The following is a 234800-nucleotide window of genomic DNA, read 5'->3' as shown; positions in this document are numbered from 1 at the left end:
CATATTTTACTTATACCTTACTTTTCCTCTGCTTAATTAGTCATTGGTACTATTACTTGATATAGTCAATGCTTGTTTGTTTGTATATTTTTATTGAAATATAGTCAGTTTACAATGTTGTGTCCATTTCTGGTGTACAGCACAGTACTTCAGTCATATAGGAGCATACATATATTCATTTTCATGTTCTTTTTCACTGTAAGTTACTACAAGATACTGATTACAGTTCCCTGCGTTATACAGTATAAACTTCTTATTTATTCAATGTTTGTTTATATTTACCTACACATTTACCAGTTTCTTTGTTCATTATTCTTTCATCTCTGAGCCTCCTTTGGGGATAATTTCCCATTTTTCTTTCCATTTAAGTCTTTTTATTTTTATTTTAAAAATTGAGGTGTAGTGGCATAAAATATTTTATGAGTTTCAGGTGTACAATGTAATGATTTGATATTTGTGTACATTGTGAAATGATCATCACAGCAAGTCTAGTTAACATCCATCACCTTATACAGTTACAAGAAGGCTTTATTTCATATGAACTTATAAGATCTACTCTTCTCTTAGCAACTTTCAAATTTGCAGCACTGTATTGTTGACTGTAGTCACCATGCTGTACATTACATCGTCAGGACTTACTTATTTTGTAAGTGGAAGTTTGTACCTTTTGATTCCCTTCACCCTGTTCTCCCACCCACTGACAACCATCTGCCTCTGACAACCACCAACCAATCTGTTATCTCTGTGGGCTTGGATTTTTTTCAGGTTTTGTTGTTGGGTTTTTTTGCTTGTTTGTTTCTGTTTCCCCTTTTCTTAAAGTGCACCCATTAGAAGTGCTTTCAGCAGGTTTCTCTGGAAGTACACACTCTTAGTTTCTGTTTGCCTGAAACGCCTTTATTTCACCCTTGTTTTTGAATCATAATTTCAGCTGGTTGACACTTTGAAGTTATTATTGGTTGGCATCTCCCAGCACTTTGAAGTTATTTCACTGCTTCTGGCTTCCATTGTTGCTATTGGTTAACTGTCATTCCTTTCTAGAGAATTTGTTTTTTGAGGGGGAACGGGACCATTTTTAAGATCTTTTCATTTTTATTTTCTGAAATTGTACAACAAAGTATGTATCTAGATATGAATTTCTTTTAGTTTACCTTGTTTGGGATTTGTTCTTCCTGAATCTGAGGATTCACATCTTTCATCATTCTGGAAAACATCTTGGCCATTATCTCTTCCTATATTCCATCTCCCTCATTCTCTCTATCTTTGCCTTTTGGAATGCCAGTTAGCAATATAATTAGCCTTTTCACTCTCTCTTCCTGGCCTGTTATACTCTTTCTTATTGTCTACTTTTTTCTCTCTGTACTGTGTTCTCTTTATTTTTCTCCAGTTCTTTGTTTCAATTCACTAATTCTTGCCTTAGCTTTGTCAAATCTGCTATTTAATCCATTCACTGAGTTTTTAATTTAGGTAATACCTTTACCAAGATGCAAAAATCAAAACATTATAAAAACATAAAAGATATATAGTGAATAATCTCTCTCCTGCCCCTTTCTCCATATGCCCCTCCACCCAACTTGCCTCCACAGGTGCCACTTCTTTCTGTTCTTTCTTCTTTTCTAGTTTCTGGGGTGTCTTCTCAGATGTTTTTTCACACTAATATAAGCAAATACTAGTGGAAATGTTTTCTTATTTTCTCCGTTTCTCACACAAAAGGAAGCATGTTATACATCTTGCTTTGTACTTTAGTTTTGTTATTGAATAATATAGTTTGGAGATACTTACATATTAGCACATAGTTTCCTCATTCTTTTATTTTTTAAATGCTTGTATAGGACTTCATTATATGGATGAACCCCAATTTATTTGACCAACCTCCTATTGATGGACATTTGAGTTGTTTACAGTCTTTTGCTCTTACAGACAATGTTGCAGTGAATAACCTTGTACATACCTCATTTTGGGTATATGCAGCTGTATCTGTGTATACATTTCCAGAGGTTGAATTGCTGGGTCAGAACCTTATATATGTTCTGTTTTATTATAAACTACATATATGTGCACATATAGATACATATATGCTTATATTACATATATACATATGTAGTGATGTAGTGTGTGTGTGTGTGTGTGTATATGTGTGTGTGTGTGTGTGTGTGTGTGTATACATATATACACATGTACATACACACACACACACACCCCCTCCATAGGGCTGGCATCAGTTTTCACTCTTACCAGCAATGCCTGAGTGGGCCTGTTTTCCTTAGTCTTATGTACAGAGTGTGTGGTCAGACTTCCAGATTTTTGTTCAATTCATTTTTACTTTCCATTATTACTTTCCATGATTTAGTTTTTACTTATAAACTCTTGGTTTTATTCTGTTCCAACTTGTGTGATTATATTTTCCATTCCTTTAAGAAATTTAAAAAACATTCAAATATACTCCTTTAAAATTTTACATCTAGTCATGCCAGTACCTGCAGCCCCTTTGGTGCATCTAATTCTTTAGGTTGTTACATCAGCTGAATCTCCCCTCTTAGTGGCTTGTATCTTTGAGTGTTTTGTTGTAAGTTTAGATTGTGAGCTCATGCTTGACTGTCTTTATCTATGGGAATCCTGCAAAGCCTGGGTTGAGAAATTCCTCCAAAATATGTTTGCATTTGGTTTTATGAGGCACCTCCTAGTTTTACCAACCCATCTATTTATATTTATTTTTTGACATGGCATATTCTGACCCATCCATGTGGTGTAAATTTGAACCTGAAATGAAGGGAGGGTAGGTCTGTTGTCATGACGTTTTAGGAGAGATTTTGTCCTTCCATTCAGATTTGAGAGTGAGACAAACAAGTGTCTTTTTTGACTCCCTTTCCCAGTAGATCCTTTCTCTAGTCTACCCTTTCATTGACATCATTAGCTCTCTGAGCATTTATTTAGATTTTATGTGGGATGATCTCAGCATCAATTTCTCTGCCCCCACCCCCCTCCTCAAGACATGATTGCCTTTTATTCCTGTGGTCATTATAGCTTGGGTTCTGGTTTTCCTGGATAGACACATACCCTCAGGGCATCCACAGCTGGTCTGCCAACTTTTCTTCCTAGTTCTTACTTCTTTGGTTTTTGGCTTCTTGGGATTTCTCTTACTTACTTTCAATGTCACCTATGTTTTCTGATGCATGTTACTATATTTAATCTGGCCTTTCTAGGTGTTTTGCAGCAAGGGAGATTTTAAGGATAATTATTCTATAGTATTTACTATCACAAATGTTATTCATTTCAATAGATATTTCATTCATATTTATTCAAATATTCATATTATTCAAATAAAATTGCACCTACTATTCTATTCTATTGTTTCTATTTTATTCCAGAAGACTCAAAAGACTCTGGTAAGTAAAGCAATCACCAGCTAATTCACACACATTAAATGAATGGGAAGATTTTTCCTGTTTTAACAAAGAGATCTAAGCATGATGGATGGTGACATTTTCAGGTAAAATCAACCCAACTTAGACAGCACTAAGAGGGCATTTGTAACACCCTTGATTTGAAGTTCACTCCACCACATTAATCTCTACTGACTAATAAAACAGGAATCTAGAAGGCTGGTGTGTGTATCACGGAAAGGAGTAGTAGAAGTAGCATCTCCTACGTAAAAAAAAAACCATTGGAGATAATGAGGGTTGCTGTAAGGCTCTACTGCTGTGGGAATCTCTCAGAATGCTGGAACTGCGAAGACATCAGGCTCCTCCCTCTCTCATGTCCTTTCTGCGTTTCTCTTTCAGACTTTGCAGTCTTTCATCTCTTCCGAGAATGCTCCATTCTTCACTTTCACTAGGTGCCTTCTTGGCTCACTCATCTGCTTCACTGGTCCCATCATGGCTGCTTAAAAATGGCAGCTCAGCCTTCCCAGTTGGCTCCCATGGCTCACTCTTTTGATTTTGTATAGCATGGACTTTGCAGTTTACGAAGACTTTCACATACATTATTTAATCTACACCTAACAATATTGTGACATAAGCAGAATGTTGTCATTCCTAATTATTTTATTTAATGAAAAACTGAGACCCAGTAAGAAGAAGTACTTGCCCAACATTACACAGCCAACAAGTGGCCAAGCAGGGACCAAACCTGAATTGTCTGGCCCAAGGCCAGAGCTTTCTCAGGAGCCCAGCTCACATACAGCTGCCTAATAAGTCCACATCCAGGTGAAATTCCAGCGTCTGGAAAAAGTGGATTTCTAACTCATCAGTGAGCTCCCAATTTTTTTGATATTTCTATTAAAAACAGTAGGTCTGGGATTTCTCTATCAGAGTGGTGGCCTCAGATTATAGAGTTTAGAAAATTGGTGTGGGTTTTTTGAATGTCTTGAGGGCCATGCTTGGCCCTGTCTGGGAATTTTGCCATGGGTTACTAGTGGCCAAGGGCTTGTGAAAATATAAATGTCTCACTGAGCTTTATAACCTGAATGGAAAAAAAAAGTTCTGAGTAAAAGTCTGATTAATGGCTCTTTGGAAGAAATTGGGCAGTGTCTGAGACTTTTCCATCTGCCTTTCAGCTAGAAAAGTTTCATCTTAAAACCCTTCAGCTCTGTGCATTTGACCGGCACAATGTATTGTGCATATTCATCTGTTGTAACTCATGGATGAAGTCTTTACTGAACACCTACTATGTGCTAGGTGCTGCCAGGTACTGATGATTACAGAGCCACACAAGACAGGATGCTATCTTTAATGGAGACTACAATCCAGAGAAGTTTTCACACTATGATTGAGTTTATAGTCTTGGGAGCCAGACTGCCTGGTCAAAATCACTGCTCTGTTACAACTAACAGTCAACCTTGGATAAGTATCTAATCTCTTTAAGCCTCAGTGTCCTCATATGTAAAATAAGGCCAATAATTTTACCTACACAACTATGCCTATAACTCAGCATATTGCTGTAGAGACTAAAAGGTAATGTATATAAAGGGCTTGGTACAGAATAAAAGATCTAAAGAAAAGGTAGGTCATTGGCATAAAATCTTAAGGGAGGTTTGGGATGTATGGCTTAGAAATCAGGAGCTATAGTGGTCCAGAGTGGTGGTTTTGGGTACAGTTAACCCACTGATGTCACCAGAATAGGATGATCTTAAAGGATTGACAGGTGGCAGACACTGTGCAGAGGTTTTCAGGGAGCAGAATAGCAGAGTAATGGCGAGGAGGCAAGAAACAGACTCACATCAAGGAAATAGCTTATGTTTGGCACCTTGGGAAGTGCTTTAAATTATAATGTAAATTAATCCTCCCAATAGCACATGAAATCTCCCCATGAAATGTTGAAACTTGTTAGCCAAATATCATTTTTTAGGACAAAGCCCCACACTGAGGAGAAATGACTGGGAGTGGAATCTAAACTGAACAGGGCAGTGAGGAGCTAAGTAAAGAGAAGATCTACATAAAAGTAGGGGAGTGTAACAGGAAGCAGCTCTCAAACTCCTCTGATGCCACATTTTAAAGACATTTTCCAGTACAACAGAAGGGGGAGCCCTGGAGTCATGAATCTCGGCCAAGAAATCCTTGCCCATTCTTCCCATTCAGGAGTACAGGGAAACCTATCGCACTTATACATGGGCAACAGAAAAGAACTGAGGGAATGAACCCAGCCCCACTCGGGTTCTTAAAAGAAAAGGGACTAAAGAGCATAACAACAGGTCATCAGACAACGAAGTTCTGTAGAAAGACATTGCCTTCAAAACAAATGAAATCCTTAATTTAATATTTCAAAGTGAGCTAAAAGAATTTTTAAAAAACGACTGAAGGTGTGAAATTAGAGCATGACACAGGATTATAAAAATTAATCAATGAGATGATTGGACAAAACTAAACTACAGTAAATACAAGAGTGAATAAATAACACCAATAGTATATAAGACAAATAGACCATGAAAAGGAGGAAAATTAAAAAGAAATAAACACAAACTGGAGAATGGGAGAAAAAGAGGATTTGAGAGAAAATGATGGATATGGACGATAGAGAAGATCCAACCTGTGTATAAAGGAGAACCTAAGGAAGAAACCTCAAGCAACAGGACAGAGTAAGTACACAATCATCATGAAAGACCTTAACTTACCTGCATCTGTAACTGATAAAACAAGTAGACAACAATACAAGCAGTAAAGATATACAAGATTTGAACACCACAATTGGTAAGCTTGGCCTAGTTAACACACATAGAGCACTGCACCCATACATCTTCTCAGGTGCACATTGAACATTTCTCTAAGTCATCTATATACTGGGCCATAAAACAAGATTCAAAAATGGATTAAATTTCAATGGATTTAATTATTGAGAATGTTCTATTACTTAATGGATTTAGTTAGAAATCAATAAAAAGAACAAAAAAAATCAACCAATATCCTTCAAAATAACCCTAAGTCAGAGAAAAAATTAGAAAATACTTTGAACTGAATGATAATTAAAAATATAACATGCTAAACTATGTAGGATGTGATGAAAGTCATGCTTAGAGGGAAATGGATGCTCATAAATGCATATATCAGAAAAAGAGAAAGATTTACTATCAATAATCAAAGAATCTATTTCAAGATGTTGAAAAGGACAACAGATTAAATCCAAACAGTGTGGAAGGAAATAATAAAGAGAAGAGAAGAAATGAATGAAACAGAAAGCAAATATACAATAAAAATAGCCAGTAGCCATAGTTGTTTTTTAAAATGACAAATAAAATTAAAACCTTTAGCAAATTATAGAAAAAGAGAGAGAAGGCACACACTGACAATATCAGGAATGGCAAGGGTGATGTCACTACAGAACCTACAAACATTAAAAAAATAAGAAGATATTATGAACAATTTCATCCCAATAAATTTGACAATTTGATAAAATCAATACATTTTCTTAAAACCATAGCTTACTAAACCAACATGGAAAGAAATAAAAAAATCTGAATAAGCTCATACCTAGGAAATAAATGTTTTTCCTTTTTAAAATTAAGATTTGCATACCATAAAAGTCACCCTTTTAAAGTATAAGATTTTGTGGCATTAAGTAGATGCACAGTGTTATGCAACCATTATTGCTGTCAGTTCCAGAACATCTTCATCCCCACAAAAAGAAACTCATATTCAGTAGCAGTCAGTTCCCATTCTTTCCTCCCCTCCTGGTGCCAGTGTCTGGCAACAACTAATCTACTTTCTCTCTCTATGGATTTGCCTACTCTGGAAATTTCATATAAATGGAATCACATGATCTATATATGTGTGTATGTGTGTGTAGCCTTGTGTGTCTGGATGCTTTCACTTAGCATGAGGCTTTCAAATTTTATCCATACTATAGCATATATCAGTACTTTATTCTTTTCATGTCCAAATAATATTCCATTGTATGGTTTTACCACATTTTGCTTATTCAATTATCAGTTGATGGATCGTTTCTGCTATTGTTTGACTATTGTGAACAATGGGGCTATGAGCATTCATGTACAAGTTTTTGTGTGGGCATATGTTTTCATTTCTTTGGGGTATATACCTAGGAGTGGAATTGCTGCATCGTATGGTAACTCTAGGTTTAACTTTTTGAGGAACTGCCAAACTGTTTTCCAAAGCAGCTACATTATTTTACATTCCCACCAACAGTGTATGAGGGTTCCAATTTCTCTACAACCTAGTCAACACTTGTCTGTTGTTTTGATTATAGCCATCCTAGTGCGTGTGAAGTGACGTCTCCTTGTGGTTTTGATTTGCATCTCCCTGAGGACTAAGGATGTTGAACATCTATCTATGCGTGTGTTTATTGGTCATTTTGTATATCTTCTGTGGACTAATGTCTATTTAAAACTTTACCCATTTTTAAATTGAGTTATTTGTCTTATTGTTGAGTTGTAAAGTTCTTTTATATTTTAGATATTAGACCCTTTTTAGAAATATGATTTGCAAAAGTTTACTCCCACTCTGTGGGTTGTCTTTTTTACTTTCTTGATGGTGTTCTTTGAAGGACAAAAGTTTTTAATTTTGATAAAGTTCAATTTATCTATTTTTTCTTTTGTTGCTTATGTTTTTGGTGTCATAGCTAAGAAATGACTGCCTAATAGAAGGCCATGAAGATTTGTATCTATATTTTCTTCTAAGTGTTTTATAGTATTAGATTTTACCTTTTGGTCTTTGAGCCACTTCTTTTTTTTTCAGGCAATAAATTAATTTTGTCAAATATCCTAAGAAAATTTCCAACATTAGAAAGAAAAACATGATACTATCAAAGACAAACATTACCATGAAAAGAGACCAGTATGAATATGGAAAATCTAGTCCTAAAGCATACAGAGCACAGTCTGAGTGATATAATGGTGGAGTATATAGAATTCCTCCTTGCTCTAATTTTTTCCTTTCAATTTTATTGCAAGATAATTGACATACTCTGTAAGTTTAAGGTGTATGTAAAGCATAATGACTTGATTTACCTATATTGTGAAATGATTACCATAGTAAGTTTAGTTAACATTCTTTGATCCATTTTCAGTTAATTTTATATATGATATAAGGTAAAGATCCAATTTCATTTTTTCCCCATATGCATAGCTAGTTGTCCCAGACCATTTATTGAAAAGACTGATTTTTCTCCATTGATTGGTCTTGGTCACTTGTTGAAAATCAACTGATTATAGAAGCATGAGTTTATTTCTGGATTCTCAAATCTATTTTATTGATATATGCCTAGCTTTATGCCAAACATTGAGAACCTTGGACATCATTCTCAAAGGGCAAGACCTCCAATTACTATGAGTCGGTCTTTTTTTTTTTTTTTTTTAAATTGAAGTATAGTTGACTTACAATGTTTTAGGTGTACAGCAAAGTGATTCAGTTATTCATACATGTATATATTCTTTTTCAGATTCTGTTCCATTATAGATTGTTACAAGATACTAAATATAGTTCCCTGTGCTCTACAGTAGAGTTTTGTTGTTTATTTTATATATAGTAGTATGTATCAGCTAGTCCCAAATTCCTAATTTATTCCTACCTCTTTTTCCCCCATGGTAACCATAAGTTTGTTTTCTATGTCAGTGAGTCTGTTTCTGTTTGTAAATAAATTCATTTGTGTCATTTTCTTAGGTTCCACATATAAGTGGTATCATATGATATTTGTCTTTTTCTGACTTACTTCACTTAGTATGATAATCTCTAGGTCCGTCCAAGTTGCTGCAAATGGCATTTCATTCTTTTTTATGGCTGAGTAGTATTCCATCATGTGTGCATATGTGTGTGTGTGTGTATTACATCTTCTTTACCCATTTATCTGTCAGTGGACATATAGGTTGCTTCCATGTCTTGGCTATTGTAAATTCAGTCTTGTTTTAATTCCATCATCAAGCTTCTCTTCTGACTGCATACACTTGCCTTGGAGTCAGCTTCTTCTTTCCTGTGGCTTCCACTGCCACCCAGAGCCTGATGATTGTCAGATTTCTCCCCTATCCAGGGAGCTGGGGTGAGTTCCCTTGGTTGAGTTCAGAAACCTCAAACTCTTGTCCCAATGAACTCTTCCCATTCCCTTCTGAACTTCTCTTCCCCATTTCAGAGGATGATTCCCACCGGCTCCTAATCACCAAGGCAAAACCAGTGGGATCATCTTTGTTCGCTCCTCCTCCTTTCAACCCCTCCCCCCAATCCATTGGCAGCTATGTATATTCACCCAACTTTTTCTCAGTTTGTGTCCCCTTTCCTAGACCTGTAGCTGGTGTCCTGAGTCAGGCCCCATCTTCCCCACAGCCTGTTGCACAGCCCCTCATGTGCTCAGATCTTCTCCTGTTGAACAGATTCTTCCCCTATCTAATCAACTTCCATCCCTCCCTATCACCTAAGGGATAAACGTCCAACTTGGGAGGGAGCTAGGCATCTGGAGGGTATAGAATCATGGAGAGAAAAGAGCTGGCAGTGAGGGGAGGATGCATACTGTAGACATTGGAGACGTCAAATTTAAAAGTATTGTTTTGAGCATCTATTGGGGCAGCCACTGCGTTAAGCACTTAATGTGCATTATCTCATTTAATCCTTATAAGGACCCTACATAAGGTGGTAAGGGGCAGAGCTGGGATTTGAACCCAGGTAAGCTCAGTCTAGAACTCCTGCGCTTAACCACCAGATGGCTTCCTTGCAATGTCGCCGGCAGCCAGTCCCGTGCTCCAGCAGTTGGGGTAAAGTGCCAAGAAGAGCAGTCCTTGCCTGAACAGTCTCTTTTACCCCACATTTTCTCATCCTGCTTCTCATTTTGCAGCTGAGGAAAATAAGTAGGGATGGGACTGACACGGACCATCAGACCTCAGCGCTTCTTAGGAGTGGAATCCTACATGGACGTGGCACTGACCAAGGAATGGGGAGACCCGGCTTCCAGACTGGTGCACTCATTCACATGTGAACTGGAGGCGATGGGAAAAGTCCTAAGTGTCCACCTCTCCATTCATGCCCAAACTAGCCCTGTCTACTGCCAGGGCTGTCTCGAGGTCCAAGGGGCTAGAGCCAGTCAAGTGCTCTAGGGACCGGAAGCACACTGTGCATGAATGAAGGCTGGAGAGCAGGCGTCAGGGGTCCTTACTGCTGTCCAGTGATGCTGAGGGAAGAGGGTGTCTAGGTGTCTGGAGAAAAGATGAGACCATTAGGGAGGAGGGGCAACCTTGAGCTTAGGGTGAGAAATGACTGTCTTAATACGTCAGAATCATCCTGTTATGAAGTGAGCATCCTTCAGAGGTAGTGAGCAGCATCCCACTGCGGGGGGAAGGGCAGCAGCTGCTGGAGGTGTGCCCTGGGGGAGGCGTGAGATAGTCATCTCAGCTCCCAGATGAGTTCACTTTGCCATTTCATCTTTCTGAGAAGCTCTGCTGCTTCTCAGTGCAAAGGGAGTTCTGAGAGGAGACCCTACTATGTTTGAAAGTTTATTGCCAAGAAGTGGGGGAAATACTATTTTAGGTTTATCAGCAGATTTGTTTGTTTGTTTTCATTTGGTTTGGAGAAGAGCTAAAAGATAGAATTTATCTTTGGGTTAAAGACTGATCTTTGGTTAAAAACAAAAACCAGTTTAAAATAGGCCTTTGGAGAAGTGGAAGAGAATAGGCCAGATCCCGCAGGGCCTCGGGGACGGGCCTGTGAGTCTGAGGTGGGTGGTGAGGATCAAAGTTATCTTCCCTGTGACAGGGTCCTACACGGGGCATCAGGGCCTGGCCCCCAGGGGATGGGGGGTTAGGGGGGGATGTGGTTATCCCCTGTCCCACCCAGGGCAGGTAACATGCCACAGGGCAGCAAGTGGGGGACATCTGAGGAGGGGGGCAAGTCGGGAGCCTCTTTAGAGGTGGAAGCCTGCAGATTCCATGGGCTTCAGATCCAGGGTCCGGCTGAAAGCGTTCTTTGCTGTGGCATAAGGCCCTCTCGAGGATTATAGGAAGGTTTTGTTGAGTGTTACGGGCCAGTGGCGTAGCTAGGTAGCCCTTCTATTGAACCGGCAGGAGAGCAAGAGTGGGGCACTGACTGCAGTGAAGAGTCGGCTGGGGAATGGATTTGCGGAGCTAGTCGCCTCTCCTTGGGGTGGCAGAATTATCTGGGGAGAGGGAGGACCCTGCATGAAGACTGGGTTTCCCTTGGTCAATTCAGTGAGGGCTGGGAGGAACGCTAATTGGTTCTCAGAGTGGAGTGGGGCCTGTCTGGGTCAGGGAGCTAAGAGCATCTGGAGGACACAGGGAGTCTGTGACTAATGAGGGGACTCCAGAACTGTCCATGTTGCAGAAAGGCTTGTGCACCTCTTTATTCTTGAAAAGAATTTCCACCAAGAAAAATACACTCATGACAGGCATGTTTGTTGTTCTTTGCACCTTCTGCTGATTTCACAGGGACTTGAAACTTTTCCATAAATAGACCCACCTGGAGAGGGTTATCAGTACTGAGGCGGGGGTGGGGGGTGGGTATGGGAGGGAGGGAGGCTGGTACAGCCCTTTTTGGTTCCCAATCCAGGATAAGGAAGATGGAAAGAAGGCCCCTAAGTGGTCTGAGGAGATCTGGAACTAGAGCAAAGTCAAGTTCATTACAGCCCCTTCACTCCCTGGGCAGCCAGGGGCTCTGAGCAGGACAGGCAGGGCTGAGAGCCGCCCAGAGTCCACATTACAGAATATATAGTTACCAGCAGGCTGTCCTCATTCTCAGAGCCCAGCAGATCTAGGAATGAGCCCTTGGATTTCAGCGCCTGGCTCAGCATTGGAGGGTCCATTTAAGAGTTGTAACAATTCATGAATTCATTGCACAGCCAGGGCATCTGAGGAAGGCACACTTATAAGCATTTGCTGGAATAAAAAGTGGGGAAGGTCCATCCCCAGCCCATCTGCTGCCAGTCACCCTTGATCTGCTCCATCAGCCACCGCCTATCCCTCTCTTTCCCGGGATGAAGGCCCTCAGAGGAGCTATGTCCCTTGCATTTCAGCTTCGTGGGAACCCAGGCATCCCTGGTTGCTCTTGGAGAAGGCAGCAGGCTCAGACTTTGGGCCTGGTGGGATGAGCCCTCACAAGCCCTGCTGTGGTTTCCTGGGAGCTCCCCAAGACTCCTGAGAGCTGTGGTGTAGGCACCCAGCTCCTCTTAGGTGTGGGGCACCAGTCACCTTGTGCATGAATTCGAGTCCCTTCACTGAGGGAACAGTGAGTGACCACCAACTTCTGGGCAGAGTTTTGAGTCACAGTCACAGGATCCAAGGCAGTCATCATCCCAGCCAGTCCTGCACCCTCAGGTCCCTCTCCCTCCCACCCTGCCGCCAGGTAATGCTGGGAGCCAGAGCCTCAGGAGGGCCAGTCGGTAAGGGCCAATGGCAGGCACTGGAGGGCACCCCACTGCAGGGCATTGTTAGCAGAGGGTGCAAGTGCCACTGGGCCACGGGAAGGGCTATGTGTCCTCCAGGAAGGAGCTCAAGTGCCAGAAGCTGGTCACATCCACGTGCTCCCCTGCCAGCCACAAGCAAGGCACAAACTGGCAGTCACAAACGGTACAACGGCAGCAGGGAGAGGAGGATGCTGGGAAGGAGCTGTGGAGATAGGGGGCACCAGCTCACATGGAGCTGAGCCCGAGAAGGAAATTGTAAGAGGCAGATCTCTACAGTTTCTCACCTTCCTCCCTCCTCAGCCTTTCCACATACCGCTGACTCAGCCACACCTGCCCTCTTTCTAGCACCTCCACCTCCAGCACCAGCAGGTCTCCTTGGCAACCGTGGAGCGAGGGTGGGGTGTGAAGCAGGAGCTGAGAATGGCTCAGCTGAGGGTACTCAGGGGCCCTCTGGAAGGGAATAGGTCTCATTCCAAAGCCAGGAGGTCTTGGTCACTGTTACTGAACCGAATTTGGGTCTCCTGCCCCAACGTGCAGGAGCACTGACACCTGGTTGGGTGGAGGAAAGTATAACGTTTATTAATAGGACACCAAACAAGGAGAAGGGGCAGCTAATACTCAAGAGATCCAAACTACCTGATGGCTTTTAGACAAGGGTTTTAAAGGCATGTTAGGGGTGAGGGTTGCAGGGCACGTGATCAGCTTGTGGACCTTCTTCTGACTGGTTGGTGGTGAAGTAACAGGGTGATATTTCAGGAATCTCAGTCATCAATTTTCTGGTTTTATCCCGTCTGGGGTCTACGTTCTGGTGGTCAGCATGCAGTGAACTACCTGGTTTGGTGGGGGGGAGTCTTAGTTTTTGCAAAACAACTCAAGGATATGTGTCAGGATATTATGTACAGTTCTTGAGGAGGAACTAAGTGTCCCTGACTTTGTTTTATGGCTAAGCTATTATTATTTTGTTTTGTTTGACTGCTTTCCTTTGTTTCCCTCTAATTATAAACTGATTACATTTGCTCTTTGGAACTCAGGGAATGCCTAGGGGGCTAAAGCTTTTCTAGAAACAAGAAGCAGGGGACGTGGGAGGAAGGCACCACCAGGTCCTGCTCAGTTTCATGACTAACCATCCCGGTTTGCCCAACGAGGACTTAGAATGCTAAAACTGGAAAAGTCCTGAGCAAACCAGGATGAGTTGGCACCCTTGTCACTCACCCAGCCAATGCTTAATCTGATCTGCGAGAAACAGGGACAGAGGCCCTCTAGATGCTGCAGACCCACCTGGTTCCGGGCTCACTGTGGTCCCTACGTCTTTGGGACCTTGGGTGCTCTGCTGAATGGGTTCCAGTTCTGGCTCTGTGACCGTGGGCCAGAGCCTCTGTTTTAAAACATCTGTGAACAAGAGTTGATCCCCGCTTGCCCAGCAAATCTCACAGGATCACTGCGGATGTGGAAGGACCTAGAGGGGACCTTTGACAGGCAGCTGCTAGCATTCTGGTCATCTTCACCCTTGTTCTCACTCCAGTCGGGGGAACTAAGAAAACTGAGCCCAGCCTGTGTCACCATGTCCTTACACTGCTGCAGCTCTATTTACTTGCTCGGCTTCCAGGCCTCTCTGATGAAGCACATTTGTGGGCAGTTTAACTATTGCCTCTCTCATCTGTACAGCTTAGTACACTTTGAAAGGGCTTTCATATCCATGCACAATCTTATTTGGTAATTTCTCAATTTCTCATTTATGGAGCCTCCAGAGCTGAGTGTCTGAGTATTCTGTCACCCTTATTTAGAGCAGGAATACTAAATGCGGTCAGAATAACAGCTGACATTTGTAGAGTCCTTACAATATGCCAGGCATCCTGCTAAGTACTTTGCACACAGTAACCCTCAACACAGTCTGATAAACTGGCCGTGTGATTTTCCCATTTTACAGATGAGGAAACTAAGACTTGAGCGGGGGATTGAGAAAGGTTCTGTAAGTCATAGGGCTGGTAAGTGGCGAGCCAGTATTGCTTATTTTCCTTAAGTCCTTCCAGATCGTACATTGGACAGGGACAAGCCAGGAGCAGTGAGTGGAACCCCCTCTGCCACAGTATCTGCTGCCTGAGTGGGGGGTACCAGGCTGTCGAAGTTGGAGAGAAGATGGAAAGAAGGAGGTGGAGTTGGTCAACAGGACACCATCAGTCGGTGTGGGTGCCCTGGACAGGGTGCTGGGGGACCTGGGTTGGAATATGAGAGCTTATGTTCTCCTGCAGTATGACTCTGGCCAGTTCATCTCCTCCTTCTGCCTTCGGTTTTCCTCACCAGGGAAATTCTTGGCATGCTAGTGGTCATCGTTCGTGGTGCTGCTGCTTTTGATAGCTTAGCATTTCCCATGGATTATAAGGTTAATCTTTACAAAATCCCACATGAGGGGGTACCTTCTTTCTTTTCATTTTACAGAGAAGGAAGGTGAGACACTTGAGAGGTTAAGTGACTTGTACCAGGTTACTCAGGTGGTTGGTTAGTGGTATACTGGCCTTGAACCTGGGCCTGTTTGATTCCAGAGCCCAAAACTTTAACCTCTGGGCAAAATTCTTGGAGCCCTCAGGTTTCTACCAGCTGGATGAGATCTGGGTTCCTCTGGGGACTTCTCTCTTGCTAGGGTCAGGGAAGTAATGTGGGTCAAGCAGGAAGGGAGTCCAAGGGTAGGGGTTGTCTGTGGGGTGTCACATCTAAGCCAGAGGCTACACCCCAGAAGGTCCCCCTTATCAGTTTGATGTGGTCCTGGAAGGGCCCGCCCCTTCAGCCTCCTTCCCTCTCCTGGACTCCAGTTACCTGGCACCACCACCAGCCCTCACATGGATTTTCTTGGATGCCGCTTCCAGATGCTCTAGTCCATGGCAGAGCTCAGCCAAGGAAAGAAAAGGATGTGTTCACTGGTTGCTCATGTACTGATGGAAGCAGGTAGCCTCTCCTGCTCATTTCACAGGCTCACATCACCCCCACAGTATCTGTTGGGAGACAATTCCTATGGGTCTCTGAATAGGATTATCTTTTTGAGGATTTTTGCAGAGCAAATGGCCCTGAAAGAGAAAGATCTTATCTCTCCCCAGGGCTGAGGGCAGATTTGTTTGCTGTGCCCCCAAGACAGTGATTGGGCACATTTGCTAGTAGCTCCTTATAAGATTGGAATTCCCTAAACTCAGTGTTAATTAGCTGGGACACAAACCCACTGTGGGCACAGCATCTGCTCAGGCCCACCTCCAACTTGGCCCCCTGGGACTCAGGTCAAGGGAACGTGAAGTTCATGTGCCAAGAATGTTGTGAGCAGTAAGGTCCTTGGTCTTTGATCTGGGAGTTTAGTGTCTTCTGCCAGGAAGCTGTGGATTAGCCTACAAGTAGGGTGACATTTCAGATCCTTCATAGCTTTTCACAGGTTTGGTGATGAGGATGGGTGCCAATGGAGACGGGTTTTTCTTGGAAAGGAAAGGTTGAGAGCCAAATGGAGGGTGCGGTGGGGGATATACCCGTGGATGTGCTAACAAAGGCTCTCCCCCAAGTGGTGGTGGATGGCGGGGGAGTAAAGGTCCCTCACTGTCCTTCCTGCTAAGGAGGCCATGGGGCTCGAGAGAAGAGGAACGCAGGCTGCCCGCCTGTCCCCTTGGCTGTTATTCACACTCCTGCAGCCAGGAGGAGAGAGGGCCAAGGAGTCCCCAAGGCTGACAGCTCTGGGTGGATTCCATCTGAGCCTGGCTGCTGCAGTGCTGCTTGAAACCGCAGCTGCGGACATGTCCTCCGATGTTGGCTAAATCCACCTGCTTTCTGGGCCATTTGCGCTGTGATGGTGGTGTCCTTCCAAAAGCCGCTCCCTGGTGACTTAGGGAGGGCTGTCCCTCCCCGCCTGCCCCCAGTGCTCTCCCAACCCCGGTACGGCAGGCTGCTGGGCGTGGCTGCCCCCAGAGGGCTGTCAGCCACTCTCTGGGCCACGGGGCTGCAAGGTATTTGGACCTATTTTGAACCCTCAGTGGAGGTTAGTCGCTTCTGACAAGTGGGAGGAAGTGTCCTCTGGGCCAGCTGGAGTAAACTCAGGGAAGCACACGGCTCGGGAGCCCTGGTTCTGTAGTTTGTAATGTGTGATCGAGAGTCCCTTTTTGGCTTGTTCCGGATTTGGGTCTTCACTGTGAACCTCAATTCTCCATGCACTTTGCTCTCTCCATGACCTTGCCTTCTGCAGCTTTCTGCACCCCTTCGCACAAGGAGCAGCTCCACTGACCCTAGGTAGCCATTCAGTGACTGAGTCAGGGGCCCTGGGAGGGTTTTCTGACCCAATTCCCACCCTCACAAAGCTCCCAGTTTCCCAGGCTGACTTGGCTAATTGATCTGGGGACCTTGCCAAAAAACATATCCTGGAGGTTTGTGGAGTGTAAGTGCGCACGGCTGGCTGGAGGGATTGGCCGGCCTCAGCTGCTTGGAATTATAAAAAGGACAGAAGTGCCGGTGGTGGTTGGGTGACTAATGGTGACCACTGGGGGTGTTGCCATCAGCTGTCAGGTGAGATGATGTGTATCAAGCCTCATTCAGTTCCCAAGGCCTGAGTATCCCTGGAGGCTGATCGCCCTTCTCACCTTCTAGTTGGGGCTGCAGGGACCGTTTCTACCGAGAGCTTAATCAGTGGCTTGCAGTTCCCTGAGAGCTGGTTGTGGGCCCAGCCCAGTTGTAGGCATCGTGGGGAGCCATGCCCTCTAAGGAACCATTATGAAGCTAACAATTTGGTGAGAAATGATGTGCTTGCAGACCCTACAGGAGCTCAGAGAGCGTGGATTTTGGAGTCTGACGAGGGGACTCAAGTCCCAAGTCTCTGCTGACTAGCCATGTGACCTTGGGCTGGTTATTAACTTCTCTGGACCTCAGTTTAAGTCTCATCTGTAAATGGGAACAATACATACCCCACAGGGGTTATATGAATCAAGATAGTAAAGTCAGTTTTAACCTGACATTGGCCGCAAGGGAAGAAAACGTTATCCCGGCTAGGTCACACTGAGAATATCCAGCCCTGCTGGCTGAAGGCCGAGCTGACTGAGCCCAACCCTTAAGAGCAGCCTGCAGTGCCCACACTTTGCTCCACAAACATATCATTATCACTAGGAGGTAGGAGAGATTTTCTCTCCTTGGAGACTTTTTACTTCAGCCCAGGTCCATAAACCATGGTGGTGTTGGTTCTCCTGAGCACACCGTAGGAGCCGGCGGACTTCTCTTTGCATGCACCGCCCTGCAGTGGGAGCCTGGCCTGCACCTCCCCGCACTGGAGATATTTTCTATCCTGATCTAATCCCTAATCCACATGCCCTTCATGGCAATGAGTTCAAACTCTTGGAGGAATCGTTTAGCCCCCTGGAGAGAGCGGCTCATGCAGTGTGGAGGGCTGAGGGGAGGGGGACCTCGATGCTGGTCCTTGGAACACACATCCATTGAGCACCTACTGGGTGCCAAGCTCTGGTGAGACGAAACCTGAGCTGAAAATAGCCCCTGTCCTTAGGAAGTTTATAAGAAATGCTTCAACAAGACACATGTGTCTTTCTCTAGACCATAATAGGAGTCTCCTAACACTTAAGCAGCAAGCTGAAGAAACCACAAATGACAAGATCTTGTGGTAGCTCACAGCGAAAAAAATGTGACAATGAATATATGTATGTTCATGTATAACTGAAAAATTGTGTTCTACACTGGAATTTGACACAACATTGTGAAATGACTATAACTCAATAAAAAATGTTTAAAAAAAAGAAAAGAAACCATAAATGGTTAATTCATGCACTCACTCATTGATTCATCAAATGTTTACAAAGCATTTATTACATTCCAGAGTATATGCTAGGCAATAAGGTGGAATGAGACCTTTAGTTCAGTTATTAAACTGTAGAATGATTTCAGCACAGGGAGTCCCACAGACTTGTCCAAGGTACAGATGTGGAGCAGAGGAGGGCGTGATCAGGCGACTTGCTGGGTGGGAGAGTGGGAGTAGTTCTGTGTCTGGGAGCATTTCATGGAGGAAGTGACCACTGACAAAGGATTCGAACGAAGAATCTTGGTCTGCCAGTTGGAGGCGTAGGGCAACGGCACCTGGGCTGAGGAGATGGCCTGTGCAAAGGCCTGGAGGCTGAGTCATGGATGGTTGGGAGTCAGAGATGATCTCATACGCCCACTCCTGGTGCAGAGGGCAACAGGGACTGCCCAGAGCTACCAGGCCAGTCAGCCAGCAGAGTTCTGAGTGGAATCTGGCCTCCTAACTTCCCAGCGAAGGTTTTTCTGTTGCTGGGCAAATGCATACAAAACGTCATCTTCCCGACTTGGATCACAAGCAGGTATACGTTTAGGCCACCTGAATTTAGTTCAAAGTTTGTTAGGTGGAGAGCAGAGCTGGAGGGGCTGATGTTCACTGGGGTGACATTCACAGTGCTTTCTATAGTGCCAGGTGCAGAGTCAGTGCTCAGTGAATGTCTACAGTCTGTCTGTGGCTGGATGGCGGGTGATGCCCTCTCTGTCTTTTGGAGGACACACGGATGACAGCTCTCTTCAAGTCTCATGACGACTTGAAGCTAGAACCTGTGAAAGCTCTGTGCACGGGAAGGCGAGAATTTCACAGGCCAAGAGTGGGCAGCTGTGTCGCCCTCAGTTTGAAAGGGGGCAGGTCATCCTGGAAATAAGCGAACGTACATTCACCTCAGCCCCGGAGTGGTGCAGAGAGAGAGGCCTTCTCAGCCACTCGGGGCTTGCAGTTTTAGGGCTAAGAAGGAAGCAGCATTGCCAATAATAGTATGCCTTCTCTGTTCGGGTTTTTTAAAAGCTTTCAGACTGGGCCAGTGTTGAGTGTGTCTGTTCTTGATGGGAGGCAGGTATCTGTTGTCTCCTTGTCCAGATTTAGAAAACTGAGGCTCAAAGAGGGGCTGCAGCCTAGAGTAACCTATTGGAGCAAAACTGGTCTTGGGTGGAGAGAGAGAAGTTACCACCTCCATGGTATGGTGTCGTTTCAGAGACTCAGTTCCACCACCAGGTTGCTGGTGGTGCTGTCAACACCACCATGTTGACAATATATAGAAACAGAATAGCATCCTCTGTCTTTCTGAAATATAGCAAATATATACATTAATGTATATATCTTTATATCATATCATAATATTGACATATAATTTTATTTATACATAATTTTCTATTATATAGTTATTATGTTGTATATTATATTACATATTAGATGTTATACATTTTACAAATCATAATATATAGGTAATATTATATACTTATTTATATTTATATAAGTTATATATATTTATGTTTTATAGTATGTATTATATAAATTATATATTTAATTATAAAAACTATAACACAAAGATATATATCTTAATATATGTATGTTTCCTATATTTTAGAAAGATAGAGAACCCCCTCCCACTATATCTTAAGGCTTTCAGCCTTTTGGGCTCTAAACCCTCAAGTTCATGGTGCCACAGTGTGAGGGAGGGATCTGAGAGCAGCTTTTACATCTCACTAGCTTTCTAAATCCTAACACTGCTTCTAACCCCTCGTAGAAGCTTCTGCTGGCTGCTGAGAGCCCTCTGGATGGCCAGACCCCTGGATACTGCCTTTCAGTTCCCTTGAAGTCAGATCCCTGCCCACCTCTGTCCACCAGCCCCAGCGGACACAGAGCTGGGAGTGGGGGCTGCCGGGGATTTTGTTAGGTGTTGACCACGAGTTGGAAGCTGGAGCAGGAGGAATCTGTGTCGTGGGGGTGGGGGCGCCCTGACTGTCAGACCCAGCAGAGGGAGACGGGACCAGCTCTGGCATTTTGTTGAACTGGCTGATTTTGGAAGGTTGGGACAATCCCTGGTTTCCCACCTAGTAATCATTCACTCCCCTCCCTCGTTTCTCTTAGAAACCTGACTTGTTCGTCGTCTTAAGAGCAGCGGTGGCTTCCGAGGAGGGCTTCAGCCCTTGTCAGGGACTGGCTAAGGCATGGGCTGTGGGTAATGCTGGACACTGAAGACAAATTGCTGCCAGGGGGTCTCTGGAAGCCTCTGCCTTGTTCTTCAAAAGGGGCACAAGAAAAGGCAGAATTCTGTAGGACAAATGTCTTCATTTCTTTAATCAAAAAAATGGAGAGAGAAAAAAAAAGGAGGAAATTGTTTAGATTAGGGGTCAGCAAACCTTCTCTGTAAAGACCAAGTAATAAATATTTCAGTCTTTGTGGCCACTCTGGCTCTGTAGAGACGTCTTCACTCTGCCTTTGTAGCATGAAATGAGCCAAAGGACACGCAAACAAATGGAGGTGGCTGGGAGTGTTTACAAAACAGTCGGTGGCCCTAGGTATATTTTGCCCACCCCTGGTTTAGATGAAAAGACTCTTCTGCGACACATCAGCTAAATGCAATGTGTAGACTTTGGACCCGGACTTGAACAAACCAGGTCTTAAAAATGAAATGAGACAAAGCAAAAATTTTTGTTGATAGTTGGGTAAATTTGAACAATGATCAGATATAAGGTGATTTTAAGGAATTGCAGTTAATTTTGTTAGATGTGACAAAGACACTATGGTTTTTGTTGTTGATGTTGTTTCATTTTTGTTTTTAACAAAGAGAAAGTTTTCATTTCTTAGCTGCTGATACTAAATGGGAGATGATGCTTTGCTTTAAAATAACCCAGGGTATGGAGGAGAGGGAGTAAAGGAAACAAGACTGGCCATGTACTGATAATGATTGAAGCTGGGTTATGGGTAAATGTGTGGGTGGGAGAGGGTATCTTCGTACTATTCTATCTTCTTTTGTGTATGTTTGAAAATTTGCATAGTAAAAATTTTTTGTAAGTGGAGATAAAGAACTCCCTCTTCCATTGCCTCTGGTGATTGTCACATCTGGTGAACATATGTTGCCTGGTGCTAAAGCAGCCATCTTGTGACTAAGAGGGGACAAGCCAGAAGATGAGACTAACCACCAAACATGGCAGAGTGGAAAGAGGAAGGAACTGGGGTGCTAGATAATTCTATTGGGTTGTCAAATTAACTAGCCAGAATGGGCCTGCTTCAGTATTCCATATTATGTGGGATGATAAGTTAAGCCATAGTTAATTTTGTTGTTGTTACATGTAACTCAACTGATCTAGAGAATGGAGAAGAATGGAAGCCAGGCTCCTCTCTGCTGCAGGATGCCACCCATGGCATCTAAAGGGACAGCAGGATTGGAAGAAAGACTTGTGAGAAATGGGTCTTTGTTAAATCTCTCTGAGTCCTTCTGTCATACCCAAGGGGCTCCAGGAAATGGGAGAGGTCTCTGCTTTCTGCCTACCTCTCTTGAACCCCAAAAGGGCCAACGTCAGGGAGTTGCACTGGACCTTAGTTAGAAGGATGCTGATGTTGCAGTCATAGACCTACAGTTTCGGGAGAGGAAATGGCAGAAGCAGAGTTCCCAAAGGACAGCTGGCCTTTCAGACATCCCTCCTACAAGGATGAGACCTCTTCTCCCTGAACCCCTCAACACACATAACCACAGCCACACAAAGTCTACACACAGGGCACAAACAGCATTGTTTCTAACTGATCTCATGGTTCAGCCGGTCTCGGGGGTATCAGCTGTTCCATAATGCATGACAAATCACTGTGGTTAACTTAACCCATCCGAGTCTCCTAGATACGGTCATTAGACATTTGCCAAAAAATGTGCTGAGGGAATGCTGGGGGAAAAAGGAAAAAGATGATGTGGAGAGGGGCCGCAAGGCATGGTCTCTGGTTCCTCTGAATGCCCCAGAGCTCTGCCTAGGACTCGGAGTTCAGATAAATTCAAGCCCAGGCTTTGGAGACGGGATAGAGGTGAAGGGGACTACCTTCAGTAAGGAACACAGATCCCCAGTGAGTTTGTCCTCAGTCCTAATTTGGCCCCGATTTTTAAGGCTTTGCTTACAACAGTGATTCTTAAATAGGAGCATGCACCAGAATCCCCTGGAGGGCTTGTTAAAACACAGATTGCCAGGCCCCACCTCCTGAGTTTCTGATTGAGGATGTCTGGGGTGGGGCCTGGGAACTTGCATTTATAACAAACACTGAAGTGATGCTGATTCTGCTGCTCCGGGGTATCCTGATTTGAGAACCACGGACCTAGAACTTCTTGGCAGGACAGTGGCTCTGGGATATCAGGAAGAAGAGATCCAAACTTGTCTTCCTTTTGGGCTGAGGTGGGAACCCATGATGAATGGCCAGAGGGACCCTGATCCTGGGTGGGAGGAGCCAAGAATGGTGATCTAGATCACCTGACCAGGAAACAGACGTCCTAGGGTGTTATCTTGCCCCTGAGCAATCTCACTATATGGCCTTGAAAAGGTCATCTCTGCTCTTTGGGCCTCAGTTTAGACTTCTCTAAAATGAGCAGATGGCACTTTTCTGTCTGTGTTACAGTTTTCACAACAAAAAGGTTTTTAGAAATAAAAGAGGAAGACAGTTTGGGATTAGCAGAGACAAATTACTAAATATAGACCAGACAAATAACAAGGTCTTACTATAGAGCACAGGGAACTATATTCAATAGCTTGTAATAACCTATAATGAAAAAGAATATATATGTATGTACAACTGAATCACTATGCTGTACCCCAGAAACTAACACAACAACAGAAACTATACTTCAATTTGGAAAAAAAGAAAGACAAAATGAACTAGGTGACCTGTAAGGGGATGAGAGTGGGAAAATCTTGTGCAGGCATCATGGTGTACTCAGAAGCTTGTGGGCTGGAATCCGACATGGGTGTGACTGTAACTGATGTTAAGTAGCTAAGAGGAGAGACAGGAGCGATCGCCTAACCTGGCAGAGGCTGTAAGGGGGATGAGGAGACCGACTTGCAGGGTTGTCGTGAGAACTCAGGTCAGTGTACGAAGTGCCTAGTCAACAAGTGGCAGCTGTGATGACTGCTTTGTTATTTTTAACATATTTTCAAGGCTTGAGGGGACACAGAGGCAATGCTTCTGCCCCATCCCCGCCCGATTGTGGAGCCTGGTGACCTTCATGTTGATGGTGGGATCAGAACTTGAAAGTGTATGTCTCAGGTTTTCCTCTGCAATGCTTATTCTGAAACATGCTTAACTCTCCAAATTTTCTTTTCTTTTCTTTTTAACAGCTTTATTGAGATAGAATTCACATACCATAAAATTCATCCTTCCAAAGTGAACAATTTAGTGTTTTTAGTATATTCACAGAATTGTGTAACCATCACTGCTACCTAAATTTAGATAGAAGCCCCAAACCCATGAGCAGTCCCTCCCTATTCCTTTCTTCTCCAACCCCTGGCAGGTAATAACCCACTTAGTATCTCTATGGATTTACCTGTTCTAAGCAGTTTTTATAAATGGTCAATTCCCCAGATTTTCCATGAACTGTTCCTTCTCCAGCTCCCATTCATTTGATCATTATTTTAGCTAATATTTATTGAGGGCCTACTAGGTGCCAAACACAGGACAGGCACTGGGGATACAATTTGGAAAAAAATTCAGACAAGGTCCCTGCTCCCTGTGGAACTCATGATCTAAGGAGGAAGCAGATGTGAATCTGTAAATCGCACAGAATCAGATAAGACTCAACAGTGAGAAGTGCTGTGAAGGAGATGGAGATGGTTTAACAATGGAGGAATCTGACCTAGTTGAGAGGGCAGGACAGGCTTTAGGCAGTGACAACTAGAAGGATGTCCGAAGGGTGAGCAGGGATTGATTGGGCAAAGAGGCAGGATAGAGCATTTAGGGCAGAGGGGACAGCCTGTGCAAAGGCCCTGAGGCAAGATGCCCGTGGTACATACAAGGAGCTAGGCTGGAGGGCTGTGAGTGGGGGGATGTGGAGGCAGGAGGGTCAGCAGGACCATCCTGTGCAGAGCCTCATAGGCTGAGCTAGGGAGTCTGTTTATCCCAAGACTAACAGAGCCTTTAGAGGTTTTATAGCAGAGGCAGCTACATGATCTAGGATGTCTTTCAAATATGTCCTCAGAGCCAGCTGGATAAGAGGTTTCACGGGCCAGAGTTTGGGGGAGTATCTGTTGGGACAAACTTATGTCAGTGTCCAGTGAAGGGATGCTGTGACCTGGTGGGGCCGGGGGGCGTGTCTGAGATGGACATAGCTGTGTCTGGGGGTCCTGTGGACTAGAGTCCACGGGGCTTGGAAGTGAATTGGTGACTAGGATGGCTCTGGGTGTCTGACTTCCTAACTGAGTAGATGATGGTGGCTCTCACTGAACTATGGCAGAATTCCCTTTGCTTTTGCTTGAGTATGTCAGAGCCCAGCGGGTCTCTGGTCACACCAGGAGTCATAAGAAAGGGATGCTCTGTGTGTTTTTCAGGGTGACATGTAGAGAGCACAGCCACTGGTACTCAACAAATGACAGCCACCTGCTGGCCCCTCTGAGCTGTGACACTACTGTGCCACCACTATGTCTCACACTCGCCACGCCCTACCCCCAGGGGGTCCCTGGCCTCTTGCTGCACAGACTCATCTCAGGCTGACACTCTTACTTCCTTGGGGGGCGTCTCCTTGAGGAGGGGAGATTTTGTCTCAACCTCAAACCAGCTCCTCTTCATCTTGGAAGGTGGAGCGAGGGAAGGAAATAGCTGGTGCCCTGGGGAGAGGCTGTGCTTCTGCAGGTGAGAGAGCAGGTGCCTGGGTTTTGAAGCCGGGGGGTCTTACCTGACTCTAAACCAGCTGAGTGACCAGAGACAGAGGCAAGTTCCTTCTCTGCAAGGAACCTGTAAAGTAGGGGCGAGGCACTGGCTTGGAGACTGTCTCAGGGCACCTCCAGCTCAGGTCTCTGGGGGTTTTATCTGTGCTCAAAGGAGAATGCACCAGCGGCTTGGGGGGGGGTGCTGCCTTTCTCCCTCTGTGAGGGGGTACTCACGGGTGACCCTGCTCCTTCATCCGGAGCACGCCTCTCTAGCCCTGTCTCAGCTGGTTGTCAGGCTTTCTCACACACCTGTCGTGTCTTCCAGTTGGTTGCTGACTGTGTGCAGTGCAAGCTGTTTGCATCTCCCCCTCCCCTGCCAGGCCCTTGGACAGGAAGAGTGTTGGACAAGTGTTGGAGGATTGTCAGAAAGAGAAACACCCAAGCCATTTTCCCCTGTGCAGAATCCCAAGTGGAAAACTGGGAACCCAGAACTTGCCTTCCTCAGAGCGTCCCAGCAGATGCCTGTAGATTTCTTTGCTTTGGCCCTGATCATCTGCAGAAATGGGGCTGGCCACCCAGCCATTTCCCCCACCTTCTGACCCAGACTCTGAGCTATGCTCCCATGCCCCCTCTTCCTAACAAAGGCTTCCTCAGTAGAAGAGAGCTGGGACATACAATATTTGCCAACAAAAGCAACCATTGTAGCCCCAGGGAAGGGGGCGGGGGGTAGAGAACCAGGGTGAGGTTTTGCTCTCTGCTTGCCAAGACTGGCCCCAGGGAAGGCCCCAGCCCACAGTTCATGAGTCAGGCTGCTGGGGTCCCAGCTGTAGTCTCTCCCTCTTGTCTTACCAAGTCTAAAGCAGGAAGTAGGGGGTGGAGTCTGGGGACCAGGCTCAGGCCCTTGAGTTTTCTAGGCAAGCTTCTCTGGGATGGCCCTGCAGAGGGAGAAAATTAGCAATCCCATGCCATGACTTTCCCCTTCTGTCCCCACAGGGCCCCCACTCTGCAACTGGGAAAACTGAGCCCCTGAGAAGGAAGGCCATTTTATCCTGAGCTCATTTGGTAGGTGTGTGGAGGGTCAGAATGGAGATGGTTTCCAGCCTCTTCTGCAAGTTCCTGCCAACACACATGTACCCCTCACATTCTCCCTTCATCAGCGCTTACACACGAAACCACAGCCTAGCCCTTGACTTCACAGATCTTAAAAAACCAGAAAGAGGAGAAAGAGAACTTTATTATTCCCAAACTTAATATAAATCAGTTTGGTGGTGCCATTTCAAAGAACTGGATGCTCTGATGTTGCCTGAAATACAACACACTCTGCATGTCCACAGGACTTTAAAGTTTACATCTGTGACTCCTGGGATCCTCACCATTTCCCCTGTGACAGATGAGGTACTGCAGCCCAAAAAGGGAAATGACTAGCCCCTGGCCACCTGTTCTGTACTTGGCAGAGTCGAGCCTAGAACAGTCTCCTGACCCCTACTCTTGTCTCTCTCTCACTCAGCACTAGACTCTGGGTTCTGATGCCAGTTTAGCTGCCAATAAGCTGTGTGACCTGGGACACATCACTTCAGCTCTCTGAACCTGCTTCATAAATATACCAGCCCTCCAAAACCCTGATGTCATTTCATTCATTCCACAACTGCTGCCTTTCTGGAGGCCCTGAGTCAGGCCCTGGGGCCATGAGGATGAAGATTCCAGCTCTCTGCCCACAAAGCAGGAACACATTCAGAGCCCAGTGAGGGTGTAGACTGGGAGACCTTATGTGGGGAAGAGGGCAGGAACCCAAGTCCTCTTTCATGGGACCCAAGGATTCTCAAGAGAAGTTTGGTCAGAGAATTTCCATCCATAAGTCGGCCTCCCTTTAAGAAAGTCCTACAACAAAATGTCTGAACTCAGAAGCAGAAAGACTAGGGGGTCTTTATACACTTTACAGAAAGATTTGTTATTCTGCAGTTCTTAAAAACAAACAAAAGAAATACAAAACTTTCTCCAGTTCCCACCTCTGGATTTACAGTGCATTTGCAAATTGTTAGAAACACATTCCTAGTGTAAAGCTGGAAGGTAAAGCAGGAGTTGGGTACTGAACGGGTATCAGCAACATTGCAAAACCAGCAACCATTCTCATCCTTTAGACTCAGTTTTTCCCACCTTAGGCTGTGGTGGGTACATTGATGCAGGAGTGGAAGTAGAGGACAGTTATCATTTACTGAGCACTTAATATGTGCTATAATTAACGCCCATTTCACAGATGAGGAAACTGAGGCTCAGAGCTAGGATTTCAATCAGGGCTGTCTGACTGTAAAGCCAGGGCTCTCTCCTCACCTTGCTCAGCCCTGCTCTTGACTAGGACACAGGCCAGCCTGCACTTGGGGACCCACGGAGCTGTAGTCTGCAAAATGGGAAGATCCAAGGGGTGGAAGGCCATTAGGAGAGAAAGGAGACACTCTATTGGGGCAGGGAGTGCTCACCGTCTCCCCCAACCAAAGGAAGTGAGACGTCCCATCGGCCCAGTGGCTTTGGGAAGCGGGCCCTACAGTTAAGTAACGGGGGCGCAGGAACCTAGGAAAGCGAGTAAGGGCCATTCCTCTGTGGGAGCCCAAGCGGCTGAGGGGACACTCACCCAGAACGCCTGGAGCCCCAGCCCTGGCTACGCGTGGCACTTCCGATCCGTCGCAAGCCCCAGCCCCGCGCCCCGCCCCCGCGCGCGCTGCGCCCCCAGCTCCGACCCGCGCCCGGTCCGGCCCCGCCCCGCCAGTATGCCCACCCCCGACCCGCCCCGACGTCCCCTCGCCCAGCTCCAGCCGCGTCCCCGAGCGTCAAGGCTCTGGCGGACCGACCCGCCAGCAGTTGGCACTGGGGGCGCTGGCGCATCGGCTGCTCCGCTCTCCTGCCGGCAGCCTCAGGCGCCCGGAGCTAGCGGTCCAGGCGGCGCCGCCGCGCGGGGGGCCTGGAGCAGGCGGCGGGAGGCTGTGAGGCGGAGGCCGGCCCGAGCCCCAAGCGTGCCCCAGCCTCGCCCGCAGCCAGGAGCTCAGGGCAGGGCGCCGGCCCGGCCCGCGTGCCCGCGCGGCCACATGGCTTCTCTCCGCGCGCGGCTGTCCTGCCTGCTGCTGTTGCACTGTGCGCTCTGCGCCGCCGCCGGCAGCCGGACCCCAGGTGCGTGCGGGTCGGGCGCGCGGGGGCGCGCGGGGTCCGGGATGCGCGCAAGTCAGGGTGGCCCGAGGGTGCCCGAGTCCGGCAGCTTTGGAGCGGGTGGGAGGCAGTGAGCACGCTGAGGCTAAGCTCTCTTTCTTACCCGTGCCACCAACGCAGTCTGGCGATTTCTTTCCCTTTCTGGCACAAGACGTACAGAGAGACCGCAGGAGAGCATTTGGGGATAGGAGCCTTTTCTTAGAGGCTGTGTATCTGTCTTTGTCTCTGTGTTTCTCTGTCTCTCTTCTGGGTGTCTTTCTATTTCAGCGTCTTCTCTGTCTTCAGCTTTTATGCATGTGTACACACGTGGGTATACATGTGTGCCTGTGTCTGACTGTCACACACACAGAATCAGGCTGGCAGGAGGTTGCCCCACACCTCAGTGAACGCTGGGCATTCACACTCCTGCACAAACACACACGCATGTACATCCCTCTCCCTCAGCATTCTCCCATTCTGTGTTGTGTAGACACCCTCTCACACACAGACCAGACTCACACACAGACCAGACACACTCCACTTTCACCTTGCAGGGGTGCCCTCCTGGTGGCTTTGAGCATGGGGAGGAGGCTCTGGCCATTTCCAGGCAGGGTGCCCAGTTGTCTTTGAGCTCTGTTCTTACACCAAACAGAGTCTCTCCAGCTGAAGTCTTGGGGATCTTCTGCTGTAATGCGTAAAAACAAGAGGAGAGTTAGTCCTTCCCTACCCATAACTGCCTTGGGCATGAGGGATTTTTCAGGACACATCATTCTGTAGGTTTTATCAGTGTCATGAAGGGGGCCGGTGGAGGCAAGAGATAGAGCCGTATGGAAATGAAAATTCCTCCCAAACTCCTATCCATGAATCACTAGGCCTGGAAGCCAGGGAGCTGTCATTCCTGCCTGCCTGGCTGGGCTCGGGGAAAGCTGTGTGAGGACGGGCTGCTGGCATGCAGCCTGGAGCATGGGCCATGACCTCACACTTAATTCAGTCCGAGTGGGCAGGTCACCCCTGCGTCTCCTTTTATTTTTGAAGATCTATATTTACCCGGCTTGGGGCTGGGCCATGTGGAAATCTCGGCAGCCACTGTGCTGCTTTAAAACGTTTTCTTTCTAAACTTGGAAAAACGTAGAACCTGTATACCCACCCTTCCCTCTCCAGCTCCTCCTTTCTCCTTAACATGTGCCAGGATCCCCTGGGTTTCTAGGTGTGTTTGTTTTGCCAGATGTGTTCCGGGAGCTTGGTGAGGAGGGCCGTACCCCAGGCTGGGCTGGTGACTTCAGTGCACTGGGGGAGTTTGGGCACATCCAGCCGTCCCTCTCTTTGCCTAGAGGCTTTCGGGGAATTTCCTCTGTAGTGCCCAAGGTTGGAAGGCTTAGTTGCTACAGTGACAGAATTCTATTTGGCATCATTTGTTTCCCTCTGCTAAGTGTAACAGGGACCTGGGGACTACCGGGAGCAATTTATGTCCAGCAGTTTATGAACTTGAATACTGATCTTCCCAGTGCAGAGATCCAGGGGCCCGGAAGTACTGGATGAGAAATGGATGAACTTGGGCTAAAGGGTTCCTCTAAGATGACGCTTAAGGTTGCAGATCCCTTCCTGCTCCCGTGGAACTTCCCCCCTCTTACCTCTGCACAGATGGCACTGAAGTAACTCTTTCTTTATTTCCAACAGAGCTGCACATCTCAAGAAGGCTCAATGACTATGATGTGACAGTGCCCTGCAGCACAGATTTTCGGGGACGCTTCCTCTCCCATGTGGTATCTGGACCTGCAGCAGCCTCCACAGGGAGTACAGTGGTAGACAGGCCACTTGCACCACTGTCACACTCCGGTCACCTACGGGTAGCTCGAAGCCCCCTGCACCCCAAAGGAGTGACCTTGCAGCCTGGCAAGGTGGGGCGCTCCTCCCTCTACTTCAATGTCACTGTTTTTGGGGAGGAACTGCACTTACACTTGCGGCCCAACCAGCGGCTGGTGGTGCCCGGAGCCTCGGTGGAGTGGCAGGAGGATTTTCGGGAGCTGTTCCGGGAGCCCTTGCAGAGGGAGTGTGTCTACACTGGGGGTGTCACAGGCATGCCAGGGGCAGCTGTCGCCATCAGCAACTGCGATGGATTGGTAAGGGACAAGCCTTTCATCAAGCAGTACCCCTCCATATCCCCCTCCACCTCCCCACCCCTGCCCCCTACCTCCAAGCCAGACTGAGATGGTTTGCTCCTTGGCTCCCGTGTGTGTTTGGGATTCCTGTGACCACAGCCTACTGTCTGGGCCAAGCTGGGGGCTGTGCTGTCTCCCAGAGAGAACCCTGCAGGCCTGCTGGCCACCAGGTTCGCACTCTACCAAGTATAGCTGAGATAGGTAGGTTGGTACCTTATCCTGCTCATCTGCTCACCATCTGCTGATGCACCGGGACCACAGCTTACGTGTCGGGGATCTCTGAGTGCAGACACATGCAGGTGTGCGGAGGGCGGGTGCTGCTGGAGTTGAATCCTGGCTATGCTACTCACTAGCCATGAGACTAAATTCCTTGCCCTCTCTGAGGTTCTTTCCCTTATGAGTGAAGTGGGGATTTATTCCTTCTGCACATACTGATTGCCCATGTTCCGTGTGCCCAGGATGGTTCAGGCGCTGGGGGATGCGGGAGTGCCTGAGGCAGACATAGCCCCTGCCTTCCTGGAGCTGACGGACGTGCTGGTGATGCAGATATGACCTGCCTCACCAGTCAGCGCAGCCGGGGGTTGCACCTGCTTGGCACATCGTCAAGGCTGTTCATATCAGCTGCCGTTGTTATTTTTACTGCTCCATCCTTCCTCGTCACCCACGGTCTCTGGTCCCACAGCCAGCCTGTGCTTCTGTGACTCTCTGCTCTGAGTTCCTTTTCTCAGGACCTGCTCTCTCCTCCTAGGCGCAAGGAAGGAGCCTGCTAATTGGCTCCTTGTTGCAAACCTGAAAGCCATGGGTGGCTTCTCTCCTTCTCCTGCTCAACTCATACTGGATCCCCTTCCCCTCACTGCTCCATCCTCGGTGTGTCAGGCCCTCATGAGCCTGCATGGCAGCCCCAGGGCCTTGATGGAAACTGTTTCCATGGTCTTGACTTTGCCAGGTATGAGCTGATTGTCCAGGAAAAGACCTGCTTGCCCCTTTGCTTTTCAGCTTTAAGAGAGGGATGAGTCAGATGGGGGGGATGGTAAGGGGTGTGGGGTTTTTCCTCTCAGGCAGGGCTGAGAGCACTTCCTCCCATCTTCCTATCCTTAAGAAGTGTCTTCCTGCTGAATGTCATGGCTGCCTTTGTCTAGACCAGTGCTTCTCCATCTTTTTTTCATTATCATTCCCCTGAGGAGCCTTTTCAGACATTTTTTCCCCTAATCGCTCTGCAATGAAATTTTAATACCACAGATATGATGGATATCTGTTTATAAGTTGTATGTGCATCTATGCTTTATATCGGAAAAGGGTGAATTTTTTTGCTTTCCAAAAAACCAATTTTTGCCCCATTGGAGGCAATGGAACCCCCGTTGAGAGCCATGGTCTAGGCAGTGGTTGGTTTTCAGAGTTGAGTATGCACTGGAGTCAGTTGGAATGCAAGTGTTCTCTGGAGCAGACTTTGAGGAACCCAGGTTGTAAGGACAGCTGGAGAGGGCTGAGACCTTGTCCTGATTCCAGGGGGAGCCTTGGCTACCAGCCCGCCCTGGCTCAGCAGTTCCGGAACTCAGCCTGAGCCCTCAGTCAGCCTGTGGCTAGTGCTGTGCTGAGGCCCCAGGTTTTAGTTGAAAACCCAAAATGGCGTGAGGAATCATCCAGAAACACGGTGCCTGTGCAGACAGAAAGTGCTGGAGCACCGGTGGCTTGGCTGAATCACATGGTGACTTCCTAAAGTCATCAGCCATGTAGGCTGTAGGCTATTCCGTGACAGAGCTGGCCCTCCCGTTTCCTTGACTACCTCCATAAATGTCCACGGGGGCCCAAACAAAGGTATGAGGAGATGATCAATGCCATTAATGAGTAACTGTCCACCCACTTTGCACCCTGGAAACCTCCTTATCATTGAACCAGCTCAGCAGCCGTTGACAAGGCATCACTGACTGCTGGATACTCAGCTGATGTTGCTGACTTTCAGTGGCCTCTGAGTAAACGTTTTCATGTGCTGTGTGACCTGGGCAAGTCCCTCCCCCTCTCTGGGCTTTACTCTTCTGATCTGTCCAAAGAGAGGCTGCACTTGATGTTCTCTAGCAGACAGAAATCGCTTTTGCATGACATTTGCAGAAGCTGGGTCAGGTCTCGGAGGCTGTCCATAGATGGGCTTCTGGAAGCGTGTTCTGCAGTAGAACTGAGGCTCCAGGATGGCTCGTCTGGTCCCTTCACCTTTGGTGAGAGGCGTAAGTGGACCTCACAGGCTGACTCTTGCGCTAGGTGCCTGCTTGTGCCCTCAGCTGTCTTTAGGGGCTGGTCCCTAAGTCCAGCTCCTAGGGGTCTCCCCAGCCAGGTTCCTGATAGGGGCCACAGCCCAGCCCAGAAGCCCCCTCACCCAGAGCAGGGATTTCCTTACTTCCAGGCCACTCCAGAAAATAATCCTGTGTCCTGTGAGAGCCCTGAGTCTAGTTCACAGTGACTCAGCTAAGCCACCTTTGGACTCAGCCCACAGTGCAGCCTTTCTGATAAGATTTAACTCTGCATCTTTATGTGGTCTCTAGGTATTAACCCCATCTTCTTCTGTGTCTCAAATGCTGAAGTCATTCATTCCAAAAAAACATGTACTGAGCACTGGCCATGGGCAAGGAAGGTCCACAGGGAGATGTAAGAAAATGAAAGTGACACAAATAATAACAGTGACAGACACGAGTCCTTGCCGTAACCCCGGCACAGCACACATACTGCCATGTGCATTCCGTAACTTCATCCCTTGTGGAGGTGGGGAAACTGAGGCATTGGGGGGCGGAATCTGAAGATAACACAGATAGCTTCTGTTGGCACAGGACTTTATATATTTTGTAAAGTGATTCAGTTGTGTGAGGTATGTACACAGATATTGTTGTTACCCTGCTTTGCAGAGAGTCAGGTCCCTGCCCTCAAGGAACTTGGGTGCTAAGGAGGGGATACCCCACAAGTAGTTTCAACGTTAACTTTGCGGTTTTCCATAAGACAATGGGGATGGGTATTCGGTAAATGGGAGTGATTATTATCTTTGTCTTAGAGAAGCTACTGTTTGAACTGGGTCTTGAAGAATGTATAGAAGTTTGCTGGGGCCAGAGGGTGAGGAGGACATTCTGGGTAGAGGAAAGAGCATCCCAGTGAGGGAGCACCACGCTGGACGGGGCCAGGGAGGGGATCCTAGAAGACACACTGGGCGGGTGGGCCTTGGTCTGATCTTGAAGGAAGGGCAGGATAGGAGAAGGGGCCCAGGGCAAGGATGTGGCAGCCTGTTATCTGAAAAGATTCTGGGCTGGGAGTTGGGAAACGTGACTGTGACCCTGGGCAAGCTGCCTTCCTTCTATGGGCCTCACCTGCCTCCTGGGTGTTTGATGGAGCCTGGAATGGATGAGCTCAGAGCCCCTTCTAGCTCTGGCTTTGGCACTTTTTGACACGGGCAGGCCTTACTGGAGAAGTTTGAAGCCAGGCTGCTATATAAATCTGTGGTTGACTCCTCCCTTCCTGGCCAGTCCTGGGGCCTGCTCCATGCCAGGCCTGAGCGGGTCTGCAGGTGCAGAGAGGAAAGACCCCAGTCCTGATCCTGGCCCTTGTGGCTGAGCAAACCTTCCAGTTGTAAGACAGTCTGAACAAACCCTCCTCTGTGTGGACAGACTTGCAGCCATTTGGACTTCAGCCTCTGTGGGAGAAGTGCTGTGTCTGAACTGGTGACTCAGTTCTCATTTCCAGCTGGAACCTGGTGGGAGTCAGTGACCGTGACCCCTTCCACTTCTCCAGCCAGCCCGCAGTCACTCACCACAGGCCCCCAGACAGACACTGGGCGGGTTCTGTGCACTGTGCTTATTTCATGCCTGAAACTGAGGAATGGGCTCTTATCTCACTGCCTGCCTGCTCTGCTGGAGGGCCCAGTGTGTCACAGCGGGGGCAGGGGCTTGGAGGAGGGAGCCAGGAAAGAGGAAGCCAAGACCTCTGGCCCGCATGAGTCTGGAGGGTAATGGAGATCCAGACATAAAAGCAGACAATATACAATCCTGTGTGGGGCAGCAGTGGGAGGACCCATTTATTTTGGTTAGGGCATCAAGGAAGGCTTCCGGAGGAGGTGGCATTGACTCAAGACTGTTCAGACATTGTAAACATGAAAGAAAGTGCCGCTGGCTAAGGGCCCAGTGGAGAGAACTGCTGGCCCAGAGCAGACTTGAGGGTGTCTGGGGGAAGGAAATAAGGGCTGTGGGGAGGCCCAGTCATAGCTGCACAGCGTCTCCTCGGGGTGAGGACAGCCAGCTGAGACATTGGAGTCCCCTACACAGGAATGTGCTGGGGCAGCAGCAGTAACCTGCCCAACCACTGCAGAGCCTCCCTTAGGGAGCCTGGCCAGTCAATCTAGCGGTTCCCTCCTGCCCCCCGCCATGCTCCTGTGATACCCCCTCCCCCCCAGCCTCTGAGGACTTGTGGGCAGGGAGGGCCTGGGTCGTCTCAGGACCCCTGGCTGGGAGCCAGGTGCAGAACAGACCTTCTGCTACCAAATGTGGCCCTGAATTCCTGGAAGGCACAGGGAGGTCTGGGGTGGGGTCTGTTCTTCATGGGTCCTGGAGGGCTTGTGGGGTGCAGGAATGGGGTCAGCAGAGTGGGGCCCCTGTGTACCATCTGGAACCCAGACTGCTAGCCTCCTGAAAGGCCACTTGCCCTGCTGCTGTCTCTGCTTCCCGGGGTCCTGGGCCTCGCTGCCTCTGCACTGGGGTGATGGGGTCTGGGCCATGTCATGTCCCCCGTTTGCCTTCAGTGCCTCTGTGAGTCATGGACCTGGTGTGGAAGCAGCCGCACATGTAAGATTTGTCACCATCTGGTTCTGTTTTCCACTCTCTGCAGATAGTGCATTTTTAACAGGTTACAGAGTAGACCTAAAGCAGGCTGTATGGGGATAGGGCAGGGGAGGCTGAGTTCCAGGTCTGCTTCCTAACCCCTCCCTAATGTACAAGTCACAGAAGCCCTCTGAGCCTCAGTCCTTTTGTCTTTAAAATGGGATTATAATGCCTGGGCCTGGGGAGGTGGGGGCAGTCTTGGGGACTGACAGTGTAAGAAGTCCAGTGTTTCTTTATGAGGTGGTGAAATGTTCTAAAATCAATTGTACTGGTGGTTGCACAACTTTATGTGGATACTAAAAGCTGTAAATTCTACACTTTAAGTGGGTGAATTGTATGATGCATGAATTATGGTTTGATAAAGCTGTTATAAAAAGTGCTTGGTCCACAGAAAGACCCATGACAGGCATTGTTAGTCATTATTATGAGGGGACAGTCTAGGTTCGTGGAAATTGTGTGGTCTCTTCACTCTAGTACAGACTAGCTGTGTGACCTTGAATAAGTTTCTTAATCTCTGTGCTTAGGATTCCTCATCTGTAAGGAGGGGAGGAGAGCTCTTGTGTATAGGGTTATTCAGAGGATTAAATAAGATAATGTAAAAAGTCTGGTAAATGATGGGGCCTTAAAAAGTGGGGATTATTAATAGCTGTGGCAGCTTTCCCTGCAGAATGGTCCGAATGGTTCTCGCTCAGTGCCTGGGGCTGGTCTGTAACAACCCCAGATGCCTTCCAGAGCAGGAGGGATACTGAGAGATGCCAAGTGGAGCCTTCTGTTAACCGTCTGTGGGACCCTTTCCTGAGCCAGGCCCTTGACCAGGTCCTAGGGGTGTAGGGTTGAAACTCCTCCCTCTCTCCTTCTACTCCAGAACCCACCATTTTAAAGAGAATGCATAGTAGACAGCATAAAACAAGACAGGCCACACTAAACGCCAGTGTTTTGTGGGAATGCAGGGAAGCATAAAGCACTTAGTGGGTGTCCTGGAGGTGAGTACCGAGAAGGAGAGGTGCTCAGGGAAGGCTTCCCAGGGGAGAGGGTATTTGGGCTGGGTTTAAAGGCATCAATAGGAGCTTTTAAAGCTAAGAGGTAGGAATTATGAGTATTTGCAGGGAAGGAAATCCTATGTCTGCAGGATTCAGGAAATAGCAAGTCATCTCATCTTTCCATGGTGAATATATAATTTGGAGAATCTCTGTCTCACGTGAAGCTTAGACTTGCCCCTGTGGCCATGAGGAGCCATGGGAGGTTTGTAAACAGGAGTCACATTAGTATTGGGGGAAGATGCTAATCTTCCCAGCTGCATGCTGGTGCCGCACTGGTGTAGCAGATTTGCCTGTGGCTCATTAGTGTCTTTGCGCCAATATCTGTCCTGTCTCCGTGGTTGCTTGCTCGTTGCTGACTAGGGAGTGAGTGGGCTTTCCCAGCAGCTACTTGGGGAATCCCTGGCTCTGCCTTGCTGTCTGTGCCTGCCCTGGGATGTGGAGTGTGAGGCCTGGAGTTTCAGAGGTGCCCGCACCCAGCCACCCAGCTGGCCCTTCCCCATACATCTTGGCCTGCGGGCTGCTGTCTGTGCCGACAACCCTAAGAGGGTCAGGGGAAGTCTGGCCCCATGTTGGTGCAGACCTCACCTCCTGGCTCCACCTGCCTCTCCAGCCTCAGTGGTGGCTCCTGCTCTGCAGACCCTCACCTCACTTTGCGGCCCCCCGCCGCCTTTGCTCATGCTGTTCACACCTCCCGCAGTGTCTCTTCCTTCCCTCCACTTGATGCATCCCCTATCTTGACCACCTGGTTCCCGAAAATCAGAAACTGTCTTAAATATTTGCATTTTTCTGCATGCGGAGCACAGGGCTGGGCTCCCGGTACACAGGAACTCATGCCTTCAGCCGCCTCGAGCAAGGAGTAATGCATGAAAGAGAAAGTCCAGATGTTTGAGGAGAGGTAGGACTGGCAAAATGGAGAGAATATGCCCTGTTTAGAGGGAATGCCAGTCTGGCATCACAGGGTCTTTGAGGATTTCAAGGAGGAACCAGAAATATGGATTTTTTAAGCAAAGTGTTCTATTTTTTAAGACAGTGTGTGGGCCCAATACAGCAGGGCTGTTAGCTGGAGGCCTCAGATTGCCAGGGAGAAGTATGTGCAGGGGATGAGAGCACGACTTCTGCAACCAAGCCACCTGGGTTGAAATCCCAGCCTTGTCTTTTACATGCTGTGTGGCTTTGGGCCACTACTGAGCCTCTCTGTGCCTCAGGCTCCTCATCTATAAAGTTAGGATAATAGTCAATTCATAAGAGCCATCATGTGTGTAAAGGGCTTTATTAGCTCAGTACTCAATGTTTCAGCTGTTGCTGTTAAGTGGTGTGGATGTATGGGTCCATTGGGTCTGAGGGGATCGGTGCAGGGAAGAAGAGCAGAGGAAGTCAAGAGCACCCCAGTTTTCTGCTTGACATCCCCGGAGGGGTCTCTGGGCCTTCAGCTGAGCAGGCAGAGCCCGTTGGTCCCAGCCTCACCCAGGCCTATTGATTTTTCTCTCATGCTGCAACTTGCTGTTCACCCCAGTCTGCATTCTGCCCCAGAACATTCCCGCTGGGCTCCCAAAGGGTAGGATCTGAGCTTAGTCACCTGTGTGTCCCCACGACCTGGGGACCTGCCATAGGGCTGGCTCTCAGTGGGTGCTAGGTGAGCCGATGGGGAGGGGGAACGCGGAGAGCTCGCTTTTAGAGGGGGTAGAGCTCGCGTTTGCATCTTCTCACCCCTGTCAAGTGGGGAGGGACAGCACGCCTGTCATTCTCTCTGTGGCTGCCTGTCCATCCGCTCTCAGGCCAGCGATGACATGTGGCACTTGCAGCACCATTTGGCCTCCTGCACCACCCCCCACCCTGGCAGGCACTGCAGCTCAGCTGTGCACGCTGCCCCGGGTGTGTGTCCAGGTGTGTACTCCAGGCAGCCACACCCGGGGGCCTGAGCAGGTCTGCAAGGCGAGACCTTTTCGCTTCCCTGCCCTCAGTGCGCCCCTTATCAGCGAGTTTCTGCCTCCAGAGCTCACGTCCTCCGCGAGGGTGCAGCCTGTTTCATCACGTTTGCTATTCAGGTAACGGAGTTCCCTAAGAAGCCTGGGGTCTGCCTTTTAGAATTTATGTTTGTATAATGAAAACAAGTAATTGTCTTTTTGGAGAGAAAGGGAACGTCTCCTGACCTGCCGCGCCAGGGTGACTGTGGATCTTCAGGTAGAAAGTGGCCCGAAGCCCTTCTTATTCTTTATGGAGTATGTCCCCTGTCACCCCTTCTTGCTTGTGGGGGTGTGGCCTGGGGGCTGTGGGCAGGGACAGTGGTCAGGATGTGATGCCTTGACCCCAACCAAATCCTTGGAGGCGGGAAACACAGGTTTTCCTGGGGAGACAGGCAGTGGGGTAAGTTAAGTGATCATCTCAGTTATCCACAGCTGTGAAACAAACCAGCCCAAAGCTCTGGAACTTAAAACAACATATTCTTTCCATAATTCTGTAGGTTGGCTATAAGGTCCCGGCTGGCCTCATTCACACGTGCGTGTTGGTGCTGGCTGTTGGCTGGGCAACCTCAGTTCTCTCTGCGGCCTCACGTCCTCCAGCAGGCAAGACCAGCTTCTTTCACAGCAGTCTCGGGGGGTAGCATTCCAGGAGGGCAAAGGCGGAAACTGCCAGATCTCTTAAGGCCCAGTCTTGGGAGTTGCGTAACATTGCTTCTGTGTATTCTGCTAGTCTAAGCAAGCCACAAGGCCAGACTCCATTTTCTGGGAGTGAGGAAATGGACTCCGCCTCTTGAGGGGAATGGTGGCAGTCCCATTGAAGAGAAGCATGGGGGCAGGGGCAGGAGAACTTGTTACAGCCATCTTTGCAACTGTCCTCCCATTACTGACCTTAGGCAAGTGGCTTGGCCTGTCTGAGCCTCAGTTTCTGTATCTGTAAAGAGGGTGTTGCTACTTTGTAGTTTTGTTGATTAGGAATCAGGCACTTAAATGGGCTGCCACAGTGCCCAGAACAATAAGTGGTAGCATTTGTTATTATTGTTGATCTCTTGGAATAAATATGGAAACTGAGGCAGGATCCACAGTGGGTTTGTGTCCAGACCCCTGGACTCCCATTCTAATGCTCTTGCTTCCTAGAAGCCCCATCCAACTGGGGCCTCTGTCTGAGTGGCCCAGGGTCTGGGTCCTGGGTGGTTTTCTAGTCCTCAAGGTGGTCTGATCTTGCAGTTTCACCTCCCTAGTCTCCCCACGGCTGTGCCTTGCTGTCTGCCCTGGGTTAATAACTTATTTATGATATGGAATAGAAGCCAGACATCACCTCACTGCCGCTCCCTCTGAGCAGAGCTGGCCCTGCGTTCCAGTGAGGGCTGGTCTGGGGGCTGGTTTTGTTTTTCTTCCCCGGCATCTTCAGGCTGCCTGGAGGCAGGGTGGCCTGTGGGCCTGCTTCTGTGGGCTAGTAAGTTGGGGAGGGGGTAGGCTGCGCTTGCCGTCCCTCTGCCTCCCAGCCCCGGTGTGGTCCAGGCCCAGGGCCGGACTTTTGGTGAGGACCCTAGGAATTTCTGCATTCCCCGGACCCTGCTGTGGAAAGTTCCCCAAACAGCTGCCAGGCCCTCCCTTCTGTTTCCAGCATGTGGGCCTTGCCCTGCCTTCAAAGACTTAGAAACAACTAGAACGGCAACAACAGGGGCTTTGTAGGCCGCCTTGTTCCTGACCGCTCCAAGGAGCTCGGGCAGCACACACAACCCTCGTGCTCCGAAGGCCTCCAGCGGTGAATCTCGGCTCAGCACCCCTGCCGTAGTTCACCTGGACTTTGACCTGAGTGTGGGTAGCTGTGGCTGGAAGAGTCTTAGGGGGCCTCTTGGTCTCCTCCTCACTTTCCAGACAAAGAAGTTGAGGCTTAGGGAGGGGAAAGACTCACCCAGGGTCACTTGGTGGGTGACTGTCAGGGCCAGTGGGGTCCGGGCCCCTGACTCCCAGTCCAGCGCTGCCCCAACAACCCTGTGCAGCCTCTCCTGAGTTAGTAAATGGGAATTATTCCTTGAGGTCGTAAATCGTGTAACAACCAGGGACTCAGTGGTCATGGCAACAGCTTCAGAGCACAAATGCTAAAGGGATTGGCCCGGCGGTTGCCCTGTGGGGGGAACCCTGGGAGTCCTCGGGCCTGGGTCCCGAGTGGAGGTGTTTACGAGGCTCCCACTGCGAGGGTGGATGGCTCAACTTCTGTGTGTCATAGTCCTCCTGAAGACTGGGAAGCCAGTTAAGAAAAAGACAAATGCCAAACTCCCAGTTAGCGGAATTTGAGGCTCAAACGGAACCTTCTGGTGTTTCTCAGCTCCGTTCACCATTGCGCTGTTTTATCCATTTTCAAAATTGTGGAAGGCGGTGGGCTGCTGTTATGCACGCACTACTTGCCATAGAATGTTAAAACCCATTAAAGCCCCTTTTCTTCTTTTTTCCATAAGATGACTGAGGGGGCAGTAGAAACAGGCCCTTTTAGAGAAATGTCTGGAGATGGGAGTGTTTGTCAGGACTTGGTCAGTCTGAACGCAAACCCTGTTCCTAACGCGTTGCTTGAAGCCCTTTGTCAGTCTTCGCTTTTAAGCCAGCCTAATACTTACACCTTTGACCTGTCCAGAAAAGACTCATACCCCCTGAGCCACCCCCGCCCCACAGCAGAGGTTCATTTCCGCCCCTGGAGGCTGGCAGGAGCCCACACTCTGAATTCGCTCCTCCAGCCCAAAGAGGCCTTGTGCTCTGTAGCCTGGCAGGCTGCTGGCCTGGGTGCCTCAAGTCCTTGATATTTTGTCACCTCATAATTCACAGTCCCGAGGCTGTCCCCTAAGCCACAGCTGCATTTTGTGGGAGAGGCCCCTCATTAAGGGCAATATGCCCAAGGGAGTTCGTTTTGGAGACTTGGCCCCAAGGATGTTTGCTGAAGGAGGTTTTGTTCCGAAGTCGGCCCTGTGTTGTGGATCAGTACTTGTCCTCCTGAAGCTCACGTCTAAAACAGAGACAGATGTATCTGGGTCCGAGCCACCTCAATCTGGGTGATGGGAGTGGCCTCCCTAACTGATTTCCCCGCTTCCCTCCACGCCCCCTGCCATCTCTTCACCAACAGCAGCCAGAGTCCTGTTAGAGCCAAGTCCTCCCATCTTACTCCTCCGGGAGAAGCCCGTCAGGCCCTGGGTGATCGTCCCTTCCCTGGGGCTGCCGTGACCCCCTGCCCTCCCTCCCCTGCCCCCTCCACGCTCCTCCTGACCACCCTCCTCCCCCGATGCTGCACGCCCCTGCCCCTCATCTCCCGCGGGCTTGTGTGCCAGTGTCCTCTTCTTAGTGACATCTTCCCCGACTCCCTGAGTTAAAATTTCAGCCTCCAGTTCTCTCCTCTGCTTCATTTTCCTCCCTGACTGTTTCTATCAGGTGTGCCATATTCTCACCCCCGCGGTGGCCTGTCAGCTCCAGGGGAGGGGGGATTTCTGGCTGTGTCCCCTGCACTTAGAACAGGGTCTGCCCGGTGTTTATCTGATGAATGAATGAACAGATGAGTAGTGTTTCAGACAGAGGTTTAGGAGGAGTAAATTGCAGAGATGTATGTGAACCCGTGAAGTGAGTCGGGGACAGGTGAGCGGCCTAAGTAGCTGGAATGTGGGCATTTGAGCTACCAGTAACCGACAGGGCTTAGCACAGACAAGCTTTGGCCAAGTGTCAGAGTCCTAAGAAATCTAAGAAATCTGGAAAACATGCTAATGGTCCTGGGCCCTGGGCAGGATGAAGGACAGTAACATGCCCCATTTGATGGTGCTTTCCAGCTAGTATGGTTTTGTCCATATGTGCCGAGGAGGGCAGCAACACATGGAGGGGTATGTGTTGTCAGGAGCCCCTCGTGCGGTGAGGACCTGGGTGCGGCACAGGAGCTCAGGCGTCTGGGTCCACTGCTCTTTCCATTCTCTGCACTCACCTGCCTTCTGTAGGGCCCTCTGGGGCAGGCTAATGTCGGCATGGATCAGAGGGGAGACCTGGCTGGGACAAGTGACCTGCTGCGGGCCAGCCCTCATCTGCAGGCGGGGCTGAGACTGGCTGCACCTTTTGCCTGGAGCCGCCCTGCCATCAGCTGGCTTGCTTCCGAGCCTTAGAGTTCAGACTGCAGGGCCTTGATTCGGGGAGCCGCTCCTTGGCCTGGCAGCCACGCCGCCTCCTGGCATTTGAGGGCTGCTTCCTGTCTCCTTGTCTTGAAGCCCCCACCACTCCCAGGACTCTGGGCCAAGCAGGGGGCCAGGCAGAGGTCCCAGTCCAAACTTGGTAGGCCATGGTGGTGACAGAGGGGAAAGCCTCAGAGCCACATGGCTCCTGGGCACAGGGAATGGAAACTGGTGGTGGCTGCCAGCCTGGCAGGGTCTGCCCTTGACTCTGGCTGGGCTCCAGGGTGGGAGTTTGCAGCAGAAGGGGAGTCTCTGAGCACCTGCATGTGAGGCCCTGTCCTACCCCGGGCCAGGATCACTGCCACTGAGGGGGAGGGGCACCATAAAAAGAGAGCATTCTTCCTTTAAGAACATTTGCCAAGCTTGAAGAAGAGTTGCAAGAAGATCTAAGCAGCTCTGTTCTCCACGGGGCCAGAGGATAAAATCAATCACCACCTTCAACAGCAGCAGCAGCATTGTCATAGAGATATCGCTACTAATTGTCCTCACTCTGCACTGTAGGCTCCCCAGCTCAGGTCAGGGTGCTGCGACATCACTGGCTGGCCAGTGGCTGCCTCGGAGATCACAGCCTCCCTCCCCAGCTTCCCAGACCCACCCAGCTCAGGGCAATTCTGGCGAATTACTCTTCACTCACGATAGAATGCCACCTTGAGGGGAGGGGGTGGTTAGGTTCTAAGATAGCACCTGCGTCACAAATCACGTGTGGTCCAGGAGATCCTTGGTCGTGCTCAGTCCAGGGCAATGCTCACAGTGTAAGAGGTGTGCGGTCTTCCGGCCTGTCCGGAGTCCCCTCCTCTGCCTGCCTCGGTCAGGGCATGTACTCATTGTCCTCCCGTCCCCTTGCTGTCTTTCTTGCCCATTTCCTGCATTGTGACAAACTAATTCTGGTCCAGCAGCCCGTGCTGCCACCACTCTCTCTGTGAAAAGTGGATGATCACCTTAACAGTCCACTTAGTTCCATTACTCCATTTGGAAGCTTCTGTAGTAGAGACCAGGGGTTTTCAGTCCTGGCGGCACGTTAGAATCACCTGGGCGGCTTTGAGACATTTCTTGCGCCCCCACCCTGGGGTGTGGCCTGGGTTTAGTTGTTCTCAGTTTTCCCAGGTGGTTTTAATGGGCATCTAGGGGTAAGACCCACTGCTGAAGCCTCCTGGAAAAGTCTACTCTGTGTTTGACTTAAAAGTTGGGGGACCAGGAGATCCAGGCCGAAGAAGGAAGAAGAGGAAAAGGCTGCCTGCCTGCTGTGGGCTGGGCCTTAGGAGGGGGCATTTCATTACTTCATTCCATCCTCCCATCAATCCTTTGTTTCAGATGTGGAAACTGAGGCTTGGATAGGGCTTGCATCACCCAGCTGGGAAGGGTCTCAGCTGGGGTGAAGCCCCAGGTGTTTCACTCCCAAGTGTAGCGTCTGCATCACTTTGCAGGGAGGTTGGATCACAGAAAAGGAGGGTTATGTTGGGTTTATTTCCTTTTAAACTTCATTTTGAAGCAATTGTTATATGATTTTTACTTGTTCGTTGTAGAGGCAGGCATTCTGTGCCGAATTGGCTTTCCTTTTCAGATAGGGATCTGAGAGTGGCAGGACCCTGGGATTCTGGCTCTGGAGGTCTCTACATTTACCCAGCACACCTACCACTTTGCTTTTTCCCTCGCTGCAAAAGGGAAGGATCCTCGCTGCAAAAGGACTGGGCTTCTCAAGACCTCAGTAGCCTTTTACCCAGCACCCCCAGGGTGTGGGGCCTGCAGAGGTCATGACCCTGGGAAGTGGGCCGAGCTAGCGGTCATTCCAGATAACCACCTCCAGCTGGTGGAGATGCTCCGCTTCCAGGTGTTTCTTCTGAGCCTCGGGCAGTTCTGGGAGTTCTGATGCTGCCTGTGTCGGGCGCGTGTTGCCCTTTGAGGACAAGCCTGGCGGTTCTCGACTCCTTCCTCTGAGGGCTCCTTCCTCCTGCCTGTCCCCAAGGCTGCAGCTCAGTATGAATCAGCTTTCAGACTTTCCTTGGCTTGGGCCCAGGCCTTGGCAGCCCAGCCTCCAGCGGAGCTCCTGTGGCTTGGGGCTGCCACATCAGGTTTGAATTATGTGGAATCTAGTGTCCGCAGGCTTTCATCCCAGCCGCGCTGACTCACGTTTCCGTGGTAGCGGGCAGCCTGCGTGCTGAGTGCGTGTGTGCTGTCAGCCGGCACATGTGTCGCTCCTCATGTGTGTCTCTTGTTTCCACGCACTTGTGTCATCTCCATGCCTGTCTCTCATCTCCTTGCACGTGTGTCATCTTTTTAACAGCTTTCTTGAGATGCAACTCACATACCATGCAAGTCACCCATTTAAAGTACACAAGTCAACGGATTTTTATTATATGCACTGATGGATTTTTATTATATGCACAGAGTTGTGTAATTATCACTACGTTTAATTTTAGAATATTTTCACTATCTCAGAAAGGAGCTCTGTGCCCTTTAGCTATTGCCCACCCCAATCCATTACTCTGGTTCCCTGTGACCACTAAAAGATGTTCTGTCTCTATAGATTTCCCTATTCTAGACTTTCACATGAATGGAATTGTATAACATGTGGCCTTTTGTGACTGGCTTCTTTCACTTAGCATAACGTTTTCAAGATTCATCCATGTTGTAGTGTTTTTCACCGTTTCCTTCTTTTTTGTGGCTGAATCACATTCTATTGTATGGATACACCACATTTGGTTTATCCATTCATCTGCTGATAGGCATTTGGGTTGTTTCCACTTCTTAGCTACTGTCAGTAGCCCTACAGTGAACATTTGTGTAAAGGTTTTTGTGTGACGTATGTTTTCATTTCTCTTGAGTATATACAAACGAGTAGAATTTCTGGGTCATGGGGAAACTGTTTAATATTTTGTGGAACTGCCAGACTATTCTCCAAAGTGGCCGCACCATTTTACATTCCCACCAGCAATGTATGAGGGTTCCAGTTTCTCCACGTTGTTGTCAACATTTTTTAGTATCTGGCTTTTTGATTCTAGCCCTCCTGGTGGGTATGACAGGTATCTCATTGTAGTTCTGATTTGTATTCTCCTAATGGTGATGGTGATATTGAGCATCTTTTCTTGTGCTTATTGGCCATCTATATATATTCCCTGGTGAAATGTTTACCCAGATTCTTTCCCCATTTTTAAATTGGGTTGTCTTTTTACTGTTGAGTAGTAAGAGTTCTTTATGTATACTAGATACAGCCCCTTATCTGGAGAGCAGAGGCTGATTTCATGTCCTTTTGCATCCGCACCCCCAGCAGCAAGCCCAGTGTGCAGTAGATGCTTCATAAAGACGTAAGGATGTAGTGTGGGAAGAAAGGATGCCCCCAGGGTATGGGGGGTTGGGGTGCTGGCTCCCTCACACTTGTGAATCAGATGCAGTGGCCCAGGGTGATCCTGCAGAGAGGCTGTTCCCTGCAGGTTATGTTGGCTCCATCTTTTCAGTTGAATTGACTTCAGCAGAACCGTTGGAAAGGTGGGAGGGCTTGAAAAAGACTACTCCCTGGGCCCGTCCCTCCCCTTGATTTTTTGGCTTGAGCAACCAGGGGAAAAATGGTGTCATTTGCAGAGATGGAGAAGGCAAGGGGAGGGGCACGTCTGCTCTAAAGTTTGAGGTGCCCAGCAAACACCCAGGGTCTCTATCAGGGAGGCTGTTGGACAATCCTACATGGAATTTTTGGAGGGGTCTGGGCGGGCAATGTGATTTGGGAGTTATATGCAAATACAGGGTATTTAAAGCCATAGGATCAGGGGAAATTCGCAGGGAGCATGTGTGTGTGGCCAGAGGAACTGAGTAAGACCAGGGCAAAGAAGTGATTTCTGGCTCTGGCCAGAAACAGGAGGTCATATGACTGGTGAGAGCAGTTTCCAGGAAGTGGTGGTTCTAGAAACTCCTGTTGTGTGGATAGAGGAGAGGCCTGAGGCACAGAGGTGGAGGCAGTGAGTGTAGACAGCTCTTTCTGCTGTGGAGGGAAGCAGAGACTGTGGCAACAGCTGGACAGGACTGGGAGGGAGGGAGTTTCACAGGTGGGAGGTCCTTGAGTGCACTTATATGTCAATGAGAATCATCTAGGAGAGAGGGAGGGCGTGGTCATGCCAGAAAGAGGGATGCTAGTTGCAAGAGTTAAGTCCTTGAGGAGGTGAGGAGGAGGTGGTCCTGAGCACAGGGTATGGTGGGAGGAGAGGGAGGGCATGGCTGTGGGAGTTCATATGGTGGCGGGAGAGCCTCCCTGATGGTGTCTGTTTTCTCCTTGAAAACAGGAGAGGATGAAGGCAGAGGGTGGGTTAGCCATCTAAGCCCATAGGAAACTGGAACACAGATGGAACAGGGAAGTGCTGAAGAATCCCCAGCCAGCACCATGCTCACGTGGGAGCTGTGGCCACTGCTTCCAAGTGTGACCAGTGGGCACCGTGTGCGTTTTCTCCATCGGTGTGCAGACGTGAAGTGGGTGGCTTGGGTTGAACCAGGGTAGAGGCTTATCTGTGAGAGCAAGATGGACGGAAAGGCGGGAGAGAGTTATGGGTGTTCGCAAAATTATTATGCATCTGGATCAAGAAGTCCAAGGTGGTAGGAAGGGAAGCGAGGACTTGGAGGAGGGATTGACAGTGACAGAATGGTGGGGTCACGTATCGGAGGTCTTGATGAAGTTTAGTAGCAGCTGGAGCCAGCGTGCTAGAGTTAGGTGAGCAGGATGGTTGTGGTAGAGAAGGTGACACCTGCGGTCAAGGTTTCTGAGGTTGTAGTGGGTGATGTGGTCTCGGGAGGGAGCGTGGCTGGCAGTGGCCGAGGATAGAAGCCGGTCGCTGAGTTGGGGGTGAAAGTGGTAGAAGCCAATTCTGATTCTTGTGCCACTCCCAGCTGTGTGCATCACCAGCCTCTACTTGGTAGGTTTTCTTTTGTTTCTTCCGGTGGAACAGTTCCAGGCTGAGTTTGCTGGAAACCTAGAACCAGAGACAGCACAGCTGGCAGTAAAACCTTCGTAATGGAATTTCCAGAACAAGTTCAGGCCTGAGAAGGCACTCTCCTTGGGAGGTGGCAGGATGGTTGGGTTGGGGGTGGCCTGCTCTGCTTCTTTCCATTCTGGGGAGGCCCCATGTGGGCTGGCCTTGGAAGGTGAAGGAAGGGGTGACCTGGCCCGTACCTCAGCTGGCTCCACTGGAGCCGCCATCTTGACATGGACGCTCCTTCTGGGCATTTGACAAAGGTTGGCCAATCTGAGGGTGCAGCAAGGGGGCTCGGGGTTCCCCCTTCCCAGAGAGCCTGCAGCTGTCCTCTCAGAGCCCAGCCACTTGCCCCTCTTGGACCCCTGGTGGGGTCTTTGCTCATTGTCTCTGTACTTGATTCAGCACAGATGGATCCCTGCCTTTGTCCAAGTCTGGACTTCTGCACTGTCCAAGGACACATTCCAGTCCTTGGGGATCCCTTCCTGTGGCCTCCTAGGAGATCGGTCTCTTGGCTTATTGTACCCTTGCCTCCCAGTTTACCTGCAAGTGCATGCGATTTGAGAATAAACACGTTTATACATACACATGCATGCGTACATACTAATTTCAAAATAATATGGCTTCCGTTATCTGCTGAAATGTTTAGGACCTCACTCTATACTTTAACAACTGGTGACCAACTGAACATGCTCATTTCTGACCCACAGTGGGACACAGGTGATTTCTAAGCCAGCACCACCTGCTCAGTCATCGCCTGTCTCCTTCAGGTGCCCTGAAATTACACCTTGGACTTGGGGATTTCTCCTGAGGGGTAGGTGGACGAGAAAACCTCAGTTAGCGTGACTTGAAGGCCTCTGGATGAAGATGCAGCAGAAGGTGTCACCTTTGCAACCAAAGCAATATCACAGCCATATTAGAAAATTCAGACAGGCCCCCCATCAGCCACATAGCTTCCAGGAAAGGGTCCTCAGAAGCAGCCGTGTTAAGGGTCTGGAGTAGGGCTGGGCCTGCCCGCTGGAGGGCTTCCATTTGAAGAATTTGTCCGAAGGCCTATATAGTGTGTGGCTCGATTGGATGTAATCAGCTATTTGATGTTATTTTTATTGCATAAAGTGTCTTTTAGTCTGTATTTCCTACTTATTTACTGTTTTCAGAAGAATAAGTTATGGCTGAAAACAGATATGGGTGACATATATTTTCCATTCTACCAAAACTTATTTTTTCCCTTTTTCTTGATTTCGTATACAGAAATTTGACTTGATTTTAGTGCCTTAAAGTTAGCCACCACTTTTCAGAAATATAAACTTCTCATAAATGGAGAGACGGGAGTAATTTGGCGAGGAGGCAGAGAGCCAGAAAATTCCCGTTGCCAGTCTGTCTGCCCTGAGCGGTGCCTGGTTTCCTGGCTGGGGCTGCACCGGAGGGGAGTGCGGGCCAAACCTCTCCTGGTGCGGACAGGGAAACCAAGGGAGGGGGTGGCCTAGCCTGCCTTCCCATCCCCTCTCTAGGAGGAAGGTCTCTGAGGACAAGAGGGAGCCCCGACCTGGACCGGAACTGCCTGTCAAGGCCTAGACATCATGCCCAAGATGGACAAGGACGATCACTGGGGAGGTTCTGCCCCTGATCTTGGGGGGCTGGTGGGATCTGCGCTTGCAGAGAGGTTTGAAACTTATTTCCCAGGTTGTGTATGGCGGCTCTTGGGTCTTTGCCCTAAACAGTTAACAGGGGGTAGAGAAATGGGGTTCTTTTAACTCTTCCCCAGGCAGAGGCCTGAGGGTATGGGGCTAGACCAGTCCCTGGGGCTTCCACGGCTGGTCGTGGAGGGCTGAGGATGTGATGAGGATGGTGTGAGAACCCTTTCAGGCTGCCCTTGGGGCGGTCATCTGGCAGTGGGAGGGGTCTGCTCCTTTTCGGGCTGTGGGCCGAAGTGTCTCCTCATTCTCACATCAGAGGTAGGAGGTAGACTGGCTTCCAAGGGAGCGTTCTGCCCAGAGGTGAGAAGTGAACATCCTGCTTGCTCAGACCAGAGGCCCAGGGATTTGCAGATGGGACCATGAGGGGATTGTTTTCTTGCTCCAGGCGGGCCCCCAGGGCAGAAGCAGGGCCCAGGGATGGCCTGAGGTAATAGAGCCTGGTGGTTAAGAGCCACACAGGCTGGGCTCTTATTCTAGTGCTGTCCCTTACTTGCTCGGTGACTCTGGGCAAGTTACTTAACCATTCTGAGCCTCTGTTTCCTCATCCATGAGATGTCTAATATTAGCGCCTACCTCGTACGCATGTTGTAGAGATGAATTAAGATGTGTAAATACAAGTGGCAGATACTGTTATTAATATCAGTGATAATGAGACTGTGCATACAGGGCGGAATGTAGGGAAGTGTGTTTCAGCTCTGTCAAACCTTACCTGTGTCCCTGTGTGGAATAGGATACATCTCTATAGGCATCCAAGCAAATGTCAGAGGTCTCCCAACTGGGGATGTTGTCGAGGTATTGAAGCCTCAGACTGGGGCAGGCATGGTGGTCTTGAAAGGGAGGGGTGGACTGGAAGGCAGTGACTTACAGCCTGGCCGTATACTTTGCACATCACTTTGGAACCTGCATCCCTTGTATGAGGCACTGAGGTCTGGAGATGAGGCAGGGAATGCCAGATTTAGAAGAATCCTCCTTGTGCAATTGGTTAACCAACTCCCAAAATGGGGGTGGGGGTGGGCGTGGCGTGGTGAAGTGACCTAGTCTGTAGTGGTAGCTGAGTGGAGCCACCTGTCCCCTGGTCTGAGAATTCTCCTCTGCCAGGCTGCTTCCAGAGGTGTGATGGGCAGAGACAGCACAGCTACAGCCCTCGGCAAGCCTGGGTTTCTGTGAGTTTGGCTTGGATGAAACACAGGTCATCTGACTGGTGCTGTGAGGGTCTCTTGCTTTGCTTGGTCTTGGAGGCTTCGACGGGGTCGGAACAGTGCTCTTGGTATCAGACAGAGGTGCAAAAACAGTATGGGATGGATGGGTGTGGGGCTTGGCCCGGAGCCTCCTCAGGAGCCCTGGTGGCAGCAGAGCTGCAGTAGCTTTGTGGAGAATGCTCTGGGCCCTCTCATCCTGCCGCCCTGTGTTCTCTGGAAGACTGACATCCTTTGTGGGGCAGAGAAGAGGGGTGCTCTGCAGGTCTGCTGTGGCCGAGGCCCTCCAAACTGGCCATCATTTATGCAGGTTTGGCTCAGCCTCAGCCCAGGAGCCTGAATGCCTCCCCCATCCCCACACTGCCCTTCCTGCTTCCACACCTGTGCCCAGGTCCTCTACCTGGTGTGCCCTTTTTAGCTCAGGTGGGTTTATTTTACTATCCTAACAGTTTCTCCCTTCTTCTGATGCAGTGAGTACCCTTTTGTTGGCCATGAGGGTCTAGCGGGGACTGCCCATCCGAGGGTCACCATGTGACTCAGGATGGACCAACCACAGTCTTCCTTGGGCTGTTTCAGATGGATATGCAAAGAAAGTCTCCTTGTCTCTGGTGTCAAGGCAGAGATGTGCTGGCAAGAACGGGCTACTTAGCCTTGTCTGGGGGAATAAAGCTGATGCAGAGGGGGCCGAGGGGAGGGGTGGAGAGAGAGCCGAGGGCACTGGGCCCCTCGCTTCCAGTGCCTGCACCTGCCATGGTTTGTCATGGGGCCAACACACTCCCCTTTGATCCAGGAGGGTTCAAGTTGAATTTCTTCCCTTTGAAACTGAGAGCCTGGTGGATAACTGTCCCTCAGGTATACCTGCCAAACACCACGCACAACCTTTTGGCTCCCCTTCTGCTCCTCTGCGGGCCCCTCCCTCCAGATGATGGGCAACTTACAGCCAAAGGCTGGGCCTTCTTTATCTGTTTTCCCCTGCCCTAGGCGCACAGCAGGTGCAAAAGGGAAAAAGGGAAAGTGCTTTAAATGAAAGGCTGTTTGCTTAATATAGAGTTTGATGTGGACATTTTAATAAGCAGACCAGAACTTTTGCAGACAATTGAGCAGCACCTGATAAAATGGTTGCCTTGGGAAGCCTCAAACTTATTCTAGTAACACCATTGTTTTCCTGAGAACATTTTTTGGCCTCCTGACTGATGCAGAAGGCAGACATCTTGGTTTGATCCAAGTGATGTTTGTAGTTTGACAGACAGATGTAGCTGGAAGGGACAGGAAAAAGATTGGCAGCTGCTGGGAGGTTCGGTGGGGTGTGCTTAGCAGGGATGGGAGGGGGATCCCCAAGAAACAAGCCCAGGGCAGGCCGAGGTGGGAAAATGGGTGGAATTTAGTTGTGCAAAGTTGTGGCTGCTTTAAAAAGAGGCAGCTCCTATTCTAATGGGAAGGTCCAATCGAGTTATAAAAATGGTTCCTTCGTTCCCTGCTTTGTGTTCACAGCTGCGTTCCCAGTGTCTGGCGCGGTGCTGGTATGTAGTAAGCACTCAGTAGGTATTTGTTGAATGAGTAAAGGAATTCAACAAGTATATATTTATTGAGGATTGCCTACTATTTTCCAGGCCCTGTGGTGGGTGCCCCGTCCTGCTTTATAGAGCAGGTGCCTGGGGAGGAGGGGGCTGTGCGGCTCCACGTGTGCTCACACATACCTAGTTATATGTTTCATTGGCCCCTGTGAATATTGCCTTCATGGGGGGCTAATAACCTGTTGGCTGGGCTTGGCCAAGGTTATATTTTTATGTTTTTATTTCCAAGGCCAACATTTGATTTTTTTTTAAGGGACTATTTTGATGCAGGCGAAAAATTAGATTGGAAACAGAGCATGCACTTCTGGGGCACTCTCCTGGCTCGTTTATTGTCAGCAAACATGAACTGCCCTCCCTGGCGTGCATGCACACATGCTTTAAATCTGAAATAATAGTGCTTTGTACTGCGGTGGGGGACCAGCCCAAGCTTAGGGACATCGGGATAATTAACCTTTACTGACAGGACTTTCCTCTCTTGTCTGCTTGTAGGTTAAGGCAATTCCGCAGGACAGTGATAGCACTTTGGGTGGAATGCGGTGCCCTGGGATGTGTGCATAGTCCTTGTGGCAGTGACCACCCTCGCCAGTCCCAGCCCCAGCCCCAGCCCCACCACTGGAACCCTTTGTTTAAATGGAATGTTAGGCGGAACCCCGAGAGTGCACCACACAGTAAAAGCGTATCTTCTCTGCTTGCAATGGGCATGGGAGCCCTTGCTCGGCCTCCTGACATCCCCTCCCCACGACCTTGCTGGCATCCCAGGGCATCCCAAGCCTCTGGAGGGAGAGATGTTGTGTGGTCACACGCTGGCAGTCACAAATGCTCACCCGTCTGCTGTGTATTCATGCCTCTTCTCTCTCCCCCCATTTCCTCCTGCTCACTGTGTCCCTGGTCCAGGCGGGCCTCATCCGCACAGACAGCACCGACTACTTCATTGAGCCCCTGGAGCGGGGGCAGCAGGAGACGGAGGCCAGCGGGAGGACGCACGTGGTGTACCGCCGGGAAGCCACCCAGCAGGCGTGGGCAGAGCCTTTCGGGGACCTTCACAATGAAGGTAGGCTATGGGCAGGGCCCCTAGCTCTACCTCTGTCCACACCCCTGAGGGTTTTTAAAGTAATTTCTGGCCTTCTCAACTCCTGGCCTCAGTTTTCTCATCTGTGTAATGGAACTGGGCCACATAGACCTACTGTACCAGCAGAGAAGCACCCTGGGTTTTAGAGGCTACTATAACAGGCTGGAGTTGGGAGCCAGAGTTGCTGCTTGGGCTCCCTAAACTGGTCCCAAGGACTCCAGAGCCTCCGAGGGGCTCATGCTGCTTTGCAAGACTATTTCTCTGCTAAGGCAGAAGATGGAATGGCTGAAGTTAGCTCTTCCCCCTAAAAATCAGTGCAACCTCTGGGAGCCGCAGGAAGGAGGTTCTTAGGGCACTTATAGGGAGACTGCCTGGGGTCAGGGCACCAGGCTCAGCTTTGTGTCCAACAGACCATTTTAAAATCCTACCTCCAACACCATATACTTTGTAACCCTAAGCAAGTTGCTTAACCTCTCTTGAGCCTCAATCTGTGAAGTAAGGGTGATCATTGTTACCTCTAAGGTTGTGTGTGCTAGCTATAGTGTGTATAGAAATCCCAGCATGGAGCTTGGAACGTAGTAGGTGTTTGATGAATGGTTACTCTTATCACCATCTTGTTATTAAAGTAACTACTGCCATGTAAGGGTGAGAGCCCCTGAGAAGGGGGTGTCTCTGCCCCACAGTGGCCTGTGCCAGAGCCTGCACACCAGTGATACTTGGGACCCAAGATCGAGATTGAGCAAATGATGCAGTGAGTGCGTTGTGTGCTGGTCCTGGGCCCGTGCCAACTTCATGGTCCGCGTAGCTTTGTCTCAAAGCCCCTCTGGCTAAGAGAACGTGAGAAGACCCTGGGTGGAATCTGGCCATGAGGGGACCACACCCTCTCTCCAGGGCCTTGGCAGGGTTGAGCCTAGCGTGAAGGAATGCCTGGAAACCAGTTGTCCCCACATATAATGCCTCCCTCGAAGCCCCAGCTGCTGTCCCCCTGTCACTCATAAGTGATGCTGCACTTATGTGACGGTGGTGGAGGCCTGGGGTTGGGTGGGGGTGAGGGCCAGGATGAGCTGGGAGGGTTTCAGGAGCAGGTGTGACCCTCACAGTTCCCTCCACCACGGCTGCGAAGAACAACAAGTCTCGCCAAGGTTCTGTTTTATCTGAGACGGTCTGAATCAGAAGACCATAAATTCCCCCTCTGGGAGAGAGACCTTGGAGGAGTCCCACTCTGGAGCTGTGAGCCTGGAACCGACCACAGAGTCTGACCACAGGTGCCTGGGAGGCCGAGATGGCCGAGCTTGGGCGTGGAGCTCCTTCTCATCAGGCTGCCTGGCTGCAACTCCTGTGGGCCTGGGGGCGGCACCATGGCCTCAGCCCACGGGGGTCCTTCCTTAGAAAGAGGAGGGCAACAGAGGACCTTCTAGGAAACCTTGACTCAGTGGCTCTATTGTTTCGAGGCAGCAGCGGGTCTGAGCCCAGGCTGTGCAGTGGTCTGGTGCGCCTGTCTCCATTTAACGTTCAGGTGAAAGGTTTTGCCTCATGTCCCTGGGTGTCCGTCTCAGCACACACAGAAATGCCTGGGCGCCCACTTGGCCACCTGCCATCAGGCTTTTGACATATCTCCCCAGCCTGAACACCTGCCCCTGTCTCCATCTGCCCCCATCCTGCCCAGGGTTGGTCCAGCTCAGCCGTCTCCTCTCCTGCATCTCTCAGCCCCTGGGTCTCTCCCAGGCCTGTCCCCTTCCCCCAGAGGGGCTGGGATCCTGGAGGACAGATCCTGTGTCATTACCATGAGCTCCACTGCCCCATGGGGTGTGTCTCGCTTTCTTCTTGGAAAGGCAGGAAGCATCAGAGGATTCATCAGACAGATTTTCTAGCTGAGCTGTGGCCTGTGGGGACTTCCTTCCCCTGGGCTCCCCTCTAGGGGTGTCTGACATGCACCGGTGAACTTGGGGCAGAGGGGATGCTTCTTGGCACCCCGGACACAGCCTTGACTGCTGCCTTCCGAGGAGGCACACGTGCACCCCGGTACTCTGACATGCACTCCACTCGCCTCCGTACACTCACCCACTCACATCCGACACAACACTCACACAGTCACACACCCACAGAGTCACACACCTCGCGCACACACTCCCGTGTATTCATATACACCAGCACACACACACATACACACACGAACTCGTACTTACACACACCCTTGATGGGCCCTAAAGAATTTGGTTCCAGCAATACTTTCCTCAAGGGCTCTGGTGAGAAATCAAAACCCTCTGAGTCTGGTGGTAGAAATTCCCTTGGCTGGACTTCCAGGGCCGAGCTGGCCCTCCCTCAGCCCCTCAGGGGCTGTGGACCCTTGGACCCTGCCTTGGCCTTGGAGGCTGTGCCCTGGACGCTCCCATGCTCCTGATGCTGCGCTTTCCTTCCTCAGCCCACAGTCCTGCTCTGTGACTTCCTTGCCTTCCTCCAGGTCCTCCTGAGGAGCCGTATGTGCCTGTGACCGGAGTTCTGGCTCCTGGACTGGAGGCTGGGGCTGCCAGAGGCTGGGACCACGCAGCCCTGCAGGGGCTGCCGGCCAGGCTGGGGCTGAGCGCTGCTGCTTCTGCCTCTGCTTCTCTTTAACTGAGAAAAAAATCCACCATTTTAACCATTTTAATGTATACAATTCAGTGTCTTTTTTTCTATATTCTCAATGTTGTGCGACTACCACCACTATCTAACTCCAGAACATTTCCAGTACTCCCATAACAAAACAAAACCCCCCAAAACAAACCCCCCCCATACCCGTTAATTAGCTGTCCCTCCTGTTTTCCCCTCCTCAAGCCCCTGGCAACCACTCATCCACCTCCTCTCTCTAGAGATTTGTCTATAAATCCCCTACAAATGGACCCATACGATCTGTGGCCTTTTGTGAGTGGCCTTCTGTCACTTAGCATCCAAGGTTTGTCTGTGCGAGGGCATGTACTGGTACTCCACTCCTTTTTGTGGCAGGATAATATTCCATCCCTGTGGTATGCAGGTACCACATTTTGTTTTTCTCTTCATCTGTTGATGGACATTTGGGTTGTTTGCATTTCTTGGCTGTTATGATAATGTGGCTATGAACATTCGTGTCCAAGTTTTTGTGTGAGCATATGTTTTCAATTCTTTGGGGTATATACCTCAGAGTGGAATTGCTGGGCCTATCGTAACACTATGTTTAACTTTTGGAGGATCTGCCTAACTGTTTTCCGAAGCAGCTGCACATTTTATGTTCTCTTGGAGCTTCTTGGGTGGTCTCATCGAAAGCTTCCCTGGGGGCCTGCTGCCCCCACCCCTCCCCTCTTTGAGGATTCCCTATATCTGGCCCAAAGGATGAGACACACATCGAAGAGGGTGTGACTGGAGCATCTCCACAGTCTGTGGCTGATGTCAGCAGGCCCTCCCCAGTGCCCCTCACTGTTTTTGCTCTGAGAGAATTCTGGGTGGGCCCTGTTAGGGTGTGATAATAGGGAGTGGCTGACCTGGCTGTACATTCTGGCTTTTGGCTATGGACCTGCTGTGTGACCTGAGATGGGTCAGGTAACCTCTCTGAGGCTCCCTTGGACAGACCTGGCAGTGAAGTTTCAAGTTCCACGTTTCACCTGCAGTGCTGAAACCCTTGGGTCCTGCTCCTGTGTTGGAAGTGGCTGTTATCATTCTATTGCTCCACTAGAGAGCCCTTGCCCCTCCTCTCCCCTCCTGGGGGTCTTCTCCCCTCTCTCCCAGGAATTTGGCTCCAGGCTGCTGCACTCACTGTTGGGATCAGACAGCAGGGCACCAGGCGCTCTGGCGCAGTGTCCACCTGCAGAGAGAGAGGCCCTGGTCTCAGGGGCAGTGAGGGCGGGCACTGGCCTGAGCCCTGTCACCGTGCTGAGCAGCGCTCAGAGGGCCGGCTGCCCATTTCTGGTTTCTCCAGTAGGCCAGTGGCCATACGTTTTCCAGGCCTTAAATTTAGTGCTTTCCTTCCTTCTCACTATAGTGCCTCTAACCACGGGGAGAATAGAGAGAAACAGTAGCGCTGAGCCCTGCAGCTCCCTGTCGCCCTGAGCTCAGACTTCAGTTCCTGAAGTAGCCATGTCCATGGAGGCTTGGAGGCAGAACTTGGGTCTCTGCAAAGGGGCCTGTTGATTGATCTCTGAGGGTCACCCACCCTGTGACCTCATACTTGCTCACAACGGATTCTGCACGTGTAGTTCCCTCTGCTCTGGGCCCTCTGTTCCCCATGCTCCAGCAGGTCGTCTCCTGCCCCGCCTCCGGCCAGCTCAGATGTCTCCTCTTCCAGAAGCCTCCCCTAGCTCCCCATTCCTGGTTTAGGCCTTGGGGTGGAAGCCTTCCCTAGTCAGTCCTACTGTAGCCCTTGATGTTACTCTGTTGTCACCATCCAGCTTCTTATCTGCCACTTGCACTGGGAGGAGGGACTCAAGGACAGGGTCCTACTTTCCTCACCCACCCACCATCCACTGTTCTAGTAAGTGTGGGGCCCCTTCTGCAGTCACACCTCTTGGATATGTGCCAGGATTGTAGTGGTGGCCTCTTTACAGCCTCAGCCCCTGGCCCAGTCTCTGGGAGGTTCTCAAATAACTGTGGATAAATGAGTGTTCTTAGAAATCAATATACAAGTGTCAGAACTTCAGGGTGGGATGGCAGGAAAGTCATTAAGTGACGTTTGAAGGTTTTTTGAGAGACCCCAGCCTCCTGTCCTGCTTTCTTAGCTTTCCCTACAGCGCTGTCATGCACGCTCACTCCACTGCCCCAACAAAAGTTGCTCCAATTCTCATTCAGGCTATGGTGTAAATGACTGATAACTGCTTAAGATGTTACCTTTCTAAGTAGCAGTATAGATGATCATGTATCAAGGCATGGCTCTTTGACTCAGTCAGACCTCTACATGCTACCCTGAACCTCAATTTGTTTACCTGTATAATGAGGACAATAACCTGACAGAGTTTTATAAGGATTGGATTGGATTAGATTTGATTAGAGTAAGGGTCAGCAAACTAAGGCCCATGGGCCAAAAATGGCCCACCGCTTGTTTTTGTAAATAAAGTTTTATTGGGACCTAGACGGATTCATTTATGTATTGTCTGTAAGTGCTTTTATGCTCCAACAGCTAAATTGAGACAGAGACCAAATGACCCACAAAACCTAAAATATTTACTATCTGCTCCTTTACAGAAAAAGTTTGACAACTCCTAGATTATGTAATACAGTTAATACATGCTGGTTAAATAAATACATATTTTGTTTTTAGCCAAAAGGCCAAAGCTGTGATGGTGAAATTTGGGGGTGCTGGCAATGATCGGAGGGATTGGAGAGGCATGAGATGTGCTCCAGGGGTTCCTAAAATGCCCTGCATAGGTCACAGTAACATCACGATTTTTTCATTTATCAAGATGTTTCCACCCACTGGTACCTTTGATTTTTACAGCTGACTTGTGGGGCAAGAGATCAAAGATTACTCTTTCCACGTCACAGGAGGGGAGGTGAGCCCAGAGCAGTGGAGGGGCTTGGGCCAGGACACACAGGGAGACAGGAGTGGTTGGGAAATGGAACCCGGGCCAGTTCTCACTGCCCTGCTCCTCATTGCCTCAGACGCTTAGCCACGTCCTCACACCAGGGAAAGGGCTCGTGTCCATGAATTACCTGTTGTGGCACAAACCCTCATACTGACTTGGCTTTCAGAGGCAGGGAGGGCACACGTGATGGGACAGGTGTGGGTTGGCGGGCAGTGTCGTGGTGACAGCCCCTATGTGGGTTTGACCTTGGTCTCTTCCCTTCCTGGTTCCAGCCTTTGGCCTGGGTGACCTTCCCAACCTGCTGGGCCTGGTGGGGGACCGACTGGGAGAAGCGGAGCGGAAGCGGCGACATGCCAAGCCTGGCAGCTACAGCATCGAGGTGCTGTTGGCGGTGGATGACTCGGTGGTTCGCTTTCACGGCAAGGAGCACGTGCAGAACTATGTCCTCACCCTCATGAACATTGTGAGTGTCCCCGAGTCCCGGGGCTGGGGTGGGGACCACTAATGTTGTTGCGGTTCTCCTCGACCTGGTGCTTTCTGGGTGGACTCAGGGAAGTGGCTCCTTGCTCCTTAGGCCAGCTGGACGGCGGGTTTCATTGTGAGACGGATCTGAGCTGACCTGACATTCGTTCCAGGCCTCGGCCTGGTCTCAGCTGTGTATGCCTGTGCTGAGGTGCCTATAAGCAAACCAGAGTGCACGGACAGTGGGTTCTGGGTTTGGATACATTCAGAGCTGGGTCAGGCGTGGCCGGGGGCCTCACGTGCATTGAAGAGACTTCCCTGAGACTCATCGTCTGGAGGAAACGCCCAGTCCCAGGCTGCGGAGGCTGGCCCACGAGTTGTCAGACTATTAGGGGGGATCCCAGGCCCCCAGTGTGGGCCTTGGGTGTTCACAGAGATCAGACAGGCAGGGAAAGTGAGGGTCACGGGCAAATTTTTAGACTGATGACGTAGAGAGCTCATGTCCTATTCAAGTGAGTGGCTGCTACTCAGCTTCTGCTTGGGACTCTCGTGCAGAGATGGAGGGCTTTTGTTACAGGAAGGCCAGTTTTTCAAGAACAGTGAGAAATGCAGATTTTTAAAAAACTTATTATATACGGAAAATTTAAATCCAGGTATCTAAGTGAAACTCCCAACTTTTAAAAATGTTAAAGTGAAAAAAACCACGTGAATGCTGAACAAAACCTATCTACACGCCACACCTGGCCTGGGGGCTCAGTGGCCTCTGAGCTCAAGGCACAGAGACGAGAGGCCAGAAGGGAAAGGAGGTGAAAGTGACAGAGGCGGGCTCTGCATGCTTCGCTTCTGGCAGGAGGCCCTTGGCAGAGGCGCCCGCGGCCGTGGCTCTGGGGCGCTGGGGACCTGTCTAGGTGAAAGTAGGGCTTATGGTGGAAATCGCTCAGACCATGGCCAGACGCTGGGGAGGCGGGGCAGGACCCCAGGCCCGGCCCTACGAAGCCGGGTGGAGGGGTGACGCGGGGGCCAGCTCAGCACGCTGGGCGGCTGTGGAGTCCAGGCAGGAGGAGGCCAGCAGTGGGGTGGGGGGTATGCGCCTCATCAACAGGGGAGAGCAGGGCAGCGCCTTCACCTCTGAGTCTGCAGGTGACCCAGCTCAACAGCTTATCCTAAACGTTCATCTGGACCCTGAGAGCTGAGAAGGAAGATAGATATACACGATGGGGGCTCTTTAGAAAGCCCAAGTTTCCAATGGGCCTCCACTGGCCTTAAGGTCAGGGTCCTCTGACCTGAGGCCTGTAAGAAGGGTGGCTGTATTCTCACATAGACCAAAAGATGGCTGCAGGTGGGCCAGGGCTGGGATGGCATCAGCTTACACCCAGTCTGACATGGAAGGTTCTTGGAGGCTGTGTTGGACTCGCATCTGATCACAGTGATCACAGTACTATACGGAATGGGACATTAGTCGGTTGGCCAAGAGCGTGGACTTTGGAATCACACAGTCTGGCTCTGCCTCTTCTTGTCTTTTGACCTTGGGAGCAAGTTACTCTCTTGAATGTCCCTTTCCCAACTTCTAAAACAGCATTAGTAATGCTCACCATGCAAAAGCTTTGGGAGGATTAAATGACACGTACAGCACAGAGCATGGTACCTCTCATGGCATAAGCTCTCAGTAAATGGTTGGTGATAATATGACTTTCATGAGGGGAGTGTTAACACATTCCTGGGAGCTAAACAATTGATGAGCAGAAGTGTCATCCCAGCCCTCATGCCAATCCCCCTGGGAACATTTGTAGGAAAACAAAATAGTGTGATGCTGTGTGTGCTGTTTGGGGTTCATAATCCAGCCACATGGGAGGCAAGGTGGCTTTTAGGAGGGCACGCAGCCAGCCCCTTGTTAACTGTGTGACCTAAGGCAAGGGGCCTGCATTCTTTGGACTCTGTAGCTTGCAAATGATGGAAAACCAACTCAAGCTAGATTAAGAAACAGGGCTAAAAAAATGGACCGGACTATGGGAGGGACAGGATGGAGCTGGTTGTAAGTGTAGTTGGTACTAGAGGCTTACATGGACGCCGTTTTTAGATTTCCTTCTCTCTCTGTGACATCTTTCTGACCAAGTTCTCTACAAGACAGATTCTGGCCATTAGCAACATGAAGCTGACGCTTATCCCCATAGCTCCATGGCCAGAGACAAAAGAAGCTTCCCCTCTAGTTCCCAGGCAACAGTTCTGAGGAGAGGACTCTGATTGGTCTGAGTTTGGGTCACATGACCACCCTTTGGACTAATCACTATATGTTGGAGAGAATTTTCCAAAGGAGGAGAGGGACTGGATGCAGGCATGGCCACTGGAGAAATTGTTCTGGGCTGACCAGATACCCCAATTTGTGTCTGTTATAATATTTAACGATGTAGAGCCTCCATTTTTTCATAATAATACCGGCTCTTGGGTTTGTTGTGAAGGTTGAATACATGTAAAGTGTTTAGTACATGCCTGGCACTGTGTACTTATAGTTGTATTGTCTTTGTGTGTGTGTGTGTGTGTAAGTAGTTCTTTGTCTAAGTCTCTGAAGGTGGGGTCCTCGAGAGTGAGGGAGGACTTTGTCTTAGACTTTTTTGAACCCCAACAGCACACAGCATAGGTGTTCAGTCCAGCACGTGTTAGGTGATCGGTAAGTATGCAAGTGATGGTGTCTATGGGAGAAGCAGAGAGCCAGCATGCGAAAGGGGAAGACAGCAGATTTTTGTCTGCAGTGCCAGCCTTAAGAAAAGGCAGAATGGGCGTGGGTATAGCTCAGTGATAGAGTGCATGCTTAGCATACATGAAGTCCAGTACCTCCATTAAAAAAAAAAAAAAAAAGAGGAAAAGGGCAAGGGTAGAAATCAGCTTCAATTACAGGAGCCCCAGGGAAGGGAGAGGTACCAGAAATCTGCCCCTTGCCACCTCTTTGTTTGGATACTAATTCTTATGTCCCTGAAGTAGCATGTGGTTTGGGACTCAAAGAGCAAAGGCTACCATGTGGGGCTGTTTGAGAAAGAGAGGGAGGGAGGGAGGGAGGGAAGGGAGGGTGACTATAAATATGCCACACCTACCTTGCTGGAGCACTTGACCACCCACCCAGACTCTATAAACTGCTAGCCCAACCTAAGACCACACAGCTGGGTACTAATCCTATTAGTAGGAGAGCGCAGTTGGCCCCTGGAGCCAGCAGGTGGAGAACAGGAAGGGGAGGCGGAGAGGGGCAGGGGAGACCTTAGGAAGCCCTCAGTACTGAGAGCCTGTGTCCTGGACCCAAATGGGGAGCTGAAGACCTCAGGAGTGTGAGCTGGGTTCAATTTGCAGCCCGAAAGTCCTTCAGTTTGCTGAGAGATAATTTTCCGGTAAAGATAAAATCATGACTCTCATACAGAAATAAAAATGGGCATCGTGTTAAAGATTTTACTCTACTCATTAATCAGTGAGGGAACCTGGCAGATGGTATAACCCATTCAAAAGAGAACCCAAAGAGCAGATGCATTTATAGATCAGGAATTTTGAAATGAATGTGCAAATGGAGACAAAATTAACTTATTCACAGGGTGGAAAGGAAGACAGAATTTGCACATCTAAAGACAAGCTTTTTCCATTGCTATCAGTTACCTAACAATGCTCTCAGTTGTAAAGTAGCTTCTGTAGCATCAGATTCAGATAAGGCCGTTAGGTGTGCTGTGGACAGTGGATGGTTTCCATGAAAACACACATTTTATTCCCTGAGTTGGAGGCCTGGCCTGAGCCCCAGGTGGAGAGCCCTTTCCATGGATGGCCAGGAGTCTGGTGGCCCATCTGACTGATGGGCTGCATCGTCCTGCTCTGGAGCTAGAGGGGTGGCAGCTTCACTCAGGACACCAGGACATGCCCTGGATTCTGGCTGTGACAGGACTAAGCAACTAGATGGTGGGACCCTCCCGCGCCCCACCCCGAACATTCCTCCCCATGAGCTGACCTGCCCATGTCTCTCCCTTCCTGGATTCTGGCTGGGGCTTGAGATGTGGAGAGAAGGCCTGGGGTTGGGAGTGCTTGAGGGTGGGTAGGCTGAGGAAGACCACAGAGCTCTCTTCCTTGGGCCACAGGCTCTATGCTCTCTCGCACCTTTCAGAGAAAGCCTCCCGTCTGGGTGCCTGCATTGAGGGTTGTGTTACTCAGTTTCTCTTTGAATGTCTGTTGGTCGGACTAAAGTGTGAGCAGGGCAGCAGGTTCAGGAAGCGTGGAACAGACTTCCTGGAGCCCCACTCCCCAGCTGCCCTCACCGCCAGTCTGGGCTGTCATTGATTCTTTTGTTCAGAGCTAGGTGCTGTGCTGCCTTGGTGGGCCTCCCCTGTCTAGGATGGCATGGGTTTTAGGGCTCTTATGGTTGCAAGTGGCAGAGATTCAGCTCACACTAGCCTAAGCCAAAGAAGAGATTTGTGGCACAGGGCAGCTCTAGGTATTAGGGCCTCAGGTCCATTAAGATGCTCTCTCCTCACTGCTTGTCTGCTTGATGATATAAGCCAACAGGAGTCAGGCTTTCTCTCCATGGCAGGAAACAGGACCTCTGGCAACCCCATATTTCCACACTGCCTGCTCTTAGGACCCAAAGGCAAAGGGATCCTTTCTGCCCTCCTTGGGAGGATTGGCCTGGATTGGATCATGTGGCCATCCTGGACTAACTGCTGGGACTGGAGGGATGGCTTGGGCCCCCCAGGTGGAGCCCACCGCTGTGTGTGCAGCCAGGTGGGACAGTATCTCTTCCTAGAAATCAAGCAGTGAAGCATGAGTGACAAAAGAATAGCTTCTGCAGTGGAGGGCTCAGAAGGAGTGGAAAATGTGGTCCTTGCCCTCAGAACACTTACAGTGTTGTGTCCACAGACAATTGCAACTTACATCTTTTTAGAAATCATTAGAATCATTTTCGAGCAACCTCCAGGAGCCAGGCTCTTTATAAATGTGACCTCATTTACTCAAGTCTCCCAATAACCCTATGAAAGGTCTGAGTATCCCTGATGTCCTTACCCAGCAACTGGGGTGCAGAGAGCTGGCTGTAACTTGCCGGTCTCCCCTCTGGTCAGGCACAGGGCTGAGATCTGAGTGCTGCTTCATTGACTTCAGAGCCACCCTCTTCCCACAGCCTCTGCACAGAGGTCTATAGCCTCATTCAGGTGGTGCTGTCCATGGCTGATGACCCAGGTGTCAGGGAAGAAAAACAACTTTTCCTGTACCCTCTTAGGTTCTGTCCCTGGGGATGTGTAATTTAAACTGACAGAAAGACAGATTAGCAAAAGAAAAGGAAGAGTTTATTTACATGTGCAATGTGCATGTCCATGCAAGTGCTCAGTGATGAGTAACTCAAAGAGGTGGTTAGAATTGGGGGCTTATATACCTGTTAGTAAAGGAAAGAGAGGGGAGAAGAGGCTCTATGGGAAGGGCAAATAGGTTTCTTTAAGAAAGACAAATGGGAAAAAAAGAAAAATGGGTTTTAGGAGAACAAGTGGGAAGTAAGAAAGTTTGTGATAATATATGTTTATGCAGGTGCTAGTGGTCTTTCTGTCTTTTTTTATGGCCATAAAATTCCCCCGGAGAGGGGATTTATGGTAGCTCTTTTCCCAGAAGTTGCTGCTTTGTCAGATGAGGGAATTTCCGAGACAGTTTCTTTCTGCATCTATTGAATCTCAAATGTCCTCAGTTTAAAATAATATTTATACCAACTCTGTGGTTCTGAGTGGGTCTCCACACAGGCCAGGAGTAGGACCCTAGGAGCGACCCCAGGAAGTGAGTGATGTACATGTGTGTGTCCTAGAGGGACCACAATCCTGTACCAGTACCTGAGGTCCTCGCATGGGGTGAAAACCCACATTTTGTGGGTTCTGGGCCACTGTGTGCCCTTAGAAAGGCCCCCACTGGACCCGCTGGCTTAGTCTAGTCTGAGCCGTTCTAGAGAGGGTTCTGAGACAGTCAGCTTACGTGACCTGGAGGGTGGAGGGGCTGCTTTTTGAGGCCACAGCAAAAGATGAAACCCACTTCTGAGGTAGGTGTGAAGCAGCGAAGTTAGGAAAGTGACGAGGAGGGTCCATAGGAATGTGTTCCCTACACAGAATTTGGGAGCTTCCCTTGGAAAATGGAAGAGATATTTTGATGGATCATACAAGGAGCCACTTCTTTCTACAGAGCAAAGTGTGTTTTTGAAACTTGGTGTTGCAAAGGCTTGCCCAGACTGAAATGTGATTAGCCCAGAGGGGAGGGTCTAATTAAATCCCTCAGATCTGGAATTGTAAGCGACTGTGGCTGTTGGTGAGGAGTGGGTGGGAGGTTCTACTAAGTTCTATGGTTCATGATGTGGAGGCCAGTGTCCCCCAGTCCCTGGTGTCCCTCCTCCTGTCCCTGAGCTTTACTGTTGGAGGAAGTCTCTGACCCAATCTGCCTCTCTTGACCTCTTCCCCATGCCCCACAGCCTCCGCCAGGGAGCTTGTCTTTACTGAAAACCACGCCAGGAGGGCCTGCTTTGGATGCCTGTTTCCATGGTCTTGGTTCCACGTTCCTTTTCACAACCTACCAGAAAGTAGGTGGGGAGGAGAGTTTTTGTCTTCTCAGAGGTTCTGGAGGGCTGTTTGAGGCTGGTTCCTCTGCTCACTGCTGCCTTGCCCTTGTGGGTGTGGGAGCAGAGGGTCTGGGGATGCGTGAGGGGTGCAGCCGAGACAGAGCTTCCCATGAGGGCTTGTTCCTCTTGGGGAGAGAGGCTTATGGCACTGAGATGGGCTGCGCTTAAGGAGCTGCTGCCTTGCAAACCTGTGGCTGCCAGAGGGGGAAGGGTAGGGTGTAGGCTCTGATTCCCGGGTGCAGAGGACAGCCAGCCAGAGTGCCGCCTGTGGCGGTGAGCAGAGGGGCATCAGACAGCGTTCCCTCCCAGGGGACCAGCAGCTCATCCTGTCCATTGTATGGGAACTTGTATTTGGCTGGGATGCTTGAAGCACTAATTGCCTCAGGGATTTCATGAAGCCAGTAAGAAAGGGTGTCTGTTTGCTCTCCCCTCTCAGCTCCTGCCTGCCTGTGACCACTTCGGATCCTGGTTTCCGGGGCCAGGGCTGGCCTGACGGGATCAGAGAGGCGATCTGGTTCTCAGGATGGACAGTCTCATTGTGCTAACCCAGGGAGGAGGGCAGAGCCGACAGTGGCGCTCACAGCGATCTGATCAGGCCCGTCACTGTAGCTCTCAGGACAGCTGTGAGAATGGCTCAGGGGCATCCTGCCTCTCCGTTTTCTGTTTCATTAACTGGGGATGTGCTATAAATATTCATGCAGCACCAGATGGCAGGCAAGCTCCTCATCCCTCCCTCACATGCTGCTGGGCCCTGGATGGTCCAGGCTTCCTCTGTGCCTCGGTTTACCCATCTGTACTGGGTCCCTTTCCTTAATGCTTCTTCAAATCTCAGGGCCAGGGAACCATTTGAAACATACAGGGCAGTTTTAAGCATTTAGTGAGTGCCTGGTGTATACCTAGGATGACAGTCGGTCTCCTGTTCTAGGGAATCTTGGAGGGCAGTGCCGAAGGAGGCAGCATCCCTGTGGACTGCAGGAGAGAGGGGGGTAGAGAGGATGGCTTTCTGGAGGGGGTTGGAGCTGAGCCACCCTTGGGGGGAGGAGTCTGCGGAGAAGAATTTTAAATAACTGATATAGATCCTTTGCCATTGGGGAGGTGGATTTTAACTCCCACTCCAGGAGTGTGGGCTTGTGCATAGTGACTTCCTTCTAAAGAGCAGAGCATGGAAAGGGCTTGGGGGTGACTTTACAGTAGAGAAACCTGGCATGTAGCCTCTCTGCAGGTGATCAAGGTCAACATCAGAGAGAAGAAACGGCCCGGAACAGTCGAAGGAAATAGGTTGACTAAATGTAATGTGCTGTCCTGGATGCGATCCCATAGCCAAAAAAAGGGGACATTGCCCCTAAACTAGGGAGACCTGAAAAAATATGGGCTTTAGTAGGTGATAATGTGACGGTGTTAGTTTGTGAATTGTGACAAATGTGCCATAGTAATGGCAGATGTTAATAATAAGGAACCCTGTACTTGCACCTTTTCTGAAAAAAAGCTATTCTAAAGTTAAAAGTAAATTAAAAAAAAAAGTAAATTGATTAAGGGGAGAGGGTATAGCTCAGTGGTAGAGCACATGTTTAGCATGCACGAGGTCCTGGGTTCAATCCCCAGCACTTCCATTAAAAAAAAAAAAGTAAATAAATAAACCTAATTATCTCCCCCTCCAAAAACAAACCAAAAAAGTAAAATAAAAATAAACAAACAAATAAAAAACTTTTAAAACCACTCTGGTGGGATTAAAAAAAAAAAGTAAGTTGATTAAAAAAGAAAGAAGGGCCAGGACTTCCTTCCAGGCAGGTTGCTGGGAGGGTTCAGTGAGGTGGTGCTGGGAGGGTTCAGTGAGGTGGTGCTGGGAGGCGTGGGCTGTGCTCTTAGGTGACAGTTAGTACCCTCTCCTGTTTGAGCACCTGGTGGGCTTCAAACCCCAGGGTCCGGCTTTCTCAGCACTGCCCCTCCCTTTTGAGACCTGCTGAACCTGGCTACCAAGCAGTAGGTGGACATTCTGTCCCATAGCCCCTCAGAAGCAATGTTCCCTAGGAGTGAGGGAACTTGGGGTTGGCCAGGGTCCATTCTCTGCTTCTCTATCCCCAACCTGTCCCTGCCTTGCCAAGGAGAAACCCATCTGGGCTTGGTCCAGAAGGGAAGGCTGCCAGCGGCCCTCCCCTAGGCTCCCGAGGCCTAGTATCCCCCTCCCCGTCCCCAGCTGCAGGTTGAGGGCTAGGCATTTCTGCTGCAGGCCCCCGAGTCTGGCCCTCCCTTTGGGCAGGAAAACAGATTCAGAGCTCCCACCCCAGTAGACCCTCCTTCCCTTCTTCCTGCCCCCTGAGCTTGACCACAAGGCCCCCAGGAAGCCTGGCCACACAGGGTTACAGGAGGACAATGGGTCTTACAATAACTCTCTGGCTGGCCATGTTGCTGTTTACTGGCTGTGGAAACCCAGTCCCCTCGTCTTCTCTTCCAGGCCAGAGAAAGCCCACCCCAGCCAGCCTGCCACAGAAGCTAGTCCAGGAGAGCAGCTGCGTGTAGTGGCTAAGAGTCACAAGGTCTGGGTTCAAATCCTAGCCTTCCCACTTTCCAGCTGGGTGGCCTTGGACAAGGTACTTAACCTCTCTGAGCCTTGGATTTCTCACCTACAAAACAGGAATAATTCCTCCCTTTGTCATGGAGTTGTATGCAGTGACCTCAGCACAGTAGGTGTTCAGTGACAGCAGCTCACCCTCCAAACCCAGTGCTTTCTAGCCATCCTCTCCCTTCTGCTGTTTTGTCTCCCCTTAGCCAGAGAGAATCCAACCTTTGCTTGTTTTTCTGGTACACAGCCAATGGCCACCCCGGCCAATATGTTATGTGGAACCCTAACCTGGGGGTCTTGGCAGATGACCTTGAACTTGGCTGAGGTGGGGAAGCCGGGAGAACCAGACAGTTTTCTTTTCTGCCCCAGGGTGTGTCTTGCAGCAGTCACGCTTGTGCCTACAACCATGGGAAGCAATTCCTGATCTCCCCTGAGCTGGCTTGCTGGCCTCACCTCCCAGCTGGCATTTGGGAGACAGCGGTGGCGGACAGACGCCAACAGAGCCAGGCCTGGAGTGCACAGCCGGGCTGGAGCCTCGTAGGCAGCTGCACCTCCTTGCTGTGACTCCAGCACCAGCTCTGGGCTGTGGGTGGAACCCCTGTGCCCAGAGGCCTCTGCGGTTCTGCACACGGCAGCCCTGTCCAGCCGCCTCCTCCGCCTGCGCAGTGTCAGGGTGGCTCCAGCTGAAACAAAGCTGCTGAGGTCCCCACTCAAGGCAGGCAGGGGTGTGTGCAGCTGAGCATGCCAGGGCCCCAGAGACAGACCAGACTAGGGCGGCAGGGCCATCCCCACTCTTTTGGGGAGGGGAATAAAGGAGAAAATTTATTGTCATTATTCTTATTTAATGTAAGGAAAGAGCAGACTACCTCTCACTGGTGAACCCTGCCCCTGTCACAACCTCACAATTGTTATGCATTCTTGTACTGCTGCCTTTTGGAGATAATTTTCCGTCTTCCTTTCCTGCAGATCCTTCAGTAGGGTCTGTTTGACCTGTCTCAGTTTTCTGTTACTTGATAATGTCTTCATTTCATCATGATTCTTAAAAGATGGTTTGCTGGGTCTGGGAGTCTAGGTTGATGGTTTCTTTGTCTTGGTGTTTTGATGGTGTTACTTCAGGGTCTCCCCTGTTACTGTTGAAAACCTCCTCCCAACCCAGTGGTCCTTCCTTGGTGAGTGATCTGTCTTCTTTCTTGCTGCCTGTAACGTTTTCTCTTTGACCACTGTGAGCTGGAGAGGAGTCCCTGGGAGACTGTGGTCACCATCTGTCCCCAGGAAGGAGCCGACATGCTCAATGAAACCTCAAGAGGGAGACTTGAGGCCAGGGGAAGAGGTGGACAGGAAAGCAGAATAGGGCTCATGGCATAGAAAACTTTCTAATGGCCGAGAGCGCCCCGTTGCTGGAGGTGTGAGTGCATGGGCAGGAAGGAAACTCCCTGTTATGTGGGGGGTTAGCCTCAGTTAGCTTGATTGCCAGTGGCCTGGGGCTTTCTTGGTGGCTCCATGTGACTCCTGCCTTCCTCTCCCCTGCATCATGCCTCTGCCCATCTCCTAGGAAGGGTCAGCGACCTTCTTAGTCAAAGATCATTCCAGCTCTTCCAGCAAGACCTGCCTGACCCCTCCTTCTCACGTGCACCATCCTCCTCTCCCCTGAACCCCTACTTTGGTTTCCAGATTATTTCAGAGCGCTGAGTGGTGTCTCCAGATGGCACATTCTGCTTGTTCAGTATTTGCATTCAGGCCAGTTACTTGGGAGTGGGAGTTGGTGTCAGGAGGCCCCCACTCAATACCCCCTGCACCAGCGTTGGACACTCAGGCTCAGAGCGCGGCAGCCCCCTCCCAGATCCTGCCATGAGGGACTACCTCCCAGTGTCCTGGACTGGAGATGCAGTGTTGGAGCAGGGGTCACTGCAGGCCTTGATGGGTGCATTTGGCCTGCTGAGTGTGGGACAGAAATGAGTATTGTGGCCAGATTCTGGCAGCATTCGGCCATTTTGGAGAGAGAAGAAGGAAGGCAGGCCGTGGCCTTTGGTCCTCCAAGCACCCAAAGGCCCTGCAGATGCCCCCCCCCTTGTGTCCTGGTGACCACTCTCTTCCACTACCCTGGGGTGACTGGTGGGTTTGCACATGTTTACGAGGTGCACAGATGTGTTGCTCACAACCCCATCCTTGGTCTGCACTCTTACAGGGCACGTCAGGGAGGTATGAGTCACTGGCCACACCCTTGTGTAGAAGGAAGGCCGTGTACTGATGTCAGTAGGAGCTGAGATGTTGGGGTTAGTTGGATCATTCTGTTGCAGACTGAGTATCATTTCAGTGGGTCAGCAGAGTCCTTAGGTTGGAATTCTGTTAGGGAGAAAATGTGTGTGTGGCTGATTAGACCCGCATCCCTCCTAGGACCCCACAGTTCTCCTGGGATGAGTCAGGGCAGGCAGGTGGAGAAGGACATGGCCTTTTTATGCATTTGAGCACTTTGCTCCCGTGGTGCCTTTGCTTCTGCAGGAGAGGGGGAGGGGGCTGGAGGGAGGTGCCCCCACCTGTCGGACTTAACATCGTTACATGTGGTGGGGGTTGGGGGGCCTGCTGTCTCAGTTGAATCCAGACATGGATGCCAGGCAGGCCCTTGGGGAAGCCTGACACTGGCGGCTCTGAGGTCTACATGCTTACGAATTGGGGCAGCTGCTAGTTCTGGGAGAGCGAGCCGGGGCTCCATGGTGCCTGCAGCTCCTGCCACTGCAGCTCTGGACCCACAGCCTGGCTCTGTCCTTGCTGGCTCAGGAAGGGTGCGTCAGCGCAGCAGCAGACCTCCGGTCCCCCTTCCGGCCGTCCCTTCCCCATGGGGCTATCATATGTTGAGTTGGCCACACTGTTCCTCTCCATCTGGTAGACAGCTGTTCCCTCAGGGATTGTAGGCTGGTTCCTTTGCTCATGAGCTGAAGGGCGTGGAGAAGTGAAGTGGTAAGAACAGGATCATTCCTGAATCTCCATCCCAGCTCCCGGGAAACCGTGCTGATAGGAGTCAAGAGTCAGAGTTCCACTTCCGCCTCCATCTGTGACCACGCCTTTGAGCCCCTCTGCCCGAGGGACTCATTCCTGTTCCCAGATGTTGAGTTGGTATGAGCATCCACATGCCAGCCCTACGACAGCCATTATGACCCCTATTCTACAGGAACAGAAATGGAGGTTCTAAGGAGTTACCTGATGTGCCCCAAGCCACCCAACTCAGAAGGGGCAGTGCTGGGATTTGAACCCAGGACTCTAGCTCCTGGTAGCTGCGTTGCTGTGTGCTGTGCGTTGCTGTGACCTGCTGAACATGTCATTTTTCCTGCTGGACAAGTCACCTCTCCCTGGGGTTATGCCCAACTAGGGGCGTAGTTACGTAAGTGTTGGACCATGACGTGTGGACTTTAGAAGTGATGCTTTTAAATCCACAGAATGAAGTTTTTTAAAATAAGAAAACTACAAACAGTATATTCAGTAGGACTCCAGTTTTGTAAAATAAGACACACATATACACACAGCAGGAAGCTGTGTTAACTGTGGTTGTTATATATCTGGCTGGTATATAGTAGATGACTTAATTTTTTTCTTTTATTTTTTTTGGATACTTTTCAAAGTTTTTAGAGTGGAATGTTTTGTATTCAGGAATAAAAGTTACTGAAAACTAAAAAGCTGGAGTTGTCCAGTGGGACCACTCAGGAGATGGGCATCTTCAGGAGCAGGTGAGCTCCCTGTCCTTGGGGGTGGACAGGCAGAGTCAGGGTCCAGTCTGTCACAGGACACTGTTCCAGGTCTCCCGACCAGGGGTTTGGAGAGGGCTGCATTCTTTGATAGACTGTGCCAGGACTGCCCCCCAGGTCCCTGAGCCTGTGGGACAAGGGACGAATCCAGTGCAGCTCTCCTCCCTGAAACTTGACCGTGCCTGAGAATCACTGGGGATCTTGCCCAAAGGCAGACTCTGATTCAGGAGGTGGACCAAAGAGGCTGCATTTTTAACAGGCTTCTCTGCTGCTGTTTCTGCTTGAAGGCGCTAGAGCACTTCCCCCCCGGATTTGCCCTGGAGGTGTGCTCCGGCACCACAGGGCAGACAGATGATTCCAGTGGCAGCTGGATAGCTATACAGGGCGGTGAGGACAAGTGGCCTGAGCTGTGGCATTTCTGGAGGGACTCTTCATAGACATGGAAAAACAAGTCAGTCCGAGTTGCTGGCTTTGAGACCAGGCCCCCTCACACTTTAGCTTCCCAGAGAGAGCTCAGGATCGGAATTCGGTGAGCCAGGATTTGAACTGCAGCCCTGCAGTTTGTTAACTGCATGTCTTTGGGCCGGTCATCTTGCCTCCCTCTGCCTCAGTTTCTTCATCTGGAAATCAGGCTAGGAATGCCTTCCAGATAAGGCCGTGGAAAGGATGAAATAGGAGAATGTGTCGGATGCCTGGCACGCGGGGGACTTGTAATGAATGCTTGCTTCTCCTGAAACTAGGTGCTCTTCTATTCTTGCAGGTGGATGAGATTTACCATGACGAGTCCCTGGGGGCCCACATAAACATCGCCCTGGTCCGCTTGATCATGGTTGGCTACCGGCAGGTAAACCCCCTTGTCAGCAGGCAGGGTTTGGAGGGAGAAGGGTTGTGGGAGAGGGGGAACAGGATCTAGGAAACATTTTGTCTTCAGAATCAGAACCCGGAGACTGTTAGAGTTGAGGCTTCAATGACAGGGTCATTCGGGGTTGGTAAGCGGGGGTGTATGATTCCCTCTGATCAGATAAACGGACAGTCCTAAACCCCTAGAGCTGAAGGTCCCGCTCCTTGAGTGGATGGGGAAAGTGGGGCTTAGAGGGGAAGCAACAAGACAAGTCCCTCCGGGGCTGGGCCCTGGGGCCCTGGGCTCTGTCGCTTGTTCTTCCCCAAAGGGAAGTAACAACAGAACTTCCCTCCTGGGGCTATTGTGAAGATTAAATGAGACGATGAACATACAGCGGAGATGCTCAGAGTGGCACCTGCCTTGCAGGTTAGTTGAGGGATTAGAGATAATGTGTTCTCTCTCAGCAGACAGGTGCCCTAAAGTGGGGGTGGGGTGGGGGGCTGTGTGCCAGCTGCAGCCAGAGTGGGACAGCGGTGACCTTGGGGTAGGCACTGCCATACCGCCGGCCTCAGTGTCCCTGCATGTGGGAGTGGCACGCCAGGTCCTTGCCGTGGTCTGTGGGCTCTGACCGGCCGCCCTGCTCTCTGGCCCTGCAGTCCCTGAGCCTGATCGAGCGCGGGAAGCCCTCCCGCAGCCTGGAGCAGGTGTGTCGCTGGGCGCACTCTCAGCAGCGCCAAGACCCCGGCCATGCAGAGCACCACGACCACGTCGTCTTCCTCACCCGGCAGGACTTTGGGCCCTCAGGTATGCAAGGTACTGTATTTGTCCTGGCCAGGTGTGTGGAGCTGCAGGGCAGAGGCCAGGATTCTCTCTGAGGCCACTCCAGGATGTTTTGAGGGGCCAGATTTTCTGTCAACAAAACTATCTGTGGGACTTTGGAGACACGACCTGGCCGGACAAGTGGGCGAGCTTTGAAATGGTTTCTTGGGGGCCAGGGGAAGTGAAGGGGCCCCCACTCTGGTTCTTGCTGCCTTGGTTGAGCCTGCAGATAGATGGTTGTGAGTCAGGCCCTGGGCCCTGTGCTCACTGTCCCGGAGCCTGGCTGCTTGAAGACCTCGGTGATCTTCAGGATGCTTCTGTCCATGTTGTATCCTTCTGTCTCCATCACAGGCAAAGCTTCTTGTGTTGGCAGAGCGCCTCCAGCCATACTCTGTCACAGACATTTCATGCCTCCCTCTGCCCTTTTAGCAGCCCTGGAATGGAGGAGACAAATACTATTTCCCCCATGCCACAGCTGGGAGAATCTGGGAGATGAGTGGGTGTGGATCACTGGGCTGGAGGGGCGTGGATCTGTGGGTAGGCCAGGGCCTTCTTTCCTGGGATGAAGACAGAAGGTTACAGCACAGTCACCCTACACACCCCTCTGTGCTCCTTGAACTCCGTCACTGCAGACCCACACCTGAGCTGACCCAACCCCTAGTCTCCCTGCTAAGCCATCTACCCCTTAAGTGCACGGATGTGTTGTTGGTGGGGGGGTGGCGCGGGCTTATACCTGATTCCTCTGTTTTGCCCATAGTGTCTAACACGGTGCCACCTGCTACCCCCACATGTTTGGAGCTTGTTTGTTGACTGACCAGTGACTGACTAGCTGGAGGGACACAGCTTGGAAGTTGGAGTGTGAGCAGGCTCGGGGTGCACTACCTTGTTTAGAGGAGGGGCCGGCAGGCGCAGGGCAGCTGCAGGCCAAGAGGGAAGGCCTTAGGCCTTAGGATGTGGGGGAAGCTCGGCCCAGGTGCTGTACCCCGGGTGGGCTGTACCTTCTTCCTCCAGGGACCCTCCGGCAGTGATGGGGTCAGGATGTCCCTGTGGTGGCTGGCTCAGTGCAGACCTCGTCGAGTCCTACCTCACCTGAGCATGACCTCTCTCTGTCTTCTCTCCCTCTCCCTGGCAGGGTATGCACCTGTCACTGGCATGTGCCACCCCCTGAGAAGCTGTGCCCTCAACCATGAGGATGGTTTCTCCTCGGCCTTCGTGGTGGCCCACGAGACTGGCCACGTGTAAGTGGCACTGAGAGGGTGGGCTGTGCCTCGAGCTCCAAGGAGATCTGTGCCTGTGGGAGGCTTTGCCCCAGATCAGGCTCCCATCCCAGTGTCCTAAGAGATGCCAGAGGAGTTGCCCTGATGGGAGAGGGAGCCCCAGGGCTTGGACAGCAATTCTGGGCCTGCCTTGGGACCGGCCTGCAAATCCCAGGTTTGTGGGTGACCAGATTGGCCCTGCCTTTGGCAGGTCAGTGGCAGTGTCCCCTCAAAGGCAGTGCTTTGCTCTTAGGCTGGCCTCTATCCCTCTGTCCCAGCCACACCTGAAGCCTGCCCTGGTGCTCAGTGCACTGGAGCGCTGGCCTGAGTCCATCATAAACAGGTACACTTAGACCTAAGCCTCGGGCCAGGCTGGTGGCTGGCTTGTATTTGGTTTAGAGCATATTCATTCATTCATTCAACCAGTATTTCTTGAGTACCTACCCTGTTCCTGGCCCTGTTCTAGAAATGAGGCTACAGTGGAGAACGGAACAGAGAAGCATACAAAAAGCTACATGCTGGGAGAAAACAAAGACACCACCATCCACAGTGTTTGATGATGACACACAGGTGCCATAGTCCCGCCTCCTGGCCTTGTCTGTCCCTGATGGCAGAGCTAAGGGACACACCCCCCAGCTCGGCCCACACGCAGAGCGCAGAGCGAGGGCGTTTATGCAGCTGGAAGGATGTGGGAAGGAGAGGAGTGGGCCAGACCCAGGGCCTGCCTGTGCGGATCTCATCCCAGCCCTGCTCCTCGCTGGGCGGGTGGCGGCTCCTCTCCAGGGCTTCTGTTTTCTCATCAGCAACATGAAGGCTGACACCAGGGAAACCTCTGAGGTCCCTTCCTGCCCTAGAAGCCAATGATCCACATATTCCGGAGCCAGAAGCTTGTCTTGCTGTATGTGGGGTGTTGAGGGGGAGTATCCACTCTTCACTGACAGAGGCCCTCCCTGTGGAGAGACAAGTCAGGCTTAGAGGCCCATGTGTCTGTCTAGCAGTCAAGCAGATGCAGCCACCTGGGAGCATTTAAGAATTTAGAACCTTTGGGTTTTGGTGTTAAATATTAACTGTAAAGAGTGAAATTTTACATTTAAACTATAATCATGGCAGGTGCATGCGACGCGCAAAGCTCTGTGCTGGGTACTACGGAATCTGGGAGAAGCTAAAGAGGCTGGCATACAGGGAGGGGTGCATAAGCGAGGTTGAACTGAACAGAGTGAGACTGGTCCTTGCACACGAAGGCCTTGGGTCTGGAGGGAGGACAGGGCACAGCATGCGAGTTGTTAATGGTGGTGCAGGCAGCTGCCCACGGGCAGGGCGGCCAGGGAGTTTGTCCTGGGGCAAGAGTGGGGCTTGAGCTGGGCTTGGAAGCTGTGAGGATGTGGGTGGGGTTTGAGGAGTGGATTGGGGGCAGGGTGGGCTTAGCTTCCATCCAGGGGGTGGCCCTCCCCACTGCACGGTGGGGAGACCAAGGCCACAAGGCACAGTCTGAAGCCTGGTCAGGGCAGGGTCTCTGGCTCGCCTGCCCGTCTTCCCGGGGTGGGCTCCACGGGTGTGACACAGAGCTCCCCTCTGTCCTCTCCCCCAACCCTAGGCTTGGCATGGAGCACGATGGTCAGGGGAACGGCTGTGCAGACGAGACCAGCCTGGGCAGCGTCATGGCGCCCCTGGTGCAGGCTGCCTTCCACCGCTTCCACTGGTCCCGCTGCAGCAAGCTGGAGCTCAGCCGCTACCTCCCGTAGGTCACCTCTGCCCTCCGGACCAGGACAGGAGCATGCATCCTGCCACTCCGTCACCCCCAAGTCACTTCCCCTCCCATAGCATCCTGCCCTTGACACATGCTTAGAGCCGGGTTTGCTGGTCAGCTCCTGGGGCCCCAGGGACATAGAGGCCCAGAACAAGCATTAGACTCGGGAGCTCAAGGCCGAGAGTGGGTGCAGAGTGAATTGAGGTGGGGGGGCAGGTGCTGGCAGAGATGCTGTCACTAACCTCATGCAGTGGCTGGCCAGGGCCCAGCGTCCATCCTGTATGGCAGGCTGACTTCTTTCTCCCCCAGTGCAATGAGTCCTCAGATTGTCCTTGAGCCAACCCTTAATCTGGGCCATGGTGTGTCCCTTTAACATGGGCAAAATGGGCCCCGTAAGAAAGGTACAAGCTGAGTGCCTAACCCAGTCCTAGGTGCCCTTGCCCTGGGTGCCTCCTGGGTGGAAGCTATGGGGGCTCAGGGCAGCCTGAGCTCCCCAGAGAACACAGGTCCTGGCACAGGGCGGTGGGGGCAGATTCCTGCAGGCCTTCCTTGCTCAGTTAAACCCACCCCACTACCAGGAAAGGGAGAGCCCTCTACCCAACTGGGCAGGGGGAGCTTGGGAGGTCCCACCCCTGCCTGCCTCACCTTCCTGTCTCTGCCGGCAGCTCCTACGACTGCCTCCTTGATGACCCCTTTGCTCCCGCCTGGCCCCAGCCCCCGGAGCTGCCTGGCATTGACTACTCAATGGATGAGCAGTGCCGCTTTGACTTCGGTACTGGATACCACACCTGCTCAGCGGTGAGTTCTCACGGCCTCTGCCAGCCGGTACACCAGGCCAGGTCCTCCTGGAGCCCAGGCTGGTCATTTACAGAGCACCTTCGCCCAGGCAGCCTGGCGATGGGCTCGCAGGCTCTGTGTCAGCCACCGTGGGGGTTGGGAGTGTTGCAGGATGCCCAGGGCCCAGGCCCAGCCACCTTCTGCTGCATACCTGCCCCACCCAGTCCTACCTGCGAGGGCAGCATGTGCAGCGGCTGGAGAATGCTTGGGCCCTGGGGACGATGGGAGCAGAGTGGAACAGAGAGGGTGGGCTGCCAGTAGGATCCTGGCTGGCTGCTCACCAGGGGAGCTTATTTGCCAGGTAGGCCCTGTGTCAGTTCGGGTGCTCCCTCCACCCCACGCCTGAGGAGATGGATCCAAGGGCAGAGCCCTGTCCCTACCCTGCAGGACAGGGCAAGGGCGAGGCTAGAGCCCAGTGACCAGCTAGAGCCACCCGGGAGAGAATTGAACAAGGGCCCAGGCAGAGGCTCACAGAAGGGGACATCCTGGGCAGAGGGCTTTCTGAGGGGTCAGGCCCTGGTGCCATGAGAACCTCAAACGGCCCCATCCGAGAAAGCAGCCCCCCTCCTCAGCTCTGTGTGTGGTCACCCTGCCCACTGACCAGGCCACACTGGGATACCTGGTCTCTGCTTTGGAGGTGGAGAAACAGCCTGGGATGTGGGATTTCAGTGCCCAAATGCTGTATTTGGAGGACACTTGTCTGCCTAGCAAGGGGATGATAGAGGAAAGGAAATTGGGGCTTTCCTAGACAATCTGGAACATAAGGTACCAACCTGTGGCATGGCTGGGTGAGATTAGAAGGAAGTAGGACTCCTGGCCTTGTCTGGGTGCTTCGGGGTCTGGGCCAGGCTGGCAGCCCCCTCAAAGCCCCCAGTATGCACAGGACTCAGAGGGCATCAGCAGGCCCAGCCTCCCCAGAGACTCAAGACCCTAGTCCCTGCTCAGTGACAGGGTAGCCTTTGCAAAGGCAGGGAGGGAGGCCTGGCGGGGAGACCAGAGGAGTGTGGGCTGTGGCTGGTGCCTTCCTCCCAGTGCCCTGCTGGAGAGAGGAGGGGCCACTGGAGGCCACTGGCCCTTGGGTAGGGTTGAGCTAGTGGGTGTGTGGGGCTCTGCTGGACAGGCCCGTCCGGCCTCCCTTGCAGGGTTCTGGCCTCAGTGCCCACCACACCCTCCCTCTCTCTGTCACTGCCCTTCACCCCCTGGACAGCTTGTCAGAGCTGGAGAGCTGGTCCAGCCAAGTGACCCCATCCCCCTTGCCGCACAGTTCAGGACCTTTGAGGCCTGCAAGCAGCTGTGGTGCAGCCACCCTGACAACCCGTACTTCTGCAAGACCAAGAAGGGGCCCCCGCTGGATGGGACTGAGTGCGCACCAGGCAAGGTACCCGCAGGGCCCAGGGTGCAGGCCCTAGGGAGCCCCTGCCTCCCCACCAAGTGTGGATATGAGTGTGTGGGGGGTGGGTCAGTGCAAGAGAACAGGAGGGAGCCTCACGTGCAGGCAGATAGGCATGGGGTCTGCACGTCAACTCACATGCTCACACCGTCTTCCCTGCACCACAGTCCTCGGCTTCTACAGTGCACAGTTTGGCCTTGTCTTATAGTCCATCAGCAGGAATGCTTACTCCCATTTTACAGATGAGGAGAGTGAGGCCCAGGCAGGTTAGGGAACTTGCGGAGGTCAGACAGAGGGTGATTAGCAGAGAAGGGATGAAGGGAAGACTGCAGGTGTCCCGCCTCCTCCTCCCTACTCCACCATGCCGTTTCTCCCACACATGTGTTCTCCCCGCTCCCACCCAAACCTGCCCTTTCGTCTACTTCCTGATGTGTGCTTGCACCCTCCTGTGTGTGGGTTTCAGGGGGACGCCGCACCTGAGAGCCCTGAGCTGGAGTCTGAAACCCCCCTCCGCTCTATTGCTGGCCCTGCCCCAATCTCTGTGTGGTGACTTTGGGCCATTCATTGACCCGCTGCTGACCCCTGACTAAGCATTCTTCCCATTCAGGTTGTTCTGAAGTTATGAGCCATGTCAGAGCAAACGAGGGAGCTGGGAAGAAGCAGGGTGTTTAGAGAGGCGGGATATCGCCCAGCAGCAGCTGTGAGTCCAGGCACGGACCTGACCCCACCCCCTCCGTCCTCTGCCCTCACCAGGCTCCTGCCACTCACATCTGTCAGGGTCTGCCCCTTCCCAGACGGGTGGAGCTTCCCATGGCCTCGTACAGGCCCAGTGCACTCCAGACCTGGCAGGCTGTTATCCTGGAGCCTGGGGTATACCTGCTCCAGGCATTTTCAAGGTTCTGGACCCTCTTCTGTCACAGTTTCACACAAGAGTTAATCAGTGGCTCTCAGTTTTGTCTGCACAATTAAAACCATCTGGGGAGCTTTCAAAGCCCCATCCCCCAAAACACGGAATGACTCCAGATGGGCCTGAGCTGTCTTTTTGGGGTGATGGAAATGTTCTGAAGTTGGATTGTGGTAATGGTTGCCAAATGCTGTAAATTTATGAACAAATCATTGAATGGTACACTTGAAATGAGTGACTTATGGTATATAAAGCTCAGTTGACTCTTCAACAACACAGGTTTGAACTGCATGGGTTCCGCTGTATGTGGATTTTTGTCAGTAATAAATACCACCATATTACATAATGTGTTGAATTTGCGAATGTAGAACCTCGCTTACAGAGGGTCAATTATAAGTTATACACAGAATTTTTAACTGCAGCGGGTGAGTGCCCCTAACCCCCGAGTTGTTCAGTGGTCAATTGTATACTGCTTCTTGTAAAAATTACCACTTCTTTAAAACATCCCTACCCCTAGAGAGTCTGACTCAGTCTAGGGTGAAGCCGGGGCATCTGGAGTTTTAAAAGGTCCCCGCGGTGACTTCAAGGCTGAGAACCACTCAGTTATCTCTTGAAAAAGACCTAGAGAGCTTTGCTGTATTTCTTCACTGGGGCCCGACAAGGAAAGGGAAGAGAGTCAATGCTGGTTGAGCCGTCCTTTGTGCCTGGCCCTGTGCAAAGGCCTTTTGTAAGTGTTGTTGCCTTCAGTTCTTGGAACTGTCCCACTTAACAGGCAAGGAAACCATGGCTCAGCAAGGTAAAGCTCTTACCAAAGCCACACACAGCTAGTCACGGCCGCGCTGGGATTCAAACCCAGGTCTCTCGGGCCTGAGGCATGTGCTCCCTCCACTGCATGGACGACCTCCCGTGTGGCTGGCTGGCCTCCCAGGAACGTACCTGCTTGAGGTCCCTGGATGGTGATTTCGAAGTACAAAGCCAAGATCAGCCTCTAGATAGTGTGGGAAATTGTGTCTTTGCTTCCTTATCCGCCTGTTGTTTCTCCTGGGGTGGTAAACCAAATCATTGCCCAGTTATCATCATTAATAATACCGCTGCCATTCGTGGAGGGCTGTGTGTGCCTGGTTATCTCACTGAAAGCTCGCGGCAGCCCTGGGGCAGGTGCTGTCATCCACATTGGACAACTGAGGAATAAGCTCGAGAAGGGGGACCTTTTACTGAAGGCCACTCAGCTCACAATAGGGCTGAGATTCTGTGTCACCCCGAGGCTTATGCCCTTAATGTCTCTTTCTCTGAGCTCATCCACAGCACCCACCAGCTGTGCTGGGTGCCTGGTTGGGCACTCTCCATGGCAGGCAAGGCAGCGGTGGCCCCAGGGTGACCTCACACCCCTCTGCTCCCTCCCAGTGGTGCTTCAAAGGTCACTGCATCTGGAAGTCGCCGGAGCAGACTTATGGCCAGGATGGAGGCTGGAGCTCCTGGACCAAGTTCGGCTCCTGTTCACGGTCATGTGGGGGCGGAGTTCGATCCCGTAGCCGGAACTGTGACAATCCCCCGTGAGTGTGCTTGGCTAGGATGGGCAGGGCAGGGGTCTGAGGGGCTTAAAGGGGAAGACACTAGGGGGCAGAGCACAGGAAAGAAGGTCCCCTGCACTGGGTTGTGTATTCCAGTGGATGAGGACCCAAAATTGTTGAGGGAGCCAAATCACTTCTGCCTGGATCTGACATTTCTCATCGGGTCTGATATCTGAGATTGAGTCTGAACCAATGATTCTCAGACTCTCGTGTGCAGAAGATTCTGCAGAGAGTCTGGGTGAGCACAAGGCCTGGCCAGTTGAACAAGCCCTCCTCTGACCCTGATCCTTCAGCTGAACTTTGAGAAAACACTGATCTAAATGTTCACTAGCCATGTCTTTGGAGGATAAATTCCCCAAATCTGTTTCCTACCACATGAAACAAAACTTCCTATAATTTTTCTGAACTTACCTCTTTCTAAGTATTCCCCCCGCCGACCCCTCACCAGCATTCTAGGGGAGCATTCTATTTCTCCCTTTTATTCCCTCTATGGGGACCCCCTCCCATGGTTTTGGAACCTCTGAGTGCCAGCTCTCTCTGACCTCCATCTCCCAAGCTGAAGCAGCCTGCTTAGAACAGCTTCATGATAGATGGAGGCTGGCCATGCAGGTCAGCTGGCTCCAGGAACCAGGGATTCTGAACCTCTGTGGGGTGTGGCCCAGCCCCACCCCTCACAGTGTGGAGTGATGTGATGGGCACTGCGGACAGCAGTTCCTAGGATCTCAGAGGCCTTATAGCCGGCATCCTCAGGTGTGGTCTTCACGCTCTGCTGGGTACCTCCAGCAATGAAACTCATTGCCTCTCGGAGCAGCCTGTTCCTGTGTCAGATGACTGTCCTGACCTTTCACAAACATGAGCCAAAATGAACTGCCTTATAACTTCTACCTGTTGGGGGGCATGAAAGCCAGATTAGAGAAAGGCCCAGTGTGCCCACTCTGGAAAAAAACCATCTTTCAGTCATGACAGATAGTTATCCCCTTGATCAAAGCTCCCATTTATTGAACTTCTCTGTAATAATAACTATTTTATGAGGCTTAAATGAAATAATATGTGTACTCTCAGCACCATACCCAGCACAGATTAAGCTCTAATAAAGGTCAGCTGCTGTGATCATTATTCCAGTGTATGGAGCACTTTCTCTGTGCCAGGTAGGGTGCTAAGCAGTTCATAAACCCCTGTAATCCTCGAGCATCTCTGAGCAGAGCGCCAGTAACCTCGTGCACTTGGATTCTTTGTATCTGTAATCTTAACCTAATCCTCTTAATTTAATGGGGAAGAGAATACAGATTGCTTTAAATTACCTTTTCTTATTCTTCACACATTCTTCACACACATAGGAGGTGGGTAAAATAACATGTTATGGTCCCTCCTTCGAAGGGGAATTTAAGGCACGGCCAGACTAAGTGACTTACCCAAGGTTGCTTAGTCAGGACTTGGGGTTAGATTGAGCCAGATCTTCTGATTCCAAATCCAAGTCTCTTTTACGACTCCTTAGTTCATTATGATATTAAGTGGAAGCGGATACAGATAGGAACACTTGAGTCATTTATTGAGTGCCAGCTGTATGTCAGGCCCCGAGTAACAGTTGAAAGAACATACAAAGATGAATAAGACTGATTTCTCTTCCGGCCCAGTTAGAGGGGGCTCATCGTTCCCTCCCGTCTTCCTCCCTCCTCCCCATTTCTTGCCCCTCTTTCTTTCACCCATTCTCTCCTCTCCCCCATCACACACACACACATGCACACACACATATACGCACGTATATGCCTGACGGGACCCGAAGGCTCTGAGCTCAGCAGCCTCACAGTGGGGGTCCCTTTTTAGTTTGTAAGTTAATGGATCCCCTTTTTCTGCTACTTGAAAAGGCTGGGCTACCCCTGGTGGCCATGTGGGAAGCCTGGCCCTCCCTAGCCTTCCCGCCAGCAAGGTCTCTCTGTTCTTGCCCCAGCCCAGCCTACGGAGGCCGCCTGTGCTCAGGGCCCATGTTCCAGTACCAGGTCTGCAACAGCGAGGAGTGTCCGGGGCCCTATGAGGACTTCCGGGCCCAGCAGTGTGCCAAGCGCAACTCCTACTACACCCACCAGAACGCCAAGCACAGCTGGGTCCCCTACGAGCCTGACGACGGTGAGCGGACCCTGCTCCCTGTCCCACCCAACGTGTCCTTGGGCACCTGCTAGGTCCTTGTCTTCCCAGACAGGGCCTCCCATGCCTGGCCCACCAGTGAAGGTGGAGGGACAGTGGTGGCACCAAAAGGGACGTTGCAGTCAGCAGGTCTGCCAGAGGCCTTTATGCAGGCCCTTGCGCTGTGTACCTCGGGGGGCCAGCATCCTCATCAAAACTGTCCTTGATTTGTATGCTTCTGCTGACCATTTACAGGTAGATGCAAGGGAAATATCTTGAGCAAGGGTTACTTGGCCAGAGGTACCATTGAGGCTGGCAGCAGTGCTGGCTATGGGGGTTGGTGCCTCTCAGACGTGTCCTTACCTGTGCGGGAAGGCCGTGTACAGGTGCAGGCAACCCTTGCTTTGCATAACCAGCATCCTGAGAAGCTCAGTCCTGTTACATACATGTTTTTAGGTGTTAGTGATTGTGCTACTGTTCTAGCAGTTAATGAAAATGATTTGAGAGGCAGGCCAGTGGGAGCCTGTGGGATCCTCACACTGACACCCTCCAGGCTGCCCAGGGACAGACACAGGCCTGGGGACTCACACAGAGGGTCTGAATCTTGGGGCCAAGCCAGTGCCTATCTGTTTGGGAGCATTTCTAGAGATGGCTCTCACAGTGGCAGAGAGCAGCCACTGAAAGGCTAGGATTCACACCGTTTTAGAGCCTTCAGGCTGGAAGGGCCTTTAATGGTCCTCAGAGTCTACCTCCCCCCGCCGACCTCTCCGTGGTCCTCCCACCAACTGATGCTCATCCCTACCACGCAGCCCTCAGATGGCGCTGATTAGAATGGCCTTTCCTCTCCTGAGCCCAGAGCCACTTCTTCGTAGCAGAAATTCTAAAGTACCAATTGCAGGACCCTCTGTTTTTCGGCTCACACTTAGAATGACAGACTTCAAGTTGGAAGTGACCTCAGAGGCCTGTGTGTTGCCTGCCAGTGCACAGACCCCTCCGGAACATGCTTGTAGGGAGTGTTTCCCCCCGCCTGGATGCCTGCCACTCTGGGAGCTCACCACTGCCTTGCCAGTGTCGGCTGGCTTTTAGGGCTGCCCAGAAACCCACATGCCTGGGGTGTGCTGGTCAGGGTTCTGCCTGTCTTTGGGAAGGTGGCAGCCCCACCCTTTGGCCCCTGGCCCACTTCCCGCCAGGAGTCTGGCTCCTCCTGTGCCTAAAATCCAAAGTGGTATTGGATGTTGGGCTCCGGGCTTGAGTCCTGAGTGCTGGGGAAGACGTCTCCAGGTACCCTGGGAGCCTAGGGACCAGGGGCAGGGAGCCAGATGGTTCCTTAAAATTTTTGCTTTGAAAGCCTTGCATATCCATCCAGATCCACACAAGCTGCAGCAGCACGGGATTGAGAGGGGCTGTGAGGCCGATGGGGCAGCTGGCCTTTGGGTTTTCCCAGGACTTTTAGGCAAATTCCAGGAAGTTAGCTAAGCCCCAACGTCTCTTTTTCTAAGAAACACAGCAAGTGTTTATATGTTCCCCGGAACCTACTTTTTTAGGACATTAATAGCCCAAAAGAGAAGAGACATTTAATTGTTAGAACTAGAACTAAAAGCTGCTCCATTTTACAAACCCAAACCCAGGCTGCGTTCTGCCTTACTTTCATGCAGCCTTCTAAAGTTCACAGACATGTTGAGATTCACCATCTTACATGAATAGTGATATGTTTGTAGCGGTCAGAGCCGGACTCAAGCCAGACTGCCTGGGTTAGAATCCTAGCTCTGCTGCTTACTTACTGTGTGGCTGTGTGGCCTTGAGCAAATTCCTAACCTCTCTAGTCCTTGGTTTCTTCCTCTGGAATGTTAGAGCCTACTTCCTTGGGCATATTGAGAGGTTTAAATGAGTTAATTCACATAAAGCATTTAAAGTTGTACATCAAGAGTGTATAAAGGTTTTGGAAGTGTCTGGCATATAGAAAGCATTCACTAAGTGTTGGATGATGATGATGATGATGATGATGATGATTATTATGTCAATTGATTTTACTTAATATGATGTGGCATTTTACTGATTGGGGATAATAAATAAGGATCTGGGGCTTAGAGAGGTCAGGGAATTTGTCCAAGGTCACATGACTCATAAATGACATAGTAGGGATTTTAAGACCAGTTCCACACCCAATATGCCCCTTCCCAGTGCCCGGAGCTGGCCCATGGAGCTTCCTGCTTGAGCCATGTGCTAATGTCATCCTAGGCTAGTCCACTTTCTCTGAGCCCAGCTGGGGCTCAGCGTGGTCCCTTCCCCCATAGATGCTCAGAAGTGTGAGCTGATCTGCCAGTCAGAGGATACAGGAGACATTGTCTTCATGAACCAGGTGGTCCACGACGGGACACGCTGCAGCTACCGGGACCCGTACAGTGTCTGTGCCCGTGGAGAGTGTGTGGTAGGTGCCCTGCTCCGGGCCACCCATCCTCTGCCTACCCTGGGAGAGTGGAGGGCTACACTGCCTGCCCCTCCTCCTGCTCCCTAAGAAGACAGGTATCTCCTTACCTTCCCTACCCACAACCCACCTTGGTCCTCAACACAACCCTGGGATGCCAGAAAGGGGTTACTGCTCAGCCTCATTTGAGGGGAGAGGAGTGGCCAAGTATAAGACCTTGCCCATGTCACAAGGACAGGGATGCCTCTCAGTCCATGGTCCTCTCATGTCTGGGGACTGGGGAGGGAGCCAGGGGCTGCCGGTGTTGGGGTGGTGGTGGGGAAATGGGAGCCTCCTCCCACTGACCCCATCTCTGGCCTCAGCCCGTTGGCTGTGACAAGGAGGTGGGGTCCATGAAGGCGGATGACAAGTGTGGGGTCTGTGGCGGCGACAACTCCCACTGCAGGACTGTGAAGGGGACCCTGGGCAAGGCCTCCAAGCAGGCAGGTGAGCAGGCTGGGGCTGGGGTTCTGGCCTCGTCAGGGTCCCTGGAGCCCGCAGCATCCCTCAGGTGGACCCTTCCTCCTTGAGATGGGGCACAGTTCAGAGTGGGGAGGGGGGCCCTTGAGCCTGTCCCAGACCTTCCCAGGCTGCCCCTGGCTGCGGTCGCCTCATCTTCCAGGCGTGCTGCGCCTGTGCTTGGGCTCAGGAGTGCGAAAGCATTTCCTGCCAGACACTGTGTTGTCACAGCAGCTCAGCCATCTCTTTGGCCTGGGGCTGTTGGTGGGAATGAGGCGTTAGGCAGGTCTAAAGATGTGGCCCAGAATGGACTGGTGATTGTCCTTTTTGCTCTCCTCTCTCACCATTTTTTTTTAAACTGTGGTACTTCCTGCTTCTAATTCCTGAGTTCTTTCATACCTTTGAGTTCCTTGACTTCCCTCCCCACCTCCAGTCTGGCCATGCTTCCTGCTGAAAAGGGCCATCTATTAGTCTTTTACACTTTAGTCTGAACTAGATCCATTTCCCTTGGGGAGAATTACAGCTTTGCCTTGCCTCTCCTTCTTAGTGGAAGGTTTATGACCCTGAGAAAGGTTTGTTTCCAGGCCTTGGATTGGGAGGACCATGGGGGCCACCCATGCTGGAGCTTCATGGCCTGTTAGTTAGTGACTTAAAGAATAAGGAGAAAGAGGGGAGGGAAAAATCGGAGAATAGGGTCAAGAAAATGGGAAATAATGGCAACTAACACGCACACAGAGCCCCTTAGTGTTTATAGAACATTTTAAGCTATCTAAACTTTGATCCTCTCAGCACCTTGTGGAGAAGGGCCCCTTCCTATTTTCCAGATGAGGAAACTGATGTTCCTGGGTACCTGTGAGGGGAGAGGGTAATGGGGGATGCTGGGCTGTGGGTCTACCAGCTCAGGATGCTCATGGTTTTCCTGGATCCTCTTCTGTGGCAGGAGCTCTCAAGCTGGTACAGATCCCAGCAGGTGCCAGACACATCCAGATCGAGGAGCTGGAGAAGGTCCCCCACCGCATTGGTGAGTGCTGGGGTACTAGGAGAGGGGCAGCCAGACCCTGGGATTTGCCCTCAGGTGTCAGGGAGCTGGGAGAGCAGAGGAGAGGATTCTAAAGCAGGGGGCATTTCCTAAATCTGAATAACAGCAGAGAACCCTTATGTATGTATGTATGTATGTATGTATGTTGAAATGGCAGCCTGCTCCATGGTTCAATTCAGAAGGTATACAAGGGGAGCCAGTGAAGATTCCCCACTCCATCCCCCAGGAGCAGTTTCCTTCCTCAGGGGCAACCACTGTTAATTTCTTGTGTACATAATTTCTTGTGCTCATCTGCCTGCACTCATGAAAATGCAGTCAGCTCGTGGGTCTTCAGGAACCTGGTTGGTGCTGGCTGTCAACTGGGGTCATGAGGGTGACAGGGTCATATCCCCGTCTGGCTAGCCCAGGATTATGCATGTGGTGTCTGTCACGTGGCCCTCAGGAGTGGCAAGAGCGGGCAAGCTTCGGGGTGTGAGAGCCCTTTTGAAGTCTCTGCTTGTGTCCTGCCTTCTCATGTCCCGTGGGCCCAAGCAAGTCTCATGGCCAAGCCCAGACACAAGAGGTAGGAACAGACTATCTCTTGATGGGAAATGTGATAAGTCACTGTGCAGAGAGGTGAGCATACAGGAATAGGAGGAACTTGTAGCCATTTTTGCAGTCTACCACACGGCCCCTTCAATTATTCTTGTTATAATGATGCATAAGCCTAGTCTCTAAGCTAGATGTCTGTTCTCTACATGTATAGCAGTTAGACAGCTATGAAGTCAAGACAGTAAAAATCAGAGCCCCCAAATCAATCAGTAAAATTCACATTAAAAACATTATTGTAATGAGGGAGATTTTTGTGTGTTTGTTTGCTTTGTTCTGTCTTTGCTAAAACTAAATTGGCTGTCAAAAAATGAACATGGAGGGGAGGGTATAGCTCAGTAGTAGAGTGCATGCCTAGCATGTACAAGGTCCTGGGTTCAATCCCCAGTACCTCCATTAAAACAAACAAACAAATCTAATTATCTTCCCTGCCTCTGGAAAAAACAAAACAAAACAATAGAAAGCAAGTAAAAAGTAAGTAAAAGATTGGGAAGGAAGATATATAGGTGTCTCTAGTCACAGATAACGACTGTCTATGTAGAAAATCTGAAAGAAGCGACCAAAAAACTTCTATCATGATAAGCAATTATAGAATGATTGCAAGATAAAAGTTTCATATGTGAAAGTCAGTTGCTTTCCCATATATCAGTAATTAACAATTAGAATCGGAAATTTAAAAAAAAATGAACATGTCCAAAATAGGCAAATCCATAGAGACAGAAACTAGATTAATGGTTGTCAGGATAACAGGAGAGGGAGATAGTGAGTGACTGCAAATGGGTTTCAGATTTCTTTCAAGGGTGATAAAGAAGTTCTGGAATTATTTAGTGGTGATGATCGCACAATCACTGAATTGCATACTTTAAAAGGCTGGATTGTATGGTATGTGAATTGTATTTCAATTTAAAACACATAAGCATGGTTTGGAGCCGGGTCCTGGCCAGCAGGTGGGCAGAAGGCTGCCGCCTGCACATTGGGCAGTGGCTGGTTCTCCCACGCTCGTCTGTGTTCAGCCTCCTTACAGAGAGTGTGGGGGCCATGATGCCAGTGGGCCTTGGCACGTCCCAGAGGCCCCTCTTACCTGCTATGCTCACCACGTCACACTGCTTGTCACCAACTTGTCATAAACACGAACACAAAACATACCATCTCCAGGCAGGCTCGTATATTACAAAGCTGTTGCTATTCATATTTTTAGATTAGCATCAAAATAACAGAAAACTTTTTTTTAAGTCTCCTGGGGAACTTGCACTCCCTGAATACATCTGTATTAGCCCAGTTGTACTTGACTCCTAACCTGCTCCAGAGGGCCCCTGGGCCTTGTCTAAACAGGCAGAAGGCACAAGGAAACAGGCCTCCAGTGGATTGTGGGCTCTCTAAGCATCTTCACTCACCCCCAGAGTGAGCCAGTCTGGCCTGGGTCTCCCATCTCCCAGCCCCGTGCCCCTGCCTGCCACCCCTCTCTGCACAGGGAGTGGGAGGCGGGAGGCCTTTGGCTTGGCCACCTCCCTGTCCACTTGCCTATCTGGCTCTGGGGAATTGTGCCAGCACAGGGGCCGAGGGAGAGACAGGAGCAGGGGGAGAGGGGTCATTTATCCCAAGAAGAGAGTGATACTTACAGACACTCTTCCTGCTGCACCCCTGTGGGTGATTCCATAGTGTCAGCAGCCCCTTCCATCCTGCCCCTCTCCAGAAGTCTAGCTCCTTAGGAGTGTTAGGCTGCAAACAGGCTTCTGTAGAGGTCAGGGCAGAAGCTCTTAGCACCCCGGACAGGCTTGATGTGGGCTGAGTTTATTGGCTGAGTCCTTGAGGGTTAGAGCTCTCCAGGAACTTGGGCAGAGAAGAAGCAAAACAGACCTGTCGTTGGCCCAGGTTGTGTGATTATATGCATGTGAGATGCACAGTGGCCTTGTAAATATGCAGAGTCTGTTTATGTGAGTGAGTATGTGTGCTCGTGTGCCTGTGTGTGTGCACGCCCACACCCAACAGGGTATAGGCTCTCAGGAGAAACCCAGGACAAGTGGCAGCCTTGGCAGTGAAGGCCAAGGCCCTGTCCAAACACATTAGGCTCTTCTAGAATTTGGGGACATCGATTCTGAAAGGAAGTGAGGGGAGGAGAGGCCGTGCTGTTAATATCCACTATGTGTGGGGCCTTGAGCTGGCACTTTTCATTCATTCTCTCACTGAAGCCCCATGACAGCCCACGAAGGCTCTTGTTATCCCACTTTGCAGCTAAGGAAGCTGAGGCTCCCAGGAGTTCAGATAATTGCTCCAGGTACAGAGCAGGTCAGTGATAGGGCCAGGACTCAGAGCTGGTAGGGCCTGGATGGTGGAGAGTCAATGCTGAGTCCAGCCCCCCCCCGACCCCTGCAGTGCAGGGTGTACAGCCGGGGGTGGGGGGCAGCAGTGGCCATGAGCTGTGGGAGCAGAGAAGGGCCATGGGGAGATTTGAGGAGGTGCTCAGCTCTGGCCTGGGGGGTCTGCTGCTTCTGGGGGCTGAGAGAGATCAAGCTGAGGGAGATGAGGGGGCATCTCCCCTCCCACTCAGCAGGGAGGCTGTTCCTCCAGAGAGCTGGGCCGTCAGCCTCTGTGTCCAGGACAGATCCTTGCCTCTCTTGGAGCCTCTGATTCCCATCTGGATTATGAAAGCACCAACCTTAGGATGTGGGTGAGGACTCCATGGAGGCAGTTAGCAGGGCATGGTTTGTGCTCTGGATCCTTAGCTCTTATATGACAATTACACCAAGTGGGGAGCTTTTGCCCTTCCCACCTGGCTGGGGGCTCAGGTCCCAGGCTGCAACCCTTCCCCAACCCCTGATGCTTCCAGGGCGAATAAGGCTGTGATTCAGGGGCCCTTACTGGGGCGTCTGTAGCTACACATCTCCCACCCACCGCCACACGGCACCTTTCAGTAACAAGTTGCGAGTTACTCACTGAGTGGGACTTTAAGGGGTAGAAATTTACAAATATTTTTTATATTTGCACTCTGTGCCAGGCCCTGTGTTGGGCCAAGGACACTGAGATAGAGAAGGTACACTGACAGGCTGTGGGAGAGACAGGATGTCTATAATCATAGTAATACTGAAAGTCAGGCACTGTTTTGGTGACACTAAGAGTGCCTACCATTTATTAAGTGCCAGCAGCTGCTGTGCACTCTGCCTAGTTCCTTGTATATGTGAACTCCTTCAGTTGTGCCAGGAGCCCCATAGCAGGGTAGATGGGCATGGGATACCACAGTCATCCTCGTGGGCAGCAGCCCTATGAGCTCAGCATAATTATTATTCCCATTTTACAGATGGTGAAACTCAGGCAGCACAGGGAAGCTAGTTACTTTCTCAGATCAGTCTGACTCCAGAACCTGTATTCTTAGCCTCTATGCTCTGCTATAGAAGTAGTAAGGAGGGCAAATTCCTGAGGACTGGACAATCAAAGAAGACTTCCTGGAGGAGGAGAGAATTGTGCTGAGCCTTAATTATGGGTGGAGATTAGGCAGGCAGAAAGAAAGGGAGACCGTGTGGGAGGAACGGTGTGCCCCAGGGTCCAGAAGCAGGGACGCTGTGTGGGAGCAGGGGTATGACCCGTCTGACTGGGGAAAGGCTCAGGTGGGAAGGAGTGACAGGTAGACACGGAGCCCCGAGGGGCCCACTGGGATGGCCTTGAAGCCCCTGAGGTGTGGCTTATGCTCCTGTGGAGGGGATTAGAAATCTGTGTGACCCTTTCCCCATGGCCAGCGGTGAAGAACCAGGTCACAGGCAGCTTCATCCTCAACCCCAAGGGCAAGGAAGCCACGAGCCGGACCTTCACTGCAATGGGCCTTGAGTGGGAGTACACGGTGGAGGATGCCAAGGAGAGCCTCAGGACCAGCGGGCCCCTGCCCGAAGCTATCGCCGTTCTGGTGAGCCCACACCCTGTGCAGTGGCCCCTGCCCACCCCACTTGCTACCCCTGTCCAGTCCCCTCACTGACTGTTTGTTGCCAAGCCAGCACAGGCCTGGTGGAAATCCCCCTGTTCCAATGTCTTCCGGAGCCTGGGCCAGGCCATGGTGCCCTCTGTGCTTAAACGCTGGCAGGACGACAAGTGAGGAGGGAAAAAGAAACTGTTGTCTCACTGTCAGATCAGAGACACCACACACAGGGAGTCTGTTCTCCTTAATACAGGGTCAGAAATAGGGCCCAAGAGGAGCTGGAGGGACCTGGGTTGGTTGCCCCTGTCCTTCTGCCATCATCCAGTGTCCACTTGCATTATGGCATTGCCAGCAAGTGAGTCCAGGACTGGCTTCCTGTGGCCTGTGGCCCAGGGGTTCTGTCTGGGACTGCCAGCCTCCTGAGAGTGGAATGGTGCCCCTGTCCTGGCTGGGGCCAACCTCTGTCCACACCGCCTCTTCCTAGACCATCAGCCAGACTTAAGGAGCAGGGATTGTTAACCCAGGAGACCAGACCAGGAAAGGCTCTGTCCACAGTGCCCTCGGCCTTGGCTGGTGGCAGGGAGACCTTGGACAGGCTTTGTTCCTGGTGCTACCCTCATTAGTCAGGGAGGTCCTAGAGGGCAGGGTCTGAAGCCTCTTAGTGCCGGCATATTAATCCAATCCAACACATGCTTTCTGTTCACCCTGTACTTATTACTCACCCATACACCCATGGCTAGTTGATTTTCAGCAAGAGTGCCAAGACCATTCAATGGGGAAAGAAGAATGCCTTTAACTAAGGATGCTGAGACAACTGTAATCCACGTGCAAAAGAATGAAGTTGAACCCCTGCCTCACACTACGTACAAAAATCAGCTCAAAAAGAGATCAAAGCCCTAAGTACAGGAGCTAAAACCATAGAACTCTTGGAGAAAATAGAGGAACAAATCTCATGGCTTTGGAGTCTTAGATATGATGCCAGAAGCATGAGCAGCAAATGAAAAAATAGATAAATTGGTCTTCACAGAAATTGAAGCCTTTTGCACATCAGAAGACATTTTCAAGAAAGTGAGAAAATAACCTGAACAGAATGGGAGAAAACATTTGCAGTCGTATATCTGATAAGAGCCTCTACTGTAGACCATCTTCTAGAGTCAGGCGGCGTGGGAGCCCTGGTGAACAGACCAGCAGACATGCTTCCCGTCCTTGCTGGAACTTAGGTCTGTTTGAGGGAGTCTCACCGATGGTCACACAGGCTGTTCTTGGGCCTGGCACACAGTAGGTGCTTCGCCTGGGTTTGCTATGTGGCTCGTGGTCTGATGGCCTCCCCAGGCCACTGTTAGTGCTGTCCCCCTCCTGGCTTTCACTGGTTCTGCTTCTGACCATGTGTCCTTCCCTTTGACCTCTCCTCCCCTGTCCCCCCATGCTGGCCTTGCTTCTCTGCTCTCCAGTCCTGTGCCACCTCCTCCATCTCCCCTTCAGGTGCTCCCCCTGGCTGAGGGTGGCCCCCGCAGCAGCCTGGCCTACAAGTATGTCATCCATGAGGACCTGCTGCCCCTTATCGGGAGCAACAACGTGCTCCTGGAGGAGACGGACACCTACGAGTGGGCGCTCAAGAGCTGGGCCCCCTGCACCAAGGCCTGCGGAGGAGGTACTTGCTGGCCTGACGGTGCAACCGCCTTGTGGGGGCTGCCCAGGGCCTCTCGGGAGACGAGCAGGGCTGGTTGGGGGGCTGACGTTGTCCCTACTTGGCACGTCCCCAGCTCGTGCCTTAGTTTCTCCTTCAAACTCTCTGGACAGGGCTTGGGGATGGGCTAAGGGTTCTTGAGCAATATCAGGGCAGGGCATCTGCCCTGTGGGGCTCACCAGCTGTGCGGAGTGGTAGCGGTCCAGAGCCACGTCCCCACCTGCACGATACCAGGGACACCCAAAATGGGCTGGTCAAGGAAGGCTTCTTCAGAAAGTGGCTTGGGCGTGAAGAGGTGCAGAGGCACAGAAGGAGGCAGGATTGGCTCCCGGCTCTCCCAAGCCCACCTCGGGGCAGGGCAGGGGCAGGGCAGTGGGGGCCTGGCGGGACTGAGCCCCACAGCAGGCTGCTCTCCCTTCAGGGATCCAGTTCACCAAGTATGGCTGCCGGCGCCGACGAGACCACCACATGGTCCAGCGGCACCTGTGCGATCACAGGAAGAGGCCCAAGCCCATCCGCCGGCGCTGCAACCAGCACCCGTGTGCCCAGCCTGTGTGAGTGCTTCTAGGGGAAGGATGGGGACCCCGATGTCACACCCTCTGCCAGCCCTGGCCCTGGAGGGAGGGGCCGCTGAGCCTGCTTCCCTCAGCACTGGAGTGCCAAGGAGGCACCCAGCCTGGGACTCCCTGAGCAGAGAGCAGCCCACCCGCCACGCTCTGCCCATGGCCAGTGCTGCCCTCCTTGCCCCTCTGTCCCCTCTGGGGTTTCTGGATTAACTTCTGCTCCCAGAAGGAGGAAGACGCTTCCTTTGTTCTGCTCCTCCCGGCATTCTTTATAGGTGGGGAAGCTGAGGCTCGATTCGGGGACACAGGTTTCCCTCAGTGATCCAGGGGAGTCCATGGTGGGGAAGTGGATTTCAGTGCTTCCAGGCTCCAGGTCCTGGGCCAGGACACTGCCCACCAGCTCCTCTCTGCCCAGGCATCTGGGACCCAGGGACGCGGCCTGGCCTGCCAGCCCCCAGCTGTGGTCTAGCCCCTGGTTGGGGGCCCAAGGATACAGGCTCTTTTGAGCACAAGGTCATGTTCTTGTGGGTTTTTGGAGGGAGTTTTGGAGAGAAGGAAGAACTGTGACTTGCGGAGGATTAAGGTCTGGACTCTGAGCCCGTTGCAGAGCTGGCCCTGCACCTCCTCAGCCCCAGCAGGCTTCTGTAGGGTCCCCTAGGCAGGGCCGAGGGTAACTGGCCAGTAGGAAACCTCAGAGAGCTGAGCCCATGCTCTGGCCTTCCCGGGAGTCCTCCCATGGTTGGGGGGGTTCTGACTTGGCCTCGCTGACCCACAGCAGCTCTGCTCCCTCAGGGTGGAGGGACCTCAGGGCCAGTGCTGGAGCCTGCTGTGGCCTCCCCGTGTCCGGCCCAGGCCACGATCCAGGCCTCTCAGCCTTCCATGCTTCTCTTTTATGTCTTTCTTTGCACTGCTATTCAGGCTACTTTCCCCACAAACATCTGTGATCACAGAGCATATGGGGCTAACTCTGCTGTTGACCCCAGCAAGTCACCCCACCCTGCCTTGTCTCTTCATCTGTAAAATGCCAAATGAAGTTCAGGGGCTTTTTGTTTGCTTTTTTAAAGGAACTGGTTGGCTGAAAGCCCTGCTTTACTACATGACACCTCAGGAAACAGAGAGGAGTGGGAGTTGGCTGCCCCTCCCTCCACCCGTCAGAGCATTTTGCTTTTTCGCCTAAATTTTCTAGTGGGCGTCTGCTTAAGATGCTGCTGGAAGTTGCTCTGTGGCTAAAGGACACTTGGAGGCCACCAGCTTAGCTGATCAGTGCTGAAACTCTGCAGGCATTGACAGTGATAGTAATAGTGCCTGCATTTATGGCATGCCTACTGCATGCCATGCACTCTGCTATGTGCTTTACGTGTACAAGTTCTTTTATTGTCCCCTGAGCCCCATGGTAGTGGCATTAACTCTACAAGTTGCGACTTTCATCTGTTTTGTGATCTGCTGAATCTCAGCACCTGGGACAGTGCTTGCACATGGTAGATAAATAAATAGGAGGTGTGGAAAGAATCCTGATGTAAAGATGTGGTAACCAAGGCTTAGAGGTGTTGATAGCTTGCCCAAGGACACGCAGGATACCAGGATTTAAATGTGCATTGTACCCATCTTTCAGATGAGGAAACAAAAGAGAATAAATGACCTCCCTAAGGCCACACAGCCTGGCAGGTGCAGAGCCAGGTGGTTGGTTGGCTCGGTTCCCAAGCATTCTGAGGCCTGGACCCACTCTTTTGCTCCTTCGGTGGTGCCGGGGGTAGGAGTGGCCCTGGGAGGATGTATCCCATAGTCCTGCCTTCCCTCTACCTTTTGCCCTGTCTGTCTCCAGGTGGGTGACGGAGGAGTGGGGCACCTGCAGCCGGAGCTGTGGGAAGCTGGGGGTGCAGACCCGGGGGGTGCAGTGCCTGTTGCCCCTGTCCAATGGTACCCACAAGGCCATGCCAGCAAAGGCCTGCCCCGGGGACCGGCCCGAGGCCCGTCGGCCCTGCCTCCGCGTGCCCTGTCCGGCACAGTGGCGGACGGGAGCCTGGTCCCAGGTGAGTTGTCATCAGAGGGTGGCAGGGGCTAGGCCAACAGGCACCTTCTCTGGAAAGTCAAGGAAGAGGTGGGTCTGGGCGGGGGTGCTGCGGAGAGATCCGGTGCTTCTTGCAGGTGGAGTGTTTCTCACTGAATTTCTCTCCTCACATCTGATTTAATTTTTCTCAAAACTAAGTCAACCAGACAGAACCCATCACCAACCAGACAGACCCATTCTTGTCCTCGGGGAGCTATAGTCCAGTGAGGGAGATGTACGAGACAAAAACTACCAACAAAAGCATTTACAGGTTGCAGTTGGAGCTGAGTGGAAGTAAATGGGGTAACATATCAGGGAGGGCCTCTCTGAGGAGGTGACATTTGAGGTGAGACTTGAGGTGTGAGCCATAGAAAAACCCTGAAGCCGGAACCATCTTGCCTTGTTCCAAAAACCAAAAGGACAGTGGGGCTGGAGTTCAATGGGAGGCGCAGGGGCTACTGTACGCCATTGGCAAGGTGGGCAGGGGTCAAACCCTGCAGGGCTTTATGAGGAGTTAGTTACTCTGGGGACAGGGGGAAACTTGAAGGGTTTTAACGTGTGTGTCACCAGCTCTTACTTCAGGTTTAAAGATCACTCTGGCAGCTCTGTGGAAAGTTCATTGTGGGGAGGTCAGGGGAAAAAGAGGGAAACAGTAAGAAGGCTGAGGAGTAGTCCAGGGGCCACAGGGAACCTAGTTCACGTCTTGGGTTTTCTCTTAAAAATTCATTTGATATGAACCTTGAAGGCATTGTGTAGAATGAAATAAGCCAGACACAAAATGACAGAAATTGTGTGATTCCACTTAGGTGAGTTACCTACCAGTCAAATTCATAGAGACAGAAAGTAGAATGGTGGTTTCCTGGTGGTGGGGAGAGGGGAATGGGGAGTTAATGTTTAATGGGCACAGAGTTTCAGTTTGGGAAGAAAAAAAATTCCAGAGATGGTAGTGATGGTGCACAATAATGTGAATACATTTAATGCCACTGAACTGTACACTTAAAAATGTACAGGTTTCAGTGGTAAATTTTATGATTTGTATATTTTACCACAATTTTTTAAACTTCATTTGATCATGGAGATAAGCACAATGATGCTTATTGTAATAGCAGAATATCAGGAAATATCCATTCATAGGCAATTGGACTGAAAAAGAAACCCATGGTCTGTTCATGTAATAAAATACAGCAAGAAAAATGAGTAAGCTTGAACTGTACTTATCAATATAGATAAACATCAGAAAAATAGATGAGAAAAAACACTGCAGTATAAAGAATAAAGCACTTCCAGTGGGGATACCATTTGCTTAAAGTTTAAAAAGGCACAGCACAATATTTGAAAATATGCCAGAACACTGAGTTTTTAAAGTTGCTGGCATAGGAACAGGCGTTTGTGACCAACTTCCTTATACTTTTCTGTAGGCTTAAAATATTGCATAATACGAAGTATTTTAATTAACTAAAAATCCCCACACAACCCATGCAGATTTTATATTCTTCCCCTTAATAGATAGCTTCATTTATTGGAATATAAAATAGAAAGATTGCTGGTCCACAAAGGGCCCCTTAGATAAAACAGAGAGGTGACAGATGGTGGAAGACAGTTGCCCCTGAAAGACTGGGGAAGCACACGAGAGCTATTGTTGTTTGTAACTATTCATCCTGGGAAGATGAGCCATCTTTGTCCCATGGTTCTGTGTGGCACATGGCCCTTGTGTCTCACTTGGTTGTCGCCTGTCCTGGTATGAGAATTGGACAAAGGTCAGGTCCTTCCCATCCCACTAGGAGGGGTTGTGCTCAGCGCCTACAGAACCCAGTGACCTGGTCGTGCTGGGCAGCCTTACTTTTCCGGGAGCCCCCCATACATGCCCATTTATCCAAGGATGTGAGATCCAGGGGGTGATGTGTGTGGCAGCCCTTGCAAACAGCCTTCTGTTCCTTGTACCCACGCCTTTCCCTTTTGGGGGCGAAGACACTTTTGAGCATGCCTCTGTGAGCTGACTGTTGGTAAACTGAGTCACAAAGTCTTTGAATGTCAGAGCTGGAAGGGTCCATGGGGACCCTGTCACCCAGCGTTCTCAGTTTAGCATGTGTCACAATCTGGGTTCCTATATCCCGTTCGTAACATATCATAAAGTGCATGGACCTGCCCCAGGGTCCCTTGGGCTGGTGGCTGGCAACAGGGAGCTTGCTGGGGTGATACACAAAATATTTAGGGACCCAGGCACAGATCAGACACAGTGGACACAGGCAGTGGCGCCGGAATGGGATCCCATAGGTCTCTTCCAGAGGGAAGATTCAGGGGGTTCTAAGATCTGGGGGGTGGCTATTTTCCGTCTGATTCAGGAGTATTTGACAATTGCTGTGCTGTCCTGGTGAGGCTGTGTGGAGCAGTCCTTGCATGTCCCTCTGGTCAAGTAGCAGTTTGGCACCCTCCTCTATACCCTTTCTATCCTGGGCATTGGCTGACCTTTGGAGCTCACCGCCTCCTTCCTTTTTCTCTCTACCTACCCCTCCCTGGTCATCATGGCCTGGCCTTGGCCTTGGCCTTTCCCTGGCAGTGCTCCGTCACCTGTGGAGAGGGCATCCAGCAGCGGCAGGTGGTGTGCAGGACCAACGCCAACAGTCTCGGGCAGTGTGAGGGGGACAAGCCAGACACCGTCCAGGTCTGCAGCCTGCCCGCCTGTGGAGGTGAGCCGGATAGGATGGGGGGCAGGCCCACCTCCTCTGGCCCAGACCTGCGGCTAGACCTACTATAAGTCCCAAATATTAGCACTTCTTCTCCCCCTCACAGGGAATCTCCAGAACTCCACAGTGAAGGCCGACATCCAGGAACTTGTGACCCCGGAGGAGCAATGGATGCCACAATCTGGGCCCCTAGATCCCATTAACAAGATATCATCAAGTAAGTGTATCTCTGGACCTCCTCCCAACCTTCCAATGTAGTTCCATGGCAACATAAGTGTAGGCCATGCCATGGAGTGAACCCAGCTTCCAGTCTGTCCATGTGACCTTAACCTCCTGGAGCCTTGGATTCTTCAGCTGGGAGGTGGGGATGATGCTTGTATTGGTGCATGATTCCTTATCTGCAGTTCCAAAATACTGAAAGCTGCAAATGTCTCCCTAAATTTGGTGCACGCTCATGGGGCAGCAAAATCTGAACTGAACTAGCAAGAGATTAGTGATTCTCTTGCTATAGAAACGTTGCCATGTTTGGTTACAGGGTGACCTCCCCTTCACTGGGGATGTTGTATAATAAGAATACACTGAATATTACTTTTCTAACCTCAAAAGTTCTGAATTATTAATCATATCCGGTTCCAAGATTTTTGGATACGCAACTATAGTTTCTGAGCTGTCTTTATAGGGCTGTTGAGAAAATTAAATGAGATAATGCATGCACTTCTGCTTCGCTGTCAGCTAACAACAAAAATAGTAGCAGTAATTTCTCTCTGCTTCATGATCAGGAGCCCATCAGTTCATCCTCTCATCTTTCCATTCATCCACCCACCCGCCCATCCATCTATCCACCATCCATCCATTAATAAATATTGCCTAAGTACCTATTATGTACTGGGCTCTATGTTCTATGCTTCCTTCCTAGATTCCTTTTCTCTTTCCCTTTCTCACCTTCCCAAGGACCAGGGTCTGCCAAGATGAGTAGCAGGAAGATCACAGACCCTAACTCCTAGTTAGAGGACCAGTTGGCTGTGTGACCTTGTGCAAATCCCTGAACCTCTCTGAGCTCAGTGACCTCATCTGTAAAATAAAAGGGTCTGACCAGATGTTCTCAGAGAATCTTCTGGCTCCAGTCTTGCTAGTACTGTGCTCCTGTGCTGAGGCTCAGGCTGTTCAAGTCCCTGGGTTTTCTTGTCTCTTCCTCCCGGAAGCAAAGGCAAGTTCTGATTCTGGTCCTAGAATTCTGGCGCCATCTAGAGGCCACTGGCTTACGATTTTCTCTAGTCTCGTACCCCTAAGCCCGCACTTCACCTTTTCTCTCTCCTTTTTCTCCCTCTCTCTCTCTCTATCCCCCTCCCTTTCTCCACCCTTCCCCTCCCTTCCTCCCCACTTCTCCTCCTCCTCTCTTTCCCTGGCAAAAATTAGTAGAAAGCCAAGCTCCTGCCTTTACATTGTCTGGAGAGACCTACCTGAACATACCACAGAAATGCAAAAACATTTTTAGATGACGTTTAAACCAAAGCAAACACAACTAGTGTAGTGAGTGCCCGTCTATGCCAGGAACTTTATAAATTCTGTTTACAATTTTGATATTATTATTCATTGGCAAATGCCAGCATTATCCCCATTTTATAGGAGAAGAAACTGGGGGCTGAACAGTTTAAGTGACTTGCCCAAGGCCTCGCAGCTTTTAAGTGGTAGAGCCTTGATTGGAACCTAGATCTGCTTGATTTCAAATTTACTGGTGGAGGGCTTCATGTTCCAAATGGGTGCTGGCCAGTGGCAGGATGTTTAATCTGCTTGTCACGGTGTGAATTACCTGGGCATTTGCCTGGTCCTGGCCAGAATGGATGAGATTTTTGGGGGTTGATTGGGAGGGGGCAAGGATTCCCACTTCTATCTAGAACAGGATTCCCAAGCATTGCTGCGGTTTACAATCACCCAGGGCCAGGCCACACCCAGACCACACAGTCTCCCTGGGCGTGGGGGCGGGGAGCTGGACAGTTGCCGTTTGTAAAGCTCACAGGTGATTCCAGTTTGCAGCCAACTCTGATGACTAGTGATGTGGGGCCGTGGTTCTCAGATTTCGCTCTGCATTGGAGTCACCTTGAAGGTTTTGTTAAAACACAGAGTAGGGCCCCACCCCCAGAGCTGCTGATTCAGTAGGTCTGGATGGGGCCAGAGAATTGGCGTTTCCAACAAGCTTCCAGGTGAGGTTGATGCTGCGTGTATGGGGACCCCACTTGGAGAACCACTGTTCCAGGGGATTTTAGTTCCTCTCCCATGTAGATAAGGGCTCGTACTTGGGCCAGTCTCTCCTCCCAGGCAGCCCTCCAGCCCCCTCTGGGAAAAAGCTTTCTAGCAAGTCCAGACAGGGCGGGAGATGGATGGCTGAGTGGGAGGTGTCACTGGCGGATGGGTGTCCTCCAGCATCGGTCCTTGTGCTGTGTGTGCAGCGGAGCCCTGCGTGGGGGACAGGTCCATCTTCTGCCAGATGGAAGCCCTCGAACACTGCTCCACCCCTGGCTACCACCAGCTGTGCTGTGAGTCCTGTACCAAGAAGGCCTCGGGCCCTGACGCGAGCCCGGACCCCGGCCTGGCCGCACCACCACCTGTCTCCACTCCTGGCAGCCCCTTCCCCGGACCCAAGACCCCTCCAGGTGCTGTGGAGCCCACTGTGGGGCCAATGGGATCGGGCGACCATCAGCATGGCCCGCCCACACAGCTCCCGGGACCTCTGGGCACAAGCTCCCCAGTGACCCAGCACCACTTCGCTCCCCAGAAACTGAGCCCTACATCGTTCTGGGGCACATCCCCTAGCACCCCCCAGGGACGGCCTTGGAGCTGGACCGGGACACCTACCCCAGCCTCCAAAAATAAAGGGCAGCTCAGGGAAGACCCGAAGCATCCAGGCACCAGCCTTCCCGCCACCTCCCCGGTGACATGAGCCCTGCCTCGCCCATCCCGCCAGTCAAGTTTACACTCTGTGCTGCCCTGGAGACCCCCAGCTCAGAGGACACACAGCGGGGCGGGGGCAAGCACAGACTGCCTTTTAAATTATTTGCCTTCTTATTTTTCTAGTTTGGGGCTGTGACACTTGTCACCCCATGAAGTGGGTGTGTGAGGAAGAAAAAGATCAGGGAAAGCCCTAACCAGAGATACCTCAGCAAGCAGCCCAGGTGACTGAATCGAACCTCTCAGGGGTCCTGTCCATCTCTCCCGCCAGGACTGAGGGCCAGCTGACATCATCCCTCCTCACAGCCACCAGGTCCCACACTGGATCCGTCTGGCTGCCTGCCTTTGCCAGAACTTATGGGGACCCCTGTGGAGGCCCTGTCCATCTGGCTCTGCCCAGAGACGCAAAGGGGCCGGGGAGGTGATGGGGAGAGTTCCTAAGGCGATCTGAAAAGAAGGGGGCTGGGGTTGATTGGGGTCATGAGGCTCCACCTGCAGGGAAGGGGTGGGGTAGGGGGGCAAGTTCATCTCAGGCTCAGCTCTTTGTAGCGAGAGCTCCAGGCAGCTCCTCTGACCAAGGCCAAGGAGCAGAGTCCAGCTCGCCTTTGCTGGTCCGAGGGCAGTGTTGGTGGCCACCTCTGCCCCTGCCGATGGCACTTCCTGTTACTTCTGGTGCCTTCAGGTTACAGGCGGGCCTCCCAACCTCACCCCAGCCTCCGAAGCAGGGGGCTCTGGACACTGTGGACCATGTGTCCTCCTCATCCCAGGGGTTCCCAACTGGTGCTAGACCCATGGCTGGACCAGGCATGGCAACTCTGGTCATCACTCCAGGGTGTGAAGGGAGTACAGCCTGGAAGGTGACTTTGTGGGGCACAGAGGAGACTTGAGTTCTCGGGCTGTGCCCTGTCAATTGTTGCCCTCTACCATAGAGACCCCTGCCCCTGCTGGAGTCAGGGGTCTGTCTTCTACCTGGCTCAAGCTGGGCCAGAGGTTTGTGGTGCTGGGCGGGTGTGGAGGTGGGGGTGACTGGCTCCAGGGCTGAGGACCAGAGTCCACTCACAGCCAGGCCCTGGGGATGACAAGGGCCATGTGCCAGGGTGGGATCTGAGCTTCTGCCCCATGCAGGGGTGGGGAGGAGATACTGGCCACGGTGCTGTGGGGCCTCAGCTGCCCTCTTTGTTACCTCCAAGGGCAGGTAACTTCCCTAGACCCTCTGGCTCCCAAGAAGCCACCTGGGTCCCAGGATCTCTCCCAGGGGTCCTCACTCTGAGTCGTGCAGAGGATCTCCCAGACTCCTCAGTAGGCCATAAAGGTACCTGCCTGTTCTTCTGTCTCCAGAGCCAGGGGGCATTCTGAGCCAGGCTAGAGGAATAGGAGCAGCGGGCACCACCTGCAACCCCTGGTGGGTGGAGGCCTTAGGGGGGCTCCCCAGGTGCCCTTTCCACTTGCTGCCTGCCCCCTCCTTGAGATGCTAGGGGGCACACACTGAACCATTCCCGTGCGACCCAGCCTGCCTGTGTTAAGTGCCTTTGAGATCCAGATCTTTAAACTTTTATATATTTATTAACATTGTCTTTGGTGATTTGTTTTGGAACCCAAAATGTTGTACAGTGTTTTTCTTTCTCTCTTAGAGGAGAGGGACAGCGAAGCCAGAGCTCTAGTGTGCTGGGCTGGTAAGCTGACTGGGGTTGGGGTGGACAGGGAGGGGCTGGTGCCACAAGGAGATGCGGCCTTCAGCCTCGCTGCCTTGGCCCCACTCGTTCTGGGGCTCCTCTGAGCATCAGCTCAGTGTGGAGAGGCAAGAGCAGGGCTGAGGGCCTGGGAGGTCCCGCTTAGCCTCTACCACCTAGTAGCTATTTGGCCTTGAGCGAGTCAACATCCAGAATTTGGTCCAAAGGGCGGAAATGCCTGGGAGGTAGTTTTGGGGTCTGCGTAGGGAAGGATGTTCTAATTAGCAGAGCTGTTCAGACATGCAGGGGATGGCTTCCTTGGAAGGTGGTGAACGCTCTTTGCCTGGAAAAGTCCTAGCGGGATGTGGATGCTGGACAGGAAGTGGAAGGAATGTGATGCATCTTATTGGGCAAGGAGGGCTGACATGAAAGGTGCCTTGTAATTGAAAGCAACCCATCCTCGCCTCACCTCTTGCCCGTGTCAGACATCACTAATTCATTACTATGCTCTTTAAATGAGTGTCTCACAGGCCCCTCCCTGACATTTGTGGGGCCCAGGACAAGGGCGCAGAGACCCCCTCCAGGGACCTCACATGCCCGTGTGTCTCTAGCCCTTGTGCAAACTGCTTCCCCTTGGAAACCACTCCTTCTAAACAGCTACCACTTGGGCTTAAGGGTGTATACGTGGTGACCTAGTCACACCTTAGGGGGACTGACCTAGGGAGATGCTACACAAGCTCTAAAATTGCATTGAGGACTGCTCGGGCGGAGAATTCTGTGAGCCAGTGTGCCCAGAGTGTAGCCTGCAGGGAGGGGGGTCATGGGCCTGGGTGGGCACGTGCCCTTGGTGCAGTGCAGTCTTTGCCATGGTGAGTAGCAAGGGCACGGTGGGGCTCTTAGAGCACCCTGGCTCTAACAGCAGTCCTGCACATTTCGTGGTGCAAGGATAACACATGGAAACACATGCCAATGCTCCCCCATCCTGTGCCTACAGCAGACATTGCCAATCCATCACTGCACCCTTCCCCACTGAGCCTGGACTCCTCCTAAGAATCCTTCACATAGTGCTCCGGGTACTGACTCTGCTCAGTTGCTATCACCAGGATAAGGAATGGCAGTGTTAGGCTGGATCAGTAATTTAGAATTTCACACCATTGGGAACCTTTGTTCAATCAGCGTCGGCAGAAGCTCAACATCAGAGCAGGACTGCAGCGCCTGAGTTGAGGAAGAGGGGCCAAGAAACCAGCCCCAAGGAATCTCCACTGACTTCTAGGGCCCCATAGAGTCCAGTGTAGGGGCAAGACAGCTCTAGGGAGCCTTTGGGCTCTAAGATTCTGAGGGACTCTGAGCCCGTTTGCTCGTCTGAAAAGTGTCACTGAAAGCATTTGCCTTGCCTACTTGTGAAAACACTGAAAACAGTGTGACCAGAAAATCTAAGGGGCAATGATGATGAATGATGATGTCACCAGAGGTGACATTGGTCACTGGGTTATTTCTGGAATGGGGCTTGGGGGATCCAGTCAGCTTGGAAGCCGGATGAGCTGTTGGCTGTGCCACAGGAGTGGGCCGGAGTCAAGGTTTGGGTTCCTCAAAAGCCCCCAGGCCTCCACCAGTGGAACCCTGCCCCCTTTCCAGTCTCCCTGTGGCCCTCCCATCCTTTTGGGGACTGTTGGCCTTGGAAGCCCAGGCCAGCACCCTGACCAGAAGTTACCCACATCCTGCTCAGGTTGAAGAAAGCTACAAGAGAACATCAGTCCAACCCTAATGGTAATAAAAAGCCCGATAATCTACAAACTCATACTTTTAGCCCATCGGGGGCTGAGGTTGCAAGGCAAGCAGGTGAATTAAATTGCAAAGGGTGACAAGTCCCTCTGAGGAGAGAGGGCGCATGTGCTCTTCAACCTTTGACCTAGCGTGGGAGGAAGTGGCCAACCCAGAAGCAGGTAAGAAAATACAACTGAAATTTTAATGAGTGTTTAAAGATTAGCACGACAATTTGGAATCTTTGAGTGCCCCATGCATGAGGAATCTGCCCCTCCTCATCAGCTCTTGTCCACAGGCTTCGGCTGGATGCACATGAGAAAGGTTTGGGGCAGGACAGGATACCTCGAGAGCATCCCTCGGGCCTCCTACCAAGTTTGAGAATGCAAATTGAGAAAGCAATGCCCATTTTACAGTGCATCAGGGGCACAAAATGCCTGCACATGGAAAACTATAAAGCCTTACTGACAGAAATGTAAGCATATCTAAATAAAGGTAGACTGTGTTTATGAATCAAAAGCCTCAATATTGTTAAGATGTCAAATTCTTCCCCAAATGATCTGTAAAGTTAATGCTATTCCACTCAAAATTCTGGCAGATGGCTTTTTTTTCCCCAAGAAACTGACAAACTGGTTATAAAATTTTTGTGGAAATAAAGAGGATCTAGAATAGCCAAAACAATTCTGGGGAAGAACAAAGTGGGAGGATTTACACGACCTAATTTCCAGACTTCCTGCGAAGCTGCAGTAATCCAGACAGTATGGCACTGGTGTAAGAACAGACATACGGAGCAATAGAACAGAACAGAGAATCCAGAAATAGACCCACACAGCCATGGTCAGTTCTCAACAAGGTGCCAAGGTCATTTAATCAGGAAGGATGGTCTTTTCAATAAATTATGCTAAAAAAAAAAATGGAAGAGCCACATGGGAAAAAATAAACCTCAACTTTCCCCTCATATCATATGTAAAACTTGACTCAGTCAAAATGGATAATCAATTTAAAGGTAAGAGCTAAAACCATAAAACTTATAGAGGAAAAAGATTAAAAAAAAAATCTTTGGGACCTTGGATTAGACAAAGATGACACTAAAAGAACAAGCCATAAAAGATTGATGAATTGGACTTGGTCAAAGCCAGAAACTCTACTCTTCAAAAGACAGTGGTAAGAAAATGAAAAGAACAACAACAAAATAAACCCCACAAGCTGGGAGAAGATATTTTCACATCATGTATCTGATACTGGCTTTGTATTCAGAACATATAAAGAGTTCTCAAACAAACAACCCAATTGATAAATGGGCAAAAGATTGGGACATTCTACCAAAGAAGCTATACAATGATAAACAGGCACAGGAAAAGATGCCAAACGTCATTAGTCATTAGGGAAAGGCCAATTGAAACCGCTGAGATCCTATTTCATACCCATTAGAACAGCTAAAATTAAAAAGATTGGCCACGTCAAATGCTGGGAGGATGTTGGGTACCTGGAACTCTCATACATTTGGGTAGGAATGCAAAGTGGTACAGCCACTTAGGAACACACGGGGGCTGATTCTTACAGAGTTAAACACACACTTACTACAACTCAGCAGTGACTGCACTATGTTCACAGGAGGGAGGGAAATGAGAACATTTGTCCACAAAGCAACCTGTATGCCAATGTCTATAGCGGCTTTATTCAAAAGAGCCCTCCACTGGAAACAACCTAAATGCACGCCAAATAGGGAATGGATAAATAAACTGTGGCGAATCCAAACAATGGAATACCGCTCAACAATAAAAAGGTGTGAACCACTCATAGGTAAGCGCACGCGTCAGTGTGCACAGATCTGCATAGCATTCTGCTAAGTGAAAGCCAGGCCGGAAAGACTACATACCAGGTGAGTCCTTTCACGGGAAATTTTGGAAAAGCTAAAACTGAGGACACAAAACAATCACTAGTTGCCAGGGCTGGGGGTGGGAGGCAGGATTGACTTGGGAGTGGGCACAAGGGAACTTTGTGGAGGGATAGAGATGCTCTGTAACTTGATCGTGGTGACGGTTGCACACATTTGTCACATTTGACGGTGAAGTTTTTTGTATGCAAATTACATCTCAGTAAAAAAAAATTTAATCACATAACCAAGGTAATGGAAGACCTCCGTCACCCAAGATCTCTAAGAACGCACTGTACTGTGTTCCTGGTGAAAATATCTGCTCCCCTCGCCCAGTTGGACAGGGATTCTTTTGATTCCTGGCATCACCATTTATCACCTGGGTGGAACTGGGAAAGTTATTTTACCTCTCTGAGCCTTAGAGTCTCATCTGTAAAACGGGCATAGTTCTTACCTATCAGAAGGGCTGATCACTCTTTGAGGTGCTGAGTGCTGTGTCTCTGCCTACCTAGGCTGTAGGCTGCTCATAGGAGGCATGATTCTTTTCTTATTCGTAACTTTCTCTCTAGTCCCTGACTCCCAAAAGTCCTCAGCGGAGGCCTCTGGGATTCCTGGCTGCACGATGCTGGAAGGAACTTTTAAGGACAGGCAGAGGCACTCAGGCCGAACCCTTCTCTCCTAGGCCAAGGGTCTGTTCCTGCTGCCAGGCCTCCCTGGGAGGGGGTGACCTCCAGGGCTTGGCAGTGCCTCGTCCTCTCCAGAGAAGTGGAGGGAGGAAGGCGCCCACCCATGCTCAGAGTCCAGGGACAAGCTCAGGGAGGCAGGAGCTCTGGCTCTACACCAGCTCTCAGTGCCGCGTGCACCTGCCCAGCCACCACCTCCCTTCCAGCCTCAGCTCCCTTGTTTGAAAAATGAGATCATGTAACAATTCACAAGATTGGTTTAGAGCAAAGGAGGCAGTGTCTATGAAAGTGCTTAGCAAGTGAGGGATGATAATTGTTCCTAAAAAATCTGATGATGAATAATAATATTAAAAAGACCTGTGGGGAGGTTGGGGAGTTGGGCTGGGGGCTGCCAAAAACCATTCAGTGACTTCTATTGCCTTTAGGGAGAAGACCAAAATCCTTCCCATGATTGCCGAGGCCTTGCTGGTCTTCCTCAGGGGATGTTCCTTCAACCTCTGCTTCAGAGAACTTGGTGTGAGTTGATCTCCATGGTTACTGAATAAAGCCTGTCTGCTGCCCAGACCAAGAGCCCCATGAGGGCAGGATTTGCTCTCAATAATTGCAGCATTTGCAGGGTAAATAAACAGAGATGCACAGACATGGTACATTCTCTGCCTGCCTTCTGGGTCCCACAGGGCTCCCTAGATTCTCCCTGGGGGCTGGGCACTGGAAACCAGGAGGCAGCTGGCAGCCAGGGGAGGGGGCAGGGAGCCCACTGGGTCTTGTAGCTGGAGGCACCATCTCCTTGGAGGAGCCTATGACTGGCTGAATCAGTAAAAGGGTTCTTAACACCTTCAGCTCATACAAGATTAGCAGCAGGAGAATGTGTAGAAATGTCTGATCTCCTCTGCAAATGGGGAAACTGAGGCCCAGAGAGAGCAAATGACTATTCCCAAACCAAATCAATGGTGGCAGGGTCCAGGCTAGGAGTCAAGATTTGCCAATGGTCATGCAATATGTGCCTGCCAGATCTCAAGTTTCCTCTCAGGCCTGTGGTTTCCCACTCTCTGTCCCATTGAAGCTCCATGTGTTCTCCATACAGGGGGGAGGAGCAGAGGCCCAGGTAAGGGAGACCTAGGGGTATGGCTTCAGGAGCCTCAGGTAAAAAACAGACTAGACTGCCTGGGTTCCTTTGCTGACTCCACTCACTGTCAAGTCAAGTTTGGCAAGTTATTTAACCTCTCCGAGCCTCAGTTTCTTCATCTATAAAATGGGGATAATAATAATACATATTTCACAGGGTTCGTGTGAGGATCCAGTGGTTTATTTCTGCACAGATTGCATGCACATTTGTGATACATGCAAATCCCTTAGGACCATGTGTGCACATGGTAAGTGCTGCATGTTAGCTGCCATTACTGTTACGGAAACAACAGGCCAGCCAAGAAACAAGCACCACTCAGAGGGTCGGAGTACTCAGACTTATTACGCCAGCGGGCTCAGAGGGGCTTCTGCTCCGAAGCTCTGAGCACCTCCAGGACGTGTGCATGAGGTTTTATACGGTTAGTTACAAGCTTGTGTTATTTGGCCAATAAGCATGGAACAGCTTTAGCAGCATCATTATCACAAAAGTAGAGGCAGGGAGGCAGCAGACCAACATTTCAAGGCCAGATATGTGACTTTGAAAATCCAGCTGGCTAGCAAAAAAAAGAAAAAACATGAACAGGGAATCAGCAAACCAACACTTGTTACACTTAGATTTGCGAGTAGGCCCAGCCCGGCTTTTCCTTCACATTACCGTCCTCCTTCCTCCCTCCACCAGCTATTCCCACAGGCTCCCAAGGGGAGAGTGTTGGTGAGGGTTCTGTGCAGCAGAGGAAGTGGGTCTGGGGATGGCCAAGGGGACAGGAACATCTCCAGCAGGCTGTCCTGCTCCAGGCTGCTGAAGTCCAGGAACTCTGTGTGCAGCCAGGGAGACTCTGAGCAGAGATGGCTGTGTCCACCAAGCAGGGTTGGGGCTAGGGGTGGGGGTAGGGGTGGGTGTGGGCAAGGTCACCTTGTAGAGGCTGAGAGGGTAGAAGGAGGGCACAGGTGAGAGGCTTTCAGCCATGTGGGGATGCTGGTTGGGTGCCCATCCCGGGCAAAGGGAGCTGGGGGAGTTGTTCACCTGTCTTTGGACAGTTGGGTGAAGGGAGGTACCCTTGGTATTGCCCCTTGGGGGGATGCCGATTCAGGGCAAGGATCCCCTAGTATGAAGACTGCCAAAGGCTGGGAACAGCTCTTTGTAAGGGAAGGTAATATCTGGGGGCTTCTGTGAGAGCTGAGAGAGAGGTGGGGGTGGGGGGGCAGCCCAGTGGTAGCATGTCAGGGGCTAACAGCTTAGCTCTTCCCTAGGACCCACACAACTGCAAAATCTCCAGAAATCCCAAATGCCCATTATGATTTGTGCAGGAGCCAAATTCTGCACCCAGGTCTACGTGAGGGGCAGAGTTTGGGGCAAGAGGCAGTGAGCCCCCAGGTCTCTGTCTGCAGGAGACCCAGAAATCTTTATACTGTGGGAACTGGGAGGGTTCAAGGATTTCTCACCTGGAATGCCATAGGCAGAGGGACAGAAGGTCAGAGCCACAGAGAACTAAATACTGGGCAGGAGCTCTGAACCAGGAACCTGGGTTGATATTTTCTGCTATTACTGTACGTGGGTCTGACACTAGCAGTGGGCCAGCTTGCAAGGTGCTTTCACTAAATAATCTCATTCTCTGTTTTATTCTTCCACTTTACAGACGTGGACACTGATTCACTGAGAATAAAGGGACCTGCGCAAAGAAGGCATCCAGAGCTGGCATGGGAACCCGGGTTGGGGTTCAGCCCCAGAGCATTGGGACCCTGCCCCTAGGAGGCCAAGTGAGTGAAGGGACTTGGCCAAGTTCCCTGGACCAGCGGGAGGCTAGCAAGGGATGTTTGCTGTGAGAGGAGGAGATGCCTCTGGCCTGCAGCCCCTCCAGCTCCCCAGGACCTCTCACAAGCCCACCCCCTGGAGCCCTCCCTGCACTTAGAGCTCCTCCAGGCAACTCCCCAAGGGGACATCCTTCCTTGCAGGGCCTGCACTAGGCTCCCAAAGCCAGGAACACTGGGGCATCCTCTGCTGGGGTGGCTGGAGCCAGGCAGCCAGGGACAGGGGATGTTGGGGGCAGCCCCACACCCAGTTTCAAGAGGGCTGGGGCCCCAGGGTGCGCAGGTCCCAGTTCCCTGTTCTGGGGAAGGGCATCCCTCCAGTGGCCCCTCAACCTTCTCACCTACGCCGGGCACTTCCAGGCTGGCAACAGGCTTCCACCAGGTTGGGGGTTAACAGATCTCCCGCTTCCCTGAGGGTCTAATCGCAGGACTGCGCTTTATCTCAGCGTAGCGCTGCAGGAAAAAAAATCTTTTGGGATTCATGTATAAAAATCTAAATCCTGTTCTAAATGTAACTAGGGGAAGCTCACTAAAGAACTCTCAGGAGGCTTTGATAAAGCAATCACCACTAACAACAACAACAAGTCATTGAAAGGAGGCACTTTGCCTTCTTAGTAGGAGAATTTGTATCACCCAGTAAGTAGGTCTGCACTGCTGATTAGAAAAGGTGAGGCTGGAGAAGGGGCCCTTTGTAGCCCTTAAAGCAGAAAGAAAATGGCTTTGGAGATGGGGTGGGGTTGGGGGAGAGACAGAGGTGGCAGCAGGAGCTGGGAGGAATGGCTGGAGGTTTTTTAGGATGCAGTTTGCCAGCAGGGCTAGTAATTGTTTTGGTGTTGCTGTCCCCTCAGTCCTTTGGAAATGTCCACCCCCCAAATTAAGGGCTTTGCAGGAGTCAGGATTTTTGTTTATTTTGATGGAAATTGAGAAAAACAAAAGAATGCGTAGGAGAAGATAAAGGAGGGAGCACAGCCCCAGAAAGCTGGGGGGGGGAGGGGCGCAGAAGGATGAGCTGAGCAGGCAGCCCCTCCCCCAGCACGCCACACACGTGCACACGTTCCAGGAAGCCACAGAAATACTGAGGAAGACACCAAGCTCTGCGCAGAGATTCTAGCCAGTTGAGGACCTCGGGGAGCAGGAACCCCACGCTGACATCTGGGTTTCAGTAGAGAAACCGCTTCCGCTTGGGCAACGTTGTTGACAAGGCAAGCGTTTGTCTCGGGATAGCTGGAGTCAGGCTTGCCCATAGGTGTACCCTGTCAGAGCCAGAGCATCTATGGACTTGGAAGGAACCTGAAAGTGTTCTGGACCCTCGACTTTACAGATGGGGGACAGGCCCAGGCAGGAAGTACAGACATTCTCAGGGTCCCATGGTGGACTATGGCAGAGCAAGGTGGCTCCTTTTGTTAGGTCGGTTTTCAACCCAGAGCGAGGAAGAGGCTGCAGTGGTGGGGGCGGGGCGGGAGAGACACACCGAGGGCGGGAGGCGGGGCTTCTCTGTGCCTGGCTGGGGTGGGGGGGGTGGGGGAACTGCTCAGCTGCAGCCAGGGCTTTGGGAGGCTCTGCCTGGAGGTGCCTGGGGAGCTGTGCGGGGCCGGCTCTGGTAGTTGCCTGGAGGGCACAGCCCTGAGCCCCAACTCCACTCTCCCACCCATCAGCAGAGAATGATGTAGGTCGTCTGTTCGTTGCCTACAGAGCCCCCTCCACCACCTGCACTCTGACCCCGTCATCCAGGAAACCCAAACACGGAGATCCTAGGTGAGTCCTCACGGTCTTCTCAGAACCCTTGCCCCCACCAACCTTTTCTAGGCTTGGAACCTTTGGGTGACACCCTGGTGGGGCAGCACCCACCTGGAGGTGTCTGACCCCCACGGGCAAGTGAAGGGAGAGTGTGAATGTGTGGTCCTCCTTGGCCAGCACATCAGGGGTCAGGTCGTGCCAAGACCATGATGGTTGAGTTTCCAGGGCTGCCAGCGCCCACCAAACACCTTCTGGGAGGCAAACACCAAAGCCCACTTTGGGGCTCCCTCAGTTAGTTAGGGGGAAGGGTGCTACGGATGGGGGGGTCCTCGGAGGGCTGGTCATGGATGAGATGCTTATATGACCTGTCCCAGCCCTAAGAGGCTGTGAAGTTGGAATAACCCATTCCCTCTTCCTTCAGCCCAAGTGGTAGCTCACAGGGGCATGAAAGGGGACTTTGGTCTCCTTTCCTACAGCCAGAGGATCTTAGAATAATGAAATCTCAGAATTGTTGAATCACAGAATCCCAGAAGTACTTGATGCTGGGACTCTAGAAATAGTGAAACAAGATTTTTTTAAAAAGAATTGTATATATTTATTTTTGTATATATATTTTTATCAGTTTACAATGTTATGTCAATTTCTGGTGTACAGCACGCTTCAGTCATACACATACATATATTCGTTTTCACATTTTTCACCATAAGTTATTACAAGATATTGAATATAATTCCCTGTGCTATACAGCATGAACTTGTTGCTTATCTATTCTATATATATCAGTTAGTATCTGCAAATCGCAAACTCCCAATTTATCCCTTCCCACCCTTCTCCCCTCCGGTAACCACAAGTTTGTTCTCTATGTCTGAGAGTCTGTTTCTTTTTTGCAAATAAGTTTGTCTTTTTTTTTTTAGATTCCACGTATACGTGGTATCGTATGATATTTTTCTTTCCCTTTCTGGCATATTTCACTTAGAATGACGATTTCCAGGTCCATCCATGTTGCTGCAATGGCATTATTTTATTTTATTTTTTATGGCTGGATAGTATTCCACTGTATAAATATACCACAACTTCTTTATCCAGTCATCTGATGGATATTTAGGTTGTTTCCATGTCTTGGCTACTGTAAATAGTGCTGCTATCTTTGAATGGGGGTTTTCTCTGGATATATGCCCAGGAGTGGGGTTGCTAGATCATGTGGTAAGTCTATTTTTAGTGTTTTGAGGAATGTCCATACTGTTTTCCATAATGGCTGCACCTAACTACATTCCCAGCAACAGTGAAGGAGGGTTCCCTTTTCTGTCCACCCTCCCCAGCAATTGTCTGTGGACTGTTAACTGATGGCCATTCTGACCTGTGTGAGGTAATAGCATGCTGTCATCTTGATTTGCATTTCTCCAGCAGTTAGTGGCACCAAGCATTTTTTCTCCATTGAGTGATATTGACCATTTGATGGGCCTATTGGCCATTTGTATGTCTTCATTGGGGAAAGGTCTCTTTAGGTGTTCTGCCTACTTTTTGAATGGGTTGTGTATTTTTTGTTATTGAGTTGTATGAACTGTTTGAATATTCTGGAAATTAAGCCCTTGTCAGTCGCTTCGTTTGCAAGTGTTTTTTGCCAGTCCATAGGTTGTCTTTGTGTTTACAGTTCCCTTTGCTGAGCAAAAGCTTATAAGTTTGCGTAGGTCCCATTTGTTCATTGTTGCTTTGGTAACTATTGCCTTGGGAGACTGAGCTACAGTGGGAAACACTGCCGGGTTTGATGTCCGAGAATGTTTTGCCTCTGTCTTCTTCCAAGAGTTCAATGGCGTCATGTCTTACGTTTAAGTCATTAAGCCAGTTTGAGTTTCTTCTTGAGTATGGTGTGAGGGAGTGCTCTGACTTTATTGATTTCCATACGGCGTGTCCAGCTTTCCCGAGCAGCACTTGCTGAAGAGCCTGTCTCTGCTCCGTGGTCCACTCTTGCCTTGCTTGTTGAAGATTAATTGACCGTCAGGTGTGCGGGTTTCTTTCTGGGCTCGCCATTGTGTTCCTTTGATGTATATGTCTGTTTTTATGCCAATACCATGCTGTTCGTTTATGGTTTTAATTGAACTATAGGCAGTTTACAATGCTGTGTTGATTTCTGGTGTACAGCATAGTGATTCATTTATACATACTTACATACATATATTTATATATGTTCCTATTGACATTTCTTAAATTATACACCTATTAAAAGGCATTGAATATAGTTCCCTGTGCTATGCTGTAGGACCTCGCTATTTCTCTATGTTCTATATACTAGTGAGTATCTGCAATTCCAGAACTCCCAGTCTATCCCTCCCTTCCCTCTTTCCCCACCGGTAACCAGAAATTTGTTTTCTATGTCTGTGAGTCTGTTTCGGGTTCTGTTGTGTAAATAAGTTTATTTGTACTCTTTTTTCGATTCCACATGTAAGTGATGTCATAGATCTTTTTCTTCCTCTTTCTGGCTTATTAGTGTGATATTCTCCTGGCCCATCCATGTTGCTGCTCATGGCATTATTTTATTCCTTTTTTTAAAAAATTGAAGTATAGTCAGTTTACAGTGTTGTACAATTTCAGGTGTACATCATGATATTTCAGCCTCACATATACATACGTATATGCTTTTTCATCGTCTTTTTCATTATCAGATACTACAAGATAGCGAATATAGTTCCCTGTGTAATACAGTAGAAACTTGTTGTTCATGTATGTTATACATAGTAGTGTGTATCTGCAAATCTCAAACTCCCAATTTATCCCTTCCAACCCACTCCCCACCACCATAACTGTAAGTTTGGAAGGATACTTCTTGACCTAACTTTATGAATATGTGAATATTTCAGCTTACATATATTTGATATGTAAACAAAGTCAACTCATGCTTAATGGGGAAAAATAAAAGGCATTCCCATTAAATAATATTTAAATGCCCATTATCATCATTATTATGTAACATTATACTCTGGAAGTATTAGCTAATGCAATCAGTTAAAATTTTTCTTTAAAAGGTATAAATATTTGATAGGAAGTATGGCTTGAGACATAAAAGAATTCTGACAAGGGCAACCTTAGACAGCCAGAGGAAGAAGGAAAGACTTGATCTCTGTGGCTCTGGTTACAGACCTAAGGTTTGAGCAGCCAGAAAATGTAGTGAGATTTCTGTCACTGTTGTTGTCCAAGCTGAAATTGGACAGTATGTCATGGGTGCTACAATGAGAACTTCCCATGGGCTGGGAAGGGTGCTGGAGAGCTTCTAAGGGACATCTCAACTGTGGGATCCTAAGGCTCTAGCAGTGAGTCCAGCCTTCCTCTGCCTTTGCTGAAAATGGATATCCAGTCTGTTCTCACCAATTTCAGTGGTGTGGGGTCAGGGGGGTGATTGTTGAGCCAGCAGAGTGGGCAGGGAGAAGCTGACCCCCATGATGTCCTTAAGCCCAAAGTACCAAACGTGGTTCTCTCATCTGTCCTGGTCAGCATTTCCCAAGGTGTGGTGAGTGAACTCTGGTGGTACAAGATGAACTCCAGAGGGTACATGGAGGAACGTTATCATTTTACACATTTATATTTATTTTCATGTTTATCAAAAACTTTTATAAATAACACATTAAAACCATGATCCCATGGATATTATTGCTTAGGTGAAAACACTAGTTAAATAAAAAATTTTTTAAAGATAAATTTAAAGAAGCATTAAGGGATAGTACAGGGGGTGAACAGTTGTCACAAATTCATGCTGGCAGTTCATGAGAAGGGTTCAAGTGACTCCAGAGTCTGCTGACTCTGGATTGTGGATTCTAATTCTGGAGCCTCTACTTACTACCTATATGACCTTGGATTACCCAGGATCCTTTTGATCACATGTGACATAAAAATCAACTACTTTTTAAAAAATTGAAGTACAGTTGATTTACACTGTTGTGTTAGTTTCTGGTGTACAGCAAAGTGATTCAGTTATACATATATACATTCTTTTTCATATTTTCCATTATGAATTATAGAATATTGAATATAGTTCTCTGTGCTGTATAGTAGGACCTTGTTGTTTTTCTATTTTATACATAGTAGTTCATATCTGCTAATTCCAAACTCCTAATTTATCCCTCCCCTTCCCTTTCCCTTTTGGTAACCATAAGTTTGTTTTCTGTGTCTGAGTCTGTTTCTGTTTTGTAAATAAGTTCATTTGTGTTATTATTTTAAGATTCTGCTTATAAGTGATACATGATATTTGTCTTTGTCTGACTTACTTCACTTAGTATGATAATCTCTAGGTCCATCCACAATGCTGCAAATGGCATTATTTCAGTCTTTTTTTTATGACTGAACAGTATTCCATTGTATACATATATACCACATTTTCTTTAGCCATTCATCTGTCAGTGGACATTTAAGTTGCTTTCATGTCTTGGCTATTGTAAATAGAGCTGCTGTGAACATTAGGGTGCCTTTATCTTTTGGAATTTCAGTTTTCTCTGGATATATGTCCAGGAGTGGCATTGCAGGATCATATGGTAACTCTATTTTTAGTTTTTTAAGGAACCTCCATACTGTTTTCCATAGTGGATGCACCAAATAACAGTCCCACCAACAGTGTAAAAGGGTTCCCTTTCCTCAACACTTTCTCCAGCTTTTGTTATTTGTAGACTTTTTAATGATGGCCATTCTGACTGGTGTGAGGTGATACCTCATCTTAGTTTTAATTTGCATCCCTGATAATTAGTGATATTGAGCATTTTTTCCTGTGCCTATTGGCCATCTGTATGTCTTCTTTGGAGAAATGCCTGTTTAGGTCTTCTGCCCATTTCTCGATTGCATTGTTTTTTTGTTATTGAGTTTAGGAGCTATTTGTATATTTTGAAAATTAAGCCCTTGTCAGTCACATCGTTTACAGATATTTTCTCCCAGTCTATAGGTTGTCTTTTCATTTTGTTCATGGTTTCCTTTGTTGCATAAAAGCTTATAAGTTTGATTAGGTCCCATTTGTTTATTTTTGTGTTTATGTCTATTGCCTTGGGAGACTGACCTAAAAAAAACATGGCTGCAATTTATGTCAGAGAATGTTTTACCTCTCTTCCCTTCTAGGAGTTTTATAGTGTCATGTCTTATATTTAAGCCTTTAAGCCATTTTGAGTTTGTGTGTGGTGTGAGGGAGTGTTCTAACTTCATTGATTTACATGCAGCTGTGCTGCTTTCCCAGTACCACTTGCTGAAGAGACTGTTTTCTCCATTGTGTATATTCTTGCCTTGTTTGTCAAAGATTAATTGACCGTAGGTGGGTGGGTTTATATCTGAGCTCTCTATTCTGTTCCATTGATCCATATGTGTGCTTTTGTGCCAATACCACACTGTTTTCATTACTGTAGTTTTGTAGCATTGTCTGAAGTCTGGAAGGGTTATAAGTCCAGCTTTGTTCTTTTTCCTCAGGAATACTTTGGAAATTTTGGATTTTTTTATGGTTTTATATAAGTTTTAGGATTATTTGTTCTACCATGAAAAATGTCCTGGGTAAATTACTTTGAGTGGTATGGCCATTTTAACATGGGATAGCCTTCCATTTCTTTGAATCATCTTCAATTTCCTTTACCAATGTTTTAGTTCCCAACAATAAGTCTTTCACCTCCTTGGTCAGATTTATTCCTAAGTATTTTTTTTTTTTGATATGAAAAATCAACTACTTCTGTATTCTCATGTTCTTAGCAGAAGTATAACAGTAGCCAAAAGAGAAACAATCCTAATGTTCATCGATGGATGAATGGATAAACAAAATGGAGTATATACATACACTGGAATACTTTTCAGCCTAAAAAAGGAAGGAAATTCTGACACATGCTACAACATGGATTATTCTTGAGGACACTATGATAATTGAAGTAAACCAGCCACAAAATGACAAATATTGTATGTTCCCACTTATATGAGGCCCCTAGAATAATCAGATCCATAGAGACAGAAAGTAGAAGGGTGGCTGCCAGGGGCTAGAGGGGTGGAGAGAATGGGGAGTTACCATTTAATGGGTATAGAGTTTCAGTTTTGCAAGGTGAAAAGGGTGATAATCGTAGCCCAGCGATATGCTTGTATTTAATATCACTGAGCTGTATACTTAACAATGGTTAAAATGGTAAGTTTTATGTTAAAAGGGCATAAAAATCAACAGTTTGATTAAGAAGTAACTTTATTGTCTCATATAATGGGGAAGGATGGAGGAGAATCAGGGGCATCAGGTGTGACTGAATCCATGGCTTTGTCCCTTGGAGCAGTGATCACCGATGATGGTGTTGTCTCAAAAGCCAGCATTCCTTTTCCCACAAAAAACCCAGGGGAAGACAGTGATTGGCCCACTTTGGGTCACATGCTTATCTAGCCCTTGAACCCGCCATTGTGCTCAGGGATGGGGCATTCTGGTTGGATGGAGCTAAGTTTCAGGCCCACCTGGAAGAAGGGTGTGGGACACCAACAGTGGCTTCCATAGTGACAAAGGAGACCGGATCCCAAGGAGGACCTAGAGCCATAGGGGAGGGAAAATCTTCATGCTTCAGGCAGTGAAGCAGAGGGTAAGGAGAAGAGAAATCCCAGAGCCTGGAGCCAAGGAAAACTTAGGAGTGACCCAGAAGTGGCCATGATGTCCTGACACCCAGAAGAAGTCACCCTGATGCCAAATGGGGGCCAAGCCGCTGCAGACAGGGAGCACAAAACCAAATAGACCTAAAGGCCACCCACAGCCTGGTAACCAGCCTGGGCTTCAGCCTGCACAGGGTCTAAGGTCAGGATGGCCCCAGGCAGGTGACAAGGAAGGCAGGCCCAACACCACTTGCATTTTCAGCAGGGCCAGTGGCAACTTTGAGAGATGTCTGCCACCTGCTAATTCCCCCAGCTGGCTATCCCCCTGAGGTTTAATAGCGACTCCCTTAAAACGTGGAGGGAGGACGCAGACCTGTTGGGGGTCTTTGAGGAGGACTAAGGAGTTAGAGCAAACCCTGTCTAGCTCCATATCCAAGAGCTGGGGGAAGAGGAACGAGGAGGAAGAGAGGGTGAAGTGGCTGCAAACAAGAGAAGGGTCCATTTCTCTGTCTGGAGACGAGTGGGCCTTGGGGTGAGCCTGGAGGATGGTAGCACTGCAGAAAGTAAAGGGCACTGACTGAGGAGCCCACAGCCCTGGGTTTGAATCCACTGCTTATTGGCTGTGTGAATTTTGATGTTACTTTGGCTTTAAGCCTTGGATTTTCCACCTGTAAAACTGTGGATAATTACATTGACCTTACAGGTTGCCATGAGCATTGACTGAGGTCGGTTCAGAGCTCAGTACCATGTTTCTGCAACATAGCAATTTCCCATTTGCACATCACATCTTTGTTTCCACAGTGTTTTCATGTGTACATGGTTTGGCTCAGTCCCTTTATCTTTCTGCCTCCTAGTAGATTGCAGAGCTGCTGAGAAAGATCTCATCTGTTCAGAGTCTGCCTTCAAAATACACAGGTAAAAAGCCAAGCCCAGAACACGTTGGCTTTAAATGCAGTGACAAGGGGTGCAAAAGCCAGGCAGTGACAAGCATTTTTGCAAAGAGATGCAAAAGCAAACATGAGATGGAGAAAGCAAAATAAACAGATCTGAAGGATGGGCTTAGAAAGTTAAAAGAGAGGTCCACTCTAGGGAATAAAGCAAGTATGAGAATCTTCAGTGGCAAATATTAATCTCATGGCAATATTTCCTGAAAAATTAAAGGTGATATAGAAGGATTACCTAAAGATTCAGGGCTTTTGTGCCAAGAAGTATGATTTATTTTGGAAGCAGGTGACTTAGAATTTTTCACTGTGGATTTAAAAAAATTGTTTGTATTGGAGGAGGGATATACTCTTGTAGGCACAACGGTCAAGGGGCCAGGACCCTATGCTATGAGCAGTTCTGTTCAGCTCAGCCCTTAGATGAGGTTGGACAGGCCAAGGTGGGGCTGGAGGGTTTGGGAATAGAGGCTAGAGGACCTGAGCTGCTGCATCAATTAATAAATGTGGGAGGAAATTCTGATACATGCTGCAACATGGATAAGCCTTGAAAACATCATGCTAAGTGAAGGAAGCTAGCCATGAAAGGACAAATGCGTAAGATTGTATTCTACTAATATGATGTTATTTAGAGCAGTCAGATTCATGGAGATGGAAAGTAGAATGGTGATTGCCAGGGACTGGGGGTAGGGGAGAGTGAGGAGTTATTAATGGGTTTGAGTTTCAGTTTTGCAAGAAGAAGAGAGTTCTGGAGATGGATGGTGGTGATAGTTGCACAACAATGTGAATGCACTTAATGGCATTGAACCATAATTAGAAGTGATTAAAATGGTTAATTTTGTGTTATGTATATTTTACAAGAAAAAAACTGGAAAAAATAAAAATAGTGCGGGCAAAATGGTGGCAGGGTTGAGGACAGGACAGGAGAAACCCAGCAAGATGTCAAGGGGTATAGTTATAGGAGGTGCTGCCACCAGTGAAACATCCCCAGTGGCCAAGGACTTTTAAAAACAAGGTGATTTAATACTGACCATGAACCTGTTTGCTGGATTCACGGCAAATCCCCATCCATCCCCCAGTCTTGATTGTAGCCTGATGCACACAAGTTTTGTGTGAACAGGGTCATCTGAATTGATGTGAGCGGGGCAGTGCTCTAAGTATAGAATGAAACCACAATCCATGGACTGAACTAAGTAGATAGAAGCTCAAAGCACAGGTGACCATGACATTGTAAATTCTCAATGCCAGCCCCCCACTCCCAGCGATTTGCAGAAATCTCAAGGAGACACTGGACTTCCCAGAAGGTCAAGGCCATCTTCCCTATATCTTCAAGGATAGAAACACTGCAGCTGCATCTGGGTCACATTTATATGTTGTCCCTTTCCTTCCTGATCTTGCCAACCACCATTTTGGTAACCCTATGCTTTTTAGGAATGTAACCACAACTTTCAGTGAGGGGTTGCTGTTTATACGGCAGCAGAGTACAGCTGATAAGAGCAGGGATTCTAGAACCCGACGTTGGGTTTGGATCCTGGTTCTCACTTATTATGAAGCGAATTCACCTTTCTGAGCCTCACTCAGTTTATTCATCTATAAAATGGAAGTGATTGTTTCATACTGCTTTTGAGGGCATCAAATATAGTACCACATATAAAGTAGGTACAAGTCATGTAATGTTCATCATTGGCTATTACCCAAGTCCTGCCTCAGTGCCTGGTAGGAACTCAGTCATTGGGTAGTTTTCTAAAGTGGCCTGTGAGTTCCTGACCTCTGCTCTAATCTACCCAGAGCCCTGTGAGTCTTGGCTCAAGGATGAGCAGAGCCCCATCTATACCTACCCTTTTGGAACCTAACAACCTGGGAAGCCCCATGTGGGGGGCCTTTTCCAAGGGAGTCAGGGTGATTTGGTACAGCTCACCCCCTCTCCTGGAGCAAACTACCCAGTTCTGATAGGAGAGCAGAACTGTCCTCTTAAGGGGAAGACAGTGTTTTAATAGGCTTCATGTGATAGGAAAACAGGTATTGCTGTTGAGGAGGTCGGGGTTGAATCTTCGAACTCAGGGGCTTCTCTTGAGCAAGACGGGAAGAGGGAAGCGAACTCCTTAGCCCTCTGCCTTTGGCTTTGATGCCTTCTCTGGGTTCTGGCTTGAGTGCATGCGGAGAACTTGTACTTTCCCGATGTTCTCTGGGAGAGGGGAGACAGTAGGCAGGAGAGCATGAGGGGCCAGGCCACTACCTGGGAGCTGCCCAGGAGATCTGGGGAGACCCCTTCTCCCCGCGAGGCCCTGGCAGATGTGTGAGTACCAGGGTCAAGCCAGGTTCTGCTCTGGGCTCTCCTGCTGATAAGAGAGCAGAACTGTCAGCCCCTGGGAGGTGCTGACTCCCCTGAGCCTCACCACCACCCTCTTCTACATCCAGGTAACAAACATCTATGCAGTACCTGCTCCATGTCAGACACTCCCCGGACGCGGGACCCTCTACAGTCTAGTGGGAGAGAACAGTGCACATCGAGGATATCGGTCCTCATTCTCTCCCCTCCAACCTTCCTTCCCCTCCCTCTGCCCTGGTCTAAGGCATTCCCTCCTCTCTGGTCTCCCTCATCCCCTCTGGATCCCCACAGTCCATTCTCCATGCGGCAGCCAGAGGGGTCCCACCACACCCCGTTTATAACCCTCCAGTGCACCCCCACACCCTTTGCATGAGACCACAAGCTGGCCCCACCCACCTGTCCCACCTCATTTCTCACCGCTGTCCCCAACCCACAAGGCCCCGGCCACCCTGGCCTGCCTGCTCCTTCACCAATACACCTGGCAGGTGGAAGCACTGCTCCACAGAGGGCTGGACCCCTCCTGTCTTTTGGCTCAAGGGGCCCTCTCCCCACCCCGCCAGTCCTCCTGACTCACATCACCCTGCTATTTTCCTCATGGCACCCACCCACTTCAGCTGTCTTTGTGGTCTGCATGCCTCTCCCTAGGATATAAGCTTCACGCAGCAGGAACTTATCCAAATATTTCCCCAGTGATCTCCCTCACCTAGGTACTAATTAAGGATCTGTTGAGTGAATGAGTGAATGAATGAATGAGCAGCTTCTTGGGGCAGGGACCCATCTCCAGGGGGTCCTAGAATTCCTCGAGGAATCCAGCCATGGTGGGCTTCAGTGACCCCCACAGAGTGACCTGCTGCTGGGACTCTTACCTGGTTTTTCGCTGTTTGATAGAGGTGGTGTCTTCGTCTTCTTCGGGGATTGGCTAAAACCAACACAAGGAGAGGCTGGGAAGGTCAGACTGGAGCCACGCAGCCAGCAGAGTGGCAGGGCGGGCGAGGAGGTGAGGAGGGTGCCCCAGGGAGAGGCAAGAGCCACCCCTCCCGGAGAGCCCACCAGCAGCATCTGTCCCGGGATGGCCCCACCCCGAGCAGGACCCCAACAACTGCGACTCTGTCGCCTGCTGTGGCCACAGGGAACCAAGGCCCTTCTGTAAGAGAGCTGTAAGGGAGGCCACTGCACTGGCCCTCCCTTGGCGCTGCAGACAGGACTCCTTCCTGCTTCCCTAATGGATTACTGATGAGCATGAGTAATGCTCACATCTGGTGTGGGCTTTGCTCTTCAGCAAGCCTTTTTTATGCACCCCATAATAATTATTCCTCCCTATGACTCCAAGAGAGGGTGTTTTGAAAAGGTGAAACAGGCTCACAGATGGGAGGTGGCTTGCTCAAAGTCACAGTGAAGCTGCCTTCTTACTGTGCCTTCCCTGGTCTCAGAGTGGAAAAGAAAACCAGGTCCAGGGCTAGGTCCAGCACCCACACTTTCAGTATACCCAAGCCAGCACAGCACCCGCCCCTCTCACCAACCCGCCCACGCTCCAGCCACGGTGCCCACACTTGACATTCCCCCCATGCCGCCCGCTCCTGACTTCCTCTCCTGACTTTCCCTACGCTCTCCTTTGCTTGTTCAGGTCCTATCTGTCCCAGCAGCGTCCCACAGGCACTATCAGAAACACTCGGGTGATTGTTAAAGATACATATCTTCTGTATTCACCCCGCTACTGGTTGACACTCTCTAGGTATCCGAATTTTCAACAAGCTCCTCGCTGAATCTGAGCACTGCTGGGCTTGGATGGTAGGTAAGCCTGAGTCTGAGTGTTCTGCTGCCCAGGTGGGTGCCTCTGGGCTGTCATTCAACTGTTCTTGAGCCTCAGTTTTCTCTTCTGTAAAACAGTTTTCTCTTCTGCCTCCGTGGGTGGCTGTATGGACCAGAAAAGAATCAAACACCCAGCGGTGTCAGGCAGACACTGTGGCCCTCAGGACCGCTGGGCTCACAGCTGACATTCAAGCCCCACTCACCTGCTGGGTGCGGCCTTCCCTCTTCTGCTCTTTCCCCAGTTCGTGATTAATCCTTCTCTCCAGCCTGCTAGAGGACTTAATACTGGCAAAAAGATGCTCCTGCCTGCTTTGTGTTACCGCTCCTTACCTACTTGTGTCTTCCCAAAGACTGTGTATGGAGGGCTAGATGTTTGCGGCTGAAACAAGTCGCCCCCTTGGCACCCCCCACAGCTGGCCCCCAGAGGCTGGCTTGGCAGAGTGAGCCTTCAAGCTGCATGGGTAGAACCGGGGGGTCCTGGGAGAGGGCCTGGGTCTCTTCCTCCAGGACAGGTGATTGTTTAATCACCAGGCCCCCTCTGGTCTCCACTGGCCTCACCTGGGAGGACAAGTGGCTGAATACGAGGGAGCAGTTCTGGGAACAGAGGGGCAGGCGAAGTGTGCAAAAAAGCCCACCTGTAGGGTAGCTGTTGCCTCTCTTGCGATAGTTCTTGAACTCCCTGGAGCTGGTTCAGGAGTTTTTCTGCTGAGATGGAGAGTAGGGGCTGGGGAAGGAGCTGTGCCACTGCTGTCTGCAGGAGCCCTAGTGCCATGTCTTTCTCTGTAAGCAAAGCCGGGGGGGAAATCCTCAGGGCCAAGACTCTAGCCCCCATCCTGCTCCTAGAGGGGATGGGCCAGAGGCAGGGCCTCCAGTTCTTCTGCCCAATGGCAGATCTCTAGCCATCTCACATTCAGCCCACGGGAGGTCCGCACGTCTCTCTGGCCCCTCTGTGTGCAGGGTGGCTTGGCTTTCCACACCTTTCTCCTGTGTACCTTGGTCTTGGTCCACCTGCCACAAGACCCTCAGGCCCTCTGGGAAGCCTGCTGGGCACCCGCCCTCCTTCCTCTCCCTCCACTGTCCAGTCCAGGGAGCCTTCCCAGTCAGCTCTCCAGCTCTCATCACTCCTCACCCTCCCACTTAGATACACCCTCCACTCACTGTCCCATCGTGTGTGTGTGTGTGTGTGTGTGTTTCATGTGTTCGTGTGCAGATGTATGTATGTTCTTATGTGCATGTATTTGCATCTCTGTGCATGTGTTTCCTATAGTGGTAGGTTAGGGGCTGTGTCTGCTAAGTATGGTCTTTGAATGTCTCTCTCCCGCTGAGGTCTGTGGTCAGCGTGGAGGAGGGGTCCCCTCCAAGGAGTGGTGTGGTAGAATCCTGCTGAGGAATGGGGAGGGAGCAGTGATGTTGTCTAGTTGGAAAAGGTTAGTTTGGGGCTCTAAAAAGGAGGAGGGGCTTGATGTAAGGCCCTGGGGTGGGAGCCGAGTGACATCTGAGTCCTGCAGAACCAGAGGACACAGCCCTCAGCAGCCACCACTCAGATCAGGTTCTTGGCCCCAGACTGTGTCCTCACCCTTGGGGGGAGCGTAGAGTAGCCAGAACTGGATAGCATTCAAGGAGTCTGTTTGCAGGATTTGAGAAAGGAGCTCTAGGATCTGTGGGCAGGAGGACAGGCCTGGGTCAGTGTGGCTGGATGGCCTGTTCCACCCGGCAACACAGGCCCTCCCCACCGAAGTGGCCTCCCAGCGCCACATGCTTGGCTAGACTGGTCCCCACGGTGGTCCCTGCCTCCCCTCTGCGTGGGACTTCACACTTCGTAGAAAGCTTTCTCTCCCCACAGCCCTGAAGGAAGATTCTTAACCTCGTCACTGGACAGATGAGAAATCTGAGGCCTCAGGAGAGGAGGGTACCTCGCAGGGATGCTGTGGCAGAACTAAGCCTCAGAATCAAACACTTGGACCCCTCATCCCTACTTGGGCTAGTGGTACCCTAGAGTCCCACAGTGGGAAGGCAAGGTCAGAGTTGGCCCTTCAGCTCCTCAGAGACGCACCGAGTCCCGAACGCCCGGGTCCTTGATGTGGGGATTTCACGGACCCCATGGGCCTCCCCTCCCTGAAGTTCCCAACTTCAGAGTCTGGAGATGTTATCAAAGAGGTGGGGTGATCCCCGTGGGCAGTCTGAGGGTTGGGGCCGGCTGGTTCTGCGTGTGGCTCAGCCGGAGCCTCCTTCCCGCCCAGTGCCACGTGCTCTTCGTTCCCAGATGCCTCCTTGGCCTCCTTTGGCATCTTTGCAGCTTCAAGGCCCTTTCCCACCTGTGTCCTCCAGTGAAGGATCATTGGCAAGAGATCCAGCTCTGTCTTGGAAGGCCTCTGGAGTCTCCCTAGGCCGGGCTGCTGACGGTGGCTGTGGCTAAGTGGGGCTGGGGCCCTTGGTGGGACCTGGGGCCCCTGGAGTCCTAGGAAAGCGGGGTCCTTTCAGCAATCAGCATTCAGTCTCCTCAGGAACCAAAGGCGCCTGTCAGTGCCCAGCAGGTCTGCCTTATCCCTGGCAGAGGGGGAACTGGGCCAGGCCTTTCCCCAGGCCTATGCCTGCTAGGCTGCCCACCCTCACCCGCAGGTACCCCCCCACTGAGCTGACCTCAGCCCCCATCTGCCCGGGGCTCTTCTCCATATCCAACTTACCTGCCCTGTGCCCCCTCCCCACAGGGCCCGAGAACCTACTTCCGGGCAAGGTGAGGCCGCCCTATGGTGGAGAAAGTACTGTGTTCTAGTCCCTGTTAGGCTGCTCCCTCTCTGGGAACCTGGGCCACAGGATGTTACCTGGCAGGGCCTCAGCCACCCCATCTGTGGAATGGGGATCCTGGCCCTGTCTGCTCTATCCATTTCATGAACTGTCATTAAGGCTCCAAGGGGACTGCGTGCTTTTAAAGCGCTGGTTGCAAGGAAGGTGTTAAGATGCTGTCACTGTCTGGCCTCTCCTAGAGAACACATGTTCCTTTTAACAGGGACTCTCACTGCCCTCGCCCACCTGCATGAGTCCTGCACGCCTCTCCGGCCTCCATGGGAAACTCGAGCACGGAGGAGGGGGCTCTATGCTTTGCCACAACACAGACCAGACCCCTCCAGAGTGTGGGGAGGTACCAGCCTTACAGGCTTCAGGTGCATCATGCAGGGCATGAGGATGCACCACGCAGGACCTTCATCTCTGTGCATCTGATTCCACCCGTGTAGCTCCCTTCCTTAACTCATGAAGTGCCTCAGCTGGACCAGACCTTGTGATAATCTCCCCATGCTCCCAGTTTGGCTAAATCATGGAACTCAGGTTCCGAGAGGGGACAGGGCTTAGAAAAGAAAAGGCTCACACAGAAACCCAGAGGCAGCTGGGGATTGGAATCCAAGCTCCTGACTCCAAGTCTGGGGTTTTCAAGTCTTACAGTGTCAGATGCAAGGCTCCGTGGAAGAAACCATGCTTGAAAGCAGTTTGTAAGTGTCCTAGGTAGATTGCTGGGAGCCGGGGAGCAGGGACCACCATGTGTTCTGCCTTCAGACTAGGGCTTCTGTAGGGTCCGCAGCCCTCAACCTTCCCAGGACCTCACCAGCAACTCCTGATCCTGCAGGATGAAGGTCTGGACTCCTCCATCTCTGCTCGAAGGGTGGTTTCGTAGGCCCTGGCAGGAATGGCGGCGGGCCATCGCCTGGGTGGAAGCAGGGATGAGCCTACCAGTCTCTGCTGAGTACTTTGCTCCCTGCTCCCGCTGAGGCTCCTCCTTCTGCTGGGAGAAAAGCAACCAGAGACTCCAGGCAGCAAGACAGAGAGAGACAGAATGAGGAGAAAGCAGAGGGAAAAAGAGGAAGGGGAGGCCAGGGACCTAGGATGTCAACCAGGCCAGCCCCACTCTGTCCTAGACCCCTCTGGCCAGCAGGGGGCCCTTCCATTATAGTCATTGCTCTTCCTGCTGGAACTTCTTTGACTCTTGGCTGCTGGCTGCCCGCTGTGGTCCTCAGGTGGTCCTTGTACTTCCTCCTGGGCAGTCCCTCCCTGCTGCCCCTCCCCCCAGCCCATCAGAGATTTGAAAACAGTCTCATGCACCAAGCCCCTCACTACCTACCTTAATTCTTAGCTCAGCTGCCCCCAGGTCTGTCCCACACAGCTTGGCATCCTTTGCCCTGGGAAACCCATGCCTGAGCCAGACCTGTGGGCACAGGGCCTGGGACCTCCTGCCATTGCAACTCCAGTTAAGACTGGAAGTATCCTTCTCCCCATTTTAGAGATAAGAAAACTGAGACCTAGCCAGCTTAGCTGAGTTGCCCTGGGTGTCACAGCAAGTTAGCTGCAGAGCAGGGATGAGACCTCTGCTGCCCCAGACAAGGGCAAGACTGGACTCAGCCACAAAGGGCCGGGCCTGTTCTAGGACCAATTCCGACTACCTTCAAGCTGCCTCCCACTTGTCTTTACTGGTTTATCAGCAAATAACACCCAGGAGGCCACCCTCATCCTGTTTGAAAACCTTCAGTGATCTCTACCCCTTATCAGATTAGACACTAAACTAGCACTCTGGCCCACATCATCCATAGTTGGCCCCCTGCCCACCTTCTCCCTCACTGCTGCCCGCTTACACCCATACTTCAGCCCTCTGCTCTCTAAAGATGTCCTGCCATCTTCCAGCTTCTGAGCATTCATGCTATGAGCCTCCTTGGATTTCTCCTTTGACGTATGTTCTGTCCTCTGAGCCCTTACTATGACCCTCTCCCTGAGTTGCACCCGGTTATATTCATTGGCCCCTCCCCGTGCCAACAGCAGCGCCTCACAGAAGCCTGGCTCTGCTTCCAGTCAGGTTGAATCCATGTGGAATGGGTTTAGTTACAAAGGCACAGATCCATTTCATCTCTTTGCAGACAGCTCCTTTGTTCTGCACCCACCTTCTTGTTCTTCAGCTCATTCTCCTTGGTGAAGATGGCCACCCGGGAAGCCAGGTCTTTCAACTCCTTCCTCCAGGCCTCTGAGAGGAGGGGACAAGAGCTGGCTGACTGGTATCTGGGGCCATTCTCCCTGCCCTCCCTGTGGCCCTGGGTGTTGGGAGGGCTGTAGGTGGAAGAGCCTCCTGTCCTCCTGGCCTTCCTGCTGTGCATCTTAAAGGCAAGGGTGGTTTCATAGGGGAGGTGGTGCCCTTGAGGGAGGGAGTAGGAGTCACACCATCGGTGCGTGGGTGGGTGGATACTAGAGGGGGCTATTGTTGATTGCTCTAGCCTGTGGGAAAAGCTGAAGAACTTTTGGCTACAGGTGCCAAGATATTTGTGATTCAATCTAGCTTTGCCTCTTTAGGAAACTGAAGCCAGGACTGAGATTCAGTCCATGTGCTATCCCAGTTACTAAAGTATTAAGTGACTCCTGGCAAGGTTGTTAAACAGCCCTGCAGCAAGCCTTTGGATCCCGTCTGCCCCTTCCCCAGGACCCCTTCCCCAGCCCTTAAGGGAAGGGGTACTGCTTGGCAGAGTAGAGGCTTCTGAAGTGCTGCCCCCAGCACTGTCTATGCCTGATTGTTCTGACTGGCTGGTGCCTGAGCATACAAGTTACTAAATACAGTGTTTCCAATATCGCTTCTGTCTAGAGGCCCAAATCTGCTTGTCCTTGGCTTGTTATTACTCTTCAGACACTTCATATCCAAGCAGGGGCACATTTCTGAGGACTGGGGTGGGATAATGGGGAATAATGGAAATGCAGCTGCTCGAGAAAATAAGGAAAATAGTAGGGTACCCTCCTGGACCCCCCAACCTAGGAGCAGCGGTCCTTCCCAGGCATGCACCCAGCCAGGCAGCCCGTGGGGACAGGTATAACCCCCAGGGAGAGGGGCTGTGACCCAGGTACCCACCAGAAGGAAGCCGAGGGTCTCGATTGGACTGTGGGTCTCCAATGGGGACAGAGATGGTGGGCATCCTGATCAGATAGCGAGATAAGAGTGTGGCTTGAGGAGAGGCAGCCAGAGAGAATCCGTCCCTGACGACACACACAGGCTTCCCAGTGAGATCTGTGAAGGGTTCGAGGCTGTGGGAAGGGGGCCTGAGTGGATCCCAAGAACTCTGGGAGGCTGGGAGGCAGGGGGAGCGCTGGCCCCGCTTCTTCCAGTAACCACAAGCCCATAGGTGGCTGGAGCTGATAGGGCCTCTGCAATCACTGAGACTTTACCCCTGGGGACACTTAGAATGGCTTAGGGTCACATGGAGAGTCAGGCAGAGCTGAGACCAGAACCCGGGCCTCCTGGGACCCTAGTCAGGGGATCCTTCCTATTTTCTATGACAGCAATGAACTGCAGGTGTGAGTACACAGAGGCAGGCAGCTTAAAGAAGGAGGCATGGGGGCAGGGGCATTCAGCCACAGTCTGTGACCGCAGGGGCCTGGGCTCAAATCCCAGGGAGCCAGGCCCTCTGGATAAAACTTTGTGCCATCTGTCAGCCTGTACAGGGCTGAGTGCATGGCAGCCTGGAGGTGGTAAGAGACAGTTACACGTGAGGCCCCTCCTGCTAAGGTGATAGGATATCATCGTTAGATAGCCAAGCTTGGAGGATCAGCTTGGTTAGGACTTAGCGTGCTTGCTCGCTCTCTCCTTCCCGAAATACTCTCCTTTGGGGCCAGGACCCCTCGCTCCTAGCTCACCGGCCGCTCCTCTGCTGCTTCCTCTTCATCTCCTCAACCCCTTAGCCTTAGGGTCCCTGGGTTCATCCCAGGTTCTCCTCCCCTGCATCTGCACGGTCTCCTGACGATCCCACCCAGGTGCCTCAGACACCCCCTGACTCGAGTGGTTCTCACATCTGCAGCTCTGACCTGAACTTAGGACCTGGCTGCCTGCTCGGCACCTCCTCCTGGATGTCTGAGGGGCATTTCATGTGTCCCATCTTCCAGTCTCAGACCAAACCCCTAACTCCTCCTCACCATCCACTGGCACCTTCTGTTGGCTCTTCTGCAACTCTGATTTTCCAGTTACTCAGGCCAAACACCTGGAAGTCAGCCTGGCTCCTTTCTCCCTCTCACACTCCATTTTTAATCAGTCGGCAAATCCTGTTGGCCTTAAAGGAGAGCAGGGCCACTAACTCTTCCACTGCTACCTCCCTGGCCCAAGCCACCATCCATTCAGAGGCTGATAGATCACTTCTGTCTCTTCTTTGCTCTCAACCTTCCAATGGCTCCCACCTGACTCACTGAGATGGCTTAATGGTGAGCTCCAAGATCCACATGATCGGGGCTCGCGCTGCCTCTCTGATGCCTCTCCCTCCTCCTCCTTACTCTGCTCCAGCCTCACTGACTTCCTTGCTGTTCCTCCAATGGAGCCAGGATGCTCTTGCCTCAGGGCCTTTGTACTTGCTGTTCCCTCTGCCTGGGACACTCTTCCCTCTGACATGTACGTGGTTTGTGCCCTCTTCCTTTATTCTTTGCTCAGATGTCATGCTACTGGTCAGCTCTCCCCCTACAGCCTTGGCACTTAGCACATTCTGACACACTTTATCCATTTCCTGTCCTTTCCCACTGGAGAATCAGGGACTGTCTTGTTTACTATCACATCCCCAGGGCCTAAAAAAGTGTATGACCCAAACTCACATTCAGTAGATATTTGACGGGTGAATGGCTGAGTGGATGAAATGGCCTGAGTTAGAGAAGGAAGTGCAGCTCTGGAGCAGAACATTCACCTCTTTTTCTGATTTGTAAAATGGGAGAATTGGCAATGATGTAAATCCTGTAGGGCCATGCTGTCTGCCCTTGGAACCCCCCAACCTGCCCCCAGCCCCAGGTTGAGTCTTGGCTTGGCCAAGTGCTTGCAAGTGGCCAAGCAGCCCTGTGGCCCTGACCAAGTCCCCATCCTCTCTGGGCCTCAACCTGGAAATGAGCTGGTTTCTCCCTTTCCAGTTTTCCAGACCACTTCCCACCCCCACCTGCCCGGCCCCAGCCTACCCCAGCCATACCTTGGATGTGGGTCACGTGCTGGGGGTGCGGATGGTGCCGGGAGAAGAAGGAATGGTGGCTGAGACGGCCGAAGCGGTAGGCACCTGGGGTTTGGGGCTTGGGGGTCCTCAGTGCCTCTCGGATCAGCTCAAGATCCACGATCCCTGGGATCATCAGTTGTCTCTGTGGCCCGCCGTCCCTGTGGCTTCTTGGCCCGTGTCCTGACTTCTTCTCAGGTTTCAGCTCAGGCCTTGGACTGAAGGAGAGGGTCAAGGAGAAGCTAATGGAGCCCCCTGGCAGCGGTGCCCACCCCAGCTTATTCCAGAGTCCATTCCTGAGATACTCTGAAATCTGATTTCCAGGATTTTACCACTACCCCCAGCCCCATGGCACCCAAAGCTGGGCCTCCCCCAGGGTCCTTTCCCAGCTGGTGCAGTCCAGCTTCAGGGAGCCTTCTGTCTTCTGAAGATGCCTTAGCATGGAGCTAGGATCCATCTGAGAGAATTCAGGTAGAATCCCCTAGCACCTGAGTTTTCTCCCAGAAACCATTTCTAAAGCCAGAAAGAGAAGCCACAGACCCACCTACTTGTCCAAATACCTCAGTTAGAGCAAAGGCATATTATATACACCCCAGCACGGGCCTCTCCCCAAGCCAAACTGTTGGCGGCCCAGGGGAAGCCAGCTATAGGCTGTCACCCTCCCCCAATGCCCTCAGGGGCAGTTTTGGCCCAGATTCAGCATCCAAGGGCCAAAGCTGGTGCCAAGGCCAGACTAGGCCAGTAGGCCCTTTCCCTGTGGGGGCCCCTCTCTGGAGATGCAGAGCTGACGGCTGATGGGGGGACTAACAGGGTTGCGTCGCTGTAGGGAAGCTTCAAGCTTTTGCTTCGCTTCGCTTCACTTCACTGGAGACAAGCCATCTCAGGTCCTCTGTCCTCCACCCGCACCCTTTCCCTCTCCTGAGGACATTGCACCTCTGCCCTGGGAGGAAAGGGTGGAGTCAGTCCAGCAAGGATCCAAAAGTGGGCTGCTCTCTGCCAGGGGCCTGGTGGGACCACCTGCCTGCTCGCTGTCTGCTTCCCGTTCCGGTGGCCCTGGCTGAAGGGAGTCCCTCTGGAGGAGTATAGATGGACTCTGGATTTGCTAAGCAAGGCATTTTGCCCCAGGGCCCTCTGAGGATTTAGCTGATCAGGCCCCTGAGTTTCCTGTTCCGTCCTTGATCTGTCCATAAGGGATCTGGGACTTAAAGAAATAAGGCAAACCTTCTCTGAAAGTTGCTGTTTCCTGGCCTCCCCTACCCACAACTGAAAGAGGAAGTCATCCCCTGAAATCCCCTGGAATTTCTGTGTTTCTGCCCCTCTGCCACCACCCCTCCCCCCACCAAGGAAGGGACCAGCCTGTGACCTGTGCTAACTCAGGCCTGAGAACCCACTGGGGGCCTGGCTGATGGCAGTGGAAGATAAAGAAATACTGCCTCTCTTGGACCCTCAGTCTGTTGAGTTCCTTTGTCTTCCACCCTGCTCCGTCTACCTCCTTGGTCAGTAGGGATGGCATTTGGGACCTTACCTCATCAGTGGATGTTCCCCCAGTTGGGTCGTCACTTCCGTAGCCATTGTAGGGTCTCTAACAGAGTAATGACCAGTGCACTTGATACTAGTGTTGAGGATGGGTAACAGGAACTCTCATAGACTGGTGGTGGGAGCATAAACTGGAATAGACACTTTAGGGGGAGAAAATTGGCAGTATCTTATAAAATTGAACATTTGCATGCTGTATCACCCAGCAGTTCCTCTCCCAGATATATACCCAAGAGACACTCTTGCAGATGTGCAACGGGGGTATGTGTAAGAATATTCAAACCAATGTTCAAATTAGCAAAAATCTGGTGACAATCCAAATATCCAATGGCAGAAGAATGGATAAATATGCTGTGGTCCATTCAGACAACTGGACATTATATTGCAACAAAAATGAATGAACCACAGCTACATGCAACAACATAGATCAATCTTATAAATGTAATGCTAAGTCAAGGAAAGCAAGTTGCAGAAGACCACATAGCCTGAGATCCTTTTTAAAAATAAAGTTCAAAAGCAGGCAAAGTGATCATAAACATGTGATAAAGCAAGGGAAAAAAAAGCAAGGAAATGCTAAACACGAAATTCAAATAGTGGCTATTTCTGAGGGCAGATGGGGAGAGGAGAGGGGAGAGGAGCCCATGTGATGTGTGGCTGGTGGTATTCTAGTTCTTGGTTTGGGAGGGACATTTACTGGTGTTCATTATATTACTCAATAAACTAATGAAATGACATGGATGAAAGATAACAGGTATTAAAGCCAAAAAATGTGATTAATTCAAATCTATCGATCTGTGTGTACATATAATGCTGGGGTTGAGACAGGAAATCAGTGCCTTCTGAGAATTAACCCTCTGAGTCCTAGAATCTGCAAGGGACCCCAGAGATTCCCCCCGGGCCAGCCTTCCATCAGTTTAGGGTGGAGGGGAGTGGGCAGCACTGCCTGAGATCAGAGAAGGGGAGAGACTTTGAGAGCACACATCAAGGAACCAGGCATCCTGACTCAGTTTCCTGATCTTTTTTCTAAAGAGAAAGTCAGTTGGCAGGGCATCCTTGGAAGGAAACTTTGGACGTCCTTGACGATGGGGGCTAGGCTCTAGGGCACTTAAATGCTGCAGGGCTGAGGACAGGGCATTTGGAAGTCCCAAGGCCACTGGCCTATAGGACTGGCCTATACGACTCATTAGAATAGAGACTTTCAAATACTTTTGACTATGACCACAGTAAGAAACTCATTTTTACATCATAACCCAATTCACGCACGCGTGTGCACACGCTTGTGTGTATATATGGAACAGAAACAATCTTACCCTTGTTATATATGATGCCTACTGATATTTTCATCCTACTTTTTGTTTTCATTTTGTCAATGTTAGATGTGGCCCGTTAAATTGATTTTATAAGCCACTAATGGGTCATACCCTACAGCTGTTGTAAAGAGAGCAGGAGGGACTCTAGCAGGCCAGGCCGGGCTGCTCTGAGTCGGCCCCGTCCTCCCTTCCCTCTCCCTCTGGGCCCCAAGCTGGCCAGGCACAAGGGGCCTGAGGGCTCATACCAATTCAGAGAGACAACTGTCCTTTCCCCATCTTGGCCCCTCTAGGCCCTCCCTAGGCCCTGGTCTGACTCAAGTATCCGTTTCCTCCCCTGTGGAGATCCCTGGACTCACTGAAGAAAGTGGCTGCTATAGGGTGTGGGTGAGTAGCCCTTGCTGCCTGAGCAGGAAGGAGCAAGTGGACATGTCAACAGGAAGCCTCGTCAGTTCTGTGGGTAAGCCTGTCGCTTTGTGACTGCATCAGCCAGTGGTTGCTAGGTTACCTGTCCCACAACTCCAGAACCACTCCCCAGCACCCATCTCCTCACCCCCACCCAGCTCCTCTTACCCTCCCAGAAGGGGCAGGCAGGGCTCACTGAGGAATCGCTCACTCTCCCAGCCCCCTCTCTGCCGCCCATTCAGTGCTTCCAATGGGGACCAGGGGATAGAATGAGAATCAGGGGCTGGTTTCAGCCAGCGAGCAGCAGGCGGAGGGAGAAAAACTGGCCAAGAAGTTCGGTTGGATGGGCCCCAGCTCTTTCAGCCAAATCGGGCTGTCTGCCACCATGGAGCGGTCTGCCTCCGTGCATCCTATTTCTAGGGGTTGCTTGGCAGGGACTGTCTCATAGATGGAGAGGAGGAGGCCGCCTACATGATCCAAAGCATCCCTGCAGCCCTGCTCTGCAGGATAGTTGGATGGGAGGCCCCTAGGCTTTCAGTTGGGCCATGATTTCAGCGGGATTCTGACACTCCCTACGTGCGTCCCTTGGGTAAGTTGCCTGTACTGCCAGAGACATGGAACAGTGGTAAGAATGCTTGGTTCAGATCAGCTCTCCTTCCTACCGGTGCAGCCTCAGACCACTTGCATGATGTCTCTGAGCCTCAGTTCCCATGTCTCTGGAATGGAGATGATACTTGCAGTTACTTTCACAGGATTTTTGAGAATAAGTGACTTAATGCACTTGAAAGTGTTTAGAATAGTGCCTGGCACCAAGTATGATCTCTTATGTTATTACCTTCTCTGAGCCTGTAAAATAGGCTACCGTCACCTACTTCTGGGGTTGTTCTGAAGGACGAACGAGCTAATGGAAGTGAAGCACCTAGTCATATGCCTGGCGCACAAGATGCTCGAAAATGGTAATCAGAATAATCACTTTCTCGGTGTCTTGATGAAGGGAGGATGGAGGGGGATGGGATGAGTCCTCAGCCTGAGAACCGCCTTAGGTAATTCACTGTTTCTCCAAGGCTCAACTTGGACAGCTGTACAAAGGGGTCAGGATAATCCTTCGACTGACCGCAGGGCTGCTGAGGGTGTAGACAGACTCTGTAAATAACGGAAGGGTTTGCAGGTGGTGCTTGATGCTGTCCTAGGAATGAGGCTGCTGGCACTCAAAACTGATGGGGGTGGGCCTGTTCGAGGGTCTTCCTTCTCAGCCCCCCTGGCTTCCTGTCAGTGGCCGAGGCTTCTAGACTCCTGTCCTCCGCTAGGGAGGAAGAACAGGAAGGAGGCTAGCTAGAGGCAAACCCAAGTCCTTCAAAAGTTCTGCCCATCCCCGCTGAGGGGTGGGGCCTCAAGCCACTGTCCTTGCCCACAGGGCTTCTCCATTCACACAGGTCAGCATGTTCCCCCTTTAAGCTCTGGGCTTGTCTCTGCAGGAATGAGGTGACCCCTCTGAAACCATTTGAAAGCCCCCACTTGCGTGCTTCTGGGAATCTTGGTGGCTACTGTGACAAACAATACTATGTTTGAAAGAAGAGAGGGCTTTCTTCCCTCCTGACCAGCCCCTCCCCGCTTGCTGCTTTCAGCTCACTTGGAAGATTTCCCACAATGTGACCTGACACAGCCGAGAGTCAAACCCACTCTCACCCTCCCGCTGCGCCTCCCAGCCCTTCCACTGTACTGTTTAGAACTGATCATCCGCTCTACGTGCAGATTGCAGCTTTGGGATTGAAGTGGGTACTTTAGAGAACGCCTTCAACATTGGTTTGTAAGGTTTATGAGAGAATTGAGAGGAAACCCTCTGACAGCTCTTTTATGGGGCATCAGAAACAGGAGAGATTCTGTCTGCCTGGAAGTGATTTGAAGTACAGTCCTCCTGCCGGGATGCCTGAGTTATAAGGGACGCAGTATTGAATTTTATGGAATACTTCGTACATGCCAGGCACTGTGCTAACTTTTTAAAATATATTGTCTCATTTAACCGTATAGATGAGGTAGTTGATGATCAGAGAAATTCTTATATGTATTAAAAAAATACATTCTCCCCTCTGTGGCTTGCTCTTCTGTCCCCAAATGCAGTCTTTTGATGGAGAGAAATTTCTAATTTTAACTTAGTATAATTGATTCATTTTGTCCTTAGTAATGAATGGTGTTTGTGTCTTATTAGAGATCTTTGCCTACCTAAGGTTATGAAGATAGTTTCTCATTCTTTTCTAGAAGGTTTTCTATTTTGCCTTTTGCATTTAGATCTATGATCAATCTGGAATTGGTTTTTGGGTATGGTGTAAGTTAGGGCCAAGAGCCATGTCTTTTCCCATATAAATACCAATTTGACCAGCACTATTATTTAAAACCTGTCCTTGTCCTGCTTCTCTGCAGTGTCATCTTTATCAAAATTCAAGTGTCCAAATGTGTGTGGGTTTGTCTGTGGACTCTGTTCTTTTCCAGTGCTCTATTGGTCTACCATTCTGCCAGTTTCAAATACATCTTGGTGCCTAGTGGTAGAAAACTTCATCAGGGAAAACTCTTTTTTTTTCCTCTTCCACTCTTGAGACTTCTGACACCAGCTGTATGGGAGTTTTTCCCATACCAAGCATTTCTCCACTTCAGCAGACACCAACTGGGTGTCCTACAAGTTTAACTTAATTCTGACACTAGCTACCCAGAGACAGCATCAGACCCCACAGGTTAAGGGCCCAGTCCCACAAGAATGCCCCCACTTTAGGGAGACTGAAACCGAGTCCCCCTAAAACTGAGTTCCCTTACCGAGTTTATGATTAATTCCTCTATCCAAAACTTTATGCTCTTTCTTGTCCCTTCTGACCTCAGTCCTGTGCTAACTGAACACTAATCAGCCAGAGTCAGATGCCTGAGATTGCTGTGGTCGATAATATCACTGATGTACTAAAACTGCTATCGTAGATACCCTTAACTACAAACTTGGGCTGTTTCCCCAGGACAAGAATGGGCCCTCGAGCTGTGGACCACTTGGCCAAGAGAATCATAAACCAGAAACCTCTTGACTCCCGAAACTGCAGTTACAGAAATGTCACATGATAATTAATCCCAGCCTCTTGTTCTTCCCTTTTCAATCATCTCTAACTCAAAGACCAAATGGAGTGGGTCTGAGGATTGTCTTTTACTCCCTTGCCGATCGCACTACAATAAACCCTCATTTTGATGCAAATACCCGCTGTCAGAATTTGGCTTTCTGCGCCAGGGGCACACGAGCCCCTGCTTGGTAACAACAGCAGCCTCAGGTTCTAGTTGTCACCTGTACTTCTGACTGACCAGCATTAAATTGAGGTTCTCACCATCCCCTCCTCGGGTTTGAAAGTTTGCTAGAATGGCTCACAAAGCTCAGGTAAATATTTACCTGTGTTTACTACTTTAGTGTGAAGGGTATTATAAAGGATACAGATGAACAGCCAGATGAAGAGGTACATAGGGCAACGTCGCTGGTGCAGGAGCGTCTGTCCCCGTGGAACTGCAGTGTGCCACTCCCAACACGTGGTTGTGCTCACCAACCTGGACGCTCTCCAAACCCCATCTTTTTAGGTTTTTATGGAGGCTTCATTAGGTAGGAATGGCTGATTAAATCTTTGGCCTTTGGAGACTGATTCAAAGGCTAGCCCCTCTCTCCTCCCTACTCCCTAGGTCAGGGGTAGGGCTGAAAGGTTCCCCTGGCAACCAAAGGTTGCCGCGTTAACCTAAACTCAGGTGTGATTGAAAGGGCTAGTTATGAATAACAAAAGACACTTTCATCTCTCTTGTCACTTAGGCAATTCCAGGGATTTTAGGGGCTCAGATTGGGGGTGAAGACTAAATAGATGTGTATTCCTTATTCTAAATCACAATATCGCGGATTTACAGCTTTGTCTTTTAAGATTTTCTTCTAGTTCCTTTGCCTTTCCATATAAATTTTAGAATTATCTATATCTACAATTTTTTTGTTGGGATTTTATTATTTTTAACTGATTTTTTTCCTTCCAGTTTTGTTGAGGTATAGCACTGTGTAAGTTTAAGGTGTACAGCATTATGATTTGACTTACATCGTGAAATGATTATCACAGTAACATCCATCATCTCATACAGATAACAAACTTAAAGAAATAGAAAAAAATGTTTTCCTTGTGATGAGAACTGTTAGGATTTACTCTCTTAACGATTTTCATACATAACAAACACCGATGTTAACGGTATTTCTCATGTTGTCCATTACATCCCTAGTACTTATTTATCTTATAACTGAAAGTTTGTACCTTTTGACCACCTTCATCCAACTCCCCCTGCCTCAATCCAACCACAAATCTGATCTCTTTTTCTGAGTCTGTTTTTGAAGTATAATTGACCTACAATGCTATGTTAGTTCCTGTTATACAACATAGTGATTTGATATTTCTATATGTTTTAAAATGATCACCACAATACTAGTGATGGTATGTCACCGTACAAACATACTACGTAGCTGTTGACTATATTCCCCAAACTGTACATAATTGTCTTAATTATTTCCTCTACATACATTTAGAACCATATCAGGCAGTGTTGTAATTTTTGCTTCAACAGCCAAACATTATTTAGAAAACCCATAAGAAGTAAATGGGAAAGCCTGTTTACTCATAGTTTTTGCTGACTGTGTTCTTCCTTCCTGATGTTCCAAGTTCTTCTATCATTGTTTCCTTTCTGTTTAGAGAACTTCCTTTAGCCATTCTTTTAGGGCATGTCTGCTGGTGACAGACCATCTTAGTTTTCCTTCATCTAAGAATGTCTTAATTTCCCGGCATTCCTGTAGGATACTTTTGCTTAGGTATAGGATTCTGGGTTAACTGTTCTGTTTTTTTCATCACCTGAAAAATACTGTGCCACTTCACTCTGATCTCTGTGATTTTCTGATGAGAAATCTGCTGTCATTCTAATTGTTTTGTTTTGTTTTTTCTTCTTCCATACAGGTAAGGTGTCGTTTTTGTCTGGCTGCTTTTAAGATTTTTTTTCTTTTAGTTTTAGGAGTTTAATAATGATGTGTCTGCCTGTGGATTTCTTTGGCTTTATTCTGCCTGGTTTGTTCCGCCCGTTGAATCTCTATGTTTATGTTTCTTGCCAAATTTGGGATGTTTTCAGCCATTATTTCTTTGAGTTCTTTTTCAGCCCCACACTCTTTCTTTCTCCTGTTCTGGAACTTTGAATGGCACAAATGTTAGATCTTTGGTTATAGTCCCACAGGCCCCTGAGGCTCTGTTCACTTTTCTGTTGTTGATTTTTCAGTCTAGTTTCTGTGTTTCAGACTGGGTAGTTTCAATTGTTCTATCTTAGAGTTCATTGATTCTTTCTTCTTCCTCCTCTCTTATGCTGTTGAGCCCATCCACTGAGATTTTAGTTCAGTTATTGTATTTTTCAGTTCTAAAATTTCCATTTGGTTCTTTATAGCTTCTATTTCTTTGCTAAGGCTTTCTATTCCCCCCCCCCCCACTTTTTTGAAGTGTGTTCCTAGTTGCTCAGTGAAGCATTTTTTATCATGTCTGCTATAAAATCTTTGTCAGATAATTCTAACATCTGTCACCTTGTGGTTGGCATATACTATGCTTTTCTAGGACTTTTTGTAAAGCATCTACATCTTCAGGTTTAGAGCATGGCCTATGTCTCTGGAAACTATAGTGATAACAGGATATCTTCTTTTTCTTGTCTGATATTGCGCTGAATTTGTTCATTCTCTCTCTCTCCTTGATCAACACTGCTAGGGTTAGGGTGGTTCAACATATGCAAATCAATCAATGTAATACATCACATCAACAAGAGAAAGGACAAAAACCACATGATCATCTCAATTGATGCAAAAAAAGCATTTGATAAAATTGAACACCCATTTATGATAAAAACTCTCACCAAAGTGGGTATAGAGGGAACATATCTCAACATCATAAAAGCTATAGATGACAAACCTACAGCCAGCATAGTACTCAATGGTGAAAAACTCAAAAGCTTCCCACTAAAATCTGGGACAAGACAAGGATGCCCACTATCACCACTCCTATTCAACATAGTCTTGGAAGTCCCAGCCACAGCAACCAGGCAAGAGAGAGAAATAAAAGGGATCCAAATTGGAAAAGAAGAGGTAAAAGTGTCACTATACGCTGACAACATGTTACTATATATAGAAAACCCTAAAAGGTCCACACAAAAACTACTAGAGCTGATCAAAGAATTCAGCAAGGTAGCAGGTTACAAGACTAACGTTCAAAAATCAGTAGCATTTCTTTACACTAACAATGAATCAACAGAAAAAGAAAGTAAAGAAACAATCCTCTTTAAAATAGCACCTAAAGTAATAAAATACCTAGGAATAAATCTAACCAAGGAGGTGAAAGAATTATACACAGAAAACTATAAACCACTGATGAAGGAAATTAAAGAAGACTTTTAAAAATAGAAAGATATCCCATGCTCTTGGATTGGAAGAATCAATACTGTTAAAATGGTCACACTGCCCAAGGCAATCTACAAATTTAATGCAATCCCTATCAAATTACCCAGGACATATTTCACAGAACTAGAACAAATCATAATAAAATTTATATGGAACCATCAAAGACCTAGAACTGCCAAAGCATTACTGAAGAGAAAGAAAGAGGCTGGAGGAATAACTCTCCCAGACTTCAGACAATACTACAGAGCTACAGTCATCAAGAAAGCATGGTAAAGACAGCACCAAAAACAGACATATAGACCAATGGAACAGAATAGAGAGCCCAGAAATGAACCCACAAACTTTTGGTAAACTAATCTTCAACAAAGGAGGCAGGAATATACAATGGAATAAAAACAGTTTCTTCAGCAAATGGTGGTGGGAAAACTGGACAGCAGCAGCTCTTCAGCAAATGGTGTTGGGAAAACTGGACAGCAGCTGGTAAACCAATGAAGCTAGAACCCTCCCTTACACCATACACAAAAATAAACTCAGAATGGATGAAAGACTTAACATAAGACAAGATACAATAAACCTCCTTGAAGAAAATATAGGGAAAACATTATCTGACATACATCTCAAAAATGTTCTCCTAGAACAGTCTACTCAAGCAATAGAAATAAAAGCAAGAATAAACAAATGGGACCTAATGAAACTTACAAGCTTCTGCACAGCAAAAGAAACCATAAGTAAAACAAAAAGACAGCCTACGGAATGGGAGAAAATTTTTGCAGATGAAACCGACAAAGGCTTGATCTCCAGAATATATAAGCAGCTCATACAACTTAATAAGAAACAACCAAACAACCGAATCCAAAAATGGGCCAAAGACCTAAACAAGCAATTCTCCAAGGAAGACATACAAATGATCAACAGGCACATGAAAAAATGCTCAATATCACTAATTATCAGAAAAATGCAAATCAAAACTACAATGAGGTATCACCTCACACCAGTCAGAATGGTCGTCATTCAAAAATCCACAAATGACAAATGCTGGAGAGGCTGTGGAGAAAAGGGAACCCTCCTACACTGCTGGTGGGAATGCAGTTTGGTGCAGCCACTGTGGAAACAGTATGGAGATTCCTCAAAAGACTAGGAATAGACTTACCATATGACCCAGGAATCCCACTCCTGGGCTTATATCCAGAAGGAACCCTACTTCAGGATGACACCTGCACCCCAATGTTCATAGCAGCACTATTTACAATAGCCAAGACATGGAAACAGCCTAAATGTCCATTAACGGATGACTGGATAAAGAAGCTGTGGTATATTTATATAATAGAATACTACTGAGCCATAAAAACCAACAACATAACACCATTTGCAGCAACATGGATGCTCCTGGAGAATGTCATTCTAAGTGAAGTAAGCCAGAAAGAGAAAGAAAAATATCACATGAGATTGCTCATATGTGGAATCTAAAAAAAACAAACAAAAAACAAACAAAGCATAAATACAAAACAGAAACAGACTCATAGACATAGAATACAAACTTGTGGTTGCCAAGGGGGCGGAGGGTGGGAAGGGATAGATGGGATTTCGAAATTGTAGAACAGATAAACAAGATTATACTGTATAGCACAGGGAAATACATACAAGATCTTATGGTAGGTCACAGAGAAAGAAATGTGACAATGAATATACATGTTCATATATAACTGAAAAATTGTGCTCTACACTGGAATTTGACACAACATTGTAAAATGATTATAAATCAGTAAAAAATGTTATATTGTTAAAAAATTAATTAATTAAAAAAAAACTGCCAGGATTGTTTATTTTTTATGAGGTTTTTTTTTTTTTCCCCCAAAGAACCAATTTTCAGTTATTTTGGTTCTCTTATTTCCTTTCTTCTATTTCTTTGGGTCTAGTTTGTGTTTTTATTATTTCTTGATGTGGATACTTAAGTCATTGACTTTACATTTCCTTCTTTTCAAATATATATTTAAGGCCATAATAGCTGCATCCCACAAAATTTTCAAGATTATAGGAGATAAATGCTACCTTAGTTTAGTTTTAATTTGTACTTCTTTAATCAATGATCTTTTCATATGCTTAAGTGCTATTGTATGTATAGCCTGCAGTCTCTGTTGATGTCCTTTGTCCATTTTTCTGTTGGTTTATTTGTCCTTCTTATATGGATATATGGATTTATATATTAGATTATCTCTTTGTAATATGGGTAATTAAAATTTTTTTTCTAGTTTATTGCTCTTCTTTTGACTGTGCTGTGAACTCAGGTTTTAGGTTCCTCTCTTGCTGAACTGTACTCTGCTGAGGGTTTACTCATCTACTTTTGGAATTCAAAAACCCCCTCTGCTTTGTTGGGCTTTCATTTATCCCCATGAAAGGTCCTCAGAACAGAGGCCAGAACCACAGGGTCTGGACACAGTTAGACCTGCCATTCTCTAGCTATGTGAACTATGTGACCTTAGATAAGTTTCGACACCTTCTAGGCCTCAGTTTCCTCATCTGTAAATTAAGGATAATTATCCTGCCATCCTTATGGGGTTGTTTGATGCTTAAATGAGATAAGGCACATATAACCACCCAGCACAGTGCCTGGCTCATAGTAAAGGCTCGATGCATGGTGTATTTTTCTTGTTGTTTACCAAAATCAAGCAAACATTTCATGAATGGCTGTTGTGTTATCTTGGTGCTATTTCTCATCAATGTACAGGAGAAAATCCTGTGGTCACGTGCCCTTTATCTCACCTGCTATGTCTTTCTGCTTCATACATGGATTCTGGATTGTGGCCAGTATTATTGGGTGCTTTGATGAGGGTTGGCTGCTCTCAAAATTGAGTCTCTGCCAGGCTCTTAGGGTTTACCTACTGTAGCACTTCCTGTTCCTCTATTGTCTCAGAGTTTGTGTGACTAGCCTTCTGATGGTCTTTTAGAGAAGAGGGGAGGAAAGAAAGGGGCATGACTGGAAACCCCACATGGCTCATCCACCCCACCTGCCTCCCCTAGGATGATCAGTTAGTTGCCTTTTAACCTGTCATCTGAGCAGGACTCACAGCTCTGGAGCTGGCAGGCATAGACTGGCCTAAGTCAGCACTCAGGAAGGTTACCCACCTGGAAGAGCAGGCAACAGAGAAGAGGGAATAAACCTGAACTCTCTAGAAAGATCTAAGATCATGGAACCAAACAAGTTTACTACATTCCATCCCTTTTCAACTTAAATGTCCTTTCTTTGACTCCTATCCCAAGTTTTCCCCTCCTACTCTCTTTTGATAGCCAATAATTCTTACAATTACATGTATCTTGCCTGCAAGCCTATAAGCTTCAAGAGGTTACATGGGTGTATTTCTTTTGTACTAATTCATCAAACTCTTTCTGCAATGCCTGGTGCCCGGTAAGTATTCATTGCATGAATGAATAGATAGATCAGAGTCTAAAGTAGTTATCCTGGTCATTCACCCTCTACATGCCTGAATCCTTGCCTCAGAGTTCCTGCCTACTCTATGCTAGTATTTGTCAGCAAAAACAGCTCTAGCAACAGGGAACTCTCCTGCCAAAGGCTGCCTGTTTATTTTCTGTGTAGTCCTGTTGGCTAGAAAGTTCTTCTTAACATTGAACTGAATCTCCTTGAAGCTTCCAGTCAATGTTCTTGTTTTATTCTTATGGTCATATTCAAGTCTAGACCCTCTTTGGGGTGATGGCTCTTTGCACATTTGAACTTGGTTCTCTGCACCCACCTCTCCTCAAGGCTAATCAGAAAATCATTGATTAGACACATATTTGCTGAATACCTATGAAATGGAAAAGGCTAGAGAACACAAAGGTAAGAAGATATAATATCTGTCTTCAAGAGGTTACTGGTCTTGTAGGGAGCCAGAAAAATGAAGCTAGAATGTAATTAGGACAGTGAAGAGTCCAAGCCCATCTATGAGTCATAGGGAAGGCTCCACAGAGGAGTGGGCTACAGAATGTGCTCCCAGTTGGCCAGGGAGAAGAGAATGTTCCAAGAAGAAATGAGAGATTATGCAAAAGTCAGGGGCTATAAGAGCCCATGGCATGTTAATGGCAACTCTAAGTAATTCTGCGTGGCTAGAGAGACCAAAAGTCCCAGGTGGCACAAAACAGTCCCATTTATACCTGTTGTCCCAGAAGACTTATTAATATGTCTTCAGTCTCAACAGTGTCCCGAATTGAATGATTCATTATATGGTCACTCTAATTGTGCCTGGAACATAAAGTCTGAGGGTGAGGTAGAAATGGGGGAGATGAAGATGGAAAGAGGCAGAGGCTTATCATCAGAGGCCTGTGAGTCCAAGTTCGAGAACATTCAGTTAATTGGGGTTTGTATGGTCCCTTCCCTTGGAGGTCATCCTCTCCAGATATAATCTAATCCACAGATAGATTGGTACATCTGCTGATCGATGATTGTGGCTGTGGGTCACCGTTTATGGAAGGCTTATCAGGTACGTGCTTTCCAAATAGCTTGGGGTGCGGCCCAGGCAATCCCTGCTGACCCTTATTCATGCATGTTCTGTAACTGATTCCCTGCCACTAGGCCTTGGTTTTGACTTGTTTTTATGGTTGTGAGGTTGTGTCCTGATACAATATTGGGCAATCCCCTCAGGGCCTTCTGTTCCCAACTAGAGACTTTGGAAGGCTTTCCTGGACGGACATAGCCAGGATCAGAAGCAGGCCTATGGCTATAAACAACTTGCTTTAAAGGCCTGCAATGATGTGTATGTCAGAGGGACTTGTAATATTCAAACAAAACGAATTTTTAACTGAGTCTAAGATGATGCAACAACTAGGGAGTGTTGAGTTAGCTGTTTGACTGGGCAGCCAGTGGAAATAGTTTGAGCATTTGGAATACTTGAATTACATGAAAAGTGGAGAGTAAGAGTGGATATTTGAAACATGTCCCAGTGGGTGGTTTCCTTTGCAGTGCCCCCTGCACATCTGTCCCTACTGGCAGAGTTTGGTTTGCACTCCAAAACTGAGTGTAGCAGTCCCTCAAGCAGACCCACTAGCTTCAGGATGCTTATGCCCACCAGGAAGCCAGTGGCAGTGGACCCCAGGGCATCTGGAGGCTCCCTCACTGCAGCCACTGCTCTGACACTTGGAGGCTCAGAGGGGATGTGAGGCTCCTAGGAGTGGTCGTGTCACCTCCTTTGTCAACCTACTGAAGTTTGGGAATCTAGGTGTATTAATTACTACGACTGCTGAAACCAAGGACTGTAAATGGGGTAGCTTGAACAGCAGAAGTTAATTGTCTCAGTTCCAGAGACTAGAAGTCTGAGATCCAGGTGTCGGCTGGACCAGTTCCTTCTGAAGGCTGTGAGGAAGAATCTGCCCACTGCCTCTACGCTAGTCTTTGGTGTTTTGACTTATGAAAGCATCATCCCCATCTCTGCCTTTATTTCCACATGGCATTCTCTCTGTGTGCATGTCTGTGCCTGAATTTCCCCTTTTTATAAGGATACTCATACTGGATTAGGGGTCTACCTTACCTTCAGCATGACCTCATCTTAAGTAATTATACCTGCAGTGACCCCATTTCCAAAGAATATCACATTCTGAGATACTGAGAGTTAAGACTTTGGCGTATGAATTGTTGGGGGACATGATTCAACCCACAACACTAGGGTAAACAGAAACAGCATCAGCATGAATGTAACTGCTCTATTGGTTACTGCCGCAACCAGTTCTACTCTATGGGAAACAGTCAAGTCCGAAAGAATCCCGAGGTTAAGGGGGAGGTACTCCAGTCCTGCTCTAACAGGTTAAAGGTAGAGCCCACTAGGTATAGGTTAGCTTGTCTCGAGCTATGAATGTGACTTCTCCCCTGGGGCTACTAGCCTAAGGTCATATGTGGGAGCCTGCTGGTCAGGGCACAGGTGGACTGTGGCTCTGGGCAGCTGCTTTCAATCTGTTATCTCACTTTACAAAAGTCCATCTTCTGAGCTGATGCCATTGTTCTATCCCAGAACCAACTATCTTCACCCTTTGCTGAGATGAATGCAAAAGCCTTGTGACTGATCTGCCCGTTTGAATCTTCTCCCAGCCATTCTCTGTACTCTGTGGAGCAATTGTTTTAAAACACAAATGTGATACAGTCAGCTCCTTGATTAAAACAACCTCAATGGCTGCTTGCTGCTCTTTCAATAAAGTTAAAAATAATATCTCCTACATGGCCCTGAGGTCTCCAACAGGAGGCTTATCATCTGCGTCCTGTCCTCAGTAGCATTCATTTAAAAACAATTCAGTTGGCCATACTCCATTTCTCAAAACGGGGGCTGAATACTGATGTTCACTCCTTGAATACTCACCAGGCTCTACTTTTTGATTTGTGGACTGGTCTGTACGTATGGTATGTATTTGTTTATAAGACAGAACTTCAAAACAGTTGAGTAAGTTGCCCAGAGTTCTGGGAGTTCCTTGGTCATATTCTTCTTTATGACCTTTTAGATCTCTTGACAATCACTATGTAACTACGATTTTCTTTTTCTATTTTGGGGTGAGAAAGATGGAATTAACAAACGGGTGATTCAGCAAGTTACATCATGGTCACAAGACAAATTATGCAAATTACAACAAGAACACATCATGGTCCTACAAGATTTTTGAGCTCTTTTTGTGCAGAAATTATGCTGGCTTGCTGTTTCCTGTTGCTAACTAAGGATAAAGATTCATCACATGTTGCATTTGCCTCCAGTGTCCAGAGGAGATCAGGAGATGTGATTGGTGTTAGCACTGCGCACTTTTCTGTTCTAGGAAGAGCATCATTCCCCTCTGAGCAAGGGTCTCTGCAACAGAGCTGGGGCAAGCTGGGGGCAGTGGGCAGCTCCTCTGTGTGTCCCCTAGGAAAATGGGAGTTCTGAACAGCTTGGGCATATGAAAGGAAGGAAGGGCTACCATTTGCAGCAACATGGATGGACCTGGAGATTGTCATACGGAGTGAAGGAACCCAGAAAGAGAGACAGAAACCACATGATAGATTGTCATACTGAGTGAAGGAAGCCAGAAAGAGAGACAGAAACCACATGATATCACTTATATATGGCATCTAAAAAAAGACACAAATGAATTTATTCACAAAACAGAAACAGATTCATAGACATAAAAAACAAACTTATGGTTACCAGGGGAAAAGAGGGTGGTTGAGAGATAAACTGGGAGTCTGGGATTTGCAGATACTAACTGCTACATATAAAATAGATAAACAACAAGGCCCTACTGTATAGCACAGAGAACTATATTTAATACCTTGCAATAGGCTATAATGAAAAAATGTGAAAAGGAATATATATATATATAACTATATATATATAGAATATATATATAACTATATATAACTATATATATAGTTATATATAACTGAATCACTATTTTGTACACCAGAAATTAACACAGCATTGTAAGCCAACTATACTTCAATTAAAAAAAAAAGAAAAAGAAAGGAAGGGCTGTCCACAGATGGCTGGAAGTGGCTTGGTGACACCTGCAGGCTGCTTCTACAAGCTCCTTCACTGGGCTCTGTCTCTGGGGGTGCTGAGACTGTTCCCAATGTGTACCACCAAGTAGTCCCAGCAAAGAGAATGAGAATAATTCCCAACGCTGGCAGGCTCCTAGGACATCATGATTTTAAAATTCAGAGATTTTTACCACAAAGTCTGGATTCTTTTGACTTTTTTTGAAAATTGGAATGTTGGCACCTTCTCACTTACCATAGTTTACTTATTCTCTTTGCCTCCTTCCACTAGAATGTAAGTGGCATGAAGGAAAGGAATCTGTTTTGCTCAATTATACATCCCTGACCCAGGATACTGCAACCTGACATTAAATAGTTGAATGAGCCTGAGGCCTACATTCCCAAATGGTAACTCTCACATTACCTGTTTGGGCCCTTGAAGGCATGTGCATCTCCACATCTGCCCTCCACATCTATCTGTCCTGACCTGTGTGCTGGCCTCTCCCTCCCCTCCCCCCTTACTCTTGCCACATTGGCTTTGGTGTATACAGTTTCCTCAGCCAGAACACTCCCTGCATCTTTCTGCCTGATTGACTCCTGCTTATTCTGTCCTCTCAGCTCACATTGTCCTTGGTCCCTCTGCCTAGGCCCATTCCCCTTGAGTGTGGAGCATGGAGAACTGCCCTTAGGTTTTGAAAAAAACTATTAGAGAAAATTTCTTAAATTCTACTTTTAAAGGTATAAAAGCTTTTTCATCTGCTTGCAGAGATGGACGCCCTCTCCTTCTCCCCTGACCCCTGAGCTCAGGATACAGGTGCTGCCCAGCTTTCCAGAGCCCAGCTCCTCTGAGTGAGTCAGCCCTGGAAACCAGTTCTGCAGGGCCAGGCAAGGAGTCACCGTGGGCCAAGATTCATAATTACCCACCTGGTCCTCTGTTTACACAGGACTTCTGTTACTTCAGGCCTCTTCATTGCATCCCATCTGTGTCAACACTGAGGGGGAGAGAGAGGAAGCCCAGCCATCCAGGGCATTCTGGCCACACCACTCATCCTCAGTGCAGGGCGAGGATGGACACCCTCTCCAACCAAGTGTGATCGAGGGCCCCTTCTGGGAACCTGAGCACAGACAGGTGGAGTTTCTAAACAGAGGCTTCTGGGATGTGTAACCCAAGTAGGGCAGAGAGAATTCTAGACTGACAGAGTTGGAGAGCAGCTTCCTCTCTCTATCCAATTCTGAGGTCAGGAAATTGAGACCCAGACAGGGTAAATGGTGCATCCATAGCCATGCAGACTCTGAGTCTCAAAGCCAGCACGAGAACCTCTAAGTTTCAGTACATTTTCTGGGCCTAGGCTTCTGGAGCTGGAATGTCAGGAATTCTAAGTTCAGTTTCCCCTAGCTGTGGGACCAAGGCATAGAAATTGATGAGAATGGATAGCATTTAGCAAATTTTATCTAGAGGTGTTGAAAATCCAAATCTTTGGGCTCCACCCCTCATTCACCAGGTCTGCAGGAAAGCCCTGACATGAGGACTTTGAAGAGCTCCTTGAAGGTTCTGACGTGCAACACCCGATGGAAAGGACGAGCCTGGACAATGCTTGAGTCTCTTCTAACTTGACAGATATTAGCTGTAGTTATTAAAATGAGGCTTGTGTTAGACTGCATTCCTGTTATCAGTCCTCAATGACAGGTCTCAGTGGGGCAGTTTGGCTTCCCAGGGGCATCCTGAAAGTTTAAAAAGTTTTGGTTGTCACAATAAAGGGGGTAATTCCTTTGGCATTCGGTGGTGGTGATGGATGCTAGATGCCTCATAATGCAGACATTGCAGAGCCAGCTCCTCCCAATGAAGAATTGTCCTGGGGGAGGGTATAGCTCAGTGGTAGAGCATGTGCTTAGCATGCACAAGGTCCTAGGTTCAATCCCCAGTACCTCCATTAAAAAAAAGTGAATAAATGAACGTAATTATCTCCCCCCAAAAAACCAAACCAAAACAGAGAAGCACAGGGAAAAAAAAAGAACTGTCCTGAGTCCTACGTATCTTTTTAACATCATGCCAGAACAATCACGCAGGTGAAAAGCCAGTTTCATAGTCACATGAGCCAAGAAATTGTATAGAAGTTGTCCTTCATTTTGTCTGGAACTGTCGACTGTTAATCCATCATTTTGGAAAAGCACATCACCCATGGCAACACTGCTCACATAGTGATAGAGTCACCAAGACAATACCTCTATGCTGGTCTGCCTTTCCCCTTCACAATGATTGTATGTAGTTATACAAAGATCCTCATTTAGCCCTTATTTCAAAATGGCAAATATAAAGGAAAAAGTGACAGCAATATTCAATTAAATATTGTCTTCTGTTAAAGGTATACTTATCCATTGTAAGTTCATGCATCTGCTAACTTCCTGTATGATTTTATTATGATGGCTTTCCCTTTTAAAGTTAGGACACTATATTGCTTTGTAAAAGAACTATATGTGTGGGGAGGTACACCCCCTGTTTATAACATATATATATTTTATCTTTTTCTTTTTTAATTTTTATTTGCTTATTTTTTTTATTGAACTGTAGTCAATTACCATGTGTCAGTTTCTGGTGTACAGCTCAATATCCCAGTCATGCATATACATACATATATTCGTTTTCATATTTTTTTCATTAAACGTTATTACAAGATATTGAACATAGTTCCTGTGCTATACAGAAGAAACTTTTTAAAATCTATTTTTATATATAGTGGCTAACATTTGTAAATCTCAAACTCCCAAATTTATCCCTTCTCACCCCCTTTCCCCGGTAACCATAAGATTGTTTACTATGTCTGTGAGTCTGTTTCTGTTTTGTAGATAAGTTCATTAGTGTCTCCTTTTTTCTTTTGTTAAATTCCACATATAAGTGATACCATATGGTTAACATATTTTTTTTTATACCCCCCATAAATAGGGGTTGTTGGACCTGGTTGGTTTGGGACTTACTGATATACCAACAACAAAATCTGCAGGAAGGCAGTAGATCTGTAGCTCTTGGACAAGCTTTCAGAAGGCTTAGGGTGCACTTGAAGGGACAAGGGGCATGTGAAAAGCCTAATCAGCTGTCAGGATCATGTCCTGATGGGGACTGAAGCCAGACCTAGAACAACAAGGTGAGAGGGCTGGGCTTGGCTTAGCCAATCACACAGCCCAGATTGGAATCTTATCTGAACTCACTGTAGATGTGGTGGAGGAGGTTAGATTAATAGTTTTTTTTTTTTTTAAGTTAAAATTAGGTTAGACTAATAGTTCTTGAGTGCCTGCTGTGGGTCAAGCCCTATGTTGGGTGCATGTACCCCACCACCACCACCACAGTTTGAGGGTAGATGCTATTAACTTTTGCTTTACAACCAAGGAAGCCCAGGCTCAGTTAAACCCACTTGGGTGAGGCACACAATGATCTCTGGGTAGAGGCTGGTCCACCTTCAAAGCTCTTCTGTCATCGCAGACCCAGATGGCTTCCTTCTGCCCAAGGAAGTTTGTATTTATTTGGTTTTTGATAAGCAGTCACTTTTTGGTTTTGATGCTTTGTTAGGAGTGGTTTTGCAACCTGGATAGCCACAGGGGGGCTTCCTCAGGAAAGGGGGGCTTCCCTGGGAAATAACTTGTTTCTCAGGGTCAGGCCTGGCCATTCTGACTTTTGGCTGAATTGGCACCTGGGACATGTGGCTCAGTGACCCACTGCACCTTGCTGTTCATCCCAGTGTGGCAGCCTCTGGGCTCATGCTCCCTGCCTCAGCTGCTCCCAGGACTGGCTGGCTCTTAGCCCCCCCCCCCCCCCCCCACGCCTGTGGAAAGTTCTGTAATCCTCCCAGCCTGCTTCTGTTGGCTGGTTTCCTGCCCCTCCTCGGGCAGGGCATTTTAGGCTCCATGAGTCGATGTCCTGCAGGGGGCTTTCCTGTGGCCATTCTTTTCCAAGAGTGGTTCAGAAACTGCAATCCCCCTAAGATCTGTCCACAGCCCTGTCCTAAGCTGGGCTTCCACAGAAGGTCCCCAGTTGGGTGGGAAGTGTCCGGGACAGGAATGGAGGCATGATAGCATGTTTCTGCTTTTTAGAGTGGGGAGTGTTTGCTTGAGTCTAGGGGGAGGGATGTCACTAAATATGGCTAGCTCTTGAATTCTTTCCTGCTTGAAGCCAAGGACCCTCATTTGGCAGGGTGCTTCCAAGGACTCCCCAAAGACTTGGGACATGGCCATCCTCTCGTGCCCCGTTTTCCTGCAACAGAGGGGCCTGAAGTCTCACACACACACATGCACCCCCTCCCACCCCAACACATATCCACATACAAGGCCCCTGGGCTCTGCCAGGAACTGTCAGGAGTCATGTTTCTCCCCAGGCCTTGGTTTCTTCATGCATGTATTATGGGGTCAATAGTTAAAGGCCCCTTGGGCACTAGCATTCTTTAGTTTTAATTAATTAAACGTGTTTTAGGTCCTTCCTACAAAATCTGAAGCCTTCCTTCCCATATGAACTCCATCTCATTCACCTGTGTGTCTTTGGGATGATCATTTACGTTCTCTGGGCCTTAATGTCCTTGTTTACAAGTTGGGAGATGATGAGAATCACCTGATCTGAGCACGTTAGCCCATAAATAGGGCTTTAGATGTAAAGGTGCCTAGAATACTTCTTGGCAAAGTATCTTAGCTCAGGCTGCTATAACAGATACCATACACTGAGTAGCTTAAAGAATAGACATTCACTTACCACAGTTCTGCAGGCTGCGAAGTCCAAGATCAAGGTCCTGGAGGATTTGGGTTTTGGTGAGGGTCCTCTTCCTGGCTTGCACATGGCTGCCATTTCACTGTGTGCTTGCATGACCTCTTTGTGCATGGGGAGAGGGGGACGGGGGGAGAGGGGTGGGGAAGAGAGAGAGAGCTGTCTGGTTTCTCTTCTTGTAAGGACACGAATCCTAATTATGAGTCTCTATCCTCATTACCTCATCTAAACCTAATTACTTTCCAGAGCCCCCACCAGCACATTGGGGATTAGGGCTTCAACATCTGAATTTGGAGGGGAGACACTCAGTCTATAACAATAAAGATTAGACAATATGGTTGAATTGGTGCATTCATCTGGGAAGAATAAACAGACTGCCTACTGTGTGTGTGACACCAGCAGTGAAGTTGTACCACAGAGGTATAGGGAGGAATCAGGCGCGGACCCTGTTCCCCAGTCAGCTGGCACAGGAATTCTAGATGAAAGGGAGGTGGCAGCTAAGAAGGAGACTAGGGAAAGCAGATCCTATGATCTGAGGAAGAAATAAAGCAGAGGGGTGGGGAATGGGGAGCAGGGAGGACATGTCTGGAATCCCAGAGTTACTCTTGATGAGCAGGCATTGGCAGGAAGCCCCAGGACATTTTCTCACCCTTCAACGCTGAGAATGCATGTCTGCTGGGGAACAGCAGCAAGAGGGTGTGGTGGTATCAGTGCCTGATTCACGAGCTCTGGATGGTACAAATGTCTGGGACTTCTGATGGGTGGAGGCTGAGGGCGAGGAAACCCAGAAACAACCTGCTTGACACTTTCAGGGTCTTAACCATTCTGGCTGGGAAACTGGGAAGTGCTAAAGGGTGGTGCAGAGGAAGGCAGATGTGCTAACAAGGAATTTCATCCTAAGAGTACTGGATGAGGATGATGACGGTAGTGACGACACCCCAAATTGGTGTCATGACAAAATTTTGCAAGAAGATGGAATTGGGTACCCTCATTAGTGTCATTTTTATAAAGGTTTCAAGATTCCATGTAGGTGTCATTTAAATTATCTATTAAAAAATACTGTACAACTAACTACACTGCATTCCACTTCTGCTGAATTAGTGTATGACCACATGGACAAGTCATGAAAAACGTACTAAGAGTTATTTCTTCTGCAAATGAAGGGTGATCCTTGTGATCCTGGTAGGCACTTTCACTTGAATATTGTTAGATGATTCCCAGCATTGGTCAGGAAAATAAACTACTACTGGAAGCATTTTTGCCCAACACCTATGTCTCTGTTCTCCATTTTTGTTGGGGGAGAGGAGGATGGGAGTGATATTTCCATTAAGGGAATTTTCCTGTCGCTTTTCTTCAGGCATCAGTGACCTCAGTGGAAGTCTCCAGGAAAGAGACAAGGAGCAAATCTGAGTCACCCATTAAAATCCCAAAGGCCTCTCCAGAGACCCATCTTGAGTCGTTGTTATGAATCAGTTTGTACAGTGCTCTGCAGGCTGACTTTTTCAGGGGCTCCAATTGACCACAAGTGACTAGTAAGTTGGTTTTTAAAAAGGGAGACTGAAGAAGCCAGGGACCCCCTGGAGCGGGAGGGTTCCACCTTCCCAGGAGGGCGGGTGCCGCTCCCGCCGGGCCGACAGGGGGCGCGCACATGCCGCGGGGCCGGGAGCCACGCGGGCGTAGCGCCCGGCTCCGGGCGTGCGCGCGCCCGGCAGCGGGGCCGAGCACGCCCGGGCTGCGGAACGGGGCGGGCGCCACGGGAGGCATTTCCGGGCGGGGCGGGGCGGGGAGGAGCGGAGTCGCGGGCGGCGGGAGCTCCAATCTCGGCGGCGGTGGCAGCAGCGGCAGGGGGAGCCTGCGCCCTGCAGCTCGCGAGTCAGTCTCGCGGTGAGGAGGAGCTAGACCGGCGAGAGAGTGTCCGAAGGAAGGAGCGCGGAAGCTGGGAAGGAGAAGGTGGGACGCGGCCGCCGCGACTCCAGAGAAAGGACGAGGGTTCGGGCTGGGGAGGAGGACTTCGGGTTGTGATAGGGGAGAGTAGGGACTGAATGGGAGGCGGGTCCTGGCTGGGGAGAGGGAGGAGTGTCCGGACTGCGTGGGGTCCTGTTGGAGAGGGGTGAGGGGTGCTGGAAGAGCTAGGAGAGGTGGAAGGGCCGGGCGGGCCGGCGGGCTAGCAGATGCGGGGCGGGCTCGGGTTCGGGCTGACGGTAGGGGCGCCGACCACCTGAGAGGTCTGCATGAGTGGAAGGTTCGCGAGTGGTGGGGGAGGGTGCTAGGGCCGGGAGGGAGCGGGATCTAAACTCCACTCGCACGGCGGGGTAGAAGTGGTCCTGCGGCGGGCAGGTTTGCTGATCCGTCACCGGAGAGAAAAGGGTTGTGGAGAGGGAGTGATGAAGTCGAGAAAGAGGCCAACCTGTTTTTAAAGTGAGTCCGGTGAAGGCTGGACCATGGGACTGGGCTGCCTTTAGCGTCCGGTCCTCGGCCGGGTTAGTTTGAATGGGCTGGCCTTTTCAGGGCTGCCTGCCTTGGTCCGGGACTGTTTGGGCGTTTCCCCCGGTATCTACCTGGTGGGATTGCTTTGTGGGAGGGTCTCTGGACGGGTTTGGTCAGCTGTGGGAGGAAAGCTGAGTGCCAGCAGGATTCTGATTCGCTGGTTGGGGGTGCTAGGGGTGGAGTGTGATAGCTGGGAGTGAAATCTGAGCTCTCAAAGAAGGGAGAGAACCATTTCTCTGCTGCTCTGGGGAATCTAGGCGGGCCTACGGAACGGTTTAAAGCTTTAGAAGTAAACAAACCTGGTTCCCTTTTGCAGAGGGGAGGCACGGAAAGGACGGCTGGAACAGGAAGATGCCGAGTACGGACCTTCTGATGTTGGTGAGTCTTTTCCAAATACCCTCTTTGTTATGAGGCACTTGTCCCTTAAGTTTTATTTTTAGTCCAAAGGATGAGTGTGTAGATTTCACCTCTGATGCTTGCTTTTGGTAGCTGAGCATCGCTGCTATCTTTTGTTTTGAGTTTAATGGTTAAGATGGATAAGTGACTGAATTAAATATATGAATATATATATTTAACGTATTTGAAGAATCTTTTTCAAAATTCTTGCAGTTGATTTTAATCTCTCTCTTCTTATACTACCAGAGCAGTTTTAAAACTTCTGTTAAATTTTGTCTGGATTTGTCCCATGTTAATTTGTAAGTGTTTGTCTCCTGGACTAGAGTTGTGAATCCCCAGAAGGCAGATGTGTTGTTGTTTTATCTGCTTAGAGATGTATAAACACCTGTTATGGTGCTCTGTGTATAGTAAATTGCTTAACAGAATGTTGCTGAATTGAGTTAGTTTGTACTTTCTTTTGTTGGACTGATGAGTATGCCTGCTTTGGTAGAGGCTGTTTATTCCTCTCCTCTTGAGATCTGTCTGTGCTGATTTTTCACTGAGCAGGGAGGATAAAATTGCCAAATGAGTGTTTACCAAAATGACGTTTTATTCTTGGGACATTTATGATTCCATAGAGGCTTTTTATTGATTTTTATATTTTTCATAGAGGTTCATTAGTGTGAGAATTGTGGGGAGCCCACGACTTTAAAATAGCAATGTAGAAGTTGTGTCTGCATTTAGTTTTTAATAAGTCACTTCTTTGAATCTGATTTTTTTTGTGCAAAAACATTGATTTAAAAACAATTCCTTTCCCTTTATCTCACTATCCCACAGAGTTGGTAGTTGTCACTGGGAAATTGGCAAAAACTAATATTGAGGGTTTATTATTTTTTTCCCTATCCAGTGCTGACGTCCTATAGTGTCAATGCCTGTAAGGTCTAGGGGAAAGATAAAGAGGGCAGCTAAATTGTGATTAGTTCTGGTTTGAGGCGGGGAACAAGGATGATTTTAGAGACATAGATACTTGGTTTATCTACAGAGTTCACCTAAAATAGTTTCTTGCCTCAAGTTTCACAGATTATCAGTAGATAATAAATAGCCCTATGTGATTTTAAATTCTTATTTTAAAAAAAATATGTTAGAAGAATTGGGAACTATTAATAAGCAAAAGGAAGTGACCCCCAGTAATTCCACCACTCAGAGATAACCACTGTTAGCACCTTGGGGAGTTAATGCAGAGTGATTTGCAATAATTGACAGTTTCTGTTTTGTATTCTGTAAATCAGTACGTATATGTAAATTAAGATTCCTGTATGTTAGTAGGATGTACCTCTGTGCCCAGAGATGTGCTTATCACTTCTTGGGCCTAAGAGTTCCCTTTAGTAGTCTAAGCAGTGAGTGCTTTTATTTAGAAAATTAACTTTGGAGTTAATTTTGTTTTGAAGTATTTCTCTAGTTGTCACCACTACTTTTCACTTCCTCATTTGAAAATCTAGATTTTTAGGGGTGTTGCTTTGCTTGTTGGTGTAAGGAATTAATTCACGTGGATAACAACAGGCCCTTGAGGAATCATGACTCTGAAGACACTGTACATGTTGCTTGAGGTGCTTTCTCTGGAACAGTTGTCCTTTCTTTGTGCTGTGCTAAATGGTAAGGAACCGATGACCAGGGCTGGGTTTTCAATGGAGACACTAAACTGTCATGACCTGAGTTCACTGGTGTTTCTCTGTAGCTGCTTTGTGCAGTATGATGCATTAGGCATGTCTAATTGGGAAGAAAGGACCCCAGTTTCTAGAAAATAACCAATGCAGGGCAGCGAATCATATAATCCCAGAATTAGAAACAATCTCAGAAGTCATGTGATGCAACTTCTTGCTTATATTGTGTGTAAATCCTTTTTAGAATATCTCTGGTAAATGAATAGCCAGTCATCCATCCTTTCTTCTGGGGGAATAGATGGGCATAAGCTAGGACACAATATAAGGTGGATTCAGAAATAATAATGTCTGATGGCCAACATTTATTGAGCATGTATTACATGTTACGTGCATTTAATTTTCACAAAAACCCTTTGAAAACGATAAACCTCCTTTTATAGGTGAAAAACTAGACTTGGAGAGGGTACCATAGCAATGAAGTGGTGGAAACTGTGTTTTAACTATAGTTGGTCTGATAGGGTTGAAAACCACTTATATGGACAGTATGCTATGGTAATAAAACTTGAAGATGGACTGGAGTCCGTATATGACAAACGTTGGATTCCAGATGAAGGCTCTTGGGCTGTTAGCCCTTAGTGCTTTCCCCCTCTTGATTTTGCCCTCATTTGATTAAGGTGGTTTGCCTGCCTTTTTCCATTTGCTCATTTATGCCATAATACTTTCCACCTGTGTCTCAGTGAATAAATTGGGTGAGTGCACTCATCTGAGAATTGCGATGCTTTCAGAGGGAATTCAAGTCAGGAAATTATTTAGCAATCTTTCTTCACTTTGGCAATCAATCTTTTCATCCATATTCTCCTCCTTCCTAGTGCTGAGGGTCTGTAACACTTTGCAAGTTGCCAAATACTCCTAGCTTTTAAGCAGAAAGGTACTTTATAAAGCTAAGTCTACTCCATAGATCCATTGAAATGGATGACTCAGAATTACCAAATGCCCCATGGTAGTGCTGGGTGGGGCTTGAGTGATGATTGTTTATCTAGGGTCGAGGTTCTCAACCAAGGGTGATTTTTATCCCTCGCTTCCTCCCCCAGGGGCGTTTGGCAATGTCTAGAGACATTTTTAGTTTTCATACTTGAGTGCTAGAGGTCAGGGATGCAGCTAAACGCTTACTGTGCCCACAATTAAGAATTATCTGACCTGAAATATCAGTAGTGCCCTGTTTGAGAAACCCTGACCTAGGTTTCTTAACACGGATAATGGCATCTGTGTCGTCCTTGCATTCATATGGATGAGGGGGCATAGTTGCCTCCTTAGCTTCAGTAGGCAGCGTGTCAGTCTCAAATGGATGGGGCAGTGAGTCTTAGAGTTTAGTGGGTCCGTTACAGAGTTACTTGGGTTATTTTGCCCATGGGTCAAGCTGCTGCTTCTTTGGAATATATATTGGAGAGTGTGCAGCATGATTTTCTGCAGCACAGTAAAATTCTGTAGAAATGCTTTCTTTTGCAACATTTCTGCAGCACTCTTTTCTTGATTTGGAAACAGTAAGCCTGTCTCAGTTTTGTTTTTCAGGTCCAAAAATCAAAGTCTTTCTAGATCTTAGAACTTTATCTTTGACCCTTGAATCTTTTTCAGGGATGCTTTCTTTATGAATCTCAAATGAGGTTTAGGCAATAAGCTGAAAAATTGACACTAAAAGCTCATTTCTGTTATTTGAATCTGGTGTCTTATTTGTAGGATTGTCTAGAAGAAAGGGAAGATTCATTGGGACTGGTAGAACATTAAAAATTTTGTTGACAATTTGAGTGGCCGTTGCAGGACGAACACTGTTTTTAGCATTGTTCCAACTTTATAAATAAAGTATAGTAACAAGTATGATAATTTCTCCTGGCCTTTGGCCTAAAGGAAAGGGGAGTTATAAACAGATAAACCCCAAATCTCAGTCTTTGGCTTGACTTGGCAGTGTGTGTCAGAAATCTTTAGTAACATTTACCTTCTTAATTAGACTTTGCCTGATCTAATATTACACACAGTTTGTACACATTGGTGGCAGAATTGGGAATCACCCTGGGATGAAGACTTTTCTGCAGGGAATTGAATCATTTCACATGTGGAAACATACAGAACACAATTACTGAGAGAAAAACCGTGCTCTGGACTAAGTGGAGATAAGAGCCACCTGGGAATATGGATGCAGACAGGCTGAAAGTAGTCTGTTGGGTATATCAGTTATCCCCCGGCTTATACCAGCAGTGTGATTGCCTAGGATCAAGGAACACCAACAGGGCTTGGTGAAACACCTGAGGACCAAGAGTCATTATCATTGTTAGGCCCGAAGGGGCAGGAGAGGGAGTAGTTTCTGGAACCTTGAGAGAACTTAGCTGAAGGAGAGGGTAACTTGTTAGGAATGCAGCCACTGCTGACCAGTGACCTAGCAGGAAGTAAATCAAGGGGAATAAATACTTCAGACTTTTTCTTTTCCCACCCTGTGATCTGCTGGAGCCTTTCGTTGGTCAAACCCAACTGGAAACCAGAGGATATGGGAAACTGGGTGATTTAATTCAAAGGACAGCCCCGAGAGGCACTTAAAAGAGTTGGGGAAGGTTGGTTAGAGGTTCTGGAAGAGCAAAGGGAGGATGCCCCGCATGCTAAAGTCAAGGTCAAGTTAGTCTTGAAAGGTACAAATGAGAAGGTAATGTTTGAGCACAGTCCTATGAAGAACATAGAACATGGAACATTATAGAAAAGGAATGTGCTCGCTGATAACAGAAGGATAGATTCAGAGGCCGAGTTGTCACAGCTTCACAGCTGCTTTGTTCACATACTAGCCTTAGAATCTTAATTGCCAGAAAGGCCTTTAGAAATCCTGCAGTCCTGCCTCTCTTGCCATGTAGGAATCCGTTTCACCATGCCCAGCCAGGAGTGAGTGCGAAATACTCTCTCAGGGAGTCCTTTCCATCAATGCATAGCTTTTATTGTTAAAAATTTTGTTATTTGTCCAAATCACTGAATGTGTCACGATTAGGTTTGGCTGTATATAAGAGGAAAATCTAAAGGAACAGAGATCCTTAGAAGATAGAAATAGATTTTTCTACAGTAAGAGAAATCCAGAGTAGACAATTTGTAGCTGATACCACCATTCCTAGGTCTTTGAGGAGGTTCTACTGCTCATGGTGCACACTCTCTGGGTCCAGGATAGCTATTTTGAGCTTGAGCTGTGAAGTTTGTGTTTCATTGAACAGAAAGAGGAAAGGGAAGAAGCTTGCCCATCTTCTTAATTTATTATACGTACAGAAGAGTGTATAAAGCCCATATCCTCATTTTAAAGAATAATAATAAGATAAACAATCATTTATCTACCATCCAGGCTAAGAAATAGAACACTTACTCTCAACCTCATGTGCCCTAACCTTGGTTATATCTCCTTCCCTTTTCTCTAGAAATAACTACCATCCTGATTTTTGGAATAATTATTACCTTGCTGTTTTTCCTTTTTTTTTTTTTAGTTGTGTTACCATCTATCATTGTATCCCTGATTTTAGTTTTGTTTGTTTTTCAACTTAATATAAATGGATTTATATGCATTTTTGGTGATTTTCCTATGTTGCTCATTATTTGTGAGATTCAGTCATGTTGTTGCATGTAGTTTAGTTCATTTTCACTTGTTGTGTAGCATTTTATTACATGATTACCATAATTTTATTTGTCCATTCCACTGATCAGAGACATTTGGGTTGTTTCCAATTTGGGGCTTTTTTAACATTACTGTTATGAGCTTTCTTGTATATGACAGTGATCACAAGTGTAGAGTTTTTCTGTGATTTATTCCTAGGAGTGGAATTGATGGATTGTAAAGGGTATATATCCTTAACCTCACTAGATAATGCCAAACTTTTTTAAAGAAGTTGATACAGTTTATATTCCTAGCAACAGGATATGAGAGTTCTTGTTCCTACACAGCTTGACAAATTGATATTTATAAGGCTTTTAATTTTTTTGCAAATCTAGTAGGGATGAAATTTAATTGATTTCCATGTGCATTTTCCTAATTACTGAGGTTTTGTCCTTTTAAGTGTTTATTGACCATTTGGATTTCCTGTTTTATGGGTGCCTCTTCAAGTCATATGCCTTATCAATTATTTATCTATTTCTTCTTGTAGTTCTATTTGTTGCATATAATTTGAGATTTGGTTACTAGGTGCTATAGTTTTAAAATTGTTACATCTTACCTAGTAAGTTGTGCTTTTTATCTAATAGTGCTTTTTGACTTAATATAGCTATATGAGCTTTTTGTCATGAAATGGGCAAACTGTAAATGATGAATGAATGACTTCCTGTTGCATAGGCAGAAACTGCAGAACATTCTTCCTAACCTGTTCTCCTGGCACACTGGTTTATGTGTCCTTTTATCCTCAGAACTGAATCGATCATTTTTGAATTAAAAAATATGGAGTCTTCTTTTTTGAGGTATAACTTGTATATAGTAAAGGGCACAAATCTTAATTGTACAGGCTAATAATTACTTGCATATGGATACACTGTACTCACTGCCTAGATCAAGATGTGAAAAATGTCCAGCATCCCAGCAAGCTCCTCATATCCCTCCCAGTTGATACCCACCAAAGATTGTCATTCGTCTCACAGTGGACTGTTTTGCTGATTTTGAACTTTATATACGTGGAAACGTACTATATTTTCTTTTGTGACTGTCCTTTTTTGCTGAATGTTGATTGTAGCTGTGAGTTTCAGCCATGGTCTTATGTAGCAATAGTTTTAAAAATTACTGCTGTGTAGTTTTACAGTGTATAAAATATTGCAATTTATTCATTCTATAGTTGATGAACATTTAGTTTTCTTGTTTTTGGCTGTTATGAATGACACTGCTACATTGTTGAACATGTCTTCTGGTAAACATAGACAGAATTGCTGAGTTATGAATTACATTGCCAAACAAGTTTCCAAAGGGGTTGGATCAGTTTTGACTCCTGTGGGGTTTTCTTAATATATAACTTTTGGGTTTAGCTTTGAGCAACAACTCCTAAATTTCTGTTACCTGCACACTAGACAGTGGAGAGAGCTTTAAGAACTCTTTCCTGAAGTAGTGTAGGCACTCTTCAAATGTGAAATGCCTTTCCTTTTCTCTGCATTCTTGTTTATCTAATCTATAACTATTAATAAACATTCGATGGAAACAAGCAACCTTGGCTCTTTTTGAGTATTAAAAGGGCTCTGTTAAGGGCACAGTTTAGATTTGTAAGACAGCATTTATAGCAGTTAATTCCAAGGCTGAAATCATAATCCTCTGGAACTCTTTGGAACCCAGGTAGCTATTGTGGTATATTTACACTCTGTGCTTGGTATTGAGAAGACCTTTTTTGGAGGCTTTTTCAGAGAGGCATTTAAGTTCTCTGCTTTGAAGTGCATTTTGGCTGATAGGTCTAAAAAGAATATATTAATCCTGTCTTGAGTTCTAGTCTTAATAGTGCCTGAGTCTTTGAGACAGTTGGGGCAAATTGTTAATTCTGGCTCAGATTCTAATGGGAAGGAATCTAGGACAAATAAGAAAACGCCGTGGTGGACCTGCTCCTTGTTTCGCAGCCAGAGTGGATGAAAGCCTAGATTACATTACCCAGCCCTTGTTGACAAGCTTAAGATTTCATATGCTTTCCCATGAGTCATGACTGTAGCAGTCAGCAGCAATCTACCTGGGTGACTGAAATCAGGTTTATGGTCTGTAAACATAAGTAAGTAACTGGTTTAATCCTGTTTTGTGGGTAGGTAAGGGGACCCTTGCAACCTACTGATTGAATTAGCCTGTTGAAGGCTAACGGTTGACTTAACATCGGTCTTACAAAACTGAGGAGCAGCTCACTATTAATATGCATTTATTACCATCTATGAGAAAATACAGCATATGCATGGGAATCAAACCAAAACTTCTTGTGGCTCAACTTTTGTTACTTTGCTTGGGACATTGCAAAGGTTAGTTTTCCTTGCTGCTTATTGAAAAGAAGTGGAAAATGTTTATCATCAGAGAATACAGATTCATCAAATACTTAGTTAAGTGTTTATTGCCTGCAGTTATTTGCTTATTACCTTACTGTATTAAATATTCACAACAACCCTGTGAGTACATGGTGGTGTCTTTTTTTAACTTGTGAACTTTTTGTTGAGTAAATAACGATGGCATCTATTTTTACCAATGAGCAAAATCCAATTGCATAGAGGTCTAGTAAGTGCCAAAGTTCACACAGCTTCTAAGTGAGAGCTGAAATTAGAGCAGAAGTCTGTGAACACCCGTCCAGACTTTCTAGGACACCACAGCTGCCTGTCAAACACTATTAACACGACTCTCAAAGAGTCCACAGGACTAGTGATGAGATGTCAGTTCACGATAATACTCAGAGGTGGCTGTCCTTTTCAGATATCCTGGGTAGTGGCTGGAGTACATGTTCATGAAAAAAACACTGAAAACTATTTTTAGACAATTTCATCATTTTAGCAGTTAGTAATTCTATTTATAGACTTGGAACATATACCTTTAGGCAATAATGACCCTTTTTGTCTAGTTTATACATAATTGCTCTACAAATTTCTTAATTATTTTTAGATACTTAGAGTTGCTTTCATTTGGAGTCCAAAGCTTTTGATCTCTGTTTCTGGAAATGCAAAGTTTCTGCTGTCTTTGGCCTATATGGAAACCTTTTTTTGTTTGTTTATTTTTTTAAAGAAAGTCTGTAAATCCAAACAATCTTAAGTGATTGGTCTTAGCTAAGAGAACATTTGCTGAGTCATAATGCTTTTTTCTTTAAAGTATACGATCCAGTGGTTTTTAGTATGTTCACAGAGTTGTACAACCAAACCACCACAATTCTAGAACATTTTCAGAAGAAACCCCATACTCATTAGTCATCCCTTCCTTATGTCCTCCCAGTCCCCTAGTCCTAGGCAACGACCAAACTCCTTTTTTCTATAGATTTCCTATTTGGAACATTTCATATAAATGAAATCATATAATATGTGGTTTCTTTATGACTGGCTTTTTTCACTTAGCATAATATTTTCAAGGTTCATCCATGTTGTAGGATGGATCAGAACTTCATTCCCTTTTATTACAGTCATGAGGCTTTCCCTAGAGAATTTTGAGTAATGGATATATCCAGTAATGTTTGCTTTATATGTAATAGGATAGTTGTCATATTAGGGCTACTTCTGTGATTCATGTTAGAGAAGGGGTTATTAAAACCAAGGAATATGGACACTAGTGACTGGCCCTCAGGATGTCCTGAACCCTTTGTAATTATTTGCAAGATTTTGTATTCCCAGTTATTTTTTTGGTTGGGGGTAGTTTAGGGGACTGAGAACAGTGAGCTTTTGTTAAAAGATAACATTTATAGGTCAGGAATATTAAAATAAATATGCAAATAGAGGTCAAAACTAGTTTCTTCCACAGTGGAATGGGAGGGCATTTGAACCTTTACGGGGTGTGGCAAATTTTACATGTTGCTAGATTAAGATCAGTTTGCATTGCTATCAATTATCTACAACATCCAGAATTGTAAAATAACTTCCAAATAATCAGAATCAGAAAACCCAGAAGAATGTTCTAGACAGTGTGTAATTTTCCATCGAAAGTGCACATTTTCTCTTACGCCTTCAACTAGATTAACAGAAAAGTCTCAAAGTCTTCCAACTGTTAATTTTAAATTTAGAGTCTTAGTTCAGTTTTAAAAAGTAGCTCCTTTGTGACTAGATTTTGAAGGCAGACTTTCCAAAGATGTTTATATCAGTTGAAGGTCAGTCAGAGACTCAGGGGTAGGTGTCTCATTGATTGGTTTAAGTGGGATTACATGTTAGAAATCTCCAGAGAATTAGCCTTTGCAGCTTACGTAGGGTAGCCTTTTGGGCATATATTCAGTATTTCTCATCTTTAATAGTAGCATGACTATTGAAGGGAGGGGATTTCTATAACTAGTTGTAATTTGAAAAGTCTATCTTAACTCAGTGACAAAGGTAGATAGATAATCCTATTAATAAAATAAGTAAGCAGTCTGACTGCAGTCCTCAGTTGTGGTATTCTCAGGGAAGTCGGGACTTCTTTATGTGTGAAGAATGTGGGATTATTTCTACTAGGCCTTGCTTATTATCCAAGGAGTTCTCATTTTCAGTCTTCAGAGGATAATGACTTTTGTACTTTGAAAGTTAACTTCTGTAAGTTATTTAAGCTACTTACTGTAACAGACTCTGGGAGTTCGTAGCAAGTTTGGCAACAGTACATGTTCAAGTTTGCAGGGTACTTTCCACGCACATCTTCCCTACTTCCCTTAGGCTGAGAATGTATTTACCAAGAAAAGCCATAATTGCCTGTACGTCTACATCGCACAGCCCCTTCCTCTGCAGTGTTAAAATTGGTTTTACGCATTTCGGCATCTGCTAGTTTAAGCTCCCTGTAGTGCCTTTCTTGATACAATTCAGAAGAGAGGTGTTCAGAGTTTTTAGCTGATAGAATTCGCACCTGTCTTTACTTGATGCCTGGTCCTGACCATGAATAAATAAATAAAAACTTTTCGATGACCATTTGGCAGTCTCTGGGGCTGTCAGCTTTTATGAGCCCAGGAGCTTGGATTTTCCGCGAGTGCACTCCTACTGACTTGAGAACATTGCACATCTGCCTCCTTTCTGAGGCCAGGATTGTGTCTCAGTGATGGTGAGGTGCTTTGCCCAAATATTCCAGTGCCAAATGTAGAGCAGTTAAGCTTCTTAAGTGCTTGTGGACTCGTACTAAGCGTGTTTATCTGACTCTCGAGGCATGATTGGAAGGGAAAACAGTTAAGCTTTTTGAGATGAATTTCTCAGATTCTGGATCTCTTGACTCACATGGTAGAATTTGGGGGAAGTATATGGTTTGCTTTTTACCTCCTAAGCAATGATGACTCAGTTCCTTTAAACATTTTTTTTTTTTTTTGTCACAGTCACTACTGGTTGGTTGGTATGACTGGTTTATTGCTCAATTCTTACTTCTTTAATGGCCCACGAGAGTTTTCCCTTTGGGCTTGTGATCTGTTTTTGCTCATAAACTTTAATGCCATTTGAGGCTCTAAAGACAATAGTGTTTTCTCACCTGTTTACTTTGCTCTTTGAAGTTCCCCAGAATATAATATGAAAGAGAATCAGATTCAGTTAAAAACTCTTTTGTTCTGTTTTTAGGGCAGAAGTAGAGGAAGAATAAGTACTTAACTCTTTGGCTTGCTTTCTTCCGAGTTTTAACTTCACCCTTACCTGAGTCTCAATCTTCTGAGTACCATTTGATCTTCAGACATTAAGGCAGTGGGCAAACTGGGTAAAACAGGTTTTTCTTTTTCTCAACAGTCCATTCCTGCTTTAAAGCTCAGATTTCTGGCTCTTCTGGAAAAACTGTTGATTGTTGAATTGTGCAGTTGTATTAGAGGTGAGGGAAGTAGAAGGAAGAATAAAACAATACAAATCTTTTCATCTCTGCAGCATTACAGGGTGGAAGATTTTGATTTTCATTAGTATCTGGCCAAAGAATAAATATTAGTCAGGAGCCATGAGTTGATCTTGTGGATTGATGTGGCTGGGCCCTGACTTTAACACTTCCAGGATAGCTTGGTGGATGTTTTCTTTACCCCCATCTAGTAATATGTTAACTCAAGTTATTGGATAATTCTTTTATAAAAGGAGAAGATGGGGAGAGAATGGGGCATTTATAGTATAGAGAAAGGGTTCATAACCAAGGATGTCTGTCACAGTCACCTGGGGGAGATTTTCCAAAATACGTATTTCTGGGCTCCACTCTGTATTTACTGAACATCTGGGGGTGGGGTGTTCTGGAAAAGCGCCTTGGATGATTTTGATGTGTTCTGCTGGACTAGCCCCCACTAAATAATGGAGAAAGGATTGTTAGTGTTTGTATTAGCTCCAAAGGAAGAAGCACCATCCAGTGTGCGTCTGGAAGTGTCTTCATTCAGTGTATTCTCTTTTAGAATGCTTCTTCTGGTATAAGACATTTAATAGGGAAAAAATATCACTGCCTAATTGGCAGTTGGTTAAGTACAGTATTAGTTCTCAAAGAAATTTTTTTGAGGAAAAAGCTGTGTGGATAATGCCACTATGGGAAGTCTGCTTATGGAATCTTGTTCTCTTGAAGTGATTTAGGGACTGAAAGAGTTTAATGTCATGGGGGAGAGCTGTGGCTAGTACTGATAGGAAAGTAACTTGTGATTGAAGAATTCTGAATCTCCTGGACTTAGGTCCTCCAACACGTCATAATCCTGTCCTCATAAAAAATGTTGAGAATAAATCATAACTATAAAAAGCACTGAAATTGTGTTGAGTGGAAATAACCTTAGTGTTAACTCCCTTCACTGCACTGCATAGCCACATTCTAAATTTAAGGAAGACAGGAGTGAAATCACTTGAAGTCACTGGTTTTAAACCTAAAGGTCATGATCCATTTAGAGGGATGCAGAATCAATTCAGTGGGTCAAGCATTTAAACAAAGAAGAGAGAAATAGGAAAGAAACGTAACTGTAGTATCACAGGTAATAAGGTGTTAGGTATTATTTTGGAAATTTTTGTTTTGGTTTCATATCTTTCTGTTGCTATGTGTACTAGTTTGTGTTATAAAATACATTTCTGTGGGACTGGATTGGAAAAGCTTGAAACTCATTGGTTTAAAAAGTAGCATGCCCCATATTTACAAAATTAGTAGACTGCTACTATCATGTTCATGGAAGTATCTTGCTCCCTTGAAGTGATTTTGGGGGTGAAAGAGTTCAGTATGAGAATAGTAGGTTACCAAACTCCCATACATTCTAGCAGCTGCCTTTTGTCTAATAATGATTAGGATTATATTACTATTAGGATTTTGATGTCCTTTAGGCATCAGCTAAAACCTAAATCTTTATTTTTTATTTATTTTTTCATGGATTCTTTTTAAAAAATATTTTTATTGAAGTATATTCAGTTTACAATGTTGTATCAGTTTACGGTGTACAGCACAATGCTTCAGTCATATAGGAACAGATGTTCATTTTCATGTTCTTTTTCATCGTAAGTTATTACAAGATACTGAATATTATTCCCTGTGCTATATGGTATAAACTTGTCATTTATCCTACTATATATATATTAGTTGGTGTCTGCAAGTAACTTCCAATTTATCCCTTTCCCCCTCTCCCCTCCCCTGTAACCATAAGTTTGTTTTCTATGTCTGTGGGTCTGTTTCTGTTTTGCAGATAAGTCTGTCTTCTTCTTTTTTTTTTAGATTCCACATATAAGTAATACCATATGGTATTTTCCTTCCTCTTTTTGGCTTACTTAGAATGACATTCTCCAGGTCCATCCACGTTGCTGCAAATGGCATTATTTTATTTTTTATGGCTGAGTAGTGTTCCATTGTATAAATATACCACAGCTTCTTTATCCAGTCATCTGTCAGTGGACATTTAGATTGCTTCCATGTCTTGGCTATTGTATATAGTGCTGCTATAAACATTGGGGTGCATGTATTTTTTTGAATTAGAGTTCCCTCCAGATACATACCCAGAAGTGGGATTGCTGGATCATATGGTAAATCTGTTTTTAGTTTTTTAAGGAATCTCCATACTGTTTTCCATAATGGCTGCACCAAACTACATTCCCACCAGCAGTGTAGGAGGGTTCCCTTTTCTCCACAGCCTCTCCAGCGTTTTTCGTTCATGGACTTTTGAATGATGGCCATTCTGACCTGGTGGGAGGTGATACCTCATTATCGTTTTGATTTGCATTTTTCTGATAATTAGTGATATTGAGCATTTTTTCATGTGCCTATTGGCCATTTGTATGTCTTCATTGGAGAATTGTTTGTTTAGGTCTTCTGCCCATTTTTGGATTGGATTTTTGTTGTTGTAAGTTGTATGGGCTGTTTATATATTCTGGAAATTAAGCCCTTGTCAGTTTCATCTTTTGCAAATGTTTTCTCCCATTCTGTAGGTTGTCTTTTTGTTTTGCTTATGGTTTCCTTTGCTGTGCAAAAGCTTATAAGTTTAATTAGGTCCCCTTTGTTTTATTTTTTGCTTTTATTTCTGTTGTTTGGGTAGATTGCCCTAGAACATGCTGAGATTTATGTTGGATAATGTTTTGCCTGTGTTTTCTTCTGAAGGTTTATAGTGTCTTATCTTATGTTTCAGTCTTTAAGCCATTTTGAGTTTATTTTTGTGTATGGTGTGAGGGAGTATTCTAATTTTATTGATTTCTGTGCAGCTGTCCAGTTTTCCCAACACTATTTGTTGAAGAGACTTTGTTTACTCCATTGTATGTTCTTTCCTCCTTTGGTAGAGCTTAATTGACCAAAATTTTGTGAAACACCAATCTTTAGATTGGAAATGGGATGAATAAAATGAAAAAGGCTGATTAGTTTACTCATCCTTATTTGACAGTAGCTTCTTAACGTTAATATTTTGAATCTTCATACTAAAGTTTATCTTTTTTTCCTTTAACATTATAATTGTGAAAGATTTATGGGATTCTTTGCTACCATTTTACATACATTTCATTGGGTGAAGTATTTTGTTTTTTTCCTCTAGAGGAATATATTTCCAATTTTATAACTAAGTGTGAAGGAAAGAGTGCTTTACTTGTGGAAGTTTTATTGAAGCTGTTAAGCAAGGTTTGGAGATTAAACACCCACAGACACCCACACACACCCACAGACACACATATACACAGACATTATTTTGTGACTATTCTATGTCCCTTTTAGATAAAGAAATGAAAGCACAGATTGGTGAAATAATTTTCCTGGAATTGTGCAATAAGCTAGTGGCCTTCATAGATGACCATTTATAGTTCTTGTATTTCCAGAGACACAATGTGTAGATTAAGTTGAAATAAACAAAAGCCTAAGTGTTGTAATTATAAATACATATGCAGGTGTATAGAGACAAAAAAATGTATTTCTGTAAGTAAAAAAGATGTGGTGGGAAATTGTAATTATATTAAGCTCTTACGCTATCTCTATCTAGATGTTTATCTGTAGTCATGACCTAGCTGTACAATTTTAGTTTGTTGTATGTTACCATATATCCAAGGTATATTTGGCCAGGAACATAAATTGTGAAAAGAAAACTCTTGGGATGGCACTGAATTGTAATGTGTTAAGTGATCCTCTGCCCGTAAACACTGAGAATGAAGAATTGAGAGAGTGCTGAATACTGTCGGGAGGCCTGGGTTCCTATTCTCTACTCTGACACAAGCCCATCTGGATGAGCTCAGACACACCTTTCCACTTTGGGGCCTCTGTAAAATGAAAATGTGGGCTTGATCTCTGAAGGTCTCTTCAGCATTTAGATTGTATGCCTCCCCAGGGCTGGAATATTGCATCAGAACCCAGCCTGGGGTTGGTGCTATTTGCGAGGCCCCCAAGGAACTGCCTCATCCTGTTTTCCAAGGAGATAGCATACATTACCCCACAGAGCCCTCCAGTGCGGTGAGCTGCCAGTGTTGTGAGGTGCTTCTTCACTGGGGACTAGCCTGGGTTGTTTGTAGTAACCTAGAAGGATCTTGGAATGAGGCCGGGAGATGTAATTTCTGTGACCAACAAGTTGCCTATTCAGAGAACTTGCTAGAACCCATCTAAGTACAGTATCATTCTGTCATTGAAATAAGAGAATGTAGGAGGAGAACCTCTTAAGGAGATCAAGGACTTTGAATTCAAGGACTCCGATTATCTTCTCACAGCAATTGCAAAGAAGATACGCTTTTGCTGAAAATAATTTTGTAAATGTTAGCAAAGAATGCCTTCATATTTTAATAGGCTTTATAAAATTAAAGTAGTTTGCATTTGTTGATTCTTTGCTCTTTCTCTAATACGAGTTATGTTACTTTTTTGCTCAGTCAGTGCTGTGAAGAGTTGATAATATCTGCAGTCATCTTTTGATATTGGTAATCTCTATTTTCTGGGTGAGTTAGAACTAGAATCACCAGAGGAAAAGCTGATCTGAATGATTGTTCTTCCATCATCCCATTCATACACAGTAACCATTTGGTTTGATCCCAGCTTTAACACTAGAAGATTCTTTATAATGATGGAAATTATGACATACCTTTGATGATGATAGACTCCTCTGCTCTTTCCCGGGTCTTAACCAACACTGCCACTGCTCTGCAGGACTGAGACTGTTCATAGCAACAGTGGGCTCTAAGGAATGGCCACCAAGAACTGTGAGAGGGTTGCAGATAAGCTGCGTTTCCATGGCTAGCCCTCTGGGGAACCCAGTACTTGCCTAATGCCAATTATCTTATGCCACAGCCTAATTGCTAAGGGTATAAATGTTTTCAACAAACATTATTACTATTTTTTTAATTGAAGTACAGTTAATTATAGTGTGTCAGTTTCTGGTGTACAGCACAATGTCCCAGTCATGTATATGCATACATATATTTGTTTTCATATTTTTTCATTAAAGGTTATTACAAGATATTAAACATAATTCCCTGTGCTATACAGAGGAAACTTTTTTTAAAGTCTATTTTTATATATAGTGTCTAACATTTGTAAATCTCAAACTCCCAAATTTAACTCTTCCACCCCCTTTCCCTGGTAAGATTGTTTGCTATGTCTACGAGTTTGTTTCTGTTTTGTAGATGAGTTCATAGTGTCCTTTTTTTTTTTAGATTCCACATATGAGTGATATCATATGGTATTTTTCTTTCTCCTTCTGGCTTTACTTAGAATGACCATCTCTATGTCTATCCATGTTGCTGCAAATGGCATTATTTTATTCCTTTTTTTATGACTGAGTAGTGTTCCATTGTATAAATACACCACGACTTCTTTATCCAGTCATCTGTCAGTGGACATTTAGATTGCTTCCATGTCTTGGCTATTGTATATAGTGCTGCTGTGAACATTGGGGTGCATGTATCTTTTTGAATTAGAGTTCCCTCCAGATACATACCCAGAAGTGGGATTGCTGGATCACATAGGTAGATCTGTTTTTAGTTTTTTGAGGAATCTCCATACTGTTTTCCATAATGGCTGCACCAAACTACATTCCACCAGCAGTGTAGGAGGTTTCCCTTTTCTCCACAGCCTCTCCAGCATTTATTGTTCATGGACTTTTGAATGATGGCCATTCTGACCGGTGGGAGGTGATACCTCATTATAGTTTTGATTTGCATTTTTCTGATAATTAGTGATATTGAGCATTTTTTCATGTGCCTATTGGCCATTTGTATGTCTTCATTGGAGAATTGCTTGTTTAGGTCTTCTGCCCATTTTTGGATTGGGTTGTTTGTTTGTTTTTTTGTTGTTATTAAGTTGTATGGGCTGTTTATATATTCTGGAAATTAAGCCCTTGTCAGTTTCATCTTTTGCAAATGTTTTCTCCCATTCTGTAGGTTGTCTTTTTGTTTTGCTTATGGTTTCTTTTGCTGTTCAAAAGCTTATAAGTTTAATTAGATCCCATTTGTTTATTTTTGCTCTTATTTCTGTTGCCTGGGTAGACTGCCCTTGGGGAACATTGCTAAGATTTATGTCAGAGAATGTTTTGTCTATGTTTTCTTCTAGGAGATTTATCATGTCTTGTCTCATATTTAAGTCTTTAAGCCATTTTGAGTTTATGTTTGTGTATGGAGTGAGGGAGTGTTCTAAGTTCATTGATTTATATGCTGCTATCCAGTTTTCCCAGTACCACTTGCTGAAGAGACTGTCTTTTTTCCATTGTGTATTCTTGCCTCCTTTGTCAAAGGTTAATTGACCACAGGTCTGTGGATTTATTTCTGGGCTCTATTCTGTTCCATTGATCCATATGTCTGTTTTTATGCCAGTACCATGCTGTTTTGATTACTGTAGCTCTGTAGTATTGTCTGAAGTCTGGGAGAGTTATTCCTCTAGTTTCATTCTTTGTCTTCAGTATTGCTTTGGCAATTCTGGGTCTTTTGTGATTCCATATAAATTTTAGGATGGTTTATTCTAGTTCTGTAAAAAAAAAAAAAGTCTTGGGTAATTAGATAGGGATTGCATTAAATCTGTGGATTGCCTTGGGCAGTATGACCATTTTAACAATACTGACTCTTCCAATACAAGAGCATGGGATAGCTTTTCATTTCTTTAAATCATCTTTAATTTCCTTAATCAATGTTTTGTACTTCTCCATGTATAGATTTATTGGTCAGATTTATTCCTAAGTATTTTATTGTTTTGGATGTGATTTTAAAAGGGATTGTTTCTTTACTTTCTTTTCCTGCTAATTCATTGTTAGAGTAAAGAAATACAACTGATTTTTGTATGTTAATCTTGTATCCTGCTACCTTGCCAAATTCTTTTATCAGCCCTAGTAGTTTTTTGTGGAGCTTTTAGGGTTTTCTATATATAGTATCTTGTCATCCCCATACAGTGACAATTTTACCTCTTCTCTTCCAATTGGATCCATTTTATTTCTTTTTATTGCCTGATTGCTGTGGCTAGGACTTACAAGACTATATTGAGAAGAAGTGGTGAGAGTGGGCATCCTTGTCTTGTTCCAGATTTTAGTGGGAAGGCTTTCAGTTTTTCACTGTTGAGTACTACTCTGGCTGTAAGGTTTGTCATAAATAGCTTTTATGATGTTGAGATATGTTTCCTCTAAATCCACTTTGTTAAGAGTTTTTATCATAAATGGGTGAATTTTATCAAATGCTTTTTTTTGCATGTATTGAGATGATCATGTGGTTTTTGCCCTTTCTTTTGTGGATGTGGTGTATCACAGTGATTGATTTGCATATGTTGAACCATCCTTGTGTCCCTGGGATGAATCCAACTTAATCATGGTGTATGATATTTTTTATGTGCTGTTGGATTCTGTTTGCTAATATTTTGTTAAGGAGTTTTGCATCTATGTTCATCAGTGATTTTCTTTTTTGGTAGTGTCTTTGTCTGATTTTAGTATCAGGGTGATGATGGCTTCATAGAATGAGTTTGGGAGTACTCCCTCCTTTTCAGTCTTTTGGAAGAGTTTGAGAAGGACTGGTGTGAGTTCTTTGTATGTTTGGTAGAATTCCCCAGTGAGGCCATCTGGTCCTGGACTTTTTTTTGCAGGGAGGTATTTTATTGCTAATTCTATTTCATTTCTAATGATCGGTCTGTTCAAGTGGTCTATTTCTTCTTGATTCAGTCTTGGTGAACTGTATGTTTCCAGAAAGTTGTCCATTTCTTCTAGGTTGTCTAGTTTGTTTCCATAGAGTTGTTAATAGTATTCCCTTACAATATTTTGTATTTCTGTGGTATTGGTTGTAATTTCTCCATTTTCCTTTATTTTGTTTATTTGTGTTCTCTCTCTTTTCTTCTTGGTGAGCCTGGCCATCAACAAACATTATTTGAGAACCTGTCCTCCTTCTAAGCTTTTATGCTCCTACTAGAACATTGCATGTAGATATCCAACAGGAACATAACTCAAACCAATATTATCTTTTTCTCAAAATTTCCTCTACCATCTGAGGCTACCCTTCTTCTTGTAGTCTGCCATGGTTAGTGGTGACACCACTTAATCTCTCAAACTTGAACTTGAAAATTTGGAATTATCTGTACTCTTCCCACGACATACTTTCTGTATGTAATAAGTTATTAAAACCCTGTTTGTTCCACCTCCAGAAATGTTTTTCAAATCTATACTGCCTTTTGGCCCTGAAATACCACTTAAAGTCAAGCCCCAGTTTATTTCTCCCCTGAACTATTTCAATAATCCTCTTAACTAAAATTTTTGTCTCAGGAGTGCCAGAGGGCCCCTGGCAGCGACCCTGGCCCCATCCCACACCCCAGGCCCGTCTGCCACTGCCATGGCCTCTGGTGCTCAGTTTGCAGAAGATGCTGCTGCTGGAGCTTAAGGGGCTGCAGGGGGAGCTAGTGGAGGGCTTCCGAGTGACCCTGGTGGATGAGTGTGACCTGTACAACTGGGAGGTTGCCATCTTCGGACCCCCAACACCTACTATGAGGGCGGCTGCTTCAAGGCACGCTGCAAATCCCCCAACAACTATCCTCACTCCCTGCGGGCCTTTTGGTTCCTGACTATGATGTTGCACCCCCACATCTACGAGACTGGGGACATGTGCATCTCCATCCCCCAACCACAGTGGATGACCTCCAGAGCGGGGAGCTGCCCTCAGAGAAGGGAACCCCACCTGAGAACATCAGGACCATCCTCCTGGGCTCAGCGAACCCAACACCTTCTCACTGGCCAATGTGGACACCTCTGTGATGTACAGGAGGTGGAAAGAGAGCCAAGGCGACGGCCAGGGGTACAAGGTCATCATCTGGAAGCAGGTCCTGGGCTGAGGTGGACACAGAGGGGACGGCGAGAAGGTGCCCACCACGCCAGTTGGGTATGGCAGGAGACCGAGGCCTGGGTGCCGGACGGGGCTCCGACCTGCTCTACGAGGACAGTGAGGCCGAGGCCGGTAGCTGCTTTGGGGATGACTGAGGCAACGAGGGGTCCCACACCGCATTCTCACGAATAAAGTTACAGATTTCACCTCAGCCGGCCCGACTGTGGGCTCCCGGGCACCCAGGTCACCGCCACTGCCCCCTCACCTCTGGGAGGGGTGCGCTCCCGCTGGCTGGCCTGGGTCTCCTCAGCTTCCAGGGGGCGCCGCCCGCTGGGGTGTCCTCGGGGCCGCGTGTGCTGCGTGCGGCTCGGGGGCCTGGGCCCCGCGGGCCCCGTGCTGGAGCCAGAGACTTGCGGGCCCAGCTCACGAAGGGACAGGTTAGCTCGAGGTCACCTCTTCTCTGCTTTGGTTTGTTTGGAATCTAAATAAAGAGACATTATGAGAAAAAAAATTTTTTTTATCTCTAATCTCTTCTATTCCTCTCTCATGACGTTATCTTAAAAAAAAAAATTACTCTCTTGATTAATAACCCTTGCCTTTTGTTTTCATGGTTCTCCAGTTTGCTTTTTTTTTTAACCTCAACATTGTATTCTGGACATTTTTCCATAGGGTTTACTTAAATCTGTCTTCTTTTAATGCTGCACAGTATGAGTACATAAGATGTAACTATTTCTCTATGAATGGACACTTATGTTATTTAAATTTCTTTTACTATTACAAAAGGATACTGACATGGATGTCCTTGAAGATGTCTTTTAAAAAATTTTATTAAACTTTTTTTTAAATTGAAGTATAGTTGATTTACAATGTTATATTAGTTTCTGGTGTACAGCAATAGTGATTCAGTTATACATATATATATTCTTTTTCGTTACAGGTTACTGCAAGCCATTGAATATAGTTCCTTGTGCTATACAGTAGGAGAACATGTCTTTTTGTACGTAGGTGCAAGTATGTAGATATCAGAAAGTAGAATTTCTGGGTCCAAATGAATATACACTTAAAATGTTAATAGACACTGACAAAACTTTACGAAAAGTGCCTGTGAATTTATACTTTCAGTCTCCTATGCTTGTTTGGTTTTTTTTTTCCAAGACCATTTTAAATCTGGACCTAATGTACTTCTCCTGGCCTCAGTTCTCTTGTAAATTGATGCGTTCACTCATTTACTTGGTCACTGCCAGCCACCACCCAAGCTTTTATTCAGTACAGATTGTTTGCCTGTTACCCTGCTGTATGCTGAGGATTTAGCACTGGATAAGACAGATACAGTCTCTGCCCTCTAGCCTCTTACTGCATGGAACTTTTTGCCATTCCCAGACCTTTTTTATGCATTTGCAGCTATTGTTCTCTCTTCCTGGTGTGACTTTTTTTTTCCTTTTAACTTTTCTGCCTAGAGAATTTTCTTTGATCATTCTTTAACCCTTTTCACCAGCTTAGATTTTATCCTCTATCATATGTTCACCATCTCCCCTCACGTAGAGTTGGATAGGCCTTCCTTCGTGGTCTTTCTTACCACTGCACTTACATCCTTTTTATAATGTTTATCCTGAGGAGGTTTAATTACTCATTTATGTATGTGTTTGCCCGTGTGTGTCTGCAAGTGTATGTGTAGACCTCTCCTACTAGATCGTGAGCTGAGTAAGGGCGAGAGCTTACAGTGTTTACCTTATTGCTCCCCCAGCTTAATGCTTTAAACACTGGAGATGATTTATAAATGTTGACTAAGTGAATGCATGGCAAGCTAAAGATGAATTTATTTTGTACAGGGCACTCTGGGGGCTTGTGAATGTGACTGGAATCTTGTCAGTCTTCAGGGACCTAACCGTATTGTCAGGGAGATGAGGAACAGATGAGTGGCCCGCAGGGCAAGTTGTGATCAACTGTGTAGAAGCACAAATGAATACTGGAGGATTTAATGGGGGAGATTAATTCTCATGAGTGAGGTATTTTGGTAAATTTTCAGATGAAAAATTTTCTTGCTTGTGCCAGGTATTGTGAGGGGGTAAGATACGGTTCCTGGCTTTGAGAGTTTTTAAGTCAAATTGGGCCTTAGAGTGGAGACTGCCTGTGGGCCTGTTTTTGTATAGCCTGTGAGCTAAGAGTGATACTTGAATTTTTGAAGTTGTTTTTATAAAAGAATGTTTTGTGATATGTGAAATTATATGAAATTTAAATTTTAGCATCTGTAATTTTTGTTGGAACATAGGTACGTTAATTTGTTTACCCTCTGTTTTGACTGCATCTGTGCTCGAACAGCAGTTAAGTAGTTGTGACAGAGACGGTTTGGCCTGCAGTGCCTGAAATATTTATTCTCTGGCCTTTTACAGAACTAGTCTGCTGACTTTGTGGTTTGAAGATGGGAAAGATTCAAATAGAGAAGAGAAAGACATTTACATTGAGAGGAGTAGTTTGAGTTAAGAGAGCTGGAACAATGAATACTGCAGTCATCTAGAAGCTTTAGAGCTGAAACGATGATCTAGCTTAGCCTTTTATTTTACAGATAGACAGAAGATCAAAAACTGTCAAAGTCCACATGACTGGTAAGGGGCAGTGTGCACTGGAGTTACTGGAGCAGAAGCTTTGCCGACTTCAGAGGATGATAAGATAATTGCTGGGGTAGGGCCAGATCATGAATGGCCTTGCCCTTGAAAAATGAGAGTTGAAGAACAAACTAAGAATAGACTTTCTCTCTTCTCTGAATGTAATCTTTCTTTTTTTCTCTTGTATTTCTAGAAGGCCTTTGAGCCCTACTTCGAGATTTTGGAAGTGTATTCCACAAAGGCCAAGAATTATGTAAATGGGCATTGCACCAAGTATGAGCCCTGGCAGCTGATTGCGTGGAGTGTCGTGTGGACCCTGCTGATAGTCTGGGTATACCATTTTGTCTTCCAGCCAGAGAGTAAGTACACTGTCCCCTCTGTAAAGTATAGTGGAGTTACCCTGGCTTTGAAACTCATGGCTAATGGGTTGGACTGATTTCTTGCCTGATTGGGTTGGTTTTGATTTTTTAAATCTGCTTAGTTGGAAAGCAGGACATTGCCTTCTGACTGGTAAAGTTTTAATGGGACTGTTGTGTAACTGTAACTGTTTATGTTGATTTTTCTGGTTTTGCAGTTTACGTAAAAACCCGTAAGGGATTAGTCATTGTAAGGATCCACAGAATGTGGCTTAAATGGTCTTCACGTTTAGTTTCTTGCCTAGAACATAATTGTGTCACCTGGAGTTCCCAAGCATGAATTTATTGCTTTCATTTTTAGGCCATGCTTTCAATAAAGATAATGTGAAATTGGAACAACACTCCTGCAGGGACCGTTGGAATGTCTTCTATGTGCCAGGCACTGCACCAGGCTCTAGGGTTATCCACACAAGTGGTGCAGGGTCCCTGTCCTCTTGGAGTTAACCTCTGCTATTGGGGGACAGTACACTTTGAGTTTCCTGGGTAGTGACTCACAGAGCCAGACTGACATGGGAAGAGGAGGCCACTTCTCAGGGAGTGTGGAAGATGAGAAGTCTGTTAGTGATCAGTTTGTAAATCCTCCATCCATCCTGAGATCCTGCCCACACTCCCTGCAACACCCCCACCACTGTCCCCAGCCTGGTTGTATGTTACCTCCTTACTGAATTCTTTCCCCCCACCCCACAGGCTGTGTTTGGTAAATAAATGGTGGGAGTGGTGGTGGGTGTTCTGGAACACTCCCCTACTCTCCTTCCTCACCCTTAGTAGAGTATCTGAGTTAATAATATGGGTGAGAATTGCTTATCATTTCTCATTTGTTTAAAATCTATATAACTGTTGCTTCCCCGAGGACATCTGTTTGAAGGGGCTCTAACTGAATATTTTTTCTGCTTTTCTTCCTCTTTCTCTGGGAAAGTCAACTTAGAGGCCAGATTCTGCTTTCTTTCTTTACCATGCAGATAGCCATCCAGTTGTTCCTGTAACATTGCCAAATTATGGCGGAGTAAACTGTGCGTGTAATTAATGTGGAACTGAGACATGACTGCCCTGTAAGACTTTTAGTTCACTCCAGCTTTAAAAACCCTGTCCTTAGTTTCTGCTCCTAGTCTTTGCAAGATTTTCTCATAAACTCTGACAAATTAGACAGATTAACCCTTCTACTTCATCTGCTCTGTGGTTTAGAAATAGACACAACCCTTGTCCTTCGGCTCAGGCTTATTCCTTTCCTGGGAAGCCTTTGATTCAGTGCTGCTCGCTGCCCCACTCCTGTCCTTCCAGGTGAAGTGACCTATTCCAGAGGCTTCTAATGAATAACAATAATGTACTTTTCTTTCCTTTTTTATTGAGATAAAATATATATAACAAAATTAATCATTTTACCCATTTTTAAGTGGTCAGTTCAGTGCATTAAGTACATTCACATCATGCAACCATCACTACCATCCATCTCTAGATCTTTCTCATCATCATAAACTCTGTATCTGTTAAACACTAACTCCCCATCACTCCCTCTCCCCAGCCCCTGACAGCCACCATTCTGGGTACTTTTCCTTTTAAGGTGGCTGCATTTGTAAAACCAAACTACGGTCAGAGATCTTGAAATTTATATTTCTTTGCTGTGATCAGTGTTAGTTTTAGGTATTCACTTCTGTTTTCAGTTGTGCAGCCCACGATGCCCATGTGTCTTTTGCATAACTGATAGCAGAAGTACTGCCATCTTAGGACCTGGTACTTACTTAACTGCCATTAGTGTTGTAAAAAGAATGTGTCAGCCTCTGAGCATGCTGTGAGAAAGTTAATAGTGGCAGTGTGTTAATGGTATGTGCTGTCTAAATCTGCGTGAGCTGAACTCAAAGGCATTGCGGTTGTTTTATTTTTAGTAGCATTTTTTTTTCTTATTAAAGCAGTACATGTTTATTGTATAAAATTAGGCAATATAGATAATCCATAAGAACAAAATTAAAATCTTGTTACCTAGAGATAACCACTATTTATGTATCTGTATCTCTTTCTATGTCTGAATTGAGTTGAACCATACAAAATACAGTTTTTGTTGGTCAAAAATTGTTGAATATTGGCAATTTCATATAACCTTAACACATATACACACACAACACCTTTTTATTTTGTAACTTCCAACTTGAATATTAGACACAGATAGAAATGTCTTCCCTCCAGAGATTGGAGATAATTTTGATAGAATTGCCAATTTTTTCATCACCTGGCTCATGTAGCAGAAGTATTCTACATATCACTGAATACCCAGTTGCTTTTAAAAGTATATTGCCCTAGAGGAGTCTAAAAGTCTGGACTAGTAATAAATTTTGGTGATCTTCAAACTTTGAGTACCCGTCTGAGGAGGAGAGGGTAACTGGAACACAGGGTGGACACGGGGAGATAAGAACTGGATGTGGCGGGAGGGGATGTCAGGGGCGGGCAGGGTTTGCAGCCCTCTTAAGTTGTTCGCTCTTCCTTTATTCTGCTCCGTGGTTATCAGCTCATATCCTTATTAACTGATGTTGACTTTAACTGTGGGATTGTGCATAGATCATTCTTAGCCTGTTTCCTCACAGCAAGATGGGTGTAAAAATAAAATACCTGCCTTACCTAGTCAGGGTGATGTGAGGGCTGAGTGGCATAATTGGTGTGAGATAGTAAATTATAAACTGTGAAGAGCTGTGCATTGTTGGTCTTAACTGGCATTTTCTATTTTACTAACTTAAAACATTCTAGTTACTTTTTTCTGTACCTTTGGGGACTTTTGCTTTTGAGATAATCTTTTTGGTTTGTTTGTTTTTTAAAATGAAAAAATTTTTAAAAAATTTTTGGGGTAGGTAATTGAGTTTACTTATGTATGTATATATGTATGTATATATGTATGTATGTATTTATAGAGGAGATACTCGGGATTGAACCCAGGACCTCGTGCTTGCTAAGCATGTGCTCTACTACTTGAGCTATACCCCCCCCACCAAGATAATCTTTTTTGATGACATGATCTTCTTATTTTTAATCTCTCCGTCTTTGATCCTGTATTTTGCTCTTTTTACTCAACGTGCACCATTTTATCTCAGTGTGTTCACAAAATTAGTGTATTCTTTTATCCTCCATCTAGTCACATTGGTGTACTTTTGGACACCTGACTGAGCTTGCTGATTTCCAGACCTCTTTTTACCTCATTAATTAATTACTTCAATTATTAAATAAGGAAGTGGTTCTGAATCTTAACAGCTTCAGCATTTTTAGAAATAGTCAAATAACAAGCAGCTTAAATAGCCAACACTAAGTTATATTAATTTGATGGACTGTTACGGTAACATTTAAAAAGACATTTAGGAAGAATTTTTAATAATATAAAAATGCCATAAATGAGAAGAAGATGTAATATTGTACAAACAATAAGATCTCAGCTATGTATTACAATATATAGAATGTAGGACTGAAAGGAAATACTCCAAAATTTAAACAAAAAACTAGCAACAGTGGTTTCAGTCACTTTGTCTAGTTAGTCTGTGTCTTAGTTACCTGGTTTTGTCCCAGACATTTACATAGTGTTGACCTCAGTGCTAGGCACTGAAGGATACAAACTAAGCAAAAATAGCTATTAAAGATGCAGGGCATCATCATAAATACCAAGGAAAGTAGACACACATTCTGTGAGAGCTCCTTCTGGCCAGGGAAATTGAAACACTCAGATCTCCTAGGAAAGCAGGGAAGTTCATTCAGTTCATGCCTTGTATCCTTGTATAAAGCCTAGGTTTAGATTCCTTAGAGGTTCATTTGGCATAAGTGAAAATTCTTGCTGGGCATTTGAAGCAGCGTAGAGTCCTGGGAGTCCAGGACTAGGAAGACAAAGGCTTCAGTTAAATCCCTGCCCCATCACTGATTTGATCTGTGGCCTTGAGCAGGTTATTAATGCTTTGATCCTTAGTTCTTGTGGTGATAGGTAGTGCCTTCTCTGCCAACCTCAAAATCTTGTCAGAGTGAGTTCAGATATATATATATATATATAATGTGAATTCATTTAAAGGTGTAATCGTCTATTTAGATGCCATCTTTTTATAATTATTTATGATGGACAGGATCAGAATTCCATATTTCCTATTTACTGCCCAAAAGAATGGAGTCTGATTGGTGTCCATGAAGTTGAAGGCCTTTTTAGGTCCAGAAAATGTTGCTGGGGTGTGGGTTGAATGAGAAAATGGAGCATAGATCCTGGAAAAAAAAACAAAAAACATGGGTTGGTCATCTGTTTTGAAGGAGGGAAGAAAAATGTTGCACACCTGCAACACTTTTGATCCAGCAGTTCTGTTTCTGGGAATTTATCCTGTAGGGTATACTCTTATGTATGCAGTGTGTTGTGTATTACAAGGCTAGCTGTTTCAGCACAGTTTGTAAATAGCAAATACTAGAAACAACCTAAGTTTCCATCAGGAAGGGGCATGTTAAGTAAATTAGAATACATCTTGGGGGAGGGTGTAGCTCAGTGGTAGAGTGAATGCCTAGCATGCATAAGGTCCTGGGTTCAATCCCCACTACCTCCATTTAATATATAAATAAACCAACCAACCTAATCCCCCCCCCCCCCGCCAAAATTAGAGTACATCCATCTAATGGAATATTCTACAGCTATAAAAATGAATGAGGAAGCACTGATCTTTAAAAGAATATTCCGAAGTAGAAAAACAAGGTCTAGTACAGTAGTAGTGGTATACTACCTTTTGTGTAAAAGGGACAAATATGAATATGTCTTTATTCTTGCTTGTATATTCATAAAGAAATTCTAGGGGAGTATCTAGAAACTAATAGTAGTGTTTACCTGGAGGTAGGATGGGGGTCTGAGGGATAGATGAGAATGTGTGTGTGTCTCTGTGTGTGTGCCTTTTTTTTTTTAACCATGTAAATAAATTACTTATTCAAAAATTGAAAGTTTTTCTTTTTTTTTTTTAATGGAAAGAAACTACCTCTGCAGTCTGAAGGCAAGTGAGATTGCGGAGGATATATTGAATACATTCATACATTATGACTAGCAGGTCATACCCATGGAAATTTATTTGGATAATAGAACCATTTGTTTCTTTAAGGTTTATGGTCAAGATTTAAAAAGAGATGTTTTAAGCTCATCCGGAAGATGCCTATTGTTGGTCGCAAGGTAAGTAGAATCTGAGTGTATCTTTCTCCTCCTCTGCCCCCCACTCCCATGATCATTAAACCTTTTTCTATTTACTGAACCTAGGATTCTTAAGGGGATGAGTGATTTTTGTTCCCCACCTCCAAGAAACAGTTGACAGCATTCGGAGACATTTTTGGATGTCACAGCTGGAGGTGTCTGATTCCGGCACCTAGTGGGCAGGGGCCAGGGTGCTGCTGCAGGCCCTCCGGCGCACAGTCAGCCCCCACAGCAGGGGCGACCTGACTCAGTGTCAGAAGTGCCAGCATGGAGAGGCCTGCCTTAACCCTTTCTCTGACATGTTTGACCAAAGGAGAAAGGAAATGTCTGTTAAGGAAGAATCTGAAATTAAACAGCCTGACAGAAGTGACACAAAGCTTTAGAGCAGTAGTGGGCTGGGCTGATTCAGATACTTAGCCAGGCTTGAGTGCTCCCATGGTTTAGATCAGGGTCGGGAACCCTTTTTTATAAAAGGCTAGATAGGAAGCATTTTAGGCACTGCAGGCCGTACTGTGTCTGCCACAGCACCTCACCTCTGCCCTTGCAGAGGGAAAGCAGCCCTAGGACAGTGGGTGGAAGAATGAGCCTGGCTGTCTTCCAGTGAAATTCTCTACAAAAATAGGTGCAGGCCAAAGTTGGCCTGTAGTTTGCTGATCCCGGGTTCAGAAACAGATAACAGAGCCATTCTCGTGCTTTGTCCATGTCTGAAGTCTCAATACTCCCTTGGCTGGATCCTCTCTACCCCCACCCATGCTGAGGATAAGACAGTCACCTCTGCACCCTTCCCACAGCTTCTTTATCACAGAGAAGAGAAACAGGACAGGCCCCACTGCAGGCTCTAAGGAAGGCATATGATCCTTGATGGCTTCATTTCTCCCAGGTCCCTATCCTGCCCTCAACTTTCCTGCAAGCTTTTTTTCACTTTTGGCTTTCAGTTCCTTTTCCCCTTTCCTGGCCAAACCAGAAAAGATAGCAATTAGCTTCAACCTTTGACTGAAATCCATTCAGACCATTGTGCTAACCCTCCCAGAACTTTATATTTTCAGGTTCATTTCCTGTGGAGAAGTGGAGGAAATCATGGGTGGAGAAGGAGAATGAGAGAAATGAGGGCTTTTATTTGACCCCAAATCATATTAGGCCCTAAAATTAAATCTGCTTTAGTCCTTCTGGAATAAAGGGTAGGGGAGAGGGAAGGTACAAAGGATGGACTGAGCACAAAGGATAATTCCTTTTCCCCTTAACATTCCCTGTATTTTTTCTGCCCTTATTCATCACACTTTTCTCATTCAGTTTCAGATTTTGAGACAAATGCCTGGGGTTCCAGAACCCATTAAATTTGTGTAATAACAGACTTGGAAGGTACTTAGAAACTGTATAATCACCTTTCGGTTTTTAGAAGCAGATTTTGAGGCTCAGTGACAAGAGTGTTTTTTTTGAGTGAGTGTGTGTCCCTCTCTCATTCATTTACATTCACTTCCTCAACATGTGTTATTGCTCAGTGTCAGGTAGCATTCTGGGTGATCAGGAAGAAGACTTAAGTCCTTCCCTCCATGGAATCTATATTTCAGTACTAAGAAAGACAGAAAATGAATAGGTAAGCAAATACATAAGAATTTCATTTTAAAAGAATGCTGTGATGAAATTAAAATGCGATGGAGGTTCTGAGGCAAGAATTGGGGTGGGGAAGTGCGTGCTCTGCTTTCTAATACACCTCTCATCATTTTTGTTTATTTTATTACAACAGCATCATCTATGCATGGAAGCTCAGCTTTCATAGTTTGTTCCTGTTACATTTATGCAGCATAATTCTTCATATGTACAACTTTAAAAAATTATCTTTGTGTCCATCATATGCCCTGGCATCACCCAGGAGTGTGGACTCTGCTGCTGCCAGCACTTGCCTATCAGACTGTTGTAGACATGTTTTAAAGGAGTGGCTTTCCTTGTGGTTTCGTTGAGGGCTACCCTCCAGAACATCCTCTTGGATTCTAGTCATCCATGGCTAGAAGTGAGAAGATCTAAATGTTTGGAATGAGATCTTGGGCATCAAACTTGAGCAGACATATTGCTGAAACCAAGTCACTACAACACACACAAATTATAACACATAGCCACTTTTCCCTGAGTCTACAGCCCAAGAGTCTGTCATCACAAATAGCAGCCCTTGCCTTACTCTGCCTCCTTGCTCTGCTCTGTTCCTGCCTGCCCCACCTGCCCCCAGCACTTTTCATTACCTGACTTTTATTTTCAGTCTGTGATGCTGAAAATAAGCTTCATGAGAACAGGAGGTTCTTTTTTTTTTTTTTTTTTCTCCACTAGATACTGCCTAAGTTTGTTTTGTTCACTGCGTAACCCCTGCCCACAGTAGTAGTTCAGCAAATATTTACTGAGTAAATAAGTGAATGCAGGAAAGAAAATGTCTGATGAGGATGGGGAAGAAATTAACCACAGTTAATAAATTATGTAGCAAAAAGGACCTTAGCTCCTCCTAGCACTTAAGAGTCACACAGTACAAGCTGTCAACCTGAGACACAGGTGACAGCCTCCCTGGCTCTTCCCTGCATGTCTTGTGCTTGTGTGTGGGGACCTGTGAAGGGCCTGTGGATTCCTGGTGTGGTCTGTGAGCATCTGGTGAAGAAGCCCATCACTTGCACAAGCACCAGAATCCCTTCTGCTGTTGCTTGGCCTGTTTTCCTAGCTTCTGTTCACGGTTCTACCTGGGTTTCTTTAGCACACACTGTAGCTGTTGCCAGGGCAGGAACAAGGTCCGAATATTGCCCTCAGAGAAGTGCTGACTTTAGGAAATGCAAGCCAGTTAAAGCATTGGCACATGTCAATGTGGCAGAGGAAAGGGGTGGAGGTGGGGGAGAATTGAGTGCATCTTTGACCTTCAGAGAGAAAACTGACGTTTCATACTTCTGAGAGACTATTGCCCAGGCCAGAAAATAGCTGAACAGTCAAAATGTCACTGTATCTCTTTAGGAAGAAATGCCATCCTTGTTGTGTAGCACTTGTGCAGTGCCCACCCCTGAGCAGCTGACTTGGTGCTGTAACTGGTTCTTCTGCTCTCCGTACTGTGTCCTTCCCTCTCCCTGTTAACTTTGTCTTCCTTACCTTTGGAGATCCAAGACAAGCTGAACAAGACCAAGGATGATATTAGCAAGCACATGTCATTCCTGAAAGTGGACAAAGAGTACGTGAAAGCCCTGCCCTCTCAGGGTCTGAGCCCGGCTGCTGTTCTGGAGAAGCTCAAGGAATACAGCTCTATGGGTACGATTCTCGGCAAATGTGCGCTCCCTGCTCCCTGAATGTGGCTGGTCATCTGGTCATTGTTTGATTTTGCAGAGATTTAGAAGAGTTCATCCCTGGTGATTCTACATTCATGAGGGCCCACTCCCTGTCTCAAAGGCCGAATTTCATATTTTAAAAATTACATTACATTCATCTTTCACCCATAAAAGCAGACAAATCTCAGAGAGAGTGGAACTTAGTTCTATTTTCTAAGCCTGAATAAAACAGGCACATTAGTTTTTTGGAAAGAGAAAATATGTAATAAAACTGAAATACAGATTCTTACAGAAACTGAAATCTGTATAGAGGCACAAAAGAAAATAAAAAGTCTAATTTCATCCTCAAAAGATAAACACAGATGAGATATATGTATATAAGTATATCAGGATGTTGTTAGTGTTTCTGTGTAATAAGCACACACACACGTATATGTATGCGTGAGCACATACGGGAAGGATAAATGTACCAAGCAGCTTAGTGTTCAAGAGTGTAGCCCATGGGCTCAGCCTGGATTCACATCCTGGTTCAGCCATTTAAAGTCTGACCTTGGGTGGGTTACTTAACTTCTCTATGCCTCTCTGTCTGTCTCTCTGCAATGAGGACAATTATAATAGTACTTACCTGAGAGGATAATTGTAGACCTTAAACGAGCTCATACCATGTAAATGTATAATGCCTGGCTTTATAGCATGTGCTCAGTAATTGTTATTAACACAAACACGTTTATTACAAATTAAGATTATATTACTGCAAATACCTTTTAAAAATAGGCATTTTAGTTTGGTACAATTTTAGATTTATAGAAAATCTTCAAAGATAATACAGAGATTTCCCACACACCTCTTACTCAGCTTCTCCTCATGTTAACATCTACAATAACCATGGTACATTTATCAAAACTAAGAAAATAGCATTGGTACAGTGCTAGTAACTAAACTACAAATGCCACTCCTGTTTCACCAGTTTTTCTATAATGTCCTTTTTTCTGATCTAGTCTACTCCAGGACACCACATTACATTTTAAAATATCTAATTGACATGTGTTGAATTTTTACATTGGATGGTCCAAAACTATATATAGTCCAGGATTGAAGGGTGATCTAAAGCAAGGATTAGCATTCTAGGGCCTGTATATTAAAGATTTCTGGGATTATGAGGGCTGCTTGCTATACCATATTTCCTTCCCTTCCATTTTTAAGTGACTGTCCATTGCCATACTCTGTAGCCCCCATAAAAGAACAGGAAATGAAACCATATATCCTACTTTCGAAAGGCTGGTCTGAAGACATGCATGACACAGACCGGTGTCCTCTCAAGAAAGAAAGTCCAGCTGGCCACAAGCCAGAGCTGGCAGGTCATGTGAGAACGAGGGATTTCTCTGGATGTTCGCTACTCAGTCTTCTGTTCTCATTGGAGCTGAAGATCTTGGCTTTGTAGAGCCCATGGCAACAGTTTTCAGCTCAGTTTTCAGTTAGGTTGCTTCTGTAGTTCTCACTGCCTGCTTTCACTAGGGCACAGCCATGTTGTCATAAGAGCACCTGAGACGCCCACATTAACAGATTTGTTAGTACTGTAGAGTGTCTCAGGAAGTAGAAAGTCAGACCTTATATTCCCGTCAGGAACTGTCCTCTGAGCTTTATCCCAGTATTGGCTGTGTTCCTGATGCTGAGCACTGCAGCATATGTTGCTGGAAGCAGGTGGCTAATTCTTTGTGGGGTTCCAGGCTCGTCTAAAGGAGGAGCCCCTGAGACCAGGATGCTGATGCTTCCTATCTCACCATGGCTTGTCTAGTCAGGGATTCACTTCCCTGGCTTCAACTCCGGTGATAGTATACTGAGAATTTTGCACGTTTGTCTTACTCTTCTGCCAACTCTGCTCATAGCAGTTCCCATACTTCCTTTGACGGACTAGGGAGGGAGAGAAGAAGGAAGCCACTGCAGAAAAAAGTCACACTGAGCTATACAGAGAACAGAAAATGAGTATAGATAAAATTGTTCTGCTCTTAGCAGTTGGAGATAAGTCCAGCATTATTACTGGACTATCTTTATTGTACCTAGATGCTGTTAATATCTTTTTCATACAGTTGCTGATAGTAATTGTTGATCTTTCACCTTTATTTTGCTGTGATAGCTCTTCATTGGAATTCTTTTTCTTGATTTAATATAAGAATGCCTTTGGGTTTCCACTCCAATTTTTTTTTCCCTACTCTGAGGAGTTTATTCCTCTTTCTTCTTTATTAGAACTTGTCTTCCCAAAGGTTCCTGCTTAATGATCCAGTCACCTTCCCTTTCTCTGCAGATGTCTTTTGGCAAGAAGGGAAAGCCTCCGGAGCAGTGTACAGTGGGGAGAAGGAGCTCACCGAACTCCTTGTGAAGGTGAACGAGTGCCCAGTACTTACAGGGAGCATGTGGCTCTGCCAATTGATATTCTTGAATATTTTTCTCCTTACCTTTGTAATTAAAAGAAAAATTACTTAAGGAAAGTTTATTGTTAAAACAAAAGAAGTTTAGAAAGTGTCTCTTTACCCCAACATAGGTGAATATGCATAATATTGTCAAAGATACCTTCAGTCTGTAGAAAAGTAAAGTGCTGCTTGTGTTTCCAGGCTTTAGAGATGCCCTGTGTGGAAGGCAGATTACTAGGGAAGGTAGTCCATCATTTGAGATTATTAATGACAAGATACATTTTGTTGGATAAGAAAAGACAAGGGATGGAAACTTGGTCATAATTTCCTGTACTACCTGAGTCTCAAATCATATGACCTGAGAATGAGCAGTGGTCTCAGTTGTAATTCAGATAATTCTCACTTTTTGTTGACTTCAGAATTGCCTTTAGCTTCTTCTATTTCTGATGAGATTTATTTTTTTAACCCCACTTTGTCTATAAAATTAGTGTTGGACTGATGGTCTCTAGGATCTTTGTGTTTGATTATTAAAACTCTGAAACTGCTCATACCTTACTAAACATTACAGATTTTGCTTAACTGTATCTTGACATAATACCCTCTCCTTACTTCTATGCTTTAGAATCTTTCAGTGGCTTCCCATTATCTACAGGACAGAACCCAAGCTGCTTATGCAGCAGAAAATACAAACCTCTTTGTGAGCCAGCTCCCACCTATTTTTTCAACTATTACTGGTATTTTCCCTTATAAACACTACCTCCTGCCTTTTCTCTTTACTGAGTACACCTTGCTTTTATGTTGTTTTCCTTTCCCTCCTGCATTCTCCCTGTTCTAAATGACGAGTTCCTACTTATGTCTCAAGGTTCCACTCAGCAGACACCTCCAGACCACTCGGGGTGCTCATCGTTCCCTCTTTAAGGCCCCTTACGTCACGCACCTGCATACGTCTGCTGTCACACTTACAGCAATAGCTGCTTCATGCAGGCACTCTCCTGAGTGCTTCGCGTGTGTTATGTTGTTTACTTATGGCCAGACCCCCATCAGGTAGGTACTATAATTATCCCCTTTAGCATATGAGGAAACTGAGCCTCAGAGAGGTTACTTGGCCTAAGATAACACAGTTAGAAGTGATAGGTAAAGCTAAGATTTCAAACTGGGTCTGTTTGGTGTTTTAGTCTGTGCTTAACCGCATTTATACTTCGTCTCTTACCACAGGGTAAATAAATATTTGTGCATGTCTGTCTCTTCCACTGTATTTTGATCTTTATTTAGGTTGGGGAACATACTGTATCATTTCCCCAGTTTCTAGTGTTGTGTTTAATACTTAGAAACTTTTGTTTGGTGCATGATAATTTTTCCTATACAGTGTAATAGTCTTACTGCACATCTACTTGCATTTCTTTGCAGGCTTATGGAGATTTTGCCTGGAGTAATCCACTGCATCCGGATATCTTCCCAGGACTACGTAAAATAGAGGCAGAGATTGTGAGGATAGCATGTTCCCTCTTCAATGGGGGACCAGACTCCTGTGGATGTGTACGTACATGCAAGTGGCATCCTATAATCTGATTTTTTTTTAGCTTAAAATAGAGTTTATTAAAAGCATTACACAAATAATACATGATTGTTGTAGGAAGATCCAGATTAACAGCAAGTTTAAAAGATTACTTATAATTTTGTAGTCCATAGAGTATCAGCATTTTGGTATATATCTTCTGGATATTTTTTCTCTTCAGCTTTTTATTTTTGAGAAACTAAACTTACACTGAGTTGTTAGAATAGTTTAAAGAAGATCCTAGATTCACATCTGCTCCCTCCACTCCCCTTTCTCTCCCTCCGTCTTTCGTCCTCCCACCTACCGATCCAGGTACCTGTATGATTTTGTCACACCATCTCGTAGTTTTTGGATATACTTCTTGTTTTACTTAAGCTAAGTTTTTGTTTTTGTTTTGCTATAAATGGAATCTCAGTTGTTTTAGGAATACAGGAAGAGGGTATCATTGTATTTAAAGATACACATGAGGATTCCTTCTTTCAGCTTTTCTTTCTAGTAGATGTTTGTTAATTTTCCTAAACTGTGATCGATAAACTTCTGTTTAGATTTGTTCCTACAAACTGATACTGCCTTCTCTAGAAAAAACTAAATTTCCGCTTATGCATGAGGGTTAGATTTAACCCAGGGTGCTGTAATGGTAACCTAGAGGTGCTAATCCTATCAAGTACTTTTAAAATCATTATAAAGTCTGCAAATTTAATTATTGAAGGGCCCATCCAAAGACAAGAACATTTGATAGTTAACTTTTTGTTTTTTCCTCAATAAGCCATGTTTTTACTTTTACATTGGCACAGTGAAAAATCAACATGTTCAGATACTCAGTAGCTAACAAAACTGGTATTACTGGCATTCATTTTCCAAAAAAGAATTCCAAAAGTGTTACAGACTGAACCAACCATAATCTAGCAGTGGGTTCCTTTTTGGCATTTAGATGAACGGGGTGGCATAGAGGGGAGATGACAGTATACTTACAGGACGTAGGCATTCTCCTGTGCCATTGGACTCTACGAACTTTTAAGAGACCACAGGTTAAACAATCACAAAAACAGTTTGGCCTTATCCAGTAGAGTTGAAGATAGCCGTATCTTATGACCCTGAAATCCCACTACTTAGGCTATATCCTAGAAAAACGATGTGTATCAGGACAGATGTATATCCATAGCCGCATTGTTCATGACAGTTGAAAACAGGAAGTAATTCAGATGCCTGTTAGCAGCAGGGCGGGTAGGTTGTAGAACACTATGTGTGCTTCAGGCTGTTGTAGCTGTCACTCAGATTGCTGCTCAAATCACCCTGTTTTTGGTCAGTGAGAACTTCTTAATTTTGGCTCCTGGGTCATTTTGCATGACTCAGTTGGTCTTCGAAAGCTTCCTTTCTTTCCTCCTTTTTTATTTTTTGATGGAATATTTTCATTTGATGAAATATTCTAGGTTCACCTTGTACATTTCCTGCTCCAGATCCAGAATCAGCCATTTGTGCAAGAAACCCTAGTTCATTTATAACCATGTGAAATATTTGCATGGTTTCTAAGTCAGATTTATGGAACAAGACAGTGTAAAAAATTAACTGGAATAAAACCCAGAGAGGCAAACAGACAGTTAAGAGACATGAAGGATAGAGTGAGAAGGGCTAACACATCTCTAAGTGGTATTTAAAAGCAGCCAGAAAAAACAGAAAGCCTGTAAAGTTGTAACTATTAGAAAGCTGATAGTCTCAAAAGCGACTATGCCTGGGCCAGTTGCGGGCAGAAGAAAGATGGGCTGTGAGTTGATACTTGCTGAAGCTGGGTTACAAGTACAGGGGTTTTATGACTTCCTTCTTTTGGTGTGTGTAATTACTCCTTACTACTTCCATGGGTTTAAAAATTTCATTTACTGTATTTTTCATTCTTGGGAATTCTGTTTGGTTCTTTTTTTTTTTTTTTTTTTAAATCTGCTTGGTTGTTCTTTGTAATCCCTTTCCTTGGCTTATGTTTTGTTTATTTAAATATATTGCATGTAATTATTTTCTCTTCTGTATCTGATAATTCCATCATTCCTGAGCCTTACCTGTGTGTTTCTGCTGGTTTCACTTATGTTGTCTTGTATTCTTACATTTGTGATTTTGTTTTTTAAACTGTGAGTTACTGATTTTCCCAGAAACTTAACTTTGAGGCCTAGATTGAAGTTAAGTTATTCCAGACAAGATTTGTATCTACTCCTGCCAGTTACTGGGGAGTTGCTGGGAAATGCTACTGCATTGGAATCAATTTAAGTCCAGTTCTTAGGCACAGCTTTATACTACAGAAGTAGTCTGAACTCAGATCACAGACTCAAGTAAAAGCTGTCCTGTCATATATTCTTCAGAGATCCTTATTTTTCTTTACCTGAGCATCTGGGTTGAGGAAAGTAGCTTTTCTTGCTGTCCTTTTCTGCACCAGTGTATGTATTACCCCTGAGTGTGGGTGACGTCCCAGTGTTTTCAGCATCTCCTCTTAGCCTCCTTACTTTGGGCAGGCCCCACATTTGGCTCCTGTTTATCTGTCAGGGTGGGAATGTGAGGTCTCTAGGGGTTGGCAGCAACTCTCACAGTTAACACCAGCTCTTGTACTCACTTATCTTGTAGGATTCTTCATTTTGCTTTGTTTGGGGGTTCAGTGTGTTCCTTTATGTTAGCTCAGTGGTGCATGTAAAAATTTTCTTAAATCTTTTACCAGGCTTTTTAGTTGTTTCAGGTTGGAGGATTACCCAAGGTATATAATGTATATTGCTGGAAAGAGAAGTTCCATGATTGTTTTTTTCCCGTGTGGGAGACCTTTGCGTACTTGAAAGCCTCATTCCCCCTGAATCTTCTCTTCCCCACATTTTCCCTAGGGTATTCAGCTGTCCTTAGAGAATGTGATTTCACAGATTTCCAACCATGCCTGTCATTCTTCTCTGAACACCTTTTGGTTATCTGTGACTAGCCAGATGGACATGGTTCTCCATATGTAGAATGGCACTGAGCTTTCAGTCTCTTGTCTTTTTTATCTGGGTTCACTAAACTTATCTTAAACCTTTCCTCTGAGTTAATATTTTTATTCTCAGCCATGTTTAGTCTGTTCCTTGTTGTTCCTAGTTTTTTTTAAATTAATTCTGTATCGTGCTGTTTGGTACTTTGGTTTTTTAGGTCTTTGGTGTGATTCTTTTGTTTCAGGGTCCAGTCTTTCAGCTTTTGTTTTCTTGAATTCATGTTCTTATGATACTGTTCTGTAGTGAGAAACAGGAGGAATTTCCTTCTGCTCCTTAGGTTGTGACCTTCTGAGTTGGGCTTTTATTTTGCAGGGTACCTTTTTTTCCTTTTTACATATTTGCATAGTGGCCATTTTCTTTCATCTTGGCTCATGCTTGGGTGCGTGTCTGTAGACATTATTTGTTCTGATGCATGGTGGGTGACCTCTTGTCTGGCAGTATTTAGTTGAGGGGAGGGCTCAGCTAAAACCTTGTTCCACCTGTATTAGAATTATCTCAGAATAATCTTCTGAGATTTTGTTAAAAGTTACCTCTCAGTGTTCATGCTGCCTAGTTGGAAGAGAATAATACTCTTTGGACTTGGATGATTTCTTTAGCTCATCCTGTATGCCCGGAGTCCTCACTTTAGTGAGTCAGTCCTGGTGTTCTCTCTCCCCAGTCTGCATATTTCTCACTGGCCACCATGATCTGAAGATAGGGAAGCCCCTTCCACTTGCTTCTGAAGGTTTGTGGGGTATTCATGAGAATTCCCAGGATTTTGCTGCCTCCCCTGGACAGTTTCCAAGGCTTGGAGGAGGGATTAGAAACTGTGTTTTACTCTCTGCTGTGCTTTAGAAACTTATTTCTTTTTTTTTCATTGCCGGTATTTGAAGTTTACTGTGTTAGATTCTCTCCCTTTCCTTGTTTGGTTGTTCTTATTGCAGGGTTTTACTGCTTTTTTCTTCATTCTTGCATGTATTTGGAGGAGAGAAATTCTGTGAAATAGCTTCAGCCTTCCATCTTAATCCAGAAGTCCAACTCTGTGGGGTTTTCTTGCGTTGCTGCAGTTAAGCCAGGCCTCTCCCATTAGGATCTGTTTTAGTGCCGTGTCAGGGATCAGGAGGAGGATAGATGGAGTCTGATATCCCCAGTCTCTTCTGATGCCTAGACTTTTATAAGAGGACTGATTTCCTGTGGGATTATGTGAGTTTCTCACTTCAGTCCCTGTATGTCTTTTGATCTCTGTCTCTCTTGTTAAGCCACTTTGGTGAGGAAAGTTCAGAGGTGGGGAACAAGAGCCAAATGGCTGAGCAGTCTTAAGCCTCTTCTCAAGTAAGGTCTTAAGCTCTTCTCATTCTTTGTTCTTTAATCTTAAACTCTTATTTTTTATTAACTTACTTGCCTCAGTTAGGATGGATGAGTGGTGACTATATACTTAAAGAAATTAGGTTGCCATGGGAAACAGTCTTGGCTTGTGCAAATGCCATTGATTCCAAATAATATCTAAAAGAATAATTTTCAAGTAGGTCCTGCTCTGCTCCTGTTCTCTGACATACATATATATTAGAGTGAGGCTTTTTTTTTAAATGTTGAAAGATGTCGACTAATGTAATTATTGAGGCCCCTGTCTTCTTACTTCAGAGTTAGATTTCCATTTTTCTTTGGGTGTAGAGGGTAGAGGGAAATGGGAGAGTAGCAACGTATTTAAACACAGAATTTGAGGATCAGAAATAAAAATTAGAAGTAGAACTTGAGTATTCCTGCTTTTACGGTCAGAAGGACACTGGTGTTTGCCTAACAGATAACAAAGTTGATTTGATTAGTTACTGAACTGAGAATAGGACTTGTGGAGTGGGTGACTAGGGGGTTTGGAAATATTTCTGCTATGTCATTACTGGACTTTAGTGAGAGATCAGCACCCTGGGGACTTGGTCCTTTCCTGCCTTTCTTCACAGCTGGCTTAGCTCCTCATGTGACATTCTGAGGTTTTATGCTAGACCACAGGACACACTACGACTGGCAGAGCTGACCTCAACTGTAGGCAGAGAAATGCAGGGACCTACAAACAAGTGTCCTGTGCCAGAGTTAAGGGCCTTACCGTGGGGATGACGGTCACATGTTTCAGGAAGGCTTCCTCAATCACAAAATGACTAACTTTCCTCAGCTAATCTTCTATATAACTCCTGACCACTGGGGTTTTGTATCCAATGGTATTTTTGTCCTATATGTGGATATAATTTTAGAAAATTTCAGTCATTACCCACTCTCGTCTCATATTAAGCTGCCCTAAACATGAAAACGTAGAAAGTTTTACTTTTTATCAAAACATGTTGATGGATGACATTGAGGGGAATCACTTAGTCTCTCAGGGGCTCAGTTTTCTCACCTGTAAAATGGAAAAGCTGTCCAAGATTATATGACTCTTTGGAGACGATAAACCTAAGAAAATGTCCACCTAGCTCAGTGCTATGGCTTTTTTTTTCCTGTTTGTTTTGAAATGATTTCATTCTTACATGTTATCAAAGGATAGCCAGATGTGTATGACATGCCCGTGTTGGTCAGGTTTACTGAGAGTCAGATCGGGTGTTAGGAAATGTTGATTGAGGGTCTGTCAGGCGTGAGCTCCTGGGCTAGGTGCCAGGAATACTATTATGAACAGAGTGGTCTCCACCTTCATGAGTCTGTAGTCTAGTGAGGAAAACAGGATGAATGAAATGACCTCTTGAGTATTTTTGTATCAACTCTGGTAAAGAAATTCTCCTGTATCAGAGGGGCTAGGCCTAGCTTCAGGAAAACATTTTCTTTCATTTAATAACATTAGGATTTTTGTTTTAATTTCCATAAAGTTAGTAAAATTCCTAGAGGCTTCTGCTTTTCTCTTGTCTTTCAAACTTGACAAAACTGCAAGTTTACTTCCGAACGTCCTAATGTCTCTTCTTGGTCTCCTAATGTATTGCATAGTTGACTAGAGTTGTAACTTCACCGTTTCACATTCTTCAGTGGGCACAGAGGTTTAAATCAAAGTCAGTAATCCTGACGCTTTTGAATGGGGTAAAATGCCCTATCCTCTCTGCAACTGGACGAATAACAGAAATGTAAGTGGATTGTGCACAGGTGGGGTCTGGGCAGATGGGCATTTGTCCATACCGTGTGGAGCTTCTAATCATTCTTATTTAGTAGTTTTCACTCTTCTTCTGAACCAAGATTGGGCTTAGCCAGTAAGGTCAAGTTTTCCTTCTGGAAGATAGCAGTGTCTGGTCTACAGCTTGCATCCAGTAGCTCGTGTTTCTGCATCAGACACCATCAAGATCGAGGCAGGAAATGCCTGCTGGCGGCTATCCCTAACTCCTTACACAGATGGCATCTCTTTTTTATTACAGGTGACCTCTGGGGGGACAGAGAGCATACTGATGGCCTGCAAAGCTTATCGGGAACTGGCCTTCGAGAATGGGATCAAAACTCCAGAAATGTATGTACAGCTGTCCTGGTACATTTGTACAGAATTGTTTCCAGGAACCCCATGGATACCAAAATCCTTGGTGCTCAGGTCCCTTATATATAAGTGGCGTAGTATTTGCATATAACCTATGCACATCCTCCGGATAGTTTAAATCATCTCTAGATTATTTATAATATCTAACATAATGTCAATGCTATGTAAACAGTTGCCAGTGTGCAGCAAATTCAAGTTTTGCTTTGTGGAACTTCTTTTCCCCCTGAATATTTTCCATCCTTGGTTGGTTGAACTCATAGATATGGAGGGCTGACTGTATGTGTGGCTGTTTTTTCCCCTTGCAGGTTTGTCTGTGGTACTGCTCTATGAAACAGCCTGGCAATCTGTTTTCTGCTTCTTTGCTTCCTCTGGCAATTCCAGTCCTTTTTCTTCCTGTCCTGTGCCTTTGACCATTATCCTTCCCATTCAGCAAAATCCTAAGTGGGTCTGCTAGTTAATATTAAAGGCCACTCCTTTCCCCAGCCCCACATCTGTGCATGGTGTATGCTGTAAGCAAGAACAAGATCCTTTTTCTAAAAGTGGCAGAGTTATAGGACTACATCTTTGAATTCTGTGATATTTACTCTAAGTTTATCTGGCCTAAGGAAAGCTCTCTACTTACCTTAGCTCAGTGAAAGTTACTTACATATAGTGGACTGTTTCAGGAGACTCCCTAAGATAATTTCAGCCTGAAGGCTATTTTCTGGGAGGACAAATTTAAAAAATCCTTTTGAGATTGACCCATATTGCCACCCCATGGACATTATTTTGATACCTGGTTGCATTTTTTTCTCTAGACCTGCTCCTTGTACAGCATGTTTATACCACATCTTTTGGGTTAATGTTTCTCCCACAAGAGTCAGGGACTAAGGGTTTTGTTGCACATGATCTCACGCTATGAGTCATACCTAGCTTAAGAAAATAAGTCAGGCTGCCGTCTTTCTTCATGGATTAATTTTTGGTGCTTGATGCTTACTCAGTGATAAAGATTTTTCTCAAAGGGAAGAGAGTAATGTAAGAGTGGAGTAATTGAGGGAGGTCTGAAAGCAAATGACTTCTTTATCTGTAACTATTTGAAATGCTGCTTCCAAGTGTGTAGGAAAAATGGGGGTTTTGGTTTTTCACAGGATCATGGTCTTTCGGAGGTGGAGGGGACCATTGGTCTGATGCTTGACTGCTGCTGTAACATCCCTGCCAAGCAGTCTTACGTTTTCTGCTTCAACGTGTGTCATGTCAGGAAGCTTGCTCCCCTCTGAGATAATCCATCTTTGGATAGGCAGCCGTTAAGTAGGCTCGACTTTATGTTGATCTGATCTAAATTCTCTGTCCTTAATCTTTTACCCGGCAGCCCTAAATTATGCTTAGGATCCCTCCATGTGGCACTACTTCCGAGTTCTTCCTGCTGCCAGTGATTTCCTAAATTATAGGGAGAAGCTCTAGAAAACGTCTTGACTTCTTCTTGTTTGTGCTTAAAAAGAAACTAAAACAAACACTTAAAAATTTGAAGGAAAATAGAAGTTTACTCCTGGTGATTCAGGTTAGCCACTAGCCATGTTGTCTCTTGGACCCTGCTTTGATCTGAATTTCATCATTTTCTTCCTCCCTGTCATGTAGCATAGCCCCCCAGAGTGCCCATGCTGCATTTGACAAAGCTGCCAATTATTTTGGGATGAAGATTATACGGGTTCCACTGAACAAAATGATGGAGGTGGATATTCGGGTGAGTTCCTCTGAAGGGCTGCTGCCTGTCTTGGGCTGCGAGAAGCAGGAAGTGCACCCGATGACTCGCATTTTCCAGCATCACATGCAGATAGGCTCGAAATGCCTTTGATAGTAGCAGCCAGAGTTGCAAAACCTGCTGCTGGCAGTGGTGAGTCATTGCAGCTTCAGTCTTTCCATAGATGCATGAGCGCCAGTAGGAAGCCGAGACTAAGTGGAGACTTTAAAGACCTAGGTTTTGCTTCAGCACCATCCCTTTCTCTTCCGTTTATAAGATGAGCATGGACTAACTTGCCCCAAGCCTCACACTGAAGTTTTTGATTGGCCTGAGTTGGTACCATTGCCATTATAATAGTGTTTTTTTTTCAGAAGTAAACTATCCAGTTTGTTAGCACTGGCATTACTCACCCCCCGCCTTTACTAACGTTTTAACTGACTAATTAACTGACAAGTAAAAACTTCTGTATATTTAAGGTATACAGCTTGATGTTTTGATATATGTATACATGGTGACATAATCACCACAATCAAGCTATTCAACATATCCATCACCTCACACAGTTACCATTTTGTTTCTTTTTTCATGGTTAGAATACTTAAGACTACCCTCTAGATGTCTAAGCAGATTTCAGGTATATAATGCCACACTGTTCAGTATAGTCACACGGCTGCATTAGCGCTCCGGAATGTACTCGTCTTGTCTTGCTGAAACTTGGTACCCCTTGCCCAGCATCTCACATTCCCCTCATCCTCCGGCTCCTGACATCTAGTCTGCTCTTTGCTTCTATGAGTTTGACTGTTTCAGATTCCACATGTGAGTGAGATCATGCGGTGTTTGTCCCTCTGTGTCTGGCTTATTTAACTTAGCATACTGTCCTCCAAGTGCACACACGTTGTCACAGATGGCAGGATTTCTTTCTTTTTTTAAGCCTGAATAATAATTCTTTGGTAATTATTTTTATGCCTTGCATTTATGTAGAAGAAGTTTCCAGTTTTTAGAGTGCTGTCAGAATCACATTTGAGCCTTATGACAGCCCAGGGAGGTCGTAGAAGCTGTTAGTGTTATTGTAATGAGGAGACACCTTGGTTGAAGTTATGTAGTTTACTCAAGGTTTCACTGCTGTTATGTGGGGCCAGGACTCATATTTGGCTCTTTTGCCTCTTAATCCAATATTGTTTTTTACCCTCACGGTGATTTTGCTGTTTTTGTATTGTTCGCTCAGACTATTTTCCCCCAGTGTTTGTTTTTGGCCACTGTGGTGGGGAGGCAGTCTTCCAGGCTGGAGGAGTGAGGCAGGGGCATTAGTGGAACCGAAGCTCTAAGCTGGTAGCCTCACTTGCTCTTGGCAGCATAAGAGAAGAGTAACTGTGATGTGGCTTCTCATTTTTTTTCAACTTTAACCCCGCAGGCAATGAGAAGAGCCATCTCCAGGAACACTGCCATGCTCGTCTGTTCCACCCCGCAGTTTCCTCATGGTGTGATAGATCCTGTCCCTGAAGTGGCCAAGGTATGTGGGAGAGATGGAGTCAAACTGAGTTCTCAAGTAGAATCTAATTGTGCAGTCCTTGGCAAATAGAAGTGATTTTTGAGTTGAAATTTCAGCCCAGTGGTGATGAGTATCTCTCATCAGCCCTGTGGTAAGCTGCACAGCTCTGCTTGAGCCTCTGACAGTGACCAGCTTCTGCCATGGGGGAGGGCTATCACAAGGAAGAAGCTTTTGTTTAAACTGGACATTCTGAAAGAGTACGGACATTTCAATTCAGATCAGGAAGTAGTCTGCACTTAAGAGCATGCCTGCCTCCAAGAGGGTGGTGGTCACTATGCTGCCACATAGCACCCCTCCCTCCTGCCCTGCAGTTACTAGCGTGGGACCCTCCTCCCTCCGCCGCCTAAATCAGAGTGATGCTCATTTATTGCTTGATTTTGCAGTGAGTTTGAGGTTCTGCATATTTAAATATAAAACAGAAACCACATTTCAGATGAATTATTTCTAAGGCTAAATATATTTGAAAAATGAGCTTTATTAAGATGGTCAAAAATAGCCAGGTTTTTAAAACATGGAAGACAGTACATAATGCCCTGTGGCTATAACCCCACCTTTCCATCCATGTCTCATGGAGTTTCTGTTACAGGGCTCTAACTGATATTCTCTTATGGCCTTTGGTTTTTGGAACTAGCTGGCTGTCAAGTACAAAATACCTCTTCATGTGGACGCTTGTCTGGGGGGCTTCCTCATCGTCTTTATGGAGAAAGCTGGATACCCGCTGGCGCAGCCGTTTGATTTCCGGGTGAAAGGTGTGACCAGCATTTCAGCGGACACTCATAAGGTGAGTGAGGGAAGAGACCGCATGTTAATCAAAGTAGACAGTTGGTTATTTTGACTATTATCAATGAAGTAAGTTGGTTAAAGCATTAGCTTTCCTTGTAAGTATAAAACTAAATCTGGCTCTGTACTCTCACCAGGGCAGCTGATTCATATGACAAGGTACAGCGACAGGTGACAGGCAGTAGTGAAAAGGAACCTGCTATCTTTGTGTCGTATTGGCTAAGAGAATTTCTGTATCCAGTGACTGTATGCAACTAGGACATGCTAATGTAGTGGCCCTTATTCAAAGGTTCCCCGAAGCCTTGAGATCCTTGGGGTAGGGGGTGAAGGTGAGGTTGGTACCAGAATTCCTAATTAATGCTGCAGCTCCTATGCTCCTGGGGCTCTTGAATCTGAGTGACCAGTGTATATGGATGGAAGAGTCCTTTGGGAAAGGGATGAACTTACATGCTCAGGAATGTTGAGCTTGTAATGTTTGGAATGTCCATCCCTGCCATCCCTGGGGGACTGAGGCAAAGTCTACATCTCGACAGACCCTATGCCATTTTTCTTACCCTCCGTCCTTGGGTGGTTCAGGGAGTGAAATTAGTTCCAAGGTAACTTGAGTGAGAGTTCATTAGGAAGGCACATTAGTCAAGTACATAGTTTATTTTAAAGCTGGATTAAGTAGCTTCTAGATTTTGAGCACCATGGTGCTCTTAAAAAGGAAGTGTAATACTAAGCAAAAAAGATGGAAAGGGAGTCAGATCGTGACTGTAGTTGCTCCAGGTGACCTGAATTCTATCCTTTCCTGGCTTCCAGTGGAAAGTTATCTTTACTCCAGGGTGGTGTGTCATGACGGAAGCAGTGTTTTAAATAAGGAAAAGCACAGGCTGGATGAGAGACAGGAAGTAAACTTATTAATTGAACAAGACATTTTTTTCCCCTGTGCCTCAGATTCCTCATCCCTAAAATAGAGAATTTAAGTCCCACCCCTTAAGTTTCCTCTGCCCTTTAATAAATTATAAGTTGGAAATCTTAACATGAGTGGCAACACAGAGAACCTGACACACGAAGGGGAAACCTGCATGATGAGACAGATTCTGGGGCAGGGGCGCCACACGGAACTGCACACTCACTCACCTGTCTGCTTCTTCCCCCCTGCAGTATGGCTTCGCCCCCAAAGGCTCTTCAGTGGTGTTATACAGTGACAAGAAATACAGGAGCTATCAGTTCTTCATTGCCACGGATTGGCAGGGCGGCATCTATGCTTCCCCCACCATTGCGGGCTCACGGCCTGGCGGCATTAGTGCAGGCTGTTGGGCCGCCTTGATGCACTTTGGTGAGAGCGGCTATGTTGAAGCTACCAGACAGATCATCAAAACCACTCGCTTCCTCAAGTCAGAGTATGTGTAGAAGACTGGGAGTCTGCCTTGTCTCTTGCTTTGTCTACTAATAGGCTCGAGGCATCTGTCTGGCTAAGCACCCCAGTCCCAGCCCATCTGCAGTCCCCCACGAGGCTGAAGGTTTAGGATGCAGCTTAGGAGTGGGGTGCTGGCCTGGGAGGATAAGCTCCCGCCCTGTGCTGTGACCTGGAGGGTCAGATCTGGGCTTCATCTGTAGGTCATCTTGTTAAGAGTGTCTTAACAACTCGCAGCTCTTACCAAGTGCTGATGTTGCTGATGTACAGCTTACTGGTTAAGACAGTGGTTCTTAAACTTGAGATTGACTCCTAATCACCTGGAGTGCTTGTTAAAATGCAGATTGCTGGGCCCCACTCCTAGAACTCTGATTCAGTAGGGCTAGAACGTGAGTCCAGGGATTTGCATTTCTGGGAAGTCCCCAGTGGATACTGATGCTGCTGGTCTAAGAATTACAGTTGGAGAATCACTGGGATAAGAAAAGACTCGGAGAGGGGGCAGATGGAATGGGGACGGATGGGGTGTGAAATCTGGGGTTAAGGCTAGAACCAGGCTGCATGCTTTGCCTAATGTGTTCATGGGTTACCTGCCTGTCTGTGTGTCACCGGGATTGAGGCAGGAGAGCTTTCCTGAATCTTGAAGGTGAATGAAAGCAGCCCATATGCATGGCTCATTTTTCGGCCTGCATATAGTCCTGATACACCCATCTGGTGCAAACTGCTGTACCGTTTCTTGCCTTAGAAGGTACATGGATGACTTTTGAAAGAGAGATGGAGAGATTATTTTTCCAGGATTTTTTTAAAAAGTACATTGTTTATCCCTCAGATATCCCTGGGGGCAGATCATAATTTGGGAATTGGGCAGACAGGAGCCAGTGGTCCTGATTCATTGGATCTAGAGGGATTTGGGCCTTTAAATATTTGTCATATTAAAGGACCACTGATCTCAGTCTAGCCATCTTATTTTAGAAGATGAGAAAACTAAAGCCCCAAAAGGTTAGATTGTAAGGGAGAAATGGGATCATGGGCAGAGGAGGGTATGTACCTGAATTTCCTTTTTGTTCCTCTTGTTTAAGACTGGAAAACATCAAAGGCGTCTTTGTTTTTGGGAATCCTCAACTGTCCGTCATTGCTCTGGGCTCCCGTGATTTTGACATCTACCGACTATTTAACCTGATGACTGCGAAGGGGTGGAACTTGAACCAGTTGCAGTTCCCACCCAGGTGAGTGTGAAGAAGCCTCTTTCCATTCCTTTGCTACCTGATTTTTGAAGAACTTGAGTAGCAAGGTGACCTGCAGTATAGACACTGACTGCTGGAGTCCAGCTCTTTGTTGGCAACTGTAGGATCTGTAGGATGTCCGTCTTGCCACCTGGAGTTACTCGGTATTAGGAACAAGAGCTGTTAGTTTTAAACTCTGGCAAAATTAGGCGGCAGCCTCTTGAGGCCAGCGGTCAGTCACAAGATCTCCCCACCCCCCCCCCCAGACTCCCTCGCTTTCTAGGCTCCGTACTCCTGCATCCTTAGGTGCTCTTATTACCTGAGTTCTACTGAGCTCAGAACCTTCCAGCAGGCCTCTCATCTTTCAGGCCTGCTACTGTTATCTTTAATATGTGTTTCTAACCTAAAATCTTCCATGAGCCTTTAGATAAGCACTCCACCCCAAAAGAATAGGTCTCTTCAGCGTCCTCCATGCACCCCTGATCCTTTCACACGTTGCCATTGTCAGTCCCATCTGGACTCTCTTTCCTCTTCACAATCCCTCTGTACCCCGTTCTCCCTCCAGGGGGAGCTAGAGTTCCTTCTTTGCCCTGAAGTCCTTCAAGACCCCAGCCCTTGTGGCTGTATCCCCAAGGTTTATCATCTAAGATAAACGCATCCCAAATTCGTTGTCACATGATTGAAGGCATAGCACCTGACAGTTCCTGAGGGGAGGGGTGGACAGCACAGGAGTGGTTCTTGATCACACTGAGAGCAGGAAGCCCTTGCGCAGCCCACGCTTGACAGCCCCGATGCCCAGGACTGGGAACAACATGGATGACCTCCGCTTGTCTCAGATAACAGGAAGAAGCAACCAGCAAATTTTAGAACTTTTTTCTAAGAGTCACCTCTCTGTCCCTTCTCCTGTAGCATTCACTTCTGCGTCACACTGGTACACACCCGGAAGCGAGTAGCCATACAGTTCCTAAAGGACATCCGGGAATCCATCACTCAAATCATGAAGAATCCTAAAGCAAAGACCACAGGAATGGTAGGGACACTGGGGTTTTCCTTCCTGTGGACGTTTAGGTGGTGGGTTTGAAAGAATCAGATGACCTCCAGTCTGTTCCTCCTTCTGCCCTTTAACCACAAATCTCTTTCCTTATTAATTAATGGGTATTCCCAGGGCTTTTAAGTCTCAAATGAGATATGTGAGATACAATAAGCACCTTATAAACTTGGAATTGGTATAGAAAGGCAGGTGGTGGTGGTGTCCATTGGAAAAGAGAATTTTGAGACAGGAAAGGCAATAAGCCTGTTTCTGCTGGACTTTTCTACACCAGACCCCATAGGATAGTTCTTTGGGCAGAAAGGCAGACTGGCAAGTGCCTGTGAAAAATGTTCTCCGCCAGCTGTCTTTCTGCTGGGATGGCGCCTGGGGTGGGAGTGGAGTGGGAGAGAGGAGGGCACTGGAAGGCAGGCACAGCTCCATCTTTGCTGTGAGCCCCTCCTCACTAACAACTGTTCTCTGACTGGATTTGTAGGGCGCGATCTACGGCATGGCCCAGGCTACCGTTGACAGGAACCTCGTGGCAGAATTGTCCTCTGTCTTCTTGGACAGCCTTTTCAGCACAGACACTGTAACTCAGGGTAACCAGATGAATGGTTCTCCAAAACCCCGCTGAGCTGGGACCCTCTGTAGCCCCGAGGGGCATCTGGCCTTTAGAAGGGTCTCGGGGTGGGGAACAGGCCACGCGGTTTCATCTGGTCTTGCTCCACACAGCACAACGGAACAGACCGCGGACAGCTTGAGCCTCAGGATTATTGGCATCCTTCTGTGGTTCTATAATGTGAAGACCAGAGGATTCCCTTACACAATTATTTTGCCCTTGTTCTAAATGTTACCCTGGGAATTGTTTTAACCATCTCCTTTTCTAACGTTTCTTGCTCTCAACTTCACTTAATCACTGTGTGGCAGCTCTGACCTGTCCTGACTCCTTGGGAGGCTGGGTAAGTTTTGAGACAGGAAAAGGTCTGCTTTGCTACCTCAGGCAGACGGCTCCTCCAGCCCCTCCTGGAGCAGGTCAGTTGTCTCGCAGCCCCTCCTAGTGCAGCTCCTGTTACCCTCCCAGGACCCAGAGTGCCCAGGCTGTTGTTCCTGCTATGCAGGGTCGGCATGGCCAAGCGGATCTGCTTGGTCCACCGGTCCTCTTCCATGCTTGCAGTCCCCATTTCATACTCTGTTGCCACCATCTTTGAAGATTCTTGTTTGAAATAATGCCACTGGTTTGTCCCTGCTTCCATGGACTGGGTTCAAGAGAACTCCATTTCCAGAGACTAGGACATTCTGGCCCTGGTGCTTGCCTCTCTGAATTGCCAGTGTTCAGAGCACACCTGAACCCTCTCCTGGGCTGGTGATGGTCAGAACCAGACCCTTTTCTATACTTTTCTGAGTATCAGAGTAAGATGAGCACCCAAATTCAAATGTGTGTCACCAGAGTTGGTGGCGGTCCTCCCCTCCCCTGTTGCTCTAAGCCATCATGTAGGAGAATGTTTGCTTGAAGGAACAGCTCAAAGCACCTTCACAAGGTGCCCTGACTTACCTGAGGTAGGTGTGAGGAGGGTGTGAGAGCCCCCAAGGTAAGGAAAATCTCTCTCCATTAGTGTGGTCTTCCTGCCTCTTCCCCCTTTATTCAGCTCCCAAAGGTACTACGGCAGTTAAGCCTCAGGTACTGCACTCCTCGGCCCTGGCTAGGATGAGATAAACCTTCTGGAATAGGAAAACAGGATGCAAGTGTCAGTTGTGGCCTGGGGTCTGGGATTCCTTATTAAGACTAGTTGCTCAGGGTGGTGCGGGGACGGGACCCAACCCTGCACCCACTTTCTCCCTCTTCCCTCTGCAAGGGGCCCAATGTAGGCTGAGCCACTGTCCTGCTCTCATGACGACATACCGTGTGCCTTCCTCCTCTGCAGCCAGCAGTGATGGGCTATTCCTGACCCAGGTTCAAGGGGAAATGGGTCAGTCTTTCGAGGTTTTTAGCTGGGTAGAGGATAAATCAGGAGTAATTGTCCTCGGTTCCACCACCCTCCTCAGGGACTTCTAAATATTCAGCTTCTTCAGGCTGGTGTCCTCTAGTCCCCTTCACTGGGAGTGCTGGCTTGGAGAGCCAAGACACCCAGACTGCCCCCAGCTGCTCGGCACATCTGTCTGAAGTGTTCTTTAGCACTGTACTTCCTCCACGGTAACTGACCCACTGGCCGTGCCATTCCAAGGCTGGTGCGTTTCATTCTGTCTTTTGTGGATTCCAGGGGTGGCTGGAGAATGCATGTGTTGGAGGCTGAGCTTCTTCAGACATGAGAGTCACATTCTTCCCAGATGCCGAGCACCTCCTGAGAGGAGCTGTAGTCAGAGCTGTGCATGAACGTCCCTGGGTCTCCAGTGCGGTCGTTGTGTTGGAGAAAGCCCAGACCCAGAGTGGCCCAGCAGGCACCACTGTGGTTTGTCAGAGAAGCAGGTGCCCTACAGAGTGTGCTGTTGCTTCCAGTGTCTCCCCATGACCTTCCTCTGTGCTGTGACATTGCTGCTAAGGGGCGATGGTGTTTTTCAAAGGGACCTGCTGTGGCGAGCCACTTTATGATCATGAGCGTTAGTCTGACTTAGTACTTGTGGGCTTTCTATTCTCTATGTATCTGTGCACATTAGTTAACACCTAGTCAGGCAGAGGTGGGTGGAATGTCTTAACATCATGTTGCTAGCAGATGTCACATTGGCCTCTGCAAAAATCAGACTGTCTAGTTTGTGCATTAGTAGTCGCATGAATATACTGCCATGTCACTTTTAATATGATGTTTTATACTTGGAAAATGGTACTTGCCTCTTTTAGATCTTTTCTCTCTTTAACCTCTTCCTTTTCCATCTCAATGCTTCCTAATTGCAGCAATACTCTCAAGAAGCAATTAAGTGATTAAATGTCTCAAATCCTAATCATTGTCGATGGTTGCATTCACTTGTTTATTTAGGCACAGCGCGGCAGCGCCCAACTGGCTGCTGGTGAGTGAGCGCCCCCTTGTGGTGAAATGGTTGTGTGTGGACACTGATATTAGGACCAATTGACAGACATGGGGAGCAGCAATTCCACTCAATTCCAAGCACTTCCTCTGTAGCTCCACCAGGAGTGATGGGCACACTGGTTTAAAGGAGGTCTGGAACTCAAGTCTTTAGTTCCCCAGGGCCAGGACCCTTATGTTTTGTCATTTCCATCCACATTTACTTATACCTTAATGATGGATTGAGCTATATATGTGGTGGTCTGCAGGCAGCTAGGCAGTGTGGCTGTCTCACCAAAGGACAGACTTCAAGCCTTGCACTGGGTTTGGGAGCTGATAGAACCCTTCAGCTACCTGCACACGTAACCACTGGGTTATTCAGGTTCTGAAGGCTGTCATTCAGGTAACCCAGCTTTTCATTCTGGCTTTTAGCCCACTCCTACTTTGCCAGAATCGAGCCAAGGAACGCCGCCTTTGCTATATATAGTTTTCTGCCAAATAGCTTGATTCTCTGAACGCCTGCTTGCTTTGGGGTGAACCCTAGAGAAAGAGGGGCCAGGATGTGCTTGGCGAGGAGAGGCATGGCCCACCCAAGAAGTGGTGTCTGGATGCTTATACCTGCTCCTCACACCTGGGACCCCTTTGCCTTCTCTGTGGGTCTTGGTAGCAACAAGCTGCTTTTAGCTAGGCCCAGTCGTGACAGAAGTAATGACGAAGGCCTAACTTTATAGCCACCACCAATAGCCTGGGTAAGCAAAAGTAAGGTGTGAAAGCCTTTTCTTGTACTTGCTGCTTTTTCATAATCTCTCCTTAACATCCTCCCCTATAATTTCAATTGCATTAATTTTAGAATAAATATTTATTTCTAAAAATTGTTGCTTGTGTCTTTGTCCCACACAAAGATGCTTAATTTAGCTATAGTGCTCTCGAAGTTGGCATTTTTCAGCCTTTTATCTCTGAGAGTAAGCAGAGGCAGGAAGGTGACATACACATAGTCCATACCTCCATGTCTGGTGGCTTGCCCCCTGATCCACAGTCATCAGGTCAAAGCACACTTAGAATAATTTAAGTCAGATGTGGAGCAGATGGGGGACCATTGTCTGAATCTTGTTGGTTTGATATTAAACTTTACTGAGAACTTGTTACTAACAGAGGTACTGGAGAGAAATCAAGATTGCAGAGTAGAAGGACATGGAGCTCACCTCCTCCCACAGATACATCAAAAGTCTACCTACATGTGGAACAATTCTCACAGAAAACCTACTGAACACTGGCAGAAGATCTTATACAACCAAAGCTGCAAAAAAGGTCCAACCACATAACCATGTAGGATGAATCAGGTTAGGACCTGCACCCCTGGGAGGGCTGTGAAAGAAGAAAGATTCCTTCACCCTGGGAACCGCCTTCCCTGGCTGAGATCAGCCGGGACAGACAGGGAGCTTCAAAGGAGCATGCAGCAGCCAGGCTGCAGCAGGCAGAACAGGAAAAGACCAGCAGAGTCAGTCCTGGCTACCTCGCAGTTCTCCCCAGCCTCAGATATGCGTTGCTGGTGTATGCGGGAGGCTGGGTGCTGAAACTTGGGCTTCAGCAGACAGACCTGGAGCAAGGACTGGGGTTGGCTGCAGGGAGACAGCCCGAAGGTGTTGGAGCATGGTCCAGACCGCAACCAAGAGTCTGCACAGGAAGGAGCCCAGGTCTGCTACTGAAGCCCAATTGCCAACACATGTGCAAAGAGAGGGGCGGGACCCTGCCACAGCGTTCTCAGCATGCTCACAGCAGGCATGGCTCCACCTCTGTGAGCCCTGGGAGTGCGCAAGCGCCAGTGGGTCCCCCCCCCCCCCCCCCGCGGGATGGGCTGAAATTTGAGCTGTGTCTCAGCGGCTGTGTGACTTCTGGGTATTTATGCTGCAGTAGGCAGCTTTGTATGCACAGTGGCTGTGGGACACCTGAGCAGATTACTGGTGCTCCCATGGCTGGCATGGGTCCAGGTGCAGGTTTTGTGGGCACACAGAGGCAGGGGTGGGGCCTGGGCTGATTGTACAGCTCCCAAGGCGGGTCCAGGTTTGTGGCTATGGTGGACCCCATGCCTGACTTTGGTCAATCTGTGCTGGTGACTGAGCACAGCGCCTGAGGGACACCTAGGCCAATTGCCTGCATTCCCATGGTTGAGATGGGGCCAGGGGAAGTGCCAACAGTGTACCTTGTGAGCCTGCACAGTGGGTGACAGGTGACACCAGAGTGCACTTCCCCATGGACAGCTCCTGCGGAGGAATACTCAGTGGCTCTTCCAGTGGGAGCACTCTTGTCCCACAACCTCACAGCCACAGTTCAGAAATGGATCTGGGGGCTACTACTCCAGCAACTAGGGAGCAGACCCTGCCCCAATAGTGCTGTGACAATCGCAGAGCAAACACAAGGCCCTGCCCAATATCCAGTCCAAGCTCTGGTCACCACACCAGTCACCCTTCCCCCACCAAGGGGATAACGACCCAGCACACACCGAGGAAAGATGTGGTAGGCAGCCACACTAAAAACCACCCTCACACCAAAATAGTCTCATGCAGGTTACACAGAGTGGTTCCCACATAAAAACAGCTCTTCAAGACCCCAGTAAATGAGTCTCCTAAATTCATATAGTCAGAGAACTATAAGTAAAAGGAAGAAGCAGAGGAACCACTTCTGATGAAAAGAACAAGAGAAATCTCCTGAAAAGACAAGCAATGAAACAGACCTCTCCAGTCTAACAGACTCCAAGTTCAAGGAGGAGGTAATAAAAATTCTGAGGGAATTAAGAAAGGCTATTGATAAAAATGCAGATCACTGGAAAAGGAACCAGAAACTATAAAGAGGAGCCAATTAAAAATTAGAAAACTCATTTGCTGAGACAAAAGCCGAGCTAAGGGCAACAAATAGACTAAATAATGCAGGAGAACAAAAAAGTGATCTGGAAGATGGAATAATGGCAATCACCTAATTACAACAGCATACAGACCAAAAAAAAAAAAAAAATATATGAGATCCATGGGATAATATAAAGCATGCCAATAGATACATAATAGGGATTCCAAAAGGAGGAAAAAGAGAAAAGGGGCTCAAAAATGTATTTTAAGATACTATGGCTGAACATTTCCCAAACCTAAAGAAGGAAACATACCTAGGTATAGGAAGCAGAGAAGGGTCCCAAACAAGGTGATATTACAATTACAATGTCAAAAGTTAAAGATGAAGAGAGGATTCTAAAGACAGCAAGAAAAAAAAAAAGTTAAATTACAAAGGAACACCCATAAGGCTATCAACAGATTTCTCTACAGAAATATTACGGGCCAGAAGGGAGGGGCAAGACATATGCAAAGTCCTGAAAATGAAAAACCTGCAACTTAGGATACACTACCCAGCAAGATTTAGAATAGAAGAGAAAGAATTTCTCTGACAAGCAAAAACAAAAGAATACAGCAATACTAAACCTACTCTAAAGGACGTACTGAAAGGTCTTATCTAAATAGAAAAGAAGCAAAAATCTATAGGAAAGAGAAAAATCACAATTTGAAAATAAATCACTTAAATAAGCCAGTACAGATTTTTTTAAAAAATCAAAAAAAAAAAAATTTGCACAAGTGATGGTAACTGCAATGAATAGAAAAGGATAGCATGAAAATGTAAAAAGAGTACATCAAAGTCATAAAATGTAGGTGAGGGAACTATGAAGTTGTATTTTTTTTTTTTTTTTTGGATGTGTTTGAGCCTACATGACTACCAGTCTAAAACCAGTAGATATAGTAATGGATTAACATACTTGAAACACAGGGTAACCACAAATCAAAAAAACCCCAATAGATTCACAAAAATCAGAAAGAAGTGAACACAAGTATTATACCAAAAAACCCCATTCAGCCACAAAAGGAAAAACAGAAAGGAACAAAAAATACAAAATCAACTGGAAAACAGTCTAAAATGGCAATAAATACATATCTATCAATAATTACCTTAAATGTCAATGGACTAAATGCTTCAATCAGAAGACACAGAATGCCAGATTGGATGATAGAACAAGAATTTACAATATGCTGCCGACAAGTGACCCAGTTTAGGCCAAAGATACACACAGATTGAAAGTGACGGGATAAAAAAAGATATTTCATACAAATGGAAATGGCAAGAAAGCAGAGGAAGCGATACTCAGACAAAATACACTTTAAAACATCCAGCAACACATAAAAAAGATTATACATCATGACCAAATGGGGTTCATCCCAGGGACACAAGGGTGGTTCAACATACGCAAATCAATCAGTGTAATACATCACATCAACAAGAGAAAGGACAAAAACCACATGATCATCTCAATAGATGCAGAAAAAGCATCTGATAAAATTGAACACCCATTTATGATAAAAACTCACCAAAGTGGGTATAGAGGGAACATATCTCAACATCATAAAAGCTATAGATGACAAACCTACAGCCAGCATAGTACTCAACGGTGAAAAACAAAAGCTTCCCACTAAAATATGGGTCAAGACAAGGATGCCCCACTATCACCACTCCTATTCAACATAGTCTTGGAAGTCCCAGCCACAGCAATCAGGCAAGAGAGAGAAATAAAAGGGATCCAAATTGGAAAAGAAGAGGTAAAAGTGTCACTATATGCAGATGACATGATACTATATATAGAAAACCCTAAAAAGTCCACACAAAAACTACTAGAGCTGATTGAAGAATTCAGCAAGGCAGCAGGTTACAAGATTAACATTCAAAAATCAGTGGCATTTCTTTACACTAACAATGAATCAACAGAAAAAGAAAGTAAAGAAACAATCCCCTTTAAAATAGCACCCAAAGTAATAAAATACCTAGGAATAAACCTAACCAAGGAGGTGAAAGAATTATACACAGAAAACTATAAACCACTGATGAGGGAAATTAAAGAAGACTTTAAAAAATAGAAAGATATCCCATGCTCTTGGATTGGAAGAATCAATATTGTTAAAATGGTCACACTGCCCAAGGCAATCTACAGATTTAATGCAATCCCTATCAAATTACCCAGGACATATTTCACAGAACTAGAACAAATCATAATAAAATTTATATGGAACCATCAAAGACCTAGAATTGCCAAAGCATTACTGAAGAGAAAGAAAGAGGCTGGAGGAATAACTCTCCCAGACTTCAGACAATACTATAGAGCTACAGTCATCAAGACAGCATGGTATTGGTACCAAAACAGACATATAGACCAATGGAACAGAACAGAGAGCCCAGAAATGAACCCACAAACTTTTGGTCATCTAATCTTCGACAAAGGAGGCAAGAATATACAATGGAATAAAGACAGTCTCTTCAGCAAATGGTGTTGGGAAAACTGGACACCAGCATGTAAAACAATGAAGCTAGAACAGTCCCTTACCCCATACACAAAAATAAACTCAAAATGGATCAAAGACTTAACACAAGACAAGATACAATAAACCTCCTAGAAGAAAATACAGGCGAAACATTATCTGACATACATCTCAAAAATTTTCTCCTAGAGCAGTCTACTCAAGCAATAGAAATAAAAGCAAAAATAAACAAATGGGACCTAATAAAACTTACAGGCTTCTGCACAACAAAGGAAACCATAAGTAAAACAAAAAGACAACCTATGGAATGGGAGAAAATCTCTGCAAATGAAACCGACAAAGGCTTGATCTCCAGAATATATAAGCAGCTCATACAACTTAATAAGAAATCACCAAACAACCCAATCCAAAGATGGGCAAAAGACCTGAACAAGCAATTCTCCAAGGAAGACATACAAATGATCAACAGGCACATGAAAAAATGCTCAGTATCACTAATTATCAGAGAAATGCAAATCAAAAATACAATGAGGTATCACCTCACACCAGTCAGAATGGCCAGCATTCAAAAATCCACAAATGACAAATGCTGGAGAGGCTGTGGAGAAAAGGGAACCCTCCTACACTGCTGGTGGGAATGCAGTTTGGTGCAGCCACTGTGGAAAACAGTATGGAGATTCCTCAAAAGACTAGGAATAGACTTACCATATGACCCAGGAATCCCACTCCTGGGCTTATATCCAGAAGGAACCCTACTTCAGGATGACAATAGCCAAGACATGGAAACAGCCTAAATGTCCATCAGTGGATGACTGGATAAAGATGTGGTATATTTATACAATGGAATACTATTCAGCCACAAAAACCGACAACATAATGCCATTTGCAGCAACATGGATGCTCCTGGAGAATGTCATTCTAAGTGAAGTAAGCCAGAAAGAGAAAGAAAAATACCATATAAGATCACTCATATGTGGAATCTAAAAAACAGAAACAAAAACAAAAAGCATAAATACAAAAGAGAAATAAACTCATAGACATAGAATACAAATTTGCGGTTGCCAAGGGGGCGGAGGGTGGGAAGGGATAGACAGGATTTCAAAATTGTAGAATAGATAAACAAGATTATACTGTATAGCACAGGGAAATATATACAAGATCTTATGGTAGCTCACAGAAAAAAATGTGACAATGAATATATATATATGTTCATGTATAACTAAAAAATTGTTGTCTACACTGGAATTTGACACAACATTGTAAAATAATTATAAATCAATAAAAATGTTAAAAAAAAAAAAAAGAAAAAAATACACTTTAAAACAGAGGCCATAAAGATAAAGGACACTATACAATGATAAAATGAACAATACAAGAAGAGGATATTATACTCATTAACATATAAGCACCCAATATAGGAGCATCTAAATACATAAAACAAATACTAAGAGAAAAAAGGCAAGAAACTGATGGGAATACAATAGGAGATTTTAACACCCCACTGACATCAATGGACAGATCATCCAGACAGAAAATCAGTAAGGCAACAATGACACAATACAAGAGTTAGACATAATTGATACTTTGAGGACATTATATAAAAAAAAGAAACCAGAAACAAAACAGAATATACAATCTCCTCAAGTGCACATGGAACATTCTCTAGAATAGGCTACATAGGTCACAAAACAAGTTTTAACAAATATAAGAGGATAAAAAAAATTTCAAGCATCTTTTCTGACCACAAAGGCATGAAACTAGAAATCAACCACAGAAAGAGAAACAAGAAAAAAAAAAAAAAGATAGCATGGAGACTAAATAACATGCTACTAAAAAGCCAGTAAGTCAATGATGAAATCAAGAGGAAATTTTAAAAAAGACCTTGACAAAAATAACACTGAAAACACAACCATAAAAAAATCTATGGGATGCAGCAAAAGCAGTCCTAGGAGGGAAGTTCACAGCAATACAGGCCTTCCTCAAAAAACAAGAAAAATCTCAACAAACAACCTAACCTACCACCTAAAAGAATTAGAAAAAGAAAAAACAAAACCTAAAGTTAGCAGAATGAAATAAACAATAAAGGTCAGAGAGGAAATAAAATAGAGATGAAAAAAATCACAAAAGAATAAAACCAAGAGCTGTTTTTTTTAAAAAGTTAAACAAAATTGACAACCTTCTGGCCAGACTCACCAAAAGGAAAACAGACAGAACGCAAGTAAACAAAATAAATGAAAGGGGGCAAATAACAACCAATACCACAGAAATACAAAAACCTGTAAGAGAATACTAGGAACAATTATATGTCAACATAGAAGAAATGAACAAGTTTCTACAAACATACATCCCACCAAAACTGAATAAAGAAGAAATAGATAGTTTGAAAAGACCAATCAATAGAACTGAAACAGAATCTGTAATAAACCAACTCCTTGCAAACAGAAGTCCAGGACCAGATAGTTTCGCTGAGGGATTCTAACAAACACACAAGAAAGAACTTACACCAGTCCTCCTCAAACTCTTCCAAAAGACTGAAGAAGAGGGGACATTCTCAGAGCTCTCCTATGAACCCATCATCACCCTGATACTAAAACCAAAGACACTACCAAAACAAAATTAAATGCCAATATATTTCATAAAAGTACATGCAAAAATTCTCAACAAAATATTAGCTAAACAAATACAAAAACAGTAAAGACTGTACACCAAAGTTAAGCTTGGTTCATCCCAGGGTCACAAGCATAACACAAATACTGACTGTGAGATGCACATTAACAAAACGAAAGATAAAATGACATGATCATCTCAATACATGAAGAGAAAGCATTTGATAAAATAGCACTTGATAAAACAGAACATCCATTCATGATTTTAAAAAAACTGACCAAAGTGAACACTCCTCCCCATAAGAGCTATTTATGGCAAATGTACAGCCAACATAATGCAAAACGGTGAGAAGATGAAAAGCTTCCCCCTAAAACCTAGCACAAGACAAGGGTGCCCACTTTTACCACGTTTGCTCAGTGTTAAAAGTCCTAGTCACAGCAATCACAAAAGGAAAAAACAAAACAAAAAAGGGTATGCAGAATTGGAAGAGAGGAAATAGAATAGTCATTATATACAGATGACAGGATACTATACACAGAAAACTCTAAAGAGTCCACACAAAAAATACGAGAAGTGGGCACAACATTGTAAAATGACTATAATTCAATAAAAAAAAGTTAAAAAAAATACGAGAAGTGATAAATTCAAGACAAGAGCTCGATACAACATGCAGAAATCTGCATTTCTTTAAACTAACAATGAAATATCAGAGACAGAAGTAAAAAAAAAAAGTAACTTTAAAATCATAAACAAACAAGTACTCAGGAATAAACCTGAGAAAGGAGGTGGAAGACATACACTGAGAACTAAAACACTGATGAAGAAACCTGAAGATGATTCAAGTAAACTGAGAGACAGCCCATTCACTTAGAGAGGAAAATTAACACTGTGAAGACGGGGACACCACCCAAAGCGATTTACAGATCTAATACAATCCCTATCCTAGTACCCATGACATTTTTCACACAACTCGAACAAATAGTCCTAACATTTATATGGAAACAAAAGACCCAGAATTGCCAAAGCAATCCTGAGGAAAAAGAACAAAGCTGGAGGCGTAATATTCCTAGACTTCAGAAAATATTACAAAGTAAAAAGTCAACAAATGATAAATGCTGGGGACAGTGGACAGACATTCCTCCTTCACTGTTGCTGGGAATGTCGTTTGGTGCAGCCATTGTGGAGAACACTATGGAGATTCTTTACAAAACTAAAAAGAGACTTCCAATATGATCCACCAATCCCACGTCTCAGTATAGATATAAATATACACACATATATCTCGAGGAATCTCTAACTGGGTAAGATACATGCACCCCAGGGTTCAGAGCAGCACTACAGCCAGGAGCCAAGACATGGAAGCAACCTAAACATCCATCAACAGATGACTGGATAAATAGCATATGGTATGTATGTGTATGTGTGTGTGTGTGTGTGTGTATATATATATACACACACACACACACATATATATACACACACACATACACTACACACACATACAATGGAATAGTACTCAGCATAAACACGAATAAACTAATGCCATTAGCAGCAACATGGATGGACCTGAGACTGGCATATGACGTGAAGTAAGCCAGTAGAGAAAGAAAAATACCAATATGGTATCACCTATATGTGGAGTCTGAAAAAATGCCACAAATGAATTCATTTATCAAACAGAAACAGGCTCCCAGATGTAGAAAACACACTTATGGTTACCAGGCGGAAAGGAGGTGGGAAGGGAGAAATAAGGAGTTCGAGATTTGCAGCTACAAACTACTATATATAAAATAGAGAAACAAGTTTATACCGTAGAGCACAGGGAACTATATTCCGTATCTTGTGGTAACTGATAATCAAAAGACAAGGAGAAGGCCGAAATGCATGTGTGTGTGTGACTGAAACATGATGCTGTACACGTGCAGTTGTACAACATTGTAAACTGACTATACGTCAATTTAAAAAAAATAGAAATAATGCCATCAGCAGCAACATGGGCAGATCTGCAGAATGTCATACAAAGTGAAAAAAGCCAGAAGGAGGAAGAAAAATACCATATGACATCACTTACATGTGGAATCCCAAAAAGAGCACAAATAAACTTATTTACACAACAGAACCCGAAACAGACTCACAGACATAGAAAACAAATTTCTGGTTACCGGTGGGGAAAGAGGGAAGGGAGGGATAGACTGGGAGTTCTGGAATTGCAGATACTCACTAGTATATAGAACATAGAGAAATAGCGAGGTCCTACAGCATAGCACAGGGAACTATCTTCAATGCCTTTTAATAGTGCATAATTTAAGAAATGTTGAAAGGAATATATACATATATATGTGTGTGTATGTATAAATGAATCACTATGCTGTACACCAGAAATCAACACAGCATTGTAAACTGCCTATAGTTCAATTAAAACCATAAACGAACAGCATGGTATTGGCATAAAAACAGACACATACACCAAAGGAACACAATGGCGAGCCCAGAAAGAAACCCGCACACTGACGGTCAATTAATCTTCGATGAGCGAGACAAGAGTGGACCACGGAGCAGAGACAGACTCTTCAGCAAGTGCTGGGAAAGCTGGACACACCGTATGGAAATCAATAAAGTCAGAGCACTCCCTCACACCATACTCAAGAAGAAACTCAAACTGGCTTAACGACTTAAACATTAAGACATGACACCATCGAACTCCAGGAGGAAGATAGAGGCAAACATTCTCTGACATCAAACCCGGCAGTGTTTCCCACTGTAGCTCAGTCTCCCAAGGCAATAGTTACCAAAGCAACAACGAACAAGTGGGACCTACGCAAACTTACAAGCTTTTGCTCAGCAAAGGGAACCGTAAACACAAAGACAACCTATGGACTGGCAAAAAACACCTGCAAACGAAGCGACTGACAAGGGCTAAATTTCCAGAATATACAAACAGTTCATACAACTCAATAACAAAAAATACACAACCCATTCAAAAAGTAGGCAGAAGACCTAAAGAGACCTTTCCCCAATGAAGACATACAAGTGGCCAACAGGCCAATCAAATGGTCAATATCACTCAATACAGAAGAAATGCTCGGTGCCACTAACTACTAGAGAAATGCAAATCAAGACGACAACACGCTATCACCTCACACCGGTCAGAATGGCCATCAGTAAACAGTCCGCAGACAATAAATGCTGGGGAGGGTGGACAGAAAAGGGAATCCTCCTTCACTGTTGCTGGGATGTCATTTGGTGCAGCCATTATGGAGAACACTATGGAGATTCTTTACAAAACTAAAAAGAGACTTCCAATATGATCCACCAATCCCACGTCTCAGTATAGATATAAATATACACACATATATCTTGAGGAATCTCTAACTGGGTAAGATACATGCACCCCAGGGTTCAGAGCAGCACTACAGCCAGGAGCCAAGACATGGAAGCAACCTAAACATCCATCAACAGATGACTGGATAAACAGCATATGTTATATACATATAATATATATAAGTATACACACACAATGGACTAGTACTCAGCATAAACATGAATAAACTAATGCCATTAGCAGCAACATGGATGGACCTGAGGTTGGCATACGATGTAAAGTAAGCCAGTAGAGAAAGAAAAGTACCAATATGGTATCACCTATGTGTGGAGTCTGAAAAAATGCCACAAATGAACTCATTTATCAAACAGAAACAGGCTCCCAGACGTAGAAAACACACTTATGGCTACCAGGCAGAAAGGAGGTGGGAAGGGAGAAATAAGGAGTTCAAGATTTGCAGTTACAAACTACTATATATAAAACAGAGAAACAAGTTTATACCGTAGAGCACAGGGAACTATATTCCGTATCTTGTGGTAACCGATAATCAAAAGACAAGGCGGCCGAAATGCATGTGTGTGTGTGACTGAAACATGATGCTGTACACGTGCAGTTGTACAACACTGTAAACTGACTGTAAATACTGTAAACAAATGATGCGACTGACAAGGGCTTAATTTCCAGAATATACACTCAGTTCATACAACTCTGAGAAAAACAAATATCCAGTTAGGAATTGAGCAGAAGATCTCAATAGGCATTTCTCTGAATCAGTCTTATAGATGTCATAAAGGCACACGAGAAGATGGTCAACATTGCTAATTATTACAGAAATGTAAATGTAAACTACCATGAGGTATCTCCTCACACCAGTCAGAATGGCCATCATCAAAATATCTACAAATAATAAATGCTGGAAAAGGTGTGGAGCAAAAGGCACCTTCCTACATTCCTGCTTGGCACGTACACTTTTGCAGCCACTATGGAAAGTGACATAGAATTTCCTTAAAATACGAAAAACAGAGTTACCATATGGTCCAGTCATCTTGGGCACATATCCAGAGGGTACTCTAATTTTATTTAGTTTTTTTTTTTTCATTGAAGTATGGTCAATTTACAATGTTGTGTCAATTTCCCATGTACAGCACAAGTTTTCAGTCATACAATATACATATATTCATTTTCATATTCTTATTCACTGTGAGCTACAAGATCTTGAATATATTTCCCCGTGCTGTACAGTATAAACTTGTTTATCTATTCTATATTATACCTGTCGGTATCTATAAATCAAACTCCCAGTCTTTCCCTTCTCACCCCACTCCCCTCTGGTAACCACAAGTTTGTAATCTATGCCTATGAGTCTGTTTCTGTTTTATATTGATGTTCATTTGTCTTTTTTTTTTTAGACTCCATATATAAGTGATATAGTATTTTTCTTTCTCTTTCTGGCTTACTTCACTTAGAATGATATTCTCTAGGGACATCCATGTTGCTGCAAATGGCATTATGTTGTTATTTTTTATAGCTGAATAGTATTCCATCATATAAATATACCACAACTTCCTTATCCAGTCATCTGTCGATGGACATGTAGGTTGCTTCTATGTCTTGGCTATTGTAAATAGTGCTGCTATGAACACTGGAGTGCAGGTGTCTTTTTGAATTAGGGTTCCTTCTGGATATATGCCCAGAATTGGGATTGCTTGGTCATATGGTAAGTCTATTTTTAGTTTTTTGAGGAATTGCCTTATTGTTTTCCACAATAGCTGCACCAAACTGCATTCCCACCAACAGTGTAGGAGGGTTACCTTTTCTCTACACCCTCTCCAGCATTTATCATTTGGAACACCCTAATTTTAAAAGATACATGCAACCCAATATTCACAGTAGCATTGTTTATAATAAACAAGACATAGAAGCAATCTCAACATCCATGTACTGATGAATGGATAAAGATATGGTGTATATATACACAATGGAAAACTATTCAGCAATAAAAAGAAATAATGCCATTTGCAGCAACATGGATGGACCCAGAGGTTGTCATACTAAGTAAGTCTGAGAAAGACAAATAACATATGGAATCTATCACTGATCTGTGGAATCTAAAATATGATACAAATGAACTTATTTACAAAACAGAAATAGACTCATAGATAAAACAAATTTATGGTTTCCAAAGGCTAAGTTTTGTTAGGGATGGATAAATTAGGAATTTGGGATTAGTAGATACAAACTACTATATATAAAATAGATAAGCTACAAGGTCCTACTGTATAGCACAGGGAACTATATTCAGTATTTTGTAATAAGCTATGTGAAAAGAATATGACAAAGAATACAAATGTAATCTGAGTCACTTTGCTGTACACACCAGAAATTAACACATTGTAAATTAACTATATTTCAATTAAAAAAAATAAAACTCAAAACTCCGTAGGTATTGATAATCTTTACTAGCACAAATTGGAAAGGGAGATCTGCTAGTCCTTCTTACCAACCTCTGCCTCTTTTCTGGCCCTTGATGCATGACCTCCAGGGTAAATAGGTTGTGACACTGCTAGCTGCCAGTTCCAAGTGACCCTGGCATTTGCAAGCTGGCTTATTACCCATGTTGCCACAGACGAGGGATCAAAAGTGAGGACCCATTGGGAGAAGGGCTTCCCAGTCACTTTTGTATAATTCAATATATGTGGAATGATACTCATGCAGCACATGTGTAGGGGTAGAGGTGAGGCTTCTCTGACGCCCCCTTCTCCCAGTTATAGCACATCAGTGACATCTCTCTGCCCTAGAGAGTTACAGGGCTGAGGGACCAATCTGTGCGAATCAGCTCCCAGACTGCTCAGATGGTAGAATGACTGTCACCTCCTAAGCTGCAGCTTCTGTTGTCTCCCTTACCGAGTCAAAGCTGCAAGTCTTGAGACTTTGGCCATATTTCTACATAACTGGAAGCCATCAGGAATAGAAATCTCCCTGTTGGGAGGGTGTGGAGAGAAAGGAACCCTCTTAAACTGCTGGTGGGAATGTAACTTGGTGTAGCCACTATGGAAAATAGTAGAGAAGGTCCTTAAAAAACTAAAAACAGAGTTACCAAATGGTCCAGCAATCCCACCCCTGGGCATATATTTGGAAAAGATGAACTCTAATTTGAAAAGATTCATGCCCCTCAATGTTCATAGCAGCAGCCAAGACATGGAATCAACCTAAATGTCCATCAACAGATGACTGGAAAAAGACGTGTATGTATATTCAATGGACTACTATTTAGCCATAAAAAAGAATGAAATAACACCATTTGCATCAACATGGATGGACTTAGAGATTACTACACTAATTGTCATCAGACAGAAAAAGACAAATATTTAATGATATTACTTATATGTGGAATCTAAAAAAAATCACACAAACGAACTTATTTACAAAACAGACTCACATAGAAAACAACTTCTGATTACCGAAGAGGAAGTGGGGGGAGGAATATATTAGGAGTATGGGATTAACAGAAACACACCACCATATATAAAACAGATAAACAAGGATTTACTGTATAGCCCAGGGGACTGTATTCAATATCCTGTAATAATAACAGAAAATAATTGAAGAAATTATACCCAAATCACCTGTTAGTTTTCTGTACACCTCACACTAACATAATATTGTAAATCATCTATACTTCAACTGAGGGAAAAAAAAAAAATCTCCCCGTCAGATGCTATAGGCTAGGAAGATGTAGTGTTAGGTCCCACTGTGCATATAACACAGGTGTCCAGCTCGCTTTTATCTTTGTTCATGGTGCTCCCTCAGCCATAAGAATCCTACTCAGGTCTTCGCGGCGCAACTCAAATGAAGCCTCCAGATTCACCCTCATGAACCTCTTCGTGTTCCCTTAGCTCATTTCTTATCTTTGCATCTAGTGTTAACTTAAATTCCTGCTCCCTGGTAATAGTTAACCATTTTCCTACTTAATTCCCTGAGACCACAATGAACTTAAAGGCAGGGTGCTCTGGTCCCCATCCCCCCTAATGCTTTGAACACTGTCTTGCACTAAGCACTTTCAATGCCTGCTGACTCCCATTTGGATTGACCTGTGGGAAAGAAGATTCGAGAGCTTGAGGTTGAGGGAAGCGATGATTTTATTTGAGGCGTAAAGACACGTGTGTCTCTGTTACATAGGATGAGGATGACTTTAGGGTCCTGGTTTCTAAGATGAGACTTTATCTTAGGACAGGGCTTCTATCACAGCTTTTTGGGATATGAATTAGAAAGGGAGCAAGACACCGCCCGGAAAGAAAATCATTACTGTTGCAGGGAAGTCGTAAAGGCAGGGCAGATGCTACTTAAATCAGTACATATGTAACAGAGCTCCAAAGAGGAAGAGGGTGGTGTGGGGAAACTGGTCTAAGTTCCTGGTGTTGGCAATGATCCTGGCCTCTCCTTCCATGGCAAAGACTGGCCCCTATACAAAGGCAGCAGGGTTGACTTGGCAGATCTGACTGCAGCAACGTCTCGGGACTCCCCCATTCCCCTCTCTGGACCCCCAGCAGCACTTCCCCTTTCCCCTGAAGAGCTCACAGAGGAAGCGCAGGGTCTATGTCATGGACACTGCTACTTGCTCGATGAAGCTGGCCAGGTTTATGTCCCGTTCTGAGAGGCCCGCACATTCGTGGGTGCTCAGGGTGATGTGAACCTGAAACAAAATCAGAGATTCGGAACCAGCTGATTCCACAAACCACACCTAAGAGCAGAAGAGTCACCAGCTCCTGGGCTCAGCCACACTAAGAGGAACCAGGCATTACAGTCTCTGCTGGGGACTGCCTTCCTGGTGAGTCTTTAACAACAGCACAAAACTCTCTTCAATTACACCTCCAAAAGTAGTGGTGACTTCAGCACAGGATAAAAAAGAAAGATCCAAATATCAAGAACCACCTAAAAGCTAAAGACAAGACCCAAAACCAATTCCAACTCCTAAATGCTGTCCATTTACAGACCATCTCTTCTGGCCTTAATGTTTTTAGAAAGAATCCAGTCTCGCTCATGTGCATGACAGGCATTTGATGACTGTTTCAATTCATTCAGCAGACAAGCTCATCTACTTGGTGTGCATGAGTATTCTTAGTTCAAGTTTATTACTTTTTTACTCTTCCATACCTCCACGAAAATTTTAGCCCTTTAGAGCTATTAACACTGAGTATGCCTGGTTCCCATGGCCTTTCCTTCCTTGGGGTTTGCCTTTGTAATGTCTAGTTTAACCTCATGTTAACTCAGTAGTGTTCCAATTTGCATTTCTTTAATCTGTAGTGAGGTTAAATATTTTCCAGGGGTGTTTATGTCCATCCTAGGAAGGAGATGAAAGGAACAGGAGCGGACAGTCAACCTATGTGTGAGAAGGGCCCACAGGGAAGGAAGCCCAAGGAAGGGGCCTTCAGAACGAGTTGAAGTTCTAGGCACACATCACTCACCTTGTTGTACACGTTAAACCATTCAGGATGGTGGTCCAGTTTCTCAGCCTGCAGAGCCACTCGTGTCATGAAGCCAAAAGCCTATTAGTGAAGTGAGATCCAGGTTAGTGTCCTGAGAGAGAGGACTGCTGGGTGCCTTTGAATGGCCCAGATGCAAGAGGACAGGCTAGCTCCCCACAAGGTGACCCTTCTAGCTTTCGGCATTCCCCCTAGCACCAGCCACTGGTTCTGAGGCTAGAGTTTGAGTTGTTCCTTCTGCAGTAGGAAGTCTTGTTTCTAGGATCCCCAACTAAGAGGAAACACCAAGGAGGTATTCTAGTCTTGGCCAATCTTCTGGTTATCTATGAAAATGTCTTCTGTTATCCACCTATTTCTTACTTGAACTGTCTCCCCTAAGGACTGTTTCTAAAAATTCCACGTATGGAGAGCCAAAGACCCACCTCCCCATTCTCTAGTCCCCAAAGATGACACTTTCCAAGTAAACTGGATTAGTGTAGTGTCTGAGAGTCCTGGCTAACAGGGTGTTAAGGGAGGGAACATGTTCTGGAGTGTGACTCAATTAGCCCCAGTCTCAGAAAACTCTGCCCCACTCTGGTGCATACCCTATTGAAGTCTTTGAAATGGAACTGCTTAAAGATGGCATCCCGGCCTTCCAGCTCATTCCACCCCACCGCCCGCAGGTTTGGCAGCAACTGGTCCCGCTCCTCTGCACTTAGCCTGTGTGCTTTGCCAGCCTAGGAGAGAGAAAACACAGGCTCAAGGACATTTTTTTTTTTTAACATGACAAAAGAGAGGGCCCTGGACCTTTGGGGAAATTTAGCCAGCCTCCTCTGGCAGCTCTGGTGATTCAGTCAAAGGGCAGCTGGTCTAAAGGAACAGACTGGGAGGTGGGGCCCTGGCTCATGCACTGATAGGTTCTTAGAAAATCCTGAACTTTAATGCAAATCGCTGGGAGAGAGAACACTCCCCACCTCCCCTGCCCCCAAAGCCTTACAGATGGCGCTCCTCCATAAAACAAACAAACAAACAAAACTAGGCTCTTACATTAATGGGGGAGTAAAAGAAAATTAAGCCCCTACTGTGACTCACTGTGTACTGAAGACAAAACTGAGGCCTAGAGCCACTCTTTCGCCACCCCCACCCTCAGTCAATGAAAGCACTGGTGTGGTTCTCAAGGTAGGTCCACGTGTCCACATCCCTGGGGCCAGGCAAAGGGACCACACTTAAAACACGTTCCAGGTGATTCTTAGCCACACCACCATCCATGACCACTGGCACTACCTCCTAGTGGGGACCCCACACGCTCCCATGCAGCCTCTGCTTCCCAGGTGCCAGGCCTACATTGCTCAGATTTCCACCTTCTTTTCTATTCTGTCAGCCTAGGAAGCCCAAGCCACAGAGCTCAGTCTCCAAAGTAGTATTAACTTGGCCAAGAACAAATGGCAAACCCCGTGCCCCAGCCTATTTACCTATTGTGCAAAATGCCCTCGAGGCAGCCCAAACTGGCACAATTCAGGCCATGAGTGGAACCCTCAGAGAACAGAAGGAAGCAAAGGTCAGTTCTAGCCTAAGATGACCCAGGTGAAATCGCTTAAGGGATTCCAGAATTTAGGCCCCTGAAGTACAACTACCCAAGGATGGAAAGTGTAGAGGGCTAATTACAAGTGAAATCAGTAAGGTCTGGGGAGAGAACATGAGGGAGGTTAATTTAGCTTTTATGAGGCAGCCCATAGACTGGAAACCAGGTGGCCCTGGGGCACTCATCTCCTCCGGCTTGATGGGTAAAGGGGCACAAAAACTTCTACTTCAGGGATCAGCAAGAGGAGCCAAGGGGATGCTTTAATAAATTCCACTCTTATTAAGGGAATGTCATCTGCATTTTTAAAAGGAAACTGCCTGGGGCACACAGGCTTATGCTAGGCCTTCAGGTTTAGGGTAAAACTGGAAAAGCACTGCAGCGCTCCTTTAACTCGACCTTTTCCTCCCTCCTGAAAAGTGTGGGTTCTCTCTGGACCCAGCTGGCTTGGTCGTCCTCTCGTGGGCTCCAGAAGGCCAGTGAGGACAGTGGAGATCTGCATCACCACCCAACCCTGTCTCTATTCCAGAGCTGGCCCTGTCTAAGTAGCTGGTCCATGTATCCAGGCAACGGATGACCAGATGGCAACCAAGGCATCAGAATCCACCATTTAGTTTTTTGGCTCTGAAAGGGGTGTGCAGGTATTTGTGAGCTCCTAGGAGGCTCCCCTTTCTCTTTAGAGTCTTCTGGAATCCCCCACATTTCACAGCCTGGGGCTGTACTGACAAGCCCCTCTGAGATCTGGGATCAGAGAAGGGGCAGGGGCGGTGCTTGCTTAGTAAATCACAGGTCAGGCCTGGGCCTCTGGGAGTGTGTAGAGGGGTTACTGATTACCCACACCCTGCACCTCCGGGGCCTCAGTGCATCTCATCAACAGCTCGCTCACCACCTCCCTTCCGACCAAGCCGTAGCCTTCAAAATGCCCTCCCAGGTGTCTCCACCATCCTGACTGCTCCTGATGCCTTAGGGCCTAATGTTTTTCCTGTTTGGTAAAGCTTCCCGGGTCTAGAAGCTCCTTTCTTGCTGCCCTGCAGGCTCAGCATCACCTCCCTAGCTGAGCACGGGGCCTGAGACTCTCCTCGGGGAAAGCTCAGCCTGGAGGGCAGGTGGCCCTGAGTAATCATGTCTCCATTGCTGGGCACAGGCTTGAAGCCAGGAGCCAGAGGCTGCTTCCGAGGTCGGGGGACAGCAGAGGGCTTGGCCAGACCCTGTGCCCAGAAGTGCAAGAAGGGCAGTCAACAGGCACGCAGGGATACAGGGAAATCCAGTCTCCCAGTCCTTTGCACACTCACACAGGCATTCCCGCCCGTCCCAAGTGTTACCACAGACCCCCAACATAGGATAGACTGTGCCACCAAAGGGGAATGTGTCTGCGGGCTCACTGCTGCCCCTCCCCACCCCTCGCCCGGGTAACACGGCCCCATCTCCCCGAGAGACCTCCCCGCTCAGGGAGGTCTCTAAGCCCGGCCTCGCAGCACTCAGGCCCCAAAGGGTCACTGGCCTGGGAGTCAGGGGCAGGCCTGGGCTCCCGCCTCCCTGTAACCCGGCCTCAGCTTCCCCGGGGGAACCGCTAGAGAGTGCGGGCGGGGCAGAACCCCCGACTCTCGGAGCCGGGCGCGCGGCAGCTCCGCCTGGGGCTGGGAGGGACGCTCCCCCCACCCCCGGCCTGGGCCTCTCGGCAGGCCCGGGCTCTTACCCCCCGCCCTTCCCGCTTGCCCCCCGCCCTAACCCGGCTGCCCCGACCGCGGCGGCGCATGACCCCCCTCACCATTCCCGGGGCGCGGCGCGGCGCGGGCGCGGAGGAGCAGCAGGTTGCGGCGGAGCGAACGAGCGCGGCGTCCGGCGCACCAGGAAGCCGTCCGGCAAGGCCGCGCTCGGGCCGCCCGGGGGCGGGAGCGCGGCTGGGAAGGGGCCGCCCACCGGTAATTATTAACTCCAGCTGCGGCTCCCTTCCAGCACTTTCCTCGGTGCCGATGGTATGGGGAGTTAAGGATGCGGGCTCCAAATGTGAACTCCTGCGTTTGCATCGCGCTGTGTGACCCTGGGCGCGAGAATCCCTTTTAAAAAAACACCTTATTGAAGTATTGACCCACACAATAAACTGCAAATATTTAAAGCGTACACTTGGATGCTTTTTGACATATGTAGGCAACGATCCCCGCGATGAAGAACATGAAAGTAGCATAGCCTCTAAGTTGCTTCTTCCCTCCTCAGACAACTGTCGACCTGCTTCCATCACTAAAGACCTGCATTTTCTAGAAATGCTATATAAATGGAAATCATACAGATGATACGCTTTTTGTACCTGGCTTCTTTCACTCGGCATAATTACTTTAAGGTTCATCCATGCTGTCGTGTATTATCAATAATTTCTTCCTTTTAATGGCTAAGTAAAAGTTATTTTATTTATTGTAAGTATTATATTGTATTGGATATGTACCAGTTGTTGGACATCTGAGTTGTTTCCAGTTTTTGACTGTTACAAATAAAGCTGCTGTGAATGTTTGCATACAAGTCTTTGTATGGCTATATGCTTTCATTTTTCTTGGGTAAATACCTAGGAGTAGAATGGCTAGATCATATGGCAGGGATAAGCTTATAACTTATTAGGAAGCAGCCAAACTGCTTCTCAAAGTGGTCAGACCATTTTACATCCCTACCAGCTGTGTATGAGAGTTCTGCTTCCTCTCCACCCTCACAGATGTAGGAATGCTTGGTAAGTCAGTCTTTTTAATTTTAGCCATTCTAATTGGTGCCCAATGGTTATCTCTCTGTGGTTTTGAGTTTCCTTAATGACTAACGGTACTAAATACCTTTTCATGTACTTGTTTGTCAATGGTCAATCTTTGATGAATTGCCTGTTCAAATTTCCTGCCCGTTAAAAAAATGCTTTATTTTCTTTTTGGGTTTCGAGAGTTCTTCACTCTGGATATGAGCACTTTATCACATATACAACTTGCAAATATTTTGTTTGCATTCTCACAATGCCTTTCAAAGAGCAAATGTTTTTAATTTGGACGAAATCCAATTTATCAAAATCTTTCTAATGGATTGGTATTTTGATGTTGTAACTAGGAAATCTTTGTCTAACCGAAGGTTGTAAAGATTTTTCTATGTTTTCACATTTTATAGTTTTTGGTTTTATTTTTTAGAATTTACAGGGCTTTTTAAGGGGGTAGGTAATTAGATTTATTTATTCTTAAAGGAGGTACTTGGGATTGAACCCAAGAACTTGTGCATGCTAGGCATGCACTCTACCACTTGAGCTATATTCTCCCCCTCTACAGGGCTTTTTAAAGTTGGGTTTCAGGAGTTTATATCTCTAATTGCTCGTCAGTTTTAGATATTGCAAATATCTCCTCCCATTCAGACATCTGTACACTAACTTTTCCATGATGTCCTTTGTTGGCAGAAATCTTATATTTTAGTGTAATGAGGTTTATATTTTTCCTCTTTTTATAACTTTGTGCTTTTGAAGATTTATTTGACAAGTCCCCTCCCACCCCACCACAAAAATATTGTCCCTTTTCCTTCTGTTAACTTTATAGTTAGGTAAATTTAAGGCCAAGTGTGAAAGGTCCCCCTTTATATGCAATGTTAAACAAGGTGTTAGCTAGTCTCCAGAGATGGCCCTCCAGTGAAACTTGACTCCGTTTATTCCCACCTTGTGGCTTCTGCTAATCATCCACGGGTTCCAGGAGGGAGGCTTTCTGGCCACCCAGGCCTTTAGATGACTTCAGCCCCAGCAGACATCTGACTGCAGTCACATGGGAGACCCCACGTGAGGACCACTGCTTGGCAGAAACCAGGCAATCCATGGAACTATGAGTAAATAGCAGGACATTTTTATTTGAAGCCAACGCATTCTGAGGTGATTTGTTATGCACCAATAGATAACAGGACAAAAAGATACCTGAATAAAAATTGGTACCTGGAAGTGGAGTGTTAAGACCAACCTCAAACAGGTAGCATTAGCTTGGGAACATTGGTGGGTAGAAGGTGGAAGAGAGGTTTCAAAGACAGAAAGGAGGATTTGGGCTCCCACAAAGGTGTAGAAAGCTGGAAAGTGTTGCTCCCACACTCACAATGAGAAAAGCCTGGAGAGAGAATACAAAATCATTTCTTTTCTTCAGCTGGCCACGTAGTGAATTCCAAGGGAGGCAGGAAGCTCACAAGGGCTCACCTGTGCCAGGCGTGGGCACGGAGTGGGGAAGACACACGGGGTCCATAAAACTGGGTAAGAAATCAGCTAAAATTTTAACAAATTGTTGGAAGCCAGTTGTGTGCTGGCATACAATCTGAAATAGCCGGGGGCCCGAGACACCGGGAGAGTTTGCACACACTAACGGCTTTGATTTCTGGACCTCCCTTTAGGGTTCAGGAGAAAGAGTGGGGGAAGGGCAAGAGACGGGACCAGCGAGAGGCCCCGCCCTCAGCCAAGCAGGGGATTGGCTGCTGCTGCGGGGAAAAAAAAAAGCCAAACTCGCAGTCCTCTCCAGACCTTTGTCTTAAAGGAGCAAAAGCCTTAAACCACTGGGAGAGGGCCAACAAGTGCTATCACTCCCAGGGCCTAGATAAAGATGCATTGCGGCTTCATTTCCGGTAGGAGATAAAATCCCTCTGCCCTGGGGAAAGGGGCAGGAAACCGGGATCCTGTACCAATACCCTAGAGGTCGGCTACCTCTGGGGAAGAGCAGAAACTTGTGCCCAAGTCCAGCCACAGATATAAGGCAGTCTGGTTGACACGGGGGTGGGGGTGGGGATGGGCAGGAACACTGAGAAAGCCCCAGCACCCACGGGAACAGAGAGCCCTCCCCAGTCCCCGACCATGCACCTAGCAATAGCAGTGTACCACTGGGGAACGGGCAAGAGTGTGGGGAGTGCGTGGAGAGACACCTTCCTGTGGGATCTTTAGGGAAATGCTGATGGGTACCACAATGAGGTCCCACTACATTCCTCTTAGACTGGACCGGGGGAAAAATGCGACCTGATAATACCATGTGCTAACGAAGATGTGGGGTCACTGGAACTCACATACACTGCTGGTGGACATAGGAAATGATTCAGCCCCTTTGGAAAACGATTTGGCACTTTCCTACGAAGTTAAACACACTTCCACGTACCTTGCGACTCAACAATCCCACTCCAAGAGAAATGAACACAGGTCCACGAAAAAAACCCTATATGTAAATGTGTATAACGGCTCTATTTGGAAACAATCCAAATGTCCATCAACAGATGAATGAATAAACAAATGTGGTCCAGTCACACACAGGAATACTACTTAGCAATACAAAGGAACGAACTGCTGACCTGTGCAGCAACATGAGTGAATCTCTAAAGCATTATGCTAAGTGACAGAAGCCACACTCAAAAGGTTTTCCAAAAAAAAAAAAAAAAAAAAAGAAAAAGAAAAAGAAAGGAAATCATCTGCTTACGAATATTACACATCTGATGACTGGAAGAAATTTCCAGAGATTAGATGCTGTTTCTGTACACATGGAGCCTTGTTTCTTCTCCATTACCCACATGCTTCCCTGCCAGGGCCCATTGGATGCATTCCTGTCACAACTTCTGGTGCCTTTTGGTCACCTCACAATCTTGGGTGAGTCAGCACAGCAGGAGGTGGGAGTATGTCTGGAAGGCATTCCTGTAACCAGAACAGCCAGCAATAGCTAATCTACATATGATGTAACTGAGAATCATTCATTCATATATCTCTCTAAACCCAAATTAACTGTATCTGCCCTTAGGATGGTCCCCAAACATGTCCAATGTTTAACACAACCCAACATGAGGGTGTGATATAGGGAAACTTGGAGTGACAAAAGACAAGGGGCTTAGAAAGAGAAAGAAAAATATCATATGATATCACTTACTTGTGGAATCTAAAAAAAAAATTAGACACTTATTTGCAAAACAGAAACAGACTCACGGACATAGAAAATAAACTTACGGTTGCTAGGGAGGAAAGAGGTGGGAAGGGATAAATTGGGAGTTTGAGATTTGCAGATACTAACTACTATATATAAAATAGATAAACAACAAGTTTCTACTGTATAGCACAGGGAACTATATTCAATATCTTGTAGTAACCTATAATGAAAAAGAATATGAAAAGGAGTATGTGTATGTATACGTATGACTGAAACATTATGCTGTACACCAGAAATTGACACAACATTGTCAACTGACTGTAATTCAATTTTTAAAAATTAAAAATTACCCCAAACTTAGAGACTTAAAAAAAAAAAAAGACAAGGAACCTAATCTACTGTGCTTGAAATATCTTTCTTTTGCAAATTTTGCAAAAACATGTGATCATGTTGGTTCCTGGATGGCTCCCCTTCCAGTTAAGGGCCCCCCTGAGTGTCAGGTTTCATTTGCTTCCCCATAAACCCACCTCTTCCAAGGAGCCTTTCCTGCAGAACTCACCCAGCTCCTCGCCATCCTTTATTTGGTCCTTTTCCTCAATACTTCCTGTCCTTTCTTTCCCTTGTTCCTGAAAGATGAAAACTGGCATCTCTGAATCCTCACCAGTGCCTGGCACTCTGCTCTATACTCAATACCCTCTTAACAAATGTTTCCCAAATCCATGTTTGTGTATTTTTTCGGGGGGGTAGCTGAGATGGCTACTGAGCAACAAAGAAACTGTCTTCAAGAAGAATTGTCTAATAGAATACAAACTTGTGGTTGCCAGGGGGAGGGGGGGTAGGAAGGGACAGATTGGGGGTTTGAAATTTGTAGATA

The 234800-nt window shown here is 47.0% G+C and overlaps 4 protein-coding genes, 1 long non-coding RNA gene and 1 pseudogene across 16 annotated transcripts; 4 read left to right on the top strand and 2 right to left on the bottom strand.

Annotated features, from left to right (window-relative positions):
• Window positions 1–28390: 28390 nt before the first annotated feature.
• ADAMTS14 (ADAM metallopeptidase with thrombospondin type 1 motif 14) lies at window positions 28391–103709 on the top strand. 8 transcript variants are annotated; one of them, XM_032470191.1, is made up of 22 exons: window positions 28392–28653; window positions 30346–30788; window positions 53182–53338; window positions 59157–59347; window positions 73008–73091; window positions 73745–73892; window positions 75040–75145; window positions 76758–76901; window positions 77576–77708; window positions 79012–79125; window positions 81446–81594; window positions 83561–83736; window positions 86028–86161; window positions 86521–86644; window positions 87597–87677; window positions 92015–92178; window positions 93670–93838; window positions 94296–94428; window positions 96260–96467; window positions 99042–99171; window positions 99254–99385; window positions 101616–103709. In XM_032470191.1, exons 1-22 carry the CDS (start codon window positions 28572–28574, stop codon window positions 102104–102106), a joined length of 3693 nt encoding a protein of 1230 aa, XP_032326082.1. In that variant the 5' UTR covers window positions 28392–28571; the 3' UTR covers window positions 102107–103709. The 8 variants fall into 8 exon arrangements, with proteins under 8 accessions (XP_032326088.1, XP_032326082.1, XP_032326081.1 ...); XM_032470190.1 differs by having other exon boundaries at window positions 73745–73901; XM_032470193.1 differs by having other exon boundaries at window positions 28393–28653; window positions 99275–99385.
• Window positions 103710–112571: 8862 nt separating this feature from the next.
• On the top strand, window positions 112572–138853 carry LOC116660502. Its single transcript, XR_004316057.1, has 4 exons — window positions 112572–112793; window positions 135528–136595; window positions 137265–137411; window positions 138636–138853. It is a non-coding gene; the product is annotated as an uncharacterized LOC116660502 (long non-coding RNA).
• Window positions 122231–177726, bottom strand: TBATA (thymus, brain and testes associated). Of its 2 annotated transcripts, XM_032470108.1 has the most exons (12): window positions 156731–156909; window positions 154312–154425; window positions 148438–148615; window positions 133917–134070; window positions 132374–132609; window positions 130291–130446; window positions 129341–129420; window positions 128017–128190; window positions 125995–126076; window positions 125054–125198; window positions 123476–123528; window positions 122231–122465 (listed from the first exon to the last, which is right to left on the bottom strand). In XM_032470108.1, exons 4-12 carry the CDS (start codon window positions 133961–133963, stop codon window positions 122383–122385), a joined length of 1056 nt encoding a protein of 351 aa, XP_032325999.1. In that variant the 5' UTR covers window positions 133964–134070; window positions 148438–148615; window positions 154312–154425; window positions 156731–156909; the 3' UTR covers window positions 122231–122382. The 2 variants fall into 2 exon arrangements, with proteins under 2 accessions (XP_032325999.1, XP_032326000.1); XM_032470109.1 differs by lacking the exons at window positions 148438–148615; window positions 154312–154425; window positions 156731–156909 and adding an exon at window positions 177412–177726.
• On the top strand, window positions 155837–209676 carry SGPL1 (sphingosine-1-phosphate lyase 1). Of its 3 annotated transcripts, none has more exons than XM_032470107.1 (15): window positions 155837–155855; window positions 157127–157188; window positions 179943–180108; window positions 185250–185317; window positions 188458–188605; window positions 190925–191001; window positions 192438–192566; window positions 198935–199023; window positions 200662–200767; window positions 202176–202274; window positions 202945–203094; window positions 204240–204478; window positions 205569–205715; window positions 206622–206742; window positions 207236–209676. In XM_032470107.1, exons 2-15 carry the CDS (start codon window positions 157162–157164, stop codon window positions 207374–207376), a joined length of 1707 nt encoding a protein of 568 aa, XP_032325998.1. In that variant the 5' UTR covers window positions 155837–155855; window positions 157127–157161; the 3' UTR covers window positions 207377–209676. The 3 variants fall into 3 exon arrangements, with proteins under 3 accessions (XP_032325998.1, XP_032325997.1, XP_006181221.1); XM_032470106.1 differs by lacking the exon at window positions 155837–155855 and adding an exon at window positions 156124–156273; XM_006181159.3 differs by lacking the exon at window positions 155837–155855 and adding an exon at window positions 156687–156741.
• On the top strand, window positions 161752–177417 carry LOC102517113 (annotated as a pseudogene).
• A 15454-nt stretch (window positions 209677–225130) lies between the features above and the next one.
• Window positions 225131–231750, bottom strand: PCBD1 (pterin-4 alpha-carbinolamine dehydratase 1). Of its 2 annotated transcripts, XM_032469965.1 has the most exons (5): window positions 231715–231750; window positions 229819–230091; window positions 227077–227208; window positions 226475–226555; window positions 225131–225702 (listed from the first exon to the last, which is right to left on the bottom strand). In XM_032469965.1, the coding sequence occupies exons 1-5, from the start codon at window positions 231733–231735 to the stop codon at window positions 225604–225606; spliced, it is 606 nt and encodes a 201-aa protein (XP_032325856.1). In that variant the 5' UTR covers window positions 231736–231750; the 3' UTR covers window positions 225131–225603. The 2 variants fall into 2 exon arrangements, with proteins under 2 accessions (XP_032325856.1, XP_032325855.1); XM_032469964.1 differs by lacking the exons at window positions 227077–227208; window positions 231715–231750 and having other exon boundaries at window positions 229819–229967.
• Between the last annotated feature and the right edge of the window lie 3050 nt (window positions 231751–234800).

This window comes from Camelus ferus, chromosome 29 (genome assembly GCF_009834535.1).
Source record: "Camelus ferus isolate YT-003-E chromosome 29, BCGSAC_Cfer_1.0, whole genome shotgun sequence".
NCBI classification, from domain to species: Eukaryota; Metazoa; Chordata; class Mammalia; order Artiodactyla; family Camelidae; genus Camelus; species Camelus ferus.
This window is presented reverse-complemented; position numbering and strand designations above follow the sequence as displayed.

Bases quoted from the DNA above. Each gene is read 5' to 3' on its own strand.
- ADAMTS14 (XM_032470190.1), top strand. From the start codon at position 28,572: ATGGCTTCTCTCCGCGCGCGGCTGTCCTGCCTGCTGCTGTTGCACTGT. The intron at 30,789-53,181 runs GTAAGGGACAAG...TCCCTGGTCCAG, and splicing joins TCAGCAACTGCGATGGATTG to GCGGGCCTCATCCGCACAGA. The intron at 93,839-94,295 runs GTACTTGCTGGC...CTCTCCCTTCAG, and splicing joins CACCAAGGCCTGCGGAGGAG to GGATCCAGTTCACCAAGTAT.
- TBATA (XM_032470109.1), bottom strand. From the start codon at position 133,963: ATGGCTACGGAAGTGACGACCCAACTGGGGGAACATCCACTGATGAG. The intron at 128,191-129,340 runs GTGGGTGCAGAA...TTCTCCCAGCAG, and splicing joins ATGAGCTGAAGAACAAGAAG to AAGGAGGAGCCTCAGCGGGA. The intron at 122,466-123,475 runs GTAAGAGTCCCA...CCCCTCTCCCAG, and splicing joins ATCAAACAGCGAAAAACCAG to AGAACATCGGGAAAGTACAA.
- SGPL1 (XM_032470107.1), top strand. From the start codon at position 157,162: ATGCCGAGTACGGACCTTCTGATGTTG. The intron at 200,768-202,175 runs GTGAGTTCCTCT...TTAACCCCGCAG, and splicing joins TGATGGAGGTGGATATTCGG to GCAATGAGAAGAGCCATCTC. The intron at 202,275-202,944 runs GTATGTGGGAGA...TTTTGGAACTAG, and splicing joins CTGTCCCTGAAGTGGCCAAG to CTGGCTGTCAAGTACAAAAT.
- PCBD1 (XM_032469965.1), bottom strand. From the start codon at position 231,735: ATGATTAGCAGAAGCCACAAG. The intron at 226,556-227,076 runs GTATGCACCAGA...CTTCACTAATAG, and splicing joins ATTTCAAAGACTTCAATAGG to GCTTTTGGCTTCATGACACG. The intron at 225,703-226,474 runs GTGAGTGATGTG...ATTTTGTTTCAG, and splicing joins GGTTTAACGTGTACAACAAG to GTTCACATCACCCTGAGCAC.